Source organism: Jaculus jaculus, chromosome 6 (genome assembly GCF_020740685.1).
Source record: "Jaculus jaculus isolate mJacJac1 chromosome 6, mJacJac1.mat.Y.cur, whole genome shotgun sequence".
Lineage (NCBI taxonomy): Eukaryota > Metazoa > Chordata > Mammalia > Rodentia > Dipodidae > Jaculus > Jaculus jaculus.
The window spans coordinates 115,139,936-115,423,197 of NC_059107.1; the positions used below are offsets into that span (position 1 = coordinate 115,139,936).

The following is a 283,262-nucleotide window of genomic DNA, read 5'->3' on the forward strand; positions in this document are numbered from 1 at the left end:
CCTCTTAGATGTTGCACCTGGAGATTCTTGCTTACTTTATGATGTGGGTTTATATGCCTTTTAATTGAAAGCAAACCGCCCGAGATAATCAAGTGACAACAACATTACAAGGTCCACTTTCCGTTAAAAGACAAATAGAACTATTAGGCTGTTCTCTAAAATGAAGAAAAACACATAAAAACATAATGTAAGCTGGGCGTGGTGGGACATGCCTTTAATCCCAGCACTCAGAAGGCAGAGGCAGGAGGACTGCTGTGAGTTTGAGACCACTCTGAGGCTACATAGTGAATTCCAGGTCAGCCTAGGCTAGAGTGAGACCCTACCTTGAAAAACAAGTAATAATGATGATGTAATCTACTATTCCATTTCTTTTATCAGAGAACAAACCCAATGATAAAATGCCTCTTTTGTGTGCCTTTCATTTTCCCTCAGGCAGGGGAAGGGAATACAAGAGATTGTAGTTCTCAATGAGCAGGGGTTTTTTGTTTACTTTTGTTTTTGCTGTATGATACATGTTCACCTAAAGATTTTAGCAACAAACTATTTGGTAAATATTTCTATATACTGGTTCTATATTCTGGGCAATACAGGGAAACCCTAACAAAACAGGGTATCTTTACGGCATTAAGATACCTTCCAGAGTAAGCAAAATACGACAACTGATTAAAAAGGCAATGACCTATTCCTGAGTAACTATGCCTGCCATGTGACAGTAACCCTGAAACTGCTGTGGCGTGCATCTTGCAAGGATGAAGTCTGGAGCAGATGCACAATCTGTCTGGAACTCTTTATACGATGGAAAGGAGTCTATAAAAAGGGAGGAGGGACAATAAAATAGTCACTGCTGATGAAATCATTAATGCAAAACAACTTAAAACTTGGCACTGCCTTCTAAAACATGTTGAGACATTTCAATTAGTATTATAACTACTCAACCACAAAAATACAGATTGGAAATATTTTCCCAAGCACCTAGTAATTTGCAAATAATAAGAGCAGGAAATGCTTTTAAGGTTAAATATTTAAATACATACAATGAAGAGATACCCCTTAAGATTACTATGTTCTTTACATACAAAATATATCCATATCTAATAATAAAAAATAATACATATATATCTACGTGTGTGTATATATATATGCATACATATATATATATACACACACATATACACACATACACACACGTGTGTGTGTGTGTGTGTGTGTGTGAGAAAGATTACTATGTTCTAACCAAATTTCTTTGGTTTAAGAGAAAACAAAAAGCCTCCAGTTCTCTTGGGGTGAAATGAAAGATATCAAACAAATAGGATCTGTTCTTGAGCTAACCAAACAGCACTCACTACAAAGTATGTGCATCTAGCAGGCACACATGGTGGCTCAGAATATGACTTTATTTAGAGTAAGCCCTATATAAATGAAGGATTCACCAGTTTGCCTTTCATTCATGGGCTGTTTCTCTTGCCTGCAACAACTGCATGAAGAGAGCTAGCTGCAAGACCAAATTTATAGCAGTGTGTGTGTCAACATTGTTCTACCAAGGTGCAAACAACTCAATATAAACTGAACAAAAACCAGGTTTTCTTTCTTTTAAATTTTTTTAAAATCTATTTATTTGAGAGCGACAGACAGAGAAAGAGGCAGATAGAGAGAGAGAGAATGGGTGCGCCAGGGCCTCCAGCCACTGCAAAAGAACTCCCCTTGTGCATCTGGCTAACGTGGGTCCTGGGGAACTGAGCCTCGAACCGGGGTCCTTAGGCTTCACAGGCAAGCGCTTAACCGCTAAGCCATCTCTCCAGCCCCCAGGTTTTCTTTATATTTGACAATATTGATCTTTACTATAAGCCAGCATGTTACCAGACAAATCACACAAACTTTAACTGGGCAGCATGCACTAAATACTATTTTTGAGAAGATGAAGCCTAATGCTAGTACAAATCTATCTATCTGCTCACTGTTCTCAAAACAACATAATACCTATCTTCTCATTAATTAAAAGGTCATGGAAATTTTTTTTCATGGGAAAGTAGTTTCAGAGTAAGAAAGCAGTATCATAAGGGGAACATCCCTACCTCCTACTTCAACCCTTGCCCACCAGAGTGTGAACAGTGAATAAACACAAAAACATTTTTTAAAAACTTATATTAAAAATATTTCGAATATAAACAATGTAATACTACAAAGTAGTATTTCAATACAAATCAGTTCAAATATTAACTTTCTTTAAACTGTTAAACTTTATTATAAATTAAAATTTCTTTACAAAAAAAATTGCACATAATATTTGACCACTCTTAGGTTCTGATGCACTGGCATTTGCAATAGTTTCTTTAATCTTCAAGTTAAACAGTCTCAGCAAGGAGTCCAGACCGTAGAAAGGGCAATAAACAACCCTGATAGAACATTCAAGTGCAACTAGCAGACTTGTGGCCATGGCAGTTACACTTTCCTTAAGATGGACTGCTTTAAGTTTTAAATCCTGAAATGAAGAATCTCAAAAGACTTAAAGAGGAAGAACTAAAAGGGACTGCCTGCTTTTTTTTGTTTTTTAAACTGTAAACACAGCCCTGGAAATTAAATCCCAAACAAGAATCTCTCAGGCATCAGAGAGTGTCAAGTGAATCAGGAATAGCACAACATAAAGGTACAGGGAAAGTCACAAAAACAAAAAAAACAAAACAAAACAAAAAAAAAAAACAAAAACAAAAAACAAAAAAAAAAAAACAAAAAAGAAAATAAAACAAAAACAAAAAAAAATCAAAATAAATGTCAGTCACTTTGAGGAGCTATACTTACGTACATGATGTTATGAGAATCTGGCAGGGCCTAGAAGCAGGCCAAACAGGAAGTTCATTTATCCAACCGAAGAGTATCATGTTCATTGCTTCCGGTTTTAAGGACAGGACATTGTAGGGGAGTTGATATGATCAATAATGCTGTCTGCCTTATACAGACCTTAGCCAGGGATCAGCCTAATCTTGAAGTATCATTCAAATAATTTTGGCAATTATTTTAAGGACTTAGAACTGACTGCACCCAGTGTTCAGAGATTCTTGCTTTCTGTTTTGTTACTGTTTAAATTTAAAAGCTCATTTAGGCTGACTCCAATTTCTTGGCACTTGGAAACTAGTTTTCTCAGGTTATCAGTTTTACCTCCTTCTGATGCTTCAAACAAGAGTTGCTGTAAAAGACAGGGAAGCATAAAAGTAAGAGACAGCTAAATTTCTAGCATTACCACATCAATGGATATGGCACATGCAGAAAATTTAAAGGAAAACATCAAGATAAAATAAAAGATAAAAATCATTACATCTTTCCATAGTGATGCACAAAGAGGTAACTTCTGTAAGGCTCTCTGATATAAACGGTGGACCTATAAGATAGATATACACATATTTTCATCAGAAACATGAAAAACATTTTCATAATCCTTTGCTTAAAGAGAGGTACTTTACAATATACTAACATTCAAGTCACATGGCTGTATTCAGTTTCAGAAATACCAAATATTACAGTTCTTGGAATGTTAACTTTTATGTTTTTATCCCTTTAAACTGAGAAGTTAACAAATGGGGAAGAATAGCTAAAAGGAAAAAGTGACACATCTGATAACTCAATTACGGATGGCTTACCTCTCTTTGTCCTTTTAGAACAATCTCAGCAGCAATGGCTCTAAGGAAAAAAAGAGGAATATAGAAAAGGGGGAAAAATTATATATCTTCAAACACAGTGAAGCACCACCACTGGCAGAACACTGACTGTGAGACTGAAAACAAAATCTCCTGAAAGTAGCAGGCTAAACTTCCAGGAAGTAACCTAAAGTGAAAGGAAAATTTCAGTAATTTTTTTTATCAATTCTACAAAAATAAAGCAGAAGGAACACGAGTAATGTTCATAAAAAAAATATACAATTACTAGTCAAAATCACCTGGCACTAACATCTTTAAAAGAAAAAGTGATACACTTAAAACAGACCTACCCAAGGCTCAGGCAATTTTGCAGAAGATGGGGACAGAAAGATTTTAGGAGTCACAGGTTGGGATGTCATACCCAAGAGGCACTGCCTCCCCTCAATAACTGACTGCTGCTCCAATAAAGTATGACCTACAACCCCATGAGGAATCCCGGCAACCCCAATGAGGGTCCCCTGCGGAACGTGGGCAGCAAGGAGGGAAAAGATAGTACTAACACATGATGTATCCATACAAAGTATGTTCTTAATAAAAAAAGGAAAAAGAGAAATCCGACAATAACAGGGCAGAAACTCCACATTTTAAAGATGAACCTAAAATATAATAGACTTGTTTGATAACAGTATTGTTATTGCAACATCCCTCAAAGAAAACTAAAACTATCCTGCTTTGATAGCAATTGTTAGTAAATGCTCACTCAACTCTAGGTATTAACCAAATGCCAAAAACAAATCTAAATTAGATTTCTGCCCAGGAAAAAAAAGAAATTAAAAGATGTCATTTCAGATTTACCTGTCTGCTGCAAACCTTACAAACAAAAGCAATAGCTATAAAAACATGTACATGATTGTTGCATTACATTTTCCAGGTGGCCAGGCATGTTGGGATATTGTATGTAAACATCTTGGCTTGAAGTTTCAGAATCTGAACATTGCTTTCTTCCCATTCATGTTGAAGTAGTCTGTAAAATACATTCATTCAGGAAAATGAACAAAGCTAAAAATGTAGGGTGACCCAAATGTGCTCTATATAATGAGATATAAAGTTTGGTCAGGCAAATTCCATCCAGGACACTCAGCAAATATTATGACAATTCCTACAATAGGAGATACTGATGAGGTCTACACTCCCTTGCAACAAACTACAATAAAGCCTAGGTATTCTTGTAGAAAACAAATGCATTCTCATTGCATACACCTCTAACCTAAATGTTAAGGTAATTGACTTCATATATTATTGCAATTTTTCAAATTTGTTTTATTGAAAGTATATAAGCTACCTATGTTCTACAACATGCACTGTATTAGAAACTAGTCAAAATGCAATCATTTTCTATTTCAAATACTTTACACGATTTCTCTCATTCAAATTTCTATTATTAGCTTCTTCAGATTAACATGGTTGGTGAGGAATTAGATAATTCAACAATATGACTGACTTTCTCACAACTTTATGCCTTTGAATTTTTTTTCAGACTTTTATCATATTTAATATTTTATAAAGCATAAAAAATCATAAAATACAACTAATACAGTGGAACTAACTATGCATGTGGAAGTCAAAGCATTGCATATTAAGATGCCTTCATGAGACAGGCATGGTGGTGCATGCCTTTAATCCCAGCACATGGGAGGCAGAGGTAGGAGGATTGCCGTGAGTTCAAGGCCTCCTTGAGACTACGTAGTGAATTTCAGGTCAGCCTGAGCTAGAGTGAGACCCTACCTTGGAAAACCAAAAAAAAAAAAAGATGCCTTCATGAATAGCCTAATTTTTCAAAGTAAAAGTAGGTTCATTAGAGTAGAGAAACCACAAAGAAATACTTAGAAATCGCCTTATTCTAAGTAAATGTATGAAATCCCTTGGTCAGTTCTTTTTCAATGTGTGTTGAGAGTTTCGATGTTAAATATCCCAGGAGATTCCAATGCATGTTTACATTTGAGAGGAAGTAGCATGTGAAAATCCTTTCACATGCCTCTGGTTTGTAAAATAGTTTACTGTTTATAATTCATGCTCTAATGAGTGATGATGTTATGGACTTGGGTATACAGATTAACTTTACTTGAATTTAACCTGCAGTTGCAGTTTTCTAAAGTGACCAGAATTTTACATTTAATTTTACAATGTATGAATAACTACATAGCTTAACAATTCTGAAATTAATAGTATTATTCATGAGATTTTTTTTTTTTTTTTTTTGAGGTAGGGTTTCACTCCGGCACAGGCTGACCTGGATATTCACTATGTAGTCTCAGAGTGGCCTCAAGCTCAAAGCAATCCTCCAGCCTCTGGTCTCCTGTTTGCTTGGATTAAATAAGTGGGAGCTCATAAGATTTTTATCAAGAAGAATTCTGTAAGAGTCTATACTACTGAGCTGAGGACAAAAAGAATTTTAATTTTCCTTACCTCAGGGCAAGTCCAGAATTAGTTGGCATAACTGAACAAAACCGTTCCAAGGTTTTGGAATGCTGGGTCTTTGGAACACAGCTCAAATAGAAGAAAATAACCTGTAAAAAGGTTGAGGGAGGGAAAATGAATGCATTTGAAATGTGAAATCCAATTACCTACGTATTTTAATGATAAAAACAAAATGGATTTTAAGGCATGAATGTACGAATTACAATGTATGATGTGGTTATAGTTCCTATCATTAATTGTATTAGTGACTTTCCAAATATGAATTAGAAAATATGGTCTAATGATGACAGCCATGGACAGAGCACTGACAAGAAGCCAGGAGTCCAGGTTTGCATTCCTGAGTCTACCTTTACTTGTTGTATTACTGGGAAAGTCATAGGGCTAATAATACCTGCCACATCTTGCTCATGGAATGCCCGTGTGTAAATGATTTAATGTCCATAGTGTAGTTTGAGATCCTGGGATAAAGAATGGTATACAAGTATAAAGCATAGCGATTGGTTATCCTGATCAGCCACAACACCCTCCTCCCAACACACACCTCAAGGAGGGAAAAGAAAGATAAAAACATAACATTTGGGTCCACACTAAACTTTATGAGTGCTTGTTTACATTGTACTGATAGAATGAGGTCTCTGAAAACAAACAAAAAGGTTTCTATGCTTCCTCACCTTTGTAAGATGCCCTTTCATAAATACATAATTAATCAGGTTCTATTAAAATTCTATGCAGTCACTAATTTTCAGCTTTAGTATACCCTGTAAATAGCTATATTTGCTTGGCAGAACATGTGCAAAAATAACAGCTACAATGTATGTGCTTATTTTTTTTAAATATTTTATTTTTATTTATTTGAGAGAGAGGGAGAGAAGCAGGGAGAGAGCAACAGATAGAAAGAAAATGGGTGTTCCAGGGCCTCCAGCCACTGCAAACAAACTCCAGACACAGGTGCCACCTTGTGCATCTGGCTTATGTGGAACCTGGGGAGTTGAACCTTAGTCCTTTGGCTTTGTGGGCAAGCACCCTCACTGCTAAAGCCATCTCTCCAGCCTATATGTGCTTATTCTTACTGAGCCCTACCTACCCTAAATGGTATTATCCCTAGATGTTGAGGAGGTAAGAATCATAGACAATAACAGTGAATGCTAGGAAAGTGGTCCTAAGAAAACCCAATTGATTTAAGTTCTTTTGCTCTGTATAAATATCCAAAGAAAAGTTTTTATTTCTTACCCGATTATGGAATTCATAGTTGGACCAATAATCAGCACTACTAAAAGGAATGGGGTATCGGGCAGGAACTGTAACCAAACATCTATTCACTAAATCAGTAAAAAATTTGAATTCTTGGACTTTGTTTCTGGATCCAGCAGCTCTATTATTGGCAAAAACAAGATAACTGCCAAAAGAAAAATAATTTTGAATAATTAAGCTAGTTTCACCACAAAAACCTAATCCTTTTCCCACCATTTCTTGATTAAGAAGTACTAAACTTACTCCATCCAAATCTTCTGTACTATGTTAGATCTCATGGCTACTCCTAATGCTGCCTCATAGGCTTCCACTGTCTCTTTAATGCTTGATTGAAGTGGATGACAAAGACTGTTTAAGAAATGAAGGAAAAGCACAAGTCTACAGTTCAGTTTTATTAGGTAAAGCAATAACAATGTATACCTTAAACATAACAGATTTTACTGTAACAGAGGCCTTACTTTTTTAAGCGGGTGTATGGGCATGTGTATATGCCTGTGTGTGGAGGACAGAGGACATGGCACCCCTGCATGTTGTCCCTCAAACACCATCAACTCCCTTTTTTCTTTTTCTTAAAATATTTTATTTATTTATAAGCGGCCGGGGGGGGGGGGGGGGGGGAGAAATGGGCATGCCAAGGCTTCTAGCTACTGCAAATAGATTCCATATATATGTATTCTTTGTGCACCTGGCTTTACATGGATACTGGGGAATCAAACCTGGGTCATTAGACTTTGCAGGCAAGTAGTTTAACTGCTGAGCCATCACTCCAGCCTCTCCCTTTTCTTTAAGAGACAAGTCTCTCATTGGGTTAGAGTTCCCCAAATAAGCTTGACTGATTGGCCAGGAAGTCCTATGGATCTAATGGTTTCTGCCTCCCCAGTCCTAAGATTATAGACACATACCACATCTGGCTTATTTAGCATGGGTTCCAGATTGAATGAAAGTGAGGTCTTCATGCTTTCATGGTAGGTATCTTAGTGCTTTAAATATCTCCCCAGGACCCCTCCCCACAGACCTGTCTTCTTTCTTCATTCTTTTTTTCTTATTTATTTTGGTTATTCAGGGTAGGATTTCACTCTAGCCCAGGCTGCTCTGGAATTCATGATGTAGTTTCAGGATGGCCTCGAACTCACTATGATCCTCCCACCTCTGCCTACCAAGTGCTGGGATTAAAGGCATATGCCACCATGCCTGGGTCAATCTGTCTTTTTTTTTTTTTAAAGAACAAAATTTATTGGAACATTTCCTCCATTTGGCTTCAATCACAGGCTGGCCTGGACCTCAAAGCAATCCTCCTACTTCAGCCTCTTAAGTACTGGGACTAAAAGTGTGTGCCTCCATGTCCAACTCAACCTCAAACTAATTTTAGCATTGCAATTCAATAGTAAATAGCAAAGAAAAGTCTCATGTGCAAATCTGTATCCATATTGGGTAATGTCTCACCAGTAAATCAGCCATAAATAAGGAACTTGGTTGTTAAACACGTCATCATCAAAATTCTCTTTATATAAACAGGATGGAATGTCAACTGATCCTGGGATATTTAAGAGATATCTGAAAGAAAGAAAATCCTAATAAATAAAATTATGCTTGTGCATACATGGGGTTATAAATAATGAAAATCCTAAATTCAACTTAATTAAAATTTTTATTTGTTTATTTATTTTCAAGGTAGGGTCTTTCTCTAGCCCAGGCTGAATTGGAATTCACTATGTACTTTCAGGCTGGCCTTGAACCTCTGCATCCCAAGTGCTGGGATTAAAGGTGTGTACCACCAGGCCCAGCTTACTAAAGTATTTTTACTAAAGAATGAAACTTTGTTTAGGACCACATGTTTAGTCGTAATTTTACTTACAAAAAGATGAATTCCACTTTCTAAATCGAATTCTTATGCTATTCCCAAAATTAAACAAAATCATCAAAATTATCTAACTAAACCTAATTTAAAATACAAGAGAGAAGGGCCTGGAGATGGTTCAGCAGTTAAAGGTGCTTGCTTACAAAGTGTGCAAGCCTACGTTCAATTTCTTAGCCACCCAAGTACTCAATTGCAGTGGCAAGAGACTCTGGTACATGTATGTATGCAGACACACAAATAATTGAATAATTTAAAAAATGCAAATAAATAAATTTAAAAATACATGAGAACAAATAAGACTACCAAGTATCTGAAATTTCCACAAAATCTATACGTCCTTGTGGGAAACATTTATGTAATCTGGTATCTGAAGTAATCCACATACACACACAGTATTATTTAGATATAATATCAAAGTGCATTCTGTAAAATTGGCCCATAGGAATTTGTCCAAGAAATCCATGATCAAATAAAGTTGAGAAATGCAAATTATAGCCCCCCACCATCCCCTTTAAAAAAGAGACAAACACATACTAGGATATTAAAGGTTCTAAAAAGCTGGCCATTAATCTCTTTGACTTTTATCACCTCAGTTTTCCTCCCAATTACTTGAATATGAATCTGAGTATAATCATGAACAATGATATTAAAAGACATACATTAACCTTGAAATGACAATCTAGTATAATCACTTACATTGGCTTTTAAAATAAAAGTTAAAATTACAAAAAAAATAGCAAGGGAAAGTTTTAATGGATGACCTGGCCTTGTTGTTAGACGGGGTGGGGTGGGGGGACAGCAAATACAATAAATTGGGCTTCTAGAAGACAGGTTATCATCCTGGCAATAATTACTGGGTACATTACCCTGAGTTACTTCAAATCTAATCTATATAAAATGTATAGCCTACAGGGTAACTTCAAGTGAATAAAATCACCAAATTAACTTTTCTAGTTATTCTTTTTGTATTCAAATTGGTTTGAAACAAATGAAAATCACGTCACTTAGTTCTCTCTGTTATTTTTATAATAAATATCACATAAAGAGTTCAGAGAATTCAACTCCAGGTAAACGCCACAGAGCTACAATTTTGCTTAATGACTTCTATCCATAAAATTAAAATATATTTTAAATACGTTAAGATTACTAACTTCTATTAATAAAACAATTATCTTTATAGACAACTTTTTATGCATATTAACCTAAGATATACAGGCAATAAGTATAGCACTATGAAAAAATATATCCTTTATTATCTTAATACTTGACTCAAAAAAACTTTTTTTTCCCACTGAAATAGGGTCTCACTATATACTGTAGACCAGACTGACCTCAAATACATTATCCACTGGCCTATGCTTCTGAAGAGCTAGGATCACAGGAGTGTGTTACCCACTATGCCCAGATAAAAGAGTTTTTAAATTAATGGTAACATACAATCTCTCTGTGACAAGAATTTTACTATTATCTAAAGAGACTTCTAAGGATTTTAGTTTCCTCCAACTGAAAAATGAAGTTACTTCAAATCTAATCTATATAAAACTCTATAACCTAACCAGAGAATGTTTTCTAATTCTTGGTAAAATGGACTTTTTCACAAAGAATTTAATAAAGCAAGGTAACTTAGCAGTAAACAATGAGATGATCTGGAGGCAATTCATTTCCAAAGTTTTATTAGTAGCATTTTTTATTCTACTTAATTAAGCTAACATCAATAAGATCTAAAGAACTTTGATTAGTTACCAAGGCCAGCAATTGGCAGCATCTCGTCTTAGACTGAACCACTTACCTCCATGCCCTAGGGAAAACCAGAACAAGCAAGTTTGTCAAGGGCTTTATTCAACTCAAGTATTTTGCCCAAGTTTGAGAACTTAAATTAATCTGATTTAAACAAAAGGTCAGGCATGGTGGTGCATGCCTTTAATCCCAGCACTTGGGAGGCAGAGGTAGAAGATCATGAGTTCAAGGCTACCCTGAGACTACAAAGTGAATTCCAGGTCAGCCTGGACTAGAGTAAAACCCTACCTCCAAAAAAAAAAAAAACAAAAAACAAAAAAAACCCCACAAAAGACAGACTTGAGTAGGAAAGGCGACAAGTCTCTAAATTCTTTATAAAATAATTAATTCGCATGAAAATCATTTTACAGGGTATGGTGGCACACACCTTTAATCCCAGCACTTGGTAGATCAAGGCAGGAGAAATGCTGTGAGTTCGAGGCTACCAGAGGTTACGTAGTTAATTCTATCCAGATCAGCCTGAGCTAGAGCAAGAGCTTACCTCAAAAAACCCAAATTTAATCCAAATTTCTTTTGGATTAAATTTAACTTAGAATCAGCAAACAATAAGTACTTTTTGTAAGTGAAGCTTTTTTTCTGGAATACAGTCACAACCATTCATTTATATGTTGTGCAAGGATTTTTTTGCCCACTACAATAGTACAGCTGTGCAGGAATGATAAAACATATGGTTGAGGAACTGGAGAGAGGACTCAGTGGTTTAAGGTGGTTGCCTGTAAGGCCTAACAAACGGGTTTAAATTCCTCAGTACCCATGTAAAGCCAGATGCACAAAGTGGCGCACGCATCTTGAGTTTATTCACAGTGGCTATAGGCCCTGGAACCTCCATATTCTCTGTTTTTCTCTCTGTGTTTGCAAATAAATAAAGAAAAAAATATGTACATACATATATTTTAAAACCCAGAAGAACATACTTAAGACTAAAATATTTACTTTCTAATCCTACAGAAAAATAAAGAGGAAGGGAAGAGAAGTTTAAAAGCCTCCTCCCAAATCATTCTTCATGATATGGTGCAATGACTTAATGTGGGAATAGAATTCTTAGCCACACAGAACCAGTAAATAAAGAACTACAAGAAATTGATGGCTGAAAAAAAATCTTAAGAAAGATATTTTTTTTCCGAGGTAGGATCTCACTCTAGCAGAGGCTGACCTGGAATTCACTATGTAGTCTCAGGGTGGCTTTGAACTCACAGCGATCCTCCTACCTCTGCCTCCCAAGTGCTGGGATTAAAGGTGTGTGCCACCATGCCCAGCAAGAATTTTTTTAAAGGGCTGGAGAGATGGCTTAGCAGTTAAGGTGCTTGCCTAAGGACCCAGGTTCGATTCTCCAGGTCCCACGTAAACAAGATGCACAAGGTGGATACATGCATCTGGAGTTCATTTGCAGTGGCTAGAGGCCCTGGTACACCCATTCTCACTCACTCTCTTTGTCTCTAATAAGTAAATAAAAAATAAAATCTTTAAAAAAATTTTTTAAAAATTAATGGACAATATAAGAATCCTCTAAAGCTTCTCCAACATTTCAGAGGGTAAAATTCTTTAGAATTAAAAAAATTTAGAGAGGGGCAAACATTTTAAATGTACTTAAGAAGAACAAATAAAACTCAATTTAAAAACCCTCATATGCTAGAGATGGCTTAGTGATTAAGCCAGTGATTAGCAATTAAAGTGCTTGCCTATGAAGCCTAAGGACCCATGTTCAATTTCCTATAACCCACATAGCTGGATGCACATGGTGGCACAGAGGCTGTGATGCACCCATTCTGTCTCTATCTTTCTCTGTTTGCAGGTAAATAAAAGTTACATATATGAATGTCAACAGGAGTTAAAGTCTCATTTTGCATGTCTTTAATCCAAAGGTAGGAACATTTTACAACTTGCCCCACCTACCTCTCTTGTTCAACTGCACTAATGTTCTGTAAACAGGTACTCAAGGGTTAAAAGCAATCAGTCTAAAATATTATCAACGCATTAAAAAATCATCTTATAGTCTCTCTCACATCTTTACAAATCAAGAGTTTTACAACTTACCGAAATAGGTCCAAGTTACTGTACTTTTCAAACCCAGGTTTAAAGAAGGATGCAATAAATTTCCGCAAAAATGGAAGAAGATTATCGCCTTGATTCTATTTAAAAAGGGGGAAAGGAGAGATGTATATCAGGCTTACAATGTTTAATTAAAATATTCAAAAGGAGAAAAGATCTTTAGTTTGTTTGTTTATTTTTGTTTTTTGAGGTAGGGTCTCACTTTGGCCCAGGCTGACCTGGAATTCACTATGTAGTCTCAGAGTAGCCTCGAACTCACAGTGATCCTCTTTCCTACCTCTGCCTCCCAAGTGCTGGGATTAAGGGCGTGCGCTACTACTCCCAGTGAAAAGATCTTTTTTACAAGTCATTAATTAGATTAAATTTATGGTTAGATGGAAGATAGAGTAAGGGTTGGAATACATTTAGCTAACTTCTATATTCTCACCTCTGAATTACATTCAATGAACTGTTAACCAACTTATATAAATTATATATTATATAATATCATATCATATTATATTAATTACTAAAGATTATTTTTGGCACTGTGGTAGGGCTTAGACTATCCTCATGAGTACCCCTTGTACTCACTTGTGTTCTTGCCCATGAGTACTTCTTAATGTAGTCTAGAAAGCAGCTATAACAAAAGCCCCTGAGTCAGTGCAAAGGCGGGCAGTGAAAGATGGAAAGCCCAACACAACCTGCAAATGGGCTAGGATGGACATGCTTCCTGGATAAGTTATTGATGAAGAAATCTAAAACCCCCAAATCATATTTAAGAATCATAAGTCACTTTTTACCTGCAAGAGGAAGAATTTGCACATATAATAAAAAATCTCTGCATTCTGAGGATTTTTTTCAAATGCAGTGAGCCACACTGCTCTGGCTTTGTCCTGCTGATCAGTCTGCAAATATAAAGCAGCTAGGGTTTCCAGTAACTGGCAGTTCACAGGACATGATTCCAGTAAACCTTCACAGAGCTCCACTGCTGCCTCAAACCTGAGCAAGAAAAAGAATGGCTAAGCACACTTCTGAAAAGACCTATCTTCAGCACAGGGTTAGGTGCTTGTTAATTAAGTTTTACCTCTCTAGAAGCTGCTGCAGAGCAATCATGTTCTCATAAAGTGGAAGACAGACCTCTATTTTTTCCGCATCGCTAAGGCTCTCATCTGTGCAAGCTTTTACGGCATCTACCACAAAACAAACATTTCATGCGTTATTTTACCAACTCAGAGAGACCAATGGGGGGGATAAACATCCTTTCACTTTGGCCTACTGCCCTTCTCATCTTGACTGAACTCCTGGCATTTATCCAAACGAGTTCATTTCAGATAGCTCCAAGCTCCTCAAATTCAATACATTACCCTCATTTTCCTATAAGAATACAACCATTCAATATGAGAGCCCACATTTATCAATGTTTGTGCATAAACAAGTGTCTCTAATTATCTTAAACTTTCTTAAAACTCATGCCAAGAAAGAATCACAAAACTAATTATGTTTTCTCTGATCATTTCAACAGTCTTTTGTGGTGCTTCACAGCTCTCTGAATGTCTCTCCCTAAATTAGATGCTTCCTTTATTCCTTCAAAACATATAGTTTATAGAGAATCATGAGTAAACTGATATTATCAACACTGGTACTGTAATTTGTACTGACTGATGTTCTAAGCATTTACACTTACCTTCAAAAACTGCTAACAACAGGTCAGGATTAGTCTTTACATCTTGAACTGCTTGCCATGGCATTACAAATGGTTCGGTGTTAACAATTCTTGAAGGATTAGCATTAGATGGATCATAAAATTTTGAAGGGAGAATGTTGAATTCAGTGAGATGTATGTAGGCCAGCCATGCTAAGCATCGATCACTTGTTTTAAGGTATTCAGCTACTATTTCATCATTAGCCATTTTTAATGCATTCTAAATAAAATTTTAAAAAATAATCTGTTTTTAAATTAAAGAAATTATTCTTATTCATAAGACTTAAATCTAAAGAATAAAACATATTTTGTTTACAAAAAACATATTTCTTTAAAGTGACTTTTTACATGCCTAAGTGAAAATTTTGACAATCACCTATTTTTCATGAGCTCTCTATCCCAGATTTGTGTAATTTCTACTATCTTAAAGTTTATTGCCCAAGTAATGAAATAAAATATTTGTAAATTTTAAGTGCTTTAATACTTAAAAATCTAGTAAGCTGAAGAGAAGAACAGCAAAAAGAATACCTCCCAAAGTATATACCTATACAGGTAATTTCCATATGGATTCTTTTCAAGTTTATATTTTGATGTTATAGACACCTAACGTATGATCTTTCCAAGTAAACCTAAGAACCCTAAAAGATAGTATGTTGACCAAACATCACACAAAGGACTCAAATGCGAAGTCATATTCTCACCATTAAACACTGCATGCAGTCTGAGATCTTTCAAGGAAGTTATGTATTGGATTGCATGTTTACCTGTAGAATTGCAAGTGCACTTTGGCACCTCCCAGTAAAGATGTGCAGCTGCACTCTAAACAGAAGAGCCTCCAAGAGCTGGAAGGACAGAGTATCTGACATTTCCTGTTTGGCTGCTCCCATCAGAAACTCCACCATCCTTGCACAGACGTAATCTTTTTCTTCAAAGGTGCTTTCTAAGTGTAGAAACTAAAAGGGGGGGGGGGGTCATATAATTAATCCTGCTTTAAAGGAATAAACTAAGACTAAAGTTTTCATATCTCATTAAGGAGCTATCTCATAGCAGATGTAAAATTTCCACAAAAGGGATAATTATAAAAATACATAAACCCATTTTCTTTTTTTAGTACCTTAACCTAGATTTCCCCATCACACATTAGAAAACAGAGCCAGATTCAAAACTACAATATCTACTTAGAATCATCACAGAAAGCAATTTATCTCTTCTTCCTTAAACCAACAGGTAAAATTCTAGCAAAATCCAGATGGATGTGCAAAAGTTCATGATCACAGTCTGTTACTTAGGTATGTGACTATATAAAAATTTAAGAATATGCCTTCTGAGTACTTATGGTTATATGTATTTTTTATACTCAGATTATAAACATGCTCTCAGCCTCAACTGCAGAAGTTTATTTTTATTTCAGTAGGCAGAGATTAATGTAGAGATGTACAGATGGCAAAAGTGCTGAGAGTGACTGTTGTGTGCTTAGCCATAAATAGGACATTTGCATTAACCCTTAAAAACCCCAAAGGATATCACGAAAGATGGAAAGAATGTACAAGCCAGAGTGTGGGGAGGAGTATTGTGATGGTTTGATTCAGGTGTCCCCCATAAACTTAGGTGTTCTGGATGCTAGGTTCCCAGCTGATGGCAATTGGAAATTAAAGTGTCCTGGAAGCGATGTATTGTTGGGGACAGGCTTATAGGTGTTATAGCCAGTTTCCCCATGCCAGTGTTTGGCACACTCTCCTGTTGCTATTGTCCACCTTATGTTGGCCAGGGGTGATGTCCACTCTGTTCATGCCATCATTTTCCCTGTCATCATGAAGCTTCCCCCTCGATCCTATAAGACAAAATAAACCTCTTTTTTCCCACAAGCTGCTCTTGATTGGGTGACTTCTACCAGCAATGACAACCTGATTGCAACAATAAAGTGGTACTGTGGAGAGGGATCGCTGCTAGAGACTTGACTGTGTGGCTTTGGCCTTTTGGAGCTGATTTTCAAGAGGAATGTGGAAGGATTTGAAACCTTAGCCTAAGAGATGTCTTACAGTGCTGTAAGTAGAACTAGATGGACTATTATGATCAGAGTTGAAAGACCTGAATGTAGTAAGAACTGTGTAGTAAGGGACTGTGAGGTTTGACTTATGAAGGTGAGAAAGAGCTTTGCTTGGTTGGACTGGGCTAGCAGTTTGTGTGAGAAGTTTGCTGAGAAGTTGTGCAGGGTTGCTTTGCATAGAAATGGACTAATGTGAGCAGAGGGTTATGGCACAGAAAGAAATGTTTAGGCCAAAACTGCTGCCTATTCAGCTATAACTGAGAGATTACAACCTTTGAGCTTGGGCCAGCTGACCTGCACTGGGGCAACAAGAAGAATGTAGACTCTTTCGAAGGGCCCTGAGTGCTCAAGGAGTGTCCTGTTCTTCAAAGTCTGCTTTATTCCCCCCTGAATTAACAAATTGGCACAGTATCTGGTATTGTGGAGAGTAAGAAATGCAGGAAAGAGAGCATCACTGAATTTGCAACATGGTATTGTGTTTGGGAAATGGCAATGGGCAGTGTGAAGCAAGTTTGCTGGATGCCTGCATGGAGACCCCACGGGGCCATGAGGATGAACCATGGATTGTAGTGGAGACCCAGTGGAGGTGCACCCATGAGATGGGTGCCAAGGAATGCTGCCAGTCCAAATGAAGTTTTCCAGGACTATAAGTAGCCTAGCTGGAGGGGTGGAATTGGAACGCCAGAGACTTGCTTCTGGTTAGTCACTGGCTAGAGTTGTTAGACTTGGAGCTACAGAGTTTGATGTTTGCCCTGGTTGTTTTAAATCTTGTATTGGCTGAATGTTTCTTTGCTATGCCCAATGCCATCTCTGCAGTGTGAATGTTTATTCTGTGCCATTATGGGTTTGGGAGGGATATTTTTTTGATATTATGGCTCATTGGGATTGATAAAAACTATGGTGACTTTTAATGTTGGATGAATGCATTGCATTTTACATCTTGTATGGTTATCAGTTTATGGGGGCCAGGGGCAAAATGTGGTGGTTTGATTCAGGTGTCCCCCATAAACTTAGGCGTTCTGAATGATAAGTTCCCAGCTGACAGCGATTGGATTAATGCTTCCTGGAGGCGATGTACTGTTGGGGGCGGGCTTATGGGTGTTATAGCCAGTTTCCCCATGACAGTGTTTGGCACACCCTCCTGTTGCTATTGTCCACCTATGTTGGCCAGGGAAGATGTCCACTCTCTGTTCAAGCCACTGTTTTCCTGGAACTTCCCCCTTGATCCTGTAAGTCAAAATAAACCTTTTTCCCACAAGCTGCTCTTGGCTGGGTGATTTCTACCAGCAATGCAAACCTGACTGCAATAAGTATATTCTCAAGACATAAGTGACTGGTGCAGTCATGACCTCACAGTGATGTTGGAACCTACATTAAGACTTGAACAATATTGAGTCTATCAACACTCTGACATAGATGATGGAGAAGGGCACAAAAAGAAATAAGGAAGAAAGAAAAAGAAGGACAAATCAATAGAAGAGGGACTATCTACAAAGAAGTAGTTCAGTGTTAACAGTTTGTAGGGGGGGGACAAAAGAAAGTAATGGAAAGGGAATAATCAAATTATAATTATGTACATGCATTAAAATTCTCAAAAAAAAAACCCAAAAAAGTGGGAGGGGGTTATGATCATATGTGTTCAGAAGCTGTCAAAAAGATTAAAAACAAGAGTTTGAGTATAAGGAAAAGTGCTAAAATGTTATCTTTTGGACACAACATGGCCATTACACTCATGATCTTATACCTGTTATGGTTTCCTACACAAGACTGAGCCTGTCAACATCCTACTACAGATGAAGGGGCAGGACTCATGAAACCCTACTCCTCTCATAGGAAATATCAGTTGTTAATAGTTGTTAGGGAAGAGGGTCATGTACTTCAGTGGCAAGTTGCCCATACTCCAGTAGGTATCATCCCACCCACGTTCATACAAACAATCCTGACTGAACTCAAGACAGACAGACAAGGGTATGAAAAGTAGGAAGAGGGCAAGTTGGGTAGAAAGGGTTTAGTGTGAATGGGATAAAACAAGGTCATGGAGGAAGAGTATGATCAACATACATTATGTGAAATTATCAAAAAGAAGTTAAATTTAAAAATTAATTTCGTGTGCTGGAGCGATGGCTTAGTGGTTAAAGTGCTTGCTTAAGAACTCATGTTCATATCTCCAGGTTCCATGTAGCCAGATGCACAGTTACACAAGCATGCAATGTTCCACATGTGCCATAAGAAAGTGCACATGTCTGGAGTTCATTTGCAACGGCTGAAGGCCCTGGTATGCCCATTCTCTCTCTGTGTCTCATTCTTTCACGCCCTCCAAAAATTAAAACTTACTTAATTTTGAAAATGACATCTGTAGCCCCAGGCATGGAAGTGAATGCCTTTAATTCCAATACATAGGAAGGAGGCCGGAAGTAGGATGACTGCAGTGAGTTAGATTATAGCCTCTATCTAGAGTGAATTTCAGGTCTGTCTGGGCTATAGTAAAATCCTACCTCAAGAAAGACCAAAGAAATTTAAAAAATTTTTTTTTAAGTCACATCTGTATTAGAAATTTATGGCAAATAAAGACTAAACAACTTTAAGGAAGGAAATTACATATTTTTAATATCCCATGCCCTATAAAATCTTGTGGCATCCATTTCCATATTTTAAAAAAAGCCAAGCGTGGTGATGCACACATTTAATCCCAGCACCCAGGAGGCAGAGGTAGGAGGATTGCCATGAGTTTGAGGCCACCCTGAGACTACAGAGTGATTTCCAGTCCACTGAGCTACAGTGAACCCCTACCTCAAAAAAGAAAAAAAAAAAACAAAATAAATAAAAATTATAAAAAAAAAATAAGTTGGAGAGATGACTCAGTGGTTAAATGTGCTTTCTTGCAAAGCCTGATGGCCCGGTTCAATTCCCCAGCACCCAGGGAAAGCCAGATGCACAAAATGGCACATACATCTGGAGTTTGTTTACAGTGGCAAGAGGTTCTGGACCGCCCATTCCCCCTCCTTGCAAGTAAGTAAATACATATTAAGAAGGTATGACCCAAACTTACTTTTTTAAAAAAAGAATTAAAAAATAAAAATTAAACACCCCACACTAGCCAAATCTATTCACGAGCTTAGCTCAGAAAATACAAAATACATTAATCAGTTCAGTTATTAAGAGATATCATATTATCCAAATCTATGTGGTTTTGAATTTCAGTTATAAAGCAGTGGTTGCACCAGCCTATAGTAGTATAATAGCAGCTATTCAGGAAGCTAAAGAAAAATTGTTTTAACCCAGAGTTTGAGCCAACCTATCCAAGATAGAAAGCCTCAAGATGAAATAAACAACAAAAAAAAAATCCTTAACTTGTTTACAGGGGTAGGGATAAAGCCCACTGCTAAAGTGTACTGTTTATCATTTTCAATGTCCTGGTTTCAATCCCTACCTCAACATTTCGTGGGGTGGAAAGAAGAGGGAGAAAAAAAAATCTGAGAATAGATTCATTTGGAAATTTATCTGAATATAATGATTCCTGAGTTCAACTGGTAAGACATTAACAAATAAGTGTATTATGCACAAATAGATCAACTACCATCTTAAGTCTGGATAAGAAAAATTCCATTCTCTCAAAGAGGGAGAATCTAAGTTTTACCAAACCTTTGTATCCTAGTCAAGTCTTATACTAATGGAAACTATAATGTTTATAGGCTTACTTCCATAAGCAATGAAGACAACCAATAGAAAGACCAAACTATTTCCTGGAACACACAATTTCACAAAACGTTAGAAATTTAACAGAAACACAACAAACAAACAAATCAGGGCTGGGGAGATGTCTCAGGAATTAGAAACTTGCTTGCAAAGCTGATGGCCCAGTACCCACACAAAGTGGAACATGCATCTGAGTTTTCAGCAGCAGGAAGTTCTGGTGCATTCATTTTCATTTCCTACTCTTTTCTCTCTCTCTGACCTCCCTCTCCCTTGCAAATATATAAATTTTTAAAAATTTAGATGTTTTGCAAAACTACACTTAAATTTGCCCAAACTAAAACTATGTAATAGGTAAGTGCAAAATATTCAATAATTTTATATTTTTGTTTACCAATACAGTTAACAAAAACAAACATGTCTTCATTAAATATTTTTCTCTTATTTCGTCAAAATCTAACCTGAAAGCAGTAAATATATACCCAGAGAGTATATAAATTCCATCAAGTTACTCATGATTATTTGAGAAGCCCTAAAGAATTATGAACACACACATACATATAACTCAGACACATGACTATCATCTTTTCTACTCACAGTCCAAAAGCTCTGATAATCAGGAGCATATTCAACAGCTGTTTCGCACATTTCCTGCACCTCCTCCTTGGTTCCTCTCTTTGAGAACAATCTGAGGTAATGGCACCAAAGTTCTGGATTGTCTTTATTGTTTTCCAATGCTCGAGCCAGGACATTTAATGCAGAATCCAAGGATTCGGAACACAGTCTGTATGTTTAAAAGAAAGGGCAGAAGTGTTTTACTATAAAGTGCTTCTGGGGTTAGGATTGCAGCTAAATATAAGAGCAGAAGTGAAAAACTAAACAAATATGTAAAAATATTTGAGCTGGAGGGATGGCTTAGCACTTAAGGTACTTGCCTGTGAAGCCTAAGGATCCTAGGTTCGATTCTCCCAGATCTCACGTAAGCCAGATGCACATGATGGTGCATGTTTCTGGAGTTTGTCTGCAGTGGCCAGAAGCCCTGGCGCACCCATTCTCTCTCTGTCTCCCCTTCTCTCAAGTAAATAAAAATAAAAAATGCTTGTCTCTGCCTGAGTACTTGCCTTTAATCCCAGTACTCAGGAGGCAGAGGTAGGGGGATCACTGTGAGTTTCAGGCCAGCCTGCAACTACATAGTGAATTATAGGTCAGCCTGGTCTAGAGCAAGACCCTACCACCAAAAAAAAAAAAAAAAAAAAAAAAACCCTTTAACATTTAAATAGGGCTCATCAAATGAGTCAATTTTTAATCCTTCTTTCTATACTAAAACCTACCAAGAATAAAGGATGATTATTAAAAAGAATAATAACGGGCTGGAGAGATGGCTTAGCAGTTAAGGTGCTTGCTCGCCAAGCCTAAGAACCCAGGTTCAATTTCCCAGCACCCACATAAGCCAGATTCACAAGGTGGTCATTATCTGGAGTTTGTCTGCATTGGCTGAAAACCCTGGCATGCCAATTCTGTTTGCCTCTTTCTCTCAAATAAGTAATAGATAATTTTTTTAAAGAATAATAAATTAGAATTTTAATTTTTAATTTTTATTTATCTTATTTATTTGAGAGAAAGAGGAAGACATAGAAAGAGGCAGATACAGAATGAGCTCACCAGGGTCTTCATCTGCTGTAAACCAACTCTAGAAGCATGAGCCACCTTGTGCATCTTGCTTACGTAGGTCCTAGAGAAATGAACCTCGGTCCTTTGTCTCTGCAGACAAGTGCCTTAACCACTAAGCAATCCCTCCAGGCCAAATTACAATTTTTAAATCATGTCCATGAAAAACAAAAAGGTCTAGATTTCCTACAGGCCCAATAATTCCTTTTTACCTACAAATTCAGTAAGCACTTAACCAGATAAAAACATAGTGTTATAAAAACCACTAAGATTATCTACTTCAAAAGTGCTCTATGTCTATATTCAGCAATACCTTTTATGATTTATACTGTTCAGAAACAAGAAAAGTTAAACAACTCTCTCTCTCAAGGCCAGCTATGCCAGGCATAATATCAAAGCTTTGAACATAATAGTTCTTTTTTTTTTTTTTTTCCAGTGTTCAGTGTTTTTTTTCAGCTTGCTATCTCTGAGAGAAGATAATTCTCTCATGATCCTATTCATAAAATAATGTATGGGTTTTTTGTCCTTTACTCAGTAAATGAGTCAGAAAAGAAAACATTGTAAGTTATCCCATTAGCACAGAAATGGCACACAAGAAAATTTAAGTGAGTGTCATGTTCACACACGTGGTTCATCAGCATTCTGCAGTGCTGCCTTATTTAAAAGCTTTTATGCTAAGTTTTAAGATAGGTTTATCCTAGTAGCCTACTTTAATGCAATTATTATGCTTTAAAATTATAAAATAATTATTCCTAATTTTATCTCTATTTTCAAAAAGTGTTAAGTTAGAGGATGGAATTTTGAACAGGAGCTATTGGAAGTGAGATAACTTACTATTTATCTTCTTGAATATGTGTAATCTAAAAGCACACACACACACGAAAGATAATTCATCAGAATTTGGATCTCCACTGCAAGGACTGAAATTTTTAACCTGTTCTACTCATAGTTCTACTGAGATGGCTACTTGATCTTTCTTAATTATTCTCCTTAACTAAGCCTACTTTAAAGATATAAAATAGTTCAATAGGGCTGGAGAGATGGCTTAGTGGTTAAGCGCTTGCCTGTGAAGCCTAAGGACCCCGGTTCGAGGCTCGGTTCCCCAGGTCCCACGTTAGCCAGATGCACAAGGGGGCGTACGCGTCTGGAGTTCGTTTGCAGAGGCTGGAAGCCCTGGCGCGCCCATTCTCTCTCTCCCTCTATCTGTCTTTCTCTCTGTGTCTGTCGCTCTCAAATAAATAAATAAATAAAATTAAAAAAAAATAGTTCAATATAACCAGGAATGGTGGCACATTTCTTTAATCCCAGCCCTGGGGAGGCAGAGTTTTCAGGATTATGAGTTTGAGGCTACCCTGAAACTACATAGTGAATTCCAGTTCAGCCTGGGCTAACTAAAGTGAGACCCTATCTTGGGGAAAAAAAATGCCAACCCTCCAGTACAATTTATTACTGAGCCATAGAAATAAAAATCAAGATCTACTCTCAAACTATATATATAATTTTTTTATTTTTATTTTTTCAAGGTAGAATTTCACTCTAGCCCAGGCTGAAATGGAATTCAGTAATATTATTTTGAGGGCTGGAGAGATGGATGAGAAGCTAAGTTGCTTGCATGCAAAGCCAAACAACTCAAGTTCGATTCCCTAGTACTCATGTAAAGCCATAAGCACAAGGTGGCACAGGTGCCTGGAGTTCTGTAATAGCTATCTGCCTTTCTCTCTCTTAGCAAAAATAAATTAGGTAGGTAGGCAGGTAAGTAGACAGAAAGATAGTAATTAAAAAATATTCTGAAACTGGGTGTGGTGGCACATGCTTTAATCTTAGCTCTCTGGAGGCTGAGGTAAAAAGATCGCCATGAGCTGAGGGACAACATAGTGAGTTTTAGGTCAGCCTGGGCTGGAGTAAGACTTGCCTCAGAAAAAAACAAAACAAAACAAAAAAAACAACAAAACACTTAAACCAGGCATGTGATGGTGTAGATCTATAACCCTAGGACTTGCAGAGGCAGGAAGACCAGAAATTCAAGGTCATCCTCAGCTACAAACTACCAGGTGTGTTCAAGACCAGGCTCTGCTATGCTACATGAAGCAAAAAAAAAAAAAAAAAGCAAGCAAAAAACCAAATAAATGACTCAGTTGGGTATGGTAGCTCTACCCCTATAATTCCAGCACTTAGAAAGCTGAAGAAGGAACTGCCCCAGTTTGCAGCCAGTCTGAGCTACACAACAAATTTGAGGACAATCTAAAAACTATAAATACTACAATACCAGGAAAGAAACATAATTACCATAGGTGAAATAGTTATCAAACATAAAAATATCAATGATGGCCTAGAGGGATGGCTTAGCAGTTAAGGCATTTGCCTGCAAAGCCAAAGGACCCAGGTTTGAATCCCCAGAACCCACGTTAGCCAGATGCACAAGGGGGCGCACACATCTGGAGTTTGTTTGCAGTGGCTGGAGGCCCTGCGTGCCCATTATCTCTCTCTCTCTCCCTCCCTCCCCCTCTTTCTCTGTCAAATAAACAAAAATAAAATATTAAAAAATATACATATTAAAATATATATATATATATATATATATACACACATACACCTATCAATGATTACAACAATTTGAAAATAACTTACCCTTCATTTTGATTCAAGCACTTGTATGCAAGCTTGAGCCAAAGTTGTATATGTGAAGGATTTTCAAGGACACTTGCTTCTAAATTAGCAATGTCATCAGTTTCATTAGTAAAGTATCTAACATCATCTGGCGTGACAACAGTATCCAAAGCTGGAACATTGACTTGGTTCTCTAGTCGGAAGGCTGTAAAAAAAAGTTTCATTAGCTTTATAACTTTTTTTTTTCCCCAAGGTAGGGTCTCACTGTAGCCCAGGCTGATCTGGAACTCACAACTCACTCTGCCTCTTGAGTGCTGGGATTAAAGGTATGTACCACCACATCCAGCTTGCTTTATATCTTTTTTTTTGTTTGTTTTGTTTATTGAGGTAGGGTCTCACACTAGCCCAGGCTGTCCTGAAATTCATTATGTAATCACAGAATAGCCTCAAACTCAAAACAATCCTCCTACCCCTGCATCCTGAGTATTAGGATTAAAGGCGTGCACTACCAGGACCAGCTGCTTTATACCTTGTGTAACAAACCAAGGAAATAACTGGTATCATTCCTAAAGATTATAATGACATACAGTTAGGTTTTTCCAAGTTCCAAAGTAGAATACTTTCATATTTAATCAACCAAAGTGGTCATGAATGAAAAATGGTATATTAAATAACATCAGGACAACAGAAATAAATAGGACTCTGTGGGTAACAACATCCTGATAACCATTTAATTGTATGAATCAGAATTTAATAAATTAAATTAACATGAAAATTCAGCTGTGATGGTGCCCATGTATAATTCTAACACTCAGGAGACAGAGGCAGGAAGATTAGTTCAAGACTAGCTTTGGCTATATGAGACTCTGCCTCAAAAGCAAACCAAAAATAGAACTGGAGATACAGATCAGTAGAAGAATACTTTACAGCAAATGTGAGGCCCTAGGTTCATTTCCAACATAGAGAGGGAGGCTGGGGAAGAAGAGAGAAAAGGAGAAGAAAGGGAAGGAGAGAGAGGAGGAAAGGAAGACAAAAGGTTAAAAATTGTAAAGATTTTTTCTATATCAAAACTAGAGAACTGTTCCATTAACACAAATAAACACAAGGGAATGTACTTCAATTGAGTACTATTAGCAATTATATAAGCTAGAAATAAGAATGCAAGATGTGCTCAATAAGGCACCCATTTATGTATTATTTGTTCATTCATTGACTCATGCATTGATTTTGTGAACCCACTACATGTCAGACTCACAGAATGAAAAATGAAAAAAATAGGACCCTTGTCCTCAAGGACAATGGCAAATCAGTAGTCTCAAATGAGGGCAGTGGGCTGGAAAGATGACTTAGCAGTTAGCGCTTGCCTGTGAAGCCTAAGGACCCAGTTCGAGTCTTGATTCTCCAGGACCCACGTTAGCCAGATGCACAAGGGGGCACATGCGTCTGGAGTTTGGAGTTTGCAGTGGCTGGAGACCCTGGCATGCCCATTCTCTCTCTCTGTTTCTCTGCCTCTTTCTCTGTCTGGCACTTTCAAATAAATAAATAAACATAAAACAAAAAAAAATTTTTTTAAATGAGGGCAGTGCTAGTATTGTTACTTCCTTCTAAAGAAAGTTTGACATACATGTCACTGTCATAATTACTAAGGAGTGTTCCTACTGTTTGTTGGGCAGGAACTGTGGAAGAAAGCGTCCTGCAAAATCAGCATTAAGCCTGCTTAATGTATAACTACACCGCAAACATCAAGGGCACCAAATTTAAGAAAATAACAAATAACAATGATACCAACACTAGGGTATTAAACACATCAAAAAGACAACCTAAGTGTTTAGACAAGGAGGGAAGACAACTGAAAATGTCTGAACCTTAAATTGCAATGTCTCTTCTTACCATACTTAATTGGTCCCGTAGATTGTTCATCATCACTACTGAAGCTATTCTCTGATAAAGGCTTTCTCCAAAACTTTGGCTTCCATTTTCTTTTATCCTTGTAGGTTGTAAATGGAGGTGCTAAATACACAGAAGACTGTTAATTAATGCATGATGAGGTATGTGCATGTGGAGTGTGTGTATGCACGTGTGTACAAATGCATGTGTAGAGAGGCCAGGGAAGAACATGTGATATTCTCCTCTATGGCTCATCTGCGTGTTTTGTGGAAATGGGCTTTCTTACTCAACCTGGAGTAGCCATTTTTATTAAGACTAGCTGACCAGTGAGTCAGACTGGGGCCTGAGGATCAAACTCCGGGCATCTCAGGCCTTCAATGCTTGCATAGCATTCACTCTTAACTGCTGAGCCATCTCTTCATCCACCTTGATTATTTTGTTTGAAAACTGCTCAAAAAATATTTCAGGGGAGCCAGGTGTAGTGGCACATGCTTTTAGTCCCAGCATTCACGAGGCAGAGGTAGTTGGATTACTGTGAGTTTGAAGCCTGCCTGAGACTACACACAGCAGATTCCAGGTCAGCCTGGGCTAGAGCAAGACTCTATTTTGAACCTCCCCCCACCCCCAAAAAAGTATGTATGCATATTTACTTAATTATTTCAGGGACTAGGGAGGTCCAGTGGATCAAGTACTTGGTGTATAATCATGATGACTTGAGTTCAGATTCCCAGAACCCACATAAAATTCAATGCAGGGGCTGGAGAGATGGCTTAGCGGTTAAGCCCTTGCCTGCAAAGCCTAAGGACCCTGGCACGAGGCTCAATTCCCCAGGACCCACATTAGCCAGATGCACAAGGGGGCGCACGCATTGGGAGTTTGTTTGCAGTGAGTGGAAGCCCTGGCACATCCATTCTCTCTTTCTCTGTCACTCTCAAATAAATAAAAAAATGAACAAAAAATTTTAAAAAAGAACCTGAATGCAGTAGTGCAAGCATCTGTAATCCCAGCCCTCCTATAGTGAGATAGGAGGTAGGGACAGAGAATCCCTAGAAAATCGTGGGTCAGGTAGCCTGGCAGACAGCAGGAAACAACCAGAAGACTGTGACTCACAGGTGAGAGGCATGAACTGATACCAGAAGTTGTATTCTGACCTTCACCCAAGCATTTCCACATTCACATAAAGATTAAAAAAAAAACAAAAACAAACAAACAAAAAAAAAAAAACACTTCAAAGGGTTTGGGAAGTGGCCCAGTGGCTAAAGACATTTGCTTGATGGCCACCCACATAGCTGGACATGTGTTTGCAGTGGGCAAATGACTGACATGTCAGTGCTCATATACACACGCACGCACATGTGCAAAAAAAAAAAAAGGGGGAGGCTACTGGAGAGATGGCTTAGCGGTTAAGTGCTTGCCTGTGAAGCCCAAGGACCCAGGTTTGAGGCTCAATTCCCCAGGACCCACATTAGCCAGATGCACAAGGGGGTGCATGCATCTGGAGTTCATTTGCAGTAGCTGGAGGCCCTGCCACGCCCATTCTCTCTCTGTCTTCCTCTTTCTCTCAGTGGCTCTCAAATAAATAAATAAAAATAAAAAGTATGCTTTAAAAAGATAGCCAGGTGTGGTAGTGTATGCCTTTAATCCCTGCACTTGGGAGGCAGAATTAGGAGGATCACCATGAGTTTGAGCCCACCCTAAAACTACATAGTAAGTTCCAGGTCAAACTGGGCTAGAGCGAGACCCTACTTCAAAATAAACAAATAGACTGGGGAATGGCTTAGTGGTTAAGGCATTTGCCTACAAAGCCAAAGGACCCAGATTCAATTCCCCAGAACCCACGTAAGCCAGATGTACAAGGAGGTGCATGTGCCTGAAGTTTATTTGCAGGGGTGGAGGCCCTGATGTGTCCATTCTCTCTCTCCTCCCCCCTCTTTTTTTTCTCTCTCTCTCAAATAAATAAATAAATAAATAAATAAATAAAAATAAGTAGAAAAATATTTTTTTAAATTGACTGTCAATGAGCCAAGGACTTTTAACATTTTTTTTTGTTCATTTTTTATTTATTTGAGAGTGACAGAGAGAGAGAGAGAAGGGGTGAGCCAGGGCTTCCAGCCACTGCAAACTAACTCCAGATGCATGCGCCCTGCTGTGCATGGCTAACGTGGGTCCTGGAGAATCGAGCCTCGAACCAGGATCCTTAGGCTTCACAGGCAAGCGCTTAACCGCTAAGCTATCTCTCCAGCCCAGGAAAAAAAAAAAAAAATATATATATATATATATATATATATATATATATATTTTTTTTTTGGTTTTTCAAGATAAGGTTTCACTCTAGTCCAGACTGACCTGGAATTAACTCTGTCATCTCAGGGTGGCCTCGAACTCATGGTGATCCTCCTACCTCTGCCTCCCAAGTGCTAGGATTAAAGGCGTGCACCACCATGACCGGCTTAGAAAAATATTTTTTAATCTACATAACTGTGAATGGAGGCTCACACTAGTAATCCCAACACTGGGGAGATTGAGGTAAAGGATCATCATGAGTTTAACGTCAGCTACAAAGTGAGGTTCAGGTCTGCCTGGCTAAATAAGATCCTACCTTTAAAACAATAAAAAAAAAAAGCAGCCAGGCATGGTGGCACACACCTTTCATCCCAGCACTTGGGAGGCAGAGGTAGGAGCATCACCATGAGGTTGAGGCTGAGACTATACTGAATTCTAGGTCAGCCTGAGCTAGAGTGAGACACTACCAAAAAACCAAAAAACCAAAAAAAAAAAAAAAAAAAAGAAAAGAAAGAAAACTACACTTATTTGATTATGTTAATAACATTCATGTTTTTGACATTCATTTTTGTATGAAGAATATGCCAAGTTTATAAGCATACTAAACTGAAAGTTTGCTTTTAGAAATACCCATATACTTACTATGACCTTTACTTTCGTTGATATTGCTAACAAGGAGAACAGCCATTTGGTCCATTGACATTCGATCTTTATTTACTCCAAAAAGTTTCTCAACATACTTCTCTGGAAACAAAAGCAAAGCCATATTCATAAAAAAAAAAAAAAAAAGAAAAAAAAAGATAAAAACTAAGCCAACTAAGGACTGCAAAGAAAAGAATGGCAAAGAATTAAACATATGGTACTAGTCAGTAACACCTATAATCTATGTAAGGGTAAGGCCTTATTTGCTTAACTACTTTAACAAATCCTGCTTACTATATTGTACAACTAATATGAACTGGAAGTGGTGGAAGTTATTTCCTAAAATGATCTAAATTATTAAGTAAAAGTTGAAGTCCCAAACTGGGAATGATCAAAAGACCTTATAATCATTCTAGATTATGATCCCACTAAATTTAGTAATTATCAATCCCCTTTCTTCTAAAGCACTGGCAATAAAATCTGAGGAAAGGTTTCATAATACTTGCTCACAATGTTTAGTAGTAATCTGTCATTTCTACGATGTCAAAATTTATACCAAGATCCTTTCACTTCATTATGGAATTTATATAGCTGTGTTTCAACTTTCAACCCTCTTGTGTTTATCTGGATTTTATAAGGCAAGGTCTCATAATAGCCCAGGCTGACCTGGAACTTACTCTGTAGCCCAGGCTGGCCTGGAGCTCTCAGAGATTCTCCTACTTCAGCCTCCCGAGTCCTGGGATTAAAGGTGTGAGTCGCTGGGTATGGTGGACAAGCCTTTAATCCTAGCACTTGGGAGGCAGAGGTATAAGGACTGCCATGAGCTCGAGGCCACCCTGAAACAACATAGTGAATTCCAGATCAGCCTGAGCTAAAGTGAGACCCTGCCTCAAAAAAACAAAACAAACAAACAAACAACAACAACAAAAAAAGTGAGTCACCATACCCTTGGGAATTTTGAAACTAAAATAGGACACGTGTTAAAAGTTATCCTTAAAAGCCCCATAAAAATAAGTTGTTTTGCCTAAATAAATCAAGCCATTTAGACGAACTCTGTCCAAAGAGCTTTCTGCAATGAAGGAAATGTCTTAACTCTTTGATATTACTTAAACTTGCAGTTAACAAACAAGCTGTATTAGTGACTCTAGTACTAAATGAAGCAGATGAAATAGTGTCACAGGTAAATGACTACATATATATACTTTGTTTTTCTTTTTCATTTTTTGAGGTAGAATCTTACTCTAGCACAGGCTAGCTTGGAATTTACTATGTAGTCTCAGGCAGGCCTCAAACTCACAGCACTCTTCCTACCTCTGCTTCCTGAGTGCTAGAATTAAAGGTGTGTGTCACCACTCCCAGCCAATTTTTTTAAATTCAAACTTTTAAGAGGGGGCACACCTTTAATCCCTGTATTTGGGAGGCAGAGGTAGGAGAACAGCCACGAGTTTGAGGCCACCCTGAGATTACATAGTGAATTCCAGGTCAGTTTGGGCTACAGTGAGACCCTGCAAATAATAATAACTATTATTATTACTCAAACTTTTACTTGGAGAACAACAAGAAGTTTTACAAAACCTGCTGCCAAAGCAATTTCTTCATCAGAGCTTGTCTCTGAACAGCCAATCAAAGATAGATTGTATGACAGAATGTCCTGGAACAGCTGTTTTCTGCTAAATGTATAGTCTTGTGCATGCTGCCTAAAACATAATGACAACACAAAAAGTTAATCATGTGCTGATCAAAGTTAAGCAAACACAACTTTCACTTAAAGTTTACTTCAAACAAAAACCACTCACCACTGACAATCATCATCATTACATGTTCCTGTTAGATCAAAACGGCAGAAACACTGATCTGGTTCAATCATGTGACTGTAAGATACTGAACTTAGGGGAAGTTTTTCCTTGGTTCGATAGTAAGGACTAAATCTAGGGAGAAAAAAGACGTGCACATTATGCTCTATTTTTGCTCCTCAGAGAACTGAAAAAATTTTAAATGTTCTTAGTTAAGTGTTCTAAACTTCGGGCTATTTTGTAATTACATCAATACCAAAGTAACTAAAAGGAGCTAGGATGAGAGATAGGAAAATGCTGATTTTATATTGGGAACATGAGAGATATGAAATACAACATTAAGTGGGGTACACAACTGTAATCTCAGATCTTAGGAGGATAATGCAGAGGATCACAAGTCAGAGGCCAGTGTAGGCTGCATAGTGAGTTCTAGGACAGCCTGGATTATGTAGGGAGCCCTATCAATAAATGAATGAATGAATAAAAAAAAGGTAGAAAAACATATAAGGAGAAAAAAATACTAAATTTTAAAAGTAGTTTCCCCACACACATGATAAAATGCTACATTCTATTATTTCTTATACAAAATTACCAGCAAATATATATTTAAAAAGTAAGAAACAGCTGGGAACAGTAGCTCACATCTGTAATCACAGCTGAGTCAAGTGGATTATCATGAGTTCAAGGCTACCCTGGGCTAGAGTAAAAAAAAGTCGCAAAAAATATATATATTAGAAAACAAATATATATTACCTAGTAAGTGCTATTAGACCATATAAACTGTACCCCTTCAATAGTCACACAACTTCTAGTATTCTGAAAATCCTGTGGGATAAATATCCCACAAAGTTAACCATCTGAAAATGTCAAAACCAACTTTACGTAGTCAAGATTATTATTCCTTAGAATAGATACTAGTAAAATTAAAACTTTTTATAACAGCCTGGTATGGTGGCAAAATTTCTATAACCCCAGCAGCTAGAAGGGAGAGGCCAACCTGGTCTAAACAGCAGGTTCCAGGATAGATAAGGCTACATACATTGCGAGACCTCTTCTCAAAGAAAAAAAAGTAAAAGAATGAAAAGAACTGATGATTCAAAGGGTACACTAAATCTAACTTCCTGATATTATTTGAATACAATACCAAGTCAGTTTATTTTATTTCTATAAAAGGACAAATGCTTTTCTTTAAAGGAAGCAAGCCTTTTAAAAAAAATTTATTTTATTTATTTATTTATTTATTTATTTTTTTTTTTTTTTTCGAGGTAGGGTCTCACTCTGGCTCAGGCTGACCTGGAATTCACTATGTAGTCTCAGGGTGGCCTCGAACTCTCGGCAATCCTCCTACCTCTGCCTCCCGAGTGCTGGGATTAAAGGCGTGCTTTATTTATTTTAAAAAATACTTTAATTAAAGGCCCAAGTGAGGTCAGGGGAAGAGACTGAGTAAAGAAAAGGTGGAGGAAGAGCTAATCAGAATCTAAGAGGATATAAATAAATCACATGGAAACCTACTTTTTTGGACAACGGAACACTCAGGAGCTGTAGATTGTTACTAGAAAATGTTCAGTGCCAGGAATGGGATACCTTCCAGTGAGTTGTTGGCCATGGAGGTCCCTGATGCCCCCAAAACATTACAGGACATTGCCAAAGCCCTTGGTTTACCACCAGGAATAGATGGTAAGACCCTTTTGCTTAAGACTCCACATACTTGGGCTGCAAGGCCACTGAAAAATCCTGCTGGAACTGAGCTGAAAACCTCCTCCACGTAGACCAGCTGAAAGAAAGCTGGAAGAAGCCATTCTGCATGCAGCTCAAGGGGAGAGAGAGAAATCACCAGTAAAGATACTCAACAGTGGACACTGCAAGCCTTATATTTGGCCAGCTAGGCCAAATGAGCCAATGAGTGCAACAGTGGCACGTCTGCAATGGTGGAAACCAACTGCCCTCCACTTGGACTGGAGGACTGTTCCATGGGAGAGAATACATCCCTGATACTGAAAACCTGTAACAGGTATTCCTGAGCCCTGAAGGTGTAAAGTCTGCTGCTGTATGGCTAAATGTATATACTATGCTCATCAAACTGCCAAGTAAGCACTTCTCTTAATTTTCATACCTGTATATTAATGCTACTCTACTTTTTGGTTGAGAACCTTCCCTTTTCAGATGGCAGTGACCTTGGGACGACTCAGCAGGCATCATGGTGCTAGGAAGTGACAGGAGTGCTCAGCACTACTGATATCTCCACCACTCTTTCCAAGGCTCAGGCTCCATTGAGGAAGAGGTGGCGGAAAGAATGTAAGAGCAAAGGAAGGGTAGGACTCCTTACAACGTGCTCCCACAGACACAAAATGGCCTGGATATCCATGATCTCACAGTGCCTGACACTACCTACACAAGACCATCATAACAGGAGGAAAAGATGACATCAAAATAAAAGAGAGACTGATTGAGAGGAGGAGGGGATATGATGGAGAATGGAGTTTCAAAGGGGAAAGTGGAGGGAGGGAGGGCATTACCATGGAATATTGTTTATAATCATGGAAATTATTGAAAAATTGAAAAAAAATTTTATTTATTTGCAAGGACAGAAAGAAGAGAGGGAAAGACAGAATAGGCATACCAGGGCCCCTTGCCTCTACAAGCAAACTCCAGACACATGTGATACACTGTGCATCCGGCTTTACAGGTATACTGGGGACTCAAACCCAGGCCCCCTAAGGCTTTATCAGCAAGGGTGTTAACTGCTGAGCTATCTCTCCATCCCAAGTGCTTTGTTATCAAACATTCAAGGCAAAATATTAAGAACCAAAGAGTAATCAAAAAATCAAGTCTACGGAATCTTTCTTTACCTGTAGGATTTAAAAACTAGAAGAGGACTATGGTAGGGTGTAAAAGGACATGGCTTAACTTCACTTGTTTTACTCTGTGCAGTAACAAAATCTGCATCCACAGCAATCTCCTGGAAAAAAATCAGAATAATTCCACATAGCAAATTAGGATTAAATAAATTCTAGATTTTATAGACAATATGAAATATTCACTTACCTGACCTTGCAAAACCTTTTCTGTCATGCCTGTTGTAGTTTTTGAAATCAATTGTTTTAGGCTATCAGCTTTTGAATACAATTTTTGCAGTTCACCTATTTGTAACCCAAGGAAGAGTTCTGGCTTTTCTACAGTACTCTTACTAAGTTTACTTATACATTCTTTGTTTGGAGTATCAATATGCTTTAGGTTAGGTTTTGTGACTGCATTAGACTCTAAGAAGGATCTTCTCCGTTCTCTGTTGGAACCAGACAAAACTTCATCATCAGCATCATTTTCTTCAGTGTCCAGGGTGAGCTTGTCTTGCGTCAGATCATGAAGTGAGGGCTGAGGCAGAGAAAACTCAGGCTCCTCTTCCACAGCTGGAGCAATATTATGTTGTTCCTTTGCTTTAAGGGCTCGGGCTTCTTTTAATTTTTGAATTTTCAAGGCATATTCATATTCTAACTTTTGTAGTCGTCTTTTCTCCATAGCAATTAGTTCTGCTGAATGCTTTCTTGGACTTGATATTGGAGAATTATCCAATCTCATTATTTTGTTTGGCTGGGAGAGAAACATGGCATAAATATTTTATATCATTGATTTCATAAACCATTTTTCATTAAGATAACATTAAGATAATATCCCTGTTATTAATTACAAAACTAGTAAGTAAAATAAAATAGTTTAATTCAATTCAACAACAGTTTTGCTACTTAATCTATAACCAAATAAAGAAGAAGAAATTAAAGCCACGGCAAAATAAATTTAAATTGACAATACCATTTAAAAGCAAAGCTTTGGGCTGGAGAGATGGCTTAGCGGTTAAGCGCGTGCCTGTGAAGCCAAAGGACCCCGGTTCGAGACTCGGTTCCCCAGGTCCCACGTTAGCCAGATGCACAAGGGGGCGCACGCGTCTGGAGTTCGTTTGCAGAGGCTGGAAGCCCTGGCGCGCCCATTCTCTCTCTCCCTCTATCTGCCTTTCTCTCTGTGTCTGTCGCTCTCAAATAAATAAATAAATAAATAATTAAAAAAAAAAAAATAAAATAAAATAAAAGCAAAGCTTTGCCAGGAGTAGTAGCTCATGCCTTTAATCCCAGTACTTGAGAGGCAGAGAGAGGTAAGAGGATTGCTGTGAGTTCAAAGCCACCCTGAGACTACATAGTGAATTTCAGGTCAGCCTGGGCTAGATAGAGTGAGACCCTACCTGGGAGGAGGAGGGAGATAAATAAATTTATTTGTGTTTTCTTTGACAATATTTTTCCAGAAATTTTTAATTTACTTTATTTATCTCTTAATTTTTGACATATTATAAAAACCTTGACTTCGGGTTAAGATGGTGGCATAGGAACCACGCCAAAGCAGCCCAGGGGATAAAAAGCCAAACAAAACAAAACAAAAAATAAACCAGCAAAATACACTCTTCTACTTAAAAATGAGGGGTATAAGAAATTACCAAGTGTAGCAGAGAAGTAGGAACGATCCAGAGCATCTAGAGCCCACATAGGTAGGCAGAAGCGGCTCCAGCAGCAGCGGCACCAGGTCCACGGGGCCACAGCTGCAAGGCTCAGCTCGAGCCGCAGGAGAAGCCAGGATCAACAGAATCAATATTGTGAAAAAGGCAATCTTACCAAAAGCAATCTACACATTTAATGCAATCCCCATCAAAATCCCAATGGCATTCTTCACAGAAATAGAAAAAAAAATCCAAAAATTCATTTGGAGTCACAAAAAAAATCTCAAATATCTAAAACAATCTTGAGCAACAAAAATAAGGCTGCTGGTGCCAACGTGGTGGTGCACACCTTTAATCACAGCACTCAGGAGGCAGAGGTAGGAGAATTGCCATGAGTTCAAGGCCAGGCTGAGACTATATAGTGAATTCCAGGTCAGCCTGGGCCAGAGTGAGACCCTACCTTGAAAAACCAAAAATAAATAAGTGAATAAATAAGGCTGGTGGTATCAACATACCTGATTTTAACCTATACTATAGAGCCATAACAACAAAAACAGCATGGTATTGGCACAAAAGCAGACATGTAGATCAATGGAACAGAATAGAGCACCCAGATGTAAGTCCGGGTAGCTATAGCCACCTGATATTTGATTAAAATGTCAAAAATACTCATTGGAGAAAAGTCAGCCTCTTCAGCAAACTGGATATGTATCTACAGAAGGATGAAGATAGATTCTTCTCTCTTTCCATGTACAAGAATTAAGTCCAGGGCTGGAGAGATGGCTTAGCGGTTAAGCAGTTGCCTATGAAGCCTAAGGACCCCGGTTCGAGGCTCGGCTCCCCAGGTCCCACGTTAGCCAGATGCACAAGGGGGCGCACGTGTCTGGAGTTCGTTTGCAGAGGCTGGAAGCCCTGGCATGCCCATTCTCTCTCTCTCCCTCTATCTGTCTTTCTCTCTGTGTCTGTCGCTCTCAAATAAATAAATAAAAATTTTAAAAAAAAAAGTCAGTGTGACTTTAAAAAAAAAAAAAAGAATTAAGTCCAAATGGATTAAAAAGACCTTAACATCAGACCCGAAGCTCTGAAACTGCTAGAGGAAAAAGTAGGGGAAACCGTTCAACATATTGGTCTTGGCAAAGACTCTGAATATAATCCCACTTGCTCAGGCAATAAAACCAGACTAACCACTGGGACCTCATGAAATTACAAAGAATTTATATGGCAAAAGACACTGTGAATAAAGCAAAGATGCAACCTACAGAATGGGAAAAAAATCTTTGCCAGCTATACATCTGATAGAGGATTAATATCTAGGATATACAAAGAACTCAAAAAATTAAGTAACAAGAAATCCAATTAAACAACCCAATTAAAAAATGGGCTACAGAACTAAAGAGAGAGTTCTCAAAAGAAGAAATACATATGGCATATAAGCATCTAAAAAAAAAAAGTTCTACATCCCTAGTCATGAGGGAAATGCAGATTAAAACTACACTGAGATTCCACCTCACTCAATGTCAGATTGGCTACCACCATGAGAACAAATGATCATAAATGCTGCCAAGGATGTGGAAAAAAGAGAAATGCTTCTACACTGTTGGTGGGAATGCAATCTGGTCCAGCCATTGTAGAAATCAGTGTGGAGGTTGCTAAGACAGTTAAAAATACATCTGCCATATAACCCAGCTATAGCACTCCTAGGCATATATCCTTAAGGACTCATCTTATTCCCTTAGAGATACTTGCTCAACCATGTTTATTGCTACTCAATTCACAATAGCTGGGAAGTGAAAACAGCCTAGATGTCCCTCCATTAATGAATGGATAATGAAGATATGACACATTTACACAATGGGGTTTTACTTAGCAGTAAAGAATAATCAAGTTATGAAATTTGCAGGAAGGACTTCCGGTTAAGATGGCGGCGTAGGTACCACACCAAAGCAGCCTGGGGTGAAAAAAAGACCAAAGAACCTCAGCAAAATACACACATTTACTAAAAAGTGAGGTGTATAGGAAACTGAAGCAGCAGCGGAGAAGTAGGAGAGATCCAGAGCATCCAGAGCCTGCACAGGCCAGCAAAAGTGGCCCCGGCAGCTCTGCCAACCGTGGCGGCGGCACGGCGCACCACAAAGCCGCCAGACTAGGCTCCAGGCACAGGAAAAGCCAGGTGCGGGAGCTTCCCCTCACACCAGCGCTCTCCGCAACTCAGGAAACTTGAAGGGAGAGCGGCAGTGAGCAGCAGAGGAGCAGAACGCGAGGTAGAAGAACACGTGGAACAGCGAGAGAACTAGAGCAGCTGCGGCTCCCTCCCCTCCCCCACCGCCTGAGCCCAGCTCCAGCAAACAGAGCAGCGGCCCGGGACCGGCCACGCCCACTTGAGCCGACAGCGGGACCCAAGCAGGAGCAGAGTGCAGCAGTAACATCAGCAGCTCCAGAACCGGTACCAGTGGCCCCAGCAGCAGTGGACCCAGGAGCGGCAACAACAGCAGACCCAGAAGCAGCAGCAGTTCCAGCAGCGGGGGTGCTGATCTGCAGGGCCACAGTTGCCAGGCTTGGTTTGCCCCACAGGAAAAGCCAGTGCCCAGCTCCAGAAATCAGAACAGCAGCCGGACGACCCAGGCAGCAACTTGACTGAGACCAAACTCATCCAAGGTAACTGGGTTTGCACCAGGGAAGGGTCTCACTTGGTCACAAGCTGACTGGGATCCCTCAACAGACCAGAAATCTTAACCTCTGTGTTGATAGAGGATCTGGTTGTTATAATAACTACTCTGGCATACATACTTGGGGCTGTTTTTGAATGAATGGGTACAGTATTTAGTTAACTTTTAGAATCTACCGGTGTTTTATTCCACTCAGCCTACTTGAATACTCCCATAGCAGGGAAACTCAACCCCTAGGAGCACCTTTGTAGATACTCTCAGAGTCTTAAGAGCCACATCTAACACCTTAAGCTCCTACCCTGAAAATATATAACACAAATCAATTGATACAGCTAAGAATACCTAGCTAGCTAGAAAATCCAAGCATTAACTTAATCCAAGACGCAAAAATATATACATTATAACACAAGAAACACCAAAAAGCAAGACGATATAAATCCACCTAAAAATATTAATGCATCAGAAATGTCCTCCAGTGAGAACGAGTTAGAGGAAATGCCTGAAAAAGATTTCAAAAGAATGATTGTAAATAAGTTCAAAGAAGTCAGAGAATAAATCAAAGGAGTCAAAGAGGAACTTAAAGAGGAAATCAAAGGAATCAAAGAAGATGCAGGACACCAATTTCATGAAATAAAGAAGGCAATACAAGACATAAATCAGGAAATAGAAATAATAAAGAAAAACCAGTCAGAATTACTAGCAATGAAGAACACAGTTAATGAAATAAAAAACTCTGTAGAAAATCTCACCAGTAGAATGGATGAAGGAGAGGACAGAATATCTAAGCTAGAAGACCAGGTGGCAGATCTAATACAGGCCAACAAAGAGAAAGACAAACTTAAGAAAAGTATGAGTGGGAATTTCAAGATATTCGGGACACTATGAAAAGATCAAATATTAGAATTCAGGGCATAGTAGAAGGAGAAGAATTTCACTCAAAAGGCATAGTAGGTGTCTTCAACAAAATCATAGAAGAAAATTTCCACCAAATAGGGAAAGAGGTGCCAATACAGATACAGGAAGCCTTTAGAACCCCAACCAGACAAAACCTGGAAAGAACCTCTCCTCGCCATATTATAATCAAACTTCCAAACACACACACCAAAGAAAAAATATTGAAAGCAGTTAGAGAGAAAAATCAAGTTACCTACAAAAGTAAGCCCATCAGGATTACAGCAGATTATTCAACACAAACTTTTAAAGCCAGAAGGGCTTGGGGTGATATATTCCAAGTTCTGAAAGATAACAACTGTCAACCAAGGTTACTTTATCCTGCAAAGTTATCCATTCAAATAGATGGAGAAATTAGGACATTCCATGACAAAAGCAGGTTAAAGGAGTATTTGAAGACAAAACCAGCTCTACAGAAAATACTTGATAGAATCCTCCATGCTGAAGAATAGGAAAAGCACACATATAAGGAACCTAGAAAAAACAAGCAATACTCAAATACTAGTTAACAGAAGAGAGCACAGGTAGAACCAGATCCACAAAAAAAAAAAAAAAAAAAAAAAAAAGGCAAACATAAATACACACCTTTCAATAATATCTCTTAATATCAACGGCCTCAATGCCCCAACGAAAAGACATAGATTCGCAGACTGGGTTGAAAAGCAGGATCCTACAAGTTGTTGGCTCCAAGAAACTCACCTTTCTACAAAGGATAGACATTACCTTAGGGTGAAAGGTTGGAAGATGGTGTTTCAAGCAAATGGGCCTAGAAAACAAGCAGGGGTTGCTATCCTAATATCGGACAGGGTAGACTTCAGTCCAACATTAGTCAAGAAAGATAAGGAAGGTCACTTTATATTGATTAAGGGCACACTCCAACAGGAGGACATTATAATCCTAAACATATATGCACCTAACATGGGGGCTCCCAAATTCGTCAAACAAACACTATTAGAACTAAGGTCACAGATAACACCAAACACAGTGGTGGTGGGTGACTTTAACACCCCACTCTCATGAACTGACAGGTCATCCCGGGAAAAAATAAACAGACAGGCATCTGGACTAAATGAGGTCATAGAAGGAATGGACTTAACAGATATATACAGGACATTTCATCCAAAAGCTGCAGAATATACATTCTTTTCAGCAGCACATGGAACATTCTCTAAAATAGACCATATATTAGGACACAAAGCAAATCTTAACAAATTCAGGAAAATTGAATTAATTCCTTGCATTCTATCTGACCACAATGGAATTAAACTACAAATCAGTAGCAAGAAAGGCTATAGAGCATACACAAAATCATGGAAACTAAACAATACACTACTAAATGATGAATGGGTCAATGAAGAAATCAAAAAGGAAATTAAAAAATTTATAGAGTCAAATGATAATGAGAACAAAACATACCAAAATCTCTGGGACACAATGAAGGCAGTTCTAAGAGGTAAATTTATAGCCTTAAGTGCCTATATTAAGAAATTAGAAAGGTCTCAAGTAAACAACCTAATGCTTTGCCTTAAAGCCTTGGAAAAAGAAGAACAAGGCAAACCAAAAATCAGTAGACGGGAAGACATAATAAAGTTTAGGGCAGAAATTAATGAAATAGAAACAAAGAGAACAATCCAAAGAATTAATGAAACAAAGAGTTGGTTCTTTGAAAGGATAAACAAGATTGATAAACCCTTAGCAAATCTGACTAAAAGAAAGAGAGAAGAGACACAAATTAATAAAATCAGAGATGAACAAGGTTAACATCACAACAGATTCCAGAGAAATTCAAAAAATCATGGGGACATACTATAAAAGCATATACTCCACAAAGTATGAAAATCTGAAAGAAATGGATGATTTCCTTGATCTATATGACCTACCTAAATTAAATCAAAATGAGATTAATCACTTAAATAGACCTATAACAAACGAGATCCGAACAGTTATCAATAATCTCCCAACTAAAAAAAGCCCAGGCCCAGATGGATTCACTGCTGAATTTTACCAGACTTTTAAGGAAGAGCTTACACCATTGCTTCTTAAGCTTTTCCCAGGAAATAGAAAAGGAAGGAATTCTACCACACTCCTTCTATGAGGCCAGCATCACCCTGATACCAAAACCAGGCAAAGATAGAACAAAAAAAGAAAATTACAGACCAATCTCCCTCATGAACATAGATACAAAAATCTCAACAAAATATTGGCAAACAGAATATAAGAATATATCAAAAAGATCATTCACCCTGACCAAGTAGGCTTTATCCCAGAGATGCAGGGATGGTTCAACATACACAAATCTATAAATGCAATACATTACATAAACGGGTTGAAGGACAAAAATCACATGATCATCTCATTAGACGCAGAGAAAGCATTTGACAAAATCCAACATCCCTTCATGATAAAAGTCCAAAGAGACTGGGAATAGAAGGAACATATCTCAATATAATAAAGGCTATTTATGACAAGCCTACAGCCAACATATTACTAAATGAGGAAAAACTGGAACCTTTTCCACTAAAATCAGGAACAAGACAAGGGTGTCCACTGTCCCCACTTTTATTTAATATAGTTTTGGAAGTCTTAGCCATAGCAATAAGGCAAGAGACACACATAAAAGGGATACAAATTGGAAAGGAAGAGATCAAGTTATCATTATTTGCAGATGACATGATTCTATACATAAAGAACCCTAAAGACTCTACTAGCAAACTATTAGAGCTGATCAAAACCTACAGCAATGTAGCAGGATACAAAATAAACACACAGAAATCAGTAGCCTTCATATATGCTAACCACAAACACACAGAGGATGAAATCAGAGAATCACTCCCATTCACAATTGCATCAAAAAAAATAAAGTACCTTGGAATAAACTTAACCAAGGAAGTAAATAATCTCTACAATGAGAACTTTAAAACACTCAAGTGAGAAATTGCAGAAGACACTAGAAACTGGAGAAACATCCCTTGTTTCTGGATTGGAAGAATCAATATTGTGAAAATGGCAATCTTACCTAAAGCAATCTACACATTTAATGCAATCCCTATCAAAATTCCAAAGGCTTTCTTCATGGAAATAGAAAAAACAATCCAAAAATTCATTTGGAATCACAAAAAACCTCAAATATCTAAAATAATACTGAGCAACAAAAATGAGGCTGGTGGTATCACCATACCTGATTTTAACCTATACTACAGAGCCATAGTAACAAAAACAGCATGGTACTGGCACAAAAACAGACATGTAGAACAGTGGAACAGAATAGAGGACCCAGATGTAAGCCCAAGTAGCTATAGCCACCTGATATTCGATAAAAATACCAAAAATACTCATTGGAGAAGAGACAGCCTCTTCAGCAAATGGTGTTTTGAAAACTGGATATATATCTGCAGAAGGATGAAAATAGATTCTTCTCTCTCGCCATGCACAAGAATTCAGTCCAAATGGATTAAAGACCTTAACATTAGACCTGAAACTCTGAAACTGCTACAGGAAAAAGTAGGGGAAACCCTTCAACATATTGGTCTTGGCAAAGACTTTCTGAATACAACCCCAATTGCTCAGGCAATAAAACCCACAGATTAATCAATCACTGGGGCCTCATGAAATTACAAAGATTTTGCACTGCAAAGGACACAGTGAAAAAAGCAAAGAGGCAACATACAGAATGGGAAAAAATCTTTGCCAGCTATATATCTGATAGAGGATTAATATCTAGGATATACAAAGAACTCAAAAAATTAAATAATAAGGAATCAAACAAGCCAATCAAAAAATGGGCTATGGAGCTAAATAGAGAGTTCTCAAAGGAAGAAATACGAATGGCATATAAGCATCTAAAAAAATGTTCTACGTCACTAGGCATCAGAGAAATGCAGATTAAAACTACATTGAGATTCCATCTCACTCCTGTCAGATTGGCCACCATCATGAAAACAAATGATCATAAATGTTGGCGGGGATGTGGAAAAAAAGGAACCCTTCTACACTGCTGGTGGGAATGCAATCTGGTCCAGCCATTGTGGAAAACAGTGTGGAGGTTCCTAAAACAGCTAAAGATTGATCTACCATATGACCCAGCTATAGCACTCCTAGGCATATATCCAAAGGACTCATCTCATTTCCTTAGAAGTACATGTTCAACCATGTTTATTGCTGCTCAATTTATAATAGCTGGGAAATGGAACCAGCCTAGATGTCCCTCAACAGATGAGTGGATAATGAAGATGTGGCACATTTATACAATGGAGTTCTACTCAGCGGTAAAGAAAAATGAAGTTATGAAATTTGCAGAAAAATGGATGGACCTGGAAAGTATTATACTAAGTCAGGTAACCCAGGCCCAGAAAGCCAAGCGCCACATGTTCTCTCTCATATGGGGATCCTAGCTACAGATGACTGGGCTTCTGCATGAGAATGAAAATACTTAGTAGCAGAGGCCAGTAAGTTGAAAAGGAGACATAAAGGGTAGAGAAAGGAAGGGAGGAGGATACTTAATTGGTTGATATTGTATATATGTAATTACAATGATTGTAATGGGGAGGTAATTAGATGGAGAATGGAATTTCAAATGGGAAAGTGTGGGGGTGGGGAGGGAGGGAATTACCATGGGATATATTTTATAATCATGGAAAATTTTAATAAAAATTTAAAAAAGTAAATGAAAATAAAACCAAAAAAAAAAAAAAAAAAAAAGAAATTTGCAGGAAAATGGATGGATCTGGAAAGGATTTTACTAAGTGAGGTAACCCAGGCCCAGAAAGCCAAGCGTCATATGTTCTCTCTCATACATGGATCCTAGCTACAGATGATTGGATTTCTGTGTGAGTACGAAGAAAACTCAGTAGCAAAGACCAGTAAGCTAGAAAAGAGTTATAAAGTAAAGAGAAAGGAAGGAAGCGGGTATTTAATAGGATGGTACTAAGTAGAAGAATAGATTAATGAGGGTTTAAAGGCCCAAGTGAGATCAGGGGAAGAGAGTGAGTAAAGGAAAGGTGGAGGGAGGGCTAATCAAAATCTAAGAGGATATAAATAAATCATATGGAAACCTATTTTTTTGGACAATGGAACACTCAGGAGCTGTAGATTGTTACTAGGAAATGTTTAGTGTCAGGGATGGGATATGTTCCAGCGAGTTTTTGTTTTCCAAAATATTACAGACCACTGCCAAGGCTCGTGGTTTCCCACTAGGAATAGATGGTAAGACCCAATTGTTGAAGACTCCACATACTTGGGAAAAATCCTCCTGGAACTGAGCTGATAACTTCCATCATGTAGACCAGCTGACAGAAAGCTGGAAGAAGCTTTAGCAAAATGGCCTGGATATCCACGACCTTATGGTGCCTGACACTACCTACACAAGACCATCATAATAGAAGGAAAAGATGACAACATCAAAATAAAAGAGAGACTGAGAGGAGAAGGGGATATGATGGAGAATGAAGTTTCAAAGGGGAAGGTTGGGAGAGGGAGGGCATTACCATGGGATATTCTTTATAATCATGAAAGTTGTTAATATAAAATTAAAAAAAAAAACACTTCTAAACAGCATTTCTATAAACAACTTACTCCCATGCGGTCTTGATCCAGCTTCCGTTTTCCTAGTTCTTTGCTAGCCACTGCCTTGGCCCTAGCAAGCTCCTCACCATATTTCAGCATTAGTGCTTTCTTAATTGTAACACGCTGTTGAATTCTGTGAATCTGAAAATATAAAGAATGAGAATTAGATGGAAATGAAAATCTTAGGGACTATATGTTCTTTTTGGTCTTTTGTTTTTTGAGGTGGGGTTTTACTCTAGCCCAGGCTGACTTGGAATTCACTATGTAGTCTCAGGGTGGCCATGGACTAGACAGATGGCTTAGCAGTTAAGGTGTTTGCCAATAAAGCCAAAGGACCCAGGTTCAATTCTCCAGGCCCCACATAAGCCAGATGCACAAGGGGGCACATGTGTTTAGAGTTCGATTACAGTGGCTGAAGTTCCTGGTGTTCTCATTCTCTCTCTGCCTCTCAAATAAATAAAATAAAAAGAATTTTTTTTAAAAAAAAAAAAGGCTGGTGAGATGGGTTAGCAGTTAATGTGCTTGAACTGTGAAGCCTAAGGACCCAGGTTCAATTCCCTAGTACCCATGTTAAGTCAGATGCATAAGGCAGCGCATGTGTCTGCAGTTCATTTGCAGTGGCTACAGGCATGTTCTCAATCTCTCTCTCTCTCTCTCTCTCTCTCCATGGCTCTATCCGCCTGTTGCTCTCTCAAATACATAAATAAAATACTTTAAAAAAAATTTTAAAGAGATTAAAAATCAGGGTGGCCTCAACTTACGGCAATACTCCCACTTCTGCAGCACCCAGCTAGGAAGTTTTTCTTTTTAATAAATATTTTCTTTTTCTTTATTTATTTGAGAGAGACAGACAAATAGGCAGAGAGAGAGGGAGGGAAAATGGGTGCTACACGGCCTCCAGCCATTGCAAATGAACTCCAGATGCAGGCGCCCCCTTGTGCATTGTGCTTATGTGGGGCCTGAGGAATTGAACCTGGGTCCTTTGGCTTTGCATGCAAACACCTTAACCACTAGGCCATTTCTCCAGCCCAGAACTACAGTCCTAAACATAGCAACATTAAAGATTTTCAATTGTTCTAGTATGTCTCATTGAAAAACTATAGGTGATATAAGTTTGATGGGTTTAGCTTATTTTTCCTCTTTTTATAGAAATCTTCTACTATAAAAATGTGCAGTAAAGGCAAAGCTACACTAATTTTTAAAGGAAATAACATTACTTGTTCTTGAAGCTTCTTCAAAAATACTCTGTTAACACCAAGAAATTTCTCAGTTGCTTGAAGCTGTTCTGTAAGTTTTGTAATCTTTGTTTCAGCATTTCGAACCGACTCTTTCTTCCTGGCTTCTTGCTGTACTAGATTTTTTAAAACTGATTCATCTTTCATCAAGAGAATCCTAAGGAGAAAATAACAAAAAATTTATTCATGTCTTCTAAACTCACAGATTGTGTACCATGAGAACAAAAAAAAAATTCAAAGTAGTAATATATCTTTTATATGTTATCTAGACAAGCTGTTTATAAAAAAGAGTATTTTTATGCTCATCATATAAGTATTTAAACTGATACTTTCACTGTATGAAAGCAACTATGGGTCTGATCTTTAAAAAAAAAAAAAAAAAATTAGTTGCCTGAGGTAATATGAATCACATTTGAGATGCTTATAGAAAATGTTCAATGGTGACTCAACCAGACCTACATGGATCCCAAACCAGGAATAAGAGGGCTAGGTTTAGCTTTATCTTGAATATTCCTAACATGCAATGTCAAACAAACACAATAGCACATTTAATTAGCTTGTAAACCATATAAATCTCTTAACAAAAGATGAGAAGAACAAATTCTAATTTTTGAATAATTATACAGACATATACAAAGTTTGGAACTGAGATGAATAAACAAAACAAAGACAAAATTATGGATATGAATAAATTTAAAAGATTTTTTGTTCTTTTAAACTACAGTATTACTGTTGTTAATAAAATGAATCTACTTTTCAGAGAGATACCCGATTTCAACAGAAACAACAACTTATACTAGACTGAATCATAAAGAAAGACACTATGTTATAGAAAAGATGAGGGTAGAAAGATACTGATTTGACCATGTGCTTTATGGATCAGAATTGGTAATGACTATTTCCACCAAGTCTACCCTCTATAATAATAAATGAGCTGGGCATGGTGGTACATGCATATAATCCAAGCACTTGGCAGGTATAAACACAGTGTGAGGCCAGCCAGGTCTACAGAGCAAGTTCCAAGCTAACCAGAGTTACATGTATGGCATGTCAAAAAACAAATGAATACATGAGGCTGGAAGCCCTGATGCGCCCATTCTCTCTCTTTCTGCCTCTTTCTCTTGCTCAAATAAATTTTTAAAAAATGAATACATGCATACACACCCCAATATGTGATAATTAAGTTATGTGAATGTAGATTCTTTAAAAAAAATAAAAATATGCTTCCAATTAAGGTATTAAAAGAAAACATTAGGGCACGGTGTGGTGGCACACACCTTCAATCTCAGCATTCAGGAGGTAGGAGAACTGCCGTGAGTTTGAGGCCACCCTGAGACTACATAGTGAATTCCAGGTCAGCCTGGGCTACAGCAAGACCCTACCTAGAAAAACAAAAGAAAAAGAAGAAAACATGCCAGGGGTTTTAAAGAAAATTCTAAGTTTCTTAAAATGTTTCTAGCAATGGGTAAGTCACATATCAAGCTGAAGTTAACAATCTTCCTTTGTAGGTTTACTATCTTTATTTGATACACTAATAAAATTACTTTACATAAATGTGTAAGTCAATAAAGCCAAAGACTGCTGTAGTTGCTATAGTTCAATCATGTGGAAGAATTATATACTAGGCTTGTTAATGACATATACCAAAAAAAAAATCTCCTCTTATCTACGAACATTTAGATACATGAGATATTGGATCAGACAATAAGGCTCACTTGTGTTTTTTAAGTTTTGCTTCTGCATCTGCAACCTGCTTAGTAACCATTGCTATTCTGCCAATCCCATCAATTTCTGCATCAGAGTTTGCTGGGGATGAGGAGCTTGTCTTCAGCTGATCGGATTTAATCAAACGCTGTTTCTCACGACTAAAATAAGAGATGGATGCATTAGTTCAAAGAATAAACAATTTCTCTTTATAAAAATATATTCTATTTCATAAAAGTTTTATCAATCACAGTATTACATAAACAATATGCAGGGCCCAAGTTGGCATTTAAAATTTACAGTATATGTTTTGGGTATTTTTGTCTTTTCCTAAGCTAGTTAACATCTCAGTGCCCAAAATTATATAAAATCTATTGATGGGCTGGAGAGATGGCTTAGCGGTTAAGCGCTTGCCTGTGAAGCCTAAGGACCCCGGTTCGAGGCTCGGTTCCCCAGGTCCCACGTTAGCCAGATGCACAAGGGGGCGCACGTGTCTGGAGTTCGTTTGCAGAGGCTGGAAGCCCTGGCGCGCCCATTCTCTCTCTCTCCCTCTATCTGTCTTTCTCTCTGTGTCTGTCGCTCTCAAATAAATAAATAAAATTAAAAAAAAAAAAAAAAATCTATTGATGACCACCTGGTAGCGAGCTGTAAAATATCAGGTTCACACCTAGGTTAAAAATCGTCATTACTCATTTCTCAGTGTCAATTGTTTGTCTAGACAAAAGGAAGTTTGATAAACACCTAACCAGATTCAAATTACATAAAATGGCACTTACTTGGCAATTTCTTCTTTTAACAATCTATATTCAATCTTCTTTTCTTCAGGTAAAGCTTCAGGTGTTCGCAAAGGCTCATTTTCTTTTTCAGATTTTGGAGGTACTTTTGGTTTTGAAGCTTGCTAAAAAAATATTTGGAGTCAACCAGTTCATTAGTTTTCTAAAATTCTACATTAATATTTATAATTTATATTACACCACAGTACATACTAATATACTTAGAAATATATGAATACCTTCTTTTTAAAACAATGCTGGCTATGAACTACCCATTTATTTATAGAATCTACCTATCTGCCAATCATTTGGGGCTGGGGCCATGGCTGAGCAGTTACAGGCACTTGCTTGCAAAGCTTACTGGTAAACATTTGATTCTTCAATACCCATGTAAAGCCAGATGCACACAATAGCACATTTGTCTGAAGTTACTTTGCAATGGCAAGAGGCTCTGGCACATCCATTCTCTCTCTCTCTCAAATAAAATGCTAAAAAGGACATAGCAACACAGTTCAATAAAGACTGTTTATTGAAAAAGCCAGGGATGGTGGCGCACGCCCTTAATCCCAGCACTTGGGAGGCAGAACTAGGAGGATCGCCATGAGTTTGAGGCCACCCTGAGACTACATAGTTAATTCCAGGTCAGCCTGGGCCATAGTGAGACCCTTCCTAGAAAAACAAAAAACAGAAAAACTGTTTTCTGGCCAGGTGTGGTACCACATGCCTTCAGGAGGCAGAGGAAGAAGGATTGCTGTGAGTTCAAGGCCAGCCTGAGACTACATAATGAATTCCAGGTTAGCCTTGGCTAGTGAAAGACAAAAAAAAAAAAAAAAAAGTCTTTTCTGTTAATATGGTATCATCCCAAAGAGTTTCCTTAGTATACAGGGCAACAATTACTCAACCCATTTCACTATTTTGACAAGGGACTAATTAGAAACATAAATGAAGGGGATTTTCAATGATAAGCACTATCTAAATTTATACAGGCTCCATTTTATAAAGCACATTTTATAATTACACACACACTTTTTGCACAAATCAACATATTACAAATTCCTAACGATAAGGCTTAATTTTCAGGGAAAAAAAAACAAAACAGCTTTAATGACAGCCAAAACATTAACCTTTATTATATAGCACTTACCTCAGCAGTTCTTCTTGCTTCTTTAATCATGGACTCTAACCCACCAAAAACACTGTTTGTTGACTTGGAAACTTCTCCATCAGATTCACTATCATCTGAGTCATTCAGTGTCACAACTACTGATTTATGCTTCGGAAGCTGCAAAAATAAAACATTAATTACTTGTGACAAAGTATTTCTTTTCTCGTCATTACAACAATGAGGTGTGTGGCCTTGAACAATTTCATGTAACTCTTTGTATTTTCAATGTCCAAAAACAATGGGCTCCACATAAGTGTACGGCTTCTTACAGTTACCCTGAAAAAAAATGACTGTACACATGATTATGGGTTACTGGCTAAAAATTTATCTATATTATTAGGCTTTCCAGATATTACTATAATCACTTTCCTCTTTAATTATTTCATTTTTCTGTAAAGAACCACAATACAATCTAAAGTTATTATTTAAATTTTTTTTTAATTTTTTATTTATTTATTTGAGAGCGACAGACACAGAGAGAAAGACAGATAGAGGGAGAGAGAGAGAATGGGCGCGCCAGGGCTTCCAGCCTCTGCAAACGAACTCCAGACGCATGCGCCCCCTTGTGCATCTGACTAACGTGGGACCTGGAGAACAGAGCCTCAAATCGGGGTCCTTAGGCTTTACAGGCAAGCGCTTAACCACTAAGCCATCTCTCCAGCCCTTAATTACTTATTTGTGTATATGTATGGGCACATGTTCCTCAAGCATGCATGTGGAGGTCAGAAGGCAAATTCAAGGTGTCTGACCTCCACCTTCTTTGACATAGGTTCTCTTACCATTGCAATCAAAATGCCAGACTGTAAATAAACATGAGACTATTGGCCTGCACACTTCAGTTTGCCCTGTTCCCAACACCAATTCTCATGGACACATTGTGATCACAGATGCTTGAAGTGGATACTAGGGAACTGAATGCAGGCTGGCAGGCTTTGCAGGCAAGTGCCTTTAACCACTGAGTAATATCTCCAATCCCTAAAGTAACACTTAAGATAGAAAAATATTTTACAAAACTTTCTACACTAGACTTCACTGTTATGGACACAGGTAAGTGGCCAAAGTTAGTTTACCTAACAGAGGCAAGATGTTATATTGATTGCTCCATTTATGATCCTTTAAGCCATGAGGAAATACAAGTAAAATAGTCATCTCAACTTCTTTTTGTTGTGTGTGTAGTAGTGGTGATCAAAACCAGGGTTTTGCAGAGTCTATCGCTGAGCCACATCCCCAGCTGTTTCTATTTTATTAATTTTTTTATTTTTTTACTTGACAAGAGACAGAGACAGAATGGCATGCCGGGGCCTCTAACCACTGCAAATAAATTTCTTATTTTCAGATGCACGTGCATCAGGCATTACATGGGTACATTTTGAAAGAAGTTCTTGCTATGCAGAGCAGGGTAACTTCAAATTCAAGTCCCTTTGAGAAAAAATAAAAAATAAAATAAAAAAATTCAAGTTCCTTCCACCCTCCACAACCTGAGTGCTGGGATATCATGTAACACTGAACCCAGCCCAATCTCAATAATTACCATAAATTTTGCCATCACATTATAATCACTGGTTAAAAATATAAGCCAATTATTTTAAAAAACAAAAAACTGAGTGGAATCCAAGCCTGGAGGAACAGGCCCGTGATCCTATTTGCCTGGGAGGCTGAAGCAGAACTGCTAAATTCATGGTCTACTAGAGCTAAAGAATGAGTTCAAGGCCATCCTTAGCAACTTGGTGAGACTTTGTCTCATGAAATACAAAAAGGGTCAGAGACAGTTCAGCGGTATTATGCTTGCCAAACATGTGTGAAGCCCTGGGTTCAATCCCCAGCACTTAAAAAAGAAAATGAAAGAGAAGTAAGAATACACATTTGTTAAAGTTGATCCCAGAGGGTTGGAGAGATGGCTTAGCAGTTAAAGCACTTGCCTGTGAAGCCTTAAGGACCCATGTTTGACTCTCTAGGTCCCACACAAGCCAGACACACATAGTGATATAAAAACAAAAGGTCGCACATGCACACAGGTGGCACACACGTCTGGAGTTTGACTGCAGTGGCTGGAGGCCCTGGCATACCAACTCTTTCCCTTTCTCATTTTAAAAAAAAAGGGGGAGGCTGAAGAGATGGCTTAGCGGTTAAACGCTTGCCTGTGAAGCCTAAGGACCCCGGTTCAAGGCTCAGTTCCCCAGGTCCCACGTTAGCCAGATGCACAAGGGGGCACATGCGTCTGGAGTTTGTTCGCAGAGGCTGGAAGCCCTGGCGCGCCCATTCTCTCTCTCTCCCTCTATCTGTCTTTCTCTCTGTGTCTGTCACTCTCAAATAAATAAATTAAAAATTAAAAAATAGTACGTACGTACGTATGTATGTATGTATGTATGTACGTATGTATGTATCTACCTACCTACCTACCTACCTAAAGCAGCAGCAACCAGCATGGTGGTACACTCAGGAGGCAGAGGTAGGAGAATCACCATGAGTTCAAGACCTCCCTAAGACTACACAGTGAATTCCAGGTCAGCCTGGGCTACAGTGAGACTCTACCTCGAAAAACCAAACCAAAAACAAAAACAAAGAGTAAAATATACCTGCCACTCTAATGAGAATACTTCCTCAAACACACCATCACCAAACAACCAGTTTTCAAGTGAAGATGCTGATCTTCTTTCATTAATAAAATTTTAGTTTAAAATTGTATTTATATATGAATACATTTGTACATATATGAATATATTAGGAGGTAAGGAATAGAATGGCAAATTCCATGCAAATTTCATACAAGCTGAATGATAAGTGTATGCTTATTTTTACCGAGATAACAGTTCGTGGAAGACGAGGTCCTCTGTGAAACTTTGGATTCTGTATCCTAGGCTGAGATACTGTATTAATACTGACTATTGATAGATTGCTTCTTGACATAGGTTGGGAATTGTTCAGAACTGGTGGTGAAGGTGGGTTACTGTTACTAGATGTCTCCTAAAGAAAGAAGAGAAAGATGAAATATTTTCAAATAAAAACACATTTTTGTCATGTTTAGGAAATCTTGAGTAAATTAGCATTAGAATTATCTCTACTTTGCTGAAAAGGCCCAATAAACCCCAAATAATCAGAAAAAGAGTAGGACTATCCTAAAACTTAGCTCAAGAGCACCACCTAGAGGGTAAAGCACCTAAATTACCTCTGGTTTAAAAGCTCTTTTATTTGCTAGAGATTTAAGCAGCTCTTCTCTGAGCAGCATTTCTTCCTCCTCTTCCTCATCTGCGAAAGGTGGTTTAGGAGGCTGCTCTGGATCTTCAGGTGGGAGTGGTGGCAAAGGCGGTAGAGGAGGTAGAGGTTCAAGAGAAACACACATCCCTTCCACATAAGGCTGACTCAAAGATGGCACAGACTGCTTTTGTGGAAAGAAATAATTAAAATACAAATTCTGTTAACTCCAAATATTTACCTCTGAAGCAATATATCAGGGTAAAAAATAAACCTTAGGTTATTATTTTAAGTATAATGCCCTAACACCACACATTGCTAAAATTAATATAGGTGGGTTTTTTTTGTTTGTTTGTTTTTTTGAGGTAGGGTCTCACTCTAATTCAGGCTGACCTAGAATTCACTATGTAGTCTCCGGGTGGCCTCAAACTCATGGTAATCCTCCTACCTCTACCTCCCAAATGCTGGGATTAAAGGCATGTGCCACCATGCCCGGCTTAATATAGAATTTAATATTCATAAAAATGTTACTTTTGCTATTTAAAAATACCAACTGTATCTGAAGAACTCTGTCCCTGTTCTTTCTCCCTTTAAAATTCTAAAAGATACAGAAATCAAATTTTATCAAAGTAAGGATCATTACTTACAGATCAAATCAAGTACAACAGTAAAATTAAAATCATGTATTTAAGTTAAAAACACTTAAAATAATACTAAATTTAGAATTAGAAACCAAAAGTATCCTGGGAATAAGAGTCCAGAATACCTTAAATGTCAAGCAGGACTTCACCAACCTCTAAAAATCCTTATAAAAAAATGGTTCTTCAAGATTATCTGTAAAGGAAATAAACTGTCCACGAATCCTTCCTTCAGTTTGGAAATGTTTTTTTTTGTTTTTTTTTTTCGAGGTAGGGTCTCACTCTGGCTCAGGCTGACCTGGAATTCACTATGTAGTCTCAGGGTGGCCTCGAACTCTCGGAGATCCTCCTACCTCTGCCTCCCGAGTGCTGGGATTAAAGGCGTGCGCCACCACGCCAAGCTCTGGAAATGTTTTAATTCTTCAAAGACTGTCGTCAGTAACTCTTCTGGCATTTTAGCTCATTCATCATTCATTCCACACACACCCCCCAAAAATAAATAATAATTCAAGGAAGAAAAAAGTACACACACACAAAAAAAAAAAAGTACACACACACACACACACACATCTATCTATCTATCTATCTTTTTGAGGTAGGGTCTCACTCTAGCTCAAGCTGACCTGGAATTCATTATGTAACTTCAGGTTGACCTCGAACTTAAAGTCATCCTCCTACCTCAGCCTCCCAAGTGCTGGGATTATAGGCGTGCGCCACCACGCCCGGCAAAAAAATGTATTTTCTTCCTCACAGTTGGCTCTAATACTCCTCTCACCATCAGCTTCTTAGGAAGTTGCCCAGACATTCACCTAGGAAATATTAAATGGAAAGGTTCCCTCTTACCTACTAGGATGTTCTGTTTGGCCTCTAGGTTTTCTCAATCTCAAATAATAATAGAACTTTTATCATATGATTCTCACATATCCTTTTAACCTTTTGTTTTATAAATGGGACTGACTGGTGTTTCGTTTAGTTGATTTTGTTTTTGTCAAGGCAGGGTCTCACTAGCCCAGAATGACCTGGAACTCATGGTGATCTTCCTACCTCTGCCTCCCAAATGCTAGAATTAAAGGCATGTGCCACTATGTTCAGTTTAATGCCACTATGTTCAGTTTAAAATGGGGCTAACAGTTCTTTTAAGAGAAAGAAAGAGGCCGATGTGGTGGCGCACGCCTTTAATCCCAGCACTCAGGAGATAAGAGAGTTCGAGGCCACCCTGAGACTACATAGTTAATTCCAGGTCAGGCTGGACCAGCGTAAGACCTTACCTTGAAAACCCAAAAGAGAGAGAGAGAGAGAAAGAAAGGGAGAAAAAAATTAACTTCCATAGGTAATTATTATCTTTTACTACAGATAACTATATTCACCAAAAGAGGAGAAAGGAAAAAATCAACTTTTGGAAACATCCTACTACATTTACATATCAGTTCCTAAAAAAGTCACAATCCAAAATAGAAGATAATTTTTATACTGCTTTGAAATAAATTTCCTGAGCAGCGATCATCAAGCAAGCAAAGAAAAGGAACTAAAGTCAACACAATATTAAATGAGCTATAATAAAAAAAATCTTTAAAATTAAAACTAATCAGCTGCTTATTTTATAATTTCAAGCTATTCCGAATTTTTAAGCACTCTTTAATTCTAGCCATTCATTAATCATATGCTAGCTTTCAAAACAAATTATCATACTCATTCTGACTTACAGAAACCTGAGCTGGTGGAGGCAAAGAAATAGATGGTGTGGGAGAAAAATATCCCAATGAGCATTCAGAGAAAAATGGTGGTTGTACTGGAGAGGGTGCTGTATCAAAAGGAAAAAAAAAAAAAAAAAAACGCAAGAATTTAGTAACAAATATTCAAATGGGAACATATTCAATATATAGTCAACATAAGGTGTGCTTGAGGAAACACAAGCATCTGGCTAGTGTAAATCAGATATTATCAATCTCTGACAAAATTTTAAACCTCTATGCATCCTTCTCGAAGTACACAGAATTACTCTATCACCATTAAGTCAGGTATTCACTTAATGCTGACACTTAGTTCCTAAAAACTCACTTTTAAGCTGGGCATGGTGGTACAAACCTCAAATCCCAGGACTTGGGAGGCAGAGGCAGGAGGATTGCCTTGTGTTTGAAGCTAGCCTGGGACTAGAGCCTGGACTACAGTGAGACCTTACCTCAATAAAACAAAACAATACACACACACACACACACAAAATCACTTTAAGGTAGGTATGGTAGTCCATGCCTGTAATCCCAGGAGGCTGGAGCAAGAGGATGGTAGTAAGTTTGAGACCATGCTGAGCTAAATAGGAAGATTCTGTCTCAAACAAAAACAAATAAAACCCTCTCACTTTTCACCCCAATACTGATAGCAGGGAATAGAGCACAGTTTTTAAGAAGTTATATACTTTTTTGTTGTTGTTGGTTTTTCAAGGTAAGGTATTGCTCTAGCCCAGGCTGATGAGAAATTCATTATGTAGTCTCAGGGTAGCCTAGAACTCAGGGCGATCCTCCCAACTCTGCCTCCCAAGTGTGCCACTATGCCGGCAAGAAGTAACACACTTCTTAAGAAAAAAATGGAACAACAAATTCCTTTAAGTCCAACGAAGTATCACAGCTAAAGAAAACCAGTAAGGACTGCCAGTTGCATCCAAAGCACATAGAACTAAGAATAAGTACTGTGAACTACATGTAATCAACAGAAGGTAGATTTTGTTTCACATTTTAGACTAGTTCGTCTTTGTTGTCTCACAAGTCTGTACAGAGATTATCCAAATGTTTTACATGGTGTTAATTTTAGGCCAAAATATGAATCTACATTGATCTTTAGCACTCTGCTTGTTAAAAACATAAACATTAACTAGATTTGGTAGCGCATGTTTGCCATCCCAGTACACAAGAGGTGAAGGTAGGAAAAACACAGGTTTGAGAACAGCCTGTGCTACATAGGGACTTTAAAGAAAGCTTGGGCATATAAAGGGCAAGACTGTCTCAAAAAACTAACTAAATAAATAAATAAAAATCTGACAGAGTGTTTTTTGTTATTGTTGTTGTTTTGGTTTTTCAAAGCAGAGTCTCGCTCTAACCCAGGCCCACCTGGAATTCACTATGTCATCTCAGGGTGGTCTCGAACATGGCAATCCTCCTACCTTTACCTCCCAAGTGCTGAGATTAAAGAAAGGCATGTGCCACCACACCTGGCTCAGAGTATGTTTTCTATAAAAATTTATCCAAATATATTTAAAAAGCACAGATCATAGTTATCGTATAGAAATATAGAAAATTAAAAATGTCAGTAGTCTGAGTAATGTACAGAATCATCCCCAGGTATCTGAGTAAAAGAAAATTAAAAGTTTGAACTTTTCTTAACTTATAAGAAGCATATTACTAGAAATTAGATAAATCAATGACCTAAAAATGAATACTTCTGGTAAACATTAAACATGTCACATGTTCTGCTTTCACTCATTTAAATAAAACAAAGCAGAAATCTAGTTTTGATTTGGTCACACAATGACCATAGGGAAAAATACTAATCATCATGTGATCTGCAAAGTACTCTAACTCTTGTGTATTAAATTAGTAGAATAGTTTTTCATGGCCAGTCACTTGTGAATAACAATAAAAACAAAGTGCCTAGCTCTCTAAGGTAAGAATAGATTCTGGACTATGCAACCTCAATTGACGTGGAGGCTTGACCAGTTCTACTAGCCTTTCCTGAGATTCCCCTAGCACCACATTCAATTTCCAAACTCCTACAGCATGTCATAACCTACGGTATGTCATATTTAGAAAGAGGTCAGAAGCTTAAAAAGAAAGAACACCTTTATTTTTCTTTCTTTTTTTAACTAATGAAGAATTTTGGCTAAAGTTTCAGACTTTGTAGATTTCTTTGAAGAGCAGTGCTTGCATCATTCCCACAATCTTCACTTTGTAGACCAGTTAATTGAGTTTAAATAATACTTGGAAATAAAGCTTAAAACTATACATATGAGGTTTACTCTACATCAAATGTCTATGGTTATAAAATTCAGCAATAAAACTCACCTACATTAAACATTTCTTTTGAGGTTTTTAGTAGCTCAAGGACCATTCTATAGTTAATTGTAAATATGTAATTGTTTGAAAATTTGGACTCATACCTGGAGAGCTGGTTTCACTATCTGTATCCATAGCAACTTCTTCATAGTTATCATATTGATAAATGCCTCCTCCACTATCTGTAGGTTGCTTATCTAAAGATCGTCTCAGGTCAGGATCTGAAGACTTAAGTATACAACATGTTTTTCTTAGTTTAAGCATTTTCTCTCAGGCTATTCTTAGAATACAAATCACAAAAAAGGATAACAAAACTCATAATGATTTAATTTGACCTGCTAATCACAACAGAATTGGAACACTTATTTTATATGATAGCAAACAATTAGCTATTCTTCTGTTCTTCTGAAAAAAAAAAGTCAAACAAGATCTTGAACAGTTTAAGTACCAAAATTAAAAGGGGAAAAGCTACCTAAAAAAAAAATTTTTTTTATTTACTAGAGGGAGGGAAGGAGGGAGAGAATAGGTGCATCAGGGGCCTCTACCCACTGCAAACAAACTCCAGACACATGCACCCCCTTGTGTATCTGGCTTACGCGGGCCCTGGGGAACTGAACCTGGGTCCTTAGGCTTCACAGGCAATAGCCTAAAGCAATAAGCCCAGAAAAGCTACTTTTATGTCATTAAAATTAAAGTACATTTAAAAAGTTTTTATTCTATATGAGCAAGCAGAGAGGGAAAGAGAGAGATGGAACCAAAGCCAGCTTTAAAGTAGTCTTAACCAAGATTTAAAAATTATAACATAGGGAGCTACCCAACTGCTAACCAAAATTTAATCACTTTTTAATTGTTTCTAATTTGAAACTATATGGATTCATTTCCAGTTATACCCTCTTTTCTCCCCCCAAAGTATAAGTTGTATCCTGCAAAAGATATTTGTTCCTAATTTTTCTTGGCTGATTTAGTCTACAAAATAAAAGAATACCAGTTTGTATTATACATTCCTTACTTTGCTTCTTGACCTCCTCTTCCCACCAACCAGTTTCATGAATCGATTGTACTGTTCTTCCTGATTTGAAAGATCTCTAATCTTTCTAATTTCTTCTTCTCTTTTCCTCCTCTCTTCTTCTTCAGCTTGTTTCCGCTGATCCTCTTCTTTTTGCCTCTCCTGTTCTTTTTGTTGCTGAAGTTTTTTCCATGCCTTTGTTTGCTGCTTCCTCAAAGCTTGTTTAGCTTTATGGAAAAACACACACATGAGTATCTACTACAGTTGAGACTCTGTAGGTGACAAAACAACTTTAAATATTGTTCTAATCACTGACTCACTCACACCTATAGTGAGTCCCCTCTAAGTTTTGGTTATATAGGTTTATCCTCCAGACTCAAACCTCCCTGAATGAAAAACTAGCAACTGTAGGCTATGTTAATTCAATTAAAGGAATTCAAGTGGGAAGCTAAGGAGATGGATCAGTGGTAAAGTGCTTGTGCGCTCACATAAAAATGTTGGCTATGGCTGGAGAGATGGCTTAGTAGTTAAGCGCTTGCCTGTGAAGCCTAAGGACCCTGGTTCAAAGATCGATTCCCCAGGACCCACATTAGCCAGATGCACAAGGAGGCGCACGCGTCTGGAGTTCGTTTGTAGTGGCTGGAGGCCCTGGCATGCGCACGCTCTCTCTCTCCCCCTCCTTTTCTTTGTCTGTCACTCTCAAATAAATACAAACAAACAAAAAAAAAAATGTTGGCTATTATAGGACATAGCTGTAATTCAAGCACCAGGGGGGCAGAGACAGGAAGACCCCAAGGACTTATTGGCTAGCAAGTTTAGCCAAATTGTGAGAGAACTGTCTCAAAAATAATAATAAAAGCCGTGCGTGGTGGTGCACGCCTTTAATACCAGCACTCGGGAGGCAGAGGTAGGAGAATCGCCATGAATTCAAGGCCACCCTGAGGCTCCATAGTGAATTCCAGGTCAGCCTGGGCTAGAGGGAGACCCTACCTCAAAAAACCAAAATAAATAAATTAATTAATTAATAATAATAATAATAATAAGGGCTGGGCGTGGTGACACATGCCTTTAATCCTAACACTCAGGAGGCAGAGGTAGGAGGACTGCATGAGTTCAAGGCCACCCTGAGACTATAGAGAGGTTGACAACCAATATTGACCTCTGGCCTCCACAAGTATACACATACACACAAGAACAACACAAAAAGAACTTGAGAAAATTAATCACCTGTTGTGCTAACTTTTTTAGCAGAATGTGGTTTTGTACTGGTTTTAACTTTCTGCTGTGCAGCTTTTGTCTTAGTCAATTTTTCTTTGCTTTCTTTCATCACCTGCTGTTCTTTTTGCTGCCATTTTTTACTGGCTGACTGAAGAGCCAGAAGACGAAGCTGTAATTCAGATAACTCCTCTTCATCCTCACCAAGTTTCTTTAAAACAGAAAAACATGTTACAATTCTTATGAGACTAATGTGCTGCTTACTTCATTAAGAAGGCACCTGAGGGGGCTGGAGAGATGGCTTAGCGGTTAAGCGCTTGCCTGTGAAGCCTAAGGACCCCGGTTCGAGGCTCGGTTCCCCAGGTCCCACGTTAGCCAGATGCACAAGGGGGCGCACGCGTCTGGAGTTCATTTGCAGAGGCTGGAAGCCCTGGCGCGCCCATTCTCTCTCTCCCCCTCTATCTGTCTTTCTCTCTGTGTCTGTCGCTCTCAAATAAATAAATAAAAATTAAAAAAAAAAAAAAGAAGGCACCTGAGTTACAATTTTTAAATCCTACTAACCTTAAATATTTTGCCAAGCTGAAGTTTTCATAAGATTAAAGTTCTTGGGCTGGAGAGATGGCTTAGCAGTTAAGGCACTTGCCTGCAAAGCCAAAGGTCCCAGGTTCAATTCCCCAGGACCCACATAAGCCAGATGCATAAGGTGGCGCATGCGTCGGGAGTTCATTTGCAACAGCTAGAAGCCCCAGTGTGCCCATTGTCTCCCTCCCTCTCAAATAATATAAATTACATAAATATATATATACATATAGATATATATTAATTTTTTATATTAATTTTTTGAGGTAGGGTTTCACTCTAGCCCAGGCTGACCTAAAATTCACTATGTAGTCTCAGGGTGACCTCAAACTCACGGTGATGCCCCTACCTCTGCCTCCTGAGTGCTGGGATTAAATATGTGTGCTACCACGCCTGGCTGAATAAAATATTCTTTTAAAAAAGATTAAAATTCTTTTAAGTGTACCTGCAACTGTACACATGTATGTGAGACTGACTTGTGTGGAGGTCAGAGGACAGCTTCCAGGTGTCATTCTGGCCTTTTACCTCACTGGAGGCAGGACCTCTCATAGCTCACTCCCTTCAAGACTAGATAGTCCATGAGTTTCTGGAAATTCTTGTGCCTACCTCCCATCTCACCTTCGGTATACTGGGGATACAGAAGCGTACCACTGCTTCCTGCTTTTACATTGAGCCTAAGATTCAAATTCATGTGCTCCATGACTCCAGTTTTACAACTGGAATTTAGTCTTAAAACATATATTTAAATGATAATTATGGATAAAATTTCATAGCATAAATCTCAAATGTTCACTTGAGAGATGGCTCAGAGGTTAAGGCATTTGCCTGCAAAGCCTAACAACCCAGGTTTAGTTCCCCAGTACCCACATAAAGTCAGATGCAAAGTGGTACATTCATCTGGAGTTCATCTGCAGAGGCTGAAGGCCCTAGGGTGCCCATTCTCTCTGCCTATCTCTCTTCTCTCTGCTTGCAAGTCTTTTAACACAAACAGGAAATGACTTAGTGGAAGGTTTGTATACTATGTAACTATATATACTTTGAGGGGAGAGAAGGATTGACCAAACAGGATGATGCAAAAGAGGAAAGGTTAAAGTTGGACAAGCCTTTTAGCAGGGCTACTGAAGTAAGTGAGCTCAAAGCAGTGAATGTAAAGAAACCAAAAATCCAGAATGTTTAAAGAAGAATTAGGAATGAAGTAGTACTCACATAATGATTTGATACAGTAATACAAAGAAAAATACCATTTCATATTTGCAACCTTTTTTATGTATGTGTGTGTATATATACTATAATAACTTTAAATGTTATACAGTATGCACATTACATAAATAAAAAATATATGTAATACATATACATATATACTCTTAATCACTTTTGAAGGGAAACAATTGGAAATCTGTCCACAAGTAAGTATTTGATGCTCTAATTATGATTATTCTTCTGAATATTTAAAATATTTTGACACCCAAGACTTTTCTTCAAGGAAAGTCCAATAGGAAGGTATGTTGAAAGTGAAGGTTTGAAGTTTTTTTCCAACTAAAACACTTATCTCCTTCCCTCCTTTTCTTTTTCAGGACAATTTTTTAAAAAATTAATTTGCTCCACACATCTTAGCTAAAATATAACTGAAAATGCCAGGCTACCCTAAGCAGAGATTGTTAATTGGAGTTCATGACCTTAGGGAGTACATGCATATCTTATAAAGTTATGGAGGAGGACGGAGGAGACAAGAATCAGTCTCATGCAGGGGAGATGGCTCAGAAGTTAAAGGCACTTGCTTGCAAAGCCTGACAGCCTGGTTCAATTCTCTAGTACCCACGTAAACCCAAATGCACAGAATGGCCTATGCACTGGAGTTCATTTACAGCAGCAGAAGGTCCTGGTACACGTGTGTGAGTATGTATGTGTGTTTCACTCTCATATTTCAAAACATTAACTTACAATTTTTCTAATTGGATATTTTTCTAAAATTCAATTTTTTTTATTCATGACTTCTAAAGATTATACCTTAATGATTACTTTCCACTGTTGAGAAATACATATTAACATTACATTTTTTGTTTGCTTGTTTTTTGAGAAAGTATCTCACTATGTAGCCCAAGTTAGCTTTGAACTCACAATCCTCCTACTTCAACCTTATTCCTGAGATTATAGGCCAATACCACTATGCTCATCTCCAAGTCACTTAAAAATACCAAATTCTGTTACTTAATACTGAAATTCTAGAGTTGTACTGTCAAATATGAATCTGTCAATGAATCTGTCCTGTTTAAATTTAAATTGAATTAAACCATTTTTACCAGGTGAATGTCTACCTAATTCCAAAGCATCACACATTAAGGAAAAAAAAAATACATGAGGGCTGGAGGGATGGCTTAGTTAAAGCACTTGCTTGCAATGCCAAAGGACTGAGGTTTGGTTCCTCAGGACTCACCTAAGCCAGATGCACAAGGTGGCACATGCATGTGGAGTTTGTTTGCAGTGGCTAGAGGCCATGACGTGCCTGTTCTCTATCCCCCCTCCCTCCTTCTCTAATAAATAATTTAAAAATATAAAAAATACATCAAAAAATGGAAAATAAAACTACAAGTTTCAAAATCAGTTACAAAAGAAAGATGACTATGAATATGAATAGTAGTTTAAGGTATTGAAATTTGCAGAATTTAGTGAAAATGAACTCTAAGACAACTTTCTAGAATACCTTATATCCAAATAAGGTCACAGTAATGATGCTAAAAAAAAAACACTTGACTATTAGCTGGGCATGATGGCACACTTCTACTCCCAGCATTCAGGAACAGAAGGCAAGTTTTGGGCTACAGAGTTAAGACTTTGTCCCTAAAACCAAACAAAGTCAGACTACAGTAATGCAAGCATCAACCTCAAAGAGCTATTCAATCCCCCAAAGCAGTATCTTACCTTTTCAGATAGAATATCTGAGGTATTAATTCTTCTTGTTAAATTTTGTTCTTTATCTTCCAATCCTTTAAAACAAAATAGTACTATAAAAGATTGCCACACATAATCTGAAATAAAATAATGCTAAATAATATTCAGTAGTAATTATTTTAAAGGGTGTCACTATATGGTCATATTGCTTACTCACCCAAATGAAAAAGTACCATTAAAGAGAATAAAGAGCTGACCAAACTTGTAACATCTGTCATTCTAGTAGCTAAAAGCAAGTGATTGACATAGTAAGAAATGAAAACAATATTTTGATTTTTAAAAAACAGCAATAAATAAAAATAAAAGCAAACCTACGATGTTATAAACAATCATTATGTTCACTAACATTTCTAAGAGCCTGGAATAAAGCTCTCAGCCAATTTGTGAATGAATAAGAACCACCACCGAATTCTGCAACAGGATTATACATAGCCTAGCTATGCACAGCTTTACTACTGTGGCATTTCAGTTACAATGATGGAGACTAAAATAACTCTTTTGGTTTAACTGCGGAATGAGAAACAAAATAAACACAGACCAGTCCTTCCAGAAATCTCACATATCAGAGAAGAAATACTTGAGAGAAGTATTTAAAATTTCTAGATGGACAGAAAATCAAAATGAGAAAGTGGTTACACATAAGGCAAAACAAACAAGTTGGGGGAAGAGGCAGAAATATGTAAGAATAAACTCTTAAGAACAAACTATGAAAATGAAATATGAGAATGAGCTATGGGAAAAATTCTTAAGGACCTTACAAGTAACTTTTCTGAGAATGTTGCTGTTAAGATACTTTTTCTAAGTTCCTGACTTATAACTTGCCCTGAAGTTTATCTTACATCCAAATACTTAGCTTGGTCAAAATAATGGAACTAGGGGCTGGAGAGATGGCTGAGCAGTTAAGCACTTGCCTATGAAGCCTAAGGACCCCAGTTCAAGGCTCAATTTCACAGTACCCACGTAAACCAGATGCACAAGGGGGCGCGGGAACTAGGGGCTGGAGAGATGGCTGAGCAGTTAAGCACTTGCCTATGAAGCCTAAGGACCCCAGTTCAAGGCTCAATTCCACAGTACCCACGTAAACCAGATGCACAAGGGGGCGCATCCATCTGGAGTTCATTTGCAGTGGCTGGAGGCCCTGATGCACCCATTCTCTCTCTCTCTGCCTCTTTCTCTGTTGCTCTCAAATAAGTAAATAAAAATTAAATAACACTGCAACTAGGATTCCTCTGCCTTAGTTTACCTTTATCAGCACAGATCACCAATATTGACAAGAAAGTTAAGATGACTGAATTTAAGCTATGTTCACTGCCCTACTTCCTCCGTGGTCCAGATGCACTTTGACCCAGAACAATGTGTACATGAGTGAAATATTCTGTCTACTTTGAAAGCAAAGCATGTTAAAAGTAACTAGCTGCCACAAAACTACTGAAAGCAACAGGTGGGCTTAGTGTGGCCGCATTTACAGACAAGCTTGTGTGTGTTCTGGATCAGAAGGGCCCAAAAGGTCCTACTCCTAAATTCCTTCTTTACCAAATGTCTCAAAAGTTCCTTATCCTTTGTCCATGTAATACTAATTGCTCATGTATTACTGTGTTTTGTTGTTGTTTTGCTGTTCAATAAAAACACCAATGAGTGCCTGTAAGCAGAAGCTACACTGGCAGAAACAGCAGCAGTGACAGAAGCAGTGGGCTCACTCTTGGTTTAACAACTCCAAGGGACAGTTTTCCTGCTTTCAGGCTCTGCTCTCAGCAACAGCCAGCCCACTCTTGGGCAAACAAATGTAAGAGTGAGTTTCTATAATTCCAGGGCAGCACCATAATTGGTTAGAGAAGTAGTTAAAGTGGCCAAATACTCGATCTCAGCACCTTTAAAAAGCCCTCGGTGTACCTATTTGTTCATTTGACTCCTTCTGTTCCCAAACAGAAAAGACTAACTTCTACCTCTCAAAGATTTATAAACCTAGGTGGCTTACCTATTTGCAAATATGTTTTGCCAAAAAAAAGTTAAAAACTGCAATTGAAATTTAAAGCTCAATAGGTGGGCTTAAGGCAGATCAGACACATCTGAAGAGAGAATCAACAAATGAAAGGCAGAGAAAAATCTCCAGAATACAGCAGCATTGCAGAGGAAAAAATACTCAAGAGAAATTAAGAGACATCTAAACAGAATTTTACAAAAGGAATAGATTAACACAGTATTTTAGGATATATATTTTTTCAGACGCAATAAATAACCAAATCTTCGATCATCCAGCACAAGAAACTCAAGCTGTATAAACAACACTCAGGAGGCAGAGATAGGAGGACTGCTGTGACTTAGAGGCCAGTCTGGGCTACAGTGAGACTCTGCCTTGAAAGCAAGCAAACAAACAAACAAAAAAAAAAACCCCAAGATGGCTTTCAACAACAGAATAAAAAAAATACCTTTAGGGCTGGAGAGATTACTTCGCGGTTAAGATGCTTACCTGAGAAGCCTAAGAACACTTGTTCAAATCTCCGGGTCCCACATATAGCCAGACAAAAAAGTGACGCAAGCATGCAATGTTGCACATGCACACAAAGGGGCCTATGCACATCTGGAGTTTGTTCAAAAAGGTTCAAAGGCCCTGGTACACCCATTCTCTCTCTCTCAAGAAAAAAAAAAAAAAAAAGTTAGCCAGGTGTGGTGGTGCACACCTTTACTCCCAGCACTCGGGAGGCAGAGGTAGGAGGACCCCCATGAGTTCGAGGCCACCCTGAGACTACAGAGTGAATTCCAGGTCAGCCTGAGCTAGACCAAGACCCTACCTTGAAAAAAAAAAAAAAGTTATCTTAGTGTGGTGAAAATATAATCAATCATCCTAGAATTCTAAATTCAGGAAAAAATATCAGTAAGCTTATTTTTTTTAATGTGTAAGTTTTATACTCAGTCACATTTCAAAAATTCTGGCGAGGATCACCATGAGTTCGAGGCCACCCTGAGAATACAGAATGAATTCCAGGTCAGCCTGGGCTAGTGAGACCCTACCTCAACCCCCCCCCCAAAAAAATTCTGGAGGTTGAGATGGTTCAGTGGTTAAAGACACTTGCTTGCAAATTCCCCAGTACCCACATAAAGCCAGATGCACAAAGTGGTACATACATCTGGAGTTCATGTGCAGTGGCAACAGGTCCTGGCACATCTAAATATACACTCATTCTCTCTCTGAAATATATGGTATATATATTTTTAATAAACATGAACAAATTATTTAAGCATAATTGAGTGTAGACATGTATAGAAAAAATGAGCCAAGAAAGCATTAAATATAAGTACAAAGCTAAGCAAACAATGGTTCTTTTATTTCAATGACAGGGTAAAGATCCTGATTCAATTCTGTTACAGATAAAAGCTCACAGTACACTTACTACAAAAACTACTTTAAGAACAGAGATTTATCCAACTTCTAAACTAGCAAAAGAAGAAAACTACAGGAAGAGGCAAGAAAGACAAGAAAAGTTCAAGGATACACAATCATGAGAAAGGTCAGTAGACTACATGTTCAAATTCAAAGATAGATTGTTACATTAAATTACAAGGCAGGGGCTGGAGAGATGGCTTAGCGGTTAAGCGCTCGCCTGTGAAACCTGAGGACCCTGGTTCGAGGCTCGATTCCCCAGGACCACGTTAGCCAGATGCACAAGGGGGTGCACACGTCTGGAGTTCATTTGCAGTGGCTGGAGGCCCTGGCGCGCCCATACTCTCTCTATCTGCCTGCGTGCGCGTGCTTCTCTCTCTCTCTCTCTCTGTCACTCTCAAATAAATAAATAAAAATGAACAAAAAAATTTTTAAAAATTACAAGGCAGATCTAGACCTATTCTATGTATAAATAACATCTGAAATCTGAGACATAATGATATAGAAAGTCTGAAAGGATAAAAATAATGTAAAACCAGGGCCTGGAGAGATGGCTTAGTGGTTAAGCGCTTGCCTGTGAAACCTAAAGACCCCGGTTCAAGGCTCCATTCCCCAAGATCCACGTTAGCCAGATGCACAAGGGGGAACATGCACCTGGGAGCTTGTTTGCAGTGGCTGGAGGCCCCGGCACACAACCATATTCTCCCTCCCTCTTTCTCTCTGCCTCTTTCTCTCTCAAATACATAAATGGAAAAAAAAAAAAAAAAAAAAAATTTTAAAGAAAGAATGATATAAAACCAGGCATGGTGGCACATGCCTTTAAACCCAATTCTTGGGAGGCAGGCGTAGGCAGACTGCCATGAATTCGAGGCCACCCTGAGACTACATAGTGAATTCCAGATCAGCCTGGGCTACAGCGAAACCCTACCTTGAAAAACGAAAAAACAACAACAAAAATGTAAGAATACATACACACACATATTCTCTCCTTAAAGAGAAAGAGGATATGTTAATATAAGATAGAACAAACAATACTCTGAAAAAAAGATTACAAGATCACTACATACTAAAGAGTTAATTCCCCAACTTCAAAGTACTTAATACAAAAACCCAGTCTACCAAGTATTAGCAATACAGATCATTGATGGAACTTGCCTTACATGCATGAACCCTGTTTGATACCCAATAACTATAAAATGTGTGTGCGCATGTGCGCACGCACACAAAGCACAAGGATGCAATTGTGTCTTTGGCAAAGCCCTGGTGGATACCTGTTGTGCCAGTTACTTGAGAAGTTAAGGCAGGAGGACCACTTGAACCAAGGAGTTCATGGCCAGTCTAGGAAACATATAACAAGACTCCATTTCTTAACAAGCAACCACGATAGTGGATAGTGGCAGATTTTCACTAAAATTCTACTAGATCAAGCAGCTCAAAATATAAAGGCATGGAACTAGAAGTGTACCTTACTGACACAGGACTTTCCATATATTTGCTGGCCCTGGGGATCAGTCTAGAACCATAAAAATCAAAACACAAAAAGAAAAATATCTTGGGTAAAAAGTTTCATTCAAACCCAGACACTTTTACCAGTATTAACCATCCCATATGGCAGGTATGATTCTAATCTTAAGGTATCTCATAGAAGAAAAAGGAAATGACCTTCAGTTCACTTTATGAGTATCATAACCTGATAATAAAAACTTACATGGAATCTAGACTTATGAACACAAATGAAAAATTCTAAACATTAGCACATTTTTATGTAGAACTGCAAAATTGGAAAAATCCAAATGTCCTAGGCAACAAATCAGTTGTATATGGCAAGACTACTAAACAGTAAAAAAGAATTACTGACATACACAACTACATGAATGAATTTCAAATACAGTACACTAAGTGAAAAACCTATAATCAAAAGGCAATATAGGGCTGGAGAGATAGTTTAGTGGTTAAGGGGCTTGCCAGCAAAGCCAAAGGACCCAGGTTCAATTCCCTAGTACCCATGTAAAGCCAGATGGCTCATCTGTTTGTATGTCATTTGCAGTGGCTAGAGGTCCTGGTGTGCCCATTCTCTCACTACTTATCCATCTATCTGCTCCTCTCTCTGTCCTCTCAAATAAACGTTTTTAAAGACAATAAAAAAGAGAAAAATTAAATAAATAAAAGACAGTGGCCAGGTACAGCTCCGCATGCCTTTAATCCCGGCACTTGGGAGGCAGACATAGGAGGATAGCTGTGAGTTTGAGGCCACCTTGAGACTACATGGTGAATTCCAGGTCAACCTGAGCTAGAGTGAGACCCTACCTTGGGGGGGGGGGGGGGAAGAGGACAAAGTACTGACTGAGCATGTTGACAGAGAACATATAGTTACTTAGGACACTGGGGTAGGAGGATTTCAAGTTCAAAGCCAGTCTGAGTTAACTTTGTAAGACTCTGTCTCAAGATAGTAAGTAAAAGAGAGGGCTTGGGATCTCAAAAAGTGGTAGAATAATTACTTAGCATGACTAAGGCCCAATATTTGATCCCTAGCACTCACAAAAAAATAAAAATAAAAAAAAAGGCAATATAATGTATGATACCATTTATGTTATACCCTGGAAAAAACAAAACTCTGAATGTATGTATCTTCATTATAGTGGCTGGTGGTGATTACATATGAAAAACTTAAAAGGAACTAAACACTAAAACAAGTAAAATTTAATGTATATAAATTCTATGTTAATAGCAAATAAAGGTGGGCGTGATGATATACAACTTTAATCCCAGCACACAGGAGGCAGAGGTAGGAGGACTGGTATGAGTTTAACGCCAGCCTGAGACTACACAGTGAATCCCAGGTCAGCTTGAACGAGAACGCTCTCTTGAAAAACAAACAAAAAAGAGTAAAGAAAAACTAGGGATGGAGAGATTGCCTAGTGGTTAGGGCACTTGCTTGCAAAGCCAAAGGACGCAGGTTTGATTCCCCAGTACCCGCGTAAGCCAGATGCACAAGGTGGTGCGTGCATTTGGAGTTCATTTGCAGTGGCCAGAGGCCCTGGGTTGCCCATTCTCTCTCTCCCTCAAATAAATAAAAAAAAAAACATTAAAAGACACAGGCTAATGGGATGGAACAGAAAACAGGATCCATCCATTTAAAAAAAAAAAAGGAAAACTGTGATTTAAAAATGACATAAACCAGCCCAGCATGGTGGCACACGCCTTTAATCCCAGCACTCGGGAGGCAGAGGTAAGAGGATTGCCCTGAGTTCATGGCCTTTCTGACACTACATAGTAAATTCCAGGTCAGCCTGGGGCTACAGTGAAACCCTACCTCAAAAACAAAAACAAAAACAAAAAAAACACCCTAAAGATTTACAAATCTACAAAAAACACTGCAGCATCATATCTAACAGTAAATTTCCTTTTAGTTAAGAAACAAGTATCACATATATTCAACACTGCTTTACACATCCCAATCAGGATGGCAGGCCAAAAATAAAGATTAGCAGACATCAGGCATGGTGCATACTTGTAATCCCAGCACTCAGGTGGCTGACACAGAAGGGTCCCCACAAGCTTCAAGCCAGCACAGGCTACATTCTGAGTTCAATGGGAGCCTGGACTAGAGTGAGATCAGGCCTCAAAAACCCTTAAGATTAGCTGGAAACAAAACTTGTTAAATAATATAAATGTTTTTAATCAAAGTACATAAGAGTTCACAAAAAAATCTGAATCCAGGCTGGAGAGATGGCTCTGTGGTTAATGGGCTTGAATGCAAAGCCTAATGGCCAAGGTTCGATTCCACAGTACCCACATAAAGCCAGATGCATGGTGGCACATGTATTTGGAATTCATTTGTAGTGGCTGGAGGCCCTGGCTCACCCACTCTGTTTCCACTCTTGCTGCTTACAAATAAATAGATTTTTTTTTTTTTTAAAGACCAAACCCACTAAATGACATGTACTTACAAAACAAGTTACTCCTTTAGAAAAAGAAATCTCATTACTATCTGGAACAGTTAATTCCATTACCTTGACTAGATTCAGCAGTGCTGGATTTGAGGGAAAGCTGCTTTGCTCCATCTTTAACTTTTTTCAAACGGTTCTTTTCCCCTGGTAAAGTCAATTTTTGCCTGAGTGGTTTTAATTCAAATGCCTGAAAAGTTTTGACCTGTGTTTTCTCCTCAGGAGCAACTTCTTTAGTTGAGTCTTTTATAATACTGACATTATCAGTGCTTGGTTGGTCCTCAAGAGTCAATGTTTTAGGGTCTTCCTGAACATTCTCTTCTTTGCTACTCAAAGCAAGTTTTTCATCCTTATTGATGCACTCTAGTTCCAACTGGATTTGCTTATACTTTAAAAGTAAATCTTCAAATGTCTCTTCCCCACAATTTTCACTTTTTGATGAATAATTCTGTTTTCTTGATGGAGATCTTCCAAAATTCTTGGCTGAACAGCATATTAAGGAAACCAGGCTCCAAAATATTCCAATTAAATTTAACAAAAATATTTAAGTTATAGATGAATCTTTCTCCCTTTGTTTTTTTTCCAGATGAACTACTTTTAAGTTACTAAATTCCATTTAGTATACGCACTACTAGTGCCCACTTTATGTGCCCACACTGCAATTTAACAAGTATTCATAAACAGTCCACTTACAAAATCAATAGTCAGTAATTACCAGTAGACTCCACAGGTAGTCCATGTACTTAAGTTATAGGATCCTTCTTTTTGTAGACATTAGGAAAGCCCAAAACAAGTGGGTGTTAAGTATGCTTTTCTGAAGGAAGAAAGGAGAAACTGAATAGTTTATCACAGATGTAGACAATTTACACTTGAGATAATCAGGAAATTTTGTTTGTTTGTTTTTCCCCGAGGTAGGGTCTCACTCTAGCCCAGGCTGACCTGGAATTCAGTAGGTAGTCTCAGGGTGGCCTCGAACTCACAGTGATCCTCCTACCTCTGCTTCCCAAGTACTGGATTAAAGGCGTGCGTCACCACGCCCAATAAGGAAGGTATTTTTTCTTTTAGTTTCTTCTTATTTCAAGTTTTTTTTTAATGATAACAATGAATACTGACAATTTATTAGATTTTTTTTAAATCTAATACATTACAAACTGTTAACTCAAGATACTAACAATGTACACTTTATAACATTTAATAATAAAATAGAAAACTTTTGAATAGTACATTTTGAAAATGTACTTTTTAATTTTAAACAATTCATACACATTGAAACGGATGCATTTATCTCCACCCTGGAAATTAACAAGAGAAGTACAATGTAGATTTAATACAATGAATCATTTATATTTCCATTGGCAAGATATAACTAACACAGGTCTTCTCTGCTTAATATCAGAACAAGCTGCCAGTAGAGATTTAACCTCCCCTGATGACCAATTCAAAAGTTAGAATTACCACCACATATTTGAGAAACAAAATGAGCTTATAACTGAAAATCTTCAACAGCTCTACAAAACTGGTCTAATAAATCTCTGCTTCTTTGAGCTCTTTGGTACTTTCTCATTTTTAGTTTTTCAATAACTTACCTACTATCCAACCATCTAGAATCTGGTTTCTAGTTTGTTAATTCAACAGAAATTGATCCAAGTTTATACACTACTGTTTTCAAACCTCACATTACTTGAAGTCTCTACAGCATTTGACACTGTAAATCTACTGATCTTTTGGCTTCTGTAAGTCATGGTCCCTATGTTTAAGTCTTTATGACTCCATTCTCTTCAACTCTTGAAATAATGGTGTTCTGCAATGATCTCTTTTCAGCATCTTTTCTCATTTTAAAGCATACCTACATTTCATTCTAAAGTATTTCCACAGTTTTACCTACCACAGTAGTTGACTTCATAATGTACTGGGGTTCTCTATCTCCCACAAATTTTGTCTTATTGCTGCTGAGTAATCTTTCTAGGATGCAAATATTATCAGATCACTCCCCAAACTTTGATTAAGAATAGCGATCAGCCTGAGCGTGGTGGCACATGCCTTTGATCCCAGCACTCAGGAGGCAGAGGTAGGAGGATAGCTGTGAGTTCCAGGCCATCCTGAGATTACATAGTGAATTCCAGGTTAGCCTGGGCTAGAGTGAAACCCTACCTCGAACAACCAAAAAAAAAAAAGAGTAGAGATCAAACCCAGGCATGGTGGCCCAAGCCTTTAATCCCACCTCAAAAAAAAAAAAAAAAAAAAAAGACATCAAAATCCTTAGAATGAATGCCTTTATTATATGACTTATGCTTACCTTTCCAATCTTACCTTTTCCCTGCTGGTAATTTATGCAACTTTGTATCTATGTTTCTGTTCTTCAACTTGACCCCCAATTCAAGTCACCTCTTAGATGAAGCCAGAATTACTCATTCTCCCCATCCAGTCTTAGGAATTCTCTGCACACAATGCTGTGATTATGTACATTTATAAATGGCTTTTCAACAGATCTAATGGCTAGGTAGTGTAACCATTATTAGATAGTACAACTGCAGTAGTGAAAAGTGAAAATATAACTAAAGACATTTGTGAAGGGAATAAATTTTATATACCAACCAAAACTAGAGATGTTAAAAATGAGTAAAGGCAATTGAGTTAGGTAAAATGAAACCTACTCATCACCATAGGATAGTTTATTATTATATCATACATCCTATACATATAAAATTAAATCTTAATAGATGTAATCTGTTAATTTAAAAAAAAAAAGAACTATCTACTCTACTGGGGATAAAACTCTGGTAGAGCACCTAACCAGCATGCAGAGGGCCCTATATTCAATCCCCAAGAGGGCAAAATCAATAAAATAGCAGCCTTTAGATGAGCATAATAGTCCGCTCCTATAAACTCATCTACTGTGGAGACTGAAGAAAGATGCTTGAGAGTTTACAGTTGATGTATCTCGGTGGTAGAACCCTGGATTCAATCCTCAGTACTGCAGAGAGAGAGAGGAAAAGAACACCTGTTTTTAAAATACTTTCAAAACTTGTACAAAACAAAAACTGTTATTCAACTTTAGCTGTAGCTGAAAGTAGAATGCCTTTTTACTTGAGCGACACTGGCCTAATTATGTTCACTTTCTTCTGATTTGAAAGTTTAAAATCAGCAGTCATCTATTGCTTATGCTTAGATTGACAACATGGCAATCATCTAAAATAATTCAAGATGAAGTAAGGAGGGATGGCAGTGAAGCTGGAAGGTGGAGACAGGAGTATCAGATCAGGGGTTCAGTCCAGCTGGGCTAGCTAGCCCTGGTGACACAAAACCCTGTCCCACGAATAAAGAAAGAGGAGGGGAGGGCTGGTCATGATGGTGCACACCTTTAATCCCAGCACTCAGGAGGCAGAGGTAGGAGGATAGCCGTGAGTTCAAGGCCATGCTCAGATTACACAGTGAATTACAGTTCAACCTGGGCCAGACTGAAACCCTACCTTGAAAAGCAAAAAAAAAAAAAAAAAAAAAAAAAAGGGGGGGGGGGGAGATCTGCAGGGAACTAAGGTAGGAAGATAGCTCTGAGTACAAAGCCAGTGGCTATACAGTGAAAACAAGATACAGTAGATTCTGATTCAGTTTCTTTAAAGTTGCAAATAACATATCCTAATTATTGCAGAAAAAGAAATTACACCCCAAAACCTACATTACTTAAATGAATCAAGTTACCTCATTCATTGTTTTTATTTACTTATTTGTGAGGAGAGAAAGAATGGGCAAGCCAGGCCCTTTTGCCACTGCAAACAAAATCTATAAACGTGACACCTTGCATCTGGTTACGTAGGTACTAGGGAATAAAAACCCATGCTGATAGGCTTTGCAAGCAAGCACCTTTAACCAGAGTCATCTCTCCAGTCCCAGTCCCTTTCTTTTTTAGGTAGGATCTCCCTCTAGCCCAGGTTGAACTGGAATTCTCCATGTGAATTCAGGGTGGCCTTGAACTCACAGCAACCCTCCTACCTCTGCCTTCCAAGTACTGGTATTAAAAGAGTGCACCACCATGCCCAACAGACTTTTTATAATCACAGTGATGTATGAATTAAGCTAAGTGTAATAATGATGTTAAATGAATGTGAATAAATCTTCACATTATAAATTTATTTGCTCATATTATACAAAGTGGCTGTGAAGTGTGTTTTCCTTTACCAATTCTGATTAAGACTGCCACCTCTGGGATGGATTACTGGTACATTATGAGGAAAACAATGAACAGAGAATCAAGACAAGCATCCTCTTCTGAAGTACAACATTTGTGAGAAGAAAACCCAGCAAGAGCCAGTGTGATGGTGCACACCTTTAATCCCAGCACTTGGTAGGCAGAGGTAGGAGGATTGCCATGAGTTCAAGGCCAGCCTGAGATTATGCCAGTCATCTATACTCCTGCAATGACTGTTTATTAATAAAAATATATACATAAGCCTTAATGTATGTGTCAGAAGCCCAAAATAGTGGTGAATGAATAGACAGGAAGAAGCCAATTAAGGAGGTAGGCAAGCCCAGTTATCTGTCACTTTCTATTTCTAATACAGAATAAGAAAAAGCTGTCAGTTCCCATAGCACCTATTTTTGTCTTTTTTTTTTTTTCTTTTAGGTGTCATTTATTTTCACTTGTTTCTCCAACACAAATGACAAGTGTCATTACTGTAACTTTAAAAAGCACATTTATAATGCCAGGTGTGGTGGCGCAGGCCTTTAATCCCAGCACTTAGGAGGCAGAGGTAGGAGGATAGCCATGAGTTTGAGGCCACCCTGAGACTACATAGTGCATTACAGGTCAGCCTGGGCTGGAGTGAGACCCTACCTCAAAAAACCCAAAACAAAACAAAAGGGGGGGGGGGTAGGCAAAATTTGCACACAAAAGCATCTTGAGAACAGATTTTTTAACCTTCTACGAAAGAACATTTGTCACCTTTCTATGGACATGTACTTAAGTTTTTTCTCTGAAACAATCCAGAAATGCTCCTAACTCAATGTTTGGTGATAATTAGTAAGCTTTTCCAGGGCACAAGAACCAAAACGTGCTGGGTTTTTTTTTTTTGTTTTTTTTTTTTTACATAAAAACATTTCTTGCTTTGGAAATCTGGAAAAAATCGTTCTAGCCCTAACTATGTATAAAAATAATCTTGAGTATCTACCAAACATGTGACATTATATATATAAATTTTATATGTAATGAATATATTAAAATTCCATGCCATGGAAACTTACCATTACCAATTAAAGTCCTTAGTAAAGTATTTTAAGCAGCTATTACAGTACAAAACAGGTAAGCCAATCAGAAAAGAGACTCTTTAGATGATTAATTTCTTAACATAAATCCTGTTAACTCAGTAGCGTTAAAGGTAACTAACTGTACGTTAGAGGCAGCAAAAATCAGAAATCTGTCTATTTTCCTTCCCAACGTGTCCATAACCTATCCATCTCCCAACTCTTACATTAAATTAAAAATGCTGCTAGGGCTGGAGGGATGGCTTAACGGTTAAGGCACTTGCCTACAAAGCCAAAGGACCCAGATTCTATTCCCCAGTACCCATGTAGGCCACATGCACAAGATGGCTCATCTGTCTGGAATTCGTTTGCGGTAACTACAAGCCATGGTGCGCCCATTCTCTGTCTCTCTCTCTCTCCACCTCTTTCTCAAGTAAATAAAATACATTTTTTAGAAAAACTTTAAAAATGCTGCTAAGTTTATCTTTCTCTCTCTGGCCTACATTTAGACAAGAGGAAAAGGTACAAGATGGCCAAAAGTGAACATAGGGAAATTAAAGGCACAGAGATTTCCAAAACATAGTATGAATTTTAAAAGTTAATAATGACCTACATCTACACACACACACATTCTCTCTCTTTAAAAGGCTGCATGCAATAGCAAAGAACCAATCAAGAAAGGTGAAAAAGGTATCTAAGAACTGTGGAATTACACAGAAGTTTACGATTACCAATGTCAGGGTGCAAAATGGACTGTCTTTCCTCTAAAAAAAAAAAAAAAAATCTAAGTCAACTTTAGACAGTACAAAATTCCAGTGCTAATAGCAAATACTACTGCAACTTGGGTTTCTGATGTAACTTCTAGAAACTTGACTTTGATTGTACAACTCTACCCGAATCCGTGGCATGTTAACCATGGTATTCATGTTATTAAAAAAACAAACACAACACCGTCAATCCAGTAAGACAACCTAAGAAACTTCGCCAGAAGGTGACCCGTTAGTTACCGATGAATAAACGTACTTTAAATCCCCTGACCCAGACACACCACACTACGTGGGTTCGTGAAAGTTAAAACTCATGCACCTAGTCATGACGCTCAAGGGAGCTTCGGCGACACACCCAGGGCAGACCGCCACGTTAAGGATACAGCTCTTCCGAGGTGGAGAGGGCTCTCGCCAGCTCTGACTGCTGCAGAATCCGGATCCCGCTCCTCCTCCTCCCAGAGGTCTGCCCCCGGGCTTGCCTCCTCGCTCACCCCCTCCTCGCCCCCGACTCCAGCGACTCCCACCCCGGTACGGCCGGCCTCGAAAGCGGAAACGGTCCAAAGCGAGGTGGCTCCGCTCCCAGAAGGACGGCCGGGGACTGCTCTCGGCCAGCGAGCTCGAAGGCATCCGCACGGAGGGCGCATGAGTCCGGAACGGTTCTTTGGGTCGGTAGCTGCTGTGTCCCCTGAGGTGGCCTCGCTCCGACGGGTGCCGCGAGCGTGAGAAATTCCTCAGCTGCTGCTGAGACGAGGACGAGGACGACGACGATCCGCCGCCGCCCCCGCCCGATCCGCCGCCCCGGGCCGGGTGAGGAGGCCTCCGCCGCGGATACGGTAACAGCCCGCCGCCGCCGCCGCCGCCGCTGCTGCAGCTGCTGCTACGGCTCCGGGTCTGACTGTTATTGTCGTCGTCGCTGATCTCCCCATCTTCCAGCTCCCCCTCTTCCTTCGGCGACAGGCCACTGGAGGCCGGGATCGAAGTATCTGCGCTCGCCATCCGGGGAGCGGCGCCTTCCACACCGCCCTAAGCCCTCCGTCCGGGGACCCGCCCGACAACTGCCTTCCTCCTCGGCTTCCTTCCTAACGGAGCCGGTCGGTGCGGCCTTACCGTGCTCGGACACCGAGAGGGCTCTGCTCCCCAACTTCCCCGCACCCCAGTTCTTTCTCGCCGGACCGTCGCACGCCAATTCCCTTCTCCTAGCGCCCCCTTGCTCCTCAGGCGAGCCGAGCTCTTCCGCCTCGCGCAAGAGGGGGACTCTTGGAAGAGGCCCTGTCGCAAGCGTCACTTCCGCCGGCACTCCGGAAGTGAGCGCTTGGTCACGCGATAGCCGCGAGGCGCCGCGCCATGTTCGCTCGCGCTTGTCGTCTCGGTGGCTGGTCTTAGCGTTCCGTGGTTAGCACACACACATACACACACACACACACACATACACATACACACACCCTCACACCCCCGGGGGTGCTCGGGCCTGACACCACTGGGTGCCATGTCCGCGTGGGCTGGCCTACTTTGAGTTGGCAGAGTTTCAGAGCCATCATTAGTCGGGGCTTAAAAACACCCCTGGACTGTGGGCCGCTCGTGGACCGCTTGCCCCGAGCGGCCGCGGCAGAGCTGCTCCCCGCGGGGGAGGCGGCGGGGGGTAGACAGCGCCGAGGGTCCGCCATGTTGGTGCGGACGAACAGAGGCGCCCGCAGCTCCGGGGCCGTGGGCTCCGCTGGCCGCGGCCCGCCGTACTAATAAAGAGAAAGGGAAGGTGGAGCCCGCCTCACGCCGTCCCGCGTCCCGCGTCCCCCGTCCGCGTACACGCCCCGGGCGACGGTGTGTGCAGCCCGTGACCGCAGAGCGCCGAATGAGGGGCCCGGGGCGATGCCGACCAACTGCGCGGCGGCGGGCTGCGCGAACACCTACAACAAGCACATCAACATCAGCTTCCACAGGTAACTGGCCGCGCGGGCGGGCGGGCGGGCGGGGCGCGACCGGCCGGGACCCTCGCTTTCGTGACTTTCCCAGCCAGTGGCCAGGAAGCATCTTTAGTTGTTGTTGTTACTGGTCTGCCGTGAGTCATAAATCCGCTAGCATGTTCGCCTTCTTCCGAGCAAGGTTTGCCACCCCCCCCCACCCCGTCTGTCAAAGGGAACGAAGGACTGTGAATGTCCCTCAACGGTCAAAAGCGTGCGGCGGGCGGAGTCCTTTTTATTTATTTAATCTTCTCTTTTGTTTCTAAATATTAGGTCGTACCTTGACGCCATCAGGGAGAGCTCTTTTTCCCGTTCCAGTCAACAGTCACGTTAAAAGGCTGCTTGCTGTGTTTGCGTTAAAATTAGGAAATTGTCACTGCCACCTGCGTTGACAAGGGAAATAGATGCCTAGTGATCACTAGTTAACTGCTGAGAACTGAGTCACCATTGACAACCACGTAATTAAGCAATGTTAATGAAAGTGCAATAGATGAGCTTTCTCTTTAACTTCAACAGAATCATATTTGCTGGGAAAGCCATCAAAATGCTTTAGTTTGGTCAAATCAAAACTTGGGAAAGCACTTTGAACACTTTTTTGAGTATAATAAAGTACTTGGTAAATGTTCACCTTCTTTAAGTGCCTATGACCTGCCTGAAGAAAAGAGATACTAAGTGAAAACAGTTCTGATTTTATACACCTCACAATTTATATCACCGTAGATTAGAGACAATTATATCTTTGACCTTTTCCCTACTTCACTATTATTAAGTGCACCACTAAAAGCTACCACTTAACACATCCTTCTGTTTGTTTTTAAACTACTACATTCAAACGTAGTGCTTCATTCATACAACTAATGTATACCAGGTTCCTAATTACTTGACATTGTCTAAGGACCCAGAAAGTTCTTGCCCTCTGGTACTTTAGAATTGAATAAGGAAGAAAGATAATTACAGCTGAGTACCATAGAGACATTCAGAATGTCAAATGACACTTTGCAAAAGACATTTTAAATGAGAACAAAGTATGACATAGACTTGATCCTCTATACTTAGGTATTTTCTGTTCTAAGAGTACTTGAAAAGCCCTGGAGAGTTGTAAAAGTATAGCAGGATTAGATTTGCATATTAAAAAGTCCTCTACTGCAGTGTAGAGAATTAGAGTGTTATTAGAGTGCTAGTTAAGCATCACAAGAGATGACTTTGATGAGAAAGAAGCCTATTACAGATTGTTAATTTACCTGTTTCCTTCATTGGGAAATCCTTGCAACATGTCAACTGAACTAAATACTGCTACTTAGTTATGGGCACAGGAACACTGGATTAGAGGAGGGGAGAGAGTTAAATGAGAAAACCTAGTCAGGAAGCTATATTAAAATAAGGGTAGCCAAATCCCAGTTTAGAAGCACATGTTTGTAATTCCAGCAGCAAACAAAGAAATTGGGGGAATCATTAGTTGAGGTCAGTTGACACAAAACACAATTTAAATAAGGAAGTCTATAGGATAGTATTGACAGTAGGGATGGAGCAAATTGAGCAGATTTTGAGAAGTATTTGAGAAGAAATTGCATTTGGTAATCTGGCTTGGAAGCTGAAATGGGAGGACTATAGTACTAAAAACAGTGTTTAAGAGGCACACAGTGAAAAGCTGGGCTTAGTGTTTTACCTGTGTAACCCCAGTAACTCAGGAAGCTGAGGTAGTTGGATCACATGAAGTTCCAGGCCAGCCTGTACTACAATGTAAGAACCTGTCTCATAAAACAGGAATATTAGTTCTGAAAGTAGCTAGCATTGATTATAATAACAACATATTCTTGTCTTATAAATACAAATTACTAGGATATTAGACTCCTTTTACCTCATTGTACAATAATTGACTAAAATTGCTGTTTACCTCATTGTACAATAATTGACTAAAATTGCTGTCAACTTTTTTTTTTTTTTGCCTTTTCTGATCTTTGTCTCTAATAACCTTCTGATAATTTAACTGTATTTTTCATGGTTTGTTCCTTTCCTCGGTGATAGAATAATTTTGTGATTTTCTTTGGTTTATTTTTAATTTCTTCTAGTCCTTCTCCACACCCCTAACCTAAGACCATACACTCTTACCAGAACTACTTGTCTATGCCAGTAGTCCCAGTTAACATCCAACTTGTAAAGTTTCCCAAGTCAGTATCTCCAGTCTGTATCTCTAATAACTTCCACACTTATAGGCCAAATGTATGCTAAGTATTTCCCTTTTCCTTTTGCCCTTCCTGCAGATTCAACAGTAGTCGTGAACTTTTCATCCCACAAACATACACAGTTTTTGTATTCCCTTTCTCAGTAAATGGAAACCCTATCATCCAGCAAGTTAGAAGCCATCCTCTCCTGACATCCCCCCATGCCTTCTTGGATTATTACAATAACCTCTTAACTGATCGACTACTTGCATTCATGCACTCTTAACCATGCTTTATTAGCCAGTGATCTTTAGCTCTGTATTTTACAACTGGATTTTCAGGAAATGGGAGAGATCTTCAATTTGTAGTGTTGGATAAATTTCATGATGAAATTACTATTAAGGTTGGTTTTAAGCCACCAATTTGACATGACTAATGATGGAGTTGGAAAAAAGCTGTACAGTTCCACTACCCTTTGGAATCTCTGCCATATGAATATGACGAACATTAAAAGGATAATAGTGGGCTGGAGAGATGGCTTAGCAGTTAAAGCACTTGTATGTGAAACCTCAGGACCCTAGGTTCAACTCCCCAAAACCCACATAAAGCCAAATGCACAAGGTGGTGCATACAGCTGTAGTTCGTTTACAGTGGCTGGAGACCCTGGCACACCCATTCATATCCTCTCTGTCTCAAATAAAATTAAAATATTAAATATTAGAGGCTGGAGAGATGGCTTAGTAGTTAAGACATTAGCCTGCAAAGCCAAAGGATCCTGGTTCCATTCTCCAGGACCCATGTAAGCCAGATGCACAAGGGGGTGCATGCATTTGGAGTTTGTTTGCAGTGGCTGTAGGCCCTGGTGCATCCATTTTCTTTCTCCCCCCCACCTCTTGCTCCCCCCCCCCTTTCTCTCTCAAATATAAAAAGGTTAAATATTAGGAATTCAATAAAGCTTTTTTTGTTTGTTTGTTTGTGTGTTTGTTTGTTTTTCGAGGTAGGGTCTCACTTTAGCCTAGGCTGACCTGGAATTCACTATGGAGTCTCAGGGTGGCCTCAAACTCATGGCTATCCTCCTACCTATGCCTCCCAAGTGCTGGGATTAAAGGCATGCACCACCACACCTGGCATTGGGTTTCTTAATGTTAGTAAGAATAGTTGCATTTGACGGCTGGTTCGAAAATTTTCAACTCATGAGCTGGGAGAGGACTTAGCAGTTAAAGTACTTGCCTACAAAGCCAAAGGACCTAGGTTTGATTCTCCAGGACCCACGTAAGCTAGATAGGCAAGATGGCACATGCATCTGGAGTTTTCTGCAGCAGCTAGAGGCCCTGGCACACCCATTCTCTCTCTTTGTCTCAAATAAATAAAAATATTTATTTAAAAAGAACCCTTTTAAAACAATTATTTTATTTTATTTTGTGGTAGGGTCTCACTCTACTCAGGCTGGCCTGGAATTCACTATGTAGTTTCAGGGTGACCTTGAATAAAAAATTTTTTTTCAACTCTTAGCTGGACATAGTGGCACACACCTTTAATCGCAGGACTTGGGAGGCAGTTTGAGTTTGAAGCCATCCTGAAACTATGTAGTGATTTCTAGGTCAGCCTGGGCTAGAGTGAAACCTTACCTCAAATAAACCAAAAACAACTTCAGCCCTCTGATAGTTTACTGGTGCCATTTTTAATATATTTCAAAATCTGTGACTTAAGAGAGGCCCTTCCCCCACCCCAGCATTATTTCATTCTTCCCTACCCTCAAAATGTCCTTAAAACTCTACTATTCCCACTTAAGTCCCTGCCCCTACTTTGGGCCTTCTGACTAGATCAGTGACCTTTCTTACTTGGTAATTACTTTTTATAATAAGTAATCTTTAGAATTTCCCTTCTGTATCCTAGGCTATGCATGTCCTCAACCTTTTTGGTTTTTTTTGGGGGGGGGATGGATTTTCGAGAGAGTGTCTCACTGTAGCCCAGGCTGACAGGAGTTCACTATCTATTCTCAGGCTGACCTTAAACTCACAATGATCCTTCTACCTCCACCTGCCAAGAGCTGGGATTAAAGGCATGCACCACCATGAATGACTAAATTTTCTTTTTAAAAGATTGTATATATTTATTTATTTTAGAGATAAAATGGCTGTGTCAGGGCCCTAGCTACTACAAACGAACTCCAGAAGTGCGCACCACCAGATGGCTTACGTGAGTACTGGGGAATCAAACCTGGGTCCTTTGGGTTTGCAAGCAAGTGCCTTAAACCATCTCGCCAGCCCTTTTATTTATTTATTTATTTATTGAGAGAAAAATAAACCAAGGAGAGAACATCTTCTAATTTAATACTTAAAAGCATTCTTTCTTCATAGATAATAATTTTTTTTAAAGGCCCAGGTCTGAGAATGTGGGAGTGTAACTCATAGCTCAATGGTAGATACTTGTTTAGTGTACATGTGGTCCTAGGCTTGGTCCCAGAAGCAGCAACCCCCCCCCCCAATATAAAAACCTAAAAGGTTTATTTAGTAAGTTGCTTGAAGTCCTCTAGTTAAATGTGCAGAAGAGCCACAATTGGAATTCTGGAGACATTGTTCTTGACCACCCTGCTGTCTAGTTCATTAAGGCTGTCTACTTTCTCTAATATAATACACACTCTGAAAATAGGTATTATATCTGTTTTTCTTACCACCATGTTCTCAGTACACTGCTTATGATGTAAGAGGCACTCAATATCATTGTTCAAACTACTGAATGGCTTTCCAAAATACCTTAATGTTTATAAAAGCCTAGATGTGTTGTGTAGACAAGAATATATCTATTACCACCATGTGAACTTGTTGATTTTTATAGGTTATTGTTACTTGAATTTAGCTAATAGGCTACATCCCCTACTTTTAAAATATACTGTGAAGCTGGAGAGATGGTGTAGCGGACAGCTTCAGGTTCACTGAGATGAACTTCCAGACCAGGCACAGTTATGGAGATAGGGATTTATTGAAGCTTACAGACCCAGGGGAAGTTCCATAAATGGCAGAAGAATTGGGCCTGCCTTCACAGGACCGAGCAGAGAGAGAGAAGTACAAGCCAAAAGCCAAAAAACCACACAGCCCAGTACACTCCAGCAACTCCAGCTAGGTACACTTTGCATATCTTTAGATTGAAATCTGAAACCCACCACCACGCCTAAAGATCCACCCAGTGACATAACCTCCAGCCAGGTGGCTACAGAATGCAAACTACAAACAAATAAACACCTGAATATATTGGGGGCCATCTATTCTATTCAAACCACCACAGATGGCTTAGTAGTTAAAGTGCTTGCCTGCAAAGCCTACGGACCTAGATTCAACTCTCCAGAACCCATGTAAGTCAGATGCACAGGATGGCACATGTGTCTGGAGTTTGTAGTGCCTAGAGGCCATTCATTTTCTTTCTCTCCCTTCCCCTCCCTCCCTCCCTCCTTCCCTTCCTTCTTCCCTCTCTCCCCCGTCTCTCTCTCCATATGTGTGTGTGTGTGTGTGTGTGTGTGTGTGTGTGTGTATCCCCCCTCCCTGTCTAATAAATAAAAATAAAATATGAAAAAAATAACTTCTTTAAATATACTGTGAAAAAGTCACATAACATATCCCAGGGCCAGCCATGATGGTTCACTTGTAATTGGAGCACTTAGGAGATGGAGACAGAAGAAATTCAAGGTCATCCCCATTTACCTAGTAAGTTTGAGGCCAGCCTTGGAGCTGAGATTCTGTCTGAAAACAAAAGCAAGACAAATAACATTTGCAAATCACAATTTAGATGTTATAAAAGCTAGGCATAGTGGTACATGCCTGTAATCCCAGCATGCTACACTTGGAAGCAGGAGGATCCCAAATTCAAAACCTACCAGGGTTACATGGCTAGACTCTGTCTCAAAAAGTTACAGACTGAGGTTGTACCTAGCTCAGTAGTAACAATGCTTACCTAACATGTGTAAGGCCCATTTCCTAGGTCTAATCTCTGGCACAGCAAAAAAACATGTGTGTTATACCAACAGGCAGGGTGTGGTAGTACACGCCTTTAGTCTCAGCACTCAGGAGGCCAAGGTAGGAGGATCACTGTGAGTTCAAAGCCAGCCTGAGACTGCATATTGAATTCCTGGTCAGCCTGGCCTAGAGTGAGACCCTACCTTAAAAAACCAAACAGAAAAACATACCAAAACCGAGCAGAAAATTGATTGTTGGTTATTCTATTTCAGCATAGATAGTCTAAACAGTTAGCAATGCTAAACTATTAGTTTTTTCAGTTGACTCAGGAAAGGTCATTGAATGCTGTTATTATAGTAGACACAGAAATATGAGAAGCATGTCCTTATCCTAGAGAAACTTACATGTAGTAGGAGGGAGAGAAAGTTAGAATGTAGTAATACTAGTTCTGATAGAGCAGCATATAACCCAGTGTTCTAGTCATTAAAAAATTCCTTGGAGCTGGAGAAATGGCTTAGCGGTTAAGCACTTGCCTATAAAGCCTGAGGACCCCACTTTGAGGCTCGATTCCCCAGGACCCACATTAGCCAGATGCACAAGGGGGCGCATGCGTCTGGAATTCATTAGCAGTAGCTGGCGGCCCTGGCACATCCGCGCGCGCACTCCCCCCCACCCCCCGCCCCGCCTCTTTCTCTGTCTGTCACTCTCAAATAAATAAATAAAAATAAAATGTTTTTTTTTAAATCCTTAATAAGATGGGGTGCCTACGTGGTGCTACAAGGAATGGGTAGAATTTGGTCATTTTAAGATTTCACTCACTGGTGTCATAAACAGTTTCAAATAGAATTATTTTTTAAAAAAGAAAGAAGGGGGCTGGAGAGATGGCTCAGTGGTTAAAGCATTTGCCTGCAAAGCCTAACGACTCAGGTTCAGTTCCCCAGTACCCACATAAAGCCAGATGCACATGTATTTGGAGTTTGTTTGCAGTGGCTAGAGGCCCTGGTGTACCCATTATGTCTGTCTGTCTCTCTCCCTCACTCCCTTTCTCTCTCTATATCTCCTTGAAAATAAATAAATTTAAAGGCTGAAGAGATATCTCAGTGGTTAGGGCACTTGCCTGCAATGCCTAAGGACCTGGGTTTGAGTCCCCAGTACCCACATAAAGAAAGATACACAGGGTGGCACATGTCTGGAGTTCATTTGCAGTGGCTTAGAGGCCCTGGTGTACCCATTCATTCATTCTCTCTGTCTCTCTTCTTCCCTTTTTCTCTTTAAATAAAATTTATTTAAAAGTTTTGAAATTAAATTTAAAAAGAGCAGAAGCTAGGCATTGTGACATATGGATGTAGTTAGTCCCAGTACTTGGGAGGTGGAAGCAACACAAGCAGGAGTTGAGGCTAGCCTGTGCTACATAGTAGCAAGACCCTGTCTCAAGGAAAAAAGACCTGAGAATGGTGGTGAACATTTGTTATCCCAGCACTGGGGATGTGGGTACAGGCAGATCCTTAGTGAGAGTTATAGGCCAGTGAGAGACCCTGTCTCCTAAAAAGGTAGACAACATGCCTAAGGAGCAACACCCTAGGTTGTCCTCTTTGGCATCCATACTCACAGGAATAAAATAATACAGTAATATTATTGGTTGTGAGTCTTTATTGGTGCCCTGATAAAAAGAAATACGTTTAACAGAATAGAGATCCCCAATTCCCAGAAAATATTTTCTAGTAAAATGGAAACATGAAAACATACAAACTGGTGACACAAATCTTCAGAGTATGTTTGGAACAGGGAGAAATGGGAGGTATTTACAGTAAATTTGAGCTTTCATCTGTGCCCCAGTCACTGGCAGTGTACAAATGTAATACCACGCGTGTGGGATAGAGCCAAAACTGTTACCTCAGTTGAGCTTTCTGAATCACTTGATCATCTTGTGTGAATTTTATGTTCCTTTTTATACACACATGACTGCATAATATTTAGGGAAATGAGGTAATCAAACCAGAGTTGTTAACATTTGAATGTTGATTCTCATGTTTCCAGGTCAGTTTCAGCTAGATTTGAAAGGAAAAATAGCTACAGAGCATTTTGTTTTTATAATTATGACTTCTGCTATCTTATGTAACTTAGGAGTTGATTGAAAAAAATGTTTGCAGTATTAACTATATAGAAGTAATACACCTTTGGGACTGGGGAGATGACTCAAATAGTTAAAGAAGGGTCTGGAGAGGTGGCTCATCAGTTAAGGCACTTGCCTGAAGAGCCTAACAACCCAAGTTCATTTCCCCAGTACCCATGTAAAGCCAGATGCACAAAGTGGCACATGCATCTGGAGTTCATTTGCAGCAGCTGGAGGCCCTGGCATGCCCATTATCTCTGTCTCTCACCTATCTTGCAAGTAAATATTTTTAAAAAATAGTTAAAGGAGCTTGCTTGTAAAAGCCTGATGGCCTATAGTCAATTCCCTAGTTACCCATCGAAAGCCCAACACAAAAAGTGGTACATGCTGAGCGTGGTGGCACAAATTTGAAATCCCAGCACTCAGGGGCAGAGAGAGAAGGATCGCCATGTGTTCAAGGCCACCCTGAGACTACATAGTGAGTTCCAGGTCAGCCTGGGCTAGAGTGAGACCCTACCTCAAAAAAAAAAAAAAGATAAATAAAAACAAAGAATATTTGCGCTGGAGAGATAGCTTAGCGGTTAAGGCATTTGCCTGCAAAGCCAAAGGATCCCATTTGACTCTCTAGGACGCATGTGTCTGGAGTTCGGTGCATTTGGCATTAATTTACAACAGCAAAAGACCCTGCTGTGCCCCCCCCCACACAAATGTTCAGATAATTTAAAAATAATATTGCCAGGCTTGATGGCACATGCCTTTAATTCCAACACTCAGGAGGCTGAATTAGGCTCACCCTGAGTTCAAGGCAGCTTGGAGCTAGAGTGAGACCCTACCTCAAAAACAAAACAATAAAAGTAATACAGTGCAATTTAAATATTTTGTATTAATATAGCAAGTTCTTGTTGAGTCCTTTCTATAAGTACCTGTCTTATTTTGTCTATACCATGTACACTAGCAGTAGATAAAAACATTGTGAAATAATTCCTGCTTGTAATAGTTTTACATAAAATTTGTTTAGATCAGTTATGCATGCTTTATTTACTGCCCATGTTGAGGACTATGTTGGAAAGAAATGTCTCTTTTAAAAAGCTCTACCAGGTGTGGTGGTGCACATCTTTAATCCCAGCATTTGGGAGGCAGAGGTAGGAGGTGCTCCATGAGTTTGAGGCCACCCTGAGACTATATAGTGAATACCAGGTCAACCTCAGCTACAGTGAAACTCATACAAAGAAGTCCTAAAATTGCCGGATGGGTGGTGCACACCTTCAGTCCCAGCATTTGGGAGGCCGATGTAGGAGAATCACTGTGAGTTCAAGGCCACCCTGAGACTACATAGTGTATTCTAAGTCAGCCAGGGCTAGAGTGAGACCCTACAACAAAACAACAATAAAAAAAATGCTCTAAAAAAGTATAGGCAGGGGAGATAGCCTGCTGGACCCAGTTCGATTCCCCAGTATACACGAGGCCCTGGCATTCCCTTTTTTTTTCACTTTCTCTCACTGCTTGCAAATAAAAAATACTTTTAACAAAATAGGGGCTAGAGAAATGGCTCAGCAGTTAAGACACTGGCATACAAACCAAAGGACCCAGGTTCAATTCTCCAGTACCCGCATAAAACCAGATACATAAGGTGGTGCATGTGTTTGGACTTCATTTACAGTAGCTAGAGGCCCTGGCATGTCCATTCTGTCTTTCTCCTTCCCCCGCCTTTATGTTTGCTTCTTTCTCTCAAACAAATAAATTTTAAGACATAGGGGCTAAGGAGTTGGCACAGTGGTTAAAGGCACTTCTTTACAAGCCTTGATGGACCACATTCAGTTCCCCAGTACCTATGTAAACCCAGATGCACAGAGTGGCATATGCATATTAGAGTTCAATTGCAGTGGTGGGATTGGGGCACCCATTCTCATACTCATTCTTTTTTTCTCTTTCTCCTTTCCTCTGCTTGCAAAAAAATAATAAAAATATTTAAGAAAAAAATAAAATTTAAAAAGTAAAGTCAATTTTCCCATTTATGTTATAAAAACTACCATATCCAGGCATGGTGGCACACACCCTAAATCCAAGCACTTGGGAGGCAGGGGTAGGAGGATTGCTGTGAGTTTGAGGCCAGCCTGAGACTCTATGTCCTGAATTCCAGGACAACCCAGATTAAAGGAAAAAAAAAATCCCATAAATGGGGGAGATTTTTAAAATTTTTTTTACTAACCATTTAGATACAATGGAAGTATGACAGTTGGAGTTTGAGTTGTTTTGTTTGTTTGTTTTTAAGGTTTCCTTTGGATCCTAAAAGAAGAAAAGAATGGGTTCGCCTGGTCAGGCGTAAAAATTTTGTGCCCGGAAAACACACTTTTCTGTGTTCAAAACACTTTGAAGCCTCCTGCTTTGACCTGACAGGACAAACCCGGCGACTTAAAATGGATGCTGTTCCAACCATATTTGATTTTTGTACCCATATAAAGTCTATGGTATGTAATGTTACTCTCTCTCTCTTCACCATTTTTAGAATCGTTCCTTTTTGTTTGTGCAGGGGAGCAATTCAAAATATCCTAAAATGAATACATAGCAATATACCTCAAGAAAGGTACAGGCCAGAACTAGAACTTGGGTCCCCTAGTTCTGACCTTCCCTCTCCAGGACAAACTGTCCTCCTGTGCAGTTTGAGCATTCCTAAACCAAAACCCAAATACATTAAAGATGCTCAACTGATAAGATTTGTACATGTATTCCAAAGAAATACTTCTGGCCCCAAACATGTTGAATATAGGATACTTGACCTGTGTTGTAATTGCACATTATCAACAAATGTAGCATTGCTGAAGCTGAGAAAGATTAATGAAATCTTCAGCATCACTGCTCTGATTTTAAGATGACATACCAGTGATGTGCCAAGTGTTTCAACAGCAGCATATCCACAGTTAAATCAAAAGATGTTGGTTTAGTGGAGGGATAACAAGAATCCATAGAGCTCACCCATTCAATCTGAGCTTGAGATCTTGGGAGTTTGAAATGTTGAAGAAGGGTTTTTTTTTTGACAATATATAGAATAATTGTAATTAAACAGAACTAAAGCCAGTGAGTTGAAGGATGGCTGAGAAATTATCAATGTGTATTTAACAAGTAATATTTGATAGGAAGGAAAGAATTAAAGTACAGGATGAATGAGTTAAAAGGTAGGCTTGAGGCCGGGCGTTGTGGCACACGCCTTTAATCCTAGCACTCAGGAGGCAGAGGTAGGAGTTTGAGGCCACCCTGAAATGACATAGTGAATTCCAGGTCAGCCTGGGCTACAGCAAGACCTTACCTCAAAAAAACAAACAAACAAACAAAGGTAGGTTTGAGAGCTGAAATATAGCTCTGTGGGAGAGTTTTCTGGCATGCATAAGGTTTGATCCCTAGTCCTACAGGAAGTAAGAGAAGGGAAAAACGAAAAGAAACATGTTATCTGGTTAAGGAAGATCTGGTCAGAGAAAGTTAACAAAAGGAAAGAAAGAATAAACACAAGTAGAGTATTTAGCTTTGAAAAGAGACAGATCTATCTTTTACTGAGAGGAAAGCCCCTTGCTTGAGTTATGACATTTAAATTTGTAAATGGACCAGAGTTAAAATCTGAATAGGACAAGGCCTAAAACCTTATGCACTCGAGTATGGGATTTGAAATGTTCCTTGAGACCCGTGTTATAGTGCGTGCCTATAATCCATGCACTCAGGAGGTGGAGGCAGGAGGATCAAGAGTTCAAGGCCAAAAAAAAATAAATAAAATAAATAAATAAAATTTTAAAAAAAGAGTTCAAGGCCATCAGCTACAGACCATTATCATAAGTAAATGCATGTGTATCAGGTGCATGAGATCCTGTCTCAAAAAAAAAAAAAAAAAAACAGATTTTCATTACTATCCAGTAACTACTAAACTTTATGCTAGATTCTTAGATGTTTGAGAGCTGCAGAGCGAAAAGGAGTCCCTGTCAACCCCTGTGCAGAAGGACCAACTATAGATTTTATGACAGGAACTGCAATTTATTCACTTTTATTTCCCCAGGAATTAATAGTGTGCATTTCAGTAAGTGAGTTGTGCTTTGTTTTGTTGTTGTTTGTTTGTTTTGAGACAGTTTTACTGTGTAGCCCAGGCTAGCCTTGAATTTATGGCAGTCCTCCTGCCTCAGCTTCCCAAATGCTGGGATCACAAGCAGATGCCACCACACATCACTGCTTTATTTAATATTTAATGCATAAATAACACACTACTAAGACATGATATATTCTAAAATTTATAAGTGGTTTATTCCTGGAGCATAATGAACAAAAGAGTCCTCAGCTTTCTGATGTGACCAAAGAATTCCTGATCTAGATTTTAAATCCTTGAAGATTTAATGTAAATAATTAGTATTTAGAAGCTTGATACTTGATAATATGCTTCTGTGGAGACTTCACATTTTACTTAAGTAGATGCTGGGTCTGAATGATTCATCAAACTGAGAGAAGACTATTTAACTTAAGAGGAAATCAAATCAGTACCACAGTGCAACAAAATGTCTAAATACATTTGAAATTTGTCTTAGTAAGAAAACTGCAAAGGAATTTTAAAGTCTCCATAGATTCATATTGACTACTTTGGAAGATACTTGGGAATCCACTTCTTATTTCCCAATCATTGTTTGAATAGCTCTGGAAATAAAGAACAGAATTAGAGATAGGTGACTAGAGTTAGTTCAACCTGTTGAGGATCTAACCTATGACCACATGAGCTATTTTACTGTTGTTTCCTATTAAGTTTAAAAGCCATTCTTAAAAGAGCAGTTTAAGCACTTTGTTCTCAAAACTGGACACTATTTACTTATTTGTGATATTCTATAATTTATGTTCAACTCTTTAATTTATTCGGCTCAGAAACTCAAGTCAAGAAATCTTTTGAAGAAAAACGACAGTTTTACTCCAACCGGACCATCTAACTTAAAGTCAAATGATAGTCAGCAAGTACTACTTGAACACAGTTATGCCTTTAGGAATCCTATGGAGGCAAAAAAGAGAATAATTAAACTGGAAGAAGAAATAGCAAGTTTGAGAAGAAAAATGAAAACTTGCCTACAAAAAGAACGCAGAGCAACTAGAAGATGGATCAAAGCCACGTGCTTTGTGAAGAACTTGGAAGCAAATAACATGGTACCTAAGGGCACATCAGAACACATTTTACCAACCGCCTTAAGCAGTCTTCATTTGGGAGATTTCAAAATTCTTGAACAAGATCAAGAAGATAAAATGTTACCAATTCTCTAAATCTAAAATAGCCCAAGAGTCTCCACAGTTTTCTTTCACAAACTAGATGCCCATCCTCCAATTCTTTTCAGAGATAAAGATAGTTGGCAGTTATGCCAAAATTGGGTACTTAATAAAGTTTTACTTGAAATAACTACCACTGTATAACTTATGAAGACTTGATTATAAGAAAAACAGAAAATTTTTAATTTGAGAATAAATAGAAGTGCCTTACACAAGAATTACGGTCTTAGAAATTTTCTTAGGAAATTGTATGTTTGCAAGGTGTTTCTGGTTTTGTCTTTTAAAGCTACTATTAAAGAATAGCTTATGACAAGTAATATGCTTAGTTTATATGACAGTGAAAATTTTTCTTGTACCAAAGCTGGGGTATTACATTCTAAAGAACATGCTGAATAGAAACTACTCATATTAAATGTAACCTTAAAACTGTTTGAATCTTTATTAATTATTATTGGCACTGGTTGAAAAAGTATAAAATAAGTTAGACGTGGTATTACAAGCCTTTACTCCTAGCACTCAGGAGGCAGAAATAGGAGGATTGCTACAAGTTTGAGATCCGTCTGAGACTGAGAGTATAAAGTGTGTTCCAGGTCAGCCTAGGCTAGAGTGAGAACCTACCTTGGAAAAAGAAAAAAAAAAAGAAAGAAAGAAAATTTATAGAATAAAACCTCTGGGGTACAGGGCAAGTCCTTTTATTTAAACTTTTTGTGCTTTTTTTCAACCAGTTAAAGTAAGCTTTGCATGACTGCCTTTATAAAAACATTGGATAAAGTAGGTTTAAAATATTTTTTAAACAATTATTTTGAATGTGAAATACCTTTGAGAATCCAAACTAGGTAAGGCCTGAAGTACCTCAGACTAGTAGAAACTGGTAGATGATTATACTTACCCTCCAAGGAAAACATGTAAAAATAATGCAGAATTCAAGATCCAGCTCTCCCCTTAGTAAAACAGACAAGTGTATACTACTATTTTGTTGCAGTAAAAACTCTGAATTTCTATCTTCAAAGCTCGTACGTGAATAAACATATTAGACATACTTAATTGATCCATGTGTGGTGATGGCAAAACTCTTAAGCTGTTTATTCATGTTAACTATTTTCTAAATTCTTTTCATATATTAGAAATAGCCTTTGTCCTCTCCATAAACTCACAATATAATTTAATCACAGAAAAGTATTTAGCTACAGTGTATTTTCACAACTTACAATGGAATCGATTTACAATCAGCTTTTTGAAAAATATTTTAAAGAGTTTAATATAGCAACTATAGTGCATAATGGATATACATGTATGCCTGTGATGAAGCTATGCAAATGCAAAGCATTTATAAACTAGAAGTATCAAAACGTCCTGTGGTTGCCACTTGAACCAGGAAGGGGTCTGCCTGATTTCACCAAATGTTGAATAAGAACCCTTCAAAAAGCTTTGGTTAATTACTGTAAAAATGTATTGATACATAAGTAAATTTGTTAAATTCTGCTTCAAGCTTGTGATACTACCATACAAACATAGCATATACCTGACCATAATTATGGGAAAATCTTTCCTCTAAAGAAATGGATTTTTGTCTATCTCTTTGCCAGCTGTCTTGATTGCCTGTGTGTGTGTTGGTTTGTTTTTGAGACAAGGTGCCATGTATTCCAGGTTGGCCTTGAATTCCCTGTAGTAAGATACAATGGACTTTCTGACCCTCCTGCTTCTACCTCTCAAATGTAGGTTTACTGGTGTGCAACCATGCCAAGTTTATGTTGTTCAGGACTGACCCTGCACTTCATGTATGCTAGGCAAGCATTCTACCATCTTAACTACATATTCAGCCCTTTCTCATTTTTTTTAAAAATATTTTTTTTATTTATTTGGGGAAGGGAGGAGAAAGAAGCAGATAGAAAGTAGGTGTTCAGGGCCTCCAGCCACTGCAAACCAACTCCAGATGCATGCCCCCTCCTCCCCCTTGAGGTAGGGTTTCACTCTAGCTCAGGCTGACCTGGAATTCACTATGTAGTCTCAGGGTGGCCTTGAACTCACGGCGATCCTCCTACCTCTGCCTCCCAAGTGCTGGGATTAAAGATGTGTGCCACCATGCTCAACTTTCCCTTCTCATAAAAAAAAAAAAAAAAAATTGCCTGGCATGGTGGTGAATGTCTTTAAAAGTTTTTTTTTAATTATTTTATTTATTTATTAGAGAAAGAGAATGGGCATATCAGGACCACCAGCAATTGCAAATGAACTCCAGACATATGCACCACCATGTGCATCTGGCTTACGTGGGACCTGGAGAACCAAACCTGGGTCCTCTGGCTTCACAGGGAAGCGCCTTAACCATTAAACCATCTCTCCAGCCTGGTGCACATCTTTAATCCCAACACTCAGGAGGCAGAGGTGGTAGGACCTCTGTGAGTTCAAGGCTAGCCTGAGCCTCATGAGGTAGGATCTCGTTCTAGCCTATGCTGACCTGGAATTCACTATGTATTCTCAGGCTGGCCTTGAACTCGCAGAGATCCTTCTACCTCTGTCTTCCTGGTGCTGGAATTAAAAGTATATACCACCATGTCCAGCCTTACTCATTTTTTTTAAATTTTATTTTATTTTTCATGGATTTTCATGGTAGGGTCTCACTCTAGCCCAGGCTGACCAGGAATTCACTTTGTAGTTTGAGGGAGACCTCCAACTTAAGTGCTAAAAGGTGTATGCCACCATGCCCAGCTCTTTCTCATTTTTTTATGACATTTATACATTGATACTAGCAACAACATTTTTACAATATTAGCACTTTCTTTCTCATGAGGAATTTCTTCTAAGCAAATGCAAAGGTAGACAAGTATCTGTTTATCTGAGAGAGAATGAGAGGCAGATAACGGGCGTGCCAGGGCCTTTAGCAAATGAACAGACACATGTACTACCTTGTATATCTGGCATTATATGGGTATTGGAGAATCAAACTTGGGTCCTGAGGCTTTGCAGGCAAGTGCCTTAACAGCTGCACCATCTCTGCAGCCCTGACAAAAATCTCGATGCTCATGAGATACTCATAACAAATGCATATGAAAATCCTTTTGCAAATGTTATAAACCTCACTAATCATTGTATCTTAAGGATTGGATATAGTTCATTTGAACTGTCATTGCATATTTTTCTTCTATTTCTATTGTGTATGTTTGTTGGTTTCAGATACCTTTATAACATCTCAAATATTATTAGCCAACACATTGCCCATATCTACTTTATAACTCAAGATAAGATGAGAAAATAATCACATTAACATAAACTGTGTTTTGCAAGTCTAGCATTCTGTGCCAAACACCAAACACAAGTATCCTCCACGTAATATTTACATTATCCTGATACCTTAATACAGCGTTTTCTATGCCATAAAAATCAGACATTACAAAACACAACAAGTTTATGTAGTCATTTGCCATTTTGTTACACAGTTGTCTTATTTGCAGTACTGGGGGTTTGACCAGATGCTAGAGACAAGTGCTACCACTATTCCATAATGTCTATTCTTTTCCCTTAAATATTATTTGACACCATTGAGTAAGTAATGCTCAGCAATTTAATTTTGTGTGCATTTTCTCCTTGATATTTTTGTTAATGTCTTGACCAAATGCTCCAGATTTTTCCTTCATCAAGTTGTTTTATTAACATACACTGTCTACCTTAAAAGTAGCTTCATGGCTTAACATGGTGGCACCCATCTGTAACCTTAGCAACTAGAAGGTGGAGGTAGGAGAGTTGCAAGTTCTACACCAGGGTTTAAAAATGAAAAGCAAACTGCATTCATTCATAGAGAAAACCCTGAAAGCAATTGTATTTGAGTTCTTTAGAGGAAAAGAACCCATAGAATGAATTGTATTAAAAGTGGAATTTATTGGATTAGCTAGTGGCACTCCAATAATAGCAGTCTGCAGGCTTAAGAGTCAAGGAACCTAGTAGCTGTTCAGTCCACGTGGCTGGATGCCTCAGCAGATCCACTGGTCCAGGCTGGCAGGCTGAGGAAACTTGGTTCCAATTTTGAAGGACAGCTGAACAGGATAGATGCACGTGCAAGTGAAGGCACTCACCAGAAAGCAGTACAGGAAGCCAGGAAGGAGGAAGGGGCTCTCTTCTCCAAGAGCTTTCCTGAATAAAGCCCCCCTTCAGGAGGGCTGCCCACTCTAGGGGAAGGACTTCCTCCTTCCTGGAAGCAACCTCAGAGACCCACCCAAGAGGAATGTCTGTGAATTCCTAACAAGTATCAAATTGACAACAGAACTTAACCATCACAGCAATCTTAAAATTGCTTTTCAGTCTATTGAAAGATGTTCTAGCTAACTAAATATCATAAAACTAATTTGCCGGGCATGGTGGCGCACGCCTTTAATCCCAGCACTCGGGAGGTAGAGGTAGGAGGATCGCTGAGAGTTCGAGGTCACCCTGAGACTACATAGTTAATTCCAGGTCAGCCTGGACCAGCATGAGACCCTACCTTGAAAAACCAAAAAAAAAAAAAAGCTAATCAAATCATCCATGCTGATACTAAGCACTTGGGAGGTAGAAGCCGGAGGATCAGAAGTTGAAGGCTAGCCTAGACTCCGTTTCAAGAAACAAAAACAAGCAAAATTTTACCCAGCTAGATACAACATAAATCCTCTGTTAAGTCTATTTTATCTCCTGGACACCAATGTCACTAAGAAAAACCACCAAAAGCTAGAAACTTGGACAGATTAATATTGGGCTGAGAGATATAGCTCAGTGGCAAACTATGTGCTTAGTATGCATGAAGCCCAGGGTTCAAATCCTGGCACCAAAACAGTAGGATGACATGATTTTCTGCTAAGCTGCTCAAACCTAAGGATATAATGTAATGCATTCTATAGAAGATATAGGTGAGCCAGGTGTGGAGGCACACACCTTTAATCCCAGCACTTGGGAGGCAGAGGTAGAAAGATCACCATGAGTTCAAGGCCACCCTGAGACTATAGTGAGTTCCAGGTCAGCCTAGGCTAGAGTGAAACCCTACCTCGAAAAACCAAAAAAAAAAAAAAAAAAAAAGATGCAGGTGTAAAGTGCTTTTGTAAACACTGTTGAGTTGGAGCACAATGAAAGCATACAAGATATTTTTACAATCAAGTGCTTTGTTTTTGAAATAAAACATTTCTTAGAATGACTTACCCAAGGAGGTAGGATACTAGTGTTTGACCTAATTACAGTTATTTGGGTTGCAAGACATGTTTACCCTTAAAAAAAAAAAAAAGTAAATGTGAAACTATCTGCTAAAAGGAAAACACAGTTTAAGTTTTGGAGTATTTGAAGTTTGGTATTTTGTATAAAATAATCCTACTGACACATTTCTGAAATAATCCAGTCTTACTAAATAGTTGTCTCCCTAATTTTTTCTTACAAACTGTTAGGAGGTAGGTTCTATTATCTCTGATTTACAAAAGAAGGCATCTGTTTATGTGCTAATCTTCACAAGAGATAAAAATACCTGTGGTGTACACATTTCTCCAGTGAACACACCTTGTGCCACCAAGTCCTTTCTGCCCTCCATATACTAATCCTGTAATAGTTATCATTCAAATGACTGTCCCTCAACAAAACAAAAGGTAAACTTCTGTTTACTAAAGGTCATCCATGATGTCATTGTTGAGTATATCCAGGTAGATTTACAATGTTTTATCTCATTTCTCAGTGTTAGAATACGGGTAATTTTAATTTTGAATATAATACAAAAATTGTTATCTTTATTACCAGGAGTGGGATTCTTTTGATATTAGAGAGTTGAAAACTTTATAAAATTCAAGATTTTGTAACGTATCTTAAGCAGTAACATATTGTACTCTCAAAAACATATTTGAAATTTGTTGATATTAAAATTCTGTTTCCAAGTAATGTCATGCCTGTTATTTTCAAAAAATAACTATTTCTTTGAAAGTCCTTCACTTAATTTGACCTCTTAAAAAACTTTTATAGAATTCCTTCTCACTAAATTAAATTGTAAAACATGTGAAGCCTTAAAGATGAACTAGTTTCATAATTGTTGCTCAAGTAACTTCTAAATGTACATTATATCCCTGTTGGAAATGCTACTTATGCCATCTAGGCCAGATGTTTGAAGGCTAAAAAAAATCTTCTGGAGCTGTGGTGGTACACAGCTTTAATCCCAGCATTTGAGAGGCAGAGGTAGGAGGAACCCTGTGATTTGAGACCAGCCTCAGACTACATAGTGAATTCCCGGTCAACCTGCACTAGAGTGAGAGCTCCCTCAACAAACAAACAAAATTATTATGGGCTTGGAATGCCACTCAGTAGTAGAGTATCTGTGTAGCATGTCTAGCACAGGGCCTTCAGTTTGATCCCCAGCACCAAAAAACTGAAGAATTCATATAGTTCTCTGACAACTTTGTTTACACAAAGACTGGCTTATGGATATGATTATCAAAACATTTTAATACCAAGATCATGATCAGTGCCTTCAAGTACTTTTCTCATTATTAAATTATTGTTCCTTAAAGGCTATGGTTGTAAAAGTACTATCTTCAACTTGGCAAAAGGATGGAACCTCTCAGATGTGGTTCCCATTATCAAGACTATAGGAAAAACACTCTGTTGCTTTTCCCTATCCTCCCTGTTATCCTCACCTTAATGCTTATTTTGAATGGGTTGAATATAAGACGACAAATCAGTTTTCAAATTACTGTCTTTACCTTTTTAAAAACATGCTCCAAGACTTAATAAAGATATATCTCTGTTTAAAGTCAAGGAATGATAGACACATTTGTCTCAGATGAGCTTTTGGTTTAATAAATTCTCTAGCAAATATTTCAAACCTTATCTCAAATTCTTCATTCTTTTTTTTTTTTTTGGTTTTTCTAGGTAAGGTCTCACTCTAGCCCAGGCTGACCTGGAATTCACTGTGGAGTCTCAGGGTGGCCTCGAACTCACAGCGATCCTCCTACCTCTGCCTCCCGAGTGCTGGGATTAAAGGCGTGCACCACCACACCCGGCTCAAATTCTTCATTCTTTTGAATTTCTACATTCATCCTCTTCTTAACCCTCAAAACTTTACAAGAGACTATCAAGACTAGTCAGTTAGCAAAGTCCTTGACACCTTCATGTCAGCTTGGACTCCCTGTGACGCCTTCCCTAAACACTCTAAAGTGATATGCTTTCTCCAGTCCTATTTTTTATATAAAGTCTTCATCTTACTATAACTTAATTATGTGTCTGGCTGCATCTTCTATGTTCCTTCAAGCAAACTTTTTTTTTTTTGAGGTAGGGTTTCACTTTAGCTCAGGCTGACCCTAGAATTCACTATGTAGTCTCAGGGTGGCCTTGAACTCACAGAGATCTTCCTACCTGTGCCTCCTGAGTGCTGGGATTAAAGGTCTGCCAATAAGCCTGGCTAACTTTTTGTTTTATTGTCCTGTTTCCTCTTTAGACCTCACAGGTCTGATGTGTGTATATGAAGCACTCAAATATTAGCAGAGCTTTAGGAAATCTAGCCACTCTCTTGGCTTAGATTCAAAGGATTGTATAAAAACTACACATTTTGAAATTAGGATAAGTTTTTCAACTGGTAAATACCAAATGTTTACCATAAATAAATCCAAACCTCTTTGCATCAAAGAAAAAAAAAAAAACTGGATGTGGTGATGTATGCCTTTAATCCCAGCACTCGGGAGGCAGAAGTAGGATCACTGTGAATTTGAGGCCAGCCCGAGACTACATAGTGAATTCCAGGTCAACAGGCTACAGCAAGACTCTACCTTAAAAATAAAAAATTTTAAAAAGCATTTATTCTCTAAAATTTTAAGCAATAATGCAATTTCTATGCATTTCTATATATTGCAATTTCTATATATTGTGAGTCCTAAACTGCATGTTAGCCATGGGAAACATCTATGCTAAGAACAGAATTAACTGTTGGAAAGATTTATGCAAACACAAGTTTCTTACCTTCTCAGAGCTTTAATAATGATTGCACTGGTATTGTCATATGATGATACAAAATTTCTGAACCCTAAGTTTAATTGTAGGTATTCAGGCACAGAAAGACAAAGTACAGCTCATGTCTCAGAAAATGGAGAAAAATAACGATTTGAAGGGCCATTTCCTTGTAACAGCTAATTTCTTTCACCCAGTTCCAGTTAGGAACCACAGAAGCACTGCCACCATCTAAGGCTGTACTGGGACCTGCAGTTGAGCACAGAAGGAAGACAGCACATGGAATGACTGCTCCTCGAATACAAGGAGTACAGCTTCTGCATACAAAAAGGTGGGCTTCCACAGTCAGCTACAGCACTCAATCCAGAATTTCTGTATGCATTAGCTTTCAGGGCTCAGATTTGTACAAATCTGCTCATGTGCATATTGAGTTCCTCTGCTTATCAGTAAAATGCTTGCATTTTATACATCCAGGGATGGCTGAAAGCTAGGTGTTCCTGAGTCTGGGTCATTGGTGGAAACATTTTTGAAATAGTGATAGGCAGGAAACTTTGGTTGGGGGATCAGGGCCCTCTGCTCTCCATCAGTTTTATTTGAAACAACTTTTTTTTTAGTCTCAGGGTGGTCTCAAACTCATGGCAATCCTCCTACCTCTTCCTCCTAAGTACGGAGATTAAAGGTATGCACCACCACACCTGGCTGAAAGAACATTTTTTTGTTTTATTGTTGTTGTTGTTGTTGTTTTATGAGAGAGAATTGGCATGCTAGGGTCTCCAGCCACCAAAACCAAACACCAGATGCATGTGTCATCTTGTGTGCATGAACAACCTTGCACTCTTGCATCACCTTGTGCTGGCTTACATGAGATCTGGAAAGTAGAACTTGAGTCCTTAGGCTTCACAGGCAGGTGCATTAACCATTAAGCCATCTCTCCAGTCCTGAAACAGCTTTTTAATTAGAAGACATTCTTCTGTAGAGTGACATCACTGGGGAGACAGCACAGAGGTAGAGTAGTTATCTCCCATTCATGAGACCCTAAGTTTAACCTCCAGCACCACAGAATTATTATAAGCAAAGGAACTGATTTGGCAAACATAGACCTGGGTATTGTTGGGAGACAGCCAGACAATCCTGTGGAGTCCAGGCTGTTTTATAAGATCAGATGGTCAGAAGAGGTCACCCAGTGATGACTGTGATGAAGGCAAAAAGGAGTCCACTTTGGCCAGGCCTGGTGGCACGTACCTTTAATCCTAGCACTCAGGAGGCAGAGGTAGGAGGGTCACTGAGTTTGAGGCCACTGTGATGTCAGCCTGGGCTAGAGAGAGACCCTATCTCAAAAAAACAAAAATAAGTCTACTTCATAATTTTGTTTAAGCAAAAGATAAAACATCACTCTATGAACCATAACGAACACTATCTTTTATTATTAACTTTACCCAGTAGTTTGGTAATATTATATACCTGATACCACAGTGAGCAAAACAATTATCTAGACAAAACAAGCTGAGACAGGAGTGAGCAAGAACTTAATGGGTTTCTGTAAAAGCCAGTACTATTTAGTCCTACTTAACAAATTTTATTATCTTCCAAACAACAGTTGCCTTGGCATATGTTTAGAATTTTTTTTTAAAGCATAATTTCATAAGTAGCTACCAGCAGTGTCAATAATATGCTTTAAAGCCAGGCATGGTGGCACATGCCTTTAATCCCAGCACTCCACTCGGGAGACAGAGGTAGGAGGATTGCCAAGAGTTCAAGGCCACCCTAAGGCTACATAGTGAATTCCAGGTCAGCCTGGGCTAGAGTGAAAAAAAAAAAGTGTCATTTGTAGCCAGGCATGGTGGCGCACGCCTTTAATTGCAGTACTTGGGAGGCAGAGGAAGGAGTATCACCATGAGTTCAAGGCCACCCTGAGATTACATAGTGAGTTCCAGGTCAACCTGGACTAGAGTGAGACCCTGCCTCGAAAAACCAAAAAAAAAGTGTTATTTGCTGGTTTGGTGACACACGCCTTTAATCCCACCACTCAGAGGAGGCAGAGGTAAAAGGATCACCATGAGTTTGAGGCCAGCCAGAGAGACTACATAGTGAATTCCAGGTCAGCCTGGGCTCAACCCCACCTTGAAAAGAGCAAGTGCTATGACTGGGTTGTCACAATCGTGTACTTTATCCAAAACACTCTTGTCTTACAGTGTCAGTAGTTAACTGAAAAATTTCAGATGTGTAATTAAGATGTGTAATCATCAGCTAGTTACTACTAACTCTCAGGCAAATAAACATTAATTTCAAATAAAAAGAGAAATCAGCCAAAAGACTTGAACTGTTAATTCTAATAAGAAGTTCTAATAGCTAACTGTAATGACCAAGATCACTTTATGAAGTGTGCAGGAACAAACTCTTCCATAATGTAAGTGGTAGCACATGCCTCTTGGTAGGCAGAGGTTGGAAAATCCCTGTGAGTTCAAGGCCAGGCTGAGACTACACAGTGAATTCCAGACCAGCGTGGACTAGAGTGAGGCCCTACCTCAAAATAACCAAAAAAGGAAAAAAAAATGTAAGTAGGAACTTAGTTTAGTTTTATCTTTACATATTTAGCATCCAGAGGAGTCAGGCTCGCTGGAGAAAGTGCCCAGCTGTTTAAAAGTACTTTTTCTTTCTTTCGTTTGTCAAGGTAGGGTCTCACACTGTCTAGCCCAGGCTGACCTAAAATTCACCACGCAGTCGCAGGCCTCTGACCCATGGCAAACCTCCTTCCTCTGCCTCCAGAGTGCTGCGGTTAAAGGCATGCGCCACCACACCCGGCTTTAAGTTACCTTTTAAAGTTACTTTCCTTCCCTCCCTCCCTCCTCCCTGTTTTGTTTTTCGAGGTAGGGTCTCCCTCTAGCTCAGGCTGACCTGGAATTCACTGTGTAGTCTCAGGGTGGCCTCGAACTCATGGTGATCCTTCTCCCTCTTGCTAGGTCTCAAAATTCTCCTACAACATAGTAATTCCTCTGCCTCCAAAATAACATCCCCAAGTAATATCTGACAGAAACACTCTGTACACTAAAAACCACTTGGATAGCAGTATAACCTTGAAATGAACTCCCTGGCTCTAAGCTCACGCACATATCATTATTCTATTCCGTACAGGTTCTAGCGCCCACACCAACTTCACCTCTGCCTATAGTTTCAATCTTCATAGTGCAGGATATTCCCAAATGCAAGGGCATCTGTGTCCACATGTCAGTGCTCCAAAAACCTCGCCCAGCTCAGGCTTCTGGGCTCCAGCAGCGCCTGAGCTGTGCCGCTGGCACTCACGTTAAGTGATCACGTGACCGAGGCGGTGCCGCGGCGCATGCGCACAGGGAGCGAGCCACCGACGGAGGAGGCGCAGGCAAAACTCCCAGGATCTTAACCCACCTGGCTGGACTTGAACCTTTGCCTGGGTTAGCGTCGTGGGTCCCGGAAGGCACTCAACGCAACTCGCCCAGGTCCGCCGCCTCCTGCGGCGGCTGAGGCTGGCGGTGGGCGGAGCTCGCGGCCGCCGACAGCCAATTGGCCGGGCTGTGTCTGTCTCTCCTTCCGCGTCTCTCCAGGTGAGAGCCTAAGAGCTGGAGAGCTGCACCCCAGCAATTTCCAGAACCTTGGATTTTTTTTGTTGTTGCTGTTGGGTTGGTAGAAGATGACATTTATGTTTGCCTCTAAAGGAAAATTTTTGCAGGCAACTTAAATGATCTAATTCATCTTTTTCCCCCCTCAGGGCCTTATTTTCCATGACAGATCTTGACGACAATATATGCCAAAGATACATAGAAATGATCACTAATATAGTAGTATTGAGCTTGATCATTTGCATTTCCCTGGCCTTCTGGATTATGTCAATGACTGCTAGCACCTATTATGGTAAGTAGTAATATTCTAAGTTGTTTTAGACTCTTACGTGAAATTTTAAACTGATATGCAATCCAAAACTGTCTCCTCTAACTAATCATGGCTATTTAGTTGCTATTAGTTTCACAATCTAAACTTAGTTTAGTGACATGACATGGTGTTTTGCATGTTGGAAAGCCTTTATTTAATAAAGCTTGTGATAATATTAATTATGCTTATTTCAAGATGTTTCTGTTTCACGTGATGAAAACTTATATAAAATATAATTTTGTAAAGCAACTTTGGAGACACTTTTGATTTTGAGTAACCTGAGTAATGAAGGTTAACAATTTCATATATCCTGCAAAAATAATGAACAATAACAATACTGTGATACATTTGGACATTTAAAGGATTCATCAGTTTGGTCATTTATAAGAATTGACTTCTAATGCCATAGATGTAGCTTAGTGGTAGAGTGCTTGTGCTGAGTTTGATCCTCAGCCTGACAAAAATAAATAACTAAATAAATGAAAAATACTTTTAAATTTTAATGCCAGGCTGGAGAGATGTCTTAGTGATTAAGGCACTTGCCTGCAAAGCCTAAGGACCCAGGTTCAACTCCCCAGAACCCACACAAGGCAGACACACAAGGTGACACATGCTCACAAGATGGTACATGCCATCTAGAGCTCGTTTGCAGTGGCTAGAGACCCTGACATGCCAATTCTCCCCCCCCCATTATCTCATAAAAAAATAAATAAAAACTTAAGGCTATTTTGCATAAGCTTTGGTTTTGGTTTAGTTTGTTGGTTTGTATCTTGTTTTGCTGTTTAGGCCAGACTGGCCTTGAACACACAATTCTCCTGTCTCAATCTGAATGCTAAGATTACAAGTGTAAACCATTATGCATATTGGCTCAGAACGTTAAAGGGTTTTTTCCCTCCTTAGTATATCTAAATTTTACAAAATGACTTTTTCACATACACATAATACATTCCTTAATCATAAGATTTATTTAAATTTTTTTGTTTGTTTTTTGAGGCGGGATCTCACTCAGGCTGACCGATGTATTCTCTGCAATGATCCTCCTACCTCTGCCTCCCCAGTGCTGGGATTAAAGGTGTGTGCCACCATGCCCAGCTAAAAAATATTTTTTATTTATATGCAAGCAGAGAGGGGCAGAAAGAATGAGAGAAAACATGAGAATGGGTATGCCAGGGCCTCCAGCCACTATAAACAAACTCCAGATGCATGCACCACCTTGTGCAGCAGGCTTTACATGGGTACTGGGGGATCAAACCCTGGTCCTTAAGCTTTGCAGGCAAGCACCTTAACTGCTAGGTCATCTATCCAGCCTGATCGTAGGATTTTTAAAGGTTTTTGTTTTTTCAATGCTGGGGAATGAACCCAGGGTTTTGTACATGCTAGACAAATCCTCAAAGGTTGCTTCATATCCAGCCTTTGGGATTTTTTAGGTTGTTTTGTTTTGTTTTTTGAGATAGGGCCCCATTCTAGCTCAGGCTAACCTAGAATCCACTATGTAGTCTCAGGCTGGCCTTGAACTCACAGTGATCCTCCTACCTCTGCCTCCTGAGTGCTGGGATTAAAGGCGTGTGCGTTTTTTTTGTTTGTTTGTTTGTTTGCTTTTAAATTTATTTATTTATTTATTTATTTATTTGAGAGCGACAGACATAGAGAGAAAGACAGATAGAGGGAGAGAGAGAATGGGCGCGCCAGGGCTTCCAGCCTCTGCAAACGAACTCCAGACGCGTGCGCCCCCTTGTGCATCTGGCTAACGTGGGACCTGGGGAACCGAGCCTCGAACCGGAGTCCTTAGGCTTCACAGGCAAGGGCTTAACCACTAAGCCATCTCTCCAGCCCGCGTGTGCGTTTTTTGAGACTGAGTATCACTGTGTTGTCCAGGCTAGCCTCAAACTCATGATCCTCTCTCATCCTCCTGTATGCTGGCATTGTAACCATGGGTCACCACATCCAGTGGGATCTTTAAAAGTTGTGAAGCTGCATTAGAACATGGCTATATACAAACTTCCTCTTCCTAGAAGATACATATATTACACATTTATTTCACAACCAAGAAAAAGTGGAGAGGAGAGTGAGCATGTGAATTCTTACACGTAGCTGTATGTGGTTGCCACGTCAGAATAGAATCCTTTTGCAAAGATACAAATGAATAATTAGGTAGGTATTCTGTGCAGACTGCGCATTCATGATGCTGCACAGTAGAGGATGGAGGTTGAGGAAAGGGAAAAGAGAAGATTCTTATGTACTCACTTAAATAGAATCAATGAGGATTTTTAAGCAAGCCATCGTCCTAGAGCCAGGCTCCTAGTGCAGTTGAGTGAAGCTTGTGCAGGTATGTTTACATGTTGGAGATGCAGCAATGGGTTTCACTGCCCGAATCAGGCTTTTCCTGTTTTTTGTTGATCACTTTGCCAGCCCTCTGGTTGGCCTGGAACTATCTGTGTAAACAAGGCTCACCTTGAACTAATGATTCTTTGCTTCTTCTTCCAGAGTGCTAGGAATACAAGCCTACAACTTGTTATTTTTCCACTTTTGATAGAAACATGGATATGAGCAATAGTCCAACATTTTCCTTCAGAATAAAAAACATCTCAGTCTTAGTGTCTAGAAGGCTATCAAGAGTGGTGGAAACTTCTTAAATGGGAAGCCATGCCCTGTGTAAAATAGATAGAGTCTCTTCACCTTTAGTTAATTTTGCCACATGAGCCAGAGCATCCACCTTGCATACAGAAGTCAAGAATAAGTATGTATGTGAATGTGTGTGTGTGTGTGTGTGTGTGTGTGTGTGTGTGTGTGTGTGTATCTTTTCCCCCTTAGGTAGGGTCTTATTCTGGCCCAGGCTGACCTAGAATTCACTATGTGGTTTCAGGGTGGCCTGGAACTCACAGTGATCCTCCTTCCTCTGCCTCCTGAGTGCTGGGATTAAAGGTATGCGCCACCACACTCATCAAAAATCAGTATTTTTATGTGGCATCTCCTTATCCTTAAATAGCAACTCAAGGGCTGGAGAAATGTGGTTAAGGCACTTGCTAGTAAAGCCTACCGAACAGAGTTTGATTCCCCAGTACCCATATTAAAAAAAAGAAAAGAAAAGAAAAAAGCCTGGGGCTGGAGAGGTGGCTTAGTAATTAAGGCAATTGTCTGTGAAGGCTAAAGACCCAGGTTTAATTCCCCTTACCCATGTAAGCCAGATGCACAAGGTGGTGCATGTGTCTGGATTTTGTTTGCAGTGGCTGGAGGCCCTGTCACGCTCATTCTCTCCATATACCTATCTGCCTCCCCCTCTCTCTCTCAAATAAATAAATAAATACTTAAAAAAAAAAAAAAGCCAGATGTACAAAGTGGTTCATGCATGTGGAGTTCGGTTGCAGGGGCTAAAAGCCCTGGTGTGCTCATACTCTCTCTCTGCTGGAGGTGGTGACACATGCCCTTGATCCCAGCATTTGGGAGGGTAAAGTAGGAGGCTTGCTGTTTGAGTTTGAGGCCAGCCTGAAACTATACAGTGAATTCCAGGCCAGCCTGGGCTAGAGGGAGACCTGCCTCAAAACAAACAAAAAACAAAACAAAACACACATACACATATAAATAGCAACTGAAATTATTTACATATATCATGGTAGCAAAACAAAGCACCTGTGAGCTAGACACAACCTTTCAAAAGTTGATTTCTAAGTCAGGTATGGTGGCACACATATTCATTCCCAGCACTCGAGAAGCAGACATAGGAGAATCTCCATGAGTTCAAGGCCACCCTGAGACTACATAGTGAATTCCAGGTCAGCTCGGGCTATAGTGAGACCTTACCTCAAAAAACCAAAAAGAAAAAAATTTTATTTCTAACTTGTGAATTAGGTTTTTAGCCTGTCTGAATGTTACGTGTTTAAGATAACTTTTCGGAAAGACAGAAATTAGATCTTGTTGAGTTTGGCAGAAATTTAATATGTGCCTCCTAAACTGCTAGGTGTGGTGGCACATGTGTCTTTAATCCCAGCACTAGGGAGACAGAGGTAGGAGGGTCGCTGTGAGTTCAAGGCCAGCCAGGGACTACAGAGTGAGTGCCAGGTAAGCCTGGGCTAGAGTGAAACCCTAACTCAAAAAAAAAAAATTTTTTTAAGCCTTTAAGGACCCAGAGATTCATTTTATATTCCCCAATACCATGTTTGAGATACTTACAGTATAAATAGCTATAAATGATTCTCAATTCTTGAACATAGTTCACCCAACCCCAGGAAGATTGCTTCTCTGGCAGTATTCAAGTCTGAGCATATTCTTTGAATGACTTCATCTCAGCTTCTCTACTTTCAGTATTTTAATTCAGAATGCGCTTAATTAAATCTCAATGCCAAGACTAACCTGAGCTGATCTGACACTACTTGCTCTTTATCTTTATAATTTTTCAGGTAACTTACGGCCTATTTCTCCTTGGCGTTGGCTGTTTTCTGTTATTGTTCCTGTTGTGATTGTCTGTAATGGCTTTAAAAAGAAAAGTCTAGACCACAGTGGAGCTTTAGGAGGTATGTTCTTACTTAGAATGTTTGAAGTAACTACATGATAAGTATTTGCTTCTATCACTTAAACTCATGTTTTCTAAATTCTGAATATAAGACTGAATTTTAGCAATATATGCTTCACTCATTAATAACGTTATACATTTCTCAGTGTTTTTATTTGGTCAGAACTTAAAGAACAGATAAATTTAACTTTGTCATTGATCTGAATAATTTCTGGGATAGGTGTGGGCCTTGACATTCTCCTTTAGTTGGATTAGTTTCCTCCTGCAGAATTAGTAGAACACTTCTGAATGGAAGAGCGATTAGAAAAATAACTCTTGGAAATTGCTATTAGTAACCTCAACCATAGCGCAAACCTGTTGGTGTAGATTATTTTTTTCAGAACTGAACTAGGCATAGGCTGTTTTTTTTTTTTTTCATTTTTTCAATAGATATTTCCTGAACACTTAATACAGTGTGCCATGTCCTAAACACATGTTCCAGCAACTGTGAACAGAGACAAGATTTCAGTTTCCATGAACCTTTCATTTTACTTTATTTATTTATTTAATACTATTTTATTTTATTTCTTTATTTTATTTTAGCACGGGGTGTTAGTATATAGTCCAAACTTGCAATTCTTCTGTTTTAGCTTCCCAGTAGCTGTTATTGTTCAGGGCCAATAAATATGTAAATAAAATGTGCAAAAACTTTTTAGGTAATTTTGAAGTTTATGAAGCAAGGTAAAAAAATAATGAAGTGAAGCCAGGCTTGGTAGTGCACACCTTTAACCCCAGCACTTGGGAGGCAGAGGTAGGAGAATTGCCTTGAGTTCAAGGCTACCCTGAGACTACATAGTAAATTCTGAGTCAGCCAGGGCTAGAGCGAGACCCTGCCTTGAAAAAAACAAAAACCAAAACAATAATAACAAAAAAATGGTGAAGTGCATGTTGGAGGGTGCATTGCATTCTTCCCTGGATATTTCAGATGTTTTTGTCTAGGAAGGTAATTTGGAGCTAAGACCTAAAGAAGCCAGCAACGAAAAGGGCTGAGAGAAACACTTTGAGGCTGACAGAATAAGAAGTGTGTAAGCCTTAACATGTACAGACCTAACTTGGTCAAGATTGAGAAGAAAGCTCATTGGACTGGAAAATGGTAAGAAAAAGGAAAGTAGTGAAAGATAAATAAGAAGAAAGAAGTTAGGGTTAGTCAAATCAGTTGGGGCTAGTATGCTCCACCAAGGATTTTCTCCCAAAGTAGGTGGAATTTCTCAGCCTAAAATCAAAGAAGCAACATGACCTGACTTGACATGAGAACTTTCATATCTCACAAGTGTTCAAAGGAACAAGACATGAGGATTCTCCCTAAATACATCTTGTAGGATGAGGTCTTTGCAGAACTGGCAATCCTTGAAGCCACCTACTCAAACTTCAAAATGCTATTGATCATTAACCCCTATTGCATTGTCAATATACTCCATCCCTATGTGTTTATACATAAGTTATTTCTAATGAAGTTTTGTAACCTAGAGTAGCCTTCATGTAGGCAAGATAGTGTGATTGGTAAAAGATTATAACAATTACCTTCTCATTACTGAACAAAACAACCAGACACAGTTAATGGCAAAGATTTATTCTGGTTTATAGTTTGGGGAAAGCATGGCAGAGTAGTCAACTGGGGCATCACATCTTGTCTCAGCAGCAGGAAGCAAAATATCTGAGTGATTCAGTTCTGAGCACCCAATGGGCAGGACTAATAATCTTTAAGGCCTCCCCCAAGGGATATCCCTCTCTAGCAAGGCTCTACATCTCAAAGATTCCACCAGTTGAGTACTAAATAGGAGCCTTAATCACACACACAAAAAAGCACAAAAATCAGGCCAAAATAATTTGAATAGTAATTACAGGTTTTTACCTCCATTTTCTTGTCAGACAAAAAGGGAAGGGCCTATCCCAAAATGAAATGAATCTTTTTTTTGTTGTTGTTGCTGCTGTTTTGTTTTATAAGGAAGGGTCTCACTCTAGCCCAGGATGACCTGTAATTCACTATTTTAGTCTCAAGCTGGACTCAAACTCATAGTGATCCTCCTACCTCTGACTCCTGAGTGTTAGCATTGAAGGTGTATGCCACCCATCAGCTTGAAATAAATCTTACACATCAGACAACCCCACTTGCTAAGATACCTTCCAAGGCCTTGGGAAGAGCCCTTGCAGTTGGTTTTTATGGTCCTGTAGTTTTATAAATCTTATAAATTTTTCTTAAAAATTTATTTGTAGCCAGCCATGGTGGCACACACCTTTAATCCCAGCACTCAGGAGGCAGAGGTAGGAGGATCGCCATGAGTTCAAGGCCACCCTGAGACTCCATAGCAAATTCCAGGTCAGCCTGGGCTAGAGTGAGACTCTACCTTGAAAAAAAAACATTATTTGTGTTTGTGTGCATGTATACACATATTAACCAGGATCTCCTGCTGCTGCATATAAACACCAGCTGAATGCATCACTTTCCATCCAGCTTTTACATGGAGGCTGAGGAATTGAACCTGGGTCAGCAAGCTTTGCAAGCAAGCACCTTTAACTAATGAACTATCCCCTCAGCTTCTTCTTATTGTTTTTGTTTTAAATATTTTGTGTATTTATTTTTTTAATTTATTTATGAAAGAGAAAAAGAGTCAGAGAGTGAGAGAGAATGGGCCCACCAGGGACTCTAGCCACCACAACACACAAACTCCAGACACATGCACCACTTTGTGCATCTGGGTTTATGTGGGTACTGGGGAATAGAACCCTGGTCCTTAAGCTTTGCAAACAAGTGCCTTAAACACTGAGCCATCTCTCCAGCCATCCTTGTATTATTATTATTATTATTATTATTATATTATTATTATTATTATTATTATTATTATTATTATTATTATTATTTGTTTGGTTGGTTTGTTTGGCTTTTCAAAGTAGGGTCTCACTGTAGCCCAGGCTGACCTGGAATTCACTTGGTAGTCTCAGGGTGGCGTTGAACTCCCAGTGATCCTCCAAGTGCTGGCATTAAAGGTGTGCACCACCATGCCCAGCTTGGTTTTTGTTGTTGTTGTTGTTGTGTGTTTGTTTGTTTGTTTTGAAATGTAGTCTCACTCTGTAGTCCTGGTAAACCTTGAATTCATCATATTCAGCCCTCAAGTGCTAGAATTACAGGCGGGAGCCATCATGCCAAACAGTAAAATATGATGAAGTATTGGGAATGACTAGGGCTCATTACTTTTTTAAAAAAATATTTTATTTATTTATTTATTTGAGTGAGAGAGATCAAGAAAGAGGCAGATAGAAGGAGAGAGTGGGCATGCCAGGGCCTCCAACCACTGCAAACAAACTCCAGACACATGTGCACCATGTGCATCTGGCTTATGTTGGTACTGAGAAATCAAACCTGAGTCCTTTGGATTTACAGGCAAGTGCCTTTATTGCTAAGTCATCTCTCCAGCCCTAGGGTTCATTTCTTTTTTATTTATTTATTTTTTTTTGTTTTTCAAGGTAGGGTCTCACTCTAACCCAGGCTGACCTGGAATTCACTCTATTCTCAGGTGGCCTCGAACTCATGGCTGTCTACCTCTGCCTCCTGAGTGCTAGGATTAAAGGCATGCACCACCATGCCCAGCTTCTCATTTATTTTGAATAGATGCTCACACACTATATGCCAGGCACTGCTTGTTAGCCTTTGGAAGTGTTAGCTCTTTATAATGAGTAATTTGAACAAGCTGTGTTTAAATATAGTATAGAGTTATGCTTTGCTTTCTCAGATATTCTTGCCTTGATATTTATACTTGAGTTATAACGAAAAGGGCTAACTTCTTGATATTCTGTCTTCCTTTGGTTTATACTTTTTTTTTTTTTTTTTTTTGGTTTTTTGGTGTAGTGTCTCACTCTAGCCTAGGCTGACCTGGAATTCACTAAGGAGTCTCAGGGTGGCCTCAGACTCACAGTGATCCTCCTACCTCTGCCTCCCAAGTGCTGGGATTAAAGGCGTGTGCCACCACGCTCGGCTATGGTTTATTACTTTATATTAGAGTGACTTCTCTTTTTTTCTTTTTCTCCTACCATTTATCTTCCTGCCTTTTAGCCCTTGGAGCTTTTTTCCTCTTCCACAAATCTTGGTAATACAATGTTTCAAATTCATATCATTTAATTGAATATCAATTGTAATTGGTGTGAACTTTGGCATGCCACCCAATTCCTAGGAATCTCTATTTCTTTTTTAAAAAAAATTGTATTTATTTATTTGATACAGAGAAAGAGGCAGAAAGAGGGAGAGAATGTGCACACCAGGGCCTTCAGCCTCAGCAAACAAACTCTAGATGCATGCGTCCCCTTGTGCATCTGGCTTATGTGGGTTCTGAAGAATCAAACCGGGATCCTTTGGCTTTGCAGGCAAATGCCTTAGTCACTAAGCCATCTCCCCAGCCCGGAATCTCTATTTTTATAAAATAGTTCCAAAAGTATAGCTTGAGAGGTGTTTTTTGTAAGGTTCAAACGATAATGAGTAAGGTGTGGTGGTGCACACTTTAATCCAAGCACTTGGGAGGCAGAGGTAAGAGGATCACCATGAGTTTGAGGCCACCCTGAAACAGAGTGAATTCCAGGTCAGCCTGAACTAAAGGGAGACCCTACCTCGAAAAACGAATAAAAAAATTAAACAAACAAGATAATGACAGATAGCACATCTATGTGATGATCCATATAGCACTATACATTCCCTGTTATTGGTTACCAACTTTCAACCAGAATTTTTCTATGTGAATGAGAATTAATTTGGCATTGCCAAAAAGTTTCCTCCTCCCTATCTCCGTTCATATTGCTTACTTCTTTCTCATTGTGTGTGTGTGTGTGTGTGTGTGTGTGTGTGTGTGTATGTGTGTGTGTGTATTTGCTTGCATTAAGGGTCCAGTATATAGAGAATTGAAGGATAATGAGGCAGCAGTTCTAGGTTCAATCTAATGACAGCACCAGAAAGTTGAAATTAAGTCTCAGAGTAAATGAAGTATTCCCATTTAGAAAGGTTATATGGTCCTAAAGTTTTTCAAGCTTAATAAAACCATTACTTTGAAGCTAATCCTAATATATGCAAATCATCAAATGCAATAGAGGAAAATATGTGAACTTTCTTTTCAGTAGTAACTAATATTTCTAAATCCAGCAAGTGTGGGGGGGGGGGAGGGGCGGCTAAATTTGTTAGCACACGCCTTTAATCCCAGCACTCAGGAAGCAGATGTAGGAGGATTGCTGAGTTTGAAGCCAGCCTGGGACTACAGAGAGACTTCCAGGATAGTCTGGACTAGAGTAAGCCCCTACCTCAACAACAACAACAAAAAATTACATATGTAACTTATTTATTTATTTATTTCTACAAAATAGCCAAGCATGGTGGCATGTGCTTTTAGTCCCAGCATTCAGAAGTCTGAAGTAGGAGGAGTGCTATGAGTTCAAGATCAGTCTGGGGCTATAGTGTGAGTGAGTTTCATGTTAGCCTGGGTAGAGGGAGACCCTGCCTCAAAAAAAAAAAAAAAAAAATCCTGGTACTATAACATGCTACTTGAAAATAAAGGATACCTACTAGATTATAAACTCCTTGAGAACTAAGGATATAAGTTGTGTTTCTGTTTCCCTTATTTCTTTGCATAATGCTTGACACAAAACAAGTGCTTAGTGTGGTTGCAATTAAGAAATAAGAGTTACACGGGTTGGAGAGAGATTGGTCAGTGGGTAAAGTTGCTTGCTTACAAAGCCTGACAGCCTGAGTTCGATTCCCAAGTCCCCACATAAAGCCAGACATACAAATTGGAACATGGATCTACAGTTTATTTGCCATGGAAGGAGGCCATAGAATACCCATACTCACTCTCTCTGCCCCTTCTTTTCTTCTGGAAAGATGGCTCAGTGGTTAAAAACACTTGCTTGCAAAGCCTAATGGCCCAGGTTCCATCCCCCAGTACCCATGTAAAGCCAGAAGTGGTGCATGCATCCAGAGTCCATTTGCAGTAGCAAGAGGCCCTGACATAGCCATTTATATCCTATGTCTCTCTCCCCTTGCAAAAAATAAGCAAAATCTTAAAATATATAAATAATTTTTTTTCTTTCAAAAAGAGTTACAAAACTTTCTGAAAATCCAGGTATTTAGAGTTCTTCATGACGTGGAAACACATACCTTGGAGATGACACAGCATGTAAAGTTCACATTGAAGTGGAAGTTCCTGGTATCCTAGGAGAGAAAATTCCCAGAATAAAGAAAGGGTCAGGCTGGAGAGATGGCTTAACAGTTATGGTACTTGCCTGTGAAGCCTAGGGACTCAGGTTCGTTTTCCCAGAACCCACATCAGCCAGATGCACAAGGTGGCTGTGGTTTATTTGCAGTGGCTAGAGGCCCTGCTGCACCCTTTTCTTCCTCTCTCTCTGTCTGCTGTCTGTCTGCTTTCTCTCTATCTCTCTCATAAATAAATAAATAGAAAAGAAAACAAAAGGAAGGGTCACATGAGAGCATGAATACTTATCACCTAAAATACACTGTACAGATGATTTACTCCAAGGAAATGTTGTGTATTCATTGTTAATATAGTTATGTCTAGTTATAAATTTTTCTTTAAACCAGTTTTGTTAGCCTTTGACTTGGTAAATTTCAATTTAATTTTATTTGCCAAGACAGTTTGGCATATTGGTTAACCCAATTTTTATTCATTTTTCAGGCAGTATTTAGTGAAGCTACCATATATGTCTGCCACTATTCTAGGCACTTACATTATGATTAACAGTGATTAAAGTGCTGCCATAGAATGTCATTTCTCATTATGGATAATGAATAAGCTATGTTTAATACCCTCAGAGCAGGAAATGTTTTTATTTTATTTTATTACTTATTTGAGAGAGAGAAAGAGAAAGAGGCAGATAGAGAATGGTGGGTATAACAGGGCCTCTGGCCACTGCAATTGAACTCCAGATGCATGTGCTATCTTGTGCATCTGGATTACATGGGTCCTGAGGAGTCAAACTTGAGTCCTTTGGCTTTGCGGGCAAGTGCCTTAACCACTAAGCCATCTCTCCAGCCCCCACAGGAGATGTTTTAAACATAGAAGTACAAAGCCAGGTGAAATGTTATTAGGAAAGGCCAATGATGATACTTGAACTCACAAGTATGGCTTCTGATCACTATAATTCAGCTTAGTTCATTCTTCACAAGGAAAAGTCTCACTTTTGAGTTGACAAAGACCAAAAAAGTAGGTGAATGCTGCACTTTGTCATAATGATTGACATATGGACCAGAGTCCACTTTATCGATGTGATAGAATGTTAGAAGTACCAGTTGACTAGAACAGAAGAACCACTGTACAGGCACACCCTGTCCTTCTAGTTAGTCTCTATAAGAAGGCAGATTATAAATAGAAGTTTGCTTGGCTAAGCCCTAAGTCTGAGAACCATGAATTCTAAAGGCCAAAGGGTTCCCCCCCCTTGGGTGTGGCTTGACAAGTCTGCTTACCTCAACTTTGTTTTGTCTGTTGCTTTCTGCATTAGAGGTTAACCCACTTTCTTTTCATTCTTACAGTTTTTTTCCAGACAAATTATATATAAGACAATAGATTAGATTTTACTTTACTAAATTTCCATGAAGTTCCAAGTCTGTCTTTCCCTTTCCTGCCTCTCAGAGATTACCTAAATCACCTAGGTTGAAATGCAGGGTGTTATTCTACTCCTACTACCAGACACTTGTAAACTGTTGTTTTATTCCCGTAGGTGGCAAATGTTAGGTACAGACTTTATCTGCTTGGGAATTAGAAAGACAGAAGAAACCATTGTCTTCATTCTCTTATCAGTATGGCACATGAAATGTGAAGCACTGATCTGTGTTAGAGATACATGGGGTGAGGTACTGTGAGGAGGTAGGACCTAGACAGGAAAGGGAGGTGGCAGTTACTATTCTGAAAAATCAAATACAGACCTATGATTAGCTGATAGTATTTTCTTTTACAAATACTTGAAATAAAGAATGTTGAGAATAAAGGAAGATATGTTGTTGCCAAAAAAATGTTTCTAGACTGCATGAAAGAAACCATTCCTTCCAACAGTGTTGCCTTAACTTTGTTTCCTCAGTTGGTTTGAACCTGAGCATTGGTCATTTCATGTAGTATTTTAAGGTATGGTTGAATTGGAAAGGAAGGATATACCTTTGCAGCATCTCTGATAAGAGTTTGTTTTGTGACAGTGGAACAACTGTTACCAGTGCCTGTCTACCTTGGAGGACACAAAATGATCATGCAACACACAAGATAGAATTTGAAGGAGGACCAGGTGGCTCACTGGAGGGAAGCTCCAAGCTGATTTTATTCACAAGTTTTATTGAGAGTTTAAGGCAGTAAGAATTACTGGGGGATTAAGCAGAACTGAACTGCTTTTGTTTTTCCCATTACCATTAGCTAGCCTTTATTTAGTAAGGGCTTCTGGGCTGGAGAGATAGCTTAGTGGTTAAGGCACTGGCTACAAAGCCAAAGTACCCAGGTTCAGTTCCCTAGTACACATGTAAGCCAGATGCACAAGGTGATGCATGTGTCTGGAGTTCATTTGCAACAACTAGAGACCCCAGCACATCCATTCTCTTTCTGTGTGTGTGTGTCTCTATTTCTCTCTCTTTCTCTCTTGCTCTTTCAAATATATAAATAAATAAATTTTTAGCAAAAATAAGGGCTTCCTACTCCCTAGGCACATAATAAAAATTATCTCTGAGCTGAAAAGATGGATTAGTTGTTAAGGTGCTTGCCTGTGAAGCTTAAGGACCCAGGTTCAATTCCCCAGTACCCAGGTAAGCCAGATTCACATGGTGGCACATATGTCTGGAATTTGTACTATCTAGAGGCCCTGGCACACCCATGTTCATATTCTCTCTTCCTCTCCCTTTTCCCCTCCCTCCCTCCCTCCCTCCCTCCCTCTCTCTCTCTCTCTCTCTCTCTCTCTCTCTCTCTCTCTCTCTCTATCTATCTAATCTTCCTCTTTCTCTCTCATATCAATAAAATATATTAAAAAATTCTAATTTACTTTTAATCTCCTGCCTTCTCACAGCATTTGTGAAACTGCTAGAATAAGATTAGGTATCCTTGAGTCACACAGCAGCAGAAGAGAAACCAGGTTTGAACTTTGAAATGTTTTCACTCCAGAGCTTAAGAGCTTATTTTTGCTTTGCCAAATTACTTCTTGTTTTTTTTTATTCCAGAGAGAGAAAGAGAATGGGCATGCCAGGGCCTCTAGCTATTGCAGATGAACTCCAGATGCATGTGCCACCTTGTGCATCTGGGCTATGTGTGTGCTGGAGAATCAAACCTGAATCCTTAGGATTCACAGGCAAGTGCCTTAAGTGTTAAGCCATCTTTCCAGCCCTTGTTTTGTTTTGTTTTGGATTTTGGTTTTCAAGGTAGGGTCTTGCTATAGCCCAGGACTGATGACCTGGATTTCACTGTGTAGCCTCAGGCTGTTCTAGAACTCACAGCAATCCTCCTACCTCAGCCTCCCAAGTGCTAGGATAAATGGTGTGCACCACTATACTCAGTGCCAAGTTATTTCTTGTACTTTCAGGTAAATACACTACTCCAAGTTATAAATTCAAGTAAAATGCTAATAATTGAGCATTTATGGACAAATTAATGACTATTTCAGTTAAAATATTGTTAAAGAATATGAGCCTGTTATTTAATAGAATATTTATTTAGTATGTCTTTATTAAATAGATTAATTATCAAGTTATTGTTTAATTTTTTTTTTTCTAGTTAGAATCTCGCTCTAGCCCAGACTGACCTGGAATTCACTATATAGTCTCAGGGTGGCCTTGAACTCATGGCAATCTTCCTACCTCTGCCTCCTGAGTGCTGGGATTAAAGGCATGCCCCACCACACCCAGTTCTGCTATTTAATATTTATTGATTTTTTGGGCTTAGTGGTCAAGGACCTAGGTTCAATTCTCCAGTACCCACAGAAACCAGATGCAAAAGGTGGCACATGTGTCTGGAGTTGGCCCTGGCCTGCCCATTCTCCCTATCTGCCTCTTTCTCTCAAACAAGTAAATAAACGTTTTTAAAAATATTTAATGATTGGGCTGGAGAGATGGCTTAGCGGTTAAGCGCTTGCCTATGAAGCCTAAGGACCCATTCAAGGCTCAATTCCCCAGGACCCACGTTAGCCAGATGCACAAGGGGGCGCATGCATCTGGAGTTCGTTCGCAGTGGCTGGAGGCCCTGGCACGCCCATTCTCCCATCCTCCCAGGCTAGCAACTCTCAGTTTAGACTAAAATCAGTCAGACTCTTAAGAGAACAGTATACCAGCCATAATGTCACTGTCTTAGTGACTTGGCAGATTAGCACATTTCTTTCTTAGAAAGAAAAACCACAAAATTATCAAAAGCTTACTTGGGAGTTCAATAGAATTTATAGAAGATGTTATCTTTTGAATAAGAAAGAAGGGAAAGATGCACATATAAAGGGAGGAAAATAATTGCTGTTGGTTATTAAAGCTCAAGGGAGAACAAAACAAACAAAAAAAAGGGGGATACTGGAGAAAGGAGCATTTCCTAAGTAGGATTTTTTGGGGTAAGTTTAACTATAACTGTGTTAATAGGCAACATACTGAAGAAATAAAATTATATTAGTAGTGCCAGACTTTTTAGCTCATGCCTGTAATTCTTGCTTCTTGGGAGGCTGAGGCAGGAAAATCACAAGTTCAAGGCCAACTTGAGCTACAAAGTAAGTTCAAGACTAGCCTGGGAAGCCAGGCATGGTGGCACATGCCTTTAATGGCAGCACTTGGGAGGCAGAGGTAGAGGTTCGCCATGAGTTTGAAGCCACCCTAAGACTACCAGGTCAGCCTAGGCTAAAGCAAAACCCTACCTTGAAAAACAAAAACAAACAAAAAGACTATCCTGGGAGACCCTGTCAAAAAAATAAAAGTAGCCTTTCATCCCAGCACCACCACACCTAGTTCACTCTGTTCTAAAGGCAACAAGGATTTTTTTTAAGTTTATTTATTTATTTGAGAGAAAGAGAATGGGCACACCAGAGCCTCTAGCTACTGTAGATGAACTCCAGATACGTACACCACTCTGTGCATCTGGTTTATGTGGGTACTGGGGAATCGTACCTGAGTCTTAAGCCTTCACAGGAAAGTACCATAACTACTAAGCCGTCTCTCCAGTCAGGTTTAGAGTTTTGTTTTGTTTTTTTTTTGTTGTTGTTGTTGTTTTTTGAGGTAGGGTTTCACTCTAGCCCAGGCTGACCTGGAATTCACTCTGTAGTCTCAGAGTAGCTCACAGTGATACTCCTGCCTCTGCCTCCCAAGTGCTGGGATTAAAGGTGTGCACCACCACACCCGGCTTTATATATACATACATACATATCTATCTATCTATCTATCTATCTATCTATCTATCTATCTACACACACACACACATATAATATATATAATATCTATATATTTATATATAGATATGTATGTATGTATATGTATGTATGTATTTTAAATTTCGTTTTTTTAATTTTTTTGTTCATTTTTATTTATTTATTTGAGAGTGACAGACAGAGAGAGAAAGAGGCAGATAGAATATGGGCACACCAGGGCTTCCAGCCACTGCAAACGAACTCCAGACACATGCGCCCCCTTGTGCATCTGGCTAATGTGGGTCCTGGGGAGTCGAGCCTCAAACCAGGGTCCTTCAGCTTCACAGGCAAGCGCTTAACCACTAAGCCATCTCTCCAGCCCAAATTTTTTATCTATTTGAGAGAGAGAGAAAGGAAAAAAGAAAGGGAAAGAGAATAGAGGTATACCAGGGCCTCCAGCCACTGCAGAAAATCTCCATGTGCCACCCTATGCATCTGGCTTATGTGGGTCCTGGGGAACCGAACCTGGGTCCTTAGGCTTTGCAGGTGAGTGGCTTAACCACTAAGCCATCTCACCAGCCCTTTTTGTTTGTTTGTTTTGAGGTAGGGTCTCACTCTAGCCTCCTCAGTGCTAGGATTAAAGGTGTGTGCTACCACACCTGGAGGATTTTTTTATGGGAAAATTACAGCTTAACTTTACTGAGTGATTAAAATATTGCCAATTGGTTGAAGTGGCACACGCCTTTAATCCCAGCAGAGGTAGGAGGATCACTATGAGTTCAAGGCCAGACTGAGACTACACAGTGAGTTCCAGGTTAGCCTGGGCTAGAGTGAGACCCTACCTCGAAAACACAAACAAACAGAAAGTATCCCTGGGTTGGGGATGTGACTCAGTAAGTAGAGCACTTACATAGCTAGGCCAAAGCCCTGGGTGTATTCCCCAGCACCACAACAGTGATTAATAATAATACCACCAATGGGAATAGGATGGTGTTGCAGTCAGATTTACATTGCTGGTAAAAATCACCCTACCAAGAGCAGCTTGTGGGGAGAAAAACGAGGTTTATTTTGGCTTACAGGCTTGAGGGGGACGCTCCATGATAGCACGGGAAAACAATGGAATGAGCAGAGGGACATCACCCCCTGGCCAACATCAGGTGGACAATAGCAACAGGAGAGTGTGCCAACCACTGGCATGGGGACACTGGCAAAACACTCATAAGCCCCCAACAATACTCTGCCTGAAGGAGGCTTTAATTTCCAATTGCTGTCAGCTGGGGAGAGAAGCATTCAGAATACCTAAGTTTATGGGGGACACCTGAATCAAACCACCACAGATGGCTATCAGGTACTCCCAGTTGTAATGCTCAGAGGATAAAACATCACCTATATGGCATACGGGCCAAGAATAGATAATGTCAGGTAAATCATGAGACCTCAAGCACCTCAAGATGAGGAATATTCTGGGGTTTTGTTTGGTTTGGGTGTGTATGTGTGTGCTTGTTTTTTGTTTTGTTTTGTTTTGTTTTTCTGATTGAACTTCAGGTTTTATACACTTTTCTTGAAATTAGTCACCATTGAAAAAAATGAATACTCTTCTTTGCTGCATGAACAAAATTATGACAGTCTGAAAGTAAGAAAAAATTGTAGTAGTAGGGAATATTCCATTTTCAGCTGCATACCAATTTAAGATTTTTTTTTCATGGATTTACACTGGAAAATTATTGAAGGAAAACAATCTTTACCCTTATATCATAGTTTATGACATTCAGGAAGTATATAAAAATTCTTTGCAAAGCATGAGAAGCTATTCATTTAAATTTCCTTTGTAAAGTAGGAAAAAGAAACCCCAGGATGTATAAGGGAAAATGTAAAACATAGACTTGAGAAACTACTCTCATCTTCCAGAGATAACTACAGTTAGTTTGGAAATTCTTCAGACTGGGCTCTATTCAAGCCATGTATCATATGTAGAATTAAAAAATAATTTTATATAGGGTTGTTTGAAAAGAGATCAAAATATGGTTTAAAATTATCAGTTAAGGGCTGGAGAGAGATGGCTTAGCAGTTAAGGCGTTTGCCTGCAAAGCCAAACAATCCTGGTTTGCCTCGCCAGGGCCCATGTAAGTCAGATGCACAAGGGGGCGCATGCATCTGGAGTTCGTTTGCAGTGGCTAGAAGCCCTGGCGTGCCCATTCTCTCCCCCTCTCTCTACCTCTTTCTTTCTCTCTCTCTCTCAAATAAATAAATAAAAATAAAGTTAGAAGATTGTCAGTTAAAATGACATTCATATAGATGGTAAAATGAAGATGTATTAGACATGTACTTCAGGAGTCTGAGGGGCAGTGGGTAAAGTGCTTGCCTCACCAACATGAGGACCTGAGTACAATCCCCAGAACACACGTAAAAATGTTAGGTGTGTGGCCCAACCTTGTAATCACATCACTGGGGAGGAAGAGGTAGACATCCCTGGGGCTGGCTGGCCAGCCAGACTAGCCTACTTGGCCAATTTTAGATCAATGAAAGACTGTCTCTGAAAAAAAAACAAGAAAAGAAAAGTAGACAACATTCCTAAGGAACAGCACAAATGTTATCCTCTGCCCTGTGCACACATGCCTGCCACATCTACATATGCACATACCAACACATACAAACATGCACACATGAATTCAAAAAGAAATACATTTCAAGTTGTAGTTTTTAAATAACTGAAAAAAATTTCAATTTTTAAGGTATTAATATGTAGATTAAGTATAATTCTATCTTTGTGTTTCTTTCAGCTCTAGTGGTTGGATTTATCCTAACCATTGCAAATTTTAGCTTTTTCACCTCCTTGCTGATGTTTTTCCTTTCATCTTCAAAACTCACCAAGTGGAAGGGAGAAATAAAGAAGCGGGTAGATTCAGAATATAAAGAAGGTAAAGTTAATTATGTTTGACATCATTCAAAATGAGAAACTGTTTCTTCCTAACATAAGCGTTTGAGCAGAAATTGTTTTGACTATCGGAACAACAAGTTTATTTGGGAATTGCTTCAGTAGCCTAATTTTATGTATCATAAAAAAGAAACAACTGCAGAATTTTAGCTCTAGACCCTATCAATATATATATTTGGTTTTGTTTACTTTATTTATTTGAGAGAGAAAGAAAAAGGCAGATAAAGAGACAGAGAGAATGGGAACACCAGGGCTTCCAGCCACTGCAAGTGAACTCCAAGGTCAGGCGCCACCTTGTGCGTCTGGCTTTATATGGGTACTGGAGACTCAAACCTGAGTCCTTTGGCTTTGCCAGCAAGCACCTTAACCTCTAAGCCATTTCTCCAGCCCAATCTACATCTTTTTTTTTTTTTAATTAGTTATAGACATACTCAGCATGTAAACAGCACATGTTGGTACCATCCTTACCCTCATCCCTGCCCCCCCCCCAGGAACCCTTCTTGTTGGAGATGCTGGTTATCCCCATGGGGATTTGGGGTCATGCATTGTGGGGCTGCCCATCACTTATGGGGAAGAGGCAACGTCGCTGTGCATAATGTCCCAACTTGTGGCTCTAACAATCTTTCCACCCTCTTCTACAAATGTCCCTGAGCTATGTTGGGTTCGTGTTAGGTCTACTTCAGTGATAATGTCTTGGGAGCCTCTGTGTCTCTGGTTTGGTAGGAGTTGAGTGTCCTCAGTGTCTATCTCCTTCACCCTTGTGCTCATATCAGGTTTACCAAGAAAGCAACACTCTGGCTCATTTCCCCAATTTCTCTGGTTTCAGCTAGGGCCTTGGTGAAGTGTGAGGGGCCATTTCTCTCCTCAGGTCCTGCTTCCATCTGAAAAAGAGAAGCAGATTCTCCAACAGCCAATCTTTGTCTTTTAATAACAATATAGAATGTGGTAAGAGGTACCATATTGCTTTTAAGTCTTAAAAGAAAAAAGCCAGGCTGGGTGTGGTGACACATGCCTTTAATCCCAGCACTCGGGAGGCAGAAGTAGGAGGATTGCCCTGAGTTCGAGGCCACCCTGAGACTACACAGTGAATTCCAGGTCAGCCTGGGCTAGAGCAAGACCCTACCTCAAAAACCCAAAAAACAAAAACAGAAAAAAGCCAGGCATGGTGGTACACACCTTTAATCTCAGCACTCAGGAGGCAGAGGTAGGAGGTGATGAGTTTGAGGCCAGCCTGGGAGAGTACATAGTGAATTCCAGCTCAGCCTGGGCCAGAGTGAGACCCTACCTTGAAAAAAACAACAAAAACAAACAAACAAAAAAAAAAAGCAATCTCTTTTTTTAACTTTTTTTTTTTTTTTTTGAGGTAGGGTTTCACTCTAGCCCAGGCTAACCTGGAATTCAATATATAGTCTCAGGGTGGCCTTGAATTCACGGCAATCCTCCTACCTCTGCCTCCCAAGTGCTGAGATCAAAAGCATGCATCACCATGCTTGGCCATTTTCTTAAGCTTTAAAACATATTTTTTCACTACATAATTTCCTTCTGAGGACAAAGTATTGTCTGTCTATTTCATGTACTTACTTGTATCAAGGAGGGCAGAGGAACTGGATTCAGGTGTTCTGCAATGGAGCTGTGCCAACGGAACTAGCCCTGCTCTACATGATAGAAAGTGGGCCTGGTGAAATACCCATCGATTTTTCCAAGCAGTACTCGGCCTCCTGGATGTGTTTGTCTCTCCTGGCTGCACTGGCCTGCTCCGCAGGAGACACATGGGCTTCTGAAGTTGGCCCAGTTCTGAGCAAAAGCCCACCTCGGCTAATAACAACCTGGAAGAAAGTTCCAGTTGGTGAGTCTTGATTTGAGTTTCCTAAAACACCAATAATAACAACAACAAAAAATCCCTTAAATTAATTTTGTTTGTTTGTTTTTAGACTGGGATATAAGGTCTTGCTTTATCCCAGGCTGACCTGGAATTTACTATGTAGTCTTAGGGTGTTCTTGAACTCATAGTGATCCTTCTACCTCTGCCTCCCAAATGCTGGATTAATTAAAGGCATGCATCACCATGCCCAGCCTTAAGTTTAAATAAATATATATATATATATATATATATTTTCAAGGTAGGGCCTTGCTCTAGCCCAGGCTGATCTGAAATTCACTCTGTAGTCTCAGGGTGGCATCAAATTCATGGCAGTTCTCCTACTTCTACCTCCCAGGTGCTGTGACTAAAGGCATGCACCACACCCGGCTAAAAATATGAAAGAATTATGATTGGTCTTCTTAATAAGTTGCTGTAGACTATTACATAACATTTATAGAAAATATTAACAAAACTTACATGAATAATAAAATAGCAGAGAAGCCGGGCAATGTGAAGCACACCTTTAATCCCAGCACCTGGGAGGCAGAGGAAGGAGGATTGCTTTGAATTCGAAGTCACCTTGATGAGACTACAGAGTGAATTCCAGGTCAGCCTGGGCGAGAGTAAGACCCTACCTAGAAAATCAAAAAAATAAAAATTAAAAAAAGAGCTTAGAAATTAACCTACAGAGCAAAGTGAAAGAGAAAGGGAACCTATTATGTAAGTATGTATAAATATGTTTTTAAAGCCGGGCATGGTGGTGCATTCCTTTAATTCTAGCACTCGAGAGGCAGATGTAGGAGAATTGCCATGAGTTCGAGGACACCCTGAGACTACATAGTGAGTTCCAGGTCAGCTTGAGCTAGAGTGAGACCCTACCTCAAAAAAAAAACAAACAAAATAATAATAATAATAATAGTAATGTTTTTAATCTACCACCAACCCTCCAAATGTATGTATTTAGGCAATAGTGGATTAAAACATATCTAAAGAAAATAATTTTTCAGGCTGGAGATATGGCTTAGCAGTTAAGGCGTTTGCCTACTAAGCCAAAGAACCTTGGTTCGATTCCCCAGGACCCACATAAGCTAGATGCACAAGGGGCACATGCATCTGGAATTTGTTTGCAGTGGCTGCAGGCCTTGACTTGAGCCCATTCTCTCTCTCTGTCTCTCTTCTGTCTTTCTCTCTCTCTGCATGCAAATAAAAATAAATAAAATTTAAAAATAAATAAATAAAATAATTTTTCTCTGCTGAATGCTCACAGATAAGTTTCTTGTGATTTTAGTAAACACTACAGTATGACAACTATTTATATTATATTGATATTTATTATAATCATTGTAAAGAAAGTGAGGATGGGGGCTGGAGAAATGGCTTAGCAGTTAAGGTACTTTCCTACGAAATCTAAAGACACAGGTTCGATTCCCCAGTACCCACTAAGCCAGATGCACAGGTGGCACATGTGTCTGGAGCTCATTTGCAATGGCTAGAGGCCCTGGCACACCCATTTTTTTCTCTCTATCTACTTCTGTCAAATAAGTAAATAAACAAAATATGTTTTTAAAAAGAAAGGGAAGATGTTAATAAATTACATACAAATAGCAAGGTGGTTTCTGGGGATGGGCATAATTTTTGTTGTTTTGGGTTGGTATACTTTGTTTTGTTTGGTTTTGTGCTGGTAATGAAATCCAGGGCCTTGCACAGATTAGCCCAATGCTATTCCACCAAGCTACATGTATTCCCAGCCCTAGAAAACTCATTAAGGGTCTGGAGAGATGGTTTAGCAGTTAAGGCACATGCTTGCAAAGCCAAATGTCCTAAGTTGGATTCCCCAGTACCCATGTGTTGCCGTCATTTTCACATTGCTGGCAGAAATCACCCAACCAAGAGCAACTTGTTGGGGTGGGGGGTTTATTTTGACTTGCAGACTTGAGGGGAAGCTCCATGATGGCAGGGGGAAATGATGGCATGAGCAGGGGATGGACAATAGCAACAGAAGAGTGTACCAAACACTTGTAAGGGGAAACAGGTTATAATACCCATAATCCCACCCCCAACAATACACTGCCTCCATGAGGCATTAATTCCCAGATCTCCATCAACTGGGAACCTAGCATTGAGAACACCTAAATTTATGGGGGACACCTGAGTTAAATCACTGCATTCTGCCCCTGGCCCTCATAAACTGATAACCATCCATGATGTAAAATGCAATGCATTCAGTCCAATTTTAAACATCCCCATAGTTTTTACCAATCCTGATGATATTCACACATTTCCATAGTCTACAATCTTTTAACTGAGCCATAAAACAAAACTAAACAAAAAAACATAATGACACAGAATAAACATTCACACTGCAAAAGATGGCATTGGATATAGCAAAGAAATATTCAAACAATACAAGATTTAAACAGGGAAACCATCAAGCTCCAAGTCCAACAATTCTAGTCAATGACAAATCTCCAAGTCCAATAATTCTAACCAGCAACAAGTCTCTGGAGTTCCAACTCCCCCCTATCCCCTAGCTAGTTTACTCACAGTCCTGGAAAACTTCATCCAGGGCTGGCAGTTTTCCTTAGCAGCTATCTTGTGGTCCCAGCATCTCCACTGGGTCTTTGCTGCAACCCATGGTCCATCCTCACAGTTCCATCGGTCTCCATGCAGGCATTCAGCAACCCTGCTTCACACTGCCCATGGCCATTTCCAAAACACAAGACCATGCTGTAAATTCAGTGACCCTCTCTTTCCTGCATTTCTCACACTCCATAATACCAGATGAGGTGCTAATTTGATAATTCAGGGAGAATAAAGCAGACTTGGAAGAACAGGATAGTCCTTGAGCATTCAGGCCCCTTCAAAAGAGTCTTCATTCTTTCCATTGTCCCAATACAGGTCTGTTGGCCCAATCTCAAAGTTTGTAATCTCTCATATAATTTCAGCTGAACTGGCAGAATTTTGTCCCAAAGATTTTCATTTTTTTCTTTGCTGTATCCCACTGCTTACACTAGCCCATTTCTACACAATGCAACCTTGCACAAATTTTCAGGACATGGGCATAACAGCAAGCCTCTCACACAAACTGCTTCTAGCCCAGTCCAGAGATAAAGCTCTTTTTCATCCTTATAAGCCAAACCTCACAGTCCATAGTTCTTACTGCATTCAGGTCTTTTAACTCTGACCAGTATAATTCATCAAGCTGTACTTAGTAGAACTGCAAGGCATCTCTTAGGCCAATGTTTCAAATCCTTCCACATTCCTTTTGAAAACCAGCTCCACAAGGCAAAAGCCACAGTCAGTGACCCCCACTCTAAGTACCAACTTTACTGTTGTAGTCTGGTTCTCATTGCTGGTTGAAACCATCTGACCAAGAGCAGCTTGTGGGGAAAAAAAACAAAAAAAAAAAAAAACACGTTTTTTGGCCTACAGGGGAAGCTCCATGATGGCATGAGAAAACAATGGCAAGAGCAAAGGGTGGATATCACCTCCTAGCCAACATCAAGTGGACAACAGCAATAGGAGAGTGTACCAAACACTAGCAAGGGGAAACTGGCTATAATACCCCTAAGCCCACCACCTAACAATTGAGGAGGCATTAATTCCCAAATCCCCATCAGCTGGAAACCTAGCATTCAGAACACCTAAATTTATGGAGTATACCCAAATCAACCATCATACCACATAAAGCCAAATGCACAAGGTGGTGCACGCTTCTAGAGTTCATTTGTAGTGGGTAGAGGCCATGGTACACCTGTTTTCTGTCTGTCTGCCTCTTTCTCAAGTAAATAAAGTAAAATATTTTTTTTTAATTTTTATCAACATTTTCCATGATTATAAAATATATCCCATGGTAATTCTCTCCCTCCCCACCCCCACATTTTCCCATTTGAAATTCCATTCTCCATCATATTTCCTCCCCATTACAATCATTGTAATTATAAAATACTTTTAAAAAGAAAACTCTTTATATTACATGATTTCTTTCCTTTTTTTTTTTTGGTTTTTCGAGGTAGGGTCTCACTCTAGCCCAGGCTGACCTGGAATTCACTATACAGTTTCAGGGTGGCCTTGAACTCACAGCAGTCCTCCTACCTCTGCCTCCCTAGTGCTGGGATTAAAGGCGTGCACCACCATGCCCAGATCACTTCTTATTTTTTTTAATTTTTATTTATTTATGTATTTATTTATTTGAGAGTGATACAGAGAGAAAGAGGCAGAGAGACAGAGAGAGAATGGGCGCATCAGGGCTTCCAGCCACTGCAAACGAACTCCAGACACGTGCGCCCCCTTGTGCATCTGGCTAATGTGGGTCCTGGGGAATCGAGCCTCAAACCAGGGTCCTTAGGCTCCACAGGCAAGCGCTTAACCACTAAGCCATCTCTCTAGCCCCACTTCTTATTTTTAATGTATTTTATTTATTTATTTGAGAGATGAACAGGTACAGGATGAGAGAGAGAGAATGGGCATGTCAGGGCCTCCAGCCATGGCACTTCCTTGTGCATCTGGTTTACTTAGGACCTGGAGAATCGAACCGGGGTCCTTAGGCTTCACAGGCAAATGCCTTAACCGCTAAGCCATCTCTCCAGCCAGAGAGAGAGCTTAGTGGTTAAGGCACTTGCCTGCAAAGTCAAAAGACCCAGGTTTGATTCCCCAGGACCCACATAAGCCCAATGCACAAGGTGGCACATGTGTCTGGAGTTTGTAGTGGCTGGACGTCCTAGTGTGCCCATTCTCTCTTACCCTCTCTCTGTCTCTCCCCCCCCCCCTTCTCTGCCTGCCTCTTTCTGTCTCTCTCCCTCTCTCCCAAATAAAAATAAACTATTTTTAAATATGGGCTGAAAGAATAACTTAGAGGTTAAGGCATTTGCCTGCAAAGCCAAAAGATCCGGCTTCAATTCCCCAGGACCCACATTAGCCAGATGCACAAGGGGACGCATGCATCTGGAGTTTGTTTGCAGTGGCTGGAGGCCCTGGCATGCCCATTCTCTATCTTTCTTTCTCTGTCAAATAAATGAATAAATAAAAATAAAATACTTAAATATATATACTTATATATAATGAAGAGAGAGAGAATGAATATGAATGGGCACACCAGGGCCTCTTGCCACTGCAAATGAAGTCCAAACACATGCACCAATTGTGCATCTGGCTTTATGTGGGTAATGGGAAATCGAACCAAAGCCAAGCCAGGCTGGCAGGTTTTGCAAGCAAATGCCCTTAACTGCCAAGCCATCTCCCCAGCCCATGATTTCACTTCTATGTAGTTGTATAACATAACTGATCTCTTAGAAGTTGAAAGTAGAATGGCATTTACCAGAAGCCGAGAACCTATAGGAAAGAAAGATGGGGAAAGATTAACCAGTAAGGACTGTATAATTAGACAGTAGGAAGAAATTCGGGTATTGTAGTGGTTAGAAGTAACAATAACATACTGCATATTTCTAAAAATTAGCAGTTTTGAATGCTTTCACCTTAATGAAATGATAAATATTTGAGGAGATAGTTATGAGTACCCTGATTTGAACATTATATAATGTATACATGTATTAAAATATCACAGTTTCCCATAAATATCTATAGCTTTTGCGTATCATCTAGAAATTAAAAATAAAAATTTTCTTTAAACAGGTACCAATTATTTGCCTTTTTTTTTTTTTTTTTTTTTTTTTTTTTTGCTTTCCTTGTTATGTATGTTAAGTAGGTGATTTTATGCATGTTTCTTCCTCAGGGACCAATGGAGGAGTTACAGTGGTGGGCCTCACCTCCAGTCTCCTGGGGGGTACCTTTGTGGGCCTCACGTACTTCCTCACACAGTTGGCATTTGTGAGCGATTTAGACATTTCTGCTCCCCAGTGGCCCATCATTGCATTTGGAGGTCTAGCTGGCTTACTAGGATCAATTGTGGACTCATATTTAGGGGCAACCATGCAGTTTACTGGTAAGAACAGTAGCTTATTCTTGTAACGTTTTAGATTTTATTTTAAGAAATATGGAAAACAAAGAGAAATGTCATGATGAAAGTAAACTTAAGGATAACTAATGTGGAAGGGCTAGAAATGACAAGTCAGAAAATGTCCTCTGTGGCTTTGGTTTTCTTATTCTTTTGTGGGAAATTATCAAACAAGAATTACCTCTGTGAAGCAGCGACTGGGGGAGGAGATTACAGTGCAAGTGACAGGTACCTTTGATGCTGAGCTCTCATGTAATCTGGAGAAGCAGAACATTTGGATCAGATCATCTTAATATACCTCCTTCCATTTTTTTCTCCAAGCCCATTTGGCAGATACTTACTGAACTAACCTATGTACGTGACCTACTTCCCCACTGTGATACCACCAGAATTTACTCCTCTCACCATTGAGATTGTTGGCTCTTGTTTTGTTGCCCCTGAACTCCTGGGCTCAAGCTGTCTATCTGCCTCAAGCTCCCAAGTAAATGGGCCTACACATGCATGCCACTTTACCTAACAGTCATCATTGAGAGATTTTGTTGTTGTTGTTTGAGGTAGGGTCTAACTCTAGCCCAGGCTGACCTGGAACTCACTCTGTAGCCTCAGGCTGGCCGTGAATTCACAGGGATTCTCCTATCTCTGCCTCCTGAGTGCTGCGATTAAAGGTGTGTGCCACCATACCCACCTACCATTGAGATTTGAGCCCCACTCAAGATATATGAGAAAATCAGCTTTCCTCGAATTTTTCTGTGCTTTTCTTCTGAAACTCTCCTACCTTGCCAGCATATAGACATATTCTGCTAAGTGTGTATTTGCTGTACACTCTGAGTAACCATGCTTGACTGACATCATAAAGAGACGGAGAAGCTACAGAAGGGTACCCTGAGGACTGTCCTCCTCCCTGTGGTTTCTGTTCTCCTCACCTAGCAGAGTGTGATCTGTTTCACTAGTTGCAAATAGATTCTAAGGAAGAAGAAATCTGGTTTTCCTGCACTGAAGGGTTAGGGACTGCCCACATGCATGGCTCCTTAATGACTCCAGGTGTTTTGTTTTTATTTTCTAAGGTGGGCTCATAAGAGGAGAAGCTTCTTACTATATTGAGTGGTTGGGAAAACTATGGGCAACAGGGGAAATTAATTCACTTACTTAATCTTACCCTGTTTTGTTCTGTTTGTGCTCCTGTTATTTTTTTTTAAATATCTAGACTGGGGGGTTTATAAAGACCAAAAATCTCTGGAGCCTAAGATCAAGACCCCAGCAGATGCAGGGTCTAGTGACAGCTTACTCTGCTTCCAAGGTAGCATTTTGTTGCTGTGGCCTTGTCCTCCTGTGGGCAAAGGCAGAGGCAAAAAGACCAACAAGCTCCCTGGTACTCCTGTTTATAGAAGTATCAGTCCTGTCCATGTGAGTACAGCCCTCAGGCTTGATTATTTGTGGAAAGTCCCACCTTGTAATGCTGTCACATTGGGTCTTCGATTCTTTCATTTTGGAGGGACATAAACGTGTGAACTATAGCAGCTTCATCTTTGTCAATGCCAGGGTAGCCCAGATTCAGTCCCAACTCTCAGGCTTCCCAGGTTTGACAGAGAAGAAGACAGGAAGGCATACCTATACCAGTTTCCATGGTCTTCATGTTCTCCCACCCACTTGTAAGGCAACTCCAGGAATATTAAAAGACCAATACTGAGGTATGCCAGAGCTCAGTTATTCAATGAGACATTTTGTAATGGGGGGTTCCATGTATCTCACCATTAAATTATCCACTAAAGTCATTTTAGAAGTTACTGAGAGTCTTTCAAATATTGTCTACCTTCTGGAGAAAAGGGCTGATGCTAGATTTTAGATCCAGGTAGGGATTAAATTCCATAAAGATGCAGGAGACTCCAGGCCTATGGACCTCAACTTTTGAGTCCTTATCCAAGTTAGCAAAGAGTTGAAAATACAAACTCAGAGAAGGGTAAATTGTGAGTTACAAGGTTTATTTTAGGGAGAGTTCAGATCCAGGGGGAAGGATAACAGAAAGACCAAAACTAAAAAGAGATTGTGTCCCTTCCCAGCTTGGGAAGGGGAGGTGGGAAGACAGAGAAAAATCTCCCTTGCATGGGATCATCTCTAGGGAAGATGCCTCTGGAGAAGGGGCTTACTCACGTGGAAAGCAAAGCATGAGAACCCAAGCCAGAAGATCCCTCTCACATAGGAGGTCAGAGGAGACTACAAGATCGTAAAGGACTCAGCTTAAAGAGAGGGCACACATGTACCAAAGAGGGCATACAGGAAAACACTCCAAAGCAAGGCAGGAAAGTACAGACCAAAAGAACTCACATGTGTGTCATGAGGGATCCAGAGGAAGGAGAAGAAACCAAGAGAGAGGGTGACACACATGATTGGGCAAGAAAGCACTGAGTACCAGGTGCACACGGAAAACCAGCAGGAAAAGACCCAGCAAAAGAAAATCCTCCCCATTCCCAAAGAGCTTACCAAAGCAAGGACCAGGAGAGTCAGGGAGCAGGAGAATGAATGAGTTTGTATATGTAGCTAAGCAGGAAAACATCCCGAAATAAGGCAACAAAGTACACAGACAAAAAGAAATCTTCCCCTCCACAGGATAGGAAGAGGAGAGGAGATCAAGAGATTTATAACCTTGTGTCCAGACAGATCCAAAGGAAGAAGGGAGATCAAGAGGATTTATACTCATGCTTTCATATGGTCAAACACCAATAAAGATGTGTATTGTCATCAGACTCAGATATGTAAGGGAAAAACCCAACTGATTGATGGACTCAAGAGGCTGACCCAGGAGAGGCCAGCTCACAGGTATGCCAAGCTGAGGAAGAAGCACAAAGTGCTGTTGAGGAGTTATTGCTTAGCACCATCTTTAATGAGACAGGATCAGATGAGGGTTCTAGTCCTGCCAGGACAGGCAAGATGACATCTGTGTTCTGAGGTCTGTGTCCCTGGCTGACTGCCTATTAAAAAAAAAAAAAAAAACTATCTTGTGGCTAGAGAGATGGCTTAGCAGTTAAGTGCTTGCTTGTGAAACCTAAGGACCCTGGTTTGAGACTCAATTCCCTAGTACCCACATAAGCCAGATACACAAGGTGGCACCATGCATCTGGAATTTGTTTGCTAGAGGCCCAGGTGTGCCCATTCTCTCTCTGTGTCTGTCACTTTCAAATAAATAAAAAATAAAAACAAAGAAAGCTGTCTTGCTCTCATTCTCCTTCATTGCTTGTTACTTCTTTTTTAAGGTTATTTAGGTTTTCCACACCATTTGCTTTTCTTCCGCTCCAGGTTTGGATGAAAGCACTGGCATGGTGGTCAACAGCCCAACCAAGGAGGCAAAGCATGTAGCAGGGAAACCCATTCTGGATAACAATGCGGTGAACCTGTTCTCCTCTGTGCTGGTGGCCCTCTTGCTCCCAACAGCTGCTTGGGGGTTTTGGCCCAGAGAGTGAATTTTAGTTCATTTCCATAGGCTAATACTGGTGAGTTCAGCTAAATTTACAATTCCAAATTTTATCTTAATGAACAATATTGTAATGGTATAGTGGGAATGCTAGCTCCTTCCATAATCCATTGTGATGGAATCACATATTTTCTTTCATCAAAGCCCTTTTTAATAGCTAATGTCTTTATGGTGAAAGACAAGACTGCATAGAACTTATGGGTATTTTCTTGTGGATATGGCTTTTAAATAATGGAGCTATATTTCTCCTCTGTTCTAATTTGATGAACTGAGAAGTCTACATCTATGTAAAATTTATTTGGTTTGTTTAAACCAGTGTAATGACTAAAAGTGATGTTATTTTACAGTGTTTCCTAGCTGTAGCAGAGAAATGCCACTATGCCAATTACTCCAAAGTTACATCTCTTTTAAATGGCTTAAGCTGATATGTGGAAGCCTAAATAAATACACAGGTATAGGCTTTTCCCAATACCTTGCCAGTTAGAATTGTGAAAAGTAGAGAGATTGGTTCCTAGGGTGTTGTGTGGCATGCTCCACATTTTTCTCCCTTCTTCCTAGTTAATAATGTAATTGTTCAAGCTAATGTCTTTTTTATTAGGAAGTATGAAGAAAATTATTTTTTTACTAAAACCAAAGGAAATTATTTAAAAATTGCACCTTCAGGCTGGAGGAGGGGGATGTAGCTTAGTGGTGGAGGATTTGTCTGACATTCTCAATGTTCCAGCTTCATTCCCAGCATTGGAAAAAAAATTGTACCTTATTATATATTTGTTCTTTGAACAGAAACTGTCTTGAATTCATCATTTTAATGCATTTTCTAGCTTGCTTTGATATACATACAGGAATTTGGATTCCATATTGTCATCTTGAACACTTAGTAACTGGAAACTTATCCTAATTATGTTTGTAATTTACTATTTGGGGTCTCATCATGTGCCTTCTAAGTTGTGCTTTCTTTTTCCTTGTAGCCTCAGCCAAAGTGAATTCCGATTTTCAACTTTGTTCTTCACTGTATCTTACCTTATACTAAACAGATTTTGAAGCAGTGGGTTATTTTACTAAATATATCTTAAAATGTTGCTCGTATGATTTCCATACCTTTCTTGCCCTGCCCCTTTTGCAGTCTTAAAGAAATCAAGAAAGAACTCCATGAACAAGCAACCACCAGAATGAATACAGCTGAAAATTCCTACTAGTGTCCCTGCTATTGTAGGGTTATAGGTTGAAAGCTGAATTGGATAAGAAAGGAAAACAAAACTGTTCAAACCTTTAATCCTTAAGCCAATCAACTCGGTAGGCTGAAGCTGTTGGTTTTGAATTTGAGGTACACTTCAGAAGCACTTGGGCATGTTTTAGAAAATGTACTTATGCTTGGTCCAGGCCCCCAAAATTCTGATTTAGCTGAAATTTAGAATTTTTTTTCTTTAGCTCTAGCTGCGCATGAGAATTATTTAAGAAGTTTAAAAACAGTGATGCCAAGGCAACTTTTTAGACCAGGTAAACCAGAATGCTTTAAGGTAAGGCCTGTACTCTGCTTTGGAGTGGCCTGCTCATACTTGCATACTTTGAGAAAACACTGTGGTAGATTTAAACATCTAACTTGGTTGAGAACTGCTGAATAAGTACATCCTAAAGCTCTGTCCCCAAAGAGCTTCAAAGGAATGGGACTTTTCATTTTCAGGAGAACAACTGTTATCCATGCTGTTGTGCACCACCTGTGGATGAATCATTCCTGGGATTATGCCGTATCTGACAGCTGCCTCACATACTCAACCATCATAATATCAGTTTCTGTGCAGCCTGTATATGGTGCTAACATACCTTTTGTCTTTTCCTGGAAATTCCTTCTCATGACATACTGTAGGAGCAGTCATGAGTTTGTTAGAAGCAACACATCATTAACAGTGTAGGGAGATAACTGCTATATAATATTTTATTTTAAAACCTGGGAGAAGCCAGGTGTGGTGACACACACCTTTAATCCCAGCACTGGGGAGGCAGAGGTAGGAGGATTGCTGAGCGTTCAAGGCCATGCTGAGACTACATAGTGAATACCAGGTCAGCCTGAGCTAAGGCAAGACCCTACCTCGAGAAACAAAAAACCTAGGGGAGATGGTTCACTGTGTAAGAGCGCTTAGGCCTGATTTGCCCTGAGTTCAAGTCCCCAGCACCCATAGTCATGCATACCTATAATTCCTGTACTGCAGGAAGCAGAAACCTGAGAATCACTGGGCTTATGAAAACAGCAGCTGTAGGTTTAGCTTTAGGTTCAGTGAGAGACTATGTCTCAAAAAAAATTTACAGATGAACAGTTAAGGAAGACACTCAATCATCTTCTCTGGGCTCAGCACATGCATGTGTGGGACATGCGTCTGCACACACATGCACACACACACTTGTGTGTATGTACCACACCACATCACACCTACTAAGATACATGCAAGGAAAAGAAAGAATGTTGACTAAGTGCATTATGTTTTGGAATCCAAGTTTTTCAGAACTTAGAAGAACAATTGGCTATATATAAAATATTTCAGTTAAAATTTCTAAAAACCCAAGGTAAAAACCATTATCAAATGCACTATTATTCTTGTGGTAAATTATTAGTGGCTCTGCTAGTCATGTGTACATATATATATATATATATATATATATATAGAGAGAGAGAGAGAGAGAGAGAGAGAGAGAGAGAGACAGACAGACAGACAGACAGACATAGACTATAAAGCATCTCAGATCAAATTAAGTCAAGTTTTGTCATCAATCTCGAGAAATTTTGTTTTTACATTTCACAGTTGTTGAAGCCAGGCGTGGTGGCACACACCTTTAATCCCAGCACTTGGGAGGCTGAATTAGGAGGATTGCCATGAGTTCAAGGCCACCCTGAGACTACATAGTGATTCCAGGTCAGCCTGAACTACAGTGAGACCCTACCCAGGAAAAAAAAAAATTCATAGTTGTTTTGTCTTTGCTTCAGCCACACTATGTATCAGAGGACAGTCTTGAACTCCTGATCCTTCAGTATGCGCAGAGAGGGAGATAGTGTGGGTGCACCAGAGCCTCTGGCTGCTGCAAATTCCAGATGTATGTGTAACATCCATCCAGCTTTACATGGGTACTAGGGAATCGAACCTGGGCCATCAGGCTTTGCAAGCAAGCACCTTTAACCATTTAGCCATCTCCACAGGACCTGGTCCTCCTGTCTATACCTCCTGAGTGCTGACGTTGCAGGAGTGTACCACCAAGTTCAGCCTTTAACAACTTTCATAATTAGATAATTAATAAAACCTGTTCTTCTTTGTTGAGTATAGTTACATCATGGAATGAGCATATGACAGGATAATAAAACAGTGTGCTGTCTAAGTAACAGGAAAACTACTAGTGTACTGTGGCACAATGGAGAACAGTAACGTATGGTTCAGCGCAGCTCCTGAAGGACATCAAGTGGAACTCTCAGGAATGTACAAAATTGACACAGTAGATTATTGCACCCTTCGTCTCTCTCAACTCTTGAGTCACACATCTTCCTTGTTTCTTGCTGCCTCAGTAAAATAAAAGCCCACTAAAGTGAAAAGTCAGATGAAAGGAGATGTTTTAAACTTTATCACATGCTTGCAACATGAATAGGTGCTGCCTATTCTATGCAGATATCCTAAGGCCCATTCACCTGATCCTCCTGTTTTTCTCTGATGTTCCATTACCATCACAATGAGAGTGAACTGTGTTGGACAGTAGACCCCCAAACAAATTATATATGCTGTGAAAATAAAACATAGTTGTGCAGCTTAATGAATTCAGTCTCCTCTGGAATATCTGTTGCTACAACTGCAGCTGGTCCTGATTTAAAAATATGTGTTTGATGCATGTTTGTTGAGTTGATTTCTCAATCAGTGTTTTGTTTTGTTTTGAAGAGTCTCTGAAGGTTAATAATCAGGAACAAATTCCTAGAAGGGAAAAAAATAAAAAACAGTTTGGCCACTTGAGTATTTGAGGTGTATGGTTATTCCAATAATTTTTATGGAACAATGTTAATGATTTTGAAACTAGTGAATCAGGAAATCATTGTAGGAGGCATGAAATATTGGCAGAATAAGACTCTAGAAGTCATTCTCCCTGACAGGACTGAATGTCAGTTCTCTTACATTTGTCATAGCTGCTCCCTTCACAGTTTTACAAATGTGTCAGTTATGTTTGGATTTGGTTGGTTTGTTTAATGCTTAGTTATTCAAGTAGTAAACTGAATCTGTTCTTTAAAAAAAATGGTGGGGGGGATGTTTCAAGCTAGAGTCTCACTGTAGCCCAGGCTGACCTGGAATTCACTATGTAGTTTCAGGGTGGCCTCGAGTTCATAGCGATCCTCCTACCTCTGCCTTCCTAGAGCTGGGATTAAAGGTGTGTGCCACCATACCTGGCTTTTTAAAATTTTTAGAACATTAGTGAAAAAAAAAATGATTCTTTTGACCCCATTGGGCCCCTTAACAATCTCAGCTCTTTCCTCTACAAGATAATTACTGGGGGCTAGAGAGATGGCTTACAGTTAAGGAGCTTGCCTGCAAAGACAAACGACCAGAGTTAATTTCCCCAGTACCCATGTAAAGTCAGATGCACAAAATGGTGGAAGCAACTGGGTTCATTTGCAGCAGCTGGAGGTCCTGGCATGCCCACTCTGTCTTCTTGGTATCTTCTCTGCTTGCAAATAAATAAAAATATTCTAAAAAGAAATAATTACTGGTAGAAATTTGGGATTTGTTAAAAAATTAATAAGAAAGAAAAAGAGACAGAGAGAAAGAGAATAAATGAGCATGCCAGGGCCTCTAGCCACTGAAAACAATTCTAGACACACATACTACTTTGCACATCTGGCTTTACATGGGTCTTGGGGAATTGAACTCGGGTCCTTAGGCTTTGCAAGCAAGCGTCTTAACTGCTGAGCCATCTCTCCAGCCCAGAAATTTGGAGTTTAAAAAAAATGTAAGCCAGGTGGGGTGACACATGCCATTAATTCCAGCACCCTGGAGACAGAGGTAGGAGGATCACTGTGAGTTTGAGGCCACCCTGAGACTGCATAATGAATTCCAGGCCAGCCAGGGCCAGAGCAAAACCCTACCATGAAAAACCAAAAAAAAAAAAAAAAAAAAAGTAGTATTTGTTTTAGGTATATTTTAACATATTTTTTAAAAATCATGGACTAGCCCAGTGTGGTGGCGCACGCCTTTAATCCCAGCACTCAGGAGGCAAAGGTAGGAGGATCGCCATGAGTTCAAGGCCACCCTGAGACTACGTAGTGAATTCCAGGTCAGCCTGAGCCAGAGTGAGACACTACCTTGAAAAACCAAAAAATAAATAAATAAATAAATCATGGACTAGAAAGATGGCTCAGCTTACAAAGCCTGAATGTCTGGGTTTGATTCTCCAGTACCTGTGTAAAGCCTGATGCACAATGTGGTCTAGACACACTTTTGCCTCACAAATAAATTTAAAGTTAATGACATTGTTATAACCAATGTTATCTTTTTGTTGCTTCAAGATACATACCTATGTCCAAGAAAAATCTTAACAAAAAGATTAAAAGAATATATACCAAAATTGTCAGTGTGTTGTCTGGTAAGATTACAGATGTTTTTAATTTTTCTTGAAATAATTTTAAGTATTTAAGTATATATATTATGACTTACTAAAACTACTAAAAGTATGCAAGGATGGGGAGATGTCCCAATGGTTATAGGTGCTTATCTATAAAGTCTAAGAATCCAAGTTTGATTCCCCAGTACCCAAGTAAAGCCAGGTGAGCCAGGGCCTGTAGCCATTGGAGATGAACTCCAAATGCATGCACCACCTTCTGCATCTGGCTTTACATGGGCCCTAGGGAATCAAACCCGGGTCGTTTGGCTTTGTAGGTAAGCGTCTAAACTTCTAAGCCATCCTCCAGCCCTTAATGTGCTTTGTAAAAAAGAAAAAATTATTTAGGAGAAAGAAGAAGAGTGAGTGAATATTGGCATGCCAGGGCTTCCTGCTACTGCATATGAACTGTAGACACATGTGCTGCTTAGTTCATGTGTCTCTATGTGAGTACTGAGGAATCGAATCTGGGCCATCAGGCTTTGCAAGCAAGTAGTTTAATTGCTGAATTATTCTGAACCCCATCTAATGTGCTTTCATTTTGCATTTTCCTGATGACTAAAAGGAATGAGGCATTTTTTCAGATGTTTATTAGCCAGTTGGTTATATTTTTTTATATGGCTTTTCTGGCCTTTTGCTAATTTTTCTTTTGAGTACATAGTCTTTTATTGATTTATAATTTTTTTCTTACATTCAGAATATGAATCCTATGTTGGATACACAGAGTATACATATATTTCACTAGACTTTGAGTTGCTTTTTAATTCTTTAAATAGTTGTGATGAACATAAATACAATAAAAACAATAACCTCCAAAAGGCCCATCTTCTCTACCATCCTGATGGTGTTTTGAATTTTGAGAGGGCCCAACATGTACTTCTTTGCAATTTTCCCTGTGTATACTGTTAAAGTTATTGCATATCTTCCTTGGGAATGACCACATCTGAAGTATGCAAACTTTTTATATGACTGGCAGCTACATATTGAACTAAATAAGGGAATGAATTCATGTTGTAGGAAATAACTCAGTTTTGCTTAGCATCTCTTTTAATAAGATGTCAGAATTCCTAGATGCTACAGATTGAGAATCACTGGCAGTTTCTTTCCGTGCTTGTGGTGTCCTCAATTAGAAAGAGTGAAGGAAATTGACTGAGCTGCCCTGAAGGAAGAACAGTTGTCCTTGAATGTTCTTAGAACTTCCATTGGTAGGCGCAGAACACTCCACCTCTCCGTGGAAGGAGTATCAGAGTTGCCTTCAAAGGGGAAAGGTGGGCTGGAGAGATGGCTTAGTGGTTAAGTGCTCGCCTATGAAGCCTAAGGACCCAGGTTCAAGGCTCGATTCCCCAGGTCCCACGTTAGCCAGATGCACAAGGGGGTGCACTCGTCTGGAGTTCTTTTGCAGTGGCTGGAGGCCCTGGCGCACTCATTCTTTCTATCTATCTGCCTCTTTGTCTGTCACTTTCAAATAAATCAAAAAAATAAAAAAATTAATATAAAAAGGGGAAAGCTGATAGGGGTGTGATGCACTGATTGTCAGTTTTCTAATACAGTGCCAATTTCTTCTTCTGTCCCGAGGCACATCTAGCCTCTGCTAGATAGTCTGGCCCTTCAGGGGTTGGTGTGGTAGTTCAGTGGTTAAAGGCTCTTGCTGGCCAAACCTGATGCCTAAGTTCCATTCCCCAGCCACCTATATAAAGCCAGATGGGTATTTGTTTGCAGCAGCAAGGGACCCTGGCATATATACACACACACGCACTTAAATAAAGAAAAAAAAAATGTTTTTAAGATAGGCTATCCTTAGACAGTGCTCTTTGGCAGGATTCCAAATGACCTTAGGGATTCAGCTCATCTGCACACTCTATGTGAAACCCATGCTTTGACTTTGATCTGCCTCTAGAGCCAAAACCAATCTCAGTGCAGCCACACCTGTCAGTTTAGCCATTTCAGAGTACATTGTGGGGGGCTGGGGAGGTAAAGGTCAGTGATTAAAGACACTTGCTTGCAAAATCAGAACCCATATAAACACAGATGCACAAAGTAATCTGTATGTCTAGAGTTCGTTTGCATTGGCAGGAGGCCCTGTGTGCCCATATTCACAATCAATCTCTCTCTCTCTCTCTCTCTCTCTCTCTCTCTCTCTCTTTCTCTCTGTGCTTGTGTGTGTGTGTGTGTGTGTGTGTGTGTGTGTGTTTCTCTCTGTCAAATAAAACAAAAAGTACATTGGGGCTGGGAAGATGACTCATTAGTTAGAAGTGCTTGTATTCAAACCTGCTGGCCAAGGTTCCATTCTTCAGTACCCAATTAATGCCAGATATACAAGTTGGCACATGCAAAAGGCCCTGATGTGCCCATACTGTCTCTCACCTTTCCTCCCTTCCTTTTTTCCCTCTTATTTCTCTTTCTCTTCTCACAAATAAATACAAATTTAAAAAACAAAAAAGAGGGAGACATCGAGCATTTATTTTTCCCCTTTGAAATCTGGTCAAGAGACATAGTCCAAGATTAACAAACTTCTGTAACTTTCTCAGGCACCAGTCATCTCTCCCTGTAAAGGAGACACTCTCCAATTTTATTCTTAAAACGCCTTCCTGGGGAACCTTTCTACATTGTTGGTGGGAATGTAGTCTGGTACAGCCATTGTGGAACTCAATGTGGAAGTTCTTGAGATGGCTAAAAATAGATTTACCATATGATTCAGCTACATCACTCCTAGGCATATATCCTAATGACTCTTCTCACTACCTTAGAGATACTTGCACAACCATGTTTATTGCTGCTCTATTCACAGTAGCTAGGAAATGGAACCAGCCTAGATGTCTCTCCACAGGTGAGTGGATAATAAAGATGTGGAGGTCTATTCAGCAGTAAAGAAAAATGAAATTTACAGGGAAATGAATGGATCTGGAAAAGATTATACTAACTGAGGTAACCCAGGTCCAGAAAGCCAAACGTCACATGTTCTCTCTTATATGTGGATCCTAGCTACAGTTGTTCAGAGTTGTGTGTGAGCTGGAACCAAAAATTCGTAGCAGAGGCCAGTAAGCTAGAAAAAGGCTAAAAGGGAGGGAGGAGAGGGAAGATCTTAAGGGGATAGTATTATATATATGTAAGTAGAAGAACAGATTACTGGGAGTGGAATGGCCTAAGTGAGGCCAGGGGAAGAGATTGAGTAAGAGAAGGATGGGGAAAGGGTCAATCAAAATACAAGATATTAAGAATAAAACATATGAAAGCCTACTTTTTTTGGATAATGGCACATCCAGAAGCCATAGATTGCTATAGGAAATTTTCAGTGCCAGGGATGGGATACCTTCCAGTGAGTTGTTGGCCAGGGAGGTCCCTGTTGCCTCCAAAACATTACAGGCTATTGCCAAAGGCCCTTGGGCTCCCACGAGCAACAGGTTGCTGAAGACTCCATGTGCCTGGGCAGTGGGGTCACTGAGAAGACAAGCTGGTGCTGAGCTGTAAACCTCCCTGTAGACCAGCCAACTGAAAGCTGGAAAAAGCTTCACTGCATGCAGCCCCATGAAAGACAGAAGTCATCACTGGTGAAAACATTGGACACTGGAAGCCTCAGGTTTAGCCAGACAGGCCAAATGACTGAACAGGTGCAATAGTGGCATGTCTGCTGTCAGGGAAACTAACTGTTCTCTAATTGGACTGGAAGCCTGCTTCATGGGAGGGAATACATGCCTGGTACTGAAAACCTAATCAAGAGCCTATTGCAGGGGAGGTCATGAGCCTTAGGAGTATAAAGTCTGCTTTTGTCTTGATAAATGCATATATTATGCTCACCAAACTGCCCTGTAAGCACGACACTTAATGCTCATATTCATATATCAATGCTATTCCCATTTTTGGTTAGAGAAGCTTCTCTTTTCAGATGGCGGTGAAGAGAGGGAGGGGATATGATGGAGAGAGGAGTTCTGAAGCGGAAAGTGGGGAGGGGAGGGAATTAGGATTTATTGTCTGTGAGTATAGAACTTGTCAATAAAAAAAATATAAAAAAGCAGGGCATGGTGGTTTACAGACTCAAGGGGAAGCTCCATGATGGCAGGGGAAAACAATGGCATGAGCAGAGGGTGGACATCACCCCCTGACTGGCCTACATAAGGTAAACAATAGCAATAGGAAAGTGTGCCAAATACTGGTAAGGGGAAATGGGCTAGAATATCCATAAGCCCTCCCCCAACTGCCTCCAGGAGGTGTTAATTCCTAAATCTCCATCAGCTGGGAACCTAGCATTCAGAACACCTAGGTTTATAGGGGATACCTGAGTCAAACCACCATAGTTGGTTATTCCTTTCCAGATGTATGAGCAACAAATCCAAATACTAAATTGTCAAGAGGCAGGAAATGTTCAAGGAGGAAAATATTCACTGTGACTAAAGATTAGATGCTGTGTAGTTGTGTGATATGGAGGTAGATTGAGTTCCATTATGAAGGGCCTTAATAATACTCTTCATATGACCTCAGGGCAAAAAGATTTGTCTTTTTGAAATCTGTAGTTTCTATTATATTACTGATGTTGAATAAGTCATGTGTGAAAATCCTTTGAAAACACTGTAGTAGACATAATAGTTTCCCAAATACGGCCATGTTCCAGTCCCCCAAAATAATACTTACCTTACATTGCAAAGGATACTTGGAGATGTGCCTAAAGTTGTAGTTATCTTCTCCTCCCCCCCTCTTTTTTTTTTTAATAAAAACTAATGTTACAATTTATTTCATTTTCATGATTACAGATATTATATAGGGCACAGTAGACAGATAAAAGCAAGCACCTTTCCCACATCTGCATCTGACCAGAGGCAGCATTTTTCCTTTTGAATGATGTGCAGATAAGCTTGAGTTGAAAACCGGCAGCAGCAGGTCTTTGTAATGAAGGTGCTTCTTCATTGGCAACCAAGCATGGTAAATGTTAGCCATGCTGTGAACTCTTGAGTTGGTCATCCAACTCGGGTTAAGGCAGGCACTGTTAAAAGCTTCCTCCCAAAACCAAAAAAAAAAAAAAAATGCCGGGCGTGGTGGCGCACGCCTTTAATCCCAGCACTCAGGAGGCAGAGGTAGGAGGATCACCGTGAGTTCAAGGCCACCCTGAGATGACAGAGTTAATTCCAGGTCAGCCTGGACCAGAGTGAGACCCTAACTCAAAAAAAAACCAAAAAAAAAGCTTCCTCCCCTTCACTAACACAGGCCACCAACAATCAACTATTACCACATAAAAATAAAACCGTGCTCCTCATTGATTGGAACCGTAGTGCCTGGGCCCCGCCCCTTTTAAGAGCATTAGCTCCCTGAGAGGAAAAAGAGGTCCTAACCGACTGCCTTCATGGACAATGACCCCCATAGAGTGTACCTAAGGTCCTTTGCAGCAAAAATCAAGATCACCTTGGCCAGTTCATCATTACTTACATACAAGGCGTGTTTAAAGCTGATTACAGACCATGTATTGCAACCATAATCCCAAGAAATTGTTCAGTTTTAGCACATTTCTCCAAGTGAGAAATCATCTCAAAGCAAGAATGACAGTTCTGGGCTGGAGAGATGGCTTTGCAGTTAAGCACTTGCCTGTGAAGCCTAAGGACCCCAGTTCAAGGCTCGATTCCCCAGGACCCACGTTAGCCAGATGCACGAGGGGACACACGCATCTGGAGTTCATTCACAGTGGCTGGAGGCCCTGGAACGCCCATTCTCTCGCTTTCTCTCCCTATCTGTCTCTTTCTCTGTCACTCTCAAATAAATAAAGAAAAATGAATTAAAAAAAAAAAAAAGAATGACAGTTCATCATCTTCTAGAAGCAGGAAAATCCAGAAGGCAGAGACAAAAATCCCAAACTCATCAAATTCCACGTCTATCTTCATAGCCTTTGTTGACAAAATCCAGACTCCTTTCTGTTCCTAATGTGAGGAATCCACCTTCAGGGTCAAGAAGAGTTTTCAGGCTTATCTTTGCCATGGCCCATGAACTCCAGTCCTTCAATAGGAATCTCTTTCTCCTTTATTGCTTTCTGAACACACTGCTGGTAGCGCTTGAAGAGGTCGGTGCACAGGTCCCCAGAGCCGTCCCCTTTCAAGAACTTCTCGGCAAACCAGCGATTGAAACACTGGTCGTACTCCTGCTTCATGTCAGTGCAAGCCTCCCCGACGCTGTTCATGGCGAGGCCCCCTCTCTCTTTTTAAGATAGGGTCTTAACTCTAGCCCAGGCTGACTTGGAGTTCACTATGTAGTCTCAGTGGCCTTGAACTCACAGCCATCCTATTACCTCTGCCTCTGCAATGCTTGGATTAAAGGTTGTGCCACCCATGATTGGCATGTAGTTACCTTCTTGAGACTGAGACGAAACACCCAACCAAAAGCAAATGATGGAAGAAAAAGTTTTTATTTTGGCTTAAAGCTTTCAGGAGAAGCTTCATGATGGCAGGGAAAAGATGGTAAAGTAGTGAGGCTTTACCTCTTGCTAAAAGCAAATGGACAACAGCAGCAGGAGAGTGGCCAAGCTAACCCTGGCTAGCTAGGAGCTAATAACCTTCAAGGTCCACCCCAGTGACACACTTCCTGCAGCAAGGCTTCATTTCTAAAGTTGCCATCAGCATTCAGCACATGAGTTTATGGGGTACATCTGATTCAAACCACCACAAAGGTCAAGGACCTTGATATGGGGAGAGTATCCTGAATATTCAGGTAGGCCCAGTCTAGTCACACACTTCCTTCAAAGAAGAAATCCAGGCAGAAAGATGGTGGTCTAGGAGGCACCAACTCAATAGCATAAAGATCAAAATACCTATGTGAGAATGGCAGAGACCAATGGAGGATGTATAACATCCAGGTTACTGTAGAATCAAGAAGAGATACAAGTGAAAGAATAGAGGAAAATTTGCAGGGTTTGGCATGTCCCCTCCCCCATGGCATAGATGTATATAATTAGGAGGAAATTCTTTTCAGACAGAACAAGGGTAGATCAATAATGAGCATGGTGCCACACACCTGCAATTCCAGTACTCGAGAGGCTTGCCTCAGCAAGAGGATTGCCAGTTTAAAGCCAGTGCATGCTACACAGCAAGACACCCTAGTTAAAAAAAATATATATCAAAGAGTGGACCATATGTCCAACAACTCTGGGCTGTCTAGGAACTATCTGATACACTGCTTCTTCACATGACTTCCTGAAGTGTTGAACTGGTGCCAGAGTTTGGAGCCACTAGCAATGGAGGTGAACAGCACATATTACAGCTGCAATTCTGAACGTAGATGCTAGGAAAAGAAAGAGATATGATATCCTAGGATTTCCAGCTGGGCTCTTTGATAAAGGCCAAGTTTTCTGGGTTTGTTTGTATTTTAAAATGAGATTAATATTGCTAGCAGTTTTCAGGTGCCATGAAATGTTTGAGGGTTGGCTTTCAACTTAATTGGATTAAAAATCACCTAGAAGCTGGGCATGGTGTGCACACCTTTAATCCCAGCACTTGGGAGACAGAGGTAGGAGGATCACCATGAGTTCAAGGCCACCCTGGACTCCATAGTGAGTTCCAGGTCAGTCTGGCCTAGAGTGAACCCCTACCTCAAAAAAACACACAAAAAAAAAATCACCTCTGAGTGTGACTATGAGGGTGTCTCCAGGGATGATTGAACCATGAGGTCTCTGGCATAGGAAATGGGTTAAGCATTGGTGGATTCATAATATTATCATGCACACTAGGCAGGTCTTGAACCTGTTGTCCTTCTGCCTCAGCCTTCCAACACCTGTGCCACTAGGCCTGGATAAGTTTAAAATATATTTAAGTTAATTTGAGACCTTCTCTTTAACCAGTGTGCTATTTAGAAGTGTATACTCTCTAAACATTTGGGGAAATTTCCAATTATTTTTCCACTGTTGACTTCTTGCGTTTAAGCTGTGGCCTAAATGCGCATTTTGTTTGTATCTGTTGTGGTGGTTTGATTCAAGAGTCCCCGATAAACTCATGTGCTCTGAGTGCTTGATCCCCAGCTGATGGCAATTTGGGAATGGGAGCTTCCTGGAGGTAGTGTATTTTGGGGGATGCGAGCTTATGGGTGGTATAGCCAGCTTCCCCTTGCTACTGTTTGGCACACACTCCTGCTGCTGTTGACCACCTAAAGTTGGCCAGGAGGTGTCATCCAGCCTCAGCTCATGCCATCATCATGGAGCTTCCCCTTGAGTCTGTAAGTCAAAATAAACCCTTTTCCCCCATCAATTGCTTTTGGTTGGGTGCATTGTGCCAACATCTTGAAGCTAATTACATCTATTGTTTTAAATTTCAGCTGTGTTGTATTGCCTAGAATGTAGTCTGTCCTGGAAGATGCTTCATGTGAGCTTGAGAAGAAGCTGTGTTCTGATCTTGCTGAATGAAGTGTTGCATTGGGGTCAGTTAAATCCATCTGATTGATGATGCTGATTAATTAAACAATCTCATTAATTTATTAATTAATTAATCTGATTAATTAAACTTCCTGCTTGTGGATCTGCCAGTTGCTGGTAGAGAGCTACTAAAGTTTCCAGCTGTGATATGGGTTTAGCTGTTTTCCCTTACACTTCTGTCTGCTTTGTCTTCACTTGTCTCCTAACTCACCCATTCATTCCTCAACCATATGGCTACTGATGAGTCCATCAATGTCATTATCATTTATGTATTATGGTAGTTTATATTTCTAGTATTGCCTTCTGATTTTTCCTCAGTGTCCATCCTAGTCTTCTTCCATATCATGTTTATCCATTAGTACATAAGTCATTATAAAATTTGTAATCTCATATTGATAGGAGATGGGGATGGATAGAAGCAGTTTTGTATTCAGTATGGTAGAAAATAATCTGTACCTATATGTCATTAATAGCTCAGTAGGTACACACTGTTAGTAGTGTGCTTGTTTGAAGTTAACTCTCCAGCCCAAGTGGTGCCTAGAGTACTAAAAGGTTGATGTTGGCTGACACTAACTAGATTCAGCATTCAAAAAGTGTCCGAAGCCAGGTGTGGTGGCGCATGCCTTTAATCCCATCACTCAGGAGGCAGAGGTAGGAGGTTCGCTGTGAGTTAGAGGCCACCCTGAGATTACATAGTGAATTCCAGGTCAGCCTAGGCTAAAGTGAGACCCTACCTCAAAAAAAAAAAAAACAAGTGCCCGAGCCAGACTTGCCAAGAATGAGGGAAAAGTCAAAGAGTTGATAACAAGAGAGAAATATCATAAGTCTCAGAAATGTGGCCATCTGAGCTCTGGGTGATTGATTGCCTGTGTTTCCTTTCTTCCTCTTCTGTCTATATAATCTACTGGCTGTAGATTATATAAAAAGCTATTTCTGGCTTGTGTAATGGTACACACCTTCAATCCTAGCACTGAGAAGGCAGAAGTAGGAAGATTGCCATGAGGTCAAGACCACTCTGAGACTACTCTGAGACTACATGGTGAACCTGGGCTAGAGCATGACCCTACCTCAGGCGGGGGGAGCTATTCTGGGTTACAGAGATGGCTTAGTGGTTAAGGCGCTTGCCTGTGAAGTATAAGGACCCAGGTTTGATTCCCTAGAACCCACATAAGCCAGATGCACAAGGTGGCACATGCATCTGGAATTTGTTTGCAGTGGCTAGAGGCTCTGGCACCCCCATTATCTCTCTCTTTCTCTATTTCCCTTTCTCTTGCTCTCTCTCAAATAAATAAAAATATTTTTTTAAAAAGCTATTTCTTAGGGTGTTAAACTTCTGCCTTCCCAGATTGTCACCCCTCTGAATAAAAAGCAACTTAAAGATTCAGTTCCTCTCTGCTCATTGGCATTTGTGATGATAGGCAGCACACGCCCTGGTTTTACAGTTACAGTAATTCCAAAATGTCTGCCATATTGAAGTCTAAGTAAATCTTTATCTTTAATTTCTAGTACTAGTACTTCCTTCTGATTTTGGACAGAACTATACTATGTCACCCCTGATTGTCCTAAACTCTGAGGCTTGCCTGGAACTCTTGATCTTCCTGCTTCAACCTTTCGAGTAGCTGGGACCACCAATGTGCACCATGATGCTGAGCCCTATCTAAATCTGGCTCTGCTGCTTTTTGTCTTTCCAGATTAGTTCCTGCTCTTTGTAATATATCTTGTCACTTAAAAATTTTTCTTAGGAACTTTAATATATGCACATATTACCAATTGGTTATATTCCCATCCATTTATCGTCTTATGTCTCCTCTCTCCTGCTTCTATTCCATTAAGAGCCCTCCTCACTGGGGGATATCAGTAAACATGTGGGGTCATGAATGCACTAGTCAGTCTCTGTAGGGAAGACAGTGCCCCCAAATATATCTTCCCTCCTTGTGGATCTTACATTCTTTTCACTCACTCTTTGACAATGTTCTCTGAGCCTTGGAGAGTGTTTTAGAAGTCTACTTTAGTTTTGAGCTCTCAGCAGCCTCTGATTTTCTGCTTTGATGAGTTTTGAGTCTCTTCAGTGCCTACTCCCATCTCCCTGGAGAAGGTTCTCTGGCTAGCCATGAAATCAGCACTCATATTTAACCCTTCCATTTTCTCTGTAAATGTTTCCTGGGCCCTGGGAAGTATGATAAAGATGACTAGTCTCATGCTAGGTGTTGCAGTCAGGTTCACATTGCTGGCAGAAATCACCCAACCAAGAGCAGCTTATGAGAGAAAACGTTTATTTTGGCCTATGGACTTAAGGGGAGCTCCATGATGGCAGGGGAAAATGATGGCATGAGCAGAAGGTGGATATCACCTCCTCACCAACATCAGACAGACAACATCAGCATGAAAGTGTGCCAAATACTGGCGAGGGGAAACAGGCTATAATACCCATAAGCCCACCCCCAATAATACACTGCCTCCAGGAGGCATTAATTCCCAAATCTCCATCCTCTGGGAACCTAACATTTAGAATACCAAAGTTTATGGGGGACACCTGACTCAAGCCACTGCACTAAGGCATTTGGCTTTATCTTTTTGTTATTATGATGAGTCTTAGGTCTCCCAGGTATTTGCTGCCAACTGTAAAAAACCAGTTTCTCTTCAGCAATACCCTAGTGGTATGCACCACCACAACCAGCAAAAACCAACTCTCTAACCAAGAGTGAGAGCAATGTTAGTCAAAGGGGATAAACTTAATACATTTATAAAACTTTTTTTTGTTTGTTTGTTTTTCAATGTAGGGTCTCACTGTGGCCCTGGAATTCATTCTGTAGTCTCAGGCTGACCTTGCACTCATAGTGATCTCTTTACCTTTGCCTCCTGAATGCTGGGATTAAAGATGTGTACCACCAAACCCAACATAGAAAACTTAAGTAATATTGTACTTATTTATTTGCAAGCAGAGAGGGAGAGAGAGCGAGAGTATTTGGGCACTTCAAGGCCTCCTGCCACTGCAAACAAACTCCAGATGCATGTGCCACTTTGTGCATCTACCTTTACGTGGATACTGGAAAATCAAACCTGGGCTGTCAGGCTTTGCAAGCAAGCACTTGAACCAGTGAGTTTTCTTCCCAGCCCCATGTAGAAAACTTTTTTTTTTTTAATTTTGTTTTTCAAGGTAGGGTCTTTCTCTAGCCCAGGCTGACCTGGAATTCACTATTTAGTCTCAGGGTGGCCTCAAATTTACAGTGACCCTCCTACCCCTGCCTCCCAAGTGTTGGGATTAAAGGCGTGAGTCACCACATCCAGCTAAAAAAACTTTTTGATGAGCATACCTCTCCATCTATCCAAAGAACAATATAATCTTCCCTCTAGGGTCTATGACAGGCTTCTGACTTGGTTCTCAGTATGAATTCCCTCCCACTGAGAGGGCCTCCTATCCAATCAGAGAACAGTTGGTTATACCCATAACTTGTGTGCCTCTGTTGCACCAATGGGTACATCTTGCCTGGTTGGATCCACTATTTGTTCACACTGTTGGTAACTTTTGACCCCCCAGCAGCTCGCATAGCACTTTCCAGCAGTATGACAGCTGGTCAACAGGGAGCTGGCTTTCAACTCAGTTCCAGCTTGATCATAATGTCTTGAGACCATAGCCTGTGGTATCTTCAGCATCTATTTATGGTATGTAATCAAGTGCTTTGGCAATGACCTGCATTGTTTTTAGGAATTCATGGGCCTCCCTGACCAATGGCTCACTATGGAAGGGGGGTAACCCAATTCTGGCACTGGGATTTACCAACACTTTGTTATTTATTTATTTAACTATTTTTGGGGTTTCGAGGTAGGGTCTCACTCTAGCCCAAGCTGACCTGGAATTCACTACATAGTCTAAGGGTAGCCTCAAACTCATGGCAATCCTCATTGAAAGCCAGTCTCTTTGTATCAAGAAATAGACCCTGAGGCAGATAAAACTAAATTTTGTGTTTATCTGGCTCAGATTCAAGCTGTGTTTGCCTTTGTTTTGCTATTCTGCCAGAGGCTAGAATTTTTTCCAGTGTCCTTTTTGTTGTCTTCTTGCCACCCGTGGATTTTCCTAGAGTAGGAATTGAAAATGAAGGCCAAAGCTTGCAGCAGGTTTAGCAGTAGTCTTTTGGTATTATGCAGGTGTTCTGTTAATGTGGTTGTAAGGTATAAGCGTCCTGAAAATCTGTGATTAGATCAGTTTTGCAGTGAAGCTAAGCTCAGTGTTTCTCTTTCTACCTGGCAAAGGCTAGAGGAGGCTGGAGTTGGGCATTTCCCTTCTCCGTGATCAGTTAGGCTTGGGTAAAATCCCAGGTGGCTAGGCATTGAGGACATAATTTCCTGTGAGGGAAAGCCTTATTAAAGAGAACAAAAGACTCAGGGCCTATTTTAAGATTTCCTGTCCCATTGGAGGGGCTTTTCTTTGACCTTCATAGTGAGCAAGCACTTGGTCTGGCTCCTAGGAGTAAATTTTGGGAAAGTAGGTACTCCATGATGGGTTCCTTTGGGAACTTTTTTAAAGAAATTTATTTATTTATTTATTTATTTGAGAGAGAGAGAGAAAGGGCACACCAAGGCCTCCAGCCACTGCAACTGAACTCCAGATACATGCACCATCTTGTGTATGTAGCTTATGTGGGTTCTAAAGAATTGAATAGAGGTCCTGTGATGCCTTAACCACTAAGCCATCTCTCCAGCCCACGTTGGGAGCTTTTAAATTCTCAAGCTAGTCTACATTGAGCCTCCAATATTTTATCAGTCACAGTGGCTTCTCCAATTCTCTGTGTCACCTATATTGCCAATTTTCTAGGCAGCAGTTTGACCACTGAAATCACTTCTGTGATCATAAAAGAATTATTTTCAAAAGTTATTAATTTTCATGTTTCTGTTTCGTTTTTGGTTTTTTTTGGGTTTTTTTTTTTTTTTTTTTTTTTTTTTTGGTTTTTCGAGTAGGGTCTCACTCTGGCTCTGGCTCAGGCTGACCTGGAATTCACTATGTAGTCTCAGGGTGGCCTCGAACTCTCGGAGATCCTCCTACCTCTGCCTCCCGAGTGCTGGGATTAAAGGCGTGCGCCACCACGCCCGGCCTGTTTTGTTTTTTTGAGGCACGGTCTCACTCTAGTCCAGGCTGACCTGGAATTCACTATGTAGTTTCAGGGTGGCCTCGAACTCACAGCGAGCCTCCTACCTCTGCCTCCCTAGTGCTGGGATTAAAGGTGTGTGCCACAACATCCAGCCTGGTTTTTTATTTATTTGCAAGCAGAGAGAGAGAGAGAGAGAGAGAGAGAGAGAGAATGGGCATGCCAGGGCCACTAGCCACTGCAAACGAACTCCAGATACTTGTGCCATTTTGTGCATCTGGGTTTACATGGGTACTGGATAATTCAGCCCGGGTAGTTAGACTTTGTAGGCAAGTGCCTTAACCACTGGATAATCTCTCTCTAGTCCCCTAGTTTTGTTTTTTTGAGAATTGGTCTCACATAGTCCAGGCTGGTCTCAAACTGGTATGAAACCAAGAATGACCTTGAACTATGATCCTCCTGCTGCCTTCCCAGCACTGTGCTGCCATGGACTTCAGCCCTCACCCTCACATGACTTTAATTTATTAATTCATTAAACATTTATTCATGTTATTAGGTATGACTGCACAATTAGCCATAAGGCATTGAAATAAGGAAGTAGAAAAAAATAAACAAAGCTTATACGCTAGCTAGAAGCTAGGCATTGAGCCAACAATCACACAATTGAGTACATAATTACCCATTGTGAGGGTTCATTTGAAGGAAACCATGGTATTGGTATATGACTACAATATGGGGGCCTCAAGAAACCCCATTTTATTGGAAGGTGTTGCAGTCAGCTTCACGTTGTTGGCAGAAAACACCCATCCAAGAGGAGCTTATGGGAGGAAACCGTTTATTTTGGCTTACAGATTTGAGAGGAAGCTCCATGATGGTAGAGAAAACAATAGGATAAACAGAAGCTGGACATCACCTTCTTGCCAGCATCAGGTGGACAACAGCAGCAGGAGAATGTGCCAAACACTGGCATGAGGAAGCTGGCTATACCACCCATAAGCCTTCCCCCAACAATACATTTCCCAAATTTCTCCAATTCCCAAAATGCCATCAGCTGGGGGGTGAAGAATTCGGGCCACATAAGTTTATGGGGAACACCTGCATCAAACCACCACAGTAAGTTATAAATTTATTTTTTGAGGCATGGTATGGTGGCACACACCTTTAAACTCACAACTTGGGGGCTGGAGAGATGGCTTAGCGGTTAAGTGCTTGCCTGTGAAGCCTAAGGACCCCGGTTCAAGGCTCAGTTCCCCAGGTCCCACGTTAGCCAGATGCACAAGGGGGCGCACGCGTCTGGAGTTCGTTTGCAGAGGCTGGAAGCCCTGGCGCGCCCATTCTCTCTCTCCCTCTATCTGTCTTTCTCCCTGTGTCTGTTGCTCTCAAATAAATAAAAAATGAACAAAAAAAAAATTTAAACTCACAACTTGGGAGACTGAGGTAGGAGGATTGCTATGAGTTCAAAGGCAGCCTGAGGTTACAGAGAGAGTTCCAGGTCAACCTGGGCTGAAGTGAGACCCTTCCTCAAAGAGGAAAGGAAGGAGAAGGAAATACTGGGGATGGTAGTGTGGTGCACACCTTTAATCCCAGCACTCAGGAGGCAGAGGTAGAAGGATCATTAAGAGTTTGAAGCCACCCTGAGACTACATAGTGGATTCCAGTCAGCCTGAGCTAGTGTGAGACCCTACCTTGAAAAAAAAAATAGAAGAAAGAAGAATGAAGGGAAAAGAAAGGGAAGGGAAGAGGAGAGGAAAGGAAAAGAAAAAGAGAGGAAAGAAAAGGAAAGAGGAAAGGAGAGGGGAAAGGGAGGGAAAAGAAAAGAAAGGAAAGCAGAAAGGGAAGGGAAGAGGAAGAAAGGGGAAAAGGAAGAGAAAAGAAGAAAGGGAAGAGAAGAGGGAAGGAAAGGATGAAGGGAAGGGAAGAGAAGGAGAGGGGAGGGAAACCCCGAAGTAAAGCACCTGGTCTGTTAGAAGGAAAAGGAAGCTGCCATGGCTATAGCTTAGTGAACAGGAGGGATGAAGAGACAAGGGGGCAGGAGTCTCAGGCCCCCAGAGAGCATTGCCTTGTCACAGTTACCTCTGAAGTTTTTTTTTTTTCTGTCTTTTGTTTGTTTGTTTATTTGTTTATTTGTTTTTGTTTTTGTTTTTGAGGTAGGGTCTCATTCAAGCCCAGGCTGACCTGGAATTCACTATGTAGTCTCAGGGTGGCCTCGAACTCACAGAGATCCACTTACCTCTGCCTTCCACCTACTTCTGCCTCCCAAGTGCTGGGATTAAAGGTGTGCACCACCATACCAGGCTTTTTTGGGGGGGTGGGGAGGTCCTGAGGTAGGGTCTCGCTCCAGCCAGGCTAACCTGAAATTCACTCTGTAGTATGTAGTAGTATGTATGTAGTCCCAGGCTGGCCTCAAACTCACAGCAGTCCTCCTACATCTGCCTCCCAAGAACTGGGATTAAAGATGTGTGCCACCACACCTGGCAGAAGTTTTTCTTTAAGATAGGAGCTCTGCACAGCAAAAGAACCAGCTGCAGTAACTAATGCAAGATTGGGACAGTCCATTTGCATGCAATCACTTTGGAGCAGGGATTGACACAGCCATTTCCAGTGTGGCTGCAAAGTGGAGATGCCAGGGGAGTCATGAGCTTCTATTTGCTGCTTTGGCCTCTCCTTTAAGAGACTTTACCTCACTGGTTTAGTGTAGGGCAAGAGGCTTTCCAAATACAGTGACTCAAATGTGTGGCCAAGAATGAGAACCTTTTGAAGGGAGAGCTGAAAAGTTCACATTCTTAAAACTTTTTGTTTCACTTCATAAACATCCCTTTTCAGATGGAACATTTAAAGGCTAACATGCTTCCAAAGAACTTTTAAGGCTTCACAGAGGTATTTAATAACTACAAGGTATTTGATTATTTAATTATTGCAACCCCTCAAGAATTTTCCTTTTTTTGGTTTTTCTAGGTAGGGTTTCTAGCTGAGCTGGAATTTACTATGTACTCTCAGGATGACCTTGAACTCATGACAATCCTCCTACCTCTGCCTCCTGAGTACTGGGATTAAAGGTGTTTGCCACCATGCCCATCTTGAACTTTCTATTTTCACCATTGGCAAGATAAAGGAAATTGAGGCATAGAGTTTGAATAATTTTCCCAAGGCTACAGCACTAGAAAACAGAAGAACTGGTGTTTGAACCTTGCGGGCCTTGCTCCAAAGTCCTCATACTCATTTGCTTTGTTATAAAACCTCTGTTTGGCTCAGAGATAGCTCAGCAGTTAAGGTGCTTGCCTGCAAAACTTAAGGACCCAGGTTTGATTCCCCAGCACCCACATAAAGCTGGTGGCACGTGTGTCTGGAGTTTGTTTGCAGTGGCTAGAGGCCATGGAGCACCTGTTTCTCTCCATCTCTCTCCTTCTCTCTCTCCCTCTCCCCTGTCCCCTGTCCCCTGTCCCTCTCCCTCTCCCTCTCCCTCTCCCTCTCCCTCCCTCCCTCTCTCTCTCTCTCTCTCTCTCTCTCTCTCTTTCTCTCTCATATCCATACATAAATATTTTTTAAAAAAACAAACCTCTGTTTGTGAAGTCTGAAGGGAGATAATGACACATTACCAGCATAATAATAATGAACTCATTGTACTTCAGGACCTAAAAACAAAACAAAACAAAACAAAAAGACCTGAACTCTAATAAGAAAAAGAAAGAGAATTAAAGAAAGATAATCTATACAGGAAGAGCAAAAAGAAAAATGTAAACCAAATAATCCTTACCCCCAAAAGCACAAAGACTATACTTTTTAATTTTTTTATGCAAGAGAGAGAGAATTGGTACACCAGGGCCTCTAACCACTGCGATCAAACTCCAGATGCATTTGTCACCTTGTGCACATGTGAGACCTTGCACATATTTGCATCTGGCTTATGTGAGTTCTGGGGAGTCAAACCTGGGTTGTTAGGCTTCATAGGCAAGCACCTTAACCACTAAGCCATCTCTCCAGCCCAAAAGAATATTTAATTTTAAATTTTGTTTTTTAAAATAATATTTTATTTATTTGAGGGGGGGGCAGATATAGAGAAAGAGAGAATGGGTGCACCAGGGCCTTTAGCCACTGCAGACAAACTCCAGACACATATGCCCCCTTGTGCATCTGGTTTACGTGGGTCCTGGGGAATCAAACTAGGGTTCTTAGGCTTCTCAGGCAAATGCCTTAACTGCTAAGCCATTTCACCAGCCCAATAGTTTTAAATTTTGTTTATCTATTTATTTGAGAGAGCGAGAGAGGAAAAGAGGCAAACACAGAGAGAAAGAGAATTAACATGGGCACTCCAGAGCCTCCAGCCACTGCAAAAGAACTCATGCACCACCTTGTGCATCTGGTTTACATGGTTCCTGGGGAATTGAACCTAGGGCTGGAGAGATGGCTTAGCGGTTAAGGCATTTGCCTGCAAAGCCAAAGTACCCAATATTTTTTAAATTTTTTCCATGGCTGGAGAGATGGGTCAGTGATTAAAGGCACTTGCTTGTAAAGCCTAACAGCCTGGGTTTGATTCCCTAGCACCCACATAAAGCCAGATGCACAAAGTGGTGCATGCATCTAGAGTTCAATTGCAGGAGCAAGAGGCTATGGTGTGTCAATTTTCTTTCTCTCTCTCTGCTTACAAATAAATAATAAAATATTTTTAAAAACAGTGCAGCTGGGCATGGTGACACGTGCCTTTCATCTCAGCACTTGAGAAGCAGAAGTAGAAGGATCACTGTGAGTTCAAGGCCACCCTGAGGAGACTACATAGTGAATTTCAGGTCAGCCTGGGCTGGAACAAGACCCTATCAAGAATAAATAAATAAATAATAAAGGAATTTATTGGATTAGCTTAGGGTAGCCAACAATGGCAGTCTGCAGACTTGAGAGTCAAGGAACAGGGTAGCTGCTCAGTCCACATGACTGGATGCCTCAGCAGTCCCAATCTAGCACCACTGAATGCCTCCTGAAGAGCCACTGGTGTCCAGTCCAGGCTGGCAGGTGAGGAACGCTGGTTCCAGTGTCCGTGAAGGATAGCCAAATCGCACAGATGCTGCGCAAGTGAAGCACTCACCAGCAAGCAGCACAGGCAGGCAGGCGGAGGAAGGGGCCCTTTCCTCACAGAGCTTCTTTGCATAAAGCACATCACCAGGAGGGCCGCCCACTCTGGGAAAAGGGCTTCCTTCTTCCTGGAGGCAACCTCAGAGACCCAGCCAAGAGGAATGTCCGTGGATTCCTGAACAGATCAGGTTGACAACAGAGCTTCACCATCACAGATGTCATCAAAGATGTCAGTTTACTTTGTGCCATTTTTTGGTTTGTTTGTATTTTTGCTTCTTGAGGTAGGGTTGCTAGCCTGTTGACCTGGAACTCACTCTGTAGTCCAGCCTGCCCTTGAATTTGCAGCTATCCTCCTACCTCAGCTTCCCAAGTGCTAGGATTCTGGGCATGCACCACCACACAGTGGTGACAGTTTTCACTTTTTTTTGTTTGTTTGTTTGTTTTTGTTTTTTGAGGTAGGGTCTCTAGCCCAGGCTGACCTGGAATTCATTATGTAGTCTCAGGGTGGCCTCGAACTCATGGCAATCCTCCTACCTCCTCTGCCTTCCGAGTGCTGGGATTAAAGGCGTACGCCACCACACCCAGCAGTTTTCACTTTTATGTTGGTGGAACGTAATGGTCTGATAAGTTTGGCAATACTTAACAAAATATTTACCTAGTACTCACAAAGATGTTAAGTCAGATATAAATGTTAGTAGTAAATGGCTATTAAAATGACAAAAGATAGTCCAGATAGTTTTTTTGTAGCTGTATAATCCCATCTCTGCATGGTCATGAAGTGCTAATCAGTCTGCACAATCTCCAGCACAGACAGGGCTCCTTCGGAGAACTTCAAATCACAGTTTCTGCGGTTAGCCAAGCCTCACAATTGAGCACAGGGAGGCCAAATGTATGTCCTACAGTGCTAGAAAGGCTCATTTCTAGGACCTGATAAAGATGAGGCTGAGTAGACAGGCAAGTAGTCTTCAGGAGGCAGAAATAATTGTTAAAGCCATTGAGGAAGAAGCCGTTGGGTCATAACAGTGTTCTTAGCTATCATGATAGAAGTCTTAAGTTCTCATCTCCTTTTTCTTCCCTTTGCATCTTACATATAACAGGAGTGGTATACCTAAAGTTAAAACAATCAAGGGCATGTCATGATCTAGAGAAGAAAAGGTGGCAGATGAGGGAGGGATATAGGTATCAGAACCAACCAAACACATCCTCATATGTATCATCATACCTTTAAGCAGACTGGCTTTATTACCCCCTGTATCTATGATCACTGTACTCTAGGAGGTGAGTTTTTTGTTTGTTTTGGTTTTTTGAGGTAGGGTCTCACTCTAGCTCAGGCTGACCTGGAATTTACTGTGTAGTCTTAGCATGGCCTTGAACTCTTGGCAATCCTCATACCACTGCCTCCCAAGAGCTGGGATTAAAGGTGTGCATTGCCACACACAGGTATGGGTTTTTTTTTTTTTTTTAATTTGAAGTTTGGAATATGTGAAATAATTCATTATATTTCAAATCTAGTTTTCCTTCTAATTTGATTATGTAGCTATATTATATATAGTGGCTAGTTCTTGTTTGAGGAAAGATTGTCTTTCAGTATCCAAGCTATTCTACATCTTCTTTGTGGGTAATAGTTTGATTTATTAGAGAGAGAGAGAGCATGTGTGTGTGTGTGTGTGTGTGTGTGTGTGTGTGTGTGTGTGTGTGTAGGAATGCCAAGGCCTCCTGCACTGCAAACAAACTCCAGATGCATGCGCCACATTGTGCATCTGGCTTTACATGGGTACTGGGGAATCAAACCCAGGCCTTCAGGCTTTGCAAATAAACACCTTTAACTATATAGCTATCTCTCCCAACCTAAATTAAATTGTAAATTAAAAATTAAACCAGGTGTGGTGACGCACGCCTTTAATCCCAGCATTTAAGAGGCAGAGGTAGGAGGATCACCATGAGTTCGAGGCTACCATGATTCTACATAGTGAATTCCAGGTCAGCCTAGACTAGAGTGAAAACCTACCTTCAAAAACCAAAATAATAATAATAATAAATAAAATATAAAAATAAATCACTAGCCTTGCCTCTACAGTAAACAGTGACTATTGTCCTTTCATATTTCACCGGTCATTAATATTTATTGAATGAAAGTGCAGGCTTTTCCCCATCTTCACTTTGTGAATAGTCTTGTATAGTTTGCCTAGTGATTTATTTTATCTATTGTTATAATTCATCGTTTTGTTTGTTTGTTTTTCGAGGTAGAGTCTCACCTTAGCCCAGGCTGACCTGGAATTCCCTATGTAGTCTCAGGGTGGCCTCAAACTCATGGCAATCCTTGTACCTCTGCCTCCCAAGTGCTGGGATTAAAGGTGTGAGCCACCACGCCCAGCTTCATCATTTTTTAATAAGATAAAGCGAGCAGATGGGACGGAGCCAGAGATTGGCTTGCCAGGGCCTCTAGCCACTGCAGTCAAACTCCAGACATGTGCACCACCTTGTATGCATGCCTTTCCTTATGCATGTGTCACCTTGTGTGTCTAGCTTATGTGGGATCTGGTAGTCAACCATCGGTCCTTAGGCTTCACAGGCAAACGCCTTAACCACAAAGCCATCTCTCCAGCCCTAATTCATCATTTGCTTTTAAGTTTGCTATCATTTTCTCCCTTCCTGACCTAGCATTCCCACTGTATTATTTTTGAAAGCTAATCCTTTTCTGAGGAATGCCTTTCTTCATATTTATAAAATTAAGATTGCTCTAAAATTTCCCATCCAATACCTCTGTGAGGTTTATTTTGTTTCTAGCATTTGGCTTTTTGAAAAACCATCATGAATACTTATATCATTAGAGACTCATCATTATGTACAATTTTGGTAAAAAGAATCAACCCGAAATGTTTGGGTATCCCATATAAGATTCAATAGAATAGAAGTTACTCCAAAGGAGGCAGGAGTCTGACTGTGCCATATGGCTTTCCCAGAGCCTTTCAGGCCCAATGGTACTATTCACGTTATCAGGAATTTGAGTCCACCAAGTTACTCCCATAAACTCAGTTCATATGGATGAATGCTATGACTAGGTTCTATAACTTGAGGTATCCAGACACGTTTACAGGGAAGATAGTCATTAGTATAGGTTATGCTATGACAGGAAACAGGCAGATTCAGCAAGTTAACTATGACACTCAGGCATTTGTTGCATCTTATCTCTAATATCAGTAGCAACACAGTGAGCCAGTTGTCTGGACCCTATTCATACTCTTCCTTTTTCCTTTTTAGGAAGAAGTTGTATTGTTTTCACCAAATGGGCTCTTTTAATATTTTATTTTATTAATTAATTAATTTATGAGAGAGAGAGGAATGGAGAGAATGAGTGTTTCAGGGCCTCTAGTCACTGCAAACAAACTCCAGACACATGTACCACCTTGTGCATCTGGCTTATGTGGTTTCTGGGGAATCAAACATGGGTTCTCAGACTTCACAGGCAAGTGCGTTAATCACTAAGCTTTCTCGCCAGCCTTTATAAGGGTTTTAGATCTGAAAAAACAAAAACAAAAAACCAGGAGTTCATGTAGATTTAAAGAAAATGGGTGCTCCAGGGCCTTTAGTCACTGCAAACAAACTCCAGACACATGTGCCACCTTGTGCATCTGTCTTACAATGTAGGAGGATCAGCATGAGTTCAAGGCCACCCAGAGACTACATAGTGAATTCCAGTATAGCCTGGACTAGAGCATGACACTACCTTGAAAAACAGAAAAAAATAAACAAACAAAAATCTAAGTTTAAAAAATTACATAGAAATATATGAACTGTTTATTTCTCTTACTTGAAGCATTTCCTTTTGTTAATGAAGCTGTATGATGGTTTTATGAGGTGTATTAGTTAGAGTTAGGTGAGAGAGGAATGTTAATATGGGAAAACTCAAGGCTATAAACATTCTGATCCAAGCCAGTTCATCTGTTGTTTGAACATACTTCTTTGAGATGTTGTTAGGAAAACCTACAATATCTCTGTAGGCAATCTTACCTTTCATCAGTTGTGTTTAAGTTTCCTTTTTACAAAGATTTTTTATACCAGGTGTGGTGGTGCACGCCTTTAATCCCAGCACTTGTGAGACAGAAACAGGAGTATTACCATGAGTTCAAGGCCAGTCTGAGACTACATAGTGAATTCCAGGTCAACCTGGGCTAGAGCGAGACCCTACCTCAAAAAACAACAACAAATGTGTGTGTGTGTGTGTGTGTGTGTGTGTAATTTTTTAAAATTTTTTTCATTTATTTTTATTTACTTATTTGAGAACAACAGACAGAGAGAGAAAGAGGCAGAGAGAGAGAGAGAGAGAATGGGTGTGCCAGGGCCTCCAGCCACTGCAAACAAACTCAGACGCGTGCGCCCCCTTGTGCATCTGGCTAATGTGGGTCCTGGGGAATCCAGCCTCGAACCAGGGTCTTAGGCTTCACAGGCAAGTGCTTAACCACTAAGCCATCTCTCCAATCCTGTGTGTGTATAATTTGAGAGAGAGAAAGAGAATGAATGGGTGTGCCAGGCCCTCTAGCTACTACAAGCAAACTCCAGATGCATGCACCATCTTGTGCATCTGGCTTATGTGGGTCCTAGGAAATGGAATCCTTTGACTTTGCAGGCAAGTGCCTTAACCACTAAACCATCTCTCCAGCCCATGTTGAAGTTTCTTGGTCCTCAGTCAGTAGAAAAAGGCAAATTATGCCCAGATTAATGAGTGCCTTTCGTTTCCCACATTTTCTTAATGTCCCCTTTGTATCCTGCCTCGTTACTACCATCCTCAATCCTCTGGATTGGTTGAATGAACAAAGGCTATAAAAAAAATTCAGGGTTGGAGAGATGGCTTAGCAGTTAAGGTACATACCTGTGAAGCCTAAGGACCCAGATTTGATTCTCCAGGTCCCATATAAGCCAGATGTACATGATGGCTCATGCCTCTGGAGTTCATTTACAGTAGCTAGAGGCCCTGGCATGCCCATTCTCCCTCCCTCCCTCTCTCTCTCCCTCTCTCCCCCCCCCCTTTCTCTCCATCTCTGTCTCTAATAAATAAAAATAAATCTTATGAAAAATCAGTTGGCAAAGCCTGAATGAAGCTTTTGAGTTTCCTTGGTCAGTTATCTCCTTATGAAATATTTATTGGGCATCCTATGAAAATGTTGAAGGATTATATGAGCCATCTCTGCTAAAGGGAGACATTATACTTTATTGCAAGGGCTTTGTGGAATAATAACTAAAAATTCAAAATTGGTTGCAGATTCTTTCCACAGCAAGTTTCCAGAAGACAGAGAACTAAATGAATCGGAGCAAAAACTAGGTAATTTAATCTATTGGAAAAGAGACCACATCAAAAGTTTTCTTCAGTCTTGCTGAGGATGATGTTACCTGGTACTCCAGCTACCTCCTGTGCAGCAGAACTCCGGTTTGTGGTCATGCCCAGCTGTTTATGCAGGTCATGAGAACTGAACTCAGTCTCTCAGGCTTCCTCATGCTTACAAAGAAAGTGCTGATAACCACTGAAACAAATTTCCAGCCCTTGGTTTATTTCTTCAATGATGATAATGCTCATTCTCTCTTTTTCTTTCTTTTGCTAATAAATAAATAAAATTGTTTTATTTAAAAAGTCCATATCCAAGGTTTAGATGTATTCTATAAATTTCCTAAGTGCCTCTCTCCCTCTCTCTCATTGCCAACATCTTAATCTTATGTATTTTCCCTTAATAAACTCACTAACTTGTTTCACTGTTTCATTCCATTTTTTTTTTTCTGCAGTATAAGGATCTGGCTTTACTTTAGTGGAAGTCCTTAAAGGGGCCTGTCTCAGACTGCTTGCTGGTGGCAGTGCTGGCTTGTGCCTTCTCAGTCCATTGACAGTCACGATGAAAACACTATACGGTAGGCTAAATTTTACAAATAGATTAGATTAAAACACTTGTCCAGTAAAGTCAGCTCCATGAACCCTATGCAATCCAGCAGGAATGCCCCAAGTAGGAATAATTCTTTGTAATAGAATCTTTCTATGGCTAAGCTGGGAGCTTTCTAGTCAGGGAAAGTTTCAACCCATTGAAAAATGATGCTAAACAGCAATAGGACATATTTATACCCTTGTGTCAGAGGCATTTGGGTAAAATATAATTGCCAGGTTTCAGTAAGGAGAAATATGCTTATGATCCATGGAACAGTCTGCTGGGATTATGTTTGGGACAAATTGAACCCCTTGAATAAGCCTTGTGAGCTATTGTTGGGAAGCATTTCCAAAAATATTACTGACACCAAAAGATATAGCTTTCTCTGCTGCTCAATGAATTAAATTATGTATGTATTTCAGAAGAGAAAATTGAAGATGTAAGGGTACTATGGGTTGTTCATTTAGTCATGACCTAAGATTCTTTAGGGAATCGAATTTATAGCCCTTTTGTGGCCAGAGGTGTTTTTCTCATGGTGAGCTGCAGAGAGCAGCCAGTGTTGAACTCATGCTGTGTAGGTGCTTTCACTGCCCATCTTCCAGCTCAGACAGGGCAGCTTTTGCTTGATCAGCCACATTTTTACCTTGTGTTCCACTTTTTCTGTCTTTGATCTTTCAGTGTGTGCATGCATGTACCTGTGCAAGTGTTTGGGTGTGTGAGGTTGTTGGGCCCTGAAAGGCCTAGGCGTGAGGCCTAGTGGAACTTCCTGAGCCTAGCTAAAGTTTGGCGACCTGTCTCTGGCCAGCTAGGACTCAGCAGGATGCCTAAGGGCTTCTGGCCTGCTACTTCCTCGTGGTAATTGTAATTACCATTTCAATAATTAAAGTTTACTATTGGCCCTTACCTCTTCTCCCACCCTAAAATCCCCGCCTTCATCCCCAACATGATATAGGCAACTGCTCAGAGTAATAAAGCGAGTTGTTCCTGCATTGCAAAGACTCCCGACTCAGTGTGGTTTTTCTCCGGTGGCCAGGAGAGGTTTCTGGGTCGTCCGACGCTCATCATCCCCTCAACCCCTAGGGAGGAACCAGCAGGCCTGGTCCTTCCCTCGGCACTACCTGTGCGGGAAGGAGCCCCGCATGAGGTGGCTGTGCACATGTCACAGGGGCTGTGCAGAGGTCCTTAAGTGTCGGTCCTCATCTTCCACCTTGTTTAAGGCAGTCTCTGATTGTTTGCCACTGCATACACCAGGATACCTTGCCTGTGAGCAGCTTCTGGGGATTCTCCTGTCTCCACCTCCCATCTTTTCTTAAGAGCGCTGGAATTGTAGATGCACACTACCTTATCTGGCTTTGTGTGGATTCTGGAAATGCAAACTCAAGCTCTCATGCTTTCATGGTGAGTACTTTATCCCATGGGCCATCTAACCAGCTCATATTTTGCTTCTTCAGTGTTTGTTTTAGAATGTTCCAGGAGTTTAAAATGATTATTTGGGCAAGTACATAGCATCTTAACAATTCTGAGAGCTGTTGAGTATTTTGAATAGATTGGCCAAAGAAAGGTATAAATCCTTTTTATGTCTATAACCTAGCAACTGGGGTAGCCATGCACTACTCTGAATGTATAGAAACTATTGGGTAAATATTAGTTGTTTTGTCTTTTACTCAATGGCATGCTCTAGTTAAACCTGTGAGTTCAGCCATTTGAGCAGATAAAGGAGTGCTGTCAAATATATTGAGTAGCATATCCTATCTAGATATGTCTTTGTTTATCTTCTAAATAAGAATCATCAGTTGGATTTGGGATGTAGCTCAATTGAAAGAATTGATAGAGTGCTTGCCTACCAGGCCTGAACCACATAAACTGGGTGTCATGGCATATGCCTAAAATCCACGCACTCAGAAGGCAGAGATGGGCAGGTCCAAAATTCAGAGTCAGATGGGCGTGCTGGCACCTACATTTAATCCCAGTAGTCAGGAGGCTGAAGTAGGAGGATGGCAATGAGCATGAGTTCAAGGCCTGCCTGGTCTAGAGTGAGACCCTGCCTTAAAAACAAAACAAAAGAAGTTCAGAATCATCTTCAGCTACAAGTTTGAGGCCAGTGTGGATTACATAGGTCCCTGTCTCAACAAAATTCACCAGCAAACAAAATTCTACACTCACAATGGATTTTTCCAATAGGCTTCTTCTAGCAGAAAATCCTATATATCTGTTTTCTGAGCAGTTATTTTTATCCTTCTGTACTTCAAATGGCAAAAGAAGTGAGTGAGAGGATTAAAAGAATTGCATCACTCCAGAGAAATACTTGAAGATAGTATCAAAAGTATCTCATAGCTGGGCATGGTGGCACACACTTTAATCCCAGCACTTGGGAGGCAGAGGTAGGAAGATCATCATGAGTTCGAGGCCACCCTGAGACTACATAGTGAATTTCAGGTCAGCCTGAGCTAGAGTGAGACCCTGCTTCAGAAAACAAAGCACACACACAAAAAGTATCTCATAAAAAGTTAGACTGCTTACTGAGCAATATTGAGTGTGGTGTGGATTTAGCAAAGGTTAACAGAGTGGGGCACATAAATGGTGAGAGGAGAGCCTAATAGGAGTTCCTCAGCTGTTCCCAGCAGTAAAGCAGTGGCACAAATGGCCTCCATAGGTGCTGACTGTTCTCTAGTCACTGAGTCTGATTGCTTAGTATCCCCAGGGCCTATGGTTTTCTCTGTTTCGAAATCAGTACTCCCCATGTGTCTCCTTCTTTCTTGTGAACACAAAGGTTAAAGGGAGATGGTAATTTGGGGTCCCTAAAGCAGAAGCTTGCTTTATTGCTATCTTCAAAGCCTTAATTGCTGTCTCTTCCTCTAGACCTAATTGGATGGCATCTGGTCCTTCTTGTTTTAGTTTCTTATATAGTGGTTGAGCAGTTAGCAAATAATTTGGAATCCAATTTTAACACTAGTTAGTCAGTCTTTCTTTTATTTTATGAGCAGGGAATAGGGAACTATATCTTTTTCTTTTTTTTTAAGATCATTTATTTATTTATTTGAGACAGAGAGAGAGAGAATAGGCACACCAGCAACTCTAACCACTGCAAACGAATTCCAGATGCATGTACCACCATGTGCATCTGACTTACTTGGGACCTAGAGAATTGAACCTGGGTCCTTAGGCTTCACAGGCAAGTGCCTTAACCACTAAGCCATCTCTCCATCCCTTTTCTTTTTCTTTTGAAACAAGATCTTCCTATCTAGCCCAGGCTGGCCTGGACTCACTACATATACATAGCCCAGGCTGGCTTCAAACTCACAGCAATCCTCCTGCCTCTACTCCTGAGTGCTGAGATTTCAGGCATGAGCCACCACCCTGTCGGGAGCCATAGAGCAAAAGCCTCTCCATTTTGCCTGGGCCTGCTCATAAACTGACTCATTACTCAGAAAGCTGGTCCATTCAGCTTTCTGCTAGGTACTTCTGGAACTGCTCAGCAGACTACTTACAGAATCTTATCTTTTGCAAAAAGCCAGTTTATGGTCAGGATGTGAAACCTGGTGCAGTCAGGATGTTAAGCCAGTTGGGCAAGATTAGATGACCACCTAATTACAACCCCTCTAGGTTTCCTGACAAGTCCTTGCCCTGGCCACGTCCCCTTCCCCCTCAACTCCTTGCCCTGACCACGTCCCCTTCCCCCTACAACCCTATATAAACCTACGTGTAAGAATAAACTCTCGAGGCCATGACAAACGTCTAGCATGGTCTCCTTCTTGTGTCTGTTTGCCTACTTTCATTCAGGTTGATATTCACCTCGCGTCCTTGTTCGATTCCCCGCTGGCCGGGGCACCACCCTAGCTTTAGAAAAAATTGACAGTTTTTCTGACAAACTAATTAAAGTAATCTCTTCAAACAGCAAAGATATGGTCAGAATCTATAATTAATCCTGTGGTCACTATATGAATTAGGTATTTAACTTCCTGATGGATGACAAAGTTGCATTTTTTCAATGGTCCTTTATAGCTACTTGTCTAATAAGACAATTGTATCTCTGAGGTATCACATGAAGAAAAAAACAGTAAGAGTAGGTCATCCACAAATTAAATTAAAGCATACTTATGAAAATAATTGTAAATTTGTTTAGAATTTTATTTTATTTATATTTATTTATTTGAGAGAGGGAAAGAGGCAGAGAGAGAGAGAATAGGCAAGCCAAGCCTTCCAGCCACTGCAAACGAACTCCAGACGCATGCACCCTCTTGTGCATCTGGCTTACATAGGTTCTAGGGAATCAAATGGAGGTCCTTTGGCTTTGCAAGCAAGTGCCTTAACCACTAAGCCATCTCTCTGGCCCTTTTTTTGGTTTCTTGCAGTAGGGTTTCACTCTAGCTTAAGCTGACCTGGAATTCACTATGTAGTCTCAGGGTGGCCTTGAACTCATGGCAATCCTCCTACCTCTGCCTCCCAAGTGCTTGGGTTAAAGGCATGCACCACCATGCCCAGCTTAAAAATTGTAAATTTGTAAGTTGGATTTTATTTATTTTTTTGTTTGTTTTGCTTTGAGACAGGATCTCATGTGGCACAGGCTGGCCTTGAACTCACTTTGTAGCTGGGATGGCATTGGACTCCTGATCCTTCTACATCTGCTTTCCAAATAATTGGACTATAGGCACATGCTTTCATACCTGGCCACACTTGATCTTTAGAATTTGGGAGAAACAAATCCCTCTTGGTGCCAATGAATAATTAGGGTTGCAAATATGTCAAATCACATCAGAAACACCAGGCAACTGAGCTTGTCAATCACACCAGCTAACTCCCTTCCCCTGGCACTGTAAAAGAAGAAGCACCCCAAGCCCAAGCATGACAGGCACATGGGCTGGTCACCCTGCCACTTATACAGGCAAGGACCCAGGCTCGAGCCCGAGCACAGTTTCTCCTACCCATGACACTCAAACCACTCATAGCTTGCATATTTTGTGTGTCCCCGTGACAACACAGGCCAAGCATATTGTCTTTTGTTGTTGTTGTTTTTGGTTTTTCGAGATAAGAGTCTCACTTCAGCCCCAGGCTGGGCTGGAATTCACTATATACTCTCAGGGAGGCCTCAAACTCACAGTGATCCTCCAATACCTGCCTCCCGAATGCTGGGATTAAAGGGATGCGCCCCCATGCCTGGCCAGAAAAGACAATTTTTTTAAATTATTTATTTATTTATTTGAGAGTGACAGAGAGAGAAAGAGGCACATAGAGAGCGAGAGAGAGAGAGAATGGGTGTGCCAGGGCTTTCAGCCACTGCAAACAAACTCCACATGCATGTGCCCCCTTGTGCATCTGGCTAATGTGGGTCCTGTGGAATCGAGCCTCGAACAGGGGTCCTTAGACTTCACAGGCAAGTGCTTAACTGCTATGCCATCTCTCCAGCCCAGAAAAGACAAATTTTTGATGTAACTTTGGTGCCTAAGAAAGGCACCACCAACATCTCATCCTGAGGGCTGGAGAGATGGATAAGTGGTTAAGACACTTACCTGCAAAGCCAAAGGACTGAGGCTCAGTTCCCCAGGATCCATGTAGACCAGATGCAGAAGGTGGTGTATGTGTCTGGAGTTTGTTTGCAGTGGCTGGAGGCCCTGTCATTCCTCTTTCTCTCTCTCTCTCTCCTTCTCTCTCTCTCCCTCCCCCCCTCTCTTCCTCCTGACAAATAAATAAATACTTAAAAAAAGAGATTACACGCTGAATCATAGACTATTTAGGTGAATATTAGTAACTGTATAGGGATCAAATGTCACTGGATGGTAAAGATTATTTATGACTTTTGTTTGGATTCTTTACAGATAATATTGGGGTGTTGCAAGAGCTGGTACAAGCTGGTATAAGCTGTTTTTCTAGGCATTCTATGATAGGCTTAGTTCCCATCAAGGTGTCTTGCCTCCAAGGGAATTGTTTTAAATTTGTCAAGGGAGTGGTTTTATTGTAATGTCAGTTGAGCTGGTTGATCTGTCCATCAAGGATTTTGCTTACATTCCCCTGGTGCTTGTGATGTCTGTTTCTTTTCGTGTAATACTTTCTGGCTCCTTGAAGACAGCTGGCTGGGCCTGCTTGGGGTTGCTCTATGTTGCATGGAATACTAACTTTCAGAGAATGCGTAACCTTGACTTACTCCATTATATAAAGCCACAGCTTTGACTTGAGTTACTCCATTATGAGTATAATTGTCAAGAGGAAAATGAATCCACATCTCCTTTATACCAGTAAACAACTACTATCTACCAGCATACGAGATAGCACAAATGGATAAATTATTTGCAGCAATAAATACCTGCAAATGTACCAGATCATATCAGAAACACTGGACACGAGCTTATCAATTAAACCATATATAATTCCCTCACCTGGGAATATAAAAGAAAGAGCCACCACACTTTCAAGATGAAATTAAAGAATTCAACTAAATCTACTTCTGCAGTCTTAAATCAGAATTAGGGTTGGGGTTATAGCTCTGTAGCAGAACTCTTGTTTGCCTAGTATACTGCAAAACCCTATATTCAGCTGGGCATGGTGGCGCACGCCTTTAATCCCAGCACTTGGGAGGCAGATGTAAGAGGATCACTGTGAGTTTGAGGCCACCCTGAGACTCAGTGAATTCCAGGTCAGCTTGGGCTACAATGAAATCCTACCTTGAAAAAGCAACCAAACAAAAATCAGTTTATTCTTTGTTGCTGTTAGTTAAGATTAATCTCTTAGTGGGAATGAAGAAAACAGCCTTGCTTACCTTCAAAATACGGTTTTCAAAACTATGGTTGTGGGGCTAAAGAAATGACTCAGTGGTTAAGGCACTTGCCTGCAAAGCCTAATGACCAGAGTTTAATTCCCCATGACCCACCTAAAGTCAGATGCACAAAATAGTGCATGAATCTGGTTTGCAGTGGCTGGAGGTGTGGCGAACCGATTCATTCACTCTCTCTTTTTCTCTGCTAGCAAATAAACAAATAAAATATTTTTAAATAAAAAAATAGAACTATGGTGCTGGAGAGATGGCTTAGCGGTTAAGGCACTTGCTTACAAAGCCAAAGGACCCAGTTTGAATCTCCAGGACCACATAAGCCAAATGTACAAGGTGGCGCAAGCAGCTGGAGTTCATTTGCAGTAGCTGAAGGCTCTGGCATGCCCATTCTCTCTCTCTCTCTCATAAATAAAATGAATAAATAAATAAAATAAGATAAATATAGCCATAGCTGTGCTGTTTTTATGATCCATGTACTTGGCCACTAAAAATATTTCTGAAGCTGTATCTGTTGATTTGGGGAAATATAGCGGTTTGTTGATGGTACTATAGCAAAATGTTGAGTTTTTTGTTGTTTTGTTTTTTTGAGGTAGGGTCTCACTCAAGCCCATGCTGACCTGAAATAAACTGTGTAGTCTCAGGTTGGCCTCTAACTCACAGCAATCCTCATACCTCTGCCTCCCAAATGCTGGGATTAAAGATGTGTGCCACACTACATGGCTAAAATGGTTTCAGATTTTAGCAAAAATTGAAAAATGGTGATAAATATATGTTGTGGTATTAATTTAACATTGGCTATCAGCTGGGAATCTTCAGCTTTGCTGTATCAGAGACTACTATGAAAACAGTGTGTCATTTTCCAGTTTACTTTTGAAAATCTGAAGGCCATTCAATGCTTTCTGTTACATCTGAATCTCATTTGCTGTCAAAGAGAACTACATTCAGTGGAGATTATGGGCAAACAACCCCAACTTTGGAGCACCAGTGAAAAACTGAAACTTTAAACTTCTATAAATTAAACTTAATTATATAATGTATCACATATATTAATCATATGTTGTATTATATATTTTATATTATATCATGTTGTATTTATGTAAAGAAATTCATGTTAAAAGGTACCTAATTTTGTTTGTTAATTGAAAACAAAAGTTAGCTGGGCATGGTGGCACATGCCTTTAATCCCAGCACTTGAGAGGCTGAGGTAGAAAGATCCTTGTGAGGTCAAGGCCAGCCTGAGACTACATAGTGAATTCCAAGCCAGCTGGGGCTAGAGAGAGACCTGCCTTGAAAAAGAAAAAAAAAAAAAAATTAAGGACCAAATTAATGAATTGTTATACCTTTATAATCTGTTATGTTTTTAAGTATATTTCATTTATTTACTTATTTGAGAGAGAGAGAATGGGCACATCAGGGCTTTCAACCACTGCAAACAAACTCCAGACGCATGTGCCCCCTTGTGCATCTGACTTACGTGGGTACTGGGAAATCGAACTTAAGTCCTTAGGCCTTGAAGGCAAACACCTTAACTCCTAAACCTGTAATCTGTTATTTTTAAGTTGATGTACAAATAATGGGCTTCATCATGACATTTTCATACTTTGTGTATCATCATACTTTGCTTGTATTTCCTTTGCTATTGTATGCACTCCCTTGTCCTCCTCCCCCTTCTTCTGGCTCCTTTCGCCCCAACTACTTCTTCTATTTCAGATCATATGCATACACATAAATTTACTAAACATAATTCCACATGTGAGAAAATGTGATACTTGTTTTTCTCCCCCCATTACCTGCTCTTATCCTCCACTAAACCTTTTTTCCCCTATATAGTTCGTCTTCATGAATGTTATTTCAAGGGAAAAAGTTACTCTGGGTGATAATGTTTCTCATTTGTTCTTAAAACCCTCTTGTAATTTGGGGGAGAAATAGGTCTTACAGATATGTACAGTCTTCACTGGAAAAGCATGGAGTGGGGAGCTTGTGAAACTTAGTTTGGTTGTTTCACTGAAAATTTCCAGAGAAAGTTGGGTATAAAATATCTAAACAGAAAAGACTTTATTTCATTGATTATCCCATTTTTCTCCTTTAAAAGAAAAGGCTTTCGAGGCCAGTCTGAGACTACAGAATGAATTCCAAGTCAGCCTGAGCTAGGGTGAGACCCTACCTCAAGAAACCAAAATAAAATAAAATAGAAAGAAAAAGAACCAGGGAAAAGGAGAGGAGGAGTTACTGACAGGTTAGAGGAGAGAGAGAACATTGGAGGTGGGGAGAGCTTAGGTGGGTAGGGGATAGGGAGGGTGGGAAGGGAATTACATAAAAGTTAAGACATCATGAAATCAGCTCCATAGAAACCCTCCTGGCTAGCATTCTACAAAATATAATCACTAATAAAGTGGGGGGAGGGACAGTCTGGACAAAAGGTAGAAAAAGCTTAAATTTAAAATGATGGTCAGTACATTCTCAGACCCAGAATTGGGTTGCTCCCCACAGTAAACTGTTGGCTAGAGATACACATGAGATTTGCAAACAATGCAGGCCATTGCCAAAACACTTGATTACTTGCCAGAGCTAAAAGGTAAGACCCTATTGCTGAAGATACCCCTGGCTGCAGTCACAGGACATCAGAATATCATGCTGAAACCAAAATGGAAAAACTAGCTTCCTCCTAGCAAGCCACTCATAGTGCTGGAAAGCAGTAAGAGCAGCATTTATGTCACAGATTCCTCTGCAATTTCTCCTGGGCCCTGGCAGATGTGGCAGAGGTGGTGCATCTCATGGTGAGCAGCTGGCTATCTTCTTGTCTTATCAATGGATCTTAGTTCTCCATTTTCTCTGCCATCTGTAAAATAAAGCAGATTCTCCAACTAAAAGTGAGAGATGCTTGGGTTAAGAGGGATATGCAAATCTATAAGAGCTCACTCTTCTCCAGAGAGCAGTGGGGGCTTTTCTCTGAAGTCTGACTTCTCTGACCATGGGATTTCCATTACTGGATATAAGTTCTCTCCCAATGAGCAGTCCTCGTGTCCAGTCAGAGAGTAGGTGGTTACCTGCAGAGGCTGTGTGCCATTATTGCACAAATGTGCTTCTTTGCTGGCTGGTTGATTTTGTAGTCTGCAGGGTCACCTGCTTATTCATGCTGTTGGTGACTATTGTCCCCCAGCGGCTCCCATAGAGCTCTCCTGCTTTTTGAGGACTAGCCAGGAGGGAGCTACCCTTTCCATTCCAGCATGGTATTCTGGTGTCCTGTGACTGCAGCCTGTGGTGTTTTCAGCAATAGGTCTGACCTTTTAGCTCTGGAAGGCAAGTAAGTGTTTTGGCAATGGCCTACATTGTTTTGGAGACTTAATGGGTCTCTCTGGCCAACAGCTAACTTGGGGTGGGGGACAACCCAACCCTAATAAAGAGTGACGTCTTTAGGGTAAATAAATGCCCGGTAGTGGTATAGCTGGATCAAATGTTAGATCTGTTTTCATCTTTTTCAGGCGTCTCCATACTGATTTCCATAGTGGTTATACAATTTGCACTCTCACCAGCAGTGGGTTCCTCTTTCCCCACAGCTTTGCCAGGATTTATTGTAATTTTATTTTTTATTTATTTATTTGAGAGAGAAGCAGATGAGAAAGAAAGACAGAGAGAGAATGGGCATACCAGGCTCTCCAGCCACTGCATACCAACTCCAGACACATGTACCACCTTGTGCATCTGGCTTATCTGTAGGTATTGGGGAGTTGAACCTGGCTCCCTAGGCTTCACAAGGAAGTGCCTTAATTACTAAGCAATCAAATGACCCATTTATTCAATGAGGTCTCTTCACTCTGTCTAGTACAATTTGATTATTCCCTAGCTTTTGTGAGGTCTTTTTGTATTTTATTTGTGCTTTGCAGCTTTTTTGTGAGTGTGCTTTTCCTTTCTTTCTTTCTTTCTTTCTTTCTTTCTTTTTTTTTTTTTTTTGGACATAGGGTCTCTCTGTAGCCCATGCTGACCTGGAATTAGTCTCAGGATGGCCTTGAACTCACAGAGATCCTCCTACCTCAGCCTCCTCAGTGCTGGGATTAAAGATGTGTGCCACCACTCCCTGTGTGAGTGGTTTTTTTTTTTGGGGGGGGGGGCGGCACTTGTTCTGTGCCCAGCTTCAGGAATTTTGCCCTTCACTCAAGGAGATTAGGGTTTAGTTTCAAACATCTTAAGGAAGGGAGCTCCTCCGATATGTGCACATTCTGTGAGTTCCTTTTCCAGCTTCTTTCCTTCAGTTTGTCTTCCCACAGATTTTAGCTGTCTGGAACTCCCAGGCTTCAGTCTCCCTCATCTGATCTTCAGTTCCATCAGGGTGGTGAGAAATTACCCCTGGATGGAAAGCTCACTTTGGTTGCACTTGAGCTGAACTTCCTTCAGAGACCCCATATTCAGTTGTTTTCTGTTTGTTTGCAGCTGGGGAAGGAGAGAGACCTGGTGTAGTTAATTTCTTCAAGCATGAAAGCAGAAGATTCGCTTTGATTTAATAGTCAAACTGATTCTTTTGCAGCAGTCCCTGATGTTCTTGAGTTTACTGAGTTGTGTCTGAAAGTGGGTGATGAAAGTTCCCTTCCAAGAAGCTCTCGAGCATGCAGGCAGTAAAACTGCTACTGATGCTGCCAGACCCAGAGTCAAAAGTTGTTTTCTTGGGCTGGAGAGATGGCTTAGCGGTTAAGTGCTTGCCTGTGAAGCCTAAGGACCCCGGTTCAAGGCTCGGTTCCCCAGGTCCCACGTTAGCCAGATGCACAAGGGGGCGCATGCGTCTGGAGTTCGTTTGCAGAGGCTGGAAGCCCTGGCGCGCCCATTCTCTCTCTCTCCCTCTATCTGTCTTTCTCTCTGTGTCTGCTGCTCTCAAATAAATAAATAAATAAAATTAAAAAAAAAAAAAAATAAAATAAAAAAAAAAAAAAGTTGTTTTCTTAATGAAAACCACACTGGGGGATTTTTTTTTACAAGGCCATAAAGAAGGCAAATTTGCTAATTCTCCTTTTAACCCCACCAACTATCCTAAGGGGTGCTATTGGAGAAGAGAAGAATGACTGGAGTTTTAGCAAAATTTAACCTCCTTCTTATTAAAATAATGTAAAATTTAAATATAAAACTTATTAAAATAGGTTAAAATAAAGAATGTAGGGCTGGAGAGATGGCTTAGTGGTTAAGCACTTGCCTGCAAAGCCTAAGGACCCCTGTTTGAGGCTGTATTTCCCAGGACCCACATTAGCCAGATGCACAAGGGGGCACACACGTCTGGAGTTTGTTTGCAGTGGCTGGAGGCCCTGGTGTGCCCATTCTCTCTCTCCCTCTCTCTCTCTCTCTGTCTCTCTGTCTCTCTCTCTCTCTCTCTCTCTACCTCTGCCTCTTTTTCTCTCTGTCTGTCACTCTCAAGTAAATAAATAAAAAAATTTTTTTTTGCATTTATCTTTTTTTTTTTTTTTTTTTTTTTGGTTTTTCGAGGTAGGGTCTCACTCTGGTCCAGGCTGACCTGGAATTAACTCTGTAGTCTCAGGGTGGCCTTGAACTCACGGCGATCCTCCTACCTCTGCCTCCCGAGTGCTGGGATTAAAGGCGTGCGCCACCACACCCGGCTGCATTTATCTTTTTATTATAGATCAAGTTAACTACTGTATGTCTTTTTTCTTAAAATCTACATATTTTGCACATACAGTATAAGCCTACATTTTTATCACCTTCTACTTGGAAAGGGAAAAATACCTCCAGAAGAAAGAATAGCACAGGACATAGGGAGTTTTCAGAAAGAAAAGAAAAAAACAAGAAACAAGGAAGGGGACATGATCATCCTGATGAAAAACTCAGTTAGATAAAGGCAAAACCTGAAAGATGGGTAGCTTTAAGAGCTGTCCCTCCCTGCCTTCTGTTTGGCATTCTAGGAGACCCCTGCGGGACAACCACTGTCCAAAGTCAGACATGTGCCAACAGAACACAGTGGTATCATGGGATGAGGAGGCCAAGGAAGGTTCTCTCAGGGTAGCCCTCAAGAATCCTTGGCTCATGCCCAGCAAGCTGTGTCCAGGCATTCCTTCATGACCACAGTAGGCTCTGTGAAAGTGGGTGCTGAGTCCAAACTGAGAAGCAATTCAGGTCACTGTGAGAAGACTTCAGAGCTGAGAGATGCTGTAGAGAAGACCTCAGTGCCTGAGTAACAGTGACCTGTGATGCTCAAGCAGGCTCTAGGAGGTGAAGGCCAAGTCTTCTGAGCTGTCCTGGGCATCAGCACCGTCTTTGCTGTCACCCCCACGATCACTGCCAGCTAGGCTCTCCTGAGTCTCCTGGTTGTCCCCGGAGCCCAGAACCACGTGCTTGCCCTTCTTCAGCACCTGCTGCCGTCTCAGCTCATCCGCCATCTGGGAGAGATCCCGCTTCATGGCATACGCATCTTCCACATCTGCAGAGTATTTGGGTTCCACTTAATGGGCCTGGAAGTTGAGGGTATTAGAATAAAGGTGCGATGCTGCTCAGTTGCTCTTCCTGACATGCAGGGACACATATTTGGCGCTAAAGTTCTCAGTCATGGCCCGTGAGGCCTGGTCCACCAGCTTCTGGGCCAAACCAAGGCGCTGGTGTGAGCGTTTCACAGCCAGGGAGGTGATATGTCCGTGCGGGACATCATCAGGGTCCTCCTCCATTTTGGCCAGGACAGCCCACGATCTTGCCGTCCTCGTCCTCAGCTATGTAGGAGAGCTGGGGCCACGAGAGGCCGTGGTAGAAATAGTACTTCATCTGGTAGTTCTCGGGGAGGTAGAGGAGGTTGCAGTGCTGCATGTTCATCAGGTCTTCGGGCCGAGCGCAGCGGATGTTCATGGCAGCGGCGGGAGGGAAGCCTGTCAGACTGCAGAGAACCAGAGAGGATGCCACGGAGCACAAGCCACACCAACACACCAACGTTTGCTTTAAAACAGCTGGGATATCCAAACAGGGCTCATAACAGATGAGGAAGATCTCCCACTATCTTCCATTTATTTTCAGCGATGCTGTACAGAACCTCGTCCATCTTCATGCAGGTGGGGTCCCAGTCGTGGCCGAACCGAATGACGACCACGCGGTCCTCCTCGGAAAGAATGGCCTGGTCTACCTGCCAGCCATCGTGCAGATGCGGGAGCACGTACAACATCCTGCTCGGGCCTGCGCGGCTTAGCCGCGACCTACCTCGTGCAGATCCCTGCGCCCCCTCGGCCGGGATCCCTCGGGCCGCAAAGTCTCAACCCTCACGGCGGAACCTCTCCCCAAAAAAATTTAAATAAAGAATGTAGCTCATGAAGCCTGTGCATTTAAGGTTTGATGTTAATTTGACTGACTGAAAAAGTGGCAGCAAATAAAATACCCATTACCTGGCTTTCAATTTATTGATGCACTAAAGATATTGTGTGTGCATGTTTTCATGTGTGTGCAAGTTTATGTGTACATATATGTGCAAGTGCATGGAGGCCAAAGGATAACTTCAGGTGTTGTTCTTCAGGAGCAGTCCATCTTTTTTTTATTGTTTTTGTTTGTTTTTCCAAGTAGGGTAACAACTCTATTCAAGGCTGATCTGGAACTCACTCTGTGGCTGTAGCTGGCTTTGAACTAATTAATTAATGGTGATCTTCCTACTTCAGTTTTCTGAGTGCTAGGACTAAAAGTGTGCACCAACATCACTCTTGGCTTGTCAACCTTTTTATGTTTGTTTTGGTTTTTCAAGGTAGGGTCTTGCTGTCTAGCCCAGGCTGACCTGCAATTCACTATGTAATCTCAGGGTGGTCTCAAACTCATGGCAATCCTCCTACCTCTGCCTCCTAAGTGCTGGGATTAAAGGCACGTGCCACCATGCTCGCCTTGTCAATCTTTTTATTTTTATTTTTTTTATTTTTTAGAGTCAGAGAGAGAGAGGGAGAAGGAGAGAGAGACAGAGACATAGAATGGGCACACCAGGGCTTCCTGCCACTGCAGACAAACTCTAGACTCATGCACCCCCTTGTGCATTTGGCTTACGTGGGTCCTGGGGAATTTAACGTGGGTCCTTTGGCTTTGCAGGCAAGTGCCTTAGTCGCTAAGCCATCCCTGCAGCACAGAAGAATGGTAAGACTTCAACCCAGACCTTTTCCAAGTAGGAATGAATAGCCAATAAAAGAAAACACTTGCACAAGTGGTGTTGAACAGGCATGACTTACTTGTACTTATGAATTCCTCATTCTATCACAGTCATGCAAAAGCTTCACAATGTTAACACCAACATCAAAGTTTCCTATAAGGAGCTGGAGAGATTGCTCCGTGGTTAGAGGAGCTTGCTTGCAAAACCTGATGGCCAGGGTTCGAATCCTCAGTACCCACATAAAGCCAGATGCACAAAGTGGCACATGCATCTGTAGTTCATTTGTAGTGGCAGGAGGCCCTGGTATGCCCATTCCTTCTCTCTCTTTTTCTGTTGTTTTTTTTTTGAGGTAGGGTCTCACTCTAGGCCAGGCTGGCCTGATACTAACTCTGTAGTTACAGGCTACAATTGAAATATGTCTGCCTCCCAAGTGCTAACATTAAAGGCATGCATCATCACACATGGCCATTCCTTCTCTCATTCTTTCCCTTTCTCTGTCCTCTTTTTGCAAATAAATAATACTTTTAAAAAAATCTTTAAGGGGGCTGGAGAAATGGCTTAGTGGCTAAGGCACTTGCCTGTGAAGACTAAGGACCCAGGTTCAATTCTCCAGGTCCCACGTAGCCAGGTGCACATGATGGCACATGCATCTGGAGTTCATTTGCAGTGGCTAGAAGCCCTGGTGTGCTCAGTCTCACTCTCCCCTCCCCCATCTCTAATAAATAAATAAATAAAAATAAAATCTTTTAAAAAATCTCTAAGGATTCTTGACCAAATCATTTCACTAGGACAAGCCATATCTCTGCTAAAAGGCTTTTACATTCTCTATACTGATTTATTTCTCAAGAAAATGGAAAATTATAGTAATTCAGGCTGAGTTGAAGTAGACAAACCTTAGAATTTCCAACTTCAGACAGGTGTGGTGGGTGACACACACTTTTAATCCCAGCACTTAGGAGGCAGCTATAGGAGGATCAGTGTGAGTTCAGGGCCAGCCTGGGCCTACAGAGTGAGTGCCAGGTCAGTCAGTGAGACTCTACCCCCCAAAAAAACAAAACAAAAAAAAGACTTTCCAATTTCATAGAACTACCAAAATGAGCATACTACACACTGACTCAAGCATACAAAGGGCATTCTGAACTGAAACTTTAAGTAATTTATACATTGCTAATCTGCATTTCCCGTTGTCAATCATTTGACAATCTATTGTCAAACACTTCCAGATATGGTCCTGATTATTTCAAAATACAATTTATAAAATCCAATAAAAATGATACATTTATAATCAAGCAACATTATTTTTCTTTTTTGGTTTTTCAAGGTAGGGAATTCAATATGAAGTCTCAGGCTAGGCTTGAACTCACAGTGATTCTCATAGTCTTTGCCTCCCAAGTGCTGGGATTAAAGGTGTATCGCCTGGCTCCAAACAACAATTTGATACCTTTATTTACCCTTTTTTTTTTTTTTTTGAGAGAGAGAGAACTGGGGCGCAACAGGGCCACAGCCACTGCACTTGAACTCCAGACGAGTGTGCCACCTATTGGGCATGTGAGACCTTGTGCTTGCCTCACCTTTGTGTGTCTGGCTTATATGGGATCAGGAAAGTCAAATATGGGTCCTTAGGTTTTGGAGGCAAGCGCCTAACTGCTAAGCCATCTCTCCATCCCATATTTACCACCTTCTCTTCTCCTCCTCCTCCTTCTTTTCCCGAGGTAGTGTCTCACGAGCTGTGGTGGTTTGATTCAGGTGTTCCCCATAAACTTAGGTGTTCTGGATGCTAGGTTTCCCAGCTGATGGCAACTGGAAATTCAAGCCTCCAGGAAGGAGTGTATTGTTGGGAGTGGGCTTATGGGTGTTATAGCCAGTTTCCCATGTCAGTGTTTGGCACACTCTCCTATTGCTTTTGTCCACCTTATGTTGGCCAGGGGGTGATATCCACTCTCTGCTCATGCCATTGTTTTCCCTGCCATCATGGAGCTTCTCTCTCAAGCCTGTAAACCAAAATAAACATCTTTTTTCCCACAAGCTGCTCTTGGCTGGGTGATTTCTACCAGCAATGTGAAATTGACTGCAACACTAGACCAGGCTGACCTGGACTTCACTATGTCATCTCAGGGTGGCATCAAACTTATGGCAGTCTTCCTACTCCTGTCTCCCTAGGATTAAAGGCATGTGTAACCATGCCTGGCCTTATTTACCTTCTTTTTAGCTGTTAACATCATATATTATTAGGAGAGACTGTAAGACTTGAGAATCTAAATGTTGACTTAAATTCCTTGTTTGAGTATAAACCCTCAAAGTTTCTCAAAATATTTGTAGTTAGCACTGAGAAAAGGACTCAGTGGGTAAGAGTTTTTGAGCCCCAGCATCCTAAACTAAACTAAAACACAGCCCTGAATGGTGTGGAGACCAGAGGAGTGCTGGAACTCCCTAGCCAGCCATTCTAACTGAAAAACGGAGGAGCTCCAGGTTCAGTGCAAGACTCACTCAGAGAAATAAGGCAGAAGACGCCTCATGTCTTTCTCTGGAATCCACAGACATGCGCACGAGGTGTGTACAACTACATACACACATGCATACACTAGAAACACACACAAACACACACACACACACACACACACACACACACAGAGAAAAACAGGCCAAAAGTTCCATCTCACAGGGATACTTCAAGGATAATAATTTGTACTTTCTTCCTCCTTCAACCTAAAACTCAGATTTTGGGATGATTTCCTTATTTTGTTGCTGAAATATTTAATTGATCTTTTAATAATTTTTATTTTATTTTTATTGTTGAAAGCAGCAGTACACACACACACCCTTGAATGGACACTGGACTACCTGGTGAATTTCATTGAGCTGCTGGTGCCCTCTGCTGGTCAGAGCTTATAATTACAGCTCAGCTCTACCTGTGAGATGCATTTGAATTATTGCTTTGGGTGAAGGAATAGTGGTTTCTGAAAGCTAGGAGGAACTTAAGGACATAGGATTAGAATGAAATAGAAGCTACAGGTGCATAACCAAGCAGGGACTAGATTCTTATTGGAAGAAGAGGATATTCTGGGATGACATCAGACACCACACCTACACTTTATTGTAACTTTCCCTGCTGCCTCCAACACAGGAATATGAGCTCCATGAAGACTTCTTGCCTTTCAGTCAGCAAAGGTTAGCAAATAAGTGGAAATGACCAACTGGTACAAAGTTCACAGTAGTTGGTGGCCATTATTCTTTCTATTTGCTGATTACTCTTACCAACTCCTTCAAATGGAAAATGGTTTGAAGGCCGGGCGTGGTGGCACATGCCTTTAATCCCAGTACTCAGGAGGCAGAGGTAGGAGGATCATTGTGAGTTTGAGGCCAGTTTGAGACTACATAGTGAATTCCAGGTCAGCCTGGGCTACAGTGAGACCCTACATCAACAAAAAGGAGAAGAAAGAGGAGGAAGAAGAGGAGGAAAGAAAGAAAAGAAAGGAAAATGTTTTGATGAATTTTTTCGCATATACTCAACAGTATTTCTCAAACCTAATGTCTAATATACAGTATTTCATAGGTTTAGCTTCATTAATTCATTTGCTTCAAGTAATACATGTTAGTAGAGTGCTATGTTCCAGAATTGGCAGATTTAAATTCCTTGTTTAAGACGAAGTCCTCAAAGTTTCTTGAAATATTTGTAGTTAGTCTCACCTTTGGAATAAATGGTTTGTAAACTGTGATTCCTTCTTCTACCCCTGTGTCTCTTAGGATATTCCCATTTTCTAAATCTCAGAAGAAAATATTTGGGTGGTTTCTTGGTAGCTAATCTTGTATAACTTTCCTTCAAATCAAAAAATTTCTTTTTGGAGATAGATAGGAGGCTCATAAGACTAAGGAAGCTAATAAAACTTATGAGCTTTCAAGATTCTTAAGGTCACATAAGTAGCAAATCACTGTTGGAGACGAGGAGATTCTGGTGGAGCTGCCTACAAATTGGGCAAGAGGACTCAAGGAGTACAGTGTCCATGAGTCATCACACTTTTTTTCTTTTCTTTTTGGTGATGCAGCCTTCTTTGAATCACCCAGGTCCTAAGTAACCGTCTCACCCACGCTCCTGTAAGTGACTGCAGTAAATTCATTGACTTACCAAGTTAGATATGCGTGGTATTGTTTCTTTAGTCTTTCACTGATGCACAAACTGGGGTTAAAGACATTTGTTCATGTCTCCCCAAGAAAAGTCACACGAGAACCCCCTAAATGACATAATCTAAGTCTATATTAAAAATCCCTCCTTAAAAAAAAATCCCTCCACACTGAAGCTTCATGCTGCAACTCTCTCCTCTGGCTGCTGCGACAGTCACACTCTTTGTTTTTCTCCAAGTTCTTTTATTCCTCTAATGTAGTCTGCTTTATCCCCCAATATTCAATTTAGTACTTTTCTTTTCCTATCTTCTTTTTCTTTTTTTTTTTTCTTTATTGTTGTTTGTTTGTTTTGAGGTAGGGTCTCACTCTAGCCCAGGCTGCCTGGGATTCGCTATGGAGTCTCAGAGTGGCCTTGACCTCACGTCTGCCACCATGCCCAACTCAGTTTAGTATTTTTCAGTATTTGCAATATGCTAACTCTAACTTCTTTTGTTTGTAGAAAGGCTGCATAGAAACAATACATGGGTAAGTACTAGAATTTTTCTAAGCAATTATAGAATTTTTTTTGAATTCTCCCTTTCTCTCTGAGAAGCCTAATTAAGATAAGAATATATTCACTTTAGTAACAGTTGGCAAAAGTAACCAGTATCCAATGGAGGATTAAGAGTGCTTTGGGCCAGGTGTGGTGGCGCAGGCCTTTAATCCCAGCACTTGGGAGGCAGAGGTAGGAGGATCACCGTGAGTTCAAGGCCACCCTGAGACTCCATAGCAAATCCCAGGTCAACCTGGGCTAGAGTGAGACCCTACCTTGGATTAAAAAAAAAAAAAAGTGCTTTGGGAAGCTAGGTGTGGTGGTGCAGGCCTTTAATCCCAGCACTCCAGAGGCAGAGGTAGGAGGATTGCAGTGAGTTTGAGGCCACCCTGAGACTACATAGTGAATTTCAGGTCAGCCTGGGCTAAGAGCAAGACCCTACCTCAAAAAACAAAACAATAATAATAATAATAAAAGTGCTTTGGGGATGCAATATGGTTTTTCACAGAGAAATGTAACTGAGAAAATACTTAAATGACTGTAGAAGACATGAATAAAAATGGATGGAAGTACTTTCTTACATTCTTGACCTTCTCATCTTCTCAGTTTTTCAGCTTGTTTGCTTGTCATACATCCATAAAGTGTATTACTATGGTGGACTGGAAACCGTCCATCTTCATACTTCCCTTGAGTTAATGCAGCATTTCTCAACCTTGACATTACTGACTTTTGAACTAGGTAATTCTTTGCTGGGCACAAACTTCTTTTTGTATTGTAGATTCTTTAGCTATATCTCAGGCCTCTTCCCACTAAATACCTGTAGCCAGTACATTACCAGACACTAACAAGTGTCCACTGGGAAGCACAGTGACCTTACTTGAGAACCACTGGCCTCAATCAACTGTCTTTAGTTGATTCCTGAGTTGTACATTTATTTTAACTGCTACCACACTACTGAAATGTGCCTAACCAAGATCTCCACCCACTAGTCCTTATTCAACTAGATCTCTCCAGAACATTTCATGATTTCCTTGTTTTTTGATGCCTTTGTTTTCCCTCAGCATTGATTTTGAGTTCTTCTTTGATTATTTTGGGTGTTTCTTCACAACTCTTCTTCCTTTGCTTGTCTCCTAAAAGACAATGCTCTTGAGGCTTTCTGACCTAGGCCCCTCTGAGCCTCTCAATTACACCATCCGTGGATTATCTCATCCTTTCTTGGTGGCCTAATGCTCTCTTTACACTACAAAATGATTCCTGTGACCCCAAGACTATAAATTCAACCATTTCTTGTTTTATTTCTATAATTGAGTAAGGTAAAACAAAAGAAGTTGAAATGTTTTGGCAATGTGTGGCATCTGTCACAGGGTTTGGAAGTTTAACTCATTGGTATAGATGTATTTTACTCAGGTATGGTGGTGCACATCTTTAATCCCAGCACTCAGGAGGCAAAGGTAGGAGATTCACTGTGAGTCTGAGGCCAGCCTGAGACTACAGAGTGAGTTCTAGGTCAGCCTAGGGTAGAGCGAGACCCTACTCAAACAAACAAACAAACAAACAAAGAGATGTATTTTAGGAATATCATGTGTTGCAATTATCTTCATGTTGCTGATAGAAAGCAGCTAACAAAAAACAGTTTATGGGAGGACAGGGTTTATTCTGGCTTACAGACTCAAGGCGAAGCTCCATGATGTCAGGGAAAACCATGGCATGAGCAGAGGCTAGACATCACCTCCTGGCCAACATAAGGTGGACAATAGCAATGGAAGAGTGTGCCAAACACTGACAAAGGGAAGCTGTCTATAATACCCATAAGCTTACCCCTAAGGATACACTGCATTCAGGATGGCATACACATCTGGAGGGTTTTTTTTTTTAAATTTTTATTAGCATTTTCCATGATTTTAAAAAAATATCCCATGTTAATTCCCTCCTCCCCCCTCCCAACACACTTTCTCCTTTGAAATTCCATTCTCCATCTGGAGGTTTGTTTTTTGCTGTTGTTGCTTTCAGAGCCTAGAGGCCCTGGTGTGCCCATTCTCTCTTTTTATCCACCTCTTCCCCCCTCTCTTTCCAATAAATAAATAAATTTTTAAAACGATTTTATTTTACGAGCTTGAGAGATGGCTTAGCAGTTAAGGTGCTTGCCTGAGAAGTGTAAGGACCCAGGTTCAATTCCCCAGTACCCACATAAGCCAGATGCACAAGGTGGCACATGCATCTGGAGTTCATTTGCAGTGGCTAGAGGCCTTGGTGCACCCATTCTCTCTCTCTCTTGCTCATAAATAAAGTTGAGAATTGAAAAATAAATTATTTTATTTTACAATAAAATGTTTCAATTGTTTTGCTATAGTGAGGAATGCACAGTGGTGCATACAAATTCTGAGAAGACACACTATTAAATGATCTGGGATATGCATAATTTGAACTGTTGTTGACAAGTTCAGCTATACTGAAATGAGAATGCTTAAAGAAAAAAAACATAGATTATGTGCACCAGGGCCTCTGCCACTGCAAATGAATTCCAGACACATGCACCACTTTGTACATCTGGCTTTATGTGAGTACTGGGGACTTAAACCGAAGCTGTTAGGCTTTGTAAGCAAGTATCTTAATTGCTGAGCCATCTCTCCAATCCCTCCAATTTCTTTTGGCTTGGGCATTCCCCTGCTTTTATTTCCCTCTGTTTTAACTCTCTCTAAAACGAACCTTGTATTTGATCCTTCTCTTGAGTCTGCATGTTCAGCATTTTACTAACATGGATAAGAACCCGAGATTTGAGACCTGCTGGTGTGGGAGGTGTAATCCCACAGAACTCTCTGACATCAGTAATGCTTAGATGAATGCTGTATACATTGAATCAGGAACAATTAATTTCAGGTGAGAGATGTAGATGTGAGTCCATTATGAAGAATAACTCACAGTGGACAATGGAAGAGTCTCTTTCAAAATAAAATCATTTTTAAACCCAGCCAAGTGTTCTTAATTTGGGAGAAGCACTGGGGAGCCAGGGCATAATGACTTAGGCGATGTGAACTAAAGTTCCCACAAAAACACTGCGTCTGCTACACCTACTCCAGCAAGGCTGAATGAACTGGTAAAACTTCTGTGACCACAGAGAGATGGAATGTTGCAAGGTCAGAGCCAAATTACTTTGGATTCCCTTTAGCTCTACAATTACCATTATTGCCCATGTCTGTGTCTGACCTAACATCCATCCACATGACTACCAGTTGATCAGGTGTGATCCTTTGTGGAATGTACTAGCAGACCACCAGCTCCCACAAATCCAAGAGCTAAGAAAGTCATCAGATAACATCTAAAACCTATGGTGGTGATTTCCTGTTTCGTTGTAAGCTCCCCGCCCCCAAGCTGATGGTCAGCCAATGTATTTGCAAAGTGCTTTAATTTACGACTCTCTTTCCTTCTGTAACTATAAAACCTTAATTAAATTATTGGAACAAGAATTGGGGTAACCTAAATATGTTTTCCAGCCATGGTCACTCATCTTTGGTTCCAGAATAAACTATCTTGTCCCCTTTGAAGTGAGAGCTGTCTTTTGCTTCGACAGAGGTATCTTCTGTTCATTCCCAAATGTGTGTAACATGGCACTCAGGTAGGCAAGTAAGTCTTAAGCAATCTTTGCCCTCACGTCTACAAGCCTAAGCAGGAGAGGCGTACTTGGCAAAAAATTCCATGATGAAGGAATACCATTGTTAGGAAATCCCTTAGGCAGAAGTAGGTAGAAGGGAATGGAAGGAAGTGGGGAGGATGGTAGGTGGTCTGGGAAGCCTTTCTGGTTTAAGCTGCGACTAGAAAGATGAGTAGAAAGTTCTATAGCCCTGTCATGACGTATCACCTTGAGAGAGGGTGGAGGGGAGAGGGGCGAATCCAGGGCGCAGGGGCAGATTTGGTTTACAAAGCCCCTTGGTGTGAGAGGCCCTGGCGGACATTCCAGGGGCAAGGAGGACACAGGGCGCAGTGGGCCGGCCACAGCCAGGCGCCTTGACTCCCCAGGCTTCTATCACGCCAGCGGCGCGATCCGGGTATCCGGCCGAGGGCCGGCGCAGCGGAGCCCAGGCCCGGTAGGCCGGCCCACGCCAGCCCGGCGCCGCCGCCAGGCCGCCAGGCCGCGGCCACGTGACGCGGGGTGTGACGTAGGAGGAAGGAGACGCCATTAGAGGGAGGAGAGGCAGCGCTCTCCGCCGAGCCTCGGGAGCCTGACGTGGTGGTGGGAGCCTGCGTGGTCGCGTTTGGGTTATTTATTTATTTATTTTTTTAGATCTCTCGGTCCTTCCAGGCCTCGCCCGCGGAGGGCGTGGAGCGGGATCCCGGGGGTCCGGCGGGGCGCCGAGGGGCCCGAGCGGCCGGGCTGTGCGGGCGCCGCCGCGGCTGACGGGAGCTCGGCGCGCCTGCGGTCGGGCTCGGGCGGCCGGGCGGCCGGGCGGCGGCGGCGGCGGCGGCGGGATGGCTGCGGCCGGCGGCGGGGCGGCGGCGGGCCGAGCCTACTCGTTCAAGGTGGTGCTGCTCGGGGAAGGCTGCGTGGGCAAGACGTCGCTGGTGCTGCGCTACTGCGAGAACAAGTTCAACGACAAGCACATCACCACGCTGCAGGTGCGGACCCCCGGGACCCGGGCCTGTCACCGCGGGCGGGCTCCCGCGGCACAGCCGGGCTGTGGGCGGCGACCGGAGCGCTCCCCGGCGCGGGCAGGTCGGGGAGTCCCCTGTCGGTGCCGGCCAGTTCTTCCCCTTTGATGAGCTTCCGCCTTGGGCCCGACCTGTGTCCTATGTTGTTTTTTAAACTCTCTGGTCCCCAGGTATCGGTCCATTTTCTTGGGAATTAGGAACTTGGCTGCGGGTTTGAGGTTGCAAGCTAGGTGACCTGTAACTTCTTTGCATACTGATGCCCGAGTGTTTATGCAAATGGGTAACAGGAATGGCCAAACCACCATCTCTCGGTGGAAGGGGGGGGGGTTGGCGTTTGAGATGAGCGCTTGCAGGTGCGGGGTACGCAGTTTCATTGCAGCCTACGTGGGTCCGACTTGTAGGTCACTCATTCTCCGAGGGTCAATCCACGTTGAAACGCCATGTACGTAAAGGCTGGCAGTTGGTTCCCAAACTAGAAGCCTAGGCACTACTGATCCTTAATTTCCTTACCTGTTGTAAAAGGCTTTGTTGCAGAGTACATTGGAAACGTGTTAAAATCTTATCATTGGGCTGGAGAAGTGGCTGAGCGGTTAAGGCACTTGCCTGCAAAGCCTAAGGACCCAGGGTTCGATTCTCCAGGACCCACGTAAGCCAGATGCACAAGGTGGCACATATGTATGGAATAAAAATTTTTATTCTTGATTGAGAGTGAAGTCAGGCTTTTCAGGGAGTTGTAGTTTTCCCCTTCATCTGAAAGTAATCAAGTTTACCTGTAAGAGAAATGCATCCTAATCCAGCTTTATCCAGTTTGTCCAAAGGCTTTAAAGTTGAGTGACTGGAGCTTAGTTATCTAGGTTCATATCCCACATCCATCCACTTAAATAGCTATGGGATCTTTAGTAAATTGCTTAACTGTAAGTTTCTTCTGGTAAAATGGCCATAATAATAGAATCTAGCACATAGGGTTGTCGGGGTAAATATGGAAAAGTACTCTGCACCCAATACAATGTAAACACTATTATTACTACCCTAAGTTGTACACTAGCTCTTGATAGTCTGTAGTATGCAAGAACACGGTTGCTACTTAATGGAATGTGTAATCTCCTCATCATTGCGACATTTGACGTTTGGTGCTATTATTAAACTACTGAGTCTAGAGTTTACAAAGATGTCCTAGTTCTGATTCCGAGTTCTATTTTTACACCTCTGTTTTTAATCCTATGTAAAGCATAATATCTGAAAAAGTGAATGTCAGGTGACAGTGACACAAGCTAATAGTGCAGTAATGCCCAAGTTCAACTTTTCTCTTTCTTTTCTCTCTTTGAAAGAGAGAGAAAGAGGCAGAAAATGAGAGCAAGAGAATGCATATGGGTTCACCAGGGTCTCTAGCCACTGCAGACCATATGCTACCTTGTGCATCTGACTTACTTGGGTACTGGGGAATCATGCCTGGGTCATTAGGCTTTGCAGGCAAAGTGCCTAAATTGCTAAACCATCTCTCCAGCCCCCAAGCTCATCTTTGAACTTGGGTGTGACTAGTTTTTGAGCAGTGAAGTTACACTGCCTCTCGAGGTTGGTAAACTTTTTTTTGCATTTTCCTTTGTTAAGAAAAGAGACTTATAATTGAAATCTTAATGGTTTTACAAAAGTTAGCACTTCAGCCTAAAAATTACAATTTGATTATACATTTCTAAAACCTCCTTAAAGTTGTAAGCAGGCTAGAGATGTTTAAATATATATGTGAGAGAGGACGCTGCAAACCACACAGGAAAGGCTGGAGTTGTGGGGCATGTCCAGATCAAAACCATTGGTGGTTTTGTATTTTTGTATAACTTGTAAACAGTGTCTGTATTATATTAGAGAACTGAGGGTTTTATATGCCAGTGTACGGAAACAACACATTCATCCCTTTCTCTTGGGTAATAGTTAACAGCATTTTTCTCAATGTTTATTTTTTTTCAGAAAAGTTTGATTGCTGTGACCTATAAGCCCAACCTTGTGTTATTTTAATTTCCAAAAATGAGATTGTGCATCAGAAAAAAAAGAGATCACATTAACTTTTTTCTTGTCAACACTACATATCTTTGTAAAGTACTTTGTGTTCTTCAAAGTACAGTCATATGTTCTCATTTCAAAAAATATTGCAGGACTGACAGTAATGCCAGATAGTTTGTGGTTCAGTCTTTGTCTTTTGTTGGTTATTGGTGATGGTGATGGACTGGGGATGTAGCTGGGTGGTAGAGTGCTTTCTTAACATGTACCAGGCCCTCTTTCTTGAAGATGAAATGAACTGAACTGAAAGTTGAAAAGTGCTTTGCCCTGAGGTGTCTTATGTCATCTTTAGGTCTGATTTTAAACAAGTTTTTAGAATCTGTTTCCCTGTCATTTCCAGTTCTGTCAGCTCTGAAGCTTGGTTTCATGATAGTGGAAGATCGTAGTCACATCCCCTTGAGTCTTGTCTGCTCTCGTGTAAATAGCTCCGGTTCTTGAACTGAATCTCCAGGGGCATTATGTGAAATCCTTCCACTATTTTGTTACCTCTTCTAGTTATTTACTAATCTTTGTTGTCCTTTTCATTGGTTACGTTTTTTGTTGTTTTTGTGTTCTTAACATGGAACTCATAGTCTTTCTGTCTCAGGTTCCAGGGTTGCTAGGGATTACAAGTGTTCACCACCACACCCTACTGATACTCTCCATTTCCTACAGTGGGGTGCCTTGAGCTGCAGAAGTGGTTGGAATTCCAGGTGTGGTTTGGCCTGCAGAGAAGTATAGGTGGTCATTTCCCCTGTTGAAAATCCTTTCTCGCACTGGAGTAGGACTAGTTCTGTGAGCTTTAGGAGCAGCTCTCATATTAAGCAATACTGGGTTTATTAACAGCAAAAATATCTTCATCTTAATTGTTTCTAGAAAACATTAAATCCTTCACATTCTCTTTTCTGTGGCTTTGTAGTTAAACTTTTTTTTTTTGTCTCCAAAGTACTTGACCTGTTGAAGTTGGCTTTCATTTGCCCAATGGCCAAAGCCTGTTATGTCCATTTAAACCGTGATTTAGTAATTTTCCATTGATTGGGCTCTTCTGGACAGAAACTCTTTTGGGCTCTGTACATACTAAGGTGTGGATTGGGTACTTTGTAATTTTTTTTTTAAAGATTTATTTTTATTTATCTATTAGAGATGGAGAGAGGGAGAGAATGGACATACCAGGGCCTCTAGTCACTGCAGATGAACTCCAGACTCATGCACCCCCTTGTGCATCTGGCTTACATGGGTACTGTAGAATTAAACCTGGGTCATTAGGCTTCATGGGCATATGCCTTAACAACTAAACCATCTCTCCAACCTCATACTTTGTAATTTTGTCCTAAGATTTGATAAGAATGTTTTTAGGGTTAATATCAGATCACAAATTAAGACCTGGAAGAAAGCAGTGAGGGTCAAATGAATACAAAGCTAGGTATTCTCTACAGTCTGGGGATGCCTGGCCAGAGATGGCTTTTTCTTTGGACTTGGAGAATATTATGATGGGACTTTTTCAAAGTATGCAAGCTTTCCTTTCCTTTTCCCCCTTGAATGAGAAACAGTTAATGGAGTGTTGTACATATTAGTGATAATATCAGAAACTGAAAATGGCTTAAGATTAACTTTATGGACTACTACCTAATGGACATAAATTCTTTAGTGAATTTTAAAGTTCTTCCAAAATTAATATTCTCCTGACTTTTGCCCTAAGTACATCAGTCTTGCTCATGTAGATTATGAGATGCATTGTCAGTTGTCAGTGACAAAATACAGTATGTTTTTGTAATACCCAAATGTATCAGGAGGCCATGTGATGTGGTGGAAAGAAATCAGAGTTTGAATTGTGACTCCTGTTTATAACCTCCATGATCTGTACTGTAAGCTGGCTTCTTACCTGTAAAATGGGAGTGTTTCATTTATAGGCCTTTTATGTAAGTTACATAGATATTATTAGCATAGTGCCTAGTTGGTCACAACTCACTAGTTGGTCGTTGGGGCTCAAACCAGTTTGGTAGGAAAGAACTCTGCCAGTGAACTTTAGGTTCACTGCTGCACATGTCTGATAAATGTTTGCTGTGCAGTGAATAATGAATAAGATAGTACTTTGTTAAAATTCTTAAGTTGGTAATTCAGAAAAGGTAAAGGGATCAATTTGATTTGTAATTTTGAGAGCTCATATTGTCTCTGAGGAAATACTACACTTAAAAAGTGATTAGAAGCTGGGTGTGGTGGCACACGCCCAGCTAAAATTTTACTTTAAAAATTTTTTTAAATTTATTTTTATTTGAGACGGGGGAGAGAGAAAGGATGGGTGCACCAGGTCTCTGGCCACTCCAAACAAACCCCAGACACATGTGCCATCTTGCATATCTGGCTTACATGGGACCTGAAGAATTGAACCTGGGTCCTTAGGCTTCTCAGGCAAGTGCCTTAACTGCTAAGCCATATCCAGCCCAAGGTGTTACTTTTTTAAAGGTGGGTATAGTTGTACACAGCTGTAATCCCAGCACTGTGGAGGCTGAGGTAGAAGAATCATGAGTTCAGCGCTAGCCTGGGGTCCATAGTGCATCATTGTCTCAAAAAAAAAAAAAAAAATCCCCACCAGATTAATTAATTAAAAAGTAAGAGCTGGAGAGAAGGCTTAGCAGTTAAGGTACTTACCTGGAAAGCCAAAGGACCCAGGTTCACTTCCACAGGACCCAGGTAATCCAGAAGCACAAGGTGGCGCATACATCTGGAGTTCCTTTGCAGTGGCTGAAGGCCATAGTGTGCCCATTCTCTCTATCTGCCTCTCTCTCTCGAAGAAAATAAAGTTTAAAAAAGTAAGCCAGGTATGGTGTTGCACACCTTTAATCCCAGTGCAGGGGAAGCAGAAGTAGGATTGCTGTGGGTTTTAGGTCAGCCTGGGCTGGAGTGAGACCCTATCTTGGGGGGGGGGGAGGATAAAAGAAAACAAAGTAATAAATTATTTTAAAGTTTTATTTATTTATTTATTTGCTTGTGTATATGTATGTATGGATGTCCCAGGGTCTCTTGCTGCTGTAATCAAAAGCCCATCATCTGGTTTTACATGAGTGACAGGAATTAAATCTGGGCTGGCAGACATTGCAAACAAGTGCCTTTAACCACTGAGCCATCTCCTCAGTCCCCCAAAGTAACTTGCTTTTCAATTAAAAAAAGTATATCCATTGTAGAGTCTGGACTGGAATTGACATTTGTGGAGTTGACTTTTTTGTTGTTTTATTTTTGAGGTAGAATTTCACTCTAGCCCAGGCTGACTTGGAATTCACTATGTATTCTTAGGGTGGCCTTGAACTCATGGTGATCCTCTTACCTCTGCCTCCCAGGTGTTGGGATTAAAGGCATGTGCCACCACATCCAGCTTTGGAATTGACTTTTTGTTTGAGGTATTTAAGCTTGGAATTTAGTATTCCTCTCTTTTTATCGGAGATTCTCCTAGGTTATTTTAGTTGCAAGGTAAATTTATAGATAAATTCTCTAACTCAGCACTTGAATTTATATAGAGTCCTCAAGCTTTGTTATGTACTTTTTTTTTTTTTCTGTGGTAGGGTCTCACTCTTGCCCAGGCTGACGTGGAATTCACTATGCAGTCTCAGGGTGGTCTCGAACTCACCACAATCCTCCTACCTCTGCCTTCTGAGTGCTGGGATTAAAGGCGTGAACTACCATGTATATACTTTTTAAAAATTGATTGCAGTCTTTGATAAAGTTGACTGAGACAAGGAATTGGAGTGAATTGCAGTTCTTTTTATGGAATGTGTTAAAGAAACACTTGTGACTTTTAAGGAATTAAATCCAAGAAATGTTTTCTGCCGATTCCATGTTAAATACTGTGCTTCTGGGCTGGTAAAGATGGGTAGGGCAACATCAGTTACTTTCCTGGCTTTGTTCTTAGAGGGTTGCACCATTTTAGTTGTAAGCATTTCCTGGAGTTGGTATGTGGTCTTTGTATCTATACTCTTGGGTCAGTTTCCTTTTCTTTAGTTGTGCCCTTTCCTTTTAGAGATGCTTATTGAAGATTATGCACTCTAATTTGAGGAATTGCAATCACTTGGCTAATCTCTGTAAAAAGTAATGTGTATAATTAGATTATGTTCCTCTCTGGGGTTCTAAGAGGAATTTCACCCAGCTGCTTCCTGAAATCTAGAGTAGGTGTCTGGCATTTGACTAGCAAAAAAATAAGGTTGGCTAGTCAAAAGTTCAGGACACAGTTTGGCAAATGCGACAACTAAGGCTAGGTTAAATTTCCAAGATCCCACAAATAGAAGTGGTGTACTTCTTTTTTTTAAGCTAAGTTGTTTTTTATTTTATTTTTATTTACTTATTTATTACTATTTATTTATTTTGGGGGGGTTCTGAAGTAGGGTCTCACTCCACTCCATACTTACCTGGAAATCATTCACTCTGTGGTCCCATGCTGGCCCCAAACTCACAACAGATTCACAGAGCTCTTCCTACCTCTGCCTCCTGAGTGCTGGGATTAAAGGCTTGCCCAACCATCATGCTCAACATTTTTTTTTTCATTTGGATTGTGTGTGTGTGTGTGTGTGTGTGCGCTGCGCGTGCAGCGCACACACACGCAGTGGGGAGGGAAGAGTAAATGAACGAGTGGTTGTGTGCCACAGTGTGTGAATGGAGGTCAGAGGACAACTTTTGGGTTGGTCCCTGCCCACCTGGTTTGGGGCAGGGTGTCTTGGGAGAAGTTCTCACTGGGAGCTTATTTTATTTATTTGACAGAGAGAGACTAAGAGGCAGATAGATGGAGAGAGAGAATGAGCATGCCAGGACCTTTAGCCACTGTAAACAAACTCCAGACACATGCCCCACCTTGTGCATCTGTCTTACAGTGGGTCCTGGGGAATCGAACCTGAGTCCTTTGGCTTCACAAGCAAACGCCTTAACCACTAAGCCATCTCTCCAGCCCCCATCTTCCATTTTTTAACATGGGGTCTGCTGTTCTCTGTCTTCCCAGCACTGGGATCACAAGAAGGCTGCCCCAACATTCTCAATTCTTTATGTGGGTTCTGGGGAATCAAACTTAGGCATTCATGCACTTTACTGGCTAAGCTATCTCCCTGCCTATCAGAAGTGACCATTTATTTGAGAAAGAGAGAAGCAGGTAGAAAGAAAGAGATAGAGGGCTTCTAGCCACTACAAACAAAACTCCAGATGTTTGTGTCACCTTGTGCATCTGGCTTATGTGAGTATTGGAGAATCAAACCTGGATCCTTTGGCTTTGCAGGCAAGTGCTTTAACCTCTAAGCCATCTCTCCAGCCCAGAAGCGACTTTTTTACTTTGCTTTTAAAAGTCTTTGCTTGGCATCAAACTGATTTTTATCTTTTTTCTGAAATGAAGCATAGTAAATATTCAAGTACCTAGCTTACTTTTCTGATAGTTTTTTACTGCCTGGTCACAGAGGGGCGGTTTTAGGAATTCTGTCATGTTGCAAATATTAAAGTGGTAAGAGATAGTTTAATTACTTAAGACTGCTAGTGTTGACAACTAGCAGAAGTAACTAGTCATGGGGAATTGAACCTGGGTCCTTTGGCTTTGCAGGCAGGTACTTTAACTGCTAAGCCATCTCTTCAGCCCATTGGTCATATGCTACTGTTGTTTTTGCTTTGTTAGTACTTACTAAGCATAGCAAATCATTGACTAACAAAGGACCAAAAAAAATTAAACAAATTATATGAAGACATTTATATATATGAACAAATCACAAATGGCAAGTATATTTTTAATATTTAGTTTTGTGTGTATATGTGTGTGTGAGCCTGTGCGTGCTACAGTGAGTGCATGGAGGTCAGAGAACTTTCAGGTTAGTCCTCTCCTTCCTTTCCACTTCATTTGAGGCAAAAATTCTCTCTGAATCTCCCTTTGCTGTTCTTTGCTGTACTTTCCACAAACTTCTGGGAAATTCTCCAGTCTCTACCTCCCATCTTGCAACAGGCATGCTGAGATTACAGAAGCCCATCAGCTTGGCTGTTTACATGTGGTCTGAGGATCAAACCTGGGTACTCAGACTGAGGCAGCAAGTGCTTTATCCATGGAGCCTTCTCTCCAGCAGGAACTTGTTTTTGTTACGTAGATTGTTTTTGAGTCATCCAGTTTGATTTTGTATAAGATGTGGGGTAAATAAGCACCAGGTACAAATGACAATCTGAGGTAATAATAAGATTGTTAAGTGCTTAATATTCATCAAGTTTGGAAGAGGAAATTATTGGGGCTAGAGGAAGCTGTGCTATTACACAGAATTTAGAGGAATGGGGGGGGGGGGAATATGCCAGGATTTTGATCTTTGCTACTTTGTGACTACTCTGAAGAATATTTTGGGATGTGAGTTCATGTCCAGGAACACTTACAGTCCAAATGGACGACGTCAGATTAAGAAATGTGCATGTTCTAGACTAGACGGTGTTGTACAATGGAAAAGCTTTGTGGAATCAAACAGGTTTCCATACACTGAAGCATCTGACTGACCTTGGCTGAATCACTGTATTTCTGTAAACCTCAGATTTACAACCATAAAACAGCATTACTTTCCTCCTTCACCAGTTGTTGCATAAATGGCAAATCCCAGAGTTTGCTACATAGTGTGTACCCCCTACCCTTACTTATGTCTTGGAAACTTTCGAATTGCTATTGCTTAATGACCTACTACCCTACCCCCTTTCTGTGAAGGTTAGTGGTAGTGGTGGTAGCCTGGTGATTCACTGAGGAGGTACCAGCCATTTATAATTACCTTAGAAATGTAGAAATTGTTCAGTATGTGCAGAGGAGCAAATTTTGGGGGAGTATTTATAACTGTCTTTAGATTCTTAAACCCAGGATCATTTCCCCCTTTCCCCTTCTTCGTCCTGTAACAGAATTAAGAACCACTGCTCTGGGCTGGAGAGATGGCTCAGTAGTTAAGATGCTAGGCTTGCGAAGCCTAAGGACCCAGTTCGATTTCCCAGTACCCACATAAGCAAGCTAGGTGTGCGTGGTGGCACATACATCTGGAGTTTGCCAGTAGCTTCAAGCCCTGGCATGCCCATTATCTCTCTGCCTCTTCCTCTCTCTCCCTTCCTTCAAATAAATGAATAAATGTTAAGAAAAAAATAAAAAGAACCACTGCTCCAGTGTTGTATAACTGCAAATAGAATTTAGTAATCGAATCTGATATAGGTGAATTAAAAAAACAAATACCCAATGATTGTGATAGGGAGGTAATATGATGGAGAATGGAATTTCAAAGGGGAAAGTGTGTGGGGGGGAATTAACATGGGATTTTTTTTTATAATCATGGAAAATGCTAATAAAAATTAAAAAAAAAAACAAAAACAAATACCAAGCCAGGTGTGGTGGCACACACCTTTAATCCCAGCACTTGGGAGGTCAAGGTAGGAGGATCACTGTGAGTTCAAGGCCACTCTTAGGAATTCCAAGTCAGCCTGGGCTAGAGGGAGACCCTACCTTGGAAAAAAAAAAGAGACAAATTTCAGTTGATGCTATTTGGGTGAAACATTAAACCTTTTAGTTTTAATATCAAATTATTTTTATTAAAAATGTTGTTTGCCCTTGAAGAAAGTACATATTAAAAACTAGGCTATATAAAATGTGATTTACATTACAGAAAGAATTAAAATTTTTGTTTGTGTATGTGCATGCATCATGGCATGCATGTGGGGGTCAAAAGACCACTTTGGGGTACCAGTTTGTTCATGTATTTCATTTGAGGCATTGTCTCTTGTTTACTGCTCCATTTGCTAGGCTAACTGGCCTGCAAATGTTCCAGTACGTTCACTGGTCTCTAGCTCTCTCTTTCTGGAGGTATGGGTTATAGCTATGTGTCCTAGCTTCAATCTTCTATATGGGTTGTAGTGGTCTGACTCAGGTACCCACGCTTGTATGGCAAGCACTTTATCCTGTAAGCCATCTCTCCAGCCCATAGAGGAAATTTCCCCACAAAGTGAGTCATAAATTTCTTATTAAGCTTGGTATGGTGGCATACTCTTTTAATCCCAGCACTCAGGAGGCAGAGGTGAGAAGTGCCATGAGTTCAATGCCTGAGACTACAGAGTGCTTTCCATGTCAGCCTGGATTAGAGTGAGACCCTATCTCAAAAAAAAATATTATGATGAAGGAAAAATGATTAGTAGGAAACCTTTGATAATACACTTTAACAAATGCATCTCATGTTTGAGTTAAAATAGTTTGGATTATAAGGGATCTTTAGGAGTACATCTCTTATATAAGTTGTGTTGTACCTCCGTTGATTTACCTGGGCACATTTGTAGTTGTGTTTATCTACAAGAAGAGTACTTGCATGTTGTTGAGCAGGGCCTTGTGACTTCCCGCATCTGCGTCAATTAGTTCAGATGTCAGCTAAGTCCTAGCAAAGCCTAGTGGTTCCAAGTTGTGTCTGGAACCTGATGGGCTGGGTTTCTAGCCTGTCACTTACCTTGGGAAAGATACCGTCCCTGAATATGCTTCCATACCTATAATATTTTTAAAAATATATTTTATTTTTATTTATTTGAGAGAGAGAGAAAGAGGGAGACAGAATTGGCATACCAGGGCATCTAGCCACTGCAAACTCCAGATGCATGTGCCACCTTGTGCATCTGGCTTACATGGGTGCTGGGGAATCGAACCTGGGTCCTTAGGCTTCACAGGCAAGTGCCTTAACCACTAAGCCATTTCTCCAGCTGTTAAAATATTTTTATTTATTTATTTATTTTAAATTATTTATTTATTTATTTGAGAGCGACAGAGAGAAAGACAGATAGAGGGAGAGAGAGAATGGGCGCACCAGGGCTTCCAGCCTCTGCAAACGAACTCCAGACGCATGCGCCCCCTTGTGTATCTGGCTAACGTGGGACCTGGGGAACCGAGCCTCGAACCGGGGTCCTTAGGCTTCACAGGCAAGCACTTAACCGCTAAGCCATCTCTCCAGCCCTATTTTTATCTATTTATAAGCACTGAAAGAGAGAGCAAAACAGAATGGGCACACCAGAGTTTCCAGCCACTGCATACAAACTCCAGATGTATGTGCTACTTTGTGCATCTGGCTTATGTGGGTCCTGGGGAATATCCTGTCCTTAGGTTTTGCAGGTAAGTGCCTTAACTGCTGAACCATCTCTCCAGCCCCAACACACCTATAATATTTTGATCGTTATTTCTGACATGATTGTAAGAAAACTAAATGAGTTAATATTTCAAAGATTTAGAATACTGCCCATTTCATCCTAATACTGAGTAAAACAATTACATGAAAATATGTACAAGCTGGTCATGGTGGTGTACACCTTTAATCCTAGCACTTGGGAGGCAGAAGTAGGAGGATAGCCATGAGTTCAAGGCTACCTTGAGGCTACCGAGTGAATTGCAGGTCAGCCTGGGCAAGAGCCAAACCCTACCTCGACCTCCCCCCCCCCCAAAAAAAAAGCATAGCTAAGCTAAGACAGTGCTTATACCCATAACTTATAGTACAAGGTAGTACATGCTATATATTACAACATTAAGTTCTCTAAACGTGTTTAGGATAGAGAAATTCCATGTGAAATAGATGAATATTATAGGGAGGTCCTAGGAAGACAATTTGGCATGCAGAGCAAGGTTATGAGGTGAGCCCAAAGGTGGTATTGACATTATTGCAAGTTATGAGACCCCAGAGGAACCATGAAGGGAGGTTTGGGGAAGTATAGGCTGGTGGGAAGGAAGAAGGTATTTCTAAGGTTCTATCTTTAGTGACACAAACAGTTGTGTAAGTCTGGAGTCCCAGCTACTCAGGAGGCTGAGGCAGGAGGATCAGTTTAGCTTGGGAAATAAATGCCAACCTGTTAAACATTGACCCTGTTTTGTTTTTAAAAACAGCCACAGAAAATAAAAATTAGTAAATAATAATAGTGACCGCCCATGTCATTAAAATATTGAAGGTGAAGCAGGGCATGGTGACACACGCCTTTAATGCCTGCATTTGGGACCCTACCTTGAAAAACCAAAAGAAAAGAAAAAAAAGTTGGGGGACTGGGATGATGGCCCAGAGGTTAAAGGCACTTGTTTACAAAGTCTATTGGCCTGAGTTTAGATGAGCAAAGTGGCACATGTGTCTGGAGTTTATTTGTGCTGGCAAGAGGTCCTGGTGTACCAGTACTTACACCTCCCCTGCTAATAATTAAATTAAAAAAAACAAAAACAGAAACTGAAAGCTGGAGAGATGGCTCAGAGGTTAAGGTACTCGCCTGCAAAGCTGAACGACCTGGATTCGATTCCCAGTACCCACATAAAAGCCAGATGCACAAAGTGGCACATGCATCTAGAGTTGGCAGTGGCTAGAGGCCCAGGTGTATCCATTCTCTTTCTCTCTCCTCTCTCTCTCTCTCTCTCTGCTTGAAAATAAAATTTAAAAAAAAAATAATCAAAGTTGGAATAGAAATTCAATTTTGGAGGAAAGATTACTTTGAAAAAGAGTCATTAATTTTAACTGTTTTTAAATATTTGAATAGGACTTAAAATAGGATTTAGGTTTCTTTTATATGGTATTGATATTAAAACCATGATGAAAATACTTGACTTCAAGTTAATTGTATAGCTAGTAAGTAGCAAGACTGAGATTCAAATAAGTTCACACACTAAGGAGTGTGGGGGGGGAACCCTGTATTTACATGTCATGACAAATACATGGGCTTCATTTTCCAAAGTGTGTGGTTTTAGTTTGTTTGTTTTTTGAGGTAAGATCTTGCTCTAGCCCAGGATGTCATGGAATTCACTGTGTACTATCACATGGCCTCAAACTTCATGGCGCTCCTCCTATTTCTGCCTCTAAGGTGCTGGGATTAAAGGTGTAAGCCACCATGCCTGGCCCACGTTGTGTTTTTCTCTCTACCCTTTCAGCTTATTTTTATTTTTTATTTATTATTATTATTATTATTTTGTTTTGTTTTTCGAGGTAGGGTCTCACTCTAGCCCAGGCTGACCTGGAATTCACTATGGAGTCTCAGGGTGGCCTCAAACTCACGGCATTCCTCCTACCTCTGCCTCCCAAGTGCTGGGATTAAAAGGCGTGCTCCACCACACCCAGTTCAGCTTATTTTTTAAAATGTTTTTTAATGTTTTATTTATTTGCAAGCAGAGAGAGAGAGTAAACAGACACAGATAAAATATGGGTACACCAGGGCCTCCAGCTACTGCAAATGAACTCCAGATGCATGCACCATTGCATCTGCCTTTACATGGGTACTTGGGAATTGAAGCTGCGTCTTTAGGTTTTGCAGACAAGCACCTTAACCACTAAGCCATCTCTCTAGTCCTCAATTCATTTTTTTAAATCTTTTTCTATATAAGCCATTTCATCTAATAGAATATGTGGAGTAAGTTTATCTTGGGCCTAGAAGGCAGCTTATTCCTAGGCTTATCCTAAATTTGTCATTTATTCCAATCTGTGGATTGAGCACTGAATTCAGTGGTTTTAGTTCTAATTTTTCTTGATATACCACAGAAAAGGATTCAGGTTTCTTCTCCTTCAGTGATAATTCACCATCCTAATATATAGCTCTCTAATTTCTTTTTAAGCTTGTCATTTCTGGATTCTGGGGACAGTACCTCAACAACTTGTTTTGCTTGAGAAAGATCCCACTGTGTAACCCAGACTTACCTTGATTTGTGTTCAGCCTCCCAAGAGCTGAGATTATAGGAATGTGCCACTATATACCACTCCTTAATTATGGATTTTGTACTCTTGTCTTCATGGTCTTGCTATTTGTTTTCTATTTGAGCCTTGTAGGAGAGTTTTGTTTTCCAGGTTTAGTCTTGTCCTTGCTATTCCAATCTCTGATCCCAGAGTCACTCTATTGAAGATGTATTAAAGAGCGTTTCAGCCAGGTATGATGACGCACACCTTTAATCCCAGCACTTGGGAGGCAGAGGTAGGAGGATCTTCCTCAGTTCGAGGCCACCCTGAGACTCCATAGTGAATTCCAGATCAGCCTGGGCTAGAGTGGGACACTATCTAAACAAAAAAAAAAAAGAGGGTTTCCTTATTGAAAAACCCTCCAGTGATTTTTCCCTTGTACCCAGTGTTACTTCTTGGGATGGGTTTGGGAACGCTATATAGAAGAAACTTGGAGAAAGAGAAAGCAAGAGTTGAGGGAATGCTTATATAAATGCAACTAGCCAGCTTTCCTTTTGGCAGAATCTTAATGTATTCATTTGTATTGTTAATGTTTACAAAGCAGCATGTGTCATTTTCCAATATATCTGATGTGTGTGTGACACGCATATGTTAGGATTACATGTCTAGTTTTGGCACAGGTTTTAAGACCAACAAGGTAAAGTCCGTACTTCCAAATGTGGAATCTTAGAATCTTTTGATTTAGCCTTTATTTATCTACATAATCCAACTCTGAGTAACCATACCAAATTGGAGTTCCCCTGGTGTCATGTCAGGAATTAGAAGCTTCATGTATTCTTAGGAAAAACCTCAATGAAGCCTAAAGGAACAATCATGTATTGCTTTGCTTCTGAAAGCTTTTTCTTTTTCCTTTTTGAATTTTTGTATTTATTTGCAAGGAGGTGGAGAAGGAGGGCAAATGAGAATGAGTAATATGAGGGCCTCTAAAAGCTGCAAAAGAACTCCAGATGCATGTACCACCTTGTGCATATGCTTTCCTGGGTAATGGGCAATCAAATCCCAGTTGTTAGGTCTGAAGCCTTTTTTAAGCCATCCAGGATAGAAAACATTTAACTTCCTTTTTGGGCAATTGCTTTATAGTGTGCTTGGCCATTGCCTCGTGGAGTTGTTTTCTCTTTGCAGAGTTGTTTTCGCGTTGCGTTTAAATCTCCAATACACAATATCAGTGCCCCTTGAAGGCTAGAACCTTGTCCTTTAATTTCCAGGATGCTAGTACTTAGGATAGTTATTGACTATATGTTAGAGAATTGAATTATATAGATGCAGAGCCATTATAAACAAAGCTGAATATCTTTAGAATCCAGCACTGAACCACATCTCAGCATGTCTCATATATATATTTTAAATATGTTTTATTTATTTATTTGAGAGAGAGAAAGAGGCACAGAGATGGGGGAGAGCATGGGCACGCCAGGGCCTCCAGCCACTGCAAACTCCAGATGCATGCACAAGGTGGTGCATGCATCTGGCTTACATGGGTCCTAGAGAATTGAACCAGGATCCTTTGGCTTTGCAGGCACATGTCTTAATGGTTAAGCCATCTCTGCAGCCCATCTTATATTTTTAATCATATGTTCAGAACATTCCAAGATGGTAGTATAATGTTCTGTCATTAATGAAAATAATGTGGTTATGAATTAAAAATTCAATAATTACTTTTTTCTCTCCGATAATCTAAGAAATAATTCATTTATCTGTATTTAGAATGAAGAATAATATTTTATATGAAACATGGTTTAATATATATTTCTTTTTTTACAGGCATCTTTCTTAACAAAGAAGTTAAATATTGGTGGGAAAAGAGTAAATCTTGCCATATGGGTAAGTTAATCTTTTCAGAAGGATTCTAATAACTGATTGGTTTAAGGAATAGGAATTTGGATTTCAGATTTTTATTTTTTTGGTTTTTCAAGGTAGGGTCTTGCTCTAGCCCAGGCTGACCTGGAATTAGTTTCAGGTTGGCCTACAACTCACAGTGATCCTCTACCTTGGCCTCCTTAATGCTGGGATTAAAGGCTTGCACCACCACACCCAGAAAATTTCAAAATTTGTTTTAAAAAATTGGTTAATCAAAACTATTTTTAGATTAAATAATTTCTAAAATCTGGTTGAGAATTATACTTGGAATAAAATTCCATGTTTTAATATTATCATTATGACCTTTTATGCACAGAGTGGTCATCTACTGCAGAGTGCTGGCATGGTAGAGAGCTGGGCAAGGACAGTGCACTGGGATCTCTGTGCTCTCTTCTGTCTGTCTCATTCAGCTGAGGGCTGGGACTGTCGCCGGCCATTTTGACCCTGTGGCAGCTCAGTCAGGTTTAGTAGTGGTTGGAGATGGCTGAGGAGGAGGAAGGGCATTGGGAGAAAGTAGTCTTTGTATAATAATAGCACATTACCTGTTCCTCATAATGGAATTTAAAACACTTTGTATTCTTATAACTTACCTTGTTTCTTTTAATACTGATTTGCAATTATCTATGATTTTTTATGTCCTGCTATTCAGTTAGTCAAAAGTTTGCTGTAAGCTGGGTGTGGTGGTGCTCTCTTTTAATCCCAGCACTGGGGAGGCAGAGGTAGGAGGAAGGATGACTGTGAGATCAAGGCCAGGTTGGGACTACAGAGTGAGTTCCAGGTCAGCCTAGGCTACAATGAGATCTTACCTTGAAAAACAAAAAAAAAAAAAAGTTTTTGCAGTTATAATAGCACTCATGTTTTTTTCCTTTGGCTCTTGTAACCATTTGTTGCTTTCTTTAGGACACAGCAGGTCAAGAGAGATTCCATGCATTGGGACCCATTTATTACAGAGATTCAAATGGAGCTATTTTAGTTTATGACATAACAGATGAAGATTCTTTTCAGAAGGTATTCTATTCTGTCTACATTTTGGGTTGATGACTTATTTATAAGGACAACATTGATTATTTTTTTCTTTAGATCTCAAAAGTTTTTTTATTCACTAATATATTTTTTTAAGCTTAGTGAAACATCATACAGTTTGAGCATAAATGGTGGCTTCATATTAATTAATGTTAGGGTAATTAATGGTTTATTATATGACTTTCTCAAATTTAAAAAGGGAAAGCTTCAGAAAAACATTGGGACTTTGTTTCTCCTTTTGTGCGTGTGTTTCACTGTCTTAAATAACAATTTTTGGATTCCATACATACCAACTAGCTAAAATTGGTATGACTACATGGGCTCCTGGTGAAGAGAAGAAAGGAAGAACAAATTCAAGTTTGAATTCTTTCTTTTTAGTAAATATCTTAGAGGGTATACCTTTTAGAAGGGTATTATTTACATTTTCTTCTTTTTTAATATTTTAATTTTATCTATTTATTTGACAGAGAAAGAGGGAGGGAGAGAGAGAATGGACCCACCAGAGCCTCCAGCCACTGTAAACAAACTCCAGATGCGCACACCCCCTTGTGCATCTGGCTAATGTGGGTCCTGGAGAATCAAACCTGGGTCCTTTGGCTTTGTAGGCAAACGCCTTAACTGCTAATCCATCCCTCCAGCCCTCCTCCTCCTTCTCTCTTCCTTCCTTCCTTCCTTGTTCCCTCCCTCCCTCCCTCCCTCCTTTTTTTTTTAAACAAAAACAAAACAGCCTGGCATGGTGGTGCATGCCTCTAGTCCCAGCACTTGGCAGGCAGAGGTAGGAGGATCAACTTGAATTCAAGGCCAGCCTGGGACTACAGAGTGAGTTCCAGGTCCGCTTGGGCTAGAGTGATACCCTATCTTGAAAAACAAAAAAAACTAACAAAAAATTTATTTTCAAACTTAACCACAAATGTAGGATTGCACTTAACCTCTGCGTTCTCCTCATAATCAGGTTGGGTTTCTTATTTGACCTTTCCTCCTCTTACGGAATAATTTTATCAACAATGTTTAACAGAAGTTTTATTTGCCAAGTCAGAAGCTTTTCTTGCCTTGAGTTATAGGTTTGTTCTTACTGAAATTGCTGGGTTTTTTGTTTTGTTTTCAGTTAGTTTTTGGATTATTAACTATGTAGGAAAGTAGCTCAAGCAGTACAAAATCTAAACAAATAGCTTGCTGATTTAATGACTTTTTTTTTTTTTTTTTTTTTTGAGGCAGGATCTCATTCTAGCTCAGGCAGACCTGGAACTTACTCTGGCATAGGCTGCCCTTGAACTCACTGCAATTATCTTACCTCAGCCCCTAAGTGTTGGAATTACAGGTGTGAGCCATCATGCCAGGCTGATTTAATGATTTTTGAAGGTTATTTTGGGGCTGCTGTTTGATGCTATTGTTATCACTTCCTGGTTTTTTGCATAAAATGCAGTGGCTTATATTTCTTACTGATTAAGAAAAAGTTGAATCTTTTAGGTTGAAAAGTGGCCAGTTACTTACTGTTCCATAACAAAATTCCTATAACTTGCTGGCTTAACATAGTGATTTATTATTACTCATGATTTTGTGGATTGACGGTGCAAGTGCTCTCTGCTCTTTGTCACGGCAGTGGCATCACTTACAGTTACTGGAAATTTGGCAGGGACTGAAGTGTCCAAAAAGGTCCAATTCTTCTCCAATTGCCCTTTCATTCTGCCTGGTACTTTGCTCTTGTCTCTTTTTGTATGCTAGCCTGAACTTTTTATATGACACTTAGATTTCTGTAAAAGTGGAAACTGATGGCCTTTCTGAAGGCTTAAGTTTGTGGCTGGCACAACTCTGTTTCTGCCATATTTTCTTGGTCAAAGCAAGGTATAAGGCCAGCCAAAATTTAGAGGGTTAGAATTTAAGAAGGGAGAGAATACTTGGCTAACTTTAACTCGTCTCATTATACATGGTGATAAGGTGGGCATGGTGGCACACACTTTTAATCCCAGCACTCAGGAGACCGAGGTAGGAGAATCAGTGTTCGAGGCCACCCTGAGACTAATTCCAGGTTAGCCTGAGCTAGAGGAGACCCTACCTCGAAAAACAAACAACTACCATGGTGATAAAGATTAGGGCGCTTAGAAAGAGGATCTTATTGGAGCTGAATAAGAAATTTCTTTAAAAGTTTCATGAGGTTAGTAGCTTCCCATATATATATATGGAATAGCTTAAAATATGCTTCTTTGGAGGTAATCATTGTGTATTTAATACCAGTCTATCATTTGTTTCTTATGTGAAGTCAGTTGAAATATATACTTTGAAAACTATACATATGAAACAAAAAGATAAGATGATATTAATAGCTCTCTTTGTTTTTATAAAATTTTGGTTGTAGTAAAAATAGTTCCTCTGCATTTTTGCAGTGAGCAGCAGTGTGAAAATCTTCTATTTGTTTTATAGGACCAAATGCACAGTAAGTGCTTACCACACACTAATGAAAGTTTTATAACTTGCAAATATGTATGCAATTGTCAAGGAAGGTATACACACTCTGAGACTTGATAGCATACATTTAATTGGATTATATAGCAAGTGGAAGTAAATGTCCTAGTTTTTTATTCTGCTGTTGTATTGTAGTCCTGTTACTTTATTACACTATAGTATTTAAAAGCATGAATTTAAAAAATAATACGCACCAGGTGTGGTGGCACACGTCTTTAATTCCAGCACTCAAGAGGTATAGGATTGCTGTGAGTTTGTGGCCATCCTGAGGCTTCATAGTGAATTCTGAGTCAGCCTGGGCTAGAACAACATCCTACCTCAAAAAAGAATTAATATTCTTAAATTCAAGTTTATTTCCAACTGCTGTGCTTCATCTTTAGTGTGAAACCAAATTGTTAACTGTACCAGCGATTTTTCTGTTGCCAGAGTTTTCTGTATAGGAATTGTCCTGGACCAGATGTTTGGATATAATTTTGGTTGTCACCATGGGAGAGTGATGCTGGCATCTAGTGGATGGAGGCCAAGGATGCCAGTAAACTATTACATATAACACAGGACCAACTCCCATAGCAGAGAATTATCTCAGCTAAAATATCAGTAGTGCAAAGTTTAAAAAGCCTTGTCATACACTAAATGAGAATTTATTTTGCTGTGTACATTTTTTTTGTTGCCCATGTGTTTGTTTGTTTTTTTTTTCCTCTTCAGGTTTATGATATAGAAGTTCATGTTTTAGGAACAAATTAGGGTAAAGACTATGCTATTGGTAAAAGAAAGAGGTTCAGAGGAAAAGAGACAAGGAAGGGAGCATAAGAAGATAATGAGAGGGCTGGAGAGATGGCTTAGCGGTTAAGCGCTTGCCTGTGAAGCCTAAGGACCCTGGTTCGAGGCTCGGTTCCCCAGGTCCCACGTTAGCCAGATACACAAGGGGGCACACATGTCTGGAGTTCGTTTGCAGAGGCTGGAAGCCCTGGCGTGCCCATTCTCTCTCTCTCCCTCTATCTGTCTTTCTCCCTGTGCCTGTCACTCTCAAATAAATAAATAAATAAAAATAAAAAATATTTAAAAAAAAGATAATGAGAAAGGATAATGTTCAAAATATATGAGTGTATAAAAATGTCCAAAAATAAACTTAAAATGTATAAATTGAAAAAGAGATTTGGGCTGGGTGTGGTGGCACACACCTTTAATCCTAGCTCTCAGGAGGCAGAGGTAGGAGAATTGTGCATTTAAGGCCAACCTGAGACTACATAGTGAATTCCATTTCAGCCTGGGCTAGAGTGAAACCTTACCTCAAAACAGCAAAAAGAAAAGAGATTTGGTTTGTGTATAAAAATCATCAGATTTGCCACATTGGATATGGATATATGGTTTATTAATAATAATAAACATGTCCAATGAAAAGGATTATGCTCATGTTTTCTAAGTCCAAAGTGACTGTTATAAACATCTAATATTGGAGACTGTGCTCAATAGGCTTTTGTTCAGGTAAGTAGCTTTTCTTGGATGTATTAAAATATATTGAAAAACTTATAAGTAGACATGCCTCTGCATATACCAATAAATAAGCATAGAAAGTAATCTATCTTTTCATTGTTTGTCTTTATGTGGTTTCAAAATAACCTACTGACAAATGGTCCTTCTGTGACTCATTACTGGCAATGACTAAATACATGCACTGTTAGATAATTCTGAGGTATTTTGACAATGTTGAGTTTTTAATATAGTATGGATAATTTGCAGGATTTGTTTTAATAATTGCTGTTTTGTATACACAGGTTAAAAACTGGGTCAAGGAATTACGGAAAATGTTGGGAAATGAAATCTGTTTATGTATAGTTGGTAAGCATCATTATGTTTTTGGTCTTTTGAAAACATAAGTAATTCTTTTTTTAAAGTGATATTAGAAAGGTTTATGGCATCTTATTATTTTAGGGTAGGTAGGTTTTGGGGTTAATTTTCTAGGAATTCAAGCTTTGTATCTCAAGGAATTCCTGAAGAATTAGTGAAGCTTCAGGTTTCCCAGTCCTGCACAATTCAACTTTTTTGAGTTTTTCACCAAAATATTTCGGGGTTTTTTTTTGTTGTTGTTTTTAAGTTTAGAGCTGGGCATGGTGGCACACACCTTTAATTCCAGCACTTGGGAGGCCAAGATAGGAGGGTCACCATGAGTTCAAGGCCACCCTTGGATTACAGAGTGAATTCCAGGTCAGCCTGGTCTAGAGTGAAACCCTTCCTCGACCAAAAAAAAAAAAAAAAAAAATTAGGGGCTGGAGAGATGGCTTAGGGAGTTAAGGCATTTGCTTGTGAAGCCTAAGAACCCAGATTTGACAACCCAGATCCCATGTAAACCAGACACACAGGTAACATGTTCACAAGGTGGCATATGCACCTGGAGTTAGATTGCAGTGGCTAGAGGACTGGTGTGCCAATCCCCCCCACACACCCCTGCCCAAACAATAAAACAAAGTTTATGGGCTAGTGAGATGGCTTAGCAGTTAAGGCACTTTCCTGCAAAGCCCAAGGACCCATGTTAATTCCTCAGGACCCATGTAAGCCAGATATACATGGTGGCGCATGTGTCTGGAATTCGTTTGCAGTGGTTGGAAGCTGTGGTGTGCCCATTTTCTCTGTCATTCTGTCTGCCCCTCCCCACCCTTTTGATTTTCGAGGTAGGGTTTTGTTCTAGCCCAGGTTGACCTGGAATTCATTCTGTATTCTCAGGGTGGCCTACCTCTACCTCTACCTCTACCTCTGCCTCCTGAGTGCTGGGATTAAAGGCTTGTGCCACCACACCCAGCCACCCCCCTTTTCAAAATAGTAAAATAAATAATTTTTTTAAGTTTAGGAACTACTTTAAAATGAAATTAAAGTCAAAGATTTAAGCCAGTGTTCTTAGTGTGTGTGTTATGTGGAGTATGCACATGCGTGTGATATGATGCACAAATCCCACATATGTATGTGTAGAGACCAGAGGAGAAAGTCAGGTTTTGTCTTCTCACTCATTCATGGATTTTTTTCCTTGTGATAAGGTCTCTTTCTTAGCCCAAAGCTGCAGTGTATCAGCAAGCCCCAGTGATTTTTCTCTGGTCTCCATTTCCACCCCCCTTCGCCCCAAGTTCCAAATGTGTGTGGCCATGTCCAGTTTTTTGTGTGTGTGGGCGGTGGGGAGGGTAACTTCTGAGGAGTCCAGTTTGGTGGTCTGTGAACTGAGAGGACCTCACCCTTAAGCTGCAAATACTTTTAGCCTCTGAACCATCTCCCCAGCCCAACTATATACATTTTGAACTGAAAACAATTTTGACTTCATTAATACAAGTAGTAGCTCATGAGTTTAAATTTTGTTAATAGGTCAAAGACTTCTAGAACCTAGTCTTAGGATTATAGGATTTCTCTTTAAATTTTTGGATCCCTTTCTCTTTAAATTATTTTTGTGGTTTGATATTTACTGAGCATTAAAGTATATCAGGGCTGGAGAGATAACTTACCAGTTAAGGCACTTGCCTGCAAAGCCTAAGACCACAGGTTTGACTCCCCAGGACTCACATAAGCCAGATACACAAGGTGGTGGATGTGTCTGGAGTTTGTTTGTAGTGGGGCCCTGTAACTCCCATTCTCTCAGTATATCGCTCTCAGATAAATATTTTTAAAAAGTTTTTTTTTTTTTTTTAAAGTATAGCAGAGGGCTGGAGAGATGGCTTAGAGGTTAAAGGTGCTTGCTTTACAAAACATACCCATGTAAAGCCAGATGCACAAAGTGGCACATGTGTCTGGAGTTAGTTTGCAGTGGCAAGGAGCCCTGGTGTGCCTGTTGGCTCTTTTTCTCTCTGGTTGCAAAAATAAATAAATAAATAAAGTATATTAGAAGCCATGCAATGTACTCAAGAGACATTATCTCATGTAATGTTCAATCCTATGATGGCTTAATAGAGGTGGCTGGATCCTGAGCATGGTTACTTGCCCAGCATCAGCAGTTATGGGATTTAAATTGGAGGCATTCTGACTGTAATCCTTCTGGTGTATAGCCTCTGTCTGTTTCCTCTCTTCCTTTCTTTGTGGCTAATAATAATAAAAATGAGTTTGGAATGACCAAGTTAGTTTGGTTGAAGGATGAAGATAGCATTTGGGGAATTGAAAGAGTGATATGATCAATGTAAGAAGTGCTGCTTTCAGCTGTATGAATTTATTTAAAACTTGAATTTACATTTTTGAATCTTGCCACTATTACATTGATAACTCTGCAGTCTCATACCAGGGTATAAATTTGCATGAAATGACCAGAGACATGATTTGCTGTGCTTTTTAGTCTAGATGCTAATAGATCTAGATATATTAGTCTCAATATCAGGAGTATCTAGGATTGGAACAATAGAGTAGTAGACTAAATAGGAGTTTAAGACCAATTTTGTAGCTAGTCATTATTAAGGTGTTAGAATGGCATAATAATAGGTAAATGGTAGAAGGTAGACTTTGATAGTCTGCCTCTCTGAAGAAGAAAATTGCTAATACACCCATTGGAAAGTCAGAAACATCTCAAAAGCTTTTTATTTGATCAAGGTTAAAAATTAATATTTAAGGGTTGGAGAGATGGCTTAGTGGTTAAGTGCTTGCCTGCGAAGCCTAAGGCCCCCAGTCCAAGGCTCAATTCCCCAGTATCCACGTAAGCCAGATACGCAAGGTGGTACATGCATCTGGAGTTTGTTTGCAGTGACTGGAGGCTCTGTTGCTCTCAAATAAATAAATAAATGAAAATAAACAAAATTAAGAAAAAAAAATAACATTTAAGAACTAAGGAGATAGTTCAGTGGATAAAGCACTTGGCACACAAGCTGAAGTTGGAACCCATGTTCCAACACAATCTGGATGCTACTGTGGTTATCTTTAATTCCTGAGTGACTACTGTGAGAAGGGAGGTGGATACAGGAGCTTCCAGGCCAGCTACCCTGGTAAATGCAGGGGTGAAAAAGAGACTGTAAGGCAAGGACCATCACTCAAAAAGTTCTTTGACTTCCACATGTGTGCTGTTGGCCACATGCACCCACATTCACATAAATCATACCCCACCCCTGGGATTCAAGGTGTGCACCACCATTGCAACAGTTTTTTGAGCCATTTACTATTATTTCCAGTCTTACCAACTCCCTCTTTTCACCCACCTTCTTTCCTTTCACAAATAATTTGGAGTGGCTTCGTTGTACCAAGTATTGTACTGTGATTTCGTATATGGAGACACTAGTGTTGGGTTATAGTTTATCTGTTCTGACCCAGTGCACAAACTTTTTTCTTCTTCCTCCTTCTCCTCTTCTCTTCTTCTTCTTTTTTTTTTTTTTTTTTAACGTAGGGTCTCACTGTAGCCCAGTCTGACCTGGAATTCACTATGTAGTCTCAGGCTGGCCTCGAACTCATGACGATCCTCCTACCTCTGTCTCCCAAGTGCACCACCATGCCTGGCTTATTTATTTTTATTTTATCTTATTTAAGAGAGGGAGGGAGGCAAATAGAATACGGGCATGCTAGAGCCTCTAGCCATTGCAAATGAACTCCAGTCGTATGTGCCACCTTGTGCATCTGGGTTATATGAGTACTGGGGAATTGAACTGGGTCCTTAGATCATGATGTTACTTTTATGTAAAGACTGTGGTAACTGTTCTGTTACCAGAAAGGTGCCTTTAGCCACTGAACCATCTCTCCAACCCACATTTTATTTAAACTTTTTTTTTTCATATTATTTGCAAGCACAGAGAAAAAAGAGAGAATAGGCATGGCAGGGCTCCAGACACATGTGCCTATTTGTGCATCTGGCTTTATGTGGGTATTGGGGAATCAGACTTAGGTTGTTAGGGTTTGCAGACAAGTAACTTTATCACTAAACCATCTTTCTAGTCCATGATTTTTTTTTTTTTTTTTTTTTTTTGGAGGTAGGGTTTCACTCTAGCTCAGGCTGACCTGGAATTCACTATGTAGTCTCAGGGTGGCCTAGAACTTGTGGCAATCCTCCTCCCTCTGCCTCTGGAAATCTGGGATTAAAGGTGTGCGCCCCTACACCTGGCCAGTCCATGATTTTTTAAAAAGTGATCCTTGTATTTTTTGTTGTTGTTTTGAGGTAAGGCCTCACTCTAGCAAGTCTGACCTGGAATTCACTCAGTTTCAGGATGGCCTTGAACTCTCAGCAACCCTCCTACCTCTATTCCTCCAGGGCTGAGATTAAAGGTTTATACCACCACACCAGGCCTTTGATTTAAAAACAATTATATTTAAAACATTTTAAAATTAATCTACAGAGTAATGAATTGGTTTATTATTGCATTTTCTTTTTTCTAATGAATTTTTATTTTGTCTTTTTTTAAGCAATTAATATATAGGGAAAGTGTGAACTGTATTGTTATTTTATTTAGTTATTTATTTTATTTAAGGGAGAGAGAAAGAGGCAGAGAAAGAGAGAAAGGGGGGGGGGGAAGGGATATGCCAGGGCCTTCAGCCACTGCAAACAAGCCACCTTGTGCATTTGGCTTACGTGGGTCCTGGGGAATTGAACCTGGGTCCTTTGGCTTTACAGGCTAGCACCATAACGGCTAAGCCATCCTTCTAGCCCTCATCTTTATTTTTTAATTTTTTTATTATTGACAGCTTCCATAGTTATAGACAATAAACTATGGTAATTCCCCCCCCCAACTTTCCCTTTGCAACCCCACTCTCCATCATGTGCCCTATCCCTCTCAATCAGTCTCTTTCTTACTTTGATGTCATTATCTTTTCCTCCTATTATGATGGTTTTGTGTAGGTAGTGCCACGAGTGCATTGTAAGTAGTCCTACCCTTCATTTGGCTCTTAAATTCTTTCCACCACCTCTTTCTCAATGGACCCTGAGCCTTGGAAGGTGTAAAAGAGCTGTTTCAGTGTTGAGCACTCCTCTTTCACTTAATCTCAGCACTTATGGTGCCTTCCGAATCATCCCAAGGTCACCACATCTGAAAAGAGAAGCTTCTCTAACCAAAAGTGACATTAGTATTAATACATAGGTATGAACATTAAAATAAGTGCTCACCGGGCAGTTTGGTGAGCTTAATATTATGGCATTTCCATACTTCACTCATTCTCCTTAATTTTCTCCATTGCTTCCCCACATCAAGTTATCCCCCTTCTGTTTTTATATATGTGTGTGTATATATATATATTTATTTATTAGAGAGTGAGTGAGAGCATGGGCACACCAGGGCCTCTTGCCACTACTGATGACTTCCAGATGGACTGTGTACCACATTGTGCATTTGGCTTTATGTGGATAGTAGAGAATTAAACCTGGGCCGGCAGGCTTTGTAAGTAAAAACCTTTTAATTGGTGAGCAATCTCCTTAGCCCCTCTCCTTCTGTTTTCATGTCACATGTATTTCACACACACCCCCTTTTTCTACCTTAATATCTCCTCTTTCTCTTTCATGGTCTTCTTTTTACTTTCAGGATCTACACATATAAATTTAACCCCAGAGTTCACATATGAGAGAAAATGTGAAGTATTTATCTTATTATTATTAACACAGTAATCTCTAATTGCATCTGTTTTCTTGCGAATGACCAGATCTCATTTTTCTTTATGGCTTAATAAAATCCCTTTGTGTGCATGCATATTTTCTGTATTCACTCATCTGTGACGGTCATACAAACTGATTTCATTTCTTCACTGTTGTGAATAATGCAGCATTAAACATGAATGTACAGGTATTTCTGTGGTATGCTGACTTAGGCCCCTTGTTACATACCCAGGAATGATGTTGCTTAGACATACGGTAGTTCTGTTTTGGGTTTGTTGAGAAACTGCCACATTGATTTCAATAATGGCTGTACCACTTTACAACTACCTTCTGTATCACCCACTGGGTTGCCACCTGGTTTCTTTTCTTCTTCTTTTTCTTTTTCTTCTTCTTTTTTTTCCATTTATTTATTTGAAAGCAAGAGAGAAAGAGGCTGGGGGTGTTGGGAGAGAGAATGGGCACACCAGGGCCTCCAGCCACTGCAAACGAACTCCAGATGCATGTGTAACCTTGTGCATGTGGCTTATGTGGGTTATGTAGGCAAATGCCTTAACCACTAGGCTATTCCAGCCCCACCTTGTTTATTTTTTTATTTATTTTTATTTATTTTATTTTATTTTTTTTTTGGTTTTTTGAGGTAGGGTCTCACTCTGGGTCAGGCTGACCTGGAATTCACTATGTAGTCTCAGTTGTTTATTTTCTTAATCATAGTCATTTTGACTGAGGTGAGATGGAATCTGAAAACGATTTTGATTTGCATTTCCTGATACCTAAGGATTTTGAACTTTTTTTTCAAGTATTTGTTTGCCATTTGTATTTTTTCCTTTTTAAATTTTTTTTTGTTATTTATTTATTTATTTGAGAGCGTGAGAGAGAGAGAAAGAGTCAGATAGAGAGAGGGAGAGAGAATGGGTGTGCCAGGGCCTCCAGCCACTGCAAACGAACTCCGGATGTGTGCGCCCCCTTGTGCATCTGGCTAACGTGGGTCCTGGGGAATCAAGCCTTGAACCGGGGTCCTTAGGCTTCACAGGCAGATGCTTAACCTCTAAGCCATCTCTCCAGCCCTGTATTTCTTTTCTTTTCTCTTCTTTCTTTCTTTCTTTTTTTTTTTTTTAAGGAACTGTCTATTCATTTTATTAGCCATTTATTGATTGGCTGATTTTAGTTTGGGGTGTTTAATTTTCCCAGTTCTTAATGAATCCTAGATATTCATCCCTGTCTGGTGTATAGGTGGCAGATTTATTTTTCATCCTGCCAGCTGTTTCTTCACGCAGTTATTTACTTTGCTGTGCAGAAGGTTTTAAATTTAGTGCAGTCTCATTTTTCAATTTGTGGTGTTAGTAACTATGCTATTAGAGTGCTTTTCAGAAGGTCCTTGCTTGTGCTTATATCTTGAAGTGTTTTCCCTACATTTTCTTCTAGCAGTTTCAAACTGTGGTATTCAGGTCTTTAATCCGTTTTGAATTAATTTTTGCATAGAGTGAGAGATAGAAAACTAATTTCTTTTACAGATGGATATCTGGTTTCCTCAGTGTTGTTTGTTAATGCAACTGCCTGTTTTCCAGTATGTGTTTTTGATACTTTTGCTGAAATTTAGTTGACTGTTGTTGCTTGAATTTATTTCTGATTCTATTCCATTGGTCTACATGCCTGTGCTTTTAGAAAATTTGCTAGAAAGAGAGGGAAGGAGGAAGGGAAAGAGAGTGAGTATTGGTTCTGCCAGGTCCTCTTGCCCTTGGAAACAAACTCCAGATGCATATGCCACATTGTTCATATGGCTTTATATCAGTACTGGGGAATTAAACCCAGGCCATCAGGCTTTGGAAGCAAATGCCTTTAACTGCTGAGCCATTTCTGTAGCCCAACATGTCTGTTTTTGTAATAGTGGCATGCTGTTTTTGTTCCTATGACTCTGTACTTCAGTTTAAGATCAGGTGTTGTGATGCTTCCAGTATTGGTGTCTGTACTTAGGATTGCTTTGGCCTTTTTGGGTCTTTTTGATTTTTTTTTTCCTATTTCTTTAAAGAATAGGAAAAAAAAAATCATTAAAATTGTGATGGGGATTGTATTGAATCTGTAGATTGCTTTTGGTACTACAGCCATTTTTATAATATTGATTCTGCTAATCCATAAGTAGGGATAGCTTTCCATCTTTTAGTGTTTTCTTCAATTTCTTTCTTTTTAAAAATATTTTATTTATTCTCTATTTGAGAGAGACAGAGAGAGAGAGAATGGGCACGCCAGGTCCTCTAGCCACTGCACTTGAACTCCATACACATGTGCCACCTTGTGCATCTGACTTTATGTGGGTACTGGGGAATTGAACCTTAAGCTTTGCAGGCAAGTGCCTTAATTGCTGAGCCATCTCTCTAGCCCCTCAGTTTTTTTCTTTAATGTCTTGAAGTCTTCACTGTACAGGTCTTTCACCTCCTTGGTTGTTTACTTGTAGGTGATCCCCACTCCCCAATGTAGAGTTTCTGTCTAGCCCAGGATGACCTAGATTCACCATGCAGTTTCAGTGTGGCCTTGAATTTACGGCAGTCCTCCTACCTCTGCCTCCTGAGTGCTGAGCTTAAAGATGTGCTCTACCATGCCTGGCTTTCTTTCTTTTCTCTCTTATCTCTTTCTTTCTTTTTTTCTCTTAAAGTTACTGTTTCAATCTCATTTGCTTGTTAATGGATCTGTTAAAGGTCTTTTATCTTTGGTAGGTCATATATGTCTAAGAGTTTATCTGTTTCTTTTCCAGCTTTTTGGAACAAATGTTTTCAAGATACTCCCTAGTGATTTTTTTGGATTTCATTAGGATCTGTTGTGGCATCTTTTTATGTCTCTAATTTTATAAATTTAGTTCTTTGTTTTGGTTAATTTGGCTAGGCCTTTTTCAGTTTGTTTATTTTTTTCAAGTAAACAACTTTTTGTTTGAGTCTGTACTTGTATTCTACATTTCATTAATTTCTATACTGATCTTATTAATTCATGATATCTACTCATTTTAGATTTGGCTTGTCCTTCCCCATCCCCCTCGTGGTAGGGTCTTGTTCTAGCCCAGGCTGACCTGAAATTAGTCTTAGACCTCGAACTCTTACCTCAGGCTCCCTAGTGTTGTACCCACCTTAGCGTGAAAGAGAATGAGAATGGTTGCACCAGGGCCTCCAGCCACTGCAAACACACTTCAGATGCATACTCCACTGTGGTAAAAAATGTGATCTAGTTGAGGAAAGGTTATATTGGATGCTGAGAAGAACATGTATTTTGTTTCTGTTGGATGGAGTATTATGTAGATATCTATTAGATCCATTTGATCTATGGTATAGTTTAAGTCTGAAGTTTCTTTGTTGATTTTTAGTTTTCATGACCTATTTAAAGACAGGAACAAGGTATTGATTTTCTTGATTAATTTTTCTCTTTATAAGTATGTAGTGGTCTTTTTGTTGTTGTTATTGTTGTGGTTATTTTAGAGATAAGTAGAAAGAATTGGCATGCCAGAGCCTCAGCCACTGAAATTGAACTCCAGGCACTTGCACCACCTAGTGGGCATGTGTGACCTCGTGCTTACCTCACCTTTGTATGTCTGGCTTTTGTGGGATCTGAAGAATCGAACATGGGTCCTTAGGCTTTGCAGGCAAGCACCTTAACTACTAATCCATCTCTCTAGCCCATGGCCTTTAAAAAATATATTTTATTTATTTGCAAGCAGGAAGATAGAGTGAATGAGTCAGTATAGGCATGCTTTGACCTTTAGTCACTGCAAACAAGTTCTAGATGCATGCACCACTTTGTGTATCTGGCTTACATGGATACAGGGCAGCTGAACCCAGGTCATTAGGCTTTGCAGGCAAGCACCTTAACTGTTGAGCCATCTCTCCAGCCCTGCAGTGGTGGTCTGTAGCCTTCTAATTTTTGTTTAATGTCCTGCATTAAGCAAATATCAGAATAGCTATACCAGCTTGTTTTCAGCTTCCATTCACTCAAAAGGTTGATATCCATCCTTTCACTCTCATTTGTGGATGCCTTTATCAGTGAAGTGTGCTCCTGGGAAACAAGAGATAGTTGGATTTAATTCTGTTAGACAGCCTGTGTTTCTTTCTTGGTAACTTGAGGCCATGTACACTTAGGGTTAGCCTGTGATTTTTAAAAATATATTTTATATGTATATTATAATAGGTTATACTGTTTTTGAAAAAATATTTTATTGTTATTTATTTGAGAGAGAGAAAGAAGAAAGAGAGACTGGCACATTGGGGCCTCTAGCCACTGCAAAAGAACTCTAGACACATGTGCCCCTTTGTGCCTCTGGCTTGACGCAGGTACTGGGGAATCAAACCTGGGTCCTTTGGCTTTGGTCCTTAACTGCTGAACCATCTCTCTAGCCTGAGGTTATGCTCTTTTATCCCCTTACCCCTGCTCCCATTTTCCTAGGGCCCTCCTTAATGAGGTTATGGGATTTGCCGTGGAGTCATGAATGTTCAGTCAGTTCCTGTGGTGTAGTGGGGCTGGGGGTGGGGAACCATGCCTCGGATATTCCTACCCACTCCTCTGTGGCTCTTACAATCTTTCTTCCCCCGTCTTCTGCAATGTTTCCTGAGCCATGGCAGGCCTTTTGGCAGTCTGATGTAGTGTTGAGTTCTCTGTAGCCTCTAGATTTCTGCTTTGATGGATTTTGATTGGTCTCCATCCATGTCTTATCTCCCTGGAGCTGGTTGTCAAAGCCTCTGATTGTTGTTGGATGATGTTGTTGGTTGGATTATTGTTTGTTCTTTTCTTGCTTTTTAGTGTTAGGGTTTGTTGGTTTGCTGTGTGTTTGTTACCTTGCTATGTTGGATGTAATGGATTCCTTCCTATGCTGTCATGATTGTGACTGTCTTTCTTCTACCTCTTCTGTATAAAGTTCCTTTAAATATCTTCTGCAGCACTAGTCTGGTGGTTATGAACTGTCTTAGTTTGTGCATGTCCTGAAATACCTGTATTCCTCTTATCAATTTCAAAAGCTTTGCTGGACATAGCAATCTTGGTTGGCAGTTTAATTTTAATTAATTTATTTGACAGAGAAGAAAGGGGAAGATAGAGAGACAGAATGGGTACACCAGGGCCTGTAGCTGCTGAAACAAGTTCCAGACATGTGCACCATTTTGTGCATCTGGCTTTATGTAGGAACTGGGGAATCAAACCTGGATCCTTAGGCGTTGTAGGCAAGCACCTTACCCACTGAGCCATCTCTCCAGCCCCTTGGTTGGCAGTATAAATTGACTTTCAGGGTTTGAAATATATTGTTCCAGTCTTTATTAACTTCAAGGATTTTAAAAAAATTTTTTAAGAGAGAGAGAGAGAATGGGTGCACCAGGGTTTCTAGCCACTGCAGATAAACCCCAGATGCATGCACCACCATGCGCATCTGGCTTATGTGGGACCTGGAGAATCAAATCTTGGTCCTTAGGCTTCATAGGCATGCACCTAACCACTAAGCCCTCTCTCCAGCCTGGATTTCTTTTTATAAAAAAATATTTTATTTATATATTTTAGACAGAGAAAGAGGTAGATAGAGAGAATGGGCACACCAGGGCTGTCAGCCACTGCAAATGAACTCCAGACACATGTGCCACCTTGTGCATCTGGCTTACATGGGATTTGGGTACTTGAACCTGGGTCCTTAGGCCTTGCAGGCAAGCACCTTAACTGCTAAGCCATCTCTCCAACCCCTAGCTTTGAGGATTTCTAATAGGAGATCTGATGTTATTCTGATGTGTTTGACTTCATAGGTGAGTTATTAGCCCTGTATAGTTTGCTGGCTATATTTTGTAATATAAGACTGTAGAGTTAATTTGTTCAAAATACCATAGCAGTGAAATGATAAGGACTTAAAGAAAAGTTATTTATTTATTCATTGGTTTGTAGAGTTAGGATTTTGTTGGGTATCTCAGACTGGCCTTAAATTCCTGTAGTCCCACCTTAGGGTAGTTTTCTTCCTCTGTTAGCTGTGTGTGTTTTAGCCTTACAGTAGGTGCTTACTTCAGTGCTGTTCTTGTTTTCAGCTGTTTTAAACTTATCAGAAAGTCCCTTGTATAGGTTGATAGTCACATTGATGCAATAGGCACGTGAGAGAAGCTAAAAAGGGCTTTGGAAAGATGGTAGCCACTAGTATGTTTCTGTAACATAATTTGTACTAGCAATCTATGGTGAGAGCATTGATCACTTGAAGATGTCATCATTTTGTTAAGGGAGTTAAAATGTTTAATAAAATGAATAACTAGGGCTTAGCAGTTAAGGCACTTGCCTGCAAAGCCTAAGGACCCAGGTTCGATTACCCAGGACCCACTAAGCCAGATACACAAGGTGCAGCATGTGTCTGGAGTTTGTTTGCAGTAGTTGGAGGCCTTGACATACCCATTCTCATATTCCCAGTCTCTCAAATTAATAAAAGTAAATAAACTAATAACTAGATTATTAAAATATTTAACTTTAGTTGATGACTTGTTTATTTCAGTTGGTCAAGGTAGTAATATTATTAAATGGTTAAACAATGCATGGATAATTTTCCCTCAATCTCATTTAAGGCATTATAGCTAGTACCTACTTTCTCAATCCCAAAAAAATCAAGTGGTAAAGCTCTAGGGAAAAAGTTTATAGAGGGTATGGTGGCACAAGCCTTAATCCCAGCCTCTGGAAGCAGAGGTAGGAGGATCCCTGTGTGTTCCAGGTCAGCCTGGGCCAGAGTGAGCCCCTACTTTGAAAATAAGAGAGAGAGGGGAGAGGGGAAGAAGAGAGGGAGAGAAGTTTGTGGGGTTTTAATTGATTGGAGCAACAGCCTGCCTTGGCTGTTTTTGAGGGAATGGACTTCACTTTGTTAGAGGCAGAATCTTATGCCTGTTGGTTGGAGCTGTCTGCCACCAGATGGTGCTCTTTATAAAATAAGCAACTTGTTTTCCTTCTGGTTACTGTCAGAAAATACTGGCTATGAAATTTAGCAGATTAAAAATTTTATTGACAAAATACATAGGAAAACAAGAAATAACATTGAGCTTGTTGCTGAGGTATATAACCAAAGAATAGAGAGTTAAGTACTGACTTGGAGCAGCTCACTGAGCTTTAGTGTCTTCTTTGAGCATCCTTAGCCTTAGGCTCTGTGAGCTAAGGTTTTCTTACAGCTGCTTGTAGTTAAGGTTCTCAGTATATACACTTGTACTTCTTGATGCTAACCATTGCATCTTTTACTGGCTGCTTATTTCATTGCTTTGTCTGAAAGTTATGTTTGCCTTATAAACTCTATAAGGACAGTGGAAGGAAACAGAGGTGGCACATTGGAGGTAAAGTGCTTGTCACACAAACATGGACCTGAGTTTGGGTTCCCAGCACCTCCATAAAGCCAGACACAGTAGTGTACATCTGTAATCATAGTCATATAGAAGGATAAAAAGTGGAAACAAAAGCATTCCCAAAAGTTCATGGACCTGCTGGTCTGGTCAGCATATGCAGTATGAACACAAGACCTACCTCAGACAAGGCCGAGGGCAGAGGTCAACACTGGAGATTTTCCTCTGGCTTCCACATGTATGCTGTGGCATGCATGCACCTGCATTTTCACTCCCCCTACCCACATAGAAAATGATCTTCATTATGAGGTTTATTCTGCCTAAAAGTTAAGGTAGAAAAGATAAAAATACTTGTCCTTATTTTCCCCATTCTTTCTTGTCTGTTATATCCATTACTATTACTGTATGATTAACCAAGTTACCTTCACTTCTGTCAGTAAGAATTCTGTCTTGTAGTATCTTCATTTTAGTTTTGTTGCTTAAGGAGAGTGAAACTTATTTATTTCAGTTTTTCGAGCTAGGGTCTCACTATGGTCCAGGCTGACCTGGAATTCAGAATGTAGTCTCAGGAGTGGCCTCAAACTCACAGTGATCCTCCTACCTCTGTCTCCCTTGTGCTGGGATTAAAGGTGTGCACCACCATGCCCAGTGAGAAACTTATTTTGTTTTTTGATTGTTTGTTTTATTTTATTTTATTTTATTTTTTTGAGGTAGGGTCTCACTTTAGCTCAGGCTGACCTGGAATTCTCTATGTAGTCTCAGGGTGGCCTTGAACTCACAGTGATCCTCCCACCTCTTCCTCCCTAGTGCTGGGATTAAAGGCGTGCACCACCACGCCTGGCTAGAAACTTATTTTTAATAGTTTCAAATCTGCATGATATGCGTATGTTAAATTCTAGTAAGTCACTAAAAGTCTTTCTTAAATAAATGGCAGTTATGCTACCTGTGGTGGTGGAGTACTTAAAAAATGCATATATTTTAATTTTTACTTTAACCAGCTTATTTTATCCAGGAAACTAAAGCATCCTTATGGTACAAGATGCTAACTAATAGATTTTTAGTAAGCCATAAGATGGTCATACTTAACTTACTGACTGGATCTAAATCGAGGAATAAATAAATTCTATGGTTTTTAAACCATTTGCACATCACTAAAAATCATAGGTTTACCTTTATATTTCCTAGGAATTCTTAGTCTTTGGAATACTTTCTGTCAAGGAACAGTGTCCTTCTCTTTGGAAAAGGTAGTTCCTCTGATGGGCCGGAAATTCAAGAGGCATACATTGAGCCGTCACAGAGGATGATGAGACATTTCCCTTGACAGTTACGAAGAACTCTATCATCTAGGGGTTAACTTCATAGTTTTAAGATATTTGTAAAGCTCATAGACCTTTTTCTTCTTTTCTCAAATAACTAAAGTCACAATTGTATATTGAAAGTTGGCTAATTTTAACATCAGAATACCTCAACATTAAAAAGTATTTACTTTTTTCAAACTAGGGAATAAAATAGACTTGGAGAAGGAAAGACATGTTTCCATTCAAGAAGCAGAATCGTAAGTGTTGTGCTTTCCTGTCTTCTCAGTACTTCTCTGTACACTGACGTCTTCCTCTTTTTAGAGTGCTTAGCACTCAGTTGTTACAACTCTGAGGATGGACCGAACTCTCGTACTCAGTGAAGTGTGTTTATACTGGTAATTTCTGGTGATGTGTAAAGATAGTTCACTTTTACTTCCCTTTTTAATTCCATGAAAAACCATAAAGATGATGTGAAAGAAAGCTGTCTTGATCAAATGTCAAGGGACCACAAAAACTTAAAAGTATTTCAATTCCAGGTTAGTCTAGAAATTTCAGATCCTGTTACTTGTGGTTTGAAAAATTTGGTCCAGTGTATAGAGAGTTTAAAAAGTTGAATAATCATAATGTTGCTAAATCTGGCTAAATTAGTAAGTCATTAAAGGTAATTAGTAGGTCACTGAAATTGTTGCTGTAAAAAGCTTCAAGTTTTATATCAAATGTCTGATGTTTTCTTTTTTTAAGGTATGCAGAATCTGTGGGAGCAAAACATTACCATACTTCAGCTAAACAGAACAAAGGAATTGAGGAGCTCTTTCTTGACCTTTGCAAAAGTGGGTATATTCAGATTTAGTATATTTAAAAGATCTTCTTGAAGTATGAGTAATGTTTCCAAAGTGGTATTTTGCCAATTTTTGTTAATAACCATATGGATAATTCCCAAATATATCTGTACTATTGTTTAATTTCAGTTCTTGTTTGAGATTTTTATCTTTTTTCTTTTTCCAAGGTAGGGTCTCACTCTAGCTGATGGGTAACTCATGCACACCACCATACCTGGCTTAATTTCAGTTTTTTTTCACATACACTAGTGAACCCTATAGCTCTGGTTTTTTTTTTTTGTTTTGTTTTGTTTAATTTTTTTTTTAAGTTTTTGGTTGTTGGGTTTTTGAGTTATGTTTCACTCTAGCCCAGGCTGATCTGGAATTTATTATGTAGGCTGAGAGTAACCATAAACTCATGACGATCCTCCTACCTCTGCCTCCCAAGTGCTGGGATTATTTTGTAATGTAGTTATAGCATGTCTAGCTTGTTTTTCAAATCTTAAATTATTAGTATCTTTTCAAATATCATGTAAGCTCTGTAGTTTAAATATCCCTTGTACTTGGAATAACTTGAATATTAACAAGATTCTGAATGTGTTTAGGAAATTTCAAGGATTTTATTTGTATACAGGGATAAAAATACAACAAAAAAATCTTTTATCTAGGCATGGTGGTGCACGCCTTTAATCCCAGCATTTAAGAGGCAGAGGTAGGGTGATCAAAGTGAGTTCATGGACAGTCTGGAACTACAGGACAGCCACATGGATGTCCACATGCACACACAAATACATGCATGTTAAACAAAACCAAACTGCTTCTTACTCTGTTGCTGTCATAGTGGCCATTATACCATGGATTTGTGCTTTCTTCTTGCTTCTAGTTATTTATTTATTTATTTATTTGAAAGAGTCGGAGAGAATTGGTGTGCCAGGGCCTCCAGCCACTGCAAACAAACCCCAGACCGTGCATCTGGCTTATGTGGATGGCTTTGGAGGCAAACGCCTTATCCCTCCACTCTTGTTTCTAGTTGTTCCCCCATTCCCCCAAGGTAGGGTCTTGCTGTAGCTCAGGCTGACCTGGAATTCATTATATAGTCTTAGGGTGGCCTCTAACTCAAGGAAATCCTCCTACCTCTGCCTCCCGAGTGCTGGGATTAAAGGCTTGCACCACCATGCCCAGCTTTTGCTTCTAGATTTTAAAATTTGTGGGTAAAGCTATTTTAGTGAGTTTGACATAGTGCCCATTTCTTTGTTCATTGAAAGTCAGATAGTTATGAGAGTAAATGCTCAAAGGATTGTGGTTCTAATTCTTTGCTTCTGCCTCTCAGGAATGATAGAAACAGCACAGGTGGACGAGAGAGCAAAAGGTAATGGCTGCAGTCAACCCGGTGCTGCACGGAGAGGAGTCCAGATTATTGATGATGAGCCCCAAGCCCAGGCTGGCAGTGGAGGGTGCTGTTCCTCTGGATAACTGTTTACACAGAAGAAATGCAGAACAAACAGAACTGTGGATCATTGCCCTCCACATGAAGACTGCCATATTCCAAGTCACATCATTTTACCAATGGAGTTAGAGAATTAACAGTATTTTAAATTACATTTATAACACTGCAGAGACCTTAAGTGCTAAACTTAGTGGAGTTTGTGACCAGAGAATTGGCATTTTCTACAGATGCTAACAAAGCAATTACCAATGGCCTTTTTACATATTTTTTTCTTTAATGAGGAATAATATGCATGTAGAAAAGACCTACCTAAAGGCTTCATTTATATTCTTTTAAAATCAAATCTTTATTTAATAACTTATATATGTTGTTGGAATGGTATACATTTTTGCAGCCCTTTGTATTTTGTGGTAGTTTGAATTGTATCACTTCTAAAAAGCATACTGTCTTTGTTTTTGATTAGCAGATACCTGAAGTTCTATTTTTGCAGGGTTTGCACAGGCCCCTAACTGTCTACTACTTTGATATAATCTCTATACATTCTGTATGCTGAGCTGGTAAAATACATTGTAAATTACATATTAAATATTTTATCTGCTTTTACAAGCGCAAGGTGCAAACATCTATACAGTTGTGTTATTGGTGACTGTAAAATGAACTAACCATTGGTAATAATGCCTAAGCTTCCTGACCATTACACCCAACATCACTCTCCTTCACTTTGTCTTAACTTGAAAGTGGCCTGTTTCAATTTTCTCACACACATGACTTGAATTATTGCTGTTGTCCCCTTTTTTTCCCCCTCTCCTCTATAAGTCATCTGATGGAATAGCAGCATTTGCCTCCTTTTTTATTAAAAAGATGACTTCTGCTGATTTTGTGTTAGAATGGTTACCTTAGAAACATTTGAAGGGAGCATGCCCAGTTTCACTTCTGCAATAACTCAGTCTTCTTTTAGGCTTTAGGTGAGATAGACTTGCTAACCCAAGAAGAGAAAGGAAAGTCTCAGACAGTAGCCATTCACAGCATGTTGGTAATACTCTGTGGCCCTGAGGCAATATTTTTAGATCTTTTGTGAACAGGCTTGTATTGGTTATTGCTTGTCAGAAATGAACACAGAAAGTTCAGTTTTATCTTATAAGTATTATCTTTCTGAGTTTTTCTGGAGAGAAGTATTTTGTAATGTAGTTATAGCAAACACTGGAAAGATTGATTATAAGATTATATTCTTGTACACTTTGTAAATTAGTCCCTCATCAGATTTGCTTTCTTTAGCATTGGACTAAACTTGTTATTTTTAATAGAATCAGGCACTGCTCTCAGAAGGAACAGATTGTGGAAATGAACATAAATTGTTTTTGTTCTAATATATATATTTTTTCATTTCTGCCATGCTTGGAAAACTAGTGTTATGTCTAAGATAAGATGGAATGGTCCCTGCATTTATTTATAAGAAGTGGTAGGATGCAGTAAAGCTGCTAGCATGAACATTTATGAAGATATAAGTGGTCATAGTTACTGAGGAAGGAACACCATATTTTTAAGTTAAATAGCTTAAGCCTTCCCAAGTGGGCTCAAAATTGAAGGACTTGACACCTTGATGCTACAATGCTAAAAATGTCACTTAGTATTGAATGTTTTGTGAGCCTTCATTTTACATTCTTCAACTATGATTCTTGCCAGATTCAGAAGGCGGATCTTTGTGTTTGAGGAGGTCAGAGTGGAGTTGAGGAGTAAGCCAAAATTGTCTTGTGTGGAATGATTGTGCTCTGTATTGTTTTTGGGTCTCCTGTGCTTATGTGGTGCTTATGCAGGACTGTAAGGGACAGTGGGGGTGGGAGGTCATTAGTTACAGGAAAGTTTCTGTTTGTCCTTCTGGCATTTTCAGAAGGAATAAACTATTGCTATAAATAAGAAATAAACTCTTCTCACTGAAGTGTAAAATGGTTTTCAACTCAAGTTGAAATTGAACTTTATTCCAGAGAGCAAGTTAAATTTGATTGAAGAGCTGTTTCACTTTCAGTGGTATTAATTCCAGATAGGAGCCTCCTCTCCAGAGATGCCAGATAGTTATTGGTGAGGTCCAGGCTGTCATACATGTTTCCTCCTTTGCCCCCTCTTGTCTTCTGAACCTTGAACATTACTTTCTCTTTTTTAAAAAACTGTAATTAAGGCTAATGCTAATGGCAGCAGTAGGCAATAATGATATTCCTGTTGCTACTCTAATGTTCAAAAGGTGTTTAAGTAAAAATAATGTTAGAGGGGCTGGAGAGATAGACGGCTTAGCGTTTATGTGCTTGCCTGTGAAACCTAAGGACTCCAGTTTGAGGCTCAATTCCCCAGGACCCATGTTAGCTAGAATCCCAAGGGGGCGCACACATCTGGAGTTCATTTGCAATTGCTGGAGACCCTGGTGCACCCATTCTCTCTCTGTCTGTTGCTTTCAAATAAATAAAAATAAACAAAATGTTTTTTTTTTTTTTTTTTTAATGTTAGAGAATAATGAAAGAGGACTGATCAGCTGCAGTTTGTATGTACGGGGAAAATTAAGAGATGGAAACCAAGACAGGGCAGGTTTTTCTGAGGCTTTCTTTGTACCATTTCCCTGTGTTTCTGTCCTAGTAATTGTGCTCTTAGGAAGAAGACATAAATTATGGCATTGTATATTAAAAGTAGTAGATAGATAGGATTCATGTTTTCAGTGAGTAAGTATATACTTGTTATATAATTTGAAATTGGTTTAAGGTAGTCATTAAAATATGTTAAAAGTACAATCATTGTTTCTATGATGAATATTTTGCTTGTTCTGTGAGTACAGAGGAAGAATGTTTTAAACGTGTATTTAAACAACACTTTTGCAGTATAAAGAGTAATATGAAAAGAAAAAAGCATCATGTATGAAATATGAGTATTTGAATTTGTTTTGTTTGGAGTATATCCTGAGAATACCCTAAAGTTATGACTGTTATTATATTGAAATCTTTTCTTAGTATTAGCTATTCTTTGACATTAACAAAGAATGATGCCTTATTTTTAGGTTTCTAGCATTAAAAATAAAGTTGGTGGCTGGGTGTAGTGGCACACGCCTTTTAATCACAGCACTAGAGAGGCAGAGGTAGCAGGATTGCTGTGATTTTAAGGCCAGCCCGTGACTACATAGTGAGTTCCAGGTCAGGCCTGCTAGCAAGAGACCCTACCTTGGAAAACCAAAAATAAATAAAGTTGAGGTAAATCTGGAAAGAAGATAGAAGTGGAGTATTATAAAACCCTATAATTGGACAGTGTTTAAAATCACCTTGACAAATATATTGCCTTTATCAAATAGATTCTAAATAAGGCAAGATAAGCTTTGTGTGTGCCAAATAATTGGAATATTTAAAAAATAGATTGTGACACTGTTATTCCTTTTAATATATAATTTTCAATTTTCTGTATTATAAATGCTACCATGAGTCTATGACATGGATATTCTATATTATTATATCCATATATTGTAATTGCTGCTTATATATCTTAGTAGTTTGATGTGTGCTTTAACTCACATGATAACAGCTTTTGACTTCTGTTTGCCAATTCCATAGTTTTCAGTTTTGTTTGTGGATAAACAAAGAACTATAGTTGTGACCATTTTGAATGTTGAGGCCTTCAGGAAAGAATGTAGATAGTAGTGACCAATAGCAGGCTCACAATAGTATCTAAGGATACAGAGACTAATGCTCCCATACTTTTTGCTAAATTACAAAATGCACTAGCTAGGTTTTAATCATTGCAGCTAAGAGTCATTAAACTGTATGTGCTTGGTTTCATCATGGGCATACATTCTAGTAGGTTCCTTTTGGTCACCTGTAATAGAGTGATACATTTAGTGTTGTGAACCAGAATTCATGGTAAACATGTCTTGACTTCAATGGCCTTTCTTTTGTAAAGAGAGCCAATTACAATTTTGAGCATAATTTTCCTTAGTGTATTTTGATATTATCCTATATGTTGAAATAATTAGAAATTCCTTTGTTTCCAGTTTCAAGCAGAAATGCTTCTCTTCTAAACAAATGCCAATTTCATTTGTCAGACCTTTAACAGTGCTTGTGTTACCCAGGAGGTATGTGTTACCACTTTTTGAAAAGCTGTGTGTTTTTGAGCTTTCAACTGAATGAATCCTTTCTAACTGCATCATTTTCTGTTAACATGGCAAATTAATGTTACACAGCACACTCAGTAAATCAATTCTCAAAGCATCTTGTCCTCTTTAGAAGCCTCACATATATTACCAAACGCGTCATATTAAAGCTAAAAGTCATGGCAGGGCCAGGTGGTACGTGTCTGTGATCCCACTCTCAGAAGGATCCATGAACTCAAGGCCAGCTTAGGTACATGCCTATTGAACATTTATTTCCAGTATACCAGTTCTCTGGATTTTGATACTTCTTGGCACTGTATCATCTCTTCACTACCAAATACTTAAGAAAAAGCTAGGGGCTGGAGAGGTGGCTCGGTGGTTAAAGTGCTGGCCTGAAAAACCTGATCTGGGTTCATTTCCCCAGAACGCACATAATGCAGATACACAAAATGGCACATGCAACTGGGGTTCGTTTGCAGTGGCTAGAAGTCCTGGTGCACCCATTCTTCTCCCTCTCTCGCTCTCCCCCTGCAAATAAAATACTTAAGAGAAAAAGTTAATATGGTTTTCTTGAATTTTAACATGGCAGAGCAATGAGGTAAGAAAGAGTAAAGATGAAAGTATGTTGGAAAAAGAAAAGCAGGGCTGGACAGATGGCTAAGTGGTTAAAGGTGCTTGCTTGCAAAGCCTGATGGCCAGGTTTGAGTCCCCAGCACTCACATAAAGCCAGATGCACAAAGTGGCACATGCTCCTGGAGTTCATTTGCAGTGGCGAGAGGCTCTGGTGTGTCCAGTTCCCCTCTCATTCTCTCTCTGCTTGCAAATAAAAATATTTAGAAAAAGAACAAGAAGCATCGGTACTTGGTAAACTGTCTTTGCTAGCAAGCTGTCTTAGAACTATATGTAGTACTTAAAAATATAAAATCCACATTTTATGTAAATAAATTTTAGGAAAAATTACAAAATAGAGCTAATGTCAAAGTGCCCCCTGGTGCTTCCTCCCTATTGGCAACTGTATTTACCTACAATAGAAACTTATGTGTAGAAATACAAGGGACTTAGATTTTTACATAAATTCAGTCAATTTGCATATATATTGTGCAACTTAATTTTTCTCTTACTAATATGTCTAGAGCTCTTCAGTAACTACCTATCTTTTTGTTTTTATCCACATGTCTGGGGGGATTTTTGCCTTTTTTCTTTTTTAAAATAACTTTGACTCTATGAAAGCCTCCCCAAAGGAATCTTGTTAGCTTGGTGGTTTCACTATTATCATGAGATTTTAGTACAAGCAGTGTTTAGAAACAGGGCTTTGGCTGAGCGTGTGAATTGCTACTAGAAACTGCCTACAGTTTACTGGGAGTTAATTATGTTGGTGTAAGGTTTACTAACAGACAAAAGGTAGAAGTTAACTAGCAGGTGGTTTATTTAGCACAGTTTTACTTGAGGTCAAGAGGGAAAGTATAGTTGATAGGAAAAGACTGTAGGGTAAACTAAAATAAGTTGGTAGATATTCTTTATATTTTGTTTTCCAAGGTAGGGTCTTGTCACTCTAGCCTAGGCTGACCTGGAATTCACTATGTAGTCTCAGGGTGGCCTTGAACTCATGGCAATCTCTTACCTCTGTCTCCCAAGTGCTGGGATTAAAGGCGTGCACCACCAAGCCCAGCTAGGATCGCTTTTTTTTTTGTTTGTTTTTTGTTTTTCGAGGTAGGGTCTTGCTGTAGGTCAGGCTGACCTGGGATTCACTATGTAGTCTCAGGGTGGCCTCGAACTCACAGCAGTCTTCCTACCTCTGCCTTCTGCGTGCTGGGACTAAAGGCATGGACCACCCTGCCCAGCCCTAAAATCACATTTTTAAAGAGAAAGTTGAATCAATGGTGTCAGTTTTGGGACTAGAAGACTACTTGCTTGAATTTGTTTTATTTTTATCATAAATTGAGCTTAGTGAAGTCATCTTGGAAAGTCAGATCAGGCTTGGTTTCTATCTGTCCTGCATGAAGATAGAGTTGGGAAAGACAAGTGCAAATACAAGCCCCTTCTGCTTGTGTGAATCGAATTGGGTTTGTGTTTCTTACTTGGGGAGCATTTCAGTGTCCATTAGTTTTACAGGCACTTTTCCACACGTCAGTGCTATTGTTCAGCAAGCGATACACAAGGAATGCTTCAGACTATGCAGATTTATTAAGTTTTAATGAAAGTTCCCGGAGCAGATGAAGCACAACTTTGTGTGCGTGTGTGTGAATAATTGTTTCTGTATGGTCCTTTAAAGATTCTCAGATATTCAGCTCATCATGACTCTTGTTTCATGTGAATGGGCCAAATACACATTCAACAGGTAAACTAGACACCTTAAGTACTTTCCTTCCTAGTTGGAGGTTAAGAAAGTGAGCTAAGGACAGTTGATCATGTTACAAGATGTGTTTTATCTGTGGATATGTGACATCCTTGCATGTGTTCACAACTTTTGGGGGACTAGCTAGAAGACTGAACTTGAGGTAAAACTGGACAGACTTAATGAAGAGTTTCATGCAGTGCAGACTGGACTCAAACTCATGACCTTTCTCCCTCAGCCTCACAAGTGCTGGATTACAGAAGTACACTGGCACACTCCACTGTGGACAGAATGTTGAGGCTTTGCAGATGACACATGTGAAGAGCCAGATTAAAGAATAACTTTTTTTTTTTTTTTTTGCCAGGTGTGGTAGTGCACGCCTTTAATCCCAGCAACTTTAAGGCAGAGGTAGGATCGCTGTGAGTTCGAGGCTGTCCTGAGACTACATAGTCAGCCTGGACTAGAGAGTGAAACTCTGCCTTGAAAAACAAAAAATATGTAATTCTTTGGGCTGGAGAGATGGCTTAGCGGTTAAGACGCATGCCTGTGAAGTCTAAGGACCTGGTTCGATTCTCCAGATCCCACATAAGCCAGGTGCCACCTATTTGCAGTGGCTAGAGGCCCTGGCACACACCCATTCTCACTCTCTTCCCCCTCTCTGTCTCTAATAAATAATTTTTTTAAAAAAGGATAACTTTTCCCCCCTTGTTTCAAGAGGGCAATGATAAGTCTTGCCCAAGTTGCTCTTCCAAATGCTGTGGTAAAATTAAGGTAACAAAGGCCTTTGGCTGGATGTGGTGCTGCATGCTGCATACCTGAAATCTTAGCATGAAGGAGGATGTGACAGGATTTCTGTGAGTTCAAGGCCAGCCTTGGAGTCAGAAGACTTTTTTTTATTTTTTTATTTTTTAGGTAGGGTTGTATTTTTGCCCAAGCTGTTCTGGAAACTGGGTCTGTAGCCCAGGCTGGCTTTGAACTCATGGCACTCCTCCTCTCTCAGCCTTCTGAGTGCTAGGATTGAAGGTGTGTGTTGCCATAGTGTTACGTTGCCTTATCACTACACCCAGGTGACTGTAGCATGGGGTAGTTTGTGTATTTCTAAATTCATTTTCTTTTTTTAAAAGATTTATTTTTATTTATTACAGACATGCAGAGAGAATGGGTGTGCCAGGGTCTCTAGCCATTGCAAACAAACAAAAGGTGGCATGCACCACCTTGTGCATCTGACTTACATGGGACCTGGAGAATTGAACCTGGATCCTTAGTCTTTGCAGGCAAGCACCTTAGCTGTTAAGCGATGTCTCCAGCCCTCTAAATTCATTTTCTAACTTGAGAGTTTGTTCTTTTGTTCTCTTTTTTTCTACCTGAAGTTGACGATATAAATCAGAAATAGTTTTAATAAGTTCCTGGATTTTTTGTTTAGTTTTCTAATGCATTTTCAGGATATTTTGGATATTGCAGTGTAAAATTAAATTATTTAGAGCCCCTCTTTACTCTTTTTGGGAAGAAAACAGTAATTTTTTAAAATCCCATGAGCCAGTTATTGTGAAGCTTCATTTTGATGCATACTAACTTACAAAAGGTTAATAATTGTAAAGATTTTGTTCAGTTTTTCAAAATGTAAAACTCCTATAAAGAACAACTAAGAACAAGATCTTTTGATGACCTGTGGCTGTCTCCTGGGTGAGAAAGTCATCTTGTTCAAAAAGCTGTACAGTATATACTCTTTCCACCTATTTTATCTATATTGATCTTTTAAAGCCTGAACATGTTCTTTAACTGAAGAAGTTACACAAATAATTCTTACAATCAAATGTGAGCCAACAGTATAAACCTAATGCATTTACGAATTACATAATTTTGGTTGAGTTTTATTGAATGCGCTAAAACAGTGGGAGGAATTTCCCTAAGTGCTTGAATCAGTTACTGTTCTCATTGCTGGGACAAGATGCCCAAGCAGCTTAGAGAAAGAACAGATTTATTTCAGGTTAGGAAAGGGAAGTAATGAAGGAAGTGAAAAACTTACACAATGAAAGCATAAAACTCAAGAGAAATGGAAGAAGATATAAGAAAATGGAAAGACCTCCCATGCTCACGGATTGGAAGAATTAATACCATGAAGAAAGCCATCGTATCAAAGGCAATATACAGATTCAATGCAATTCCAGTCAAAATTCCAGCAACATTCTTCACAGAGTTAGATTTTAAAAAAATAGTCTCAAAATACATATGGAAACACAAAAGGCCTCAGCCAAAAGTATACCTCTGCAAAGGGAAGATCTCTGATGGCTTCATACCTGATTTTAAGATATACTATAAAGCCCTAGTATTAAAAACGTCTTGCTACTAGTACAAGAAAATAGGTACACAGATCTATTGATTCAGGTATAATTTCCTCCAAATACAGTTACCTGATCTTTGACAAAGGGGCCAAAAATACACACTGGAGTAAAGTCAACTTTTTCAACAAATGGTGCTGGGAAAACTGGATAGCCACATGTAGAAGAATGGACTTTTCTCTCACCCTGCACAAAAATCAGCTCCAAATGGATCAAGGACCTCAATGTAAGATGAGATTTTCTAAAATGACTAGAAGAAAGATTGGTAGAACACTCCAAGATACAGGCATAGGGAAGGACTTTCTGAACAAGACCCAGTAGCCCAGGCAATTAGACAAACACTCAGCCACTGGGATCTTGTGAAACTCAAAGCTGTTGTACAGATAAGCTAACTATCAACAGAGTCAATACACAACCTTCAGAATGGAAGAAAATCTTTGCCTGCTATACATCGAACAGAGGTGTGATGTCTAGAATTTATAAAGAATTAAAAAAAAATAAGCAATAGGGCTAGAGAGATGACTTTTATCAGTTAAGGCGTTTGACTACAAAGTTTAAGGACCCAGATTCGATTCCCCAGTACCCACGTAAGCCAGGTGCACAGGGTGGTGCATGCACCTGGAGTTTGTTTGTGGTGGCTAGAGGACTTGGTATATCCATTCATACTTACTCTCTCCTCTCTCTCAAATAAGCAAATAAATAATTTGAGCAAGAAAAAGGAGGCAGATAGAGAGGGAGAGAATAGGTGTGCCAGAACCTTCAGCCACTATAAACAAACACCAGGTGCATGTGTCCCCTTGTGCATCTGGCTTACATGGATCCTGGGGAGGTGAACCTGGGTCCTTTGGCTTCACAGGCAAATGCTTTAACTGCTAAGCTATCTCTCCAGCCATTATATGTGTGTGCATATATATATGTATGTATATGTATATATATGTGTGTGTGTATTAATTATATTTTATTCATTTATTTATTTGAGAGAAAGAGACAGAATGGGCACACCAGAGCCTCCAGACACATGCACCATCTTGTGCATCTGACTTATATGAGTCTTGGGGAATCAAACCAGGGTCCTTTGGCTTTGCAGGCAAATGCCATAACCACTAAGCCATCTCTCCAGCCCAAATTTTTTTTTTTTTTTAAACTGGGCTGAAGAGATGGCTTAGCAGTTACAGTGCTTGCCTATGAAGTCTAAAGACCCATGTTGGACTCTCCAGGTCCCACATGTCAGATGCACAAGGTGGTGCATGTGTTTGGAGTTTGTTTGCAGTGGCTGGAGGCCGTGGTGTGCCCATTCTCTCTCAGTCTCCCACTCTTGCTCTCTCACATTAAAAAGGGGGCGGGTGCTGGAGGGATGGCTTAGCAGTTAAGCCGTTTGCCTGCAAAGTCAAAGGACCCAGGTTCTATTCCATAGGACCCACGTTAGCCAGATGCACAGGAGTTGCACCCGTCCAGAGTTCATTAGCAGTGGCTGGAAGCCCTGGCACACCCATTCTCCCTCTCTCTTTCTCTCTTCCTCTTCCCCCCTCCTCTGTCAAATAATAAATAAAAATAAAACATTTTTTTTTTTTAAAAGGCCAGGCATGGTGGTGCACGCTTTTAATCCCAGCACTCAGGAGGCAGAGATAGGTCTATCGCTATGCATTCAAGGCCACCCTGAGACTACATAGTGAATTCCAGGTCAGCCTGGGCTATAGTGAGATCCTAACTCAGAAAAAATAAAAATAAAAAAATAAAAAGTCAAGCAATCTCTAGACTACATAGTGAATTCCAGGTCAGCTGGGGCTAGAGTGAGACTCTAACTCAAAAAATAAACAGGGCTGGAGAGATGGGTTAGCGGTTAAGTTCTTGCCTGTGAAGCCTAAGGACCCTGGTTCGAGGCTCAATTCTCCAGGAACCACGTTAGCCAGATGCATGAGAGGGCGCGCGCGTCTGGAGTTCATTTGCAGTGGCTGAAAGCCCTGGCGAGCCCATTCTCTATATATATCTGTCTCTTTCTCTGTCACTCTCAAATAAATAAATAAAAATGAACAAAAACATTTTAAAAAAATAAAAAGTCAAGCAACCTTCTAAATGGGGGAAGAGAATTGAACAGGGTTCTCAATAAAACAATTCAGATGGCTAATAAACACCTCAAGTTGTTCAGCATTCCTAGCAATCAGGGAAATGCCAATTAAAATGACTTTGAGATACCATCTTACTTTAGTCAGAATGGCAACTGTTGCAGTCAGCTTCACATTGCTGATAGAAATCACCCAACCAAGAGCAGCTTGTGGGCACAAAAGAGGTTTATTTTGACTTACAGGTTTGAGTGGAAGCTCCATGATGGCATGAGCAAAGGGTGGACATCACCCACTGGCCAACATAAGGTGGACAATAGCAACAGGAGAGTGTGCCAAACACTGGCACAGGGAAATTGACTATAGCATCCATAAGCCCTCCCCCAACAATACACTGTCCCCAGGAGGCTTTAATTTCCAGTTGCCATCAGCTGGGAACCTCGCATCCAGAACACCTAAGTTTATGGGAGACATCTGAATCAAACCACCACATTCCGCCCCTGGCCCCCATAAACTGATATCCATACATACATGATATAAAGTATAATGCATTCAATCCACCTTTAAAAGTCCCCATAATTCCAATGATGTTCATACACCCCCATAGCCCAAGGTCTTTTAACTGAGCCATTATAACAAAAAATTCCCAAAAGACCCATAATGGCACAATAAATATTCACACTGCAAAAGATGGCATTTGGGCATAGCAAAGAATTATTCAACCAATACAAGATTCAAAACAGGGCAAACAAGTCCAACAACTCTAGTCAATGACAAACCTCCAAGTCTGATAATTCTAACCAGCAACTAGTCTCTGGTATTCCAATTCTGCTCCTTCATCTAGGCTACTCACAGTCTTGGAAAATTTCATCAGGCTGGCAGCTTTCCTTAGCAGCCATCTCATGGTCCCATGCATCTCCACTGCAATCCACGGTTTATCCTCATGGCTCCATCAGGTCTCCATACAGGCAATCCTGCTTCACACTGCCCATGGCCATTTCCAAAACACAAGACTGTGTTGCAAATTCAATGACTCTCTCTTTCCTGCATTTCTTATACTCCACAATACCAGGTAGGGTGCCAATTTGTTAATCCATGGGGGAATAAAGCAGACCTTGAAGAGCAGGGCACTCATTGAGCACTCAGGCCCCTTCAAAAGAGTCTACATTTTTTCTGCTGCCCCAGTGCAGGTCAGCTGGCCCAATCTCAGTGGTGGTAATCTTCCAAACAATTTGCAGGTGAATGGGCAGCAGTTTAGGCCCAAAGATTTCATTTTTTTCTGTGCCATATCCCTCTGCTCACACCAGTTAATTTCTATACAAAGCAACACTGTGCAACTTCTCAGGACACGGGCATAACAAGCAAGCTTCTCACACAAATAGCCCAGTCCAGACAAAGCTCTTTCTCACCCTCATAAGCCAAACCTCACAGGCCATAGTTCTTACTGCATTCAGGTCTTTCAACTCTAACCAGAATAGTCCATCAAGCTGTACTTACAGTACTACAAGGCATCTCTTAAGCTAAGGTTTCAAGTCCATCCACATTCCTCTTGAAAAATCAGCTCCAAAAAGCCAAAGCCAAATAATCAGGTGTCTAGCAGCAATCCCACTCCTTGGTACCACTTTACTGTTGCAGTCAGGTTTGCTGGTAGAAATCATCTAACTAAGAGCAGCTTGGGGGGGGGGGGGGAAGAGGTTTATTTTGGCTTATAGGCTCAAGGGAAACTCCATGATGGCAGGGGAAAATGATGGCATGAGCAGACCAACATAAGGTGGACAATAGCAACAAGAGAGTGTGCCAAACACTGGCAAGGGGAAACTGGCTATAATATCCATAAGCCTTCCCCCAACAATACACTGCCTCCAAGGAGGCTTTAATTTCCAATTGCCATCAGCTGGGGAACCTAGCATCCAGACTCCTCTAAAAGCTTAAATAGGGCTAGAGACCCAGGTTTGACTCCCCAGAACCCACATCAACCAGATGCACATGGTGGTGTATGTGCACAATGTGGTGCACACATCTGGAGTTTGTTTGCAATAGCCAATGCCCTGGGGTGCCAATTCTCTCTTATTCTCACTGTCTCTCATTTAAAATTTTTTTTAAAAAAGCTAAAAATAGAGCTATTTGACCCAGCTATACCATTCATGAGCATATATGCTAAAGACTACTTTTAAGTGCAGTGACACTTGCTCAGTCATGCTTGTAGCTGCCCTATTTACAACAGCTAAGAACTTGAACCAGCCTAGATGCCCATCAACAGATGAATGGTTAATGAAGATGTGGTATGTATACATGGTGAAATTCTACTCAGCAGCAGTAAGGAAAAGTGAAATAATTGGATTTGCAGGAAAGTGGATGGTTTGGGGGGAAAAAACCATACTATGTCAATTCACACAAGTACAGAAAGACAAACAGAGCATGTTCTCACTCAGGTGTTTCCTAACCTGAAACAGTTTGAGTTGCGAGTACATTTGACAGCCAATTTGAGGGACAGATAATAGGGGGTGGAAGGGTCTTGGGGAGAAGAGTAAAGGAAGGTGTAGAGAGACACAAAACTAAATCAAACATGAATTAGTACCATAAAAACCTTCCTATTGGATAGCAAACTAAAATATATAACCCTTGGGATTAGAAAGATGGCTAAATGGTTAAAGGCACTTGCTTGCCAAGTCTGATTGCCCAGGTTTTCTTCCCCAGTATCCACATGTGTAGTCAGCTCCACATTGCTGGAGTGAACTCCAAATTATGCACAGTTTAGGAGAGGAAGGGACTTATTTGAAGCTTATAGATCTGGGAGAAGTTCCCTAATGATGGGAGTGGCTGGCCCCCTTTCCCTGATACAAGCAGAGAGAAACCACCAGCAGCCAGCACCACACAGAAGCACAAAGGGACAGCGAACAACAGGTACCACTCCAGAGCTCAGCATACCTTTGAGCTAGGAATCAGATCTGCCCCCAGTGACACTTCCTGCAGCTAGGTGGCTGGAGACAAGGTTTTTTAAAACACTAGAGACTATTGGAGGACATACATTCAAATTACCACACCATAAAGTGGCACATGTATCTGGAGTTTGTTTACAATAGCTAAAGGCCCTGGTACACCCATGTTCTCATTGATATTCTCTCTCTCTCTCTTCCTCCTTGCAAATAAATTTTAAAAATATTTTAAAACCAATATATAACCCTCAACAGGATTGAAGGAGAATTGTCTGAGCAGAAGGGTCACAAAGAGTGGGAGGAGCCTAATCTAAAACCATGGGCTCTAACTTGCAATTCCCCATGCCAGAAATGGGTGATACCCCACAGTAAGCTGTTGGCTGGAGAGACATATGAGGACCCCAAAACAAGAAAGTCTTCTTTCAAAGCACTTGATTACCCACCAGAGCTATAAAGTATGACCCTATTAATCTGACCTCATAGGACATGGAGAGATCATGCTGGAATTCAGAAGGAAGCCAGCTCCCCAATGGCTAGTCCTCATAGTGCTGGAAAGTGCTACATGAGCTTCTGGGGGGGGGGGTGGAATGGCCACCAATGTTGTGAACAAGTAGAGGATCCTGCTAGATACAAAATCAACCAGTTGGATAAGATGTACACACCCATGCAATAGTGGCACTCATTCTATGAAGGTAACCAATGGTTCTATGAATGGATAAGAGGGCTACTTGCTTAATGGGAAGGAACTCGTACCTGGTACAGGGAACCAAACCAGAATCCAGGTCATCTTGAACTAGAGTGAGATCCTGCCTCACACACACAAAAAGAGGTGCCTGCAAAGTATGCCAGCTCAGATTTAATTTCCCAGCTACTCATATAAAGCCAGATACAGAAAGTAGCTCAACAGTGATCTGTTGGCCAGGGAGGTCCCCGATGCCCCCAAAACATTACAAGCCATTGCTGAGGCCCTTGGTATCCCACCAGAAATAGATGGTACGACCCTATTGCTGAAGACTCCACATACTTGGGCTGCAAGGTCACTGAGAGATCCTGCTGCAGCTGAGCTGAAAACCTCCTCCATGTACAGCAGATGACAGAAAGCTGGAAAAAGCTATGCTGCATGCAGTTGAATGGGAGAGAGAGAGAGACAGAGAAAGAGAGAGAGAGAGAAATCATTAGTGATGATACTCAATAGTAGACACTGCAAACCTTATATTTGGCCAGCCAGGCCAAAAGAGCCATTGGGTGCAATACTGGCATGTCTGTTATGGGGGAAACCAACCACTCTCTAATTTGACTGGGGGGCTGCTCCGTGAGAGGGAATACATCTCTGATACTGAAAGCCTAGAACAGAGGTAGTTGTGAGCCCTAGGGGTGTAATGTCTGCTGCTATATAGCTAATTGTATATACTATGCTCATCAAACTGCCCAGTAAGCACTTCTTTTAATGTTCATACCCCACATATTAATGCTACTCTCACTTTTTAAAAATTTATTTATAAGTGACAGGCAGAAAAGAGGCAGAGAGAGAGAGAAAGAGGGAGAGAGAGAGAAAGAGAGAGAGAAAATGGGCACGCCAGGGCCTCCAGCCACTGCAACCGAACTCCAGATGTGTGCGCCCCTTGTGCATCTGACTAACGTGGGTTCTGGGGAACTGAGCCTTGAACTGGGGTTCTTAAGCTTCACAGGCAAGTGCTTAACCACTAAGCAATCTCTCCAGCCCTACTTTCACTTTTGTTTAGAGAATCTTCTCTTTTCAGATGGCAGTGACCTTGGGAATGACTCAGAAGGCACCATGGTGCTGAGAAGAAGTGACAGAGGAGTACTCAGAACTGAAATATCTCTATCACACCTTCTAAGGCTCAGGGTCCATTGAGGAAGAGGTGGCACAAAGAATGTAAGAGCCACAGGAAGGGTAGGATTCCTTACAATGTGCTTCTCCAGACACAAAATGGCCTGGACATCCATGACCCACAGTGCCTGACACTACCTACACAAGACCATTGTAATAGGAGGAAAAGATCATGACATCAAAATAAAAGAGAGACTGATTGCGAGGGGGAGGGGATATGGTGGAGAGTGGAGTTACAAAGGGGAAAGTGGGTGGGGAGAGAGAATTACCATGGCATAGTGTTTACAATCATGGTAGTTGTCAGTAATAAAAGAAAGTGGCTCAAGTGTCTTGCAGTAGCAAGAGTCTCTGGCAAGCCCATACATACAAATATACACACACATACATGTGCAAAATAAAATATTTTTAAAAATAAAAATATTGTGAAAGAGCCAAGTGTGGCGACACACACTTTTAATTTTTTTTTTTTTGTTTTATGTTCATTTATTTATTTGAAAGTGACAGAGAAAGAGGCAGAGAGAGAGAGTGAGAGAAAGAATGGGCACACCAGGACCTCCAGCCACTGCAAAGGAACTCCAGACGCATGTACCCCCTTGTGCATCTGGCTAACGTGGGTCCTGGGGAATCGAGCCTCAAACCAGGGTCCTTAGGCTTCACAGGCAAGCGTTTAACCGCTAAGCCATCTTTCCAGCCTGGCACACGCTTTTAATCCCAGCACTCGGGAGGCAGAGGTAGGAGGATCACTGTGAGTTCGAGGCCACCCTGAGACTCCATAGTGAATTCCAGCTCAGCCTGAGTGAGAGTGAGATCCTACCTTGAAAAACCAAAAAGAAAAAAAAAAATTGTGAAAGAATTGCAGAATATTTGGTGGTGCAAAATAACAACAAAAATCCCAAGACTGGTGTCTAAACTAAGTACTGCTTTGAAGTGGAGAGGGGAACAAAAGCAAAAATTTGTATTTAATGAAGATGGAAAAGTATGGGCGTATCTCAAGACTAATATTTAACTCAGCTTAACTTTAGTCACTAAGGAAGGTTAGAATGGTTCTGTGATTTAAGGTTTAACTAATACTATCTTTCTATTGTTACTAAATTAGAAACTTCCAGCTACTTGCCATTTTTTATTTATTTACTTTTTTTAATTTTTAAAATTTTATTAACATTTTCCGTGATTATAAAAAAAATCCCATGGTAATTCCCTCCTTCCCCACCCCCACACTTTCCCCTTTGAAGTTCCATTCTCCATCATATTACCTTCCCGTTACAATCATTGTACTTACATATATACTATATCAACCTATTAAGTATCCTCCTCCCCTCCTTTCTTTTCCCTTTATGTCTCCTTTTTAACTTACTGGCCTCTGCTACCAAGTATTTTCCTTCTCACGCAGAAGCCCAGTCATCTGTAGCTAGGATCCACATATGAGAGAGAACATGTGGCACTTGGCTTTCTGGGCCTGGGTTACCTCACTTGCTACTTGCCATTTATATAAAGAATTGCAAAATTTTTTGCATACCAGCTTTGGCCAATGCTGTTTATTTCTTTCTTTCTTTCCTTCCTCCCAAACTCCCTCCTTTCTCTCTCTCTCTCTCTCTTTCTCTCTGTCTCTCTCTCTCTCTCTTTCTTTCTTTCTTCCTACTTGCAAGCAAACACACACACACACACACACGCACACACACACACACAGAGAGTGAGAGAGAGAGGAAGAGAGAGAGAGAGAGAGGGAGAGAGAGACACAGAGAGAGACAGAGATAGGGAGAATAAGAATGAGCATGCCAGTACCTCTTACTACTCCAGATGCATGTGCCACTTTGTGCATTTGTCTTTATGTGGCTATTGGGAAATTGAACTCTGGCCATTAGGCTTTGAAAGCAAGTGCCTTTAACCACTAACCATTTCTCCTGCCTACCAATACTGTTCTTTATTTCCATTACTATCTTTGGGTTATTCACAATCTGATTGGAGTGATGTTTGTGGTCTTTTGCAAACATTAGAACCAGCAAACTCAGTTATTGAAAATAGAAATCAATATCCAACAATTCTTGATCTTTGATAGATTTTTTTTTCTAGTTGTACATAAGGTTTTTTTTTGGCTTCAGTTTTTCAGGATAATTTTGTTCTTTTGTATTACGTTTGCTTCCTGGTGGCTTTGGAGTTAGAAATCTCAGGTGCCAGTTACCTATCATTGGTTGAACAATTTTATTTATTTATTTATTGTTTTATTTATTTATTTGAGAGCGACAGACAGAGAGAGAATGAGGTAGAGAGAGAGAGAGAGAATGGGCACATCAGGGCCTCCAGCCACTGCAAATGAACTCCAGACGCATGCGCCCCCTTGTGCATCTGGCTAATGTGGGTCCTTGGGAAATGAGCCTTGAACCAGGGTCCTTAGGTTTCACAGGCAAGTGCTTAACTGCTAAGCCATCTATTTAGCTCTATTTATTTATTTTTATTGACAACTTTCATAATTGCATACAATGTCCCATGGTAATTCCCTCCCTCTACCCACTTTCCCCTTTGAAACGCCACTCTCCATCATATCCCCTCCCCCTCTCAATCAGTCTCTTTTATTTTGATATCATGATCTTTTCCTCCTGTTATGATGGTCTTGTGTAGGTAGTGTCAGGCACTGTGAGGTCTTGGATATCCAGGCCATTTTGTGTCTGGAGGAGCATGTTGTAAGGAGTCCTGCCCTTCCTTTGGCTCTTACATTCTTTTTGCTACCTCTTCTTCAATGAACCCTAAGCCTTGGAAAGTGTGATAGAGATATTTCAGTTCTGAGCACTCCTCTGTCACTTCTTCTTAGCACCATGGTGCCTTCTGAGTCATTCTCAAGGTCACTGCCATCTGAAAAGAGAAGGTTCTCTAAACAAAAGTAAGAGTAGCATTAATATGTGGGGTATGAACATTAAGAGAAGTGTTTACTGGGCAGTTTGGTGAGCATAGAATACACAGTTAGCCAGACAGCAGCAGATGTTATACCCCTAGGTTTTCAGTATCAGGGATGTATTCCCTCCCATGGAGTGGGCCTCCAGTCCAATTAGAGGGCAGTTGGTTTCCACCATGACAGGCATACCACTATTGCACCATTGGCTCATTTGGCATAGCTGGCCAAATATAAGGCTTGCAGTGTTCACTGTTGAGTATCTCCACTGGTGATTTCTCTGTCTCCTATTGAACTGCATGCAGCATGGTTTTTTCAAGCTTTCTGTCAGCTGGTCTACATGGAGGAGGTTTTCAGCTCAGCTCCAGCAGGATTTCTCAGTGACCTTGCAGCCCAAGTATGTGGAGTCTTCAGCAATAGGTTCTTACCATCTCTTTCTGGGGGGAAACTGAGGGCCTCAGCAATGGCCTGCAATGTTTTAAGGATATCAGGGACCTCCCTGGCCAACAACTCACTGGAAGGTATCTCATCCCTGGCACTGAAAATTTTCTAGTATGAATCTATGGCTCCTTAAGTGTTTCATTGTCCAAAAAAGTGGGTTTCCATATCACTTATTTATATCCTCTTATATTTTGATCAGCCCTCTCCCCACCTTTCCTTTACTCAATCTCTTCCCCTGACCTCACTTAGGCCTTTTCACCCCCATTAATCTGTTCTTCTACTTACATATATACAATACCATCCTACTGAGTCCCCCCTCCCTCCCTTTCTATTCCCTTTATACCTCCTTTCTAGCTTATTGGCCTCTGCTACTGAGTTTTCTTCCTACTCACATAGAAGTCCAATCATTTGTAGCTATGATCCACATATAAGAGAAAGCATGTGGGGCTGGACGGATGGCTCAGCAGTAAAGGCATTTGCCTACAAAGCCAAAGGACCAGGTTTGATTCCCCAGGACCCATATTAGCCAGATGCACAAGGGGGCACACACACTTATGAGTTTGTTTGCAGTGGCTGGAGACCCTGGTGCACCCATTTTCTCTCTCTTCCTCTTTATCTGTCAAATAAATAATTTTCTTTTTTAAAGAGAGAACATGTGACATTTGGCTTTCTGGGCCTGGGTTACCTCATTAAGTATAGTCCTTTCCAGATCCATCCATTTTCCTGACTATTTTGTAACTTCATTTTTCTTTACTGATGAGTAGAACTCCATTGTGTAAATGTGCCACATCTTGTTTTATCCACTCATCAGTTGAGGGACATCTAGGCTGGTTCCATTTACTAGCTATTGTGAGTAGAGTGGCAATAAACATGATTGAGCAAACATCTCTAAGGTAGTGAGACGAGTCCTTAGGATATATGCCTAGGAGTGGTATAGCTGGGTCATATGGTAGATCTATTTTTAGCTGTCTCAGGAACCTCCACACTGATTTTCACAATGGCTGGACCAGATTGCATTCCCACCAACAGTATAGAAGTGTTCCTCTTTTTCCGCATCCTCACCAGCATTTATGGTCATTTCTTTTCATGATGGTAGCCAATCTGACAGGAGTGAGATGGACTCTCAACATAGTTTTAATCTGCATTTCCCTGATGACTAGGGATTATTTTAGATGTTTATATGCCATTTATATTCATTTCCCTGATGACTAGACTTTTTTTTAGATGTTTATATGCCATCTGTATTTCCTCTTTTCTATTTTTTTATTTGAAAGTGATACACAGGGCTGGAGAGATGGCTTAGTGGTTAAACGCTTGCCTGTGAAACCTAAGGACCCCGGTTCAAGGCTTGATTCTCCAGGACCCATATTAGGAGATCGTTTGCAGTGGCTGGAGGCCCTGGCATGCCCATTCTCTCTCTCTCTCTCTCTCTCTCTCTCTCTCTCCCTCTTTCTCTCTGTCTGTGGCTCTCAAATAAATAAATAAATAAACAAAAATTAAAAAAAAAAAAGAAAGTGACAGACAGAGAGAGAAAGAGGGAGATAGAGAGAATGGGCGCACCAGGGCCTCCAGCCACTGCAAATGAACTCCAAACACATGCGCCCCCTTGTGCATCTGGCTAATGTGGGCCCTGGGAAAATGAGCCTTGAACTGGGGTCCTTAGGCTTCACAGGCAAGCGCTTAACTGCTAAGCAATCTCTCCAGCCCTGTATTTCTTCTTTTAAGAACTCCCTATTTAGTTTCATAGCCGCCCCCCCTTTTTTTGGTTTTCTGAGGTAGGGTCTCATTCTAGCTCAGGCTGACCTGGAAATCACTCTGTAGTCTCAGGGTGGCCTCAAACTCATGGCAATCCTCCTACCTCTGCCTCCCAAATGCTGGGATTAAAGGTGTGAGCCAGCACACCTGGCCATAACCCATTTTTAGTTGGTTTGTTCAATTTATTATTTAATTTTTTGAGTTCTTTGTATATCCTAGATATTAATCCTCTATCAGATGTATAGCTGGCAAAGGTATCCTCCCATTCTGTAGGTTGCCTCTTTGCTCTATTCACACCTCTTTGTCATAACAAAAGCTTTGTAGTTTCATGATTTCCCAGTGGTTATATACCAATTGGGATTCAGAAAATATTCAGAAAATCTTTTCCAAGACTAATATGTTGAAGAGTTTCCCCTACTTTTTTTCTAGCAGTTGCAGAGTTTTGGGTCTGATCTCAAGGTCTTTAATCCATTTGGACTTAATTCTTGTGCACAGAGAGAGAGAGAGAAGAATCTATTTTCAGAACCAACAGATACATATTCAGTTTTCCCAGCACCATTTGCTGAAAGAGGCTGCCTTTTCTCCCATGAGCATTTTTGTCGAATATCAGGTGGCTATAGCTACCTGGACTTCATCTAGGTCCTCTGATTCTGTTCCCTTGTTCTACATGTCTGGTTTTTTTGTGCCAGTACCATGCTATTTTTGTTACTATGGCTCTGTAATGCAGGTTAAAATCAGGTATGGTGATACCACCAGCCTTATTTTTGTTGCTTAAAATTGTTTTAGATATCCAAGTTGGTTTTTTTTTTTTTGTGTGTGTGATTCCAGATGAATTTCTGGATTATTTTTTCTATTTCCTTGAAGAATGCCATTGGAATTGTGATGGGAATTGCAATAAACGTGTAGATTGCTTTTGGTATGATTGCCATTTTCACAATATTGATTCTTCCAATTCAAGAACAAGGGATGTCTTTTCATTTCCTAGTGTTTTCTGCAGTTTCTCACTTGAGTGTTTTAAAGTTTGCATTGTAGAGATCCTTCACTTCCTTGGTTAGGTTTATTCTAAGGTTTTTTTTTTTTTTTTTTTTTGGTTTTTCAAGGTAGGGTCTCACTCTAGCCCAGGCTGACCTGGAATTCACTATGGAGTCTCAGGGTGGCCTCGAACTTACAGCAATCCTCCTACCTCTGCCTCCCTAGTGCTGGGATTAAAGGCGTGTGCCACCACGCCCGGCAGTAATTTTTTTTTTTTTTTTGATGCAATTGTGAATGGGAGTGATGCTCTGATTTCATCCTCTGTGTTGTTAGCATATAGAAAGGCTACTGATTTCTGTGTGTTTATTTTGTATCCTGCTACATGGCTATACATGTTTATCAGCTCTAACAGTTTGCTGGTAGAATCTTTAGAGTCCTTTATGTATAGAATTATGTCATCTACAAATAGTGATAACTTGATCTCTTCCTTTCCAATTTGTATCCCTTTTATGTGTGTCCCTTGCCTTATTGCTATGGCTAAGACTTCCAGTACTATAGTAAATAAAAGTGGGGATAGTGGACACCCTTGTCTTGTTCCTGACTTTAGTGGAAAAGCTTCAAGTTTTTCTCCATTTAGTATTAGGTTGGCTGTAGGTCTAGCCTTTATTATATGGAGATATATTCCTTCTATTCTCAGCCTCTGTATGACTTTTATCATGAATGGATGTTGGATTTTGTCAAATGCCTTCTCTGCATCTAATGAGATGATCATGTGATTTTTGTCCTTCAGTCAATTTATATAATGTATTACATTTATTGATTTGCATATATTGAACCATCCCTGCATCTCTGGGATTAAAGCCTACTTAGTCGGATTAATGATCTTTCTGATATAATCTTGTATTGTTTGCCAATATTTTGTTGAGAATTTTTGCATCTATGTGGTTGAACAATTTTAGTAGGATATTCTGTTAAATCATGGAATATGTAAATTTAAGTGACTTGTTAGGACATTTTAATGGACATACCAAGAAATGCTAGAAACAACCTCTGAAAGGGCACCCCAAGGTAAAGTAGCAGAAGGGCAGGAAAAGATACAAAGCATAAATAACAGTGAGTCATAATCTCAGGCTGTCAGTAACACTTATTTGGCTTTGTAGATGGACACTTACCTATTTATGCAAATGGGTAAGTGAAACTGATTCTGTTTGTTTCATTTCAGAGCCCTGGTCAGGATTCACATTCTGGTGGTATTGTGGACTCATAGGTCAGAGCTCTGAATTTCAATTACCTGCCTTTCATGGGATGCCCACAATCCTAAAATTAACACATCTGGAAATTTGTGCTTCATTTTGTTTTTAGCATTGGAGGTATTTCATGCATATAATCAAAATAAAGGTTAAGAAACATAAAGACGAGGCCAGGTGTGATGGTACATGTCTTAAGTCCAGCACTCAGGAGGCAGAGGTAGAAGGATCACCATGAGTTCGAGGCCACCCTGAGACTACATAGAGAATTCCAGGGCAGCCTGGGCTAGAGAGAGACCCTACCTCGAGAAACAACAACAAAAGAGAGAGAGAGAAAGAGAAAGAGAGAGAGAGAGAGAGAGAAACATAAAGACCAAGAAGAATGAATTAGTAGCAAAAGGTTTGTCAACAAGGTTTCAGAAGAGTTTCAGTGAGAGTATAGTGCCTCACGATACTGTGAGGGCAATCTGCAAATCTCTAGCAATTTTGCTGGGCAGTTTCAAGACCTGCTTTTTGTCTGTACTTGGAACTTTGTCTAGCTTTTACTTCATCTTTTCTTTTCTGTCTTTCTTTCTTTTTTTAAAATTAGAAATCAGGTATTTTATGACATTTGAAAATGGCCTGGGGGAAAACATCCTTTATTAAAACAGAAACAGGGATTTTATGTAGTTTTTTTTATGATGGGTATGTGACTGTTTTATCTTCCCTTCTAAGTAACTGGTATATTTTGGAAATGTCTTAAGATACCTGATTTTTTAAAAATGGTTATAGCATTTGGATCTTGAGTTTAAGCTGTCGTGCTCATCCCCATCACAACATACCTAACGTGTGACTTTAAAAAACTATTTTATTTATTTATTTGAGATAGGGGGCATGCAAATAGAGAGAATGAGCACACCAGGGCCTCCAGCCACTACAAACGAACTCCAGACACATGTGCCACCATGAGCACCTGGCTTATGTGAGACCTGGAGATTCAAACCTGGGTCTTTAGGCTTCGCAGGAATATGCCTTAACTGCTAAGTCATTTCTCCAGATTTGTTTTTTTATTTTGTTATGAGAGAGAGAGAGAATTGGCACAGCAGGGTCTCCAGCCACTGTAATGGAACTCCAGACATATGCGCCACCTTGTGCATCTGGCTTACTGTGGGCCCTGGAGAATCAAACTGGGATCCTTTGGCTTTGCAGGCAAATGCATTAACTTATAAGTCATCGTTCCAGCCCAAAATATTTTTTAAAAAACCTAACTTCATATTCCCTTTAACACTATATAGCCTTTAGTTATTTTGCTTATTTCTCTTTTCCCTGGTTAGAATATAAAGCCAGGGAGAACACAGGTTTGTCTGCTTTGTTCCCAAGCATTTAGAATAACGAGTAGCACACCATAGGTGCTTACTAAATATGTGTTGAATGAAGGAACATTGGATTGTGGTTGTCTGTTTTAGACCAGGAGTTCCTTTGAAGCCTGGAACTGTTTTACCTCTTTATTAGCTTAGATGGCTCAGAGTCTTGTCCATAGCTGAATGTGAGGATGATCCATGGGTGGAATTGCTATGGTACTAGGAATTTTTGCCCTGCATGATAACTGAAGACCTTAAAAGGTGATTTTTTTTAAAGGTAGGGTATCACTGTTTTGAGACTCTACTTCAAAAGAAAGAAAGAAAGAAAGAAAGAAAGAAAGAAAGAAAGAAAGAAAGAAAGAAAGAAAGAAAGAGAGAAACTTTTATCCCTGAAATTTTATTATTTATTGGGATTCCTTCAGGTGAGCTCTCCTGTTAAAATGAGTTTAAAATTACAGTTGACATCAAAGATTAGGGAAGGAAATAAGTGCAAAGATAGAGCTGAGGGCATGGTACAGTCATTTGGGGAAGTTTATGAACTGATAACTTCTCCCCACTGCCAAAAATATTGATCAGGCCAAAAGCTGAATGTATTCTTTAATATTTTTGTTGTTGCTATGATTTTATTTCTTTTGAGGAAGGGTCTCACTCTAGCCCAAGCTGACCTGGAATTCACTATATAGTCTCACAGTAATCCTCCTACTTCTGCCTCTCTAGTGCTAGGATTAAAGGTGTGCAACCCCAAGCCTGGCTCTCTAATTCTTTAGGTGATCCTTAAATGTACCTGGGATGGAAGCCAACCGGAATGATTAATCTTTGAGACATAAGGTAGCTACAACATAAGAGAAAAAGTTATCTGGTGAGAGAAAGAGGATGGTCTCAACAATTGCTTAAGGCCCTTTTTAGGAGTAAGGGTCCATTGACAGTCACTGTGATGGGTTTTTTGTAGTCATAATCAGAAATTGGATCCAGACACTTGAGGGACACAGGAGCAAGACCACATACCTAATGGTTACATTATAGGATACGAATAACAACTAAAAAGATATAAAAACCATTCTTCTTCCTTGAAGCTTTCTAAAAGGTTAATTATCAATCAGTTCTTTCAACCTTTAAATTACTTTCTGAGAGTAAATTAGAAAGAGGGCATGAATTCTATTAGGAGATTGTTGTACTCCTGTGGATTAATTCTCTTTATTAAATGGTACCCTGTTGCTCATTTTTCACCACAAAAAGGGTAACTTAATCCTGGTTCTGAGCTTGCAATTCTGGATAAGTGAATGGAGAATGATAACTGCCCTAACAGCCACAAGCCAATGCAGGGAAAAATTCATTCTTGGAATGCAGTTTCAAATTCATACAGTAAAATAACATAGCAAAAAGAGAATGTATGTTTCATGGTGTTGTATTATCACTCCTAAAGGAAAATTTCAACATCCTGTTATTCCACAGAGACTCAAGAAAAACACGTGTAGCTGGTACTACCTGAGGCACGCTAATAAATTTACCTATATTTGACCTGCTTAACGATAAGTATTGTTAATTGGGGGTTGCATCTCATTTTTTAATACTCACTTTATGAACAATACATTTCAATTATAAAAACCCTCCATACAAAGAAGGATGTGTTATAATTCAATTCTTTGAAATGAGTGACACAATTTCCACTGGATACATTACAAGGATATATACATATATATATATTTTGCTTCAAATTATCTGGTTCTTTGCAAATAAATTTGATAAAATGGTATGCAATAAGAATTGCCACTTAAATTCCCAAACAAAAGCATTAAATGATAGTTGACTTTAGCAGGGATGGATGTTTTATGATTTCTTCCACAAGTGCCTACACTGTTTATTTCGTCTTGATTTGTCTTCTCCGATATGTTTTATCTCATGCTTGGCTGATGACAAGTGAGAAGGGGGGATGTAAATGTGTTTGCTATTGGCAATTTAGCATTAATTGTAATACTTTGTAAACTAAATTACAATCTGTCATTTCCAGTCAAATTGTGAAGCACTGTAATTGTATTTTAGAGTTCTACTGCCATTGATTATAGCTACCTCATTTGTGTTTTAATATACCATGGTGAATTTGTGAATGAAAATACAATCATGTAACAAGCCAAGAAACAAGTATTGTTTTTTCTATATAACAGCAACAAAATCATTTCTTAACAAATCAAAAGAGGAGATGATAAGATGATAAAGAAGATTTATATAAGGATGTAAAAGTCACAACAGTCTCCAATTATTTGGTGTTACATAAAAAGTGAACCATACATTTTTAAATTTATTTATTTTTTTATTTATTTGGAGAGAGAGACAGAGAGAGACAAAGAGAGAGGGAATTAATATGAGTATTCTAGGGGCCTCTTGTCACTGCAAACTTCAGATGCATGTGACACTTCTTGCATCTGGCTTTACATAGGAACTGGGGAATCAAACCTGGGCAGAAAAGCTTTGCAAGCAAGTGCCTTTAGTGGCTGAGCCATCTCTCCACTTCAAACTACACAGTAAAAAAATATTTTAAATGCCAGGTGTGGTGTCACACACCTTTAATCCCAGCACTAGGGAGGCAGAGGTAGGAGGATCACCATCACTGTGAGTTCGAGGCCACCCTGAGACTCCATACTGAATTCCAAGCTAGCCTGGGCTAGAGTGAAACCCTACCTTGAAAAACCACAGAAAGGGCCTTGTTGCCATCTTTTTCTCCCGTGTGCAGACACCTCTCCATTCCCGTAGGCCCTGGCCTGCAGTGCTGACCCCCAACACCATGCCTTCAGTTAAGTTGCAAAGTTCTGATGGAGAGATATTTGAAGTTGATGTAGAAATTGCCAAGCAGTCTATGACCATCAAAACCATGTTGGAAGATTTGGGAATGGATGATGAAGGAGATGATGACCCAGTTCCCCTACCAAATGTTAATGCAGCAATACTAAAAAAGGTCATCAGTGGTGCACCCACCATAGGACGACCTTCCTCTTCCCGAGGATGATGAGAACAAAGAGAAGCAGGCAGATGATATCCCTGTGTGGGACCAAGAATTCCTGAAAGTTGACCAAGGAACACTTTTTGAACTTATTCTGGCTGCAAACTACTTAGACATCAAAGGTTTGCTGGACATTACATGCAAGACTGTTGCCAATATGATTAAGGGGAAGACTCCTGAGGAGATCCGCAAAACCTTCAATATCAAAAATGACTTTACCGAAGAGGAAGAGGCCCAGATGCGTAAAGAGAACCAGTGGTGTGAAGAGAAATAAAAGGTTGTGCCTGACACTGTAACACTATAAGGATTGTTCCAAATACTAGTTGCACTGCTCTGTTTATAATGTTAATATTAGCAAACAGTATGCAGCAGCAAATCAATTTTACTAGCATAATAGTGTCCTCCTTGCACGTGTAGTCTGAGTACAGATTCCAAGTTAAAGGCGGAGTTCCTTCAAGTGTGAGCGGAAGTTGTCTTTCTTTACTCTCAATACAACTGAGCTATGGGTTCTCTGGAGAGAGTGGCATCTGGGGCGTTTTTTGTCTTCTGTAAAGCGATTTCTTCCTGGTTTATTGTTCAGTTAACTTCAGTGAACTTTTCAGAGTTGACATTGTAAATAAAACAACTTATGAGAGGGGTTTTGTAATAGAAAAACTAGGATCTTTATTCAAGACTTGGAAACTGGAAGCAGGCAACTTGAAGTTAATGCTCTGACTGGGGTTGTTAGGATGCCTCCAGCCTCCTGAGCCAAGCAGAGCACTGCTCTCGATTAGCTCGTGTGTAGCTGGGTTCTCGTCATTGAACCTGAGGACTGGGGTTTTGGATTTTCTTTCCTTATTAATTTTTTTTGGGGGGGGTGGATTTTTTTTTAAATTTATTTATTTGAGAGCGACAGACACAGAGAGAAAGACAGAGGGAGAGAGAGAGAATGGGCACGCCAGGGCTTCCAGCCTCTGCAAACGAACTCCAGACGCGTGCGCCCCCTTGTGCATCTGGCTAACGTGGGACCTGGGGAACGGAGCCTCGAACCGGGGTCCTTAGGCTTCACAGGCAAGCGCTTAACCGCTAAGCCATCTCTCCAGCCTGGGGGGGGTGGATTTTTAAAAAATTTTTAATCACAGCTTTGAATATGTTGCCTAGAGATTTAGTTATTACCCAGTCTGTGGTTTTGTGGGGAAATGCAACTAGACAATTTGTTAGGTTTCAATAAAAAACACTTAAAAAAAGAAAAACAAAAAAAATCAATATTTATTTTTATATTTATTTATATTTTTATTAGAGAGAGAATGGGCACACAAGGGTCTCTAGCCACTGCAAACAAACTCCAGATGTATGTGCCACCATGTGCTTTATTTGTGAGCAGAACAGGACAGAATTTGCATGTCAGGGCATCTAACCACTGCAAATGAACTTCACATATATGTACCACTTTGAGCATTTGGCTTTATGTGGGTACTGGAGAATTGAACCTGGGTTGTCAGACATTGCAAACAAGTGCCTATAGCCACTGAGTCATCTCCCCAGCCTGAAACATACTTTTTTTTTTTTTTTTTTTTTTGAGGTAGTGTCTTGCTCTAGCTCAAGCTAGAGTCTCTGGGTAGCCTCAAACTCATAGCAATCCTCCTACTTCTGCCTCTTGATTGCTGGGTTAAAGGCATATACCACCATGCCCTGCTGAAATGTACATTTTTGAGAACATTTTTAAACCAAACACTACAAAATACTTTCTAAATTAACATTATTTTAAAATCTCTTCATATACATACAAATTGCTTTAGAGTATTCATTTGAATTGCCATACAATATTCTGGAGTTTAGCTATTCAATTCTTTCCATGGTAGTCATTCTGATTGTTGACAGTGAAATTTTCTTTTCCTCTCTCCCTCCCTCCCATTCTTCCTTGCTTTTTATTCTTTTTTTTTTTTTTCTTCAGTTCTAGAGGTTGAATCCAGGGACTTGTGCATGGTAGGTAAATACTTTGAGTGAAGGTCTCCTTATGTTGTCCAGATTGGCCTTAAACTCATCCTGGAGCCCATGCAGGTTCTATACCTATGATCCTCCTGCCTCAGCCCACTGAGTAGCTAGGGTTATAGGCCTCTATCACCAGGGTCCAGCTGCAATGAACATTCTCCTGTATCATTCTTCACACAGGAAGCAGTTCACTGAGGAACGTATTTAGACATGATTTCTAGGTTGTACAGTATGCACATCTTGTATTTTACATTGCCAATTTGCTTCTCAAAATGGCTCTAACAACTTATATCCCTATTAGAAGTATAATTAATCTATTTTAGTAGGAGTTAAAATTTTTTCCTATTTGATGGATAAGAAATGGTGTACCATTTTGAGTTTAATTATCCTTTGCCTAGTCACTAATGTGTTTGAACATATTTTCATGCATTTATTGGCCATTTGGACTCCCGTTCTGTGACTTGTCTGTGTTCGTTTCGCATTTTTTTTTTTGGTTGAATTGTCTGTCTGTATTTTTAATAGTCTTTTATAAATTCTAGGTACTAATCCTTTGTTTGTTATGAATGTTGCAATTCTGCATTCATTGATTCAAATCATTTATTGTGATTGTACTGCTTGACAGCACTGATTTAGGTACCAGTGCAGAGCAATTAACACAAAGCAAATAGACAAAATTCTTGCCTATAGGTTCATCAATCTAACTGGAATGAAAGACTGTAGGCAAATATACAAGATGTGAGATAAATGGTATAGGGAAAAATGAGGTGAAAGTCCATTGTAAGCCATAAAAGGGAGGGTCCTTCAGAGGATGTGACATTAATGGAGAATATACTGAGAGATCAAGTTATTACACCCGAGGGAAGCAGCTCCTAGGTAGAAGAAACATCAGGTTTCAGGGCAAGAGTTGGTATCATATTTGACATAACTAAGGAGACAGCAAGGCCACTGTGGCCTTTTTTTCTCTCTCTCTTTTAAATTTTTTTTTATTTGAGAGAGAGAGAGAGAGAGAGAGAGAGAGAGAGAGAATTGGTGTGCCAGGGCCTCAGCCATTGCAGTCAAACTCCAGGTGCTTGTGCTACCTACTGGGCATATGCAACCTTGTGCTTGCCTCACCTTTGAGCATCTGGGTAATGTGGGATCTGGAGAGTAGAACATGGGTACTTAGGCTTTGTAGGCAAGCACCTTAACCCCTAAGAAATCTTTCCAGTCCCCCCTCCCTATTGTGGCTTTTGATTACGGAATTGGAGATAGAGATGAAATTTGAGAGGGAGATTATGTACAGTCATTTCAGGGAGTCAGAGGACACAGGAGGAAACTCCAGAAAAAAATTGCTATAATTTGGGAGAGAAGACAGAACAGACAAGTTGTAATCTTTGCAGCTGCTGGGCAAAGGCGTGTAGAAGGAGGAGAGAGATTGAGAGCTATGCTTTCCGAGTTAGACGTCACCAACAAGCAGGCTCAGCGAGAGTCTGCATGCGACTATGATGAGGATGGGATTTTGTGTTACATATCTCATTAGAGGACAGTTGCTCTACTTGTTTCTTTCTCTTATACCCCAGATATGTCATATTTCCTTTCACCTTTCTGCCTTAGGCTGAACTTCTGTAAGCTTTTTAACTCAAGAAGGGTTTGTCATCAAAGGAGGATCCTAGCCTCATCTGGACATGAGAGGTAATTGTTGTCTGCATATGTGAAGGTTGTTACTGACCAGGCTGTTTATACTCAGTTATTGACCATAGACTATGCATAGGCCAATGTATTGGTAGTCACATCCCAAATCATGTCTGAGAAAGAGAAGGCTACAGAGTGGGCTGCAGAGATAGCTTAGTGGTTGAGGTGCATGTCTACAAAGCCAAAGGACCTAGGTTCAATTCCCCAGAATCCACATAAGCCCAATGCACAAGGTGGCACATGTGCCTGGAGTTTGTTTGCAGTGGCTGGAGGCCCTGGCATGCCCATTCTCTCTCTATCTGCCCCCCTCTCTCTCAAATAAATAAATAAAAATATTTTTAAAAGGGAGAAGGCTACAGAGGGTCCTTTTTCATTTCCTTTCTGTCTAACATCCTTTCAGGAATGGCAGCAAGCCCTTAGGGATTTTTGAGCAAAAGAATAAGACTTGTAGTATATTTTAGGAGGACTACTCTGACCATGAGAGACAAGTAGATTTTAGGGAAGCAAAGCTGGAAACAAGGCAGAACAATGTGAGAGGAACACATCTAGGATTTTGGCCTAAGCAGTCAAGTGAATGTTGCTCTTACCAATATAACTTATTTCATCAGTTCAAAGACACACACATATTCTCTGAAATTAGGGAGCAACTTACAAATGATGGTATCTTAAAAACCACTGTCAGAGCTGGATGTGGTGGTGCACACCTTTAATCCCAGCACTCAGGAGGCAGGGGTAGATGGATTGCTGTGAGTTTGAGGCCACCCTGAGACTACATAGTGAATGCCAGGTCAGCCTGAGCTAGAGTGAGACCCTACCTTGAAAAAAAAAAGTGTGTGTGTGTGTGTGTAATCACTGTCATATATTAATGTATTTTCATTGGCTATGTTCTCATAAATATGTTCATAGTTGTTATATTGTCATCATTTCAAGTAAACTACTTAGATAGTAGGCATTACACATATTGATTTTATTTGGCATGAACTTTTTCAGTTTATACTATGATTCATCATTGAAATCAAATTGTTTCAATTTCAAACAAATCAACAAAGCAAACATGATATTATTGAGGTAAATATTTCATTTTGGAAGGCTGTTCATAATTCCATATTTTCCCATAAAGCAGCAGTTTAGGACTTTCAAGGATATAAGAAAACTGTAGTGCTTTTTAAAAAACTGAGATATATGTCTATCACATATCAAGGTATTGAAGGTGGGAACAATTGGCAAATTGCCTAGAATAGAAGAAAATGCCAAAATAACAAAAGGCATGTGATACTGATTTATATGTCATGTAGAATTATCATTAGGTTTTGAGTTCTAATTTAATTGGTAGCATTTTTCCTTACTAAAGTTTTAAGTAAAATAATGATGAACCTTAAAAATTAATGACTTCTTTCTATGCAAGGAAGGCATCTAGACATTAAAACCCAGGTTTATTTTTTAAAGCGGCAGACAAATGGGCCTTTATTTTCTACTCTAGCCTTTGAACCCCATAGGTAGGAATGTGTAGAACTAGTATGGAATGAGCTTGCATACCTATATTAAATGTTTTGTAAACGTCATGATTGCTGGAATTAAAGACATGCATGCGCCACCACACACACAGACACACACACACACACACAAATTAATGACTTCTTAGAGTTGATAAGATGCAGCCCATTTAGGAAGTTTTCAAGCAAGTGTCTTTAAGTGCTGAGCCATTTCTCCAGCCCCTTCATTCAGAAAAGTTTTTTCTTAGGATTTATTTTTATTTATTTATTTATTAGACACACACACACACACACACACACACACACACACACACACACACACATATATATATATATATATATATATATATATATATATATATATATATATATATAGAGAGAGAGAGAGAGAGAGAGAGAGAGAGAGAACGGGCGTGACAGGGCCTCCAGCCACTGCAAGCGAACTCCAGGCACATGTGCCACCTTGTGTATTTGGTTTACCTGAGACCTGGGGAATCAAACCTGAGCCCTTAGGCTTCACAGGCAAGTAAGTGCCTTACTGCTAAGCCATCTCTCCAGCTCTAGTAAGCTTTTAAAATGTGTAGAAACTGAAGCCATAGGACTGGATAAGATTCCCTAAGGAGTAAAGGTAGTTAGAGAAGAGATCCAAAGTCTATGGCCATACCACCCTGAAAACACCTGATCTTATTTGATCTTGGAAGCTAAGCAGGGTTGGGCCAGGATAGTACTTGGATGGGAGAAGTGGTTCAAGATTGAGAATGGGGAAACTCTAGCATAAGGAGACTGGAAAAAACAAAAAGTGACTGCAGGGGCTGGAGAGATGGCTTAGTGGTTAAGCGCTTGCCTGTGAGGACTAAGGACCCTGGTTCGAGGCTAGATTCCCCAGTACCCATGTAAACCAGATGCATAAGGTGGTGCACGCATCTGGAGTTTATTTGCAGGGGCTGGAGGCCCTGATGCACCCACTCTTTCTCTCTCTCACTGCCTCTTTCTCTGTCTGTCTGTCACTCTCAAATTAAAAAAAAAGAATAGTGAATACAGTAGAGACACTAAAGATGGTAGGAGGAAAAGCAAGAATACTGTGGTGACCTGGGGATCCAAGCAAAGAATGTTCTAAAGGAGAAAGGAATATTCAACAGGATCAAAGGCTACTGATAGGATTTAGAATTGGTCATAAAATGGGACATTACAGAGAAATGGCCATTTCACTTGGTAACATGGAACTTATTTTGGATGGATATGACAAGAGCAATACCAGTGCTTTAGCTTAGGAAAGAGCATGGCAAAGCCAAGGTTTAATACCCAAGAACCCCTGGACTACTACATTTTAGATTTTGTTACCCAAAATCTTTCAAGGTTGGAATGTTCTCCAGAGATTATAACTTCGGTTTTCTGTCTCTGAATTAGACTGGAACTTGATTAGGTCAATCCAACCTCGTATATGATTTTTCTTCTGGCCCTACTTCTATTCATATACTGTTACAATGACTATTCATTAGGGCTGTTTTGGAGACACACAGCATTAATTTAGACCAGAAGAATAATCCTGCCTGAATTTTTCTGTGCTTAGGCCACATTCAAGGATATCAGTAAATATTAGGAAAGGATAAGTAAACGAAAATGCTATACCTGACAGTTCTCTATTCTTTGCATTCAGAGTACATAAAGCATACAGATAAAAACAGAGCATGTTGTTCTGAGTAAAAGATAAGATAATCTTTCAAAAGCCATGCCAGGCTTTTTTCTCTTTATAGATTTATTTATTTATTTTTGAGAGCTAGTCTCATTGTGAAGCCCAGGTTAGACTCTAGCTTATGTTTGTCAGCCTCCCAAGTATGGGGATTACAGGCATCTTTTCTTGTTCTTAAGCTAGTCTAATGGAAATAAACATGTTTTAACATTTAGGGGATTCATAGTAATGTTGCCATCTTACTGATTGTCTCAGTGAGTCACTTTATCAAGCTGCATCATGGTACTAAAATATGATTAGAATCCAGGGACAGTGTTAACAGGTTACTGAAGGAAATGAAGGGATATCAGTATTCAGTCTAGCACTCTCCCAGCTGAGCTATTTTGGCACCTTGGGATATGAGTATTCAAATTCACATTAGTTGAATGACACAGCTTCCTTTGGTAAATGAATGAAATATAAAAATGATATCATACTAAGGTCATCACCTTTTAATTCCAAACATGAAACTTCAGTATCTATGGGAAAGGTTTTTATACACTAATTACAAAGATTTAGTTGGCTATACACATTGATGTATATACTGAGTTGTATCACACAGTTTAGAGAGTTCCTGTACTCTATCTTCATATGGTTTCTCACCTTTATGAGATCTGAGGTGTACCATGAAGTGGAGGTTTGGTGGAATATTTTACAAATCTTTACTTTTGTAGGGTTTCTCACCCATGTGACTTCTCTGATGTACCTGTGTGATGTCTGGCAGAAGGCCTTTCTCCATGTATCACACTGACAGCTTCTCACCTCTGAATCCTCTAACGTGCCTGTGGAAATGACAAATGGCTACAAGTTTTTCTCCTTGTAGGTTTTGTCACCTAGATGGGTTCTCTCAAGTGCAGTCGGGCGGTGCTTCTGCTTAAATGTTCTTCCACATATTCATGTGACTCATGTGACTTTCCACCCGAGTTCCTTTGATGTCTAGTGAGATGAAACTTGATACTAAGTGATTTCCTACATTCTTGACATTCATGGGGTTTCTAACTGGTGTGGTTTCTCTTATGTGTGTAGAGGCTTGGGCTCTGCTCAAAACTTTTTCCACATATAACACACTCATAGGGTTTCTCACTTATGTTCTCTCATGTGTATAAAGATGGGAATTCTGCTTGAAAGTTTTCCACATACATTACACTCATAGGGTTTCTCACTTGAGTTCTCTGATGTATAGTGAGATGTGACTTGAGAATAAATGGCTTTCTATGTTCTTTACATTCATAGGGTTTCTCACCTGTGTGAATTCACTGATGCACAATGAGAAATGACTTCAGCCTGAAAGTTTTCCCACATTCCATGCACTCAAAGGGCTTCTTGCCTGTTTAAATTCTTTGATGTACATTTAAGTAAGCTCTCTTGTAAAAGGCTTTTCCACATATATTACACACAAGGTTTTTCATGTATCTGAGTTTGCTAATGTACAATGAGTTCTGACTTGTGACTGAGAGACTTCTGACATCGTTTATATTCATAGGATTTCTCACCTGTGTGAGCTCTCTGATGTGAATAGAATTTTGGTGTAAGGTTAATGTGTTTTTCACATTTTTGAGGACTTGGATTTTGGAGGAGGTTTGATTTCTAGTTAATGGCTTCCCCACATATATTGTATTTATGGGATTTCCCACTTGTGTGAAGTTTCTGATGCAAAGTGCAACTTGATTTTGTGCAAAAAGTTTCCCCCCACATACTCCCTTTTTCCCTTATGCAGATTCTCTGACTAGCACTTAGATTTGATATCTCACAAATGTACTTCTCATTTTCTTCACACATATAAGACTTTTCTCCTGCATGCACACTCTTATGTTTTTTTGTGGCCTGATTTTTTTTTAAATGAACATTGCCTTACAATCGCTACCTTTACAACATTTCTTTTCTTTGTGTGTTTTTACATGCTGAGTGAGCTTAGACATTTTAAAGAACACTTTCTGGCCCACGTTACATTCCAGCATTTCCTCTCTTAACTGAGTAGTCATCTCTTGTGCAAGAAGAGTTAACATATCTAAGCATTTCTCATGTTCTCTGAACTTACTGGAGGTATCTCCCAGAGGAAACATATTATGTGCCCATAATGTCTTCATGTGAAATGCTTCACTGTGACCACAGTAATGAAAATGCTGTTTATAAGGTTCAACACTGAGATACAGAGTAGGAGGCTCAGGACATCTGCAGAGCATTCCAGTTACAATTCCAAGTTCCTTGCTAGCCTGCATCTCTTTGGGCTCACATCTCTTTGGGCTCACATTATCCCAATTATTGAGCACCTCTGGTCTTACCTCCAAAATGTTCCTGTTTTTTACAGTCAGATTTAAACCATGATTTAAGCTCACACTGAATACTTTTCCCATTTTAAAGTTCTTCACAATTGGGCTGGAGAGATGGCTTAGTGGTTATGCGCTCGCCTGTGAAGCCTATGGACCCCGGTTCGAGGCTCGGTTCCCCAGGTCCCACATTAGCCAGATGCACAAGGGGGCACATGCGTCTGGAGTTCATTTGCAGTGGCTGGAAGCCCTGGCATGCCCATTCTCTCTCTCTCTCCCTCTATCTGTCTTTCTCTCTGTGTCTGTCGCTCTCAAATAAATAAAATAAAATGAACAACAACAAAAAAAAAGTTCTTCACAATTGATGACCTGCTGTTGGTAATTACCAGATCATATAAATGTCTCTTCTGAATATCTTGGATGGTATCATTCAGGTTCTACACATTCTGTAGATCTGGTAGGCTTTGGGTTGGGGCATCTTCTATCTAAGGTCCAGCTAGTTGCTCCAACTTCAGAATCAGCTTAGGCTTAAAGGTTTGGTACCACACAAACCAGGCCACTGTAGGTTGCCAGCATCACATCCCTGAAGAGCTTGTGTGCATCACTGAGATCCTGCCACTCCTCCCAGTTGAAGTCCACAAATACATCCTCAAATAACACCAATCCTTCTGTATTTCCTCAGACTCCAGAAAATGCCTCAGCAGGGCTGAGAGATGGCTTAGTGATTAAGGTGGTTGCCTCCATTGTGGAATAGACTGATTGTCCCTTAGTATCTTATCACTCAACCCCACCAGCACTGATGAGGAAAAGGGAAGGCAGCATCAGCAGGGCTAAGACAGAAACGTAGACATGTCCATTTTCCTAGTTTCTTCAAACACACAGAGGCCTGTGCAACCACAGTATGATTGTCTGCGACTCCCTGTAAGACTCAGCACAGGACATCACAGGGTTGGAGTATTTATGGTTAAAAAACAACAACAATAACAAAAAACCCAGAACTTGAGCCAGGCTTGATGGCATGTACCTTTAATCCTGGCACTCAGGAGACAGAGGTAAGAGGATTGATGTGAGTTCAAGACCACCCTGAGAGTATGTAATGAATTCTAGGTCAGCCTGGGCTAAAGGGAGACTCTACCTCAAACCATCCCCCTCAAGAAAGGTAGTTATGTAGCAATCCAGAGAACTCAAAGGCAGTAGGAACTTCAAGGAAGAAACTGAAAGGTTGTGAGTTCTGTGGAGAATCTTGAGCAAAGGAGGAGATGATAAGAGACAAGAACCACCTTAACCACACAGAGTAATGGTAAGATATTTCAACTCATTCCAAGTGCAATTCAAGGCCACTGGAAGATTTTACATAGGGGATGATCATCATCTTACTTACATTTGTTTTAATTTTTACAATTTACACACACACACACCAAGTCTCTTGCTGCTGCAAATAAACACCAGATGAATGCTCCACTTTTTACATGTGGCTTTACATGGGTACTGAACCCAGGCCAGTTGGCTTTGCAAACCACTGAGCCATTTCCCGAGCCCTTGTTTACATTTCTGAAGGGTCAAGGTTTCAGTAGTGTGGGGAATGAATTGAATGGCAGTAAGAACACATTCTGGAGGCAGGAGGTTGTCCCAGTCTTTCAGACAGTAAACTTGAATGGCTTTAAAAGGGTGGTAGTAGTGGTGGAGATGTAGGCATTATTTGAAGATGGAAGTGATGATGGATTTGATTGGAGGAAGATGAAGAAAATGGAATATTCTCTTTTCTAAGGAACTCCTCGGCTTTAAGTTGTTGCACAATAATATCCTGTTGATGGGATTTTATGAGTTAGCCTTTATTCTTTCTTTTGACTTGTGTTTATAGGAAAGATTATACAAGTTATTTCATAAAAGGGTAACTTTAATATTAACTCTTGATTTATCCTAACAACTGGTAACAATAGCTATAAAGATGTTTAAATGTTTTAAAATTTCTTTCAACTGGAAGCAAGATCAATTATGAAGAGAAAAATGAAAGAATCCATTCCAACTTCTCATGGTCTCTTTACCTCTCCTCTAGTTGGCATTCAGTGCAGACATTTATAGTCTGGACGCATTCTTAGAGCTCTTGACAAAGGCTGAAGTGTTCCTTTAAAAGCTTAGAACACACTCCTTAGAACAGCAAGCTTTCCACTCTTGTGATAAGAAACAACTGAAAAAAATAACAAGTATTCTACTCCCTTCATTTGCCCATGTCTCATCTTACCTTCCTGAATATCATCTTGACTTTCAGAAATTAGAGTAGTTGGTCTCATTCCCTGTAAGAGTAAGTACAACAAGAAAACTGACATAAAGTAAAATATTACCACATTTCATATCAGGGAAAGTTGTCAGAAAGGCTGTTAAACAGGACTTGAAGGTTTACAATGCATGCTAGTGTGTGAAAGATGAGGGAACTGCCACAGAAAGGCTGTAGTTTCCATTACTGTTATCTCCTGGGTATCTGACAGATATAAGTCTATAGTGTGCTTCAGTCATTGCTATTTCATAAAACTGGCATTTCAGTTCAAGTAGCATTCTATAAAATAAGATTTTGCTATGACGTTATTTATTTGAGAGAGAAAGAATGAATGAATGAAAATAGGTGCACCAGGGACTCCAGCCACAGCAAACAACTTCCAGACACATGTTATGTTACCATGTACATCTGGTTTATGTGGATTTTGGGGAATCGAACCTGAGTCTTTGCAGGCAAGTGCCTTAACCTAAGCCATCTCTCCAGCCCTGCTATGGTTTTTATGAGAAAATCTTAATGGTACTAATTACTTTAGGTAGCAAAATGCAGAGCACATGGAGAAAAGTGAGAAACTGACATTTTCTTGTGTTCATCAAGCATCATCAAAATCTGGACACCACAGAAGATAATGATAAAAGGAAATCATAGAACCACATAGGTCAAGTCTGTGCTATTATTTTGCAATATAAAAAAGACCTAGAACACTTGAGCTGTAACTCAAAGTTTCTGTTCCCTTCGGTAATTCTCGACTCCTAATGATTGTGAAAAAAGCTAATGATAAATCCCTCTAAAACATGAATACAAGCTTTAAGAAAAGGAGAAAAGATAAAGGGATTAATTAAGTGGAAAAAATTTCTGTTTTATTTATCTTCTTTCTTTCTTTTCTTTCCTTTTTTTTTTTTTTGGAGGGGTGGAGGCTTGTCTTTGTGGGTCTAAATTGTAGCTCAGGCTGAGCTGCCCAGCTGGCCTTGAATTCATGGTATCTTCCTACCTCAGCCTAGGCTTAGAGGTATGCACCACTATGCCTGGTTTTAGTCAAGTTTATTTGCTTTGTTTCAAATCTGTTGGGGAATGAAATATAAGATCTGTGAGTAGCCCCTCTGTTAGGGGGTAGCAGAACTGGAGCTAGGGTTCAGGTCTCCCAATTCTAAGAGTAGACCTTTGTATGGTGTCACAGAAAGCTAATCTGGATGTTAAAACTCCCATGCCCTGAAGATAACGATCTGCAAAGCCATAATAAAACCATCTTTAGGGTTGGAGTGATGGCCCAATGGGTAAAGCACTTGCTGAACAAGCATGAGTTCAGACCCCAGAACACACGTAATGCCAGATGCTGGAATGCAAGCTACAGCTCCTGCAATCCCAGTGTGCCTATTGGTGAGATGGGAGGTGTGGATAGGAGAACCTACTGGAGGTGCATGGGCCAGCTAGTCTGGTGAACCGAACAGGAAACCATTAGATACCCTAGCTGTATTGAGGTGAAGGTGACAACTAATACTGAAAAATTGTCCTCTGACCTCTACACATGTGCTGAGACACATGTCTGCATGCACACATAAACGCATTACTCACATATGCATCCGCACCCATCCAAAGGAACCTCTGTAGACTGGCCTGCTGTTTATACTGATACCTGAGTAAAGACCTGCCAAGGCTAGAAAATCATGTGGCTGAAACATCCCTGCTTTGAGTCTGTTTAATACTTTTGGTGATCTATTACTTCTGAATCTGTGGTTCCATATGAAAAAAAAAACATCTTAGACTTACTTCAACAACAAAAGACATACTTTACAAATTATTATAACTGAGAGCTCTCAATGTGTCGGCACATTGCTCCACCATGTCCTCCTTGGCCTCCTAGTTCTGTCAACCACTGAGGTTTGCTTGTAGATTCAAGTAGTAAGATACAATTGAAAATTTCCACAGATTCAAAACTAGAAAAGATGTGGTGGACTTCCCAGTTGCTTTTATATTAAGCCCCAAGTTAGCCTCTGATTGGGCAATTTTAGGACATGCCCTCTCTCTGCTCCAAATCCCCACAAATCTGATCTTCCTGAGAACAAAAGCCTAGATAACTATAGTGGCTTATAAGGTCCCACATAATCAGGTTTCCAAATATTCTTGGAGCCCATCTTCCACATTCAGTCTCTTGCTAATTCTACTCAGCCATATTTATTTCCTTGCTATCACTTTCTGGGAGATCACTCAGTGGGAGACTCTTACTCAAGTGACATTTTATCTGCCAGCCTTGAGGATTTTGACTAAATAGCACAGTTTACCCAACACATCCTAGGAAATGTAGACTCTCTGGGTTGAAAACATTTCCATATCTAATTATTACAACCACACCTCCACTAAAACAGTACATCAATATTTGAATTCCTTACCTTAAATGTCCTTATTTTCACCCTACACTACAAAAGGTGTATTCTCTTATTTTCTTGAAGATCTTATAGAGCTATCAAAGCTAGGGTACTGTCAACCTTCAGTTTTCCTCCAAATTTCACCAGATAACTTGTTTATTAGGCAAAGCCACATTTATTATCTAATGCAGTGAGGGAGGTAACCTCCTTTAAAAAGTCATGGTATGGTATTGGGAGGGAGAGGTGGGCTTTATTAGTTTGGAGGTTTTAGTGGAGTCCTGGATGGTATTAGGCAAAATTCACATTTATCATGGTTTAATTAATATTGGTGGGCATATGCAGTGTGGTAAGGATTTTGAAATGTCTTAAGAAGTAAATACTGGGGTCTGGAGAGATGGCTCAGAAGTTAAGGCACCTTCTTGCAAAGCCTAACTTCCCAGGTTTGATTCCCCAGTATGCACATAAGCCAGATGCACAAAGTGACACATGCGACTGAAGTCCGTTTGCAGTGGCTAGAGACCATGGCATGCCCATTCTCTCTCTTCTTAGAGATAAATACAATGAAGAAAAAAAAAAGTAAATACTAATCTAATAAATGAGTATTTTGACCATTTAAGCAACCTCTTGTTGAACACTCTTGTTCCATTTTAGTCTCTGCCTCCCATTAGATTCAGAGTACTGAGATTACAGAAGGTTGCTATAGCTTCTGGCTTCTTACATGGGGTTTGAGTATCAAACTTGTAAACTCCAACTTGAGTGGCAATCACTTTATCCATTGAACCTTCTCCCAAGCCTCAGTTTAGCTTTTTTTGAAGAAAATAAATTTTATTTATTTATTTGGGGAGGGGAGGGGACGAGAATGGGCATGTCAGGGCTTCAAGACACTGCAAATGAACTCCAGACACATGCACCACCTTGTGCATCTGGCTTAAGTGGGTCCTGGGGAATTGAACCAAGGTCCTTTTGGCTTTGCAGGCAAGTGCCTTAACTGCTAAGCCATCTCTCCAGCCCATTTTAGCTTTTTTTATATCTATTTTTTATTATTTACTTATTTATTTATTTATTTGGTTTTTCGAGGTAGGGTCTCACTCTAGCCCAGGCTGACCTGGAATTCACTATAGAGTCTCAGGGTGGCCTTGAACTCATGGCAATCCTCCTACCTTTGCCTACCGAATGCTGGGATTAAAGGTGTGCGGCCCACCATGCCCGGCCTATTTTTTTTTTTTTTTTTTGAGGTAAGGTCTCACTCTAGTCCAGGCTGAACTGGAATTCACTATGGAGTCTCAGGGTGGCCTCGAACTCACGGTGATCCTCCTACCTCTGCCTCCCGAGTGCTGGGATTAAAGGCGTGCACCAACATGCCCGGCTCCGGCCTATTTTTTATTTATTTGCAAGCAAAGAGAAATGAGAGACAGACACAGAGAGAATAGGCATGCCAGGGCCTCCAGCCACTGTAAACGAATTCCAGACACCTGTGCCCCCTTGTTCATCTGGCTTACATGGGTCCTGGGGAATTGAACCTGGGTCCTTTGGCTTCACAGGCAAGCACCTTAACCACTAAGCCATCTCTCCAGCCCCCATTTTAGCTTTTAACTCTATTAAAGCAATTGATTCCAGTTCAAATCCTTACAAACCCCCAATATAGGTCATCCTTCACAGCAGGGAGGACTTAGTTTTCAAATCTTCCTTGCTGAGAAGAAATGTTAACATGTTGATTGGTGGGTACACAGAGGTGTGTGGTCCCCCCCCCCATCATGAAAAGGATAAATTCAGGCTGGAGCGATGACTTTAAACCCTAACGACTTGAGTTCAATGCCCTAGTACCCACGTAAAGCTAGACACACAAAGTGGCGCATATATCTGGAGTTTGTTTGCAGCGACCACTGTGCCCATTCTCTCTGTGTCTCTGCTTGCAAATAAAATAAAAAATAAGAAAGGATAAATGCATTTCAAAAACAATAATAAATGAAGACAAATTCTAATGTTAAAAGACAGAAGACAGGGCTGGAGGGATGGTTTAGCGGTTAAGCGCTTGCCTGTGAAGCCTAAGGACCCTGGTTCGAGGCTCGGTTCCCCAGGTCCCACGTTAGCCAGATGCACAAGGGGGTGCATGCATCTGGAGTTCGTTTGCAGTGGCTGGAAGCCCTGGCGCGCCCATTCTCTCTCTCCCCCTCTATCTGTCTTTCTCTCTGTGTCTGTCGCTCTCAAATAAATAAACAAAAATTAAAAAAAAAAAAGACAGAAGACAGGTTAAATTTAGGTCTCACTATAAAATGAGAGATGAAATAATGTATGATTCTAATGATCATCATTGTAATACTGTTTGTCTCTGTGATTTTATTTTCTTTGTATCCATTTCCATATTTTTCAAATTTTCTACAATCAATATGTATTACTTTAGGAATAGAAACAAATTAACCAAAGAAAAATTATATTTCTTATCATAGTTGATTTTTTTCCCCAAAGTTTTACAAAGATTGATTTCTTTTCCTGTTGTAATTACATGTTCTGAGTGGTCACATATTTTAACTCTGAAGACATTTAGATAATAGAGTATAGAAGAAATTAACTATCAAGCTAAAGATAATATATTTTCTTTTCCTGCATTTTTTATTACTCTCATTACCAAACACAAGGTGTGAAAATATATTTAAAGAATGTTAGAAGAGGTAGATTAAAATAAATAAATAAAGATACATTACCACTTTACCTTTGGACTGTTACAGAGACAGCATTAAAGGAATGGGGAGGACTGGCTTAGCAGTTAAGGCATTTGCCTGCAAAGCCAAAGGACCCAGGTTCGATTTCCCAGGTCCCATGTTAGCCAGATGCACAAGGGGGTGCACGCATCTGGAGTTCATTTGCAGTGGCTGGAGGCCCTAGCGTGCCCATTCTCTCTCTCTATCTGCCTCTTACTCTGTCCGTTACTCTCAAATAAAGAAATAAATAAAAAATAAACAAAAAATGTTAAGGAATGAGGAAAAAATATGGGAAATGAAACTACCTTTAAATAAGAACTTCTTATTGAGGGTTCTTTAATGGTGTAACCACTGGTCTTGGCCATGTTCCAGTAAATAACCCCAACTCACTTTCAGACAAACAACCCTAATTAAACTTAGTGGGTTTCATACACACACACAAGACATGAAAGTAAGAAGCTGACTAGTTGGGAAGAAGAGGGGCTTAGAGGGAGTGGGAGGGGAATATGAAAGGGTAACAGGAGGGTGAATTCAAAATAAATTGTAAGCCAGGCATGGTGTCACACACCTTTAGTCCTAGTACTCAGGAGGCAGAGATAGGAGGATTGCTGTGAGTTCAAGAACAACCTGAGACTACACAGTGAATTCCAGGTCAGCCTGGGGTAGGGTGAGACTGTGCCTAAAAAATAAAAATAGCTGGGCGTGGTGGCACATGCCTTTAATCCCAGCACTCGGTAGACAGAGGTAGGAGGGTCACTGTGAGTTTGAGGCCACTCTAACACTACATAGTGAATTCCAGGTCATCCCTGGGCTAGAGTGAGACCCTACCTCAAATAAACAAAAACCTAAGTATCTCTAAAGATTTGACCCAGTGGTTTCCTTTTTTTATTTTAGTTATATTTTTGACAATATCATATATGTATATGTATATATGGTTTTTAAAATTATTTTTGTTTGTTTGTTTTTTTTGTTTTTCGAGGTAGGGTCTCACTCTAGCCCAGGCTGACCTGGAATTCACTATGTAGTCTCAGGCTGGCCTCGAACTCACAGTCAATCCTCCTACCTTGTCCTTCTGGGTGCTGGGATTAAAGGCAAGCACCACCATGCCGGGCTGAAATACTTGTTTTTGTCTATACTTTATCAATTAATGTTTGAGGAAGTTTAGATTTATTTATTTATTTACTTAGACTGAGACCTTTTTTATGAGACCAAGTGAGGGAATGAGGGGCGGGGCATTGGCATGCTAGGGCCTTAGCCACTGCAAACGAACTTCAGACATGTACACCACCTTGTGTTCATGCACCACCTTGTGCATCTGGCTTACATTGGTTCTGGGGAGTCAAACCTGGGTCCTGAGGCTTTGCAGCTAAGTGCCATTTCTCCAGCCCTAGAGGAAGTTTTAAAAAATATTTTCTATAAAGTTATAAGCCAGATTATGAAAACAGTGGTTCCATGATGGTTTTGGTGCATTTGTTCTAGTTGAACTACTTACCTTACACTTAAACAGTTCCCAAGAAGTATTAGCTTACTTGACCACCTCCTCAGGGATTCTCCCATGTACTTTTTTTTTTTTTTTTTTTTAATTTTTATTAACATTTTCCATGATTATAAAATATATCCCATGGTAATTCCCACCCTCCCCACCCCCACACTTTCCCGTTTGAAATTCCATTCTCAATCATATTACCTCCCCATTACAATCATTGTAATTACATATATACAATATCAACCTATTAAGTATCCTCCTCCCTTCCTTTCTCCACCCTTTATGTCTCCTTTTCAACTTACTGGCCTCTGCTACTAAGTATTTTCATTCTCACACAGAAGCCCAGTCATCTGTAGCTAGGATCCCCATATGAGGGAGAACATGTGGCGCTTGGCTTTCTGGGCCTGGGTTACCTGACTTAGTATAATACTTTCCAGGTCCATCCATTTTTCTGCAAATTTCATAACTTCATTTTTCTTTACCGCTGAGTAGAACTCCATTGTATAAATGTACCACATCTTCATTATCCACTCATCTGTTGAGGGACATCTAGGCTGGTTCCATTTCCCAGCTATTATAAATTGAGCAGCAATAAACATGGTTGAGCATGTACTTCTAAGGAAATGAGATGAGTCCTTTGGATATATGCCTAGGAGTGCTATAGCTGGGTCATATGGTAGATCAATCTCTAGCTGCTTTAGGAACCTCCACACTGTTTTCCACAATGGCTGGACCAGATTGCATTCCCACCAGCAGTGCAGAAGGGTTCCTTTTTTTCCACATCCCCGCCAACATTTATGATCATTTGTTTTCATGATGGTGGCCAATCTGACAGGAGTGAGATGGAATCTCAATGTAGTTTTAATCTGCATTTCCCTGATGACTAGTGACGTAGAACATTTTTTTAGGTGCTTATATGCCATTCGTATTTCTTCCTTTGAGAACTCTCTATTTAGCTCCTTAGCCCATTTTTTGATTGGCCTGTTTGATTCCTTATTAGTTAACTTTTTGAGTTCTTTGTATATCCTAGATATTAATCCTTTATCAGATATATAGCTGGCGAAGATTTTTTCCCATTCTGTAGGTTGCCTCTTTGCTTTTTTCACTGTGTCCTTTGCGGTGCAAAATCTTTGTAATTTCATTAGGTCCCAGTGGTTAATCTGTGGTTTTATTGCCTGAGCAATTGGGGTTGTATTTAGAAAGTCTTTGCCAAGACCAATATGTTGGAGGGTTTCCCCTACTTTTTCCTCTAGCAGTTTCAAAGTTTCCGGTCTGATGTTAAGGTCTTTAATCCATTTGGACTTAATTCTTGTGCATGGCAAGAGAGAAGAATCTATTTTCATCCTTCTGCAGATATTTATCCAGTTTTCAAAACACCATTTGCTGAAGAGGCTGTCTCTTCTCCAATGAGTATTTTTGGCATTTTTATCGAATATCAGGTGGCTATAGCTACTTGGGCTTACATCTGGGTCCTCTATTCTGTTCCACTGATCTACATGTCTGTTTTTGTGCCAGTACCATGCTGTTTTTGTTACTATGGCTCTGTAGTATAGGTTAAAATCAGGTATGGTGATACCACCAGCCTCTTTTTTGTTGCTCAGTATTATTTTAGATATTCGAGGTTTTTTATGATTCCAAATGAATTTTTGGATTGTTTTTTCTATTTCCATGAAGAAAGCCTTTGGAATTTTGATAGGGATTGCATTAAATGTGTAGATTGCTTTAGGTAAGATTGCCATTTTCACGATATTGATTCTTCCCAGCCAGGAACAAGGGATGTTTCTCCACTTTCTAGTGTCTTCTGCAATTTCTCGCTTGAGTGTCTTAAAGTTCTCATTGTATAGATTCTTTACTTCCTTAGTTAGGTTTATTCCAAGGTATTTTATTTTTTTTGATGCAATTGTGAATGGGAGTGATTCTCTGATTTCATCCTCTGTGTGTTTGTTGTTAGCATATATGAAGGCTACTGATTTCTGTGTATTTATTTTGTATCCTGCTACATTGCTGTAGGTTTTGATTAGCTCTAACAGCTTGCTAGTAGAGTCTTTAGGGTCCTTTATGTATAGAATCATGTCATCTGCAAATAGTGATAACTTGATTTCTTCCTTTCCAATTTGTATCCCTTTTATGTGTGTCTCTTGCCTTATTGCTATGGCTAAGACTTCCAAAACTATATTAAATAGAAGTGGAGACAGTGGACACCCTTGTCTTGTTCCTGATTTTAGTGGAAAAGCTTCCAGTTTTTCCCCATTTAGTAATATGTTGGCTGTAGGCTTGTCATAAATACCCTTTATTATATTGAGATATGTTCCTTCTATTCCCAGTCTCTGTAGGACTTTTATCATGAAGGGATGTTGGATTTTGTCAAATGCTTTCTCTGCATCTAATGAGATGATCATGTGATTTTTGTCCTTCAACCCATTTATGTAATGTATTACATTTATAGATTTGCGTATGTTGAACCATCCCTGCATCTCTGGGATAAAGCCTACTTGGTCAGGGTGAATGATCTTTTTGATATACTCTTGTATTCTGTTTGCCAATATTTTGTTGAGAATTTTTGCATCTATGTTCATGAGGGAGATTGGTCTGTAATTTTCTTTTTTTGTTCTATCTTTGCCTGGTTTTGGTATCAGGGTGATGCTGGCCTCATAGAAGGAGTTTGGTAGGATTCCTTCTTTTTCTATTTCCTGGAAAAGCTTAAGAAGCAATGGTGTTAGCTCTTCCTTAAAAGTCTGGTAAAATTCAGCAGTGAATCCATCCGGGCCTGGGCTTTTTTTAGTTGGGAGATTATTGATAACTGCTCGGATCTCCATGTTTGTTATAGGTCTATTTAAGTGATTAATCTCATTTTGATTTAATTTAGGTAGGTCATATAGATCAAGGAAATCATCCATTTCTTTCAGATTTTCATACTTTGTGGAGTATATGCTTTTATAGTATGTCCCTATAATTTTTTGAATTTCTCTGGAATCTGTTGTGATGTTACCTTGTTCATCTCTGATTTTATTAATTTGTGTCTCTTCTCTCTTTCTTTTGGTCAGATTTGCTAAGGGTTTATCAATCTTGTTTATCCTTTCAAAGAACCAACTCTTTGTTTCATTAATTCTTTGGATTGTTCTTTTTGTTTCTATTTCATTAATTTCTGCCCTAATCTTTATTATTTCTTCCCGTCTACTACTTTTTGGTTTGCCTTGTTCTTCTTTTTCCAAGGCTTTAAGGCGAAGCATTAGGTCGTTTACTTGCGACCTTTCTAATTTCTTAATATAGGCACTTAAGGCTATAAATTTACCTCTTAGAACTGCCTTCATTGTGTCCCAGAGATTTTGGTATGTTGTGTTCTCATTATCATTTGACTCTATAAATTTTTTGATTTCCTTTTTGATTTCTTCATTGACCCACTCATCATTTAGTAGTGTATTGTTTAGCTTCCATGATTTTGTGTATGCTCTATAGCCTTTCTTGCTACTGATTTGTAGTTTAATTCCATTGTGGTCAGATAGAATGCAAGGAATTATTTCAATTTTCCTGAATTTGTTAAGATTTGCTTTGTGTCCTAATATATGGTCTATTTTAGAGAATGTTCCATGTGCTGCTGAAAAGAATGTATATTCTGCAGCCTTTGGATGAAATGTCCTGTATATATCTGTTAGGTCCATATCTTCTATGACCTCATTTAGTCCAGATGCCTCTCTGTTTATTCTTTCCCTGGATGACCTGTCAATTGATGAGAGTGGGGTGTTAAAGTCACCCACCACCACCGTGTTTGGTGTTATCTGTGACCTTAGTTCTAATAGTGTTTGTTTGACGAATTTGGGAGCCCCCATGTTAGGTGCATATATGTTTAGGATTGTAATGTCCTCCTGTTGGAGTGTGCCCTTAATCAATATAAAGTGACCTTCCTTATCTTTTTTGATTAACTTCGGACTAAAGTCCACCCTGTCTGATATTAGGATAGCAACCCCTGCTTGTTTTCTAGGCCCATTTGCTTGAAACACCGTCTTCCAACCTTTCACCCTAAGATAATGTCTATCCTTTGTAGAAAGGTGAGTTTCTTGAAGACAACAAATTGTAGGATCCTGCTTTTTAACCCAGTCTGCAAATCTATGTCTTTTCGTTGGGGCATTGAGACCGTTGATATTAAGAGATATTATTGAAAGGTGTGTATTTGTTTGCCATTTGTGTGTGTGTGTGTGTGTGTTACTTGTTCTACCTGTGCTCTCTTCTGTTAACTGGTATTTGAGTATGGCTGGTTTTTTCTAGGTTCCTTATATGTGTGCTTTTCCTTTTGTTCAGCATGGAGGATTCTATCAAGTATTTTCTGTAGAGCTGGTTTTGTCTTCAGATATTCCTTTAACCTGCTTTTGTCATGGAATGTCTTTATTTCTCCATCTATTTGGATGGATAACTTTGCAGGATAAAGTAACCTTGGTTGACAGTTGTTATCTTTCAGAACTTGGAATATATCACTCCAGGCCCTTCTGGCTTTAAAAGTTTGTGTTGAATAATCTGCTGTAATCCTGATGGGCTTGCTTTTGTAGGTAACTTGATTTTTCTCTCTAACTGCTTTCAATATTTTTTCTTTGGTTTGTGTGTTTGGAAGTTTGAGTATAATGTGGCGAGGAGAGTTTCTTTCTGTGTTTTGTCTGGCTGGGGTTCTAAAGGCTTCCTGTATCTGTATTGGCACCTCTTTCCCAATTTGGGGAAAATTTTCCTCTATGATTTTGTTGAAGATGCCTACTATGCCTCTGGAGTGGAATTCTTCTCCTTCTACTATGCCCTGAATTCTTATATTGGATCTTTTCATAGTGTCCCGAATATCTTGAAATTCCCACTCATACTTTTCTATAAGTTTGTCTTTCTCTTTGTTGGACTGCATTAGGTCTGCCACCTGATCTTCTAGCTTAGATATTCTGTCCTCTCCCTCATCCATCCTACTGGTGAGATTTTCTACAGAGTTTTTTATTTCATTAACTGTGTTCTTCATTGCTAGTAATTCTGACTGGTTTTTCTTTATTATTTCTATTTCTCTATTTATGTCTTGTATTGCCTTCTTTATTTCATTAAATTGGTGTCCTGCCTCTTCTTTGATTCCTTTGATTTCCTCTTTGATTTCCTCTTTGACTGTTTTCATGTGTTCTTTGACCTCTTTGAACATATTTATAATTATTCTTTTGAACTCTTTCTCAGGCATTTCCTCTAACTCTTTCTCACTGGAGGACATTTCTGATGCATTAATACTTTTAGGTGGATTTATATCGTCTTGCTTTTTAGTGTTTCTTGTGTTATAATGTATATATTTTTGCATCTTGGATTAAGTTAATGCTTGGATTTTCTAGCTAGCTGTGTATTCTTAGCTGTATCAATTGATTTGGTGTAATATATTTTCAGGGTAGGACCTTAAGGTATTAGGTGTGGCTCTTAAGACTCTCAGAGTATCTACAAAGATGTTCTTAGGGGTTGAGTTTCCCTGCTATAGGAGTATTCAAGCAGGCTGAGTGGAATAATATACTGGTAGATTCTAAAATTTAGCTAAACACTGTACCCATTCCATCAAAAACAGCCCCGAGTATGGATGCAAGAGTAGTTATTATAATGACCAGATCCTCTATCAACAAAGAGGTTTAGATTTCTGGTCTGTTGAGGTATCCAAGTCAGCTTGTGACCAGGTGAGACCCTTCCCTGGTGCAATCCCAGTTACCTTGGGTGATTGTGGTCTCAGTCAAGTTGCTGCCTGGGTCGTCGGGCTGCTGTTCTGATTTCTGGAGCTGGGCACTTGCTTTTCCTACGGGGCAAACTGAGCCGCTGCCGCCGCCTCTGCAGCTGTTGTAGGTGTCACCCCCGAGGCCCCCACCGCTGCTGAAGCTGCCGTTGCCGTGTCCACCGCTGCTGCTCACCCCGAAGCCGCTGCTGCGGGATCTGTCACCGCTGCCGCTCCTGGGTCCACTGCTGCTGGGGCCACTGGTACCGGTGCTGGAGCCGCTGAAGTTGCTGCCAAATTCTGCTCCTGCTTGGGTCCCGCCGTCAGCCCAAGTTGGCGTGGCCGGGTCCCGGGCCGCTGCTGTGTTCGCTGGAGCTGGGTTCAGGCGGCAGGGGAGGGGAGGGAGCCGCGGCTGTTCTGGTTGTATCGTTTCTCCACGTGTGCTTTTACCTCTCGGTCTGCTCCTCCCTCCGTTGCTCGCTGCCGCTCTCCCCTCACGTTTCCCCAGTTGCGGAGAGCGCGGTGTGAGGGGAAAATCCCGCACCTGGCTTGTCCTGCGGCTCGAGCCGAGAGTCCGGCGGTTTTCTGCCGCTCCGCGGTTGCGGCGGGTAGCTGAGCCGCCCCGGAGCCGCTGTTCCCGCCTGTGCAGGCTCTGGATGCTCTATAACTCTTCCACTTCTCCGCTGCCGCCTCAACTTCCTATACACCTCACTTTTTAGTAAAAGTGTGTATTTTGCTGAGTTTTTTTTGGTCTTTCCCCCCCCAGGCTGTTTTGGCGTGGTACCTACGCCGCCATCTTAACCGGAAGTCCCATGTACTTTTTTGTATATGTGTGCATAATGCATATGGTGGTGGTCATAATTGTGTGTGTATGTGTGTGTGTGTGTGTGTGTGTGTGTGTGTGTGTGTGTGTACATAATACATATGGTGGTGGTCACAGTGTGTATGTGCATGTGTGTATGTGGTGTAGGCAGGAGTATGGGCTGATGTAACAGCCTGTGCACAGATGGAGGCCAGAGAGTACTGAGGGTACACATGTTTTTCCTTGAGACAGAGGAGTTTCTTACTGATTGCCATTTTTCCTGAGTCCAACAGAGTTCTCTGTTCCCCAGTGGGGTTACAGATGGGTGTGGTCATGCCCAATTATTTATGTGGGTGCTGGGGAATCAAACTGGGGTTATCTCAGACTCTCTAAGGCCCTCATGCTTGTGCAGAAAGTACCCTTAGCCACTGAGCCATCTCTACTTTCCCTCTCCTGGGTATTTTTTTAATTTTTAATTTTAATTTTTGTTTTTGGTTTTTCAACGTAGGGTCTCACTCTGGCCCAGACTGACCTGGAATTAACTCTGTATTCTCAGGGTGGCCTCAAACTCATGGCAATCCTCCTACCTCTGCCTCCCAAGTGCTGGGATTAAAGGTGTGCACCACCATGCCCGGCTTCTGGGTATTTTGATTCCCATATTGCCAGCACAGTATAGTGACACAGTAGGTGCTCTGCAAATATAGGCATATATATATATATATATATATATATATATATATATATACATATATATTTATATATATATATTTTTTTTTTCAAGATAAGGTCTTACTTTAATCCAGGCTGACCTGGAATTCACTATACAATCTCAGGCTTCTCTCAAACTCACAGTGATCCTCCTTCCTCATCCTCCTGAGTGCTGGGGTTAAAGACATGTGCCACCACACCTGGCAGTAACTATATTTTAGTGAGACAAAACTAAGTCAATCATTTAGAATGTGATACTCTGCTATTACACTCTTTTAGGTGAAATATTCTGATCTACTTAGATGAAATAGATGGTGTGAGGGTTTGGGTCTTCATTGCCTCCATTGTCCTCATAAAATCAGATAAGGACAGAACCACTGAGCATAATATCTTAACATATATTGTTATTTGATGAAGTTTGAAAATAAAATGGGGCAAGTGCAATGGGTCCTTTCTGTGGATTATTTCCACCTTACGGGAGTCTCATGCCTACACAGTCTCACAGAACATGCTTAGCTTCCAGGGATTCAACAAGATGTTTGTTTAGAGTACTTAGTGGTCCTCTCTATGAAACTGTGGGCCTTTTGACTTATAGAAATGTAAGTTCAAGAGCAAAATGCCATCTATTTTTTTTAAATTAAATTTATTGATTTATTTGAGAGAGCAAAACAGGCAGATAAAGAGAGAGAGAATGGGTTTTCCAAATGAACTCCAGACACATGTGCCACTTTGTGCATCTGGGTTATGTGGGTTCTGGGCAAACACCTTAACTGTTAAGCCATCGCTACAGGCCCCCAAATGCTGTATTTGATGGCAAATACCAGAGAATCAAGTTATTTGTGCAGAGCCATTCTTAAGGTAATGATTCATCTAAGCTTATCCTCAGATACCACACTTTTTAAAAAAATTTTTTTTGTTATTTTTATTTATTTATTTGAGAGCGACAGACAAAGAGGCAGAGAGAGAGAGAGAGAGAGAGAGAGAGAGAGAGAGAGAGAGGGGAAGAGAATGGGCTCGCTAGGGCCTCTAGCCACTGCAAACGAAGTCTAGATGCATGCGCCCGCCCCCTTGTGCATCTGGCTAACGTGGGTCCTGGGGAATCGAGCCTTGAACCGGGGTCCTGAGGCTTCACAGGCAAGCGCTTAACTGCTAAGCCATCTCTCCAACCCAGATACCACACTTTTTACTACCCTCTACTGCCAATAGTAACCTGATTTCAGGGTAATAGAAGGAAGAACTTTCTAGTAATCAAAGTGGGGCTGTGGGAGGCAACACAGACTGTGTTAGTTTCAGAGAATAAAAATTACCTTAAAAAGGGCTGGAGAAATGGCTTAGTAGTTAAGGTGTTTGCCTGCAAAGCCAAAGGACCTCAGTTCAATTCCCCAGGACCCACATAAGCCAGATGCACAAGGGGGCATATGCATTTGGAGTTTGTTTGTAGTGGCTGAAGGGCTTGGCACAGCCATTCTGTCTCTCTCTGTCTCCCTCTTTCTCTGTCAAATAAATAAATAAAAATAAAAATTTGTAAAAAAAATTACCTTAAAAAAAAGGAACTTCTTTAGTCCCGTGAGCTTGAAGTTTGATGCAAAATCTTCACTGTAATTTTTAGGTTTTTTTTCTTTTTTTCCTTTTCATGTCTTAAACAGATATAGAAATCAGGTACTTAGGAAAATCAACTAGTTCACTTAACTGGCTCCAGAGCATTCTTAGATTCCAATAACAGAACTAAAAGGCATGATTCCTGAATCTATCAGCTAGTGGGATCAGGACCATGTGTACTGTATACACTATCAGCTAATGGACTCAGGTTCCCTGTATATATGTCCTTCCTTCCCTCCCTCCCTCCCTCCCTTTCTTTCTTTCTTGGTTTCTTGAGGTAGGGTCTCATTCTAGCTCAGGCTGACCTGGAATTCACTATGTAGTCTCAGGGTGGCTTTGAACTCATGGCAATCTTCCTACCTCGGCCTCCCAAGTGCTGGGATTAAAGCCATGCGCCACCACACCCGGCCATGTCTTCTTTTTTTTTTTTTTTAAATATATATATTTTTTGAGGCAAGCCCAAGACTGGCCTTTTTTTTTTTTTTAAGATTTTTTATTTTCAATTTTATTTGCTTATTAGAGCTAGAGAGGGAGAGAGAAAGTGTGTGTGTGAGAATGGGCACACCAGGGCTCTAGTCACTGCAGACGACAAACTCCAGATGCATGTGCCACCATATGCATCTGGCTTACATGGGACCTAGAGAATCAAACGTGGGTCTTTAGGCTTCAGAGGCATGTGCCTTAACTGCTAAGCCATCTCTCCAGCCTGACTGGCCTTTTTAAAAAAAGGGTTATTTGTTTTTCTTTGAGACAGAAAGGGAGAGAGAGAATGGGCATGCCAGGGCCTCTAGCTATTGCAAATGAACTCCAGATACATGCAGCATCTGCCTTATGTGTGACCTGGAGAATTGAACCTGGGTCCTTGTGCTTCACAGGCAGGCTCCTTAACTGCTGAGTCATCTCTCCAACTCTGGCCTTTTTTTTTTCCCCAAGGTAGTGTTTCACTCTAGCACAGGCTGACCTAGAATTCACTATGTACTCTCAGGGTGGCCTTGAACTCATGGCAATCCTCCTACCTCTGCCTCCCAAGTGCTGGGATTAAAGGTGTGCACCACCATGTCCAACCTCTGGCCTTTTCTTTCTTTCTTTTTTTTAAATGGGAGAAAGAGACAGAGAGACAGAGAGACAGAGAGAGAGAGAGAGAGAGACAGAGAGAGAGAGAGAGAGAGAGAGAGAGAGAGAGAATTGACATTCCAGGTCCTCCGTCCCCTGCAATTGAACTCCAGACATGTGCACCATCTTGTGTCCATGTGTAACCTTGCACATAGGTCACCTTGTGTGTTTGGCTTACATGGGATCTGGGAAGTCAAACATGGGTCCTTGAGCTTAGCAGCTGCCTTAACCACTAAGCCATCCTTCCGTCCTTATTTTTTGAGTTTTTTTTAAATTTAAATTTTATTTATTTATTTGAGAGAGAGAGAGAGAGAGAATGGGTGTGCCAGAACCTCTAGCCACTGCAAACCAACTCCAGATGCATGTGCCACTTTGTGCATCTGGCTTATGTGGGTCTTGGGGAACTGAACCCAGGTCTTTTGGCTTTGTAGGCAAGCACTTTAACTGCTAAGCCATCTCTCCAGCCCTAAATATTTTATTTATTGTTTATTTATTTACTTGAGAGAGTGAGAAGGAGAAAGAAGATAGAGAATGGCACTCAGAAGATCTAGCCTCTGCAAATGAACTCCAGATGCATGTACCCCCTTGTGCATCTGGCTTATGTGGGTCCTGGAGAGTTGAACCTGGGTCCTTTGGCTTTGCAGGCAAACACCTTAACAGCTAAGCCATCTCTCCAGCCCCCTATTTTTATTTATTTGAGAGAGAATGGGCACCCCAGGGCCTCCTGCCAGTGCAAACGAACTCCGGATGAATGCACCACCATGCGCATCTGGCTTATGTGGGTTTTGCAGAGTCGAACCTAGGTCCTTAGGTTTCACAGGCAAGCACCTTAACTGCTGAGTCATCTCTCCAGCCCTGTATGTCCTCTCTTAATGCGTAATATTGCCTCAAGGTTGGGGGCCTGGATTTGGGACAGCTGCATTAATCATGCATGCATTTCTTGCTCAGGAGAGAATGTTCACATATAATGCTTAAATTGCTTTTGTAGGGAAACATGTCCTGTCAAATGCTGGATGGAGTGATTACAGTGGAGCAGCTGTTCTTTTCAAGGCTTTAATTTATGCAAATATTTGCATTTGTTAGTTTTGCCTTCTATTTAGTATCATCAGGGAACAAAATGTTATAGATTAATGCCAACATAATTTTTAAGTGATTACACTGGTAATCCCTTTTGGTCACAAATAGCTTATAAATTTATTTTCTTTCTTCATTTTATAGAAAAATTTGAAAAAAATTAATATAAAGCTTTATGACATAAAAGGAAAGAAAAAATTGGGTAAATAATGAAACTAAAAAAGGAAAATTTGATCCTAGGGAATGTGTGCTTGATAGAGAAAAAGAAAACACTTTCTTGGGCTCCAACAATAACTTTATTTTTCAACAGTTAGCAGTGCTATGATTCAGAAATAAATGGAAACATTTCAGGAATAATTAGCAGTTTGAGAAGCTATGTTTTTATTATCTGCCTAATAGATCTTCTATTTGTATTTTTATTGGTTTTTCAAGGTAAGGACTTGCTCTAGCTCAGGGTGACCTAGAATTCACTCTGTAGTTTCAGCATGGCCTCAAACTCACAATGATACATTTACCTCTGCCTCTTGAGTGCTGGGATTAAAAGTATGTGCCACCATGCCCAGAAGGGTCTTCTATTTCTAAATAGAAGATGGCAGAAGAGAAAAGCAGAGTATGTAGAAGCTGTCATTACATATATTTCCATTCAAATATCTCCCTACATACAACTAAATCTGAAGGTTGAACTTAAAAATATTTTCAAGCTGGGGATGGTGGCACACGCTTTAATCCTAGCACTTGGGAGGCAGAGGTAGGAGGATTGCCATGAGTTCGAGGACACCCTGAGAATATAGAGTGAATTCCAGGTCAACCTGGGCTAGAGTGAGACCATACCTCGAAAAACCACACATACACACACACACACAAAACAAACAACAAAAAAAACATTTTCAACAGCTCTTTATTGCCTTTCCTGTAACTCCTATGATGCTATCAGTTGCCTCTTTTTGCTTTTTTTTTTTTTCCCTCTCTTTTGGTTTCTTGAGGTAGGGTTTAATTTGACCTTTTCCTGATTCCTTAAAGTATAAAGTTAGCTGGTTGAATCTGCTTGATTTTAAATTGAATTTTTATCCTTATCAATGTATGTGAATTATATAGATTTTTTTTCTTAATTAAAAAAATTATTTATTTGAGACAGAGAGAGGA

General features: G+C 40.1%; 5 protein-coding genes and 2 pseudogenes across 12 annotated transcripts; 3 read left to right on the forward strand and 4 right to left on the reverse strand.

Moving 5' to 3' along the window:
- Positions 1-2,744: 2,744 nt before the first annotated feature.
- On the reverse strand, positions 2,745-78,137 carry Zfc3h1 (zinc finger C3H1-type containing). Of its 2 annotated transcripts, none has more exons than XM_004650105.2 (35): positions 77,239-78,137; positions 70,917-71,333; positions 63,495-63,559; positions 60,009-60,207; positions 58,785-59,008; positions 57,880-58,003; positions 55,436-55,533; positions 53,069-53,278; positions 52,702-52,866; positions 49,882-50,019; positions 48,741-48,862; positions 47,976-48,125; positions 46,243-46,417; positions 45,035-45,166; positions 34,412-34,954; positions 34,216-34,325; positions 31,370-31,501; positions 31,149-31,270; positions 29,574-29,675; positions 26,652-26,771; positions 24,783-24,966; positions 21,084-21,270; positions 15,511-15,699; positions 14,729-14,966; positions 14,129-14,234; positions 13,845-14,043; positions 13,048-13,142; positions 8,802-8,912; positions 7,602-7,706; positions 7,338-7,503; positions 6,096-6,196; positions 4,552-4,653; positions 3,633-3,672; positions 3,311-3,373; positions 2,745-3,181 (listed from the first exon to the last, which is right to left on the reverse strand). In XM_004650105.2, the coding sequence occupies exons 1-35, from the start codon at positions 77,849-77,851 to the stop codon at positions 3,044-3,046; spliced, it is 5,985 nt and encodes a 1,994-aa protein (XP_004650162.2). In that variant the 5' UTR covers positions 77,852-78,137; the 3' UTR covers positions 2,745-3,043. The 2 variants fall into 2 exon arrangements, with proteins under 2 accessions (XP_004650162.2, XP_045007668.1); XM_045151733.1 differs by having other exon boundaries at positions 53,069-53,281.
- On the forward strand, positions 77,429-136,282 carry LOC101613387 (transmembrane protein 19). 7 transcript variants are annotated; one of them, XM_045151735.1, is made up of 10 exons: positions 77,695-78,792; positions 89,311-89,506; positions 100,445-100,578; positions 103,990-104,132; positions 108,545-108,658; positions 122,805-122,942; positions 124,551-124,805; positions 130,552-130,761; positions 134,065-134,258; positions 135,208-135,284. In XM_045151735.1, the coding sequence occupies exons 1-9, from the start codon at positions 78,722-78,724 to the stop codon at positions 134,226-134,228; spliced, it is 1,425 nt and encodes a 474-aa protein (XP_045007670.1). In that variant the 5' UTR covers positions 77,695-78,721; the 3' UTR covers positions 134,229-134,258; positions 135,208-135,284. The 7 variants fall into 7 exon arrangements, with proteins under 7 accessions (XP_004673350.2, XP_045007672.1, XP_045007673.1 ...); XM_045151734.1 differs by lacking the exon at positions 135,208-135,284 and adding an exon at positions 135,363-136,282 and having other exon boundaries at positions 77,697-78,792; XM_045151737.1 differs by lacking the exons at positions 130,552-130,761; positions 135,208-135,284 and adding an exon at positions 135,363-136,282 and having other exon boundaries at positions 77,674-78,792.
- Positions 136,283-145,783: 9,501 nt separating this feature from the next.
- LOC101596268 (TP53-regulated inhibitor of apoptosis 1-like) lies at positions 145,784-146,015 on the reverse strand. The gene has a single exon (XM_045151440.1). The coding sequence runs from the start codon at positions 146,013-146,015 to the stop codon at positions 145,785-145,787; it is 231 nt and encodes a 76-aa protein (XP_045007375.1). The 3' UTR covers position 145,784.
- Positions 146,016-177,318: 31,303 nt separating this feature from the next.
- Positions 177,319-177,899, reverse strand: LOC123461648 (annotated as a pseudogene).
- A 95-nt stretch (positions 177,900-177,994) lies between these two features.
- On the reverse strand, positions 177,995-178,276 carry LOC101613666 (thioredoxin-like protein 4A). Its single transcript, XM_004650107.2, has one exon. The coding sequence runs from the start codon at positions 178,194-178,196 to the stop codon at positions 178,005-178,007; it is 192 nt and encodes a 63-aa protein (XP_004650164.1). The 5' UTR covers positions 178,197-178,276; the 3' UTR covers positions 177,995-178,004.
- Positions 178,277-188,268: 9,992 nt separating this feature from the next.
- Positions 188,269-226,773, forward strand: Rab21 (RAB21, member RAS oncogene family). Its single transcript, XM_004650524.2, has 7 exons — positions 188,269-188,415; positions 203,925-203,984; positions 204,921-205,028; positions 209,279-209,342; positions 223,836-223,890; positions 224,375-224,463; positions 225,782-226,773. Exons 1-7 carry the CDS (start codon positions 188,269-188,271, stop codon positions 225,922-225,924), a joined length of 666 nt encoding a protein of 221 aa, XP_004650581.2. The 3' UTR covers positions 225,925-226,773.
- Positions 226,774-252,955: 26,182 nt separating this feature from the next.
- Positions 252,956-253,520, forward strand: LOC101613958 (annotated as a pseudogene).
- Positions 253,521-283,262: the final 29,742 nt, after the last annotated feature.

Excerpts from the sequence above, each read along its gene's own strand:
- LOC101596268 (XM_045151440.1), bottom strand. The coding sequence starts at position 146,015 with ATGAACAGCGTCGGGGAGGCTTGCACTGACATGAAGCAGGAGTACGAC.
- Rab21 (XM_004650524.2), top strand. The coding sequence starts at position 188,269 with ATGGCTGCGGCCGGCGGCGGGGCGGCGGCGGGCCGAGCCTACTCGTTC. Across the intron at positions 188,416-203,924 it reads AGCACATCACCACGCTGCAG|GCATCTTTCTTAACAAAGAA; the intron begins GTGCGGACCCCC and ends CTTTTTTTACAG. Across the intron at positions 209,343-223,835 it reads AATCTGTTTATGTATAGTTG|GGAATAAAATAGACTTGGAG; the intron begins GTAAGCATCATT and ends TTTTCAAACTAG.
- Zfc3h1 (XM_045151733.1), bottom strand. The coding sequence starts at position 77,851 with ATGGCGAGCGCAGATACTTCGATCCCGGCCTCCAGTGGCCTGTCGCCG. Across the intron at positions 48,863-49,881 it reads AAGCAAGAAGAACTGCTGAG|CAAGCTTCAAAACCAAAAGT; the intron begins GTAAGTGCTATA and ends ATATTTTTTTAG. Across the intron at positions 21,271-24,782 it reads TGCTTGAATCAAAATGAAGG|ACTGTGTTCCGAATCCTTGG; the intron begins GTAAGTTATTTT and ends TTAAACATACAG.
- LOC101613666 (XM_004650107.2), bottom strand. The coding sequence starts at position 178,196 with ATGTTGTACGTGCTCCCGCATCTGCACGATGGCTGGCAGGTAGACCAG.
- LOC101613387 (XM_045151735.1), top strand. The coding sequence starts at position 78,722 with ATGCCGACCAACTGCGCGGCGGCGGGCTGCGCGAACACCTACAACAAG. Across the intron at positions 124,806-130,551 it reads CTGGAAGAAAGTTCCAGTTG|GGACCAATGGAGGAGTTACA; the intron begins GTGAGTCTTGAT and ends TTTCTTCCTCAG. Across the intron at positions 130,762-134,064 it reads GGCAACCATGCAGTTTACTG|GTTTGGATGAAAGCACTGGC; the intron begins GTAAGAACAGTA and ends CTTCCGCTCCAG.